Source organism: Pygocentrus nattereri, chromosome 10 (genome assembly GCF_015220715.1).
Source record: "Pygocentrus nattereri isolate fPygNat1 chromosome 10, fPygNat1.pri, whole genome shotgun sequence".
Lineage (NCBI taxonomy): Eukaryota > Metazoa > Chordata > Actinopteri > Characiformes > Serrasalmidae > Pygocentrus > Pygocentrus nattereri.
Genome location: NC_051220.1, coordinates 33,195,492 through 33,470,513, shown reverse-complemented (window position 1 = coordinate 33,470,513; position 275,022 = coordinate 33,195,492). Strand labels below are relative to the sequence as shown.

Below are 275,022 nucleotides of genomic sequence, written 5' to 3'. Positions count from 1 at the left end.
AACATTTAAAAAATGCTTTGCATGATTAAAGGTTGTTGTTTTTTTTTCATTATGTAAACAAATGCGTTCTTCAGATTGATGGAGAATGTGCTGTAGATGGTTTTATATGGAGCCCATTTGAAAATGGTTCTATATATAGTAGCTCCCTTTTGGGTACTTTATAGATCCATTTAAAAAAAGTTCCCATATAGAACCTTGAATATGAAGAACCTTAAATGATGCAAGGAACCCTTTAATCATGCAAAGGGGTCCTTGAGTGTACATGTTTCACAATAGCACAATTTTCTTTACTAAAGAATCCTTGAAGAACCATCCACAACATCATTTAAGAGTATATAGTGATGCAATAAAATTCTGAAGGTCACATGTTTAGATCCCATATTCCTAATTATCATATTAACGATGCTCTTTTATTTTGTTATAATAATTAACAGCTATTATTATTGTTATTATTATTATTGTAATTGCTGGTGTTGTTGTTGATGTACAGTATGACGTACTGTATTTCTTTATGTGGCGTCATTCAGTCCTAAGCTGTATGGCCATGAACTTGGGATACATTTCAGCAGCATCATTTGTTTTCCTTGGTATTTTACTCTTTTTTCAGACTTTTTTTTACATTACTCATACATAAATATGCACCAGAACTACTGCTAGCTAACTAGCCAGCTGCCAGTTCCTGCAAGACTGGTGTAACGGGACAATAAATTAACCATTTTAGAGGGAAATGACAAACTTCTTCACAGTCAATAATTTTGCAATCAAAATAACATCACAAAAATATATACATATATTTAAGAATACATTCCTTATTAGAAACACCCATCTAGAGCTTCTACTCACTGGACACTTTATGAGGTCCACCTACCTTATATGTCAGAGACATAGCCAGAATTGTATTATATGGAGTGCCTGCTTATAGGTTGAGGGCACAAGCATTAACGCAAAGAGATATCACTATAGGATGATGACCCCCATGTAGATGATTAAAAACTGTTTTGAATATTAAACACTACATATGATTGTTTACCTGTCATTAAACGGGTTAACATTAGTTATAACAATGGACAGAAATATCACTGCAGGTAAAGGTTAATTAACTTTTTACTGTTCATTACAGACTCCTTATGTTTACAGTGCTAGCTGTAGGTGTATAGAGTGAACAAATGAAAACTGCAATGTTCTCATAGCTTTTTCACAGCAAGAAGGTGCTTTCTTTACCACAGTCAACCACTATTCTCCATAGGTAAGTAGTCAAGTACACACTTACAAAAGATGGTTCTTTAAGAGTTCTTTAGTAATGACGGTGGTTCTATATAGAACCATGAACACTCAAGAAACCCTTTGCATGATGAAAGGGTTCTTTGCATCGTGAAAGGGTTCTTCAGATTGAAGGAAAATGTGCTGTAGAGGGTTCTATACAGAACCGATTCGAAAAGAGTTCTGTATAGCATCAGAAAGGGTATTTCTGTTGTTGCTTGATATCGTACCTTTAACCTTTTTGGTGCTATATAGAACCACTTTCAAAAAGGTTGTATATAGAACCATCTACTGCACATTCTCCATCAATCTCAATAAGCCTATCATCATGCAAAGAAGCCTTCAATCATGCAAAAGGTTCTTTGAGTGTTCTTTGAGTAGTTTTCTTTACTAAAAATATCTTTTTTAAGAGTGAGCACAGCTCATCTAAGTTCTCACCTGGAGAAACAAGCTAATGCTGTGTTTACATGGTATCATTAAAAGAAGCGTATTTTCGTGTCTTTTTGTGCACATTGTCATAGTGTCCGCTCAAACATTGAGTTCTTTTTCAGTCACTTTTGTTTATTAAAGTGGTCACGAGAATGCAAGAAAACAACACCTTTGCCCATGATGACTTTCCATTTTGTAATAGTATCACTGGCATTAAATAACTTTTTTCATCCACATATCTAGCTCTCACAGGTAGAGGGACCCACCCCCTCATTGTAATGATCACAATTACAGACTGCAGTTAATCTGTTATCAGCCCCCCACTATCCTATTCATGATTACTCACTTTCTGACCACAGGCTGCTGCTGACCAGATATTATTTGAGTGGTGTTCTGTTCTCAGCATAGCAGTAACACTGACATGATTAAGAGTGTCCACCACCAAAAAATATCCAGCTAAGAGTGACTCTGTGGTCAGAATCTGACCACTGATGAATGGCTAGAAGGTTAACATGTAATGCAACAGGCTACAGTCTCTAACTATACACCAGCACCTCGGACACAAAAGGCAGGTGTTTCAAATAAGTATGGTTATATAATTATATATTTTTATAATTATTATTAAATAAGTAAAGCTTTATTGTTCCAAAATGATTTCAAACTATGGGAAACTTGAACAGAAAAGAAAAATGACTGTGTTGCAAATTTCTTTACTAGTTCTTTAAATTTACAACCTGCTGGTAAACAAAGTCAGAAGTGTTTTGTACCATAATAACCCCGCCCCCTGTTTGTGTATATTTGATTTGCTGATTTTAAATGTATCTTTCCACGTTAGATCACCCTTTTGGTAGGTGTCCAATTTTTCTAATACATTTGCCACTTGAGTAGATGGGACTCGGGGCACTGAGTAATCAACTAAAAGCGAGCCCATCCACACGCAGACGGTGGGTTTGGGTGGATGCACAGCAGCTATAAATATGCATGCAGGTGCATTATCTCTGTTGGCCTGGCCCACTACTCTCTGATAGCATCATTAATTTGTTGAACCACTGAGGTTCTCCACTGCTGGTTTTATATGTTATTGCCAGCGTTCTCCAAGTGGCACTGAACATTTCCGGAAGGACAAACTATACCAGTCCTTTTAAAGGAATACTCCACTTTGAGAGGAATTATCATAGTTTGTTTACTCTCCCTCATGTCTGTGCAGCACCAGGTGAGATGTTTTTAAATCCTTATCTCCTTCACACAGCTATCACGGTGGCTAGAAGTTAGTCTTTCCATTAAACAATGGATGTAACCAGGGACTTTGGACAAGAAACAATCCAAAAAGCATCAAAATATCTAATGAAAATGTAATCCGTATGTCGCACTGTGCATATCACTGTTGTCGGTTCAAAACCTTGTATCTCCAAAATGGTAACTTTACAAGAGAAGGCCAAAATATACTTTACTTGCAATGTAAGTCAGTGGAACGAAAGGTCATTTTGGGCCATTTCTTTTGGTAAATTCATTTCCAGTTTTAAAGACTGAACTATATACATACACACACATATATATATATGTAATGTGTGTGTGTGTGTGTGTGTGTGTGTGTGTAATATATATATATTCATATTCTCATATTAGAGAACCTCCACATTCTATATCAGTTTAGCAACCTTTATTTTCAATAGTGATGAGATTTTGATATGTACAGCAGTGAATTTACCAGTTCAGGTGTGCATCTTTTAATGAATTAAATTGGCCATCATTAAAGGGGAATTCCAACTATTTGTAAGAATTTCAGCTTAAATCAGCTTGAGATGTAAACAAAGTCATTCAGAATGGTTTGATGTGAAATGATTCATTATAGAGAAACTCACTGACTCAGTCTTCACAGTGGTGGTGTAGGAACTAGGTGTCACAATATCTACAACACAAATGTAATCATTTTATTTACTATCCAAAACAACCAGTGAACCTAAACATGTCTGCAGAGTTTTATATCGCTGCTCTCGGCCCAAAACCTTGTATCTCCAGTGTTGCTGTTTTTCTGTTTTTGAGATATTTTGAAAATACCTATTGTCCTTTATATTGTATATAAATTTCAAGATGAATAGACCAAAATAAACGACCGAAAATGTCTGGTTCCATTGACTTACATTAAAAGTAAAGTCGTTTTTTTTTTCTTCTCCTGTAAAGTTACCATTTTGGAAATAGTAGGTTTTGGTCCGACAGCAGTGGTATGTAATATAGTGTAAAGACAAAATAGTAAATCTGGGATTATTTTGTCTTAAAACACCATGCATGTATCTTTCTGCCACTGATAGCTTTTAAAAAATGCATTTTAAGGCCAAAACCTCTTCTAAATGTATAATTTTATTAAGCATGAGGCAGCATATTCATCACCATTTCCTGTAATAAAGTTTCCCTGAAACAGAACATTTCACATCAAACCTCTCTAAATGACTTTAGTTTCACCTTAACAAATTAATTATGAAGAAATGTTCATTCAAATTCAAAATTGGTGGAATTTCCCTTCAACCTGACTCAGATTCTGTGTCATGACAACAAAATACAGGAATAGTTCAAACAGTGAAACGGTCAAGTGGCAGTAAACAGACCATACTACCTTATAAATTTGGCAGAAGGGTGCATGAGTGTCCCCCTTCCTTACGGACACTGGTGAGAGGGAACGTTGCATGCAGTGGAATGAAAATGCAGGCCAGCATGAGCTGATGGCTAAAGCAGAGGATGCTGGGGCTTTAGCTGGATCACATCGATGCAAGCGTGGGAGGAGGCAGAGGAGCTGCAGTGCTGCCAGAGATAGAAAAGGGCGTGGGGTCACCATCGAGTGAATTAATTTTGCAAAAATAAGAGATGCTGGAGAAAGGGGTAGAGCTTTGCTGGTGTATTATGAGAGGGGTGGAGTCTATATTAGAGTATAGAGCTGTGTTCATGCTAACCTGTCATTTCAAATAAGTGCTTTCTGATTACAAATCAATTCGTGCATACACTATTAGTTTAAGAGGGTGTGCATGTCTTTTTTGGGTGGGCGGCTGTTTCTCCTTAAACTGATCTCATGAAGAATTTACAAGGGCTATTACAAGCGAGGCCAATTTCATTGGATTTTCCATGAACGAAGCTGTAAGAAAAGCAAAAGCTATGGCTGCTAAAAACAACCCTGAGCCCTAACCTTAATGGTTTGTCCATGTGAATTCCTTCGGATTTGCGAATACAGGATCCTAATTATCTTTTTTACCTTTCCTTTTTACTTTTTTTTTTCTTTTCACTTTTTTGCTGCTCCCTCTTTGCCTGCTTTTATTCATCCACAATCTGTGTGCAACTCAAGGCCACTGGAGGGCACAGTCATTTACCAGAATGGAATCATGATTAACTTCATCAACCTACAACCCTGAGTGCTGGAGCGACGCAAAGCCAACACCATTTTGTGCGGAATTAAATTTCTCTCGCCTTTTCCATGAATGTCGAGAGACGTGGATCGATTTCAAAATCTCACCTCTCACAATCAATAATAAGCAAGGATAGAGAGACTGGCTATATGAGAGAGAGAGAGATGAGAATCTTCTGGCTGCCTCTCGGCCCGAAAAATTGACCTTCTGGCTTTGGGTGAAGGTTACTGGACCTTGAAGGTTGGGGTGGGGGTGAAGGGCAGCAGAGAGAACGCCCTAAGAGGTCTGTCGCTCTGGGTGACAGGCAGAGGAATGAACAACTGGAGGACGAGGTTGAACTGCATGAATTCATTCTGGATGCTTCTCAGGATGACCCCTGCAGTTGGAATGCAGAAGCTGGAGATTCTGCCAACGCTACTGGCAACGTCCACACAGGAAAGGGGAGGGGGCTTTGGAGAGAACTGTAAAAGAAAGAAAGAAGGCAAGATTTGAGAGGATATGTTTTGGACCCTTTCATACCCTTCTAACCCTCAAAAATGCAGCAAGCCTAATTAGTGCAGGAGCCCTCCTCTCCTGGAGGCAGCTTATGTGCCACCACTAAGCATCTTGCCTGCTTGCAGTAGCTGATGGTTTGGGTGAAGGGATTAAGAGACTGCCAGGCCTTCTGCTGCTGCTGGGAGGGAGAATATACATGCTAAAGCTTCTAGCAGAAAAAAAATCTCACTCCGTGGCTCTGAATTAGCAATTAGCACCCCCCCCCCAAAAAACCTCCCTCCCTCTGACTATCCCTGCTAAGACATCTAGAGGAAAAATCGCTTTAGTGAAGGCTTTGAATTAGCAATTAACATTCTCTCTCCCTCGCTCCCTCTCTGCTCTCTCTCTCTCTCTCTCTCTCTCTCTCTCTCTCATCTCTCACTCATTCTTTCTCTCTCTACATCACTTTCCATCTTTCTCCTTTTTTCTCACTCTCTCTTTGTCTTTCTCATCTCCTCTCTCTCTTTACCTGTCTGCCTTTCTCTCTCTACTGCTATATCTCTCTCCTCCCTCTTTCTACCTCTCTCTCCTTCTTTTCACAGGCCCCCTTTCTCTGTCTTTCTCTCCAGCTCTCTCTCTCTCTCTACAGCCATGTCTCTATCTTCTCCTCTCTCTCTATCTCTCTCTCCCTGTTTTTCTTTCTTCCTCCCTCTCTCTTGTTCTATTTCTCTCTTTCTCTCTCCCTCTCTCTTCTGCTATTCTCTGTCAGTTTCTACCCCTCTCTCTACTGCTCCCACTCTCTATCTCTCTTTCTGTATCTCTGTCTGTCCTCTGTTTATTTTATGATCTGCTCTTTCTTAATCTCTATCTTTCTTTCCATCTCTGTTTACTGTTTTCTCTCACCCACTTTCTGTACTGTAGTCTCTCTCTCTCTCTCTGCCTCTCTCACCTTTCTTTACCTCTGTCTTCATCTCTCTCTCTCCCTCTATCTGGAGCTCAGTCTCTCTCTCTTTCTCCTCTTTCTGTACCTCTGTCTGTCTGTCTATCCCTCTGTTTGTCTTACTCTCTGCTCTTTCTTTATCTCTCTTTCCACCTCTGTTTACTGTTATCTCTCTCTCTCTCTACATGTCTCCATCTGTCTCCCCATCACTCCCTATTGCTATCTCTCTCTCTCTCTCTCTCTCTCTCTCTCTCTCTCTCTCTCTCTCTCTCTCTCTGTGTCTTTCCTCTTTCTATACCCCTTGTGTCTCTCTAGCTCTTTTTCTCTATCACTCTCTACTGCTATTTCTCACTCTCTCTCTCTCTCTCTCTCTCTCTCTCTCTCTCTGTCACCTTTGCTATGCAGGATTACTGCAGACCGTACTTGCTCTTGTTTGTAGAAAATATGGTGATGTGATTATATTGTGATCACAGCATTTTGTATCCGCAGAGTATTTAACCTCAGTTTCATTTTCAGGCCCAGGTTCTGTCATACTTTTGGACTATCTTAATTTTGGACCCACCTCATGACAGTTTTTAATATCCAAATAATAACACGCCAATACGGCTGTCTGTCCTTAGGCGAAAGCTTGTTTTGGCAGTAGATAGCTTTATGTAGCTGTGAGCATGTGGGCTGAAAGTTGAATGGTGTCAGAATGCTTGATGCTGGCTTCCCTCACTGCAAACATTTATGTCACAGGGGATCAAAGATCTGTCATGCACAGCTGGCAGAATCTTTTCCCTTATACTATTAGCTGCACTTACACCGGGCTAGATTATTGTATCGCCCAAACAAACGTCTGTTGTGCCTTTGCTGACTCATGAGTTCTGCTACTTATCATAACACCAGCAGAACTTAAAATATCACCCAGACCCTCTTTTTTAATTGCAGCTGCTGGCAAGTTTAAATCCACTAAGATAACTCTCTGTGATGTGCAAAGAAGCCTTGAGGAGGATAAGAAGCATTGCGTGGCTCTGGACTTCCCCACAGGCTGAGCTTAAGAGCGAGAAAAAGCCAGAGAGACCAGCAGCTCTGAGGCCATCTCTGCCACACGAGCCCTTTATTGGTTCTGATTGTATGTACCAATGGTGCGCTAGGAGGTTCCAAGAGTGTCAGGGAGAACCAGTACATCATTGTAATATCAAATTCATTTTTTTATCTTTTATTTTTTGAAGTATTTAAAAATCCAGCAGTTCTTTGTATTGTGTGGACAGATGCACCAATACGAAAGGTCCAACATTACTCCTCTTACGTTAACATACACATAAGAACCCTTTTTCCCTATTCTAATTAAAGGTACACTCACCATTACTACATCTGCTGGAAATATGCTTACTCACATCCTACATCTGTGCTGCAGTAGTTTCTACAGTGACTTGTTCTGCTTTGTATACTAGGAAAACCCTCATCTGTTGATCCTAGATAGCAAGAATATATCGGTCTGCTGGCTTGATAAGGTCAGCAGCCCATTGACTGTTTGCCACTGCCGGTCCACCACTGGACTACCCAGATTGTCCTACATACAAGCTCTAACCCATAGATCAGTAGCTAGGCTAACAGTCAGGATAGGCCCTTTTTCACATTTTTTTCTGCTGGAAGTAGGCATTTGCACGGTAATGCTGCTTCCGCTAATTGAATGACAATAGCAAGAATGACGAGCTGAGTGTGATGCAAAAACCACCTTATCTCAGTTTCAGTGGTTTGTCAGATGACAGTAACAGAAAAAAAGAGTTTGTGCAATAAATAAAGGAAAAAACTTTGTCATATGGAGTAAAAGAACCTCTGCAGACAAACATTACATTGAATACAGTTTGTGCTTTAAAGTTGCTGCTAGGGCCACTTTTTCAGAGGAACAGTTCATTTGCTTCCTCAAAATTGATCACAACTGAGAGAGTGAGTGCTCAGCAGAGATGTTCCTTCGCTGGTGCTGGTGGTTCCACCTTCAATGGTGTCTGGGTGGCCAGAATGTAACTGCTGCACCATTTAAGGTGGAACGGAAAAATTTGAACAAAAAACTTGTGAAAAGGGCCTATTGGCAGACATCACAAGGATTCCTAGGGGTTGCATAATAACTATTTAGGAGACAAAGTTTTGAAACAACAAATAGAATAAAATTAAATGATGATCATGCATCCATGAGGCACGCTATTGATAATGAACTGAAATCTCTCCTGATTTCATGAATGTGTCATGTATGGACTGTATTTCTGATTGCCAGACTGCCACTGACTTCCGCAAAAGCAAAAGATCAGAGCTAGTTGACTTTGCAAGGCCTGAGAGCAGGGATAAGATTCACAGTTCATGCATTTCTGATTACCCAGGAGTCCACAGACCTTACAAAAAGAATCAACCCAGGGGTATAATTGAGTTACAATGCAGGATTGAGATTATGCAGCCCATGCTGAGTTATGTAAGATGTGTGCAGTACAATATGACCAAGAAAATGGAAGAGAAACATGTCTAGTCATGTTTTCACTGGGACAGCTAATAAAGACAGCATCTTATGTGTGCAGTTTATTGTTCAGTTGTCTGTTTAACACAATATGAATGCTCTTTGTGTATATTTATGTCTACTGAAACCAGGTGAAGCATGGTCAGGGACACAACCCAGAAAGAAAATATATGATACATGACTTTCACGCCAACAAGGATTGTACAAGCACAATTTCATGTTCAATGCTCTCCTGGCTATGTGATGTAACTCTTAGGCAATGGTTCGTCAGGGTTGGTTTGTGAACCCAGGCTGTATTGTAGCTTTATTTTTGAAGCTCCAAATGGTTGACCAAACGGTAGAATGTGGGGTAATTACTGGAACAGTGCAGTGGAGTCTGTTGGCACAAAAATGTTACTCTATTACATTGACGAAACTTCTTGGGGGGACTTTTTGAAAGTGTCCATAATGAAAATGAGCTGTGATTTAAGATCATGCCTGAGAGACAATTACATTACCCTCAGAACTCTTTTGTGAACAGACTTTTGTGCAGTACTGTACATAATATAGACATTACAAACAGCCTCTAAAGAAGGGTCCCCACAAACAGACTGCACCTGTGTGTCGTCCACTGTGGGCGAAGCCTCTGTCTTGTTTGTCCAGAGCAGTCTGTGCGGAGTGACTTTGGTCTGGTCTGTAGTGAGCTGAGGGGTGAGGGCAGTGCTCCTGGCTGCCTGTAAATGAGGGGCTGTGGAATGGGAACAGGCCTGACTTTGGCTGCCCTTGTGCATGGCTGTGTCCAGCTGTGGGTTCATTAGAGGGCTGCTTCAGCAGACACCACAGCCCACTGGGAGGCAGGGGTCACGGAGGCATGTGCACGCCCGGTGCCACAGACGCTCTCAGCACACACTGCAATGAGAGAGAGGCTGTGTCGAGGTGATAATACCAGCAAGGAGCTTCAGTGTGGAGTGACTGTGTGTGTGTGTTTAGAGCTGTGGTGTGCAGTAGCTATGGAGATTCATATTTTCTTGCAGACATTCTCACATTTATGTACATATTCAACATATGCAGTCATATGCAAAGCTTGAACACCGCTGGTTAATTTCCATGTTTTGCTAAATTAATTGCTAGCATCTTAAAAGAATCATTTTATACATGTTTTTATACACACATAAGCCAAAAGGAACAACAGATTTCGCATAATGTAGTGGAGTAAAAAGGAAGACATTTGACTTGTAATGGAGTGAAAGTAAAAAGACACCAAAAATGGAAATCCTTCAGTAAAGTACAGATAAATGAAAAACGTACTTATGTACAGTAATGAATTACATTTACTTAGTTACTGTCCACCACTGTTACTGAACTTGCATTACTGATATAACTCAGACTGAGTAACATATATTGCACGTTTTAAAAAATATCTGCGTCTGTCCTTCTACATAATATTTTGCGCACATGTGCTATCTGTGCTGACTGCATGACTTTGAATGAGTAAGAGCAGCCCAATTTGAGCGCAGGAAGTGCCATAAACTCAAGTGATCTGTTGAAGCATCTAAACCTGCTATAAAAATGATGGATAAAAATCCCTTTTCTGAAGAAAAGAGAACCTCACCTACCCAGACCAGACTAGATTTACATTCAGGGACAGCATTTAATTCATGAAGACTTCTGTTTTTAAACAGTTTCTAAGAACTAGTTTCTAGGTTTTTAAGCAGCATCAGCTGTTCATAATTTTGATCAAGCATCTTGTTAAAGGCAGGGCCAGTGACAGTGACCTTTAAATAATGCTTGCTGTGAATGTTGTTCCATCCATCCATCCATTTTCTAAGCCGCTTCTCCGTCAGGGTCGCGGGAGGATGCTGGAGCCTATCCCAGCAGTCTTCAGGCGGAAGGCAGGATACACCCTGGACAGGTCGCCAGTCCATCGCAGTGAATGTTGTTGTTTTTGTAAATAGAGTACAGAAAGGATTACTTTTTCCCTTGTACTTACTTGGTACAGATTTATTTAGGTTTTTTTTAGAGTAATATGAAGTAAAATAATGAGTATTGAGACTCCATTTCCATTAAAGTCTTAGAAAATAATCATTTATCCAGGCTGATTTTGTTCATCTTCAGGTTGTTCTTTACTGGACACTTCCTTCTAGCTCCTCCTTGCTGGTGTACAGTTAGACTTCTTGTATCTGCCAGTGAGGAACCTTTTCACGTCACAGAATCATCATGCTTATTGTTGTTGGGTGATTTCCCAAACTCAGATTAAGCCTAAGCCAGGACTAAAAGGAACTTCCATTAGTCACTAACCGTTAACTTTGCTACTTGAAGAAATGTTATCACCCTAGTTGATTTTTGGCTCCACTTTCATTCTTGTAGTGTACTAGTAATGTGTGTAATTAACGTGTACAGTGCTCCCAAAAAATGATCTTAGGAGAAATTAACAAATAGGCTAGGAAAGATTGATTTTGTTGTTCGGCTTCAATTTGCATTGAACATATGAAAGAACTCTATCCTTTTCAGTGAACTAATTCATCCAAAAATGATCCAACAAATAAAGGGAAATTTCTATAGTCTCTTTTGCTATTTTTTTTAACAAGAGTGTCAGTGTGCTGTGTACAAACTGAGAAGGTTGACAATAATAAAGTTGAAGCTTCAGATGTTTTAAAGTAATCCCTTACTGATGAGTCTAGTAGAAGTGAAACAGCTCACCCTGTGTAGCCATACCGCTCTCCAATGGGGAACAATCTTGCCCTTCCTCTCTCAGCACAGGCGTATCTCCAGCATTGTTTACATGAACGACCCAGGCACTTCCACTCCTCTACCGCAACCATCCATTTCCCCGTTCTGGCTGATGAGACTCTTTAATTGGACTATGCTGGGAGCCTGTAAAATGCTGTTTGTTTACTCAGCTGCATCAGAGCAAACAAACAAACACAGGCCGACCACCGAGTGTGGCAGACTAAGAACAGACGGATTATGGTAGTTTTGAGAAGAGGTAACCTAACCTTCCAGAGCATACTGCATTGCAGCCTCTTTGAAGATTCTATACACTTCATTACCAGCGTCAGTGCATGAACGCTGATGCTGATATGTTTTACAGAGGATCCAGCTATAAATTAAGCCTCTGTCGTATGACTCTGATTTGCTGATCTTCCGGCGAGATTTTGACAAATAACTAAATAAATGATGTGCTTTTGTATTACTGAGTTAGACTGAAGCTCCAGGACAGCAGCCAGTGCTTTATAATGAGAAGACCTTTTTTCTTTGTCCAACATGACGTATTCAGTGTTCACACATTGTACTGAGCAATTGTTTTATCTTGGTGCTTTCATACTGGTTCAAAGAAATGTGCCATCATGGAAGGCTTTATGAATATGTGTGTGAGACAGTTGGCTGCAGAAAGTGATTTCATGTTTAGGCTAATTTGTGATTAGATTATATATGGAAACAATAGGAAATATGATGGAAGTCATAAACCACTTTACTGGACACTTCCTTGTAGCACTTTATTGGTTTACAGTTGGACATCTTGTATCTGCCAATGAGGAGCCCTCAGGCCTCTTTAGGGAAGGCTTATTGATTTCTGGAAACTGAATGATTTTAAATTAATTTTCCATTTCATAGAATCATCATGTTTGTTGTATCTAAACTTTGTAGGCTGGTTTCCCAGTCCCAGATTGAACCAAGGCCTAAACTTGATACAGTCAGCATTTTTTCCTTGTGGTATCTAGGTAGATACAGTCAAGTTAGAACTTCACGAGCTTAAGATTTTAATGGAATAGAAATATGTCCATTCAACATTAAGGACATTTTTTCTTCTCCTGTAAAGTTATTGTTTTGGTGATTTCACGACAGAGACCATTTGTTGATGCCTGGTGCAAAGGTCAAATAAAATGTGCACCAGCATTAGCTTACTGACAATATAGTTTTAAAAATCCCAAAGGGGTGCTAGCAGAAATTAGTCCTACTATAGCTTTTTCATGTTTTTTGACTATATTCTGAAATTGATGGCCTAAACCAAAGACTTTTTTCTTTTCTTTTTTTCTTCAATATTCCACTCTATTTGTCTTTCTGTCTTTGTAGTGGCCTAATGTTTAGGTTCATGGTTCTTGTAGACAGAGTAGGGCTTGTAAGCAACTGCAGTTTTTCCCTCACCTTCTGATGCGACCTTCCCAAAAAAGCCAGGGAGGACATCCATCTTTTTTCCCCTAGGGCTAGTCAGCTCAAGGTGAGGAGTGCTGAACCTCTTCCACCAGCTGGGGCTCACCTGCCCATGTGGAGCACAGAGTCTTTTTAAAATGCACCGAATCACCACCCAAACACATCTAGTTAACTGTTCCCCCCACCTGGGCCGGAACACGCCTCAGAGACTGTGACCTCTACGGCATGGAGTTTTATGGCAGTGCTAAAACAGAATTAGGAATGATAATGAAGAAGATGCCAGATGCCAAAATTGGGTTTTTATTATGTGGTAATCACATCCTGACGTGCTTCTTTCAATCTTTTTATGTGATTTATAGAATGTTTTCATGTAATAAACTTTTTTTTACACAAAAGCATATACTAGCTAGGCCTAACCAGCAAACCTGGCTAAATAACGCCTTTCTTTATTATTAACTCACTATATACAGTATCAAAAGTAAACTAAAACAATGAACAGAATAGAAAATATGGGAATAGTGCCAGCTCTGTTTGCTGTCTAGCTAGGCTAACATTTAACATATTTAACAAGATCCAGTAAGGCACAGACTAAATATTTTCTGTCTTATAATTTTTTACATGATTGTAACTCAAGCTGTTATATTGTGTGCATAATACAACTCATCCAATACAAACTGGAAAAAATCTCATTGCATTGGCAAACATTACAGTTTAAGAATTTTTTGCTTTCTCTTGTAAATGTGCCAGTTTGGAGATACAAGATTTTGTTCATATAACTTTGATATAATCAGGTGTTTCTGCAACTAAAAGCAGTTTTAGCTATCCGTTTTTTTAGAAACTCAGGACTATAGCCTTTTTTTCCTGCAATTTATGTTTTCCATTAAATGTAAAACACGTATAATGTTTGTTGTTTTATGTACCAAAACCAGTCACAATTCATTTTTATATGGCCAGTTGTATCTAAGACTGATATAAGTAAACAAACTGTGTTCTGACAAACTGGGTGCTCTGTATTTAACTGTCCTCATTTAAAAGTCAAGTCAAGAGGCTTTTATCATTCCATTTATGTACAAGTACACAGTTGTAAATTACATTCCTCCAGGAACAACACGATGCAACAAGGAACAAAAAGTACAAAAACACTAACACACTGCTTGTTACTTCAGTGCAAGTGGGTGGTTTTAAACTGCTGTAGGCTGAATAGGTGAATAAACATGATATAGACAGTAGATTATTCCAGGTAATAATGTTATATACAGGTAAGTAAAATTAAGCATATAGCGTTGCAGTCTCAATAGACAAACACTGGCAGTAGAATGGTTCATACTGATGACCTCAGTAGCTTTAAACGTGGCACAATCACAGGATGCCACCTCTGCTACAAGTCAGTTTGTGAAATTTTCTGTCCGGTAGATATGCCCCAGCCAACTGTAAGTGCTAATATTGTGAAATAGAAGCACCTAGGATTAAAAACGGTTTAGCTGCAATGCACAATGCCAAATGGCAGGTGAGGGGGTTGGCAGTGTAAAGCACACTGCCACAGGACTCTGGAGCAGTGGAGACTTATTCTGTGGAGTGACAAATCATGCTTCTCTATTCGGCAGTCTGATGGACGTGTTGGGTTTAACAAATGCCAGGAGAACATTACCTGCCTGACTGCAATGTGCTTAGTGTAAAGTTTAATGGAGGAGAGTAAAGCTATGTGGTTGTTTTTCAGGGCCGAGACTCTTTAGTTTCAGTGAAGGGAAATCTTAATGCCTTAGCATACCAAGACATTTGTATGCTTGTATGCTTTCATCTTGATGGGAACAGTTTGGAGAAGGCCCCTTTTCTGTTCCAGCATGACTGAGCCTTAGTGCATAAAGCAAGGCTAATAAAGGCTGAGTAAGGCAGAGCCCTGATCTCAACCCCATCAAACACCTTTGGGATGAACTAGAACAGAGATTGTGAGCCAGGCCCACCAGTGTCCAACACCAGTGTGTGACCTCTCTTCTGGATGAATGGGGAAAATTCTGATAGACACACTCCAAAATCTTGTAGAAAGCTTCCCAGAAGAGTGGATGTTGTTATAGCTGCAAAGGGGGAATGGGATTGTGGAATGGGAACAGGCCTGACTTTGGCTGCCCACAGGGACAGCTGTGTTAATAATGAATCAGGGAGCAACTATAAATTTATTCATATGATTCTCAGTGGATAGTGTACTTTTTTCCAAAAATGTTGGCTTTATTAGGGAAGGACTAAACAATGTCAAAATTGTCATCTGACTATCATCCAGCAAACAAAGTTGTAGAAGCCCAGCACTAGCAAACAATGAACAAATACTTAAATAGCCATGGAGCTGATTTCTGTGCCTAGAAAGTGAAGCTACATGTGATGTATTGGAGAGATAATGGCTTGAAACAGCTTGGAATCTGATCTTCATGTCTATTGGCAGCATAAGCCAGATGGAAAATATTTGATATGGACACTGATCACCTCACTTTAGATTCACTTAGCTTGCTAGTTAGGAGTGTAAAAGTTTCATTATAGTCCAATGCCTGCTTCATTATTTATAAAGTGGCTGAATTAGAAAAATATTCCAGTGAATTTGTAGAAGGTAGAAGATCTAGTAGCTTGCCAGGTTTGTTCAGAGCCTTTGGCAAAGAGATGAAGGGCTCTGAGTGACTGGAGTTAAAGCACTGTGTGAAATGCCTTATTTATAAATGACTTTGTGAAACTTTGACTTCATGAAAACTTCAGTGACAGAAAATCTGTGTTTTTAAACATTTTCAAAGGCAGATTTATATGTATCTGTAGTATAAGTGGCTACTGTTATTAATATGTTTCCTTCTATACTGCAGCTATGCTAGTGCCTTCTGTGTGCCCTGCGGCCTTCAGCGAAGACCAAAACTTTGCAGATTCAGAAGTGGCCTATTACAAATCCTCACCCTAAATCCCATGAAACAAGCAAGAACCAATCAGAGTGGATGGTTTTGTTTATAGCAGTCTAATTAACATTGCAGAGAGAAAGATATTCATATTTAAGTAAAAATTCATTTGTTTATTACTTTAACTTTAATTGAGCAGTATTGTGCTTGTAATCTGAATTGAACCACTGTAGATGAGCAAATTAGCTCCTTTTAACAAACAAGTACAACCGAAACCCCAGGGTAAAGAAAATAGCTGACGGCATCAAAAGTTGCCACATTAAACCGAAGCTCACATGCACAGACGTTTGTACAACAGAAAAGTTTGTGTGACAAAAAAAGACTCCCTTAACTTCTAATCAGGTACTTATTTCAGTCTAAGAACTGCTGTGAAATTACTTTGCCACTCATCTGTCCAAAAGAGCTGTACAACAAATTCAGTGGAACTAAGGAAGCAGACAGACAAGTACATTTATAAATATGATTTTTTTTAAATTAAGCACTACCTGTCATTCTAAAGTGAAGAGAAATCTTTTAGCCACTGTGAGCTACATCAGTGCATGAGGGAATGCTGGAGCTAGTTCATAGTTTAACAATAAAAGAGCGGTAGTTGTTGTCTTCTACACAGGGTAAGTTATTTTCTGAATGATGAGGAAACATGTTGGCTTCTCAAGTTAACACTAACATAGATAAATCTAATCTAAGATACATTGGATTTTCTAGTCATGTGTGGCACAATAAGGCACATGTGTTTCGTAGTAAAATGATATACAATAGTAAAGCACTTCACTGAGAGAGAAGACACTGAGCTGCTAGTTTATAGATACTACCTTGTGGCCATTTTATCTTGTACACCTAATGCGGGGACATAAGAACTGTACCTTGGAATAAACGTTTTTAAGGTGTCAGTGGGTGCAGTACATGCAGAGCCTGCATGTTGTATGAGTCTGACTCAAATGCATGTGCTTAAACCTAGAGCTCATGAGGTCTGTTGTCCTATAGATCTACACACTGTTGATGTCACCAAAGTGTTTTGAGGACTGAGCTGAGTTGTGCTTTCAACAGTTCTGGTTTGCATTGTGGAGATCTTACTTTCAACAATGCACCCAAAAATGCAGTCTGTACAGTACACTGTGTTACGCCCAGCAAAAATCTGCTGGGCCTCAAAAACCAGCACAGGCAGTGTAATTTTAGAACATGTAGGACCAAACCCATTTCACTCCTCACACCTACCACTTAGCCCTCAGTCCTCCGTTTGGGTGTTCATGTGTCCCAGTTTTTGTTGAGATAGATGGGTAGGGTGTTAGGGCTACTTGGCCCTCCAGATGGGCTCCAAACTCCAAACAAAGTTTTATAAGAAAAAAATAATGACCAAAGGAACCCACAAATGTGAATATTTTTTCTGTTAATAAATTACGATAACTATTGTATTATCCTAGTGTATTGTCGTTTCAATCTAGAATGATCCATTTCTTCATAACAAGCATAGCTAGCTAAATTTCCTGTTGCACTTTAGTCCAACTGTATTGCAATAAAAGTGCTGCTCCATTTAAGGTGGAACAGGAATATTCAAACAAAAATCTGGCGAATAGCTGACTTCAGCTTAATATCACCAAAGAATTAGTGGAGGACGATAATAAAGAATTATTGCATCCCCCTCTTTGACGGCCTACGAGCCACTATTTAGCTAAGAGGTTGCCGAACCCTCCTCTGCTATCACTGCAGAGTGGCATGGTTGCCTAAAGAGCACTGCTAGTCACCTGTTAATGAACTAATGCATTTTCCAGTAAGGAATGTTTGATGATCTCTTTGTGAACTTTGATGGTCACTTTTTGATGAACTTTGTGAAACTTGTGTTGCTGAATGCAGTCTTGCTTTATATTTATTTCTTTTTTTAAATATGCATTATGGATGTGGATGTTGAATGCTATAATTTTTTTCTGCTTGAGTTCGATGTTCTTAGAAACAAGTTAACCATTTATAATCAGGAAGAGATGTTTTATGTTCTGATTTCTGTTTTCTAGTGTGTGATGCTGTATGATATGACAATAATTATATGGATTAACAATGTAACTGGAAGGTTTGGGGGCTGCAGAGCACAGCATGACTACTGGATCTGCCTTTGTGTTAAACTGGATTGTGTGTGAACACAGAAGGAAGACCATGTTGACAGGCAGGAGAAATGAAATTTGAACAGCTTTAGCCTGTGCCATTGACCCTTGACCCTTGAAGTGAGCCATTTAATGGTCTTGTGGCTCTTCAAAGTTTAGTTTGTTTATCAGCCTACTTTATTTTTAGCAAACACTGGTAGACTCAGACAGTGTGATGTAAAAATCAAATACTAGGGTTTCAAAAAGAAAGCAGGTCATTATTTGTTCACTGCACAACACGAGGATGTTCTAGTTTACGCATCACTGACCTCACACAGAAAAAACATTCTACACACGCAGTACTGGGCAAAAGTCAGAGACCACCCTTTAATTTATTTCTGAGGAGATTACATCTAAAACAATACAGATGTGTAAAGAAGAGGAAAGTCAAGGAAAAAGCAAGAATTTCCCAACAGGAAGGGATAAAAAAAAAAAAAAAAAAAAATATATATATATATATATATATATATATATATATATATATATTTATATATATATTTATATGCACTAGAATACCAAAACTGGACATATGAGGTGTAGAGTAAGCTTTAATGACCTCCTGAATTTGTAATGGAGTTCATGAAGATCATGAGAAGCAGACGATTCAACCAACTCCCAAGGCTAAATTATTGGAAGATATAAAGAAACAATAATAAACCTGCAGATTTCTTTGAAAAAAGTGAGGAGACATTAAATACTGAAAAATGTATGAATCTAGTTGTTAAGGCTTCTTTATAATTTTATGTTAAATGCATATTTTTTTGCTTTTTTCCTGATGCTGAAAAATGAACAACTTGTATTTAAAGGTTGTTTGATTGAAAATTAAATAAATAAAAGGTTGGTCTTTGACTTTTATACTGTACTGTATGTGAAAACAAATCCACATTATACAGTTGTATAATTTTGTACACGGTTGTACACTACTCTTTGTAGTTAGCTACAATTTTCTATAGCTAGTAGCTGTAGCCGCGACAGTTGTATGAAATGTAGCTAGTAGCTGAAGCACCTACATTTTTTTTGTAGCTATAGCGATAATTTTAGCTACAATTTCACTACAGGCTTCAGGCAATCCGTGCAAAATTGAACCATAGAGCACGATCATTAACTGGGCTGGTGGCGACTGTGCAATCCTGTCTGAGCCGTGGACAGTTTGAACAAATGGGTACGTGCCCCACACACTGATCACCCCTTACAGGCTTAGTTCAGGGGTCACCAACTGAAATGTTACAAAGAGCCGTTTTGTCCTTTCAACAAAAATGAATCCACCTTGGGAGCCACAATAGTTTATGTCCATTTTACCATTTTGGCTGTAAGTATGTCTCAGTGTGTGCTGATAGTACAGGCTAAAAATATAATATAAACACAAACACAGACTTACTTTGCTCTGTTTTAAGTTTCAGGAAACTTTTTAGCGAGTTTCTTGTAAAACGTCTTTCAATGTTAGACTTTTTATGAGGTTGAAGTCGCTTCTTATTCTGCTTCTCATTCGATTTGGCCCATTCCGCCTTAAACGTACTGCATTTATTATTTAGGGTGGAACGGGGAAATTCGAACAAGAGACAGAAGAATGAGAAGTAACTTCGGCTTCGCAAGTTGTTTCAGATTAAACTTATGAAGAAACCACCCGAGACGATGTTCATCTCAAATCTCTCCTCCCCAGTGGTTAAGACCATCTATTGTGAAAACTGTGTTAGAACTGTGTGTTATAACGATTTTACAACAAATGAGGATTATGTTATTTTACCTAAAAATACCGAGTTCTGCTGGGGGGCAGCAACAGTGGAGAGATTAAACAGAGCCAGGGTCAATGAGGAGAAAGTTAAAGTTTGAGGCTGAAATTTGTGTTGCTGAAATTTAAGAAAGACTCTGAATGTCATGTCTGTATATACACCGATCAGGCATAACATTATGACCACCTCCTTGTTTCTATACTTTGACTTTGTAGTTCTACAATTACAGAATGTAGTCCATCTGTTTCTCTGCATACTTTGTTACCCCCTTTTACCCTGTTCTTCAGTGGTCAGGACCCCCATGAACCCTCACAGAGCAGGTACTATTTGGGTGGTGGATCATTCTCAGCACTGCTGTAACACTGATACCACATCAGTGGGTGTGTTAGTGTGTTTTGCTGGTGCGAGTGACTGGCCACTCTGTTAGATGCACCTGTGTTGTCGGTTCACCCTGTAGATGTAAAGTCAGAGACGATAGCTCATCTGCTGCTCCACAGTTTGTGTTGGTCATCCTCTAGTCCATCATCAGTAGTCACAGGATGCTGCCCACAGAAAGCTGTTGGCTGGATATTCTCAGTCCAGCAGTGACACTGAGGTATTTAAAAACTCCAGCAACACTGCTGTGTCTGATCCACGTGTACCAGCACAATACAATACCACAATACATTAACACACATACAAATTTTGGAAAAGTAGCTACAAAGTAGCTATCTACTCATTTTCCAGTAGCTGTCCCAACCCTGGTCAAATTATATGACTGGTTGATTTTCTAAGCGAATATAAGTTAAAACATCCTCTGTAGAGAACACACTTCTGCACATTCAAATACAAAATCACTATTTATATTCTGATTTAAACATGACAAATGAAATTTAAAAAAAACAACACGTTCCCTGTAGAGGGTTTATTAGCTTAGTGGAAAATCAACAAAACATGTTGTTCAAGCAGTGTGCTGTACTATTTTAAACATACATTTCTTTGTAAAAGAAAACTTATTTTTCATATGTTTCTCATTGCTGGTGTTAAAAATTTACTTTGTGGGAATAGAAAAGAGTTTTTTAACTTTAATGTACATTAAAAAACTTTATAGTAAAACTTTATATTAAGTCATTTTGGAGCATTTTTATTGGTCCATTCATCATGAAATGTTCACATAATATGAACGGCTGCTATCCATTTTAAATTGTACAACCTGCATTTAAAGTTTTGTAATACCAACTGTATCATTTTATTTTCTCAAAATTTGGTCACCCCTTTAGTAATACTTGCACAATATTTACTTGCAGTAAAGCTCTGTGGGCCAGCAAGCTTACAACAATCACTGGACTTAAAATATACTCAATGTTTTAAACATTGAGTATATTTAAAAGTTTTATACAATTGTATTTAGTATTTCTCCAAACTGTTTTTTTTTTCCCTGAAAATTGAGTAAACCTGCTCTAATCCTGGGAGGGTTTTGCTCCACTTTTGGAGAGGTTTGTCCTAATCCGAATTTGCATGTACCTGCATTGTTATCAAAGTGGTTAAATACACATTTGCAACTTACCAGCATCCAGAAAAATCCCCCTTGTTTCCCTGAAGACCACCAATCTGTACATTTAACACTTCCATGCAACTCGTCTTTCAACTTTCTTGTTGTTTCTCTTTACAATAAGTCCTAACTTCCTTTTGGACAGCAGGTGTGACTGCCGTGGTTACTTTGTTGTATCATCTATACGCTCTTCTTCCTAAATAGAGAGCTCTACTGGGCACTGTGGTCTGTCCTGAATAGACATTGATGTGGTTTAACCTGATTGACATGCTCCAGTTTAAAGGTCCAGTGCGCAGAGGGAAATCAGAGGCTGCTGATCGGCATGTGTCCACAGCGTGTTCATACACTGTTTGTTAAAGCTGAGAGAGTAAAACCACTGCAGATGCCAGCTCCAAGTGGAAAGCCATTTACTCGGTTTCTTCAGAACTGGAGAGTATTTCTTTAGAAGTGCATCAAAGAATGTTATGACAGTGATTCCAGTAAAGACTGTGAACTGGACATTGTGAGAGACACGATTTCACAAAATAAGAAGTCACAGTGGTCGCCACCTTTGTTCAGGCATGGAAGGATTGTAATTGTATCTTTTCATGTCTTTGAAACAGCTTTTTTGGTACATATATATTGAAACAGCCTTTAAGGCAGGGGTCTCAAACTCAAACACTAAAAGGGCCATATTAAAACATCGCAGAAAATCCGCGGGCAAGCTGTGTTTTCATGTAATTTTACTTAACATTTGGCCATGACCTGAACAGGCCATTGTTTATTCAAAATATGCCAAAAATGCAACAGCAAAATAGGCACACACACACACACACACACACACACACACACACACACACACACACACACACACACAATCTAAGGTTACTAGTCCATCGCATGACAGAGAAAAGTAGGCATTAAATACTTATTCAAAAATAATTCTAAAATAAATTGTTTTAGGTAGTTTTGCCTATGAAACTACCTATTTGCTTGAACTAGACACCAGGCATTTTTCTTTTTGTGTGACCGCTGGCTCATTGTTGGGGGAAGTATGAAACTATGTTGCAGTGCATGCTCATAAGAATAGAAAATTTAAACAATCTGTGTCACAGTCCTGACTTGGCCCGTGGGCCTTGTATTTGACATTATTAGGCATAGTGTTATTTGTTGAGCGACCAACATAAAATCAAATTTAAAAACTGCTAATTTCTTAATTTCTAGTCCAACCTAGTTTCAGATAAAAATATGAAATTACTTCGGTATGCAAAATTTGTAGCTTTCACAGCTTTTGTAGGACGCTGTAAATGAAAAGAATGAAATATCTAGAAAGATTTTAAAATGACTCAGACAGTTGATAGCATTGAGAATGAAGTTATATTTTAAAATGTGGTGATCAAATAACTCCAGTATATAATTTTTCAGGATGTACAAACTCACAATATTCTATAAAACAGCGAGTAACTTTTTTGTCTGTTCACAAAATATTTAAATCTATATTGTGTGTTAGTATTGAATTTAAAATAACACAAATTATTAACAAATGATTCCACATTGTTAGTGATAGTGTAGTTACTTCAGTGTGGTACACAATCGCTCATCTACTGTATACAACTGTACTGTATTCTAGTAAAATTATGAGCAGGGTTAAAAAATCTTCATAAAGCATGTCCTTGATGGTTGATTGACCTCTTTTTTCAGAATCCAGCTGTAAGTCTCACGTAATTGAGTCGTGGCTCTTTGACTCTGTGTGTGAGGGCTAATCTATGTTCTGCAGTCCCCATCTTGGCTTCACACTGAGGTGGGCAGCTGCAGCCAGCAGCACATCAATCACAGACGAGTATGGTCCACTGCAGCCTGTACTCCCCCCTGACCTCCACTCACTGGCACCAGCCCCACTCCACATCCAGCAGAGAGGGACCAAAGCCATCCCCCCTGCTCAACCTCTGCTCAAATACTGGTGTAATATACCAGACTTCCAACTATCGTCAGAGAGTCTGGGGGATTTTGTCACTCAACACCACCAAGAAATTACTACTTTGACAGGAAATGGACTCAGACAGCTGTTTTTACATGATATGTTGGGAGAGGTGAAGGTTAAAATAATGCTACAACCAAACCACATCTGCAGGAAACAAAGTGTTATACTTCAGCAAACAAATGATAATATCTCCTTTATGAGCTACTTCTTCAAACAAAAATTCTGAATACATTTTAAAGAATTTATTTCATCAACTTGACTAATTTTTTAGTCTCAGCTACCATATCTTGCTCTGAAAGGCTCAATGCTGTCACAATTCCACACTTGTGTTTTTTTGTGTTTGTGTGCATTCATGTGCTTTCTGCACCCATTCATCTATACCACATTAAAGCAGTAATTACTGCATATGCCTGCATATCAGTTCAAACTATTGGTATTTTTCTGAATATTTTGGAAATATCATAGAAAAGTGTTAAAATCATGAGGAAATTCATGACCAGCTGTACTACAAAGACAAAATACACAAGCACATGTTTTAGCTTCTAGGTTTGATAGTAACAAACTACCAAGCGAGCTAGCTGATTAGCTTTTTGTAATACAAGCCATACAAGACCACACTCCTATCTCTTTGAATGGGGAGAGTCCTAAAAACATGAAACTGAAAGCCAAACCACCATTTCAAAAAACATATTTGAAAACACTGATAAAATCAAACAAAAATGTCAAACAATTTGTAGCATTTAGTTCAATAATGTAATAACTTGTTATCATAACCAGTACGCAAGCATAAATGGCATATTGAGCATTACAAACTTTCCTATTTCCTATTCATATTCCAACCTGTCTCATCTCATTATGCCTCTGGGTCCCATGTTATTATTTAACAGGGTTAGGGGGTGAAGTTATATGCAACTTCACTATATTAAAAAAATCCCAAGCCCGTTTAGTCAACTTTACCCAAGCTATACTTTGCTCAGAATGTCCCTTTTAAAATGAATGCCTGGAAACTGACGTGATTTTTTTGTATTACACAATGTTTGCCAGCTAGCTTACTGCTACTATAAAAATGTTGTCTGTTTTCAAGCAGTTCCTTCAGTAGCTAATGTAAGCTACTTAGCATTTCATAAGCAGCAGTACTTTGGCAAGCAAAAAACACACAGTTTTAGGTTAAAAAAAGAAGCTTACATTGGATGATTTTTTAAAGAACTATATTTGTAAATTATATGAGTGTGAAGAACCTTTTCAAAAATAAAACGTCCACATAATGTAAAGGTTACATATCAATTAAAGCGGTCTCCTAGAACCACATACACCTGAGCCAGAAAGCATTTAGGTTTATTTATAAGACTGTTAGGACATACTGTAAATACAAAATTCTAATAGTTGCATCCATTTTAATGTATAATATGCCTAGGATGGTCTGTGTACACTCAAAGAAGGGTTTTTCAACAAAGGGACTTTGCGTAATGCTAGAAGAGGCACTTTTGGTTTCCTAAAAAATGATCAGTTGATGGTTATTGATAGAACTATGCATGATTGTGAAGGACCTTTTAAGTATAAAGAACCTCCAAATAATGTAAAGGTTTTGAGAATAACCCTTTAATTGGTATTTAATTGGAACTTTTGCAATTTTTGTCATACTCACAAGTCTCCTGTTAGAAAAGCAGAAGTGCTTCTTCTATGGTTTCACTCAAAGACACCTTTATATATATATATATCTCTGTGGATGGAGCATTTGCGGCTGAGACTGCTCAAATACAACTCTGCTCTCAGGCCAGAGGAAGGGGCTCTCCTCTGCTCTGAGGCTGCCTCAGTCTTTCCTCCTCTGTAATTAGCTTCCATTTTTAGCCTGGTTTGTTTTGACGGAGGGCAGAGTCAATTCCCTCTGGGAGAGTAAAGGTGTCTGGAGCAGAGAAGCAGTCAGGTGACATTGGCCCATTCTCAGTCTGCCTCTCAGATATGTGTTGTGCAGTAGCATGGTGGTTCTCCCCATGCTGGGGGAATTCTCTTCTTGCCTGACATTTTGTAAGAGAATTGGCCAAATAAATGCATGGTTATTATTTGAAATGTCAGAGAGACTTTCTAAAATATTATTCTTTAATGGTGTAAAAAAAAAGAAAGAGTTTTGATACACAAAGCTGGAAAATTGCAGTAGCACATTCTTCTTGCCTGTAAAGAACGAACTTTACTCAGTGTTTTATAGTTTTGTAACTTTCAATTGTCTGATTTTAACAGTTAATTATTATATTTAATAATTATATTTAATGCTCAAAAGACTGAAAACAAGCATATGGTGAATGAAACAAAGAATCAAAGTGACAAAACAGAGATCATCATTCTACCCACGTCACATATATGTCACAGCAGTAAATGTGAATAGACCCTCACAGAGTTCATAAAATAAATTAGAGCAGATATATATCACTGCTATGTACAAAGCAATGATTTATGACTCTACTTTGACCTGTATTTCACTTTCACTTCATTAGTTGTTCAACTAAATTGTTTTTTTGCAAATATATGTTCATTCCAAAACATATGCCTGCAACATGGCAATTTAAGACTAGGAACATTGTCAGATGTTCAAAAAAAGTTTAAACAAGTGAGACAATCATGCTTAGGTATAAAAGGAGCATCCAGGAAAAGGATGGGTCGATGCCCGTCCTGTTGCCAAAAATGCATCAGCAAAAATCCAGGAGTTTAAAAATAATGTTCCTCAGCCAATGATTGTAAAGGATTTTAGGTGTTTCATGCTCTATGGTGCATAATATCATTAAAAGATTCACGAAATCTGGAGAAATCCCCATATGTAAAGGGTTAAAACTACAACTAAATACCTTTGACCCCTAAGATGGCACTGTATTTAAAAAACAACACGTTCCTGAGACAGATATCACGGCATGGGTTCAGGAATCCTCTTGTCAGTTCCCAGTGAACATCTTCTGTTGCTGCATCCACAAATGTGTTAAAAAGTTAAGACTGTACTACACACAGCAGAAGTCAATGTTAACAACGTCTAAAAATGCTGCAGTCTTCTCTGAGCTTGAGCTCATTTAAAATGAACTGAGGCACAGTCCAAACACGTATTGTGGACTGACGAGACAATCTGCCAACTGTGTATAGAAATAATGGGTGTAGTGTAGTCTGGGCTAAAGAAATAAAGGACAGTTTAGATTGTTACCAGTGTAAAGTTCAAAAACCAAGGTCTGTCATGGTATGGGGTTGTATTAATGGGTAACCTGCACATCTGTAAAGGCACCATTAATGCTAAACACATTTGGAACATATGCTATAACATCTTTTTCAGGGATGCCCATGCTTCTTTCAATATGACAAAACCAAAAAACATTCTGCTCACATGTCAACAGCATGGCTGCATAATCAGAGAGTGTGGGTGCCACACTGGCCTGCCTGCAGCCTCCTAGTGATAATGTGTGGTGCTTTATTAAGCTCAGAATACAACAAAAAAGAACTCCCAACAGTATGATTTCACAGACCTGTATGAAGAAATAACTGGAAAAATATGCTTTCAAACGTCTCCAAAAAAGTCTCCAAAATTTCCACTTTCAAAAGCTTTTCAAAAAGTACTAAACATTGTCAAAAGGAAATGTCCTGTAAACATGTGAGGTAAACATGCTCCTGTTCCAACTTTTGTGGAAAGTGTTGTAGGCATTTATTTGGAATGAGTGTATATTTACAAAAACAATGATGCTTATAATTTAAAACATAAAATATTGTGTTTTTGTATCATTGTCAATTAATACAGGTCAAACAGAATTTACTGCTCATTGTTTTCTGTTTTTTATTGTGTGCTATGCATACTTTTTGCCATTTTGATTTGACTGACAAGCTTTCTGCAGTAATTCATCAAAGAAGGTCTAAATTTCTAATTATGATAACTCATAAAACCATATTTTTTTAGTTAATTAGATCATTCAGGTCCAGTGGAGATTTTTTGAAAATTAATTTCAGGCACATTAAAAACATTAAACTTAAGAGCTAGATATTATGCTTTATTGACTCTCACAAATTACTAGAAATTATGACTATGAACTGCTCTTAAGCATACTAAAATAGTGAGACATAAACTGCGAATTGTACTGGACTATGTATAAATGTATAAGGACTCTTAATTGAAATAAGGATGACCTCATAACCAATGCAAACATGAGCAAGCAGAACTTCTGGTTCTAGTTCTGTTACAATTTCCACCTGCTTGAGACAGCTGGAACTGACTATAATGACTATGCTTAGTAATTTCATTGTCTTTTTGGTAATCTGCCATGTATAATGTGGCTGATTAGATATCTCGCTGGCAAGTTGACTTAATTTATAGGCTGACATGGAACAATATATGCACTATTCTGTGCTCCCATGCACACTCACACTCACACATGTCTACATTTACATGTGTCATGTGGAATCAAGCAAAACTTAATTTTCTTTTCTAAAAAGGATCAAATTGTGAGCAAGACATTCAACACAAATAAAGTCTAGCACAAAAGATCATTATGCCTGGCAATGGCAATAGCTTTAAAAATGTCTGTCATCTCAGCAAACTCTTTATAAAAGTAAAAATTCATTAAATAACAATAACACAAACCTTTCTTGCTTACATTCTGGTGCAGTTAGTAACAGTTAGTAACAGTGCTTGGTGACTTTATCTTCACTTGGGAGATTGTTTTTGGCTTAAGCTTAAGCATTGACAGTGGAGAACAACCCTGTGAGTACTATTAGTTATGAACCTTGAATAGGTACCAAATCATATCATAGTTGGAACCACCACTGGAACCTGTGGTACTAGACCGATGACTGATGGAAAACCAGTTCCAGTTTTCTAATGCCAAAGGTTCTGTATTTTGTACAGTAGAAAAACATCTGTAGTGGCTTTATTTCTTACTATATACTTAATATGTATGAACTTTACTAGAAACATGTACCTGTTAATTCCACACTTTCCACCTCTTAAGCTCCATCTACTTTGTAGGTCCACTTTTGGTGTACAGTAACAGACTGTAGATATCATGCATAATATGTAAGCTCCCTTATAACACATTCAGTGGTCATCAGGTTCTGACCACAGGACTCCTGTTCAGATATTATCTGGGTAGTGGACCATTATTTTGTGGTGAACACTGACTTAGTACTGTGTGTGGTGCTGGTACAAGTGCATCAGTCACAGTAGTGTTAATGGGGTTTTTCACATGTCAGTGTCACTGGATCAGAGTGGTCCACCACCCAAACATATCTAGCCAAGGGAAGCTCTGTGATCAGAAACTGGCCACTGATGAAGGGCTAGAGGATAATGCAAATTGTGCATCAACAAATGGACTACAGTCTCTGACTGTCCATCAGCAAGGTGGAGCTGCAAGTTTGGCATTTCTAATAAAGTGGCCATTAAATGTAATTATGCAAGCAGTGTTAATGCAGTGTCTTTAAAAAAAAAGTTATTTGAATTGTTCATGCTATATAAGAAAGCTTGTTAAAATGCTTCACACGATACGTTGGATGCCTCTGCAGCTGTTCGCCCAGGGGAAGCACTTACTGACATCCTGGCTATGCAGCACATGTTTAAATGCATGCATGATGAATGGATGGTGGGACAAATATAAATGTTTTTACAGCGATGAGAAGGCACCTTATGTGGCATGCTAATTAAACTGAATTTATCATTCCTGATAGCATGCTGATCAGTGAAAAATAAAATGTGTTTTACATCGTTATTGCCTATTATTTTAGAAAACTGACCTTGCCTAAGTCTCAGAGGGGCCAGTGAAGAAGAGTGGAAAAAGCTTTAGAGATTCAGTTCACGCTTGGGGTTTAACCTTAAGACAGTATCATGAGAAGCTGGAATAAAAATGATCGTTACTACAGCTCTGGGAACTTCCATTCATAAATTGTGAATAATTTGCTGTTATATGTCAGGTCTGTATATAGCCATTATCCATTGCACTCAAAGTGCCACATGCTGAGCAATAAACCAAAACAGACACAGTGGATGAATATACTGGAGGTGGCTAGGAAGAGTCCATCACTTTGTGGAGTGTGAGCTGAATAATGTATGGTGAAGTGGCTGGTATTGGTGATCTCTATGATTGGCTGCTGACAGCTTACACTTTGTCACATCTGGGAGTTGCAGCAGAATGAGTAGCTGTGTTTGCAGATTAGCTTAGCTCTGCTCAGATGGCCAGGCTTAAGTAATAGGACACTCACACACACATTCTTCATTCATCAAGGTACAAACAATGTAAATGTTCCCTCAACGGTACAACTGTGGTTTTGAAGTCCAACTCCATCCATCCATCCATCCATCCATCCATCCATCCATCCATCATCTTCCACTTCTCTGGGGTTCGGGTCGCGGGGGCAGCATCCTAAGCAATGAGGCCCAGACCTCCCTTTCCCCAGCCACTTCCATTAGCTCCCTGGGGGGGATTCCGAGGCGCTCCCAGGGCAGCTGGGCAATATAGTCACACCAGCGTGTCCTGGGTCTTCCCCGGGGTCTCCTCCCCGGTGGACTTGCCTGTGACACCTCCCAAGGGGCAAGTCTAGGAGGCATCCTAACCAGATGCCCGAACCATCTCAGCTGGCTCCTCTCGATGTGGAGAAGCAGCAGCTCTACTCCGAGTCCCTCCCTCATGAGCGAACATCTCACCCTATCTCTAAGGGAGAGTCCAGACACCCTGCGGAGGAAACTCATTTCAGCTGCTTGTATTCGCGATCTCGTTCTTTCGGTCATTACCCAAAGCTCATGACCATAGGTAGGGGTGGGAACGTAGATCAACCAGTAAATCGAGAGCCTTGCCTTATGGCTCAGCTCTTTCTTTACCACAACAGACTGGTAAAGAGCCTGCATCACTGCTGACCCAGCACCAATCCACCTGTCAATCACCTGCTCCCTTGTACCATCACTCGTGAACAAGACCCCGACATACTTAAACTCCTCCACTTGAGGCAAGAGCTCATCCCCGACCCAGAGAGGGCTCTCCACCCTTTCCCGCCTGAGAACCATGGCCTCGGATTTAGAGGTACTGATCCTCATCCCGGTCGCTTCACACTCGGCTGCAAACCGATCCAGCGAAAGCTGAAGTTCACGGCCTGATGTCCCCAATAGGACCACATCATCTGCAAACAGCAGCGATGTGACCTTGGGGTCACCAAACCGGACACCCTGACTGCGCCTAGAAATTCTATCCATAAAAATTATGAATACAATCGGTGACAAAGGGCTCCTTGACGGAGTCCAACTCTCACTGGGAACGAGTCTGACTTATTGCCAGCCATGCGAACCAAACTCCTGCTTTGTTTGTACAGGGCCTGAATGGCTCGTAGCAAAGAGCCATGTACCCCGTACTCCCGAAGCACCTCCCACAGAATACCCCGGGGAACACTTTCGAATGCCTTCTCCAAATCCACAAAGCACATGTGGACTGGTTGGGCAAACTCCCATGAACCCTCCAGAATCCTGGAGAGGTTAAAGAGTAGGTCCAGTGTTCCACGACCAGGACGGAACCCGCACTGCTCCTCCTGAATCCGAGGTTCGACTATAAGCCGGACTCTTTTCTCCAGTACCCCTGCATAGACCTTACCAGGGAGGCTGAGGAGTATGATTCCCCTGTAGTTAGAACACACCCTCCGGTCCCCCTTTTTAAAAAGAGGCACCACCACCCCAGTCTGCCAATCCAGTGGCACCGCCCCTGATGTCCACACAATGTTGAAAAGGCGTGTCAGCCAAGACAGCCCCACAACATTCAGAGCCTTGAGGAACTCAGGACGGATCTCATCCACCCCTGGAGCCCTGCTGCCAAGAAGCTTTTTACTACCTTGGCGACTTCGGCCTCAGTAATGGACAAGCCTATTCCCGTGTCCCCAGACTCTGCCTCCTCACTGGAGAATGTGTTGGTGGGATTGAGAAGGTCCTCAAAGTATTCCTTCCACTGCCCAATGATGTCTTCAGTCAAAGTCAGCAGCACACCATCTCCACTATATACAGTGCTAGTGGCACACTGCTTGCCCCTTCCGAGTCGCCTGACGGTTTGCCAGAATCTTTTCAGAGCTGCCTTAATGTCACTTTCCAAGGCCTCACCAAACTCTTCCCACACCCGGGTTTTTGCCTTGGCAACGACTGAAGCCGCAGATCACTTGGCCTGTCGATACCTGCCAGCTGCCTTTGGTGTCCAACAGGCTAACCATGCCCAGTTCTTCAGCTTGACGGCATCTCTCACTTGGGGTGTCCACCACCGGGTTCGAGGATTACTGCCCCGACAGGCACCAACTACCTTGCGACCACAGCTACAGTCAGCCGCTACAACAATGGTGGAGCGGAACATGGCCCATTCTGAGTCAATGTCCCTCACCTCCCCGATATCTGGTCAAAGTTCTGACGGAGATGTGAGTTGAAGATCAATCTGACAGGTTCTTCTGTCAGACGTTCCCAGCAAACCCTCACTATACGTTTGGGTTTGCCTGGTCTGACCGGTATCTTCCCCCACCACCTGATCCAACTCACCACCAGGTGGTGATCAGTTGACAGCTCAGCTCCTCTCTTTACCCGAGTGTCCAAAACACATGGTCGCAAGTCTGATGACACGACTACAAAGTCAATCATTGAACTGCGGCCTAGGGTGTCCTGGTGCCATGTGCACTTATGGACATCCTTGTGTTCAAACATGGTGTTCGTTATGGACAAACTGTGGTTTGCACAGAAGTCCAAAAACTGAACACCACTCGGGTTCAGATCAGAGAGGCCATTCCTCCCAATCACACCCCTCCAGGTCTCACTGTCATTGCCCACGTGAGCGTTGAAGTCCCCCAGTAGGACAATAGGACAATCTGGATCGGGCAGTGTCCGAAGGCGTGGGCCTTGGCGTTCTGATCCTCGGTTGCTGAAAATGGCTTTTGGAACTTGGAATGTTACCTCACTGACGGGGAAGGAGCCTGAGTTGGTGCGCGAGGTTGAGAGATTCCGGCTAGATATAGTCAGGCTCACTCAACACACAGCTTGGGCTCTGGGTCCAATCTCCTTGAGAGGGGCCGGACTTTATTCTTTTCTGGAGTTACCCATGGTGAGAGGCGGCGGGCAGGTGTGGGCTTTCTCATAGCCCCTAGACTCGGCGCCTGTATGTTGGGGTTTTCTCCGGTGGACGAGAGGGTAGCTTCCCTATGCCTTCGGGTTGGGGAACAGGTCCTGACTGTTGTCTGTGCTTATGCACCTAACAGCAGTTCAGAGTACCCAGCCTTCCTAGAGTCCTTGGGAAGGGTGCTTGAAAGTGCTCCTCCTGGAGACTCTATTGTCCTACTGAGGGAAGTCCAACTGTGTACCTTAAATAGGTTTTTCCCAGGGCAAAGATACATATTTCTACTTTCTCATAACCTAATGCATCAAAACAGAACAATAAACCAAAAAGTCTGGACAGGGTGCCAGGAGTCAATACAATATATAAAACTGCAGTGGGATAATGTACAATTATGTTCCCTAACTAAAGGGACTGAAGATGTGCTCTTGAGGGTCCTGCCCCCATGACAGTGTAGTGCCTTTTTGCTATACCCTCCTACATTGATAACTCTCAACAAGCTCCTTCAATATCTTCCATCCAATGACTGCTGGGATATGCTGCAGGACCCCCCAGGAGGATTAGCATCTTAGATCTTAGAAAATGAATGAATGAATTAATGAATATATGTAATAACAATATGATATATAGGATATAACATCCTTGATGTGTTATAAATGTATTGTAAATGTGTAAGTACCTATGCATAATAGTAATGTATTTCATGTATGCATATGTATATCCCCTATGTGATGCATATATGTAAGTATCTGTACGTAACAATAAGGTCTCATCTGTATCACATATACTGTATGTAAGTATCTATGGGCCGGTATCTCATACAGTGAATGAACATAATATAATAGTATACTAGACCTAATCCCTGTCTGAATTTGCTGACTCTCCCTAACCTTAATCTCAGTAATCAAAAAGAAATAATGTTGCTTTTTCAGGGTTAATTCAACAAATGATATAAAGATAATTTTGCCCTAATTTTCTCTGATGTACCTACATATTCACGACATTCTTGTTCTGGAAATATACAAAAACAAATAGACACATACACACCACATCATATCTTTTGGGATTTTTCTTTCAGATACACACAGAGAGCCCCGCTGTTACAGTGTATATGATTCAGAAGAGTGAAAAGCATCATAGCATTCCATATTTTCCTTTCTCTCTGTCTCTCTGTCTCGCTCTCTCTCTCTGTCTGTCTATGTCTCTCTCCTTCTACCTACTCTGGCTCTTCCACTCACTCAGCCCTCACTGATCCGATTCTCTGGCCAATGGGCTGGGAGGCAGCACGGACGTCATTAGCCACTCTGCTTCAGCTCAGCACACACCACTGGAGCTGCCTGCCTAACACACAGCTACCATTAACAAAGAGAGAGAGAGAGAGAGACAGAGAGAGAGAGAGAGAGAGAGAGACAGAGAGAGAAAGAGAGAGCATGAGATAGAAGAGCAGGGACATAGAGATAAGCGTAGCGAGGGGATGTAGAGAGATATGAAAACAGCAAGAGGAGGGAGAGACAGAAAAAAGAGAGAGGCTTGGCAGTCGGGTACCAATTAAAGCTGACTCCCTCTCTTTCTTTCTTCTCTCTGTCTTTCTCTGTCTGTTTTCCTCCATCTCAGGGCTCTGTCACTCCTCCTCTATGTCAGTGAATTCTAAGGTTAATTGTTGGGTGATCAGACAGGCTCAATAAACATAGGCTTCTGTTGTCTATTTGCACAAATAAAAACCAGTGAAACAGTATAATACTGATAAGCATGCAGGTAGCTCACCTGCTAATGCACTATATAATAGCAGTCAGTGTCAGGTTCAGGTTTGAGATGTATAATTTATAAACACTGAGCAAGATATATTCCTACTTTACCTATATAGTGATGGAGCGATGCAGAATCTCAGCCCCCTCCAGTCTGTTTGGAGGCAGACATGAGGAAGCAGTGCACTGTGGGTATCTCTCCATCTCTTTATTCCTCCTCCAGTCGGAGAGAGAGCGAATGTATTATTTACAGGGGCGGTTAAAGTAGGACACAGAAGCCTTCATAGACGGCCCATCTGGGAGCGCGTGTGTTCTCACACGTCGAATGCCTATCGCTCTGGCTTCGTCGAATCGGCAGCGTTCCTCATTCACTCATTACTGATGTATGAAACGTAATTACTGGATTTGGATGAAGGAGAGAGTGAAGAGGGAGGCCAGAGAGACCACCGTCAGTTTTCTTACATGGGGCTGCTTCTGTTTCACACACAGAGGAACAGGCTAGGTGCACTGATGGGATTCTTCCCTTCTCCTTGTTTCTGGATTGAAGAGAGTGAAAATTATATCTCATTAAGTATGTTTACATGCAAGCCAATTGTTCCATATTAGTCTAAGACTGCTTGTCTAAAATTAAGATAGGATAATGATCATGTAATCAGCATGTTTATTATCATTGTCCTACCAAGGTATTAGTTGATCCATGACACCAAAACAATGTTGAATGATAAGGTTTAGAGGGAAGGGCTTGGAAAACAGAATTTGTCAGTAATTGCAGTACTACTACAGCTAGTCTAAAACAGGAGTAGGGTCCTGTCATTTTCAGAATACCTGGCAGCACAGGCATAAACAACAAGGGGGCATTAGGTTGTTGGCCTCCCAGAATTAAAGATAGGAGGGGGCCTTGTCTGCCCAATCCAAGCAGAGAGGTTGAGAAAAGCCATGGTAGAGAAACTACATGAAATAATCTGAAAACAACTGCAATAGTCAAACTGCATGTAACAGTTGAAAACGCTAGACGTTTCAAGAATGCAGGGATGCTACGGCAACCAGAAAAGGCTGTGCCATCTTTCTCATGAACATCACTCACTGATTCAATCTTGCCAGATTCATAGTTTTCAAGGTGTAGATTGAGGAAGTAGTTTGAAAGGGCAGTGGAAGGAAAATATAAAGGTCTGATACTTTGGCTTATGAATATTGAACTTAGTGTTGAATAGCTAGCAACCTAAGGACACAAGTATATACAAAACATTACATGTAAAATAAAAAAAATATCACATGTACTATCACAAAAAGAGATCTATATAAGTCAACTCTTAATTAACCCCTTAATTAAGCACAGAGTTCCATTACACGCTTCTATAACCTAAGAACAGCTCACCCAGTTCCTGTAGCTACTGAAAATAAGCCTGGGATTTTAAAAGTATCACGAGTTGATGGAAAATTGGTGAACAGCGTGCAAATGTGCGACATCAAAGCTAAACCTGAACCTATACATGTGAAGTTTAGTGTCCTCAATGCTTAACTCGAGTTGGCACTTACCTGGCAGTGTGTTTTGACCACTACTACAAAAGACTACAAAAATCTAAAATCTTGATTTTGTAATGTAATTACAAAAATCAAGTACTCAGAGTATGACACTTTTTCAAAGATTACTGCTGTCAAGGATTCAGTTTTTACATGTGAAGCACCATGTGTCTTATAACTCACTCCCTCCCTCCCTCACTCACTCCCTCTCTCCCTCCTTCCCTCCCTCCCTCCCTCCCTCACTCACTCACTCACTCACTCACTCATGTTAAGCAGGCTGAACAAGGGGAGTTATTAGCAATTCAGTAACTTTTGGTACATCACAAGATTGGTGCTTTGCATCAATGACACTGTGTGTCCTTGTTGATAAGTCAACATTAAAGAATAATTCTATTAATTCTCAAATTACTGAGTGTGTGAAGTCCACAAACCCCATTCTAACTGTATCACAATTACTGATAACTAAATATGATTATGGGAGATGGAATAAAAGTAGAGGGGATTTTAGTGGATGGTGTGAGGTTTTGAAAACCAATTAACTGAATAAAAGCAAATTAGTCAGTTCAGATCAGAAACAGTCCAAAATTAATAAGATTACATTTCAGCTTTTAAGCATTTTAGGAGACTGCGTTACTGATTACAAGTAATTTGGAATCACTACAAGATTACAGTTATTAAGTAACCTAGTACATTGGGGGTGAACGTCATATGTGGGTAAACTTACGTACATCATGAAGGGACATTTCATGTCAGTCAAGCTTTGCTGGGACACATGTTAGGGGGGCTATAAATGAAATATTTTTTATACAATGTGTTGGTTCAAGTCCAGAGGATATTTGGGCTATTGTGTGCACGTAAATGTAGCTATTGATTCTCACATAAACATAATCTCATCAGTCCTGGTCACTATGTTAACCACTACATCTTTACAGTCATAATCATGGGCTATTATATTAGCTTTTATGTTATAGCACACACAGCCATTCTTTATTTCATTACTTCAGATTATATTTCTTTGGAACCAGTTGGAAGAGAAAGATCAAGGATATAGATAAATGCCAACATCTAAGATTTTAGGAAATGATAATAGCAGCCTTCACTATGGGTCTAAGAAAAGATGCAAGCAGGACAAGCTCTGCATATAAATCAGAAAATACAAAAGACTTAACATGCTGGTAACTTGTAGCTTTGGTAACACTATTTTAGGTGGACTTAAATGACAAGTAATGCCCTATATAAAGCCTTATCAAAAGAATAGCAAGTAATTCACTGGCTGTTCATTACTACTTTGTAACTTTAAACATCACTTATTGATGTTTAAAGACATTGAACTAATGCTTTGCTATATTAAATATGGACTAAAAAGTATGTTAATCCCTTGAAATCTCAGGCTTATTAAATACCAAGGCCTTTTATTCAGAAACTATAGGGATTTCAGTGCAAGCGGAACCATTCTTAGATTATAGAAGTGTGTTATAAAACCTGGAGCCTGCTAGGCGGTGGCTGGCTATGTAAAGGGGTTAATAATCATGCAGAACTTATTCTCAAAAAAGGAGTAAATATTAAATGTAATGGGGTCAGACTGTCTTTATTTAGTGTTCTACTAATACAGTGCTGATAAAAATCAAAAAAGAATAAGAATGTTCCACATAGACAGAATGCTCAAGTAAGGGCTGTGCACATGATTATGATTCATAATACAGTAATACAGTAAAAAAATTAATTCCACCTAGTTATTGCTTGCATAGTAATAGGCATCCTATTACCAGATATTAGCTCGATAAACTTTAATAAGAGGATTACAGGGGCATTTTGATATCCACCAGAAGGAAAATGGTATACATTTATATACAGCAAATGTTCTGAGTCACAAAATCAGACTTCACTGAATGCTAGAGCTCCCTGAGATGAAATCAACAGAGAAATCTGCATTAGGGTTGAAGCACCACAGTCACATAAACAGATCGAGCTTGAACAAAAACTTGAATTGTTCATATTTCAAATATAAGGTCAGCAGTTAAGAAAAGAAGATCTACCTGAGGGCTCACCTGCTGTGCCTCCTTATACTTTCTGTGCTTTTCATTTGTATTCCAACTCTTTCTCAGATGTGTATATCTCTGTCATTTTTTATTTCTACTACTTTTCTTCCATTTCTTATTTTGTATTTCTTCTTTGTTTTGTTCTGTCTTTGACTCTTTTCTTTTTATTTGGCTTTTCTGTCCTGTATGTTGGTCCTCTTTTGCTATATTTGCAACATTGCCCTTATTTGCTTCCATTTATTCTCTGTCTTTTTAACCTATGATCTGCTCTCTCTTTTATTTCCTCCTCCCTCCTTTATCTACCTGACTTAACCTTTCACACTACACTGTCAGAAATAAGGGTATGAAACTATCACTGGAGCAGTACCCTTCTAGTCACTGCAGTAGTACCCTCATGGCTACAACTCAGCACCTTTAGTCAGGGACCATAATTGTACCATTATTCATTGAAATTCTATTTTCTAAGATGTATGGGCTCCACACACCCCATCTCATCTGCAGGATTTTTATTTTATTGTTCTGTTTTAAAACATTAGGTTATGAAAATGTGTAAATGTGTCATTTTGACCTGGGAAAAACTTATTTAAGGTACACAATTGCACCTTAAAACCACTGACATTTACTTTGTTGATGAACAGAAAACGTACCTACACAGAAAGTTCCTTTATTTCTAACAGTTTATGCTCCTCTCAGCTGGTGCATTAGGAGGTTCCATCACTTCCCACATTTCCACCTTTCCTTACATTAAAGTAGAACCCCAGATTTTTAACCAAATGCCCATCTGATGTATCTGTAGCATTTAGTCACTTTTCAAATGAACATGGCAGCTGTTCTTTACATTGTGTCAAAATGACATGATGAATGAACCCATAGAAATGCCCTAAAATCACTTCAAATAAAACCTGCTTACCTTACCTTATGATTAAAAGTTACGAAGATTTTTGCCTTCTCCTGTAAATTTGCTATTTTGGAGTTCCATGTTTTTCTCTGGACAATGATGATATGGTTGATGACCATGGACAACTGTCTCTCTGTACTTAGAAAACGAAGAACCTCTGACTTAAACCACATTCATAACAGAAGTCAATGGGAAGGCTTTCTCCTTTTTCACTAATTCTAGGGAAACACATCATAGTGATTGTCTATGATAATCAACCATTTTCTCCAGATAAGACAGATAGAGATTAAGCTGAAGAATGTTGGAGTGTGTTTCTTTAAAACATTGCAGCTCCTCTTCCTCCCTCCCACCCTCCCTCTCTCACGCCCTCCGTCCTTTCCTCTACCTCCCTCCTTCCCTCCCTCCATCCATCTCTTTGGGCTCTTGGAGCCAGGCTTTATTAGTGGAGCTATATTCAGCCAAGGCTGGTGGCAGACAGAAGGAGCAGTGCTGGTGCTCCATCCAGACAGCCAGACTGGCAGCCGTATGCCCGGCTGCCTCTGCCATCCCTGTCTCAATCAGCCTGATCAGAAAAAGGGCTGATTCATCTCACAGGAAGTCAGGCCAGGGGTGGAGAACAGGAAGGACACAGGGGCCTATTACATTTGTCATGTGCTCTGCATTTCTGTGTGAAAACATATGCTGTGCTTAGCTTTGGAATAAAACTTCATTCACGCTGTAGAAATCAAAAAAAGACTATTTGGAATGATGCTATTGGTTCCCTAAAGAACCTTTTAATCGCTGGTTCTTTAAGCTTCTTCTGCAGGCACTATCACAACCTGTCACAATAAAAACAAATAAACACAATAAAATACTTTTCTAAATGCTTACTTGCTTTCTTAACAGAAAGACAAAAATCTAGTTTGCTTCAGGTTCTGTAAATCATGCACATTTCCATTGAAATAAATATTATTGAAAGAAAAAATGCATGGTGCAAAAATTAAGGGATCTCCACAACAGGCAGAAATGGTATTTTATGGCTATAAAAAGTTCAAAACGGTTAAACTAGTGGTTCTCAAGGTTGCCCTAAGTTCTCCTCAGACAGTTCATATTTTCTCTCAACTCATAGAGATAAAGCATGTATTCGTGGACCAATTTAAGAACCACTGCTTTACAGACCTATTTCTGAAAATGAGATGTGCGTGTAAAGAAGAGTCTTTTCAAAGTTTAAAGAACCTCCACATGACATAAAAGTCTATTACCAGAAGGTTCCATTTAGGAAGAATGAAGACTAGAACTTTCTTTTAAATACATTGCACTTGTTGTTTGCTGAAAAGTAGGATCACATTAAATCTAAATAAAAGACAAAACAAATATACTGATTAACCTTTTTAACTGCATAACAATGGACAGAAAACAGAATGTTTTTTTCTTATCAGTAGCACCTGGCTCCTCAGTTCTTTAATTAGATTTAATTAAAATTTCTTAATTTAATTTAAGGATGGTTGGTTCCTTATTTGAATCTAGGTTGCTCATGCTCTTATGGAGTTCTTCCTGTCACTGTAAAGTTGCTTTGGGACACTGTGAAACCCTAGGGTCATATGTGTTGTACAGGTGTTAAATAAATATAATTAAACACACACACACAAACACACACACACACACACACACACACATTTTCTAAAGCACTTACCCTTCTGGGAGCCTATCCCAGCAGGCATTGGGTGGAAGGCAGGACACACCCTGGACAGGTTGCCAGTTCATATAATTAAATAAATAAATTTTAAAATTGTAGGTGATTTTTGTCTGCTAACTCATCTCGCAGTTTTTTTGGAGATATCAACACAGTTCCAGCTTCAGCATATTCAGTCTGTTTAGGAATGGTGGGCTTCTATACAGCTTTTTGACTCAAAGCATGGTTTCTGTACAAGCTTCATATATTATTATTTGTTTTTCCTGTGGAAATTAATAGGGTGGAGAAGTTTCATGATTTACTGGACTTCTGCTCAACCAAAAGACACTGTTTGGCATATGGTATCTCAGGGCAGGCCCCCGAGCATGAATTTAACATTGCTCTGAGCTACACTTTCTGTTTATCTGTTTATTTATTTTTTTCATACCTCGCTGCTAATCCACAGCCATAGTGACCTACACTCCTCTATGTGTCATTGTTTCATCCCTTGTGCCTTACATAGAGTCCCATTCCTTTTCGCCCATACCCAAACTCTATTATTTCCTTTGTCCAACAGCCACCACACTACATGTACTCACTCAGGACAGGTCCCCAAGTTCAGATCCACAGCCATCCTGATCTGCACTCCCCTACATGTAATTTATTCTCCTCTTATCAACAACAACTAGCAACCATTTGGAAACCCCCTAACAACCACTCACTAAACCTCCAGTATACCATGGCAAACTCCTAGCAACATTTTAGCAACCAACCCTTATACCAGAGCAACTGCCTAGTAACACCTTAGCAACGACATAAGGACACCTTAGCAACCACTTGGTACACCATGGCAACTACCTAGCAGCACCATAGCAACCTTCTAGGAACACCTCTGCAACATCCTAGCAACACCATAGCAACCATGTAAAACACCACAGTGACTGTCTGGCAATGCCCTAGCAACCGTTCTTGAATCACTTAAGCTGCACAATCACTACATTTTCTTCAGGAAAGCTGTTATTCTAGTCATACTATGTAATTATATTTTACTGTGAATTCCTGGGGCTGATGTCCATTCTGTAAAGCTATTTCTTGGTCATCCACTTTTAATGGAGGAGCCATTTTTGATATATGGTGCATCGTTGCAACATGAAGATGAAAGTTCAAATTTGTTGACCTCTGACCCCATGTTGTGCTAAACTTGAAAGAGTTGCCAGTGACAACATTTTGGCTTCCAGTCACTGTAGAAAAAAAGTGCTGTCATATGCTTTCGTGTCACTACAGAAACACAAAGAGTTTTAGTCCATAGGCGGAGCCCTGTTTTAGCCACAACCCTGCATTTTAGAGCAGAAAGTGAGACTGTATCCCTGTCCTTTATGGCCACATGGCCAATATTTGCTATAAAATATCTCACTATACTAATACTCTCACTATACTAAGTTGCCAGTAATTTTCTGTAAATTTACAGTAATTTTTTATAATGTACTTCATCACACATCAATGGATAAGGTTACCTGGGATGAAATCTACTTTTAACCTGAACAGATTATCATTCTCTCATGGTCTATCATTAGATCCTTCAGTCAATATTAAGGGAAAAGCTCCTTTTCTCTGATTGCAGTCCTAATTTCACCCTCACTAATGAAAAGCCTCTCTACACTGAAGAACCTGCGCCATAAACCGCTCTTAAAAACCTTTCCTAACCAGCGCACGATTCTGAACCTGATACCATGTACAGTATCTCACTGAAATAATTATGAAATGATTAGAGAAATTACCTATTTCCACATTACATAATAGCAGATTATGGACACATGTATTATGTTAAATATTATAACCTTCATGTCTTAAGTGATTATATCCACACACAGCATTGTCTTACCATATGATCAGTGAAAAGAAATCATTTCCATGATAATGAACTGTAAAGTAATTAGCTGGGCTAATGGCACACTGGCGGGGTGGGGGGGGTGGGGGGTGGGAATAATATTCAAAAAGTAAAAAGAGGACCTGCATATCTGTTAGTGTAAGGGGAACACTGGTAAACTTCTGAGGCCTCTCAGAGTCTTCTTTAGCTTCAGACTTTGATTCACAGGACTGACAACCTTATTATGCACCAGGCTTATTATTGATATTACTCTGAGCTCGGTTGCCATGACCACCGTGCAAGAGACATTTAATTTTCTCTCCTCCATCATCATTATCTATGAGACCATCTGTTGTGCAAAATGAATTCAGCCTCATTTGCATGACTGATAAGCGCATTCTTTATCTATTTAACAGAAGGTCATATGCCATGGGTTTGGAGGCAGGGAAGGAAAGAGAGAGAGAGAGAGAGAGAGAGAAGGAGAGAGAGAGAGAGAGAGAGAGAGAGAGAGAGAGAGAGAGAGAGAGAGAGAGAGAGAGAGAGAGAGAGAAGGAGAGAGAGAGAGAGAGAGAGAGAGAGAAGGAGAGAGAGAGAGAGAGAGAGAGAGAGAGGAGAGAGAGAGAAGGAGAGAGAGAAGGAGAGAGAGTGTGAGAGAGTATTAGCACAAATGTCTATTTTTGGTGAGTTCATGTCTTGCACTGTGTGTGTTCATGTGTGTTGTGTGAGGAAAGGAAAGGCTGAATATGTTAACAGTATGTCAGCCCTAACAGGAAGCACTCTCTCTTTCTCTCTCTTTCTCTCTCTCTCTCTCTCTCTCTCTCTCTCTCTCTCTCATTCAGTGATGTTGAGGTCTGGACTCTGGAGTATATATATTTATCTATATATATATATATATATATTTAGACATGAGTTCTGTAAACAATGTTGCTAGTTTAGTTATTTACCTTTGACTTTCCCTTTACTTATGCAAGTGGAATATCCTATATCTAATCCTTTCAGAAGTATGTCCTATTTTGACTGGTAAATAAATATTTTAAGGACAGTCTCTGACTTTTGCACTGAAAAGTTGCTGCTGTTGGAAGAAAACCTTGTATCTCAATTTTTGTCATTGCCCTTTACGTTGTGTGTAAATGTCACACACACACGCACACACACACACACATACATATATATATATATATATATATATATATACATATATGAGAGAGAGAGAGATATTCCATTTGCTTCCTGTTACGGCTGACATTCTGTTAACATATTCAGCCTTATTCCCCTTATTTATATTTATATGTACATCTGTCTATCTATCTATCTATCTATCTATCTATCTATCTATCTATCTATCTATCTATCTATCTATCTATCTATCTATCTGATAGCATTTTAAAGCATTTGATACAATTTTCATATTTTTATATAGACTATCATTTTACCATTGGATACCATAGTTTCTAGACTAATTACAATACAGCCCCATCTGTTGGTCTTGTGCTGGGCTCATGCTTGCTAAATCAGTGCCAAAATCCTGTTGTGTAAATTTCTCTTCATTCCCCCATTCCACTGTCTCTAAAACCTGTCTTCTCTGGAGGAGTGGGTTTTTTTATTTGAGCAACAATGAAACATGCCCCACTTCCTAAAACCCTGTAGCCAGCCTGTGTTATCACTACTCACTGCCTCTAAAGTACAATCCATTCATCTATTCACTAGGCACCTCTTCTGCTTTATTTTTTAACATCCTTAGATTTCTTGTGCCAGTGGTTGGTTTGATGCAGTTAGTTCACCATGCAGGTGTGTGCTGTTATTCTTGTGGTTTCATTTTCTCCCCTTACTGCTGGCTTTCTTCTCTCGACTCTCTTTAAATGATGCTGTTTGGGTTTCCTGTCCTGGGCACCAGGAGCTGTCAACTTTCTGAGCTTCAGCCCTGCATGGTGAACCACTCAATGAATAAATAATAAATAAAAAAATAAAGCATGGGCAATCCCAGCCAGATGTAAAATGTTTTGGCTTGCAATGCTTTCATACATTTTGGAATGGCTTCTCATGATCTATACCCCATTTAAAAGTGAGCCAAGCTGAAGGAGAGTCTACAAGTGAGGAACAAAAGGCGTGAAGGAACTAGTGAGATTTTTTACAGAGGATTTTCCTCAGATAACTTTATATATGTTCTTCTTCATTATCAACCATTATAAGAGAGGACCCAGTGATGTTAGCTTGACAAGGAGAATGTCCACAATCCACAATGAGAAGGTACAAAATGCACTTAAAATTTTATATATATATATATATATATATATATATATATATATATATATATATATATATATATATATATATATATATATATATATATTATATTATAATATATTATATATATATATATATATATATATATATACAGATAGATATCGATAGATATGCAAAAAAAAAGACATTTAAACCAACTCTGAACAGGAAATCTAAGCAGGGTTTTAAAAAAGTCAAGAGATGATTTCTTTGTGCTGCTTGGCATTATGTGTTGAAATGTCAAGAAGTATAGCATTAACTGACCTATAATTAATTTATTGGAAATCTCTGATGGGGAATTGCATTGTTTGGTTACATATCTGCCTGGACGTTGTTGTGTAATTGGTCTCACAGGGTAATCCATTTAAACGAGCCATTAGAGATAAATGAGGCCTTCACCCCTGTTATTCCTTATGAAGTCAGACTGACTGGAACTAGAGGCTCTCACATTTCTCACATTTCCATATCTACATTGTTTTGGAGGAGGATAAAAACAAACCCTGGTGCTGAAGAAGAGTAGCAGTAATGAGGCCTGTTCTGCAGCCGTGGTATGTAGGGAAGGTGTGGGATATCCTTTGTCTAGTCAGGGACAGATCATCTCTCTCTCTCTCTCTCTCTCTCTCTCTCTCTCTCTCTCTCTCTCTCTCTGGCGGGGGAAATTGCCTGGCAGTGCGGATTGGCTGGTTCCTAAGCCAGTTATCTTGCCACTTCACAGTGCTGCTACTTTGCCGGAGTTCAAAGCCCTGAGTGAGGGAGGACATTAATTAGCTGTGGCAGGCCGCTCTTCTGGGTGCCGTTGGTGAGGGTTACATGCGGGTCTGTGCTGAGAAGCTACAGTGCTGCTAGAGTCCTGCAAAGGATGTGCGTATTCAAGAATTTCTGATACTAAGATAAATACAGCAGGCGCTTACATGCACACAGCTCTTCTTCAGAGACCACAGTGCCAAACGGAAGGACTGATACCTGGAGTAGACAGTCTGCAGTTTGTGCATGCATAGACATGTACATGTATATCCAAGTAAATCAAACTTCTGTGAAATCAAACTGTCCACTTAGGAAGCAACACTGATTGACAATCAATTTCACATGCTGTTGTGCAAATGGAATAGACAACAGGTGGAAATTATTGTTATATAAGAAGGTTTGCTGTGTCTGTCAGCGTAGTGTCCAGAGCCTGGAGGCGCTACCAGGAGACAGGCCAGTACACGTGGAGGAGGCCGTAGGAAGGCAACAACCCAGCAGCAGGACCGCTACCTCCGCCTTTGTGCAAGGAGGAACAGGAGGAGCACTGCCAGAGCCCTGCAAAATGACCTCCAGCAGGCCACAAATGTGCATTTGTCTGCACATACGGTTAGAAACAGACTCCATGAGGATGGTATGAGGGCCTGACGTCCACAGATGGGGGTTGTGCTCACAGCCCAACACCGTGCAGGATGCTTGGCATTTGCCAGAGAACACCAGGATTTGCAAATTCGACACTGGCGCCCTGTGCTCTTCACAGATGAAAGCAGGTTCACACTGAACACGTGACAGACTCCAGAGTCTGGAGATGCTATGGAGAGCGATCTGCTGCCTGCAACATCCTTCAGCATGACTGGTTTGGCAGTGGGTCAGTAATGGTGTGGGGTGGCATTTCTTTGGAGGGCCATGGAGGCCATGTGCTCGCCAGAGGTAGCCTCACTGCCATTAGGTACCGAGATGAGATCCTCAGACCCCTTGTAAGACCATATGCTGGTGCGGTTGGCCCTGGGTTCCTCCTAATGCAGGACAATGCTAGACCTCATGTGGCTGGAGTGTGTCAGCAGTTCCTGCAAGATGAAGGCATTGAAGCTATGGACTGGTGCGCCCGTTCCCCAGACCTGAATCCGATTGAGCACATCTGGGACATCATGTCTCACTCCATCCACCAACGCCACGATGCACCACAGACTGTCCAGGAGTTGGCGGATGCTTTAGTCCAAGTGTGGGAGGAGATCCCTCAGGACACCTTCCGCCTCCTCATCAGGAGCATGCCCAGGCATTGTAGGGATGTCATACAGGCATGTGGAGGCCACACAATACTGAGCCTCATTTTGACTTGTTTTAAGGACATCACATCAAAGTTGGATCAGCCTGTAGTGTGTTTTTCCACTTTAATTTGGTGTGTTTAATTTGATGTAATTTTGACTCCAAATCCAGGCCTCCATTGCTTAATAAATTTGATTTCCATTAATGATTTTTGTGTGATTTTGTTGTCCGCACATTCAACTTTGTACAGAATAAAGTATTCAATGAGAATATTTAATTCATTCAGATCTAGGATGTGTTATTTGAGTGTTCCCTTTATTTTTTTGAGCAGTATATATATATATGTATGTATATATGCAAAAGGAAATTAATCAGAAGTTACCAAAAGTGGAGTCCAAAAATGATTATAAACTTTACAAAATATGGGGTTCCTAACAACTATACAAGACCTGGTAGACACCAAAACTGTTCACAACAGCACTTCACACTTTCATCTTTGAGAGAGAAGAAAATCAAGCTATAAGTTCTGATAAAAAAAAAATCCACAGGTGTTTCTGTCCGTCCTTCCACTGTGAGAAGACAACACAACACTATGAGGCTGAAAGGATGTGCAGCTGTCTAGAAGCTGATAGTGAGACAAGAAAATAGACCAAAGAGAAGAACATTTGCAAGCAAAGAACCTGCTGGTGTTCTCAGAATAATGGACTGACCACCCCAGAGTCCAGACCCCTGAATGATCACTTGGATCACGAGAACTGAGACTGAACTTTGGAGGTCTGAAAAGTATCCCTGAAGATTAATCTCCAAAAAAATGATGACAATATATATGGATAGATTTGATATTACATGTACATTAGACTTTAAAGTGTCAGTTAATGATAGGTATGTAACTTGCTCATACCAAAACTAAGCTTATTACTTGTAAACATCTGAGGACTCTGTTCAGTTCAGTCGTCCTTCAAATGAATTTACTAAAATTTAGAATAACCGACTCCTCCCAGTGATTTATCAGTCTACTCAGTCTTTAGCAGGATCATCAGTGTTTGTAGAAGTCATTTTTCAGTTCTTCTCTAGGCTACACCTCTACATGCTGTGTGCTGATTTTAAAATAGTTACTTAACAGCAGTGATGTTGTTCTTTGAAAGATAGTATATATTTATTTTTACATGGGTAGGTGTTCTGAAAGTATTATCCTGAATATGTAAAAAGTAACAGCCTGAATACTGCCTTCACAAAATGTGACTTGGACTGGATAAAGATACCTTATTGTTGCATTCTGAATATGTATTCCCAATACTTGTTACATCCATATATATATATATATATATATATATATATATAGAGAGAGAGAGAGAGAGAGAGAGAGAAACAGAGAGAGAGAGAGAGAGAGACAGCTACAGAGAATTAATAGAGTAAAGGGAAAACACTCATATACTACCTCCTCCATCTGTCTCTTTCACACACACACACACACACACACACCACACACACACACACACACACACACACGTATACTGTGAGGTAGCATTAGGCTCACTGCTCTTCTTCAGGCTCTGCTTCACGCGTCTCTTCCTTTGTCTGTGAATGTGTGCGTGAGCGCGCGTGCAGGAGCTGCAGGCTGAGCTGAGGATGTGAGAGGCATGATGCTGAGGGTAAGGCTCCACTGCTCCTTCCTTTGCGCACGCTCTGCTCTTCAGCGAGACAACCGCTGTGACTCACATACCGCACGCTTCTCTCTCTCTCTCTCTCTCTCTCTCTCTCTCTCTCTCTCTCCCTCTCTCTGTCTGCTGCTCTCCTCCGTGCCGTCTTCTCTGCCCATCCTTGCCTTGCTTTCTCTCGCTCCGCCTCATTGGTGCTGCCCCCATTCCATTTCTTCTTTTTTTCCCTCCCTCTCCCTCTCTCCCTCTTTCTTTCCTCCTCCTCCTCCTCCTCTCTCTCTCTCTCTCTCCTCCGCTCAGCTCCAGGCCCATTGGTCGCCTGCCTTGAACCATTATCTCTCTCCTTCCTTTCCTCACTGTCTCCTCCGTTTCTTTCCGTTTCCCCCTCCTCGCGCCCGTCGGCTTTCAACTCTCTCTCTCTCTTCCCCCCCAAAAATGATTAGCATAGAGGGGAAGAGAAGAACTTTCCAGCGCGCGCTCTGAAACAAACGAAAGAGTGAGGGGTGAGAAACTGCGTGCGCGCGCGAGAAGACGACTGCTGAAGAGAGGAAGACAATCGGGGACGATAAAAAGAAAAAAGTTTGAGAGACGACAGCGTTTCAGGACCGGTGGGTTTCTGTCTGTTTCTGCTCAGCTGCTGATGCTTTGGTCTGGTTTGCACGCGCTGTCTTGCTGTAAGTGTTTGACTAGAGTATATAACGTATAGAATCAGACACTCGTGTAAATATACTGGTTTATAACGATGCTGAGAGAGTGCCTGTAGAAAGTAGCTCTGGCTGTGGAGATAAGTAGAGGACTCAGGCTGTAAAATCAACTGGTTTTAAAGAGACTTGAGGTTCCTCCTGCCTGTTCACTCCTTTTGGACACTTTTGGCTCAGATGGCAGTAGATTGATGTTCCACATACTTTTCAGCTTATATTGCATTTACAGTGTTAGCATCGTTGAACTCTCTCAACTTTCTTTCCTCTGCTAGTCATTCCCCTGTAGTGAGCTTTAGAGGAGTGAACTTGCCTGAAGAGGATATCAGGTCACAGCTCTTTTGAGCATTGTCTCCAGAAGCTTCTGTAAGTTTGATGATGTTTGTGCTGTAGGTTGCTATAGTGCTCTAACTACATTTGCTGCTCTGTGGGATGTGTTGGTCCCTGAAGTGGCAAATGGGGGCAGTTTTTGGTGGCATTTTCAGTTGTTCTGGGAGTTGGCAACATGTCTGTGCACAATGTGGGAACTTTTGTGAGAGCTGAGGGTTAATAGGACAGTTTCGGAAGTAAACAACAGCCTCCTGAGGGTTGAGGACTTGCCTATGTTTATGTTAGCTATTTCTCTTTGGATGAGTTACTTGTTCACAGATATTGGAAAGAAAGTATAAGTGTTTAAGATATGAAGCAGCAGTTTCTGGGAAAAGTATTTTGAATATCGTCACTGTCCGAACCCCCCAAAATATCTCCACTTTTTGAGTTTTTTAGTTTTCTGCATAATTTGAGTTCAGTGGCTGTCGATTACATTATGTGAAGATTTCATGATGATTTGACCAATAGAAATGCTTCAATATCGCTTCATATAAAAGCTCTTTACATTAACTTGCATTGACAGTAAGAACGCTTGTGCCATCTCCTGTAAACTTACCGCTTTGTAGAAACTTGTTTTTCTTGCATTATGTTTTTCCCACATTTTACTTTTAGTTTAGATTCTTTTTCTCTCCAGTCAAAATGATATGCTATCACTTTCACTTTCAATAGTCAGAATACAGTCATAATTTAAATAATGCATTGTTACATGGTGCATACAGTAACAGATGAACATCAGAAGTTGCTGATTAGTTTATTGACCGAATGTCAAGCTCGGATTCAGCAGCTTAAAAAGGATAAAAGGTTCTAAGGATTGTTTAAGCTTTGTGTGTCTCAGAGCCGGACAGCTTCTGATCTTTCATATCTGTAACTCAATCTACATTAAAGTGAAGTGTTGTAGTTTGGCCGTGAGACAAAGTGCACTTTAGTGAGTGCTAATGGTCCATCTCAGGACAGCTGTAAGCACTGGGCTGCAGTGTGAGAAAGGGCTGATGTTGTGAGGCTGGGCAGAAGTTAAATAGACAAACTTCTTGTAGGATCATTATGGGAACATGACGCTTCATGCAGCTATATATGGATGCGACAAGGGACTTTGGTGTGGACGTACAGGTACATACCGTGGCCCCTAGAAAATATTTGGACTTTATGCTGTACTTGACAATATATTATGTTCATTGTTTTAGGAAAGGAAATGTCAGCTGGTATTTATTTTAAATAGACTGATTTTATTCAGCAAAGTATTCTTTCAAAAGGTGGCTATTGGCTTTAAGTTGTAGTTTGAGCAGTTCGTTTGCAGACTTGTGCATCTATAGAATGCCTCTATACACTTCTGAGTCTCATGAGATCAGCCTCAGACTTGACATTTCCAGCCTGTGCAGTCTGGTTGAAATTATTCTCCAAGCATTGTCCACACAAGGAGTCTATCACCAGTTTGATCTTGTAAAAGTGATTTACTCTGAAACAGATATCATGTTAAACATATTGTGAGGCACACTAACTTTAATAAAGTTTACTAATGGTTGTCCAGATATGTTTTGTGGCCTCAGTAGGCAGTAGGTAAAGTGACAGGCTCAGATAAAGATATGAATAGTGTATAAACTGCCCTGATGTGTACAAACAGAGATATGTTCATGTATATTCATGTTAAACAATCACATTACGGTCCAGCGTACATATAAAACCAGACATTCACATACTCAGGACCGTCGTGATACTTTGTGCACAGATATGGATTAGGTTTCAGCTGATTGGCAATAGTATCAAGAATCACAGACAGACTGCATCTAGCACAATTCATGTTGGACCATATGAATCTCAGAAAACGCACTGCAGCTTTAAAATAGACAAAAATGACCTGTTGTCAGTCTTCACAGGCTGTAAAAATGCAATTTTATCAAATCATACTAAACAAAGTTAGCTTTGCAAGTCGGCAAGTTTCTGACCAGAAACATTTTATTGTGTTTGTTTATCTTCTCTGGTTTGAGCAGTCTTCTCTATGGTGTTACCAAAATATAGCCACGTTGAAACCAGGCACTGGAGAAAGGTGCCATGAATCTTGGCTGAGATTAAATGTGATAAAACTTTGTGTCTCCAAAAAGGAAGAATTTCCAGGAGAAAGAAAAAAGTTAATAGAATAAATGGATCATTTCTTGTCATTTTGGAGTTTTATTACTACATTTATCAGTTTTGTTGAGACACCAACAATTTGTGGTTCTCCTGTGCGCACCAAAACAGCATTTTTTTCAGCTTATATTCCTGTTCAGCCCCCCAATGTTACTATCGTCAATTGCCAATGACTGGATGTGAACAAACATACACATGATTACACACAACAAAGGACGGGCTAGGTTAACAAACCACTCTTGAGGAATGTGCGTGAAAGCTAAATGCATATATGTGTGCGAGGGGCGTCACATACTACAGACTAATTGACTTTAAGAGCACAGGATCTCATCTGACTCTGTTTGTTAGGAACTTTCCAGCACAGTAGGGGAAAAGCCTATCAACAAGTCTGCAATCTTTTAAGACAGATGGTTCAATTAGCAGTTATTCTGACTAATTGCATCGTGGCCACATTACCTTTGTTTTGAGAGATAACTGAATTAAGAACGGTGGTGAGATGTATGCTCCTGTACAAGTTTCATTCATTACTGTCATTGTTGTCGACACACTTGGAATGCTGGAAACCTCCTAAGGGGCTTGTTTTGAACGTTACCGCACAAACCTAAGGTGTTATCAATTGTGTTTGTGTAAAAGTCAAACCACCATAAAATTATGTAATTAGCAATTGCAAAGCATTTTTATGAGGTATCAGTGCCAGATACTGTGTTAGGATAGTTTGAGGAGTTTCTGATGACATGGCTTTGCGATATGCAATGTCATGATATTTATCATTATTGTGATAAATGACGGCAGATTACATGACAAAAACGTTTTCTGGCATATATTGTGGATATTGTCAGTACTTAAAGAACGTTGAATAATAGTTCATTACAAAAACAGTGCAGTTAGTCCTGTTTTACTGGACTTTGTACAGTGCAGTTTGTCAAGCATTAAATAAAAATAAATTATTACAGAAATGCATAGGGCTCTCATAATGGCTTATTTAATATTTATTACTTGATTAGTTTAAAAAAATGAAATTCAAATTTCCATTTACTAGGAATTATTTGGCATGTTAAATGATAAACAAGGTGTCTGCAAGTCACAATAAAGCCATGTTTTGCAAGCTGAAGATTCTCCACAAGGAGGAGTCATTTAAAGTTGCTTTTGTGTGCATCACTGAAATAAAGGAAACCCACACCAGCAGGATCTGACTAATGCAAACATTTTGTAGTACAATCAAAGTTTTACTGCATGTATATAAAGTAAAAGGGTTTTATTTAACTAAGTTTAGGCTGAACAACTCAGCAGAAAGATAATAGGCTAACAGGTTACTACAATAAGATTTAGTTAGGCTTTACTGTAAGATTCATATGCATGAGCAACATAGACAGTAAGGAATATGGTGGAAAGTGAACACTACTGGTAGTTATTCTTCAGTTAAGACAATTTTTACTGGTTGGATTACAAAAAAAAAACAAAAAACAACAAAAACATATTAATTATTTGAAGGATAGTAACAGCTCGAAGTGCATTATACATAAAGTGTTAATCTTTTAAATTCTTCTGCAAATGGGTACAGTATATTGATATTTAAATTCTTCAAATATACTGTAAATGAAGAGTATATGTGTGTGCATGTTTAAAAAGGGTATCCTATGGTTCCTAAGAATGCATGCATCGAAAAAGGCATATATGACAAATAACAATGAGTAATTATACACTATTAGCAACAGAAATGATTAAATGATGATGAAAACTATTACTGTATATGTGCAGGAACCAGAAGTTACCGTTTGTAGAACAGCTTCATCTGATGTGTGGCTAAAGAGACTAGGCCGAGGCTTAGGGATGGGCTGCTTCGAACTAAAATAACAGGCTTATCATGGGAGCTTGTTGAGCATGGGAGAGCGCCTTGCGCCTCCAGACTGCGCAGCACAGCGGAGAGATAGAGCAATGTGATTAAATTATGTAGGGATAGCCCTCAGTCACTGTGACCTGAGTTCCGGAAAAGCCCTCCCTCCCGCCTCAGATACCACTCAGCGAGCCCTCGTACGCTGCACACAAAAATATACTCAGTCAGACGGAGGGATGAACCACTGAGTCGTCTCAATAACTCATTCTCAAATAGAAAAGGCTTACTGTTTACTTTTAGACTCGCTGGTGAAGGTATGTAGATTTAGGTGCATATTGCAAGTGAATATTCTATGACTGTTAGGAAATTTCAGGGTTGTTTAGGCTTTGATTCATTTGGCTTGCTCTGAAAAGGGTGAGGATATGTATTTGAAACATCTTTCACTTTTCCCACCATTTCACATGCACTCCTGGTGCTTTGTGTTCATGAGTGTTTATGGTTGCTGCCTGGTGCTTGATGGAAACATATGGCCTCTAGAGACCAAGGTCTGCGTGAGAGAAAGGCTTTGATGGCCAGTCAAGTATGGTCATGACTACAGGCTAGCTGTATGCTCAGGCTGACATACACAGCCATAACAAATGCACACTGTGGTGATTCCTCAACATCGAATGCAACACCTAATGGATGCCTGCAGAGACGGAATACCTTTAATATTATGACAGTGTTCTTTATTGTACTGAAATAGATTGAAATTTAACCCCCATTTAACTGAGGCAACCGATGCCTACTGCTCAGTGATTATCTTAATACTACTTATTAATAATCTTAATAATATCATTTAGTAACCATACTAAATATTTTGGTACAGTTACTTTAATATGTTACTTTGTGTGTGGTACAAATAGAGTCCTATTATTTGAAGAACTCTATGGAAGAAAAAACTTCAACTGGGTTGGGGTGGTGTTGAGGCTTGGGGGTTGAATGATTTGATGCAAACTTTGGGGGTATTTTTTTTTGTTTGTTTTGGGTGTAATTTTGAGTTGAAGCTTAATATTTGTGGGATAAAAGAATGCAATAAAAGTTCAGTAAAAGTTATGGTTGTAATGTGTAATCATCTTTAATTTGGCCACAAAACTGGATATGACACACGATTTTACTTATTTTTCTCAAGACCTGAATCTGCTGTATGTGATGGGTGAAACCTGTTGTTTTGCTCTGAGCATGTCCTAAAATGTACACAGAACAATATATATGGCTTTTTGTAAGTGCATTCAAAAAGCACCACTCAACATCCATCCTCTATGTTAGTTTGGGTGTTATAAATAAAGTATTAATGCAGGTTATCACATCCCACCAGTTTAATCATGCTCATGTGTGAGAATATGTGTCTCTTATTTTGATTTGTATGAAGCAAATCAATAGGAAATGAGTGTTTACCATCACTGGGGCCGTTACCATGGCAACTTGGTTAACTTATGTACTTAGGACTGTGAGAAATGGAAATGAGGACCCACATGCAGGACTCTGCAGTTTAAAGGGTTAATAAGGATTATCTAATGAATAGCTACATTGTCAGTGGGCAAAGTGTCTGATTTGATTTACTGTCTTAATTTACTAAGAATTTAGCTTCCTGAGTCAAAAGTAGAGTGTTTTAGTGACCTAATCGGCAAAATGCTGGAAATAAGGGAGGCCAAATCCCCCCAAATCAAATGATGGAGTGTCAATATTTACTGTTCCGCTGGGAGGGAGCTGGTTACTCCTAAACTGGCTGCAGGTTGGGCGCTGATGCTTATCGGGCACCAGGCGTGAAGGCCGTTTGAGTGATTGAGTTCATGCTTGCCACGCGTGCCGTTAAAAACTTCTTCTTTATTCGCTTTTCCTAGACAAGAAAGGCCCGTCCACTCCCCGCCATTCATGGAAGGAAAACATGATCTATATCCATGCTGCAGGGGCAATTAAAAATCAATCTGGACTTGGGTGCGGGGCTGTAATGGGAAGTGCAGAGTGCGGAGAAGAGGGTGATTAATGCTGCTCTCACCTTGTGCCATAACAAGCCCCCACAGGCATTCATCTCACGGCTTGGCTCACCTGCGCCGGCCGCTGCCACTGTCGCAATCACACAGTGTCACAAAACAGTGGGATTTGCATGAGTTATCCGCTCTGTGGCCATGTGATAGCGCTGTGCTGAGGGGTGGGCCAAACTTCCTGCCAGCTCCCAGCAAGGCTGCTTCCACAACTGGACTTACTTGTCCTTGTTTGGTGTCAAAATACATGGCAGGAGGATTGGGGATTACGAGTGTGTTTCTATAGGAATGGGCTTATTTTTGGTCCGGCTTATTGGTGCACTGTTTTGTACTTGGATGCTTGCCAGTGGGACTTCATTTGCTGTTGTGTGCTCATATGCAAGGCTTCAATTCTTACAGCAATCGTTCAGTGAAGAATCTAATTTACACACTTGCCATTTTATCCCAATTCTCAATTAGCCAAGATGTATTTATTGTTTGCTTCTTTAATTTTGCAGTAGCACTACAAGGCCAGTGTAGCTAAGTGATGGAAGCATATATCCAACTGTATATTATTGTGTAGTGTTATTTTACCACAATACCCAGCACACATTAACCGTTTAAAATACTAAGTTCATCACACACTGAACTTATTATTCAGTATCTACATGGACTACAATGCAAACTGATGTACTCTTGAGTCATAGAAGTGTGTAGTAAGAGTTTGGGCTTGCTGGTGGGCCCTGGCCATTTAAGGGGTTAAGCAAATACATCATGCAACTATTTGGAATCCCTGTGGTGTCAATTAAGCTTGACTGCTTACCCAGCCACTCATCTGTCGGCTAATGAATCCAACCAAGTGCAAGTTAGCATCAGTGAAAGTCTTACCTTGGTTGTTGAACAAAATCGTAAAGAAGATTTTATGATTATATTCAGCACAAAATGGACACCAGAGACCAGCTTTTGCCATTTCGGTTAAAGAAAAGAGGCCAGACTAAGGTAAAGTATCCAAATAACCAGCAATCTTACTAATTTTAGCTTTTAGCTTGTTGTCATCTGACGAGTCATTTCTGTATCCGAGAAATATATTCTCTGCACTGTAATGATGGTTTGAAGACAGTTACTACTGTTATATGGCTGCAATGAGATACGCAGCTTCCTAGCAGTAACATTAGCTCTCTGCATTCCTTCTGCATTTACCAGCTAATGAAAAAAGTATAAATAAAACATTTCAAAACAGCTAGCCCCAAAAAGATCAAAAGGGAGCTGTCTAATTTTTCCTTTGGGATGGAGTTATTAATAGACTCACGTATGGGGTTCCTGACACTGTATGACATACTGTTATCTATACAAATGGACAAAAGCATGGAAGAACTGAGTTTTCTTGATGGCCCCTACTGCTGTTGTAGTGATGCTGTCTTTGTGCATTTTTTAAAAAAAAAGTGTGTCATACATTGTCAGAAACATTGATGATTTAAGCATGTAGTTTGCACAATGGTGCAATAATCAGTGTCGTTAGCTTCCATTACTCTAAGGTACATTAGCCCAGTGCAAAACTAAAGAAGCAAACTTCAGACACAAACCCTTTCTCAGCTATTTGGCTGCTTTTGGGGAAAGGGGCGAAAGTGTGTACATTTTTGGACAAGTTATTTAGAGCGCTGATCCATTTTATGAAGGCTAGCCTCTGTCCCCAGTTTTTTATGACGGCCTTGTGAAGATTTTTTCAGATCCAGAGCTGCTGCCCTCAATTGGGAGCTTGTGAAAAATCATGTGACCTACAGCCCCTATTATCAGCACATCATGAACATGGCATGCAGCCATCAGCTCTTCTCTTGCCAGCCTCACACATAGTGACATCTGTCATTAGCACTCAGCTCAGAAGCTTCCACATTCATCTTCATCTGGGATGCAGAAGCAGAGATGGGCTGAATTTACCTTATATCTCTTATTTTAGCTCCCACACTTGCCTCCTTTACCTCCTCCATCCATCCACACCCTCAAGAGGGTAGGAAGACAGTTGCGTGAAGCCATGAAGACATCACGGAAATCTTTAGAAATGGTAATTTGAGAGTCCCAGCTGGATTTTTAACCTCCTCGTTTTGGTGTCGGTGACATTTGTGGTATGTGTCTCAGCGTTTGGGAAAGAGGAAAAAAAGTAAAGAGGGGAAGAGATAAAATGAAGCTGAGGCAAAAATAATCCTCCCTGAGCCGAGCTGAGAAAAGCAGTGCGATATTGGAAAATGATTACAAAACACACATCCATTATTCATCAGGCATATTGGTGAGGGCGCGTGCCTCTTATTTATGCCTGCTCTTTAAATCAGATTTGTCGGTTTTGATCACTGTAAAATCTCCCAGTCACACGACTGCAATATTGGCCGAATATTACACTGTCTAATGGATAATTGATAATGGCAAGTGACACCAGTTGGGATGAATGTGCTACCAGTGGTGGGAGTGGGTGGGACCATGAATATAACTCTGCTGGAAATACCTTATTTCTTACAAACAGCCAAAGCTGAAATAAGGAGATGGTGGATTGAAAAAATGTTGGGAAAAAAACTGTCGAAAAAGACGACAGTGATTATAATGAAACAGAAAGCTTCACAGATCCAAACCCAATTGATCAGGCAGTCTATAATCCTACTCTTATATCTGATTTCATATCTTGTGGATATAAACAGTAGTCACTTAGAAATTGAAATGGACAGTTACAGTTGTCAGATGCCCTGCTGATTGCTTAGAATGATGGTAATGTTACATTAAGCCTGGGAGAGATTGGCATAGATGTTGCAGTTTTTCAGCAATTGCAGTTGTTGAATATCATAAAAGTAGGTTTATTCTTTAAAATATAATGCATTCATGCTGTGGAGTTATCAAGCAGGCCCAGATCAATAACGTAAATCCATTTCTGGAGTTTGAGCCTTTGTCTGACCAAGGTGAAACTATAATATTTTGTGTCTCCCACCATTCAAACTCCCACCATTCAGACGAATCAAATGCTCAAAATGGTGACATATTTCAGACAACAATTGGAGCGCATTTATTGTTGATTGCATCTCTTTTCATCATGTCAAAACTTTTCTGTTGTGATGAGAATACGCATCTAGGTGGGAGCAGGATTACTTTTAGATATTGATTTGTTTCTGCTCTTTTTCGTTTGCCTTTCAGAATGGCTTGACAGCTGCATTTTGACATTTGTTAAAGTGACTCATTTGCCGCCTGTGTCATTTTGCAGGGTAACCTCAATCACGAGGCCCAGGCTGTGGATGAGATAAAACTCATTCGGGCTCAAAGTTTTAGAAAGGCTCTCAGATGAGCCCTCTATATGAACTTGTGTGTTGTAGGAATATAGATACTGTACAGCCATAATGACTCAGTTTGTAAGATCTGCATTTGTTTTCACAAGAACTACTTAGAAAGTAAAGGAATTAGCTTATTCTTTTGCTTGTTGGAGCATGTGTGCAAGCATATATGTAGGTGTGGTGGGTGCAGTTGTGCGTGTAGACAATGCCGTGCAAAAGTTAGATACATTTTTTATTTAATTTTATGTCAAAAAGCCATTAAGTGTAGGTTATTCATTTTCGAGGAGATATTTCTGAGGAGATTAGATATAAGATCATTATTAAAGTGATTAAAAAATATAGAGAAACTCCTCACAACCATGCATGATCTGGTAGTCCACCAAAACTGTCACGGTCAGATAAGCAGTACTTAAAGCTTTGATCTTTGAGAGAGAGCAGACAGTCATGCTCCACTCTTGCTTCAGATCTGAAAAAATCAGCAGCTATTTCTGTCCATCCTTCCACTGTGAGAAGACAACTCAGCACTATCTGAAAGGATGTGTAGCTGTCAAGAAACTAGTTGACAGACAGAAAGAACATGAGCACATCAAACAAAGAATCTGTTGGTGTTCTGAGAACAATGGACTGACCACCCAGAGTCCAGACCTCAACATCACTGAATGTATTGTGAAAAGTAGAAATTGCAACCAACTTCTAAGACTGAGCTTTTCTTTTTCATGTCTGAATTCAGAACCATTAGCCTACTGTGTTTGCACACAGAGGAATTAGGCCTCTGCATTTAACCTATCCATGCAGTGAAACACCCACAAACATGTACACTAGTGAACACGCACACACTAGGGGACAGTGAGCACACTTGCCCAGAGTGGTGGCCAGTCCGGGGAGCTCAGGGAGCAATTGGGAGTTAGGTGCCTTGCTCAAGGGCACTTCAGTCACGCACTGTTGGCTGGTTTCTTAAACTCCATCCCATGACTGCTTTAGAGGTATCCCTACAGATTTCACTGAAAAAACTGAAAGCCAGTCTCCAAAAAAAGAATGGAAGCTGTAATAAATGCAAAGGGTGGTCATCCTTATATTTAGTTTCCTAGTTTTTGTTAAATGTATATTTTAGTGAGCATATATCTGGTGGGGATGTATGGGTGTATGTGATTGTGTTGTGGGGTATATGTCTGTGTATGTGTGTGTGTGTGTGTGTGTGTGTGTGTGTGTGTGTGATGTTAGGTGGGGCATGTGCACGTGTGTGTGTTTGTGCTGGTGTTCCAGGTTGCCCTAAATGACCTGCAGTGTCCAGACAGAAAGGTGTAAGCAGGTGCACTGTCATAAGGGCAGCTAATGAATCAGTTTATCACTTCCCCTCAAGGGCAGAGAAGGCCTGTGTTCTGCCCTCCACCACTGAGTCAGCGCTCATTACTACAGACCTGCACACAAATACACGCAAAAACAGGGGAGACATCTGCACCTCTTACACTTTAGATTTGTGCTTTAACCAGCGACTCACTTACTTTGAAAAACACCATCTTCTGTCTGGAGTAGATGAATGAAGGATATCAAATGGTAAATCACTTGTGGACAGAAATTAGAAGTGGGCGGTGTGATGCTATGATGTTATCATGATAAATTATGTCATAATAAGCTTTACTGAGCATATTGTGTAGAACACAGAATGACGTTACATCAAAAAGAGGTTTAGAAGCGGCTTCAAAGTGACAAAAGTTGATGAAAAGTTGATGAAAATATCATCCTCTTGTTTGTTGTTAGTAGGATGTTCGAATCAACATCAGAACTGAATGCTGCAATATTAATAGTGGACGGTATACCAGTTCATCCAGTTTATTTGGTATACCAGCTGAAATTGTTCCTTACATTCCTAAAAAATGATGGTTCTACAAAGGTTCTTTATTAAAGGCAATGGTTCTCCATAGAACCATGAACATGGTTCTTTACAGAACTATGAGTACTCAAAAAACATCTGCATGCTTAAATACACATTCTTCATCAATCTGCAGAACCATTTCACCATGGAAAGAACCCATGAAGCATGAAAATGGTTCTTTGAGTGTTCATGGTTTTATATAAAACCACTGTCTTTACTAAAGAACTCTGGAAGAACCATCTTTCTTAAGAATGTAGAAATGAGTTATCATAAGTTATATCATAACCTTATACTGATGTGCCACAAATAAGAGATAAAAGATAATGTGATGTACAAACAGTCCAAACCATGCTAACATTATCTCCTGTAGTTGAGTGGTAAAGTTAGAGATGTTCCAGTCACGTTTCAAATGAAAGGAAAACACAGCAGGCCTGTAAAACACCTCCCACTGTCTAGTCTGTTGCATGTGAGGTTTTTGTTTTTGAGGCAGTGGATATAAAGGAACGGTATATAAAAGCCCAGTCTTTTGGGGTAGCCTTTAGCCTAACATGGACACCAGACTGATTGTTATACTACCTCCGCATACACTGCCTCTGTTTTCTCTTGTGCCACCTGAGAAGCCACCTAAATTGGTCAGCGGCATTAGGATTAGATTGAGATCTTGTGCATTAACACGCCACCAACCAGTTGGTACTGAAGTGTGAATGAAGTGTGAACAGAGGCAGGACTTTATCTGACACACATCTAAGAAATGACTTGGCTTCTTGAATTTCCCATTGCACCTTAAATGATACAGGAGTTACACTGAAGCACCAGTGCATGTGCCAGAACGTTATTATTACAGCTCCATTCAGTTTTGTTTTTACTATTTTATTTAATGGAAATATTACAGATTTGTTTTGGCTGTTAAAGGTGTTTCTTATAAAAAATGATGGGACATTCCAGAGCAATAAGCCACTGTGATACATATTATGATACATATACAGAAACTGTCATGAATTTCAGTTTTATCATAATATAACTATTTGCCCACATTGTGTATTTTGGTCAAAATTAAGGGCTAAACTTTACTGATGGCATATTGTTGGTTTACCAGCATGTTTTTATTGTCACATAATGGATTCATCCATGTGTTTTTAATATATTGCATGATGCATTGTAATCAGGATGTGTAGTAATATCATCACAATACTTGTATTTAGTCCATATCGTCCAGCCCTAACTCACAGGAACGAGAGGTCCCGCATATGCGCCAAGCATGCACACAAAAGCAAATACCAAACACCAAAATAAGCACACAGCAGACAGAGAGAGAGCGCGAGAGACGAAAGAAAGACCCAGCGGTGCACCGTCAGCGGTTTTTCCTTAGCAGGGTGAGCCCCCCAGGTGCAGGGCGGAATTGCCCTACTTACAGGAGCTACCTCTGTCCTCCTTCACCGTCCCTCCGCATATACTACCTCTTCTTTGCTTCAGCCAGAGACCATTGTGTGCCCTGCAGTGCCTTAACACGTTTAATCTGTAGTATGTAAATTAATACAGAAATAACAATCAGTTAATTCTGTGTACTACATGTAGCTGTAGAAGCCAGAGCATCTAGTTCTATGTAAATGTGACTCCGATAATAATAACATTTTAAGAATGTGAAGTGGCATCTAAATGGACATTAGATATTTTGTAATTCATATACTGCTGAAGTGTTTGTGTCCATCTTCCATATCCGCTCTATATGAACGCAGTGGAAGGTGCTGCCCTGCTCTGCTCTGACCCACTTTTTTACTGCTGCCCAGCGTTTTCTGCTCCATGCAGTTCCAAAATAGCTCAGTACAGCAAAGCGTGGCGAGCTGGTTTCCGTCTTGCGTAACAGGGCTAATCATTCCTCTGCCCAGGCTGCGCCGCGTTGAGAAATTGCATGCTGAGTGAAAACTTTATGGACAAAATGGCAGTAGCACAAACATAAATGTGCAGTTAATTACGGCAAACAGAGTTTTGAGAAGGGGAATAATTGTTGCAGCGGTACATTTTCAAGCCAGGAAAGTGCCGTTTGGTGTGAAGAGAAGATACGGAATCTCCCTTTTGTACAGTTTGACACTATAAGTAATGTTGGCATTTAGGAGCTCATTACTTTTTGGCACATATTTGTAAAGGCTCTAAGCTGGCTGCGTTAGAGGGATGGGTTTATGAATTTCAAGTCATTATGGGTGTTGCTTTTGGCCATTGAGTCCCCTGCACTGACCAGTGTATTAGACCACTCTCTCAAACATAAAGTGGAAAAAAGAGTTCTTTGACTTGATGCCACTGAACAGCCACTTTCAATCTGCAGTTCTTTACTGAATAATGTTTTCTGTAAATGTGAAGAACCTTTTTAATGAGCCTTCATGTAATCAGGGCTGCGTTTATCAAAAAGTTTCATATTTAAATGATCTATTAAACATTATCTGGAATATTTCAATATTCTGTACGAATATGAAAATCATCTTAATAATTGAATGTAAAAAAAAAAGTTTTTTTCTTGTTCTTGGTTTTCTTCTTCTTCTTTGTCATCTTTCTCTTCTTCTTTTTCTTTTTTCTTTGTCTTCTTAATATCATTATTATTAGTCTTATTATTGTTAATTTGCATTATTGCAAGCATTCTTATTATTGTTAATATGTATTTTAGTACTACAGTGTAACCAAAAAAAAAATACTGATAATCCTGCACAATCTGGCAACCTTGACACATGTTGCTCTGTTATAACAGAAGAGAGAGATGCAGAATCATCATAAAACAACTTTTTGTGGCAGATTCTAAACTCAGCTGCAGTCAGAATAATGTTCCAACACCTCTGGACAATTCGCTATCCAGTTGTCCATTTATTTGTGGTAATAAGTACCACTGAGAACTAGCAATCTAGAGCAGTGGGAAACTTATTTTAACTGCACCTGGAGTTAAAACCAATGTTATTGCTCTAAAATGCAACTGAGAGTTTTGTGAGCTGTGCCAAATCGCAATACCTAGTGAGCCTGATGTGCAGAGCTGGCACCTGTGTTACAGTGGTGACAAGCTAGTATTTAAAGCAGCACTAAATACAATTTCTTTTTACCAATTGAAAGAAGTAGCATTACTGAGTCAGGAGAGGAAAATTTACTAAAATATGGTGTGCATGCTCAGCTACAACCACCCTGTAAAGCCTGAAATAGTCTTTTTAAAAAAGGTCCAGCACAATGTTGAGGTCTCAAATACTGAATCATTATACTGATGAAGATGTGATGACAATAACAGATAAAGATAACATGGTAAAATGGCTTTCAAATATTCAATCAAATTTATTGAATGTCATCAAATAGGTGTTTCAGCCCTACGTGTAATGCAAAGGCTCTATACCAATTGAAGCTTTATTTCTATGTTCATCCTACAAACCATTTAGAAACCTTTATTCCTAAGAGAGGAAGTTCGGGCCTATACTGCTGCCCAAATGCAGTGAGCAAATGGACAGCGTTGCAGATTTACATGCCATTAAACATTTGTATCTCTCAGCTTTCCCCCCCACAGTGTACAGATGTTCTAAATGAATCTTTCATACAGCTTTCAGGGGTCCACACAGAGCATGCTTAAACAATATTGCACTTATCTGTCCGTTTGCTGCTCTTTTAGCCCCCCTTCGCTAATGTCAGCAACCATATCTGTTAAAGACATTTCTTATAGTTGTAGCTCCTCTACACTCACGCTCATGGCTAGAGTTCCCCACCCCTCATCTCTTGGTCCCCTGGCTGTTGCTGTGTGTGACATGGCTCTAGCTGGCTGAGGGGCTGATTTTAAGCGTGAAGGGCACTACAGTCTGATATGCCTGCTAGGTGCTCTTCGCTGCCCTGCAGACTCATCTGCCCCCACTTGCCCTGCTCCAGCTGCCTGAGTGGCTCAGGCTCTGCGGGCATTGCACAGAGGCTCAGAGGCTCACGCTGGGCAGCCCCGTGTCTTATGGCCACAATTTGTGGCACAATAATGCAAACATAACCAGTACTGACTTACAAAGATTGATAAAACATAATGAATAGGAGACTTTTGTGCGCTGGCCATGTTGCATTTTATGCAACCTGCATGACTTGATTTTTTATTTTTTGGGCACAATGAAGCTCTGAGTTGAAAAAAGTTTTACTCAAATGGTCAAGTAGCCCATGTCAAGCTTTTTTCTACGCTTTGATCAGATCTAATGTAGTGCCTTCTCTTCACTGACCACAACGGAGAAGACATTAGTGGTTGTAGTCTTTCACAGATCACAATCACAGCATTCATTTAAAAATAGCTTTTGTTTGTTTGTTTGTTTTCTTGATAGGTATTAGTGGTAATTAAATAGTATGTAGGTGTCAAAGTGATTGCTGAATGCCACTTACAATGTTGTTGCCACTTAGTAACAGGGAGCAAGGAGATGCACAGCCCAAAGCAGCTTTGTAAAAATGCAGTGTGACCCTCATGAAAAAAGGCAGTGCAGTGCACCTCATGTTTTTTTCGCTTCCAGAAAATGTACTGTGAATCTCTCGCTCCCAAATCTATTATTTTTCATTCTTTTCAAATGTGATCCTTTAGAACATAAACCAGTGAAACTGTGAAATTTCACAGTGATTTGACTTGATTCGATTATTTTGATGTAATTCCGAACGATTTTTAACTTAATATGCTAGAATGCTGATGCTAAATATGCAAATGAGACTTCTTAGTTGTGTACAGAAAAATTATAACATACTTTATTCAATATTACTGTAATCAATTATGATTCTATCATGCCACTGTCATAGCACCAACAATTTTTTGTAAACTTATCATTTTGTAAGGGTTAAATACAGAATATTTGCTCCTGATGATAATGAAGGTGCTGATTGTGGTACCCAAAACTGCACTAATGGCCAAAGCATAACTCTGGTTCATGTTGTATGCAGGCTTTCTGTGGACTCTGCCTGTACAAATGCATTACGTGGCTGAGTCTGTGTGCTGTGACACTGCAGTGGGGGCAGTTGTCCCGCCCCCTGGTGCCGCTGGTGTTGGCTGGCTGGAGCTGTCAGTCAGACGGCAGGGCTGGTGTGCAGCTCCGCTCTGGCCTGCGTCGCTCGCGTGACTGCTGGGCCACACCTGTCACCCTGAGTGTGTCTGTCTGAAGTTGATAGTGCCTGACAGCTCAGTCTCTGTCTCTCTCTCTCTCTCTCTCCCTCTCCCTCTCATCTGACTCATAGCCTGGCCTCTATGTTGACCCCTTGGTGCATCCACAAGGCCTGCTTGTGTCATAGGCCAGCACGCAATGCACACCTTAAACATGCTAATTCAACATTAACCAAAAGCTGAAGTGCTAAGACTAGCATAACAAGTGATGTCATGAAGTAAAACGATCACTGTAATGATGTGAAATCATACATTTATGACTGAACCAGGGGTTCATGATTACTGCTGTCATGTCTATAATTGGCACCGATCTGATACTGAGTATCAGGCAAATATCACAGAAAATTATGAATTGATGAATTGTCTGGAATGCTACATACACCCGTACGTACCACCTGCTGCATGACAAAGAAATAAAAATGATCTCAAAAGACGCATTACATCAACTTATATTGAATGCTTAGAATGTTTATTCTTTCTCCTGTAAAGTTACTTGTTTTAAAGATAGAGACATTATGTATTTCTTCCTGTGGAGTAGTAGAGTGAGTAGTTTGAGAATGATTTTAGCAGATCATTTTAAATTCTTTACTTAAAAACAGCTCATTTTAAAGGTTTCAATATCAGTATCACAGTCAAAAAAGAAAGAATAGTGTGGTTCCATCTCTGGCCCTTCCCATATCTACTGTTACAACAAAAACATTGTGCACATGTATAAATAAAGAAAAAAGCAGATACATCATCCCATTTTCAGCAGCCATGAAATGCAATTTCAGCTGGTTTGGACGTCACTCAGTTCATAAATTTTAACATTTTTAATTAAATCATATTATTCAAAGACATATTTTAATAACTTTTAAATTATATTTTATTTGATTGTGTGTATAAAAATTTGCCACTATAAAAAAGAGGCATGCAGAAAAGGGTCAATAAAATTGGAGCCTGGTTTTAAAAGCACAGTGTTTTTCACTGAAACTCACTGAATCCATCAGAGAAATTCTGTCATTCAAAAATATTCAGCTAAATGCAAAGAAAACCGCCATTTTTGTCACATCTTTGTTCTTTTTCAACATCAAAATAAACAGAAAAAGGTTGAGGAGATTCAAAGCTGTCGATACAGAATGTAAATGTAATTCATTCTCTACTTCTTTCGAAAATTACATTTAACTTATAATTACATAGTAGCTACATAGTAATTACATAATTCTATGTCATTACAAAGAGCAATTACATGGCTTAAATACAATAATTGCATTTGAATAGAATAGCAAGACAAAAGTAATAACTCTGGGCTCCTAGGAGTTCTCCTTTTTGAGTTTCACACCATTATATTGATCAATCCTTTCCATTTGAAAGACATTAAAAGGTCATTTTGTTTCAAAACCTTGCCTGTCACTGTGAACAGATGTGAGTGTGTGTGTGTGTTTGTGTGTGTGTGTGTGTGTGTGTATGTGTGTGTGTGTGTGTGTGTGTGTGAGTCCTAACTCTCTCTCAGCTTCGCATGAATATGCAGCCAGCTTCCAGAACTACTCTGCATGTATAATGAGGCGTTATGCTGTTCTCTGCTGATAATGCACAGAAACAATGTTTTTAAAGGGGAGCAATGAATTCCCAATGAAGTGTGAAAAGACTGATTAAAATGACTGTGGTGGCAAGCCAGAATCCTCCGTCGCTCACCCAGAACCAGAGTGCAGGAAGAGAGAGAGAGAGAGAGAGAGAGAGAGAGAGAGAGAGAGAGAGAGAGAGAGAGAGAGAGAGAGAGACAGAGAGAACCGAGAAGTGAGAGGGAGCATCCATGGTTGCCATCTATTCTCACTGAATGGCAATGATGTGTTTGTTTGGGCTCTCTCCCTTGGCTGTCTGTAGTGCTGTTATTGGATAAAACACTGACTTTGCTACACTGCCTCGTACTGTTGTTCCAGCTTCTGATACTTTGTACATAAGCTCCAGTAATGGTTATTTATTTTGTGGCCAAAACAGGTGCTGTTATCTTCCACACATGCGAGCGTTGCTGTAGTCTTTTGTTTTGGTACAAGAGCCGGAAAAATGATGTCTTTGGTAAATATTGTGGCAGAGTGTGTGGTGGTCCTTCACTAGTTTTGTTGTGAATGACAGAATTTTCATTCTCATTTCAGAATTGAGGTGATACAGTTTAGTGTACTTTGAATGTTTCTTGTGTTTCTTTGACTTTGTACAAAAGAGCTTATGTAACTCAGGTAATACTATAGTGTGAAAGATGTTACTGTTTATTTGGGTACAAAAACAAGTTGATAACTCCAAAAAGCTTATAATATAGGATAAAGTGCCATCAGTTTGTTTTTGTGCCATTAAAAGAACTCATTTCTCTTGGTCCTTGTGTGTCTAATTTTACTGTAAAAGGGTTTAACTTCAAAAAGTTAGTAATCTGGGTTGCCTTACATTTTTGAGTTCTTTGAATTTCAAACATTCATTCAATAGAATAACGCATTTTACATTTTGCTTTACCTACTGTTAACTTATTTGAAGTTCAAGGAACTCAGCTGAACTGATTAAGGTAACAAAGTTACTTTTAGGTTCAAATGTTTGAAATTCAAATTTCAGCAATTCAGCAAATTTATTTAATACTAGAGATACACAGACCTGGGAATTGTTGGCCAATGCACATATCCAATATTTTTCATGTGCATATTTTCCGATACCAATGTTGTTACATAAACATTTATGAAATGTAGGAATATGGGATAAATCTACCTTAAATTCATTTACTACTTAAGTTAAAACTACCTTAAAGCTTAGCAGTATTTAAAGAAAAAAGTCAGATCTGTATTGCAGAATACTCAAGATTAGAGGTGGGCAATATGACAATATTTTCTTGTTACTGTGATACATTAAGTCACAATATACTTTTCTGAGCTTAACAGCGATATTGACAGTACTTAAAAAACACTGACCAACTGCATGTTTCATAGCAAAAAGAGCATAATTAGTCCTGTTTAACTGTATTTAGTGCAAGGTGTGTGAAACATTAAACAAATGTCACTATATTAATAGATATTCTTATCAAACCTCAGCAAAATGAAATATTGTGATACCCAACATGTATTATGAAAATGTTTTCAAATATTATATTTTTGCCATATCGCTCATACCTACTCAAGGTTTCGATATCAGTATCATCAAAGAACTAGTATCATAACATCTCTTCTTAGACATATTCTATGTAATAATTGTCAGCAGCAACAACAAAGTATGTTGTCTTAAAAACATAGTGTTTCTTATTTGTATCTCATTTATAATAACTGAGAAAATCTGTCAGCAGATTCTGAACATTCAGTTGATACCATGTTTGTGTTTGTGAGTTTTGTTGTGCAAGCTTGTTTTCAGGAAAGAATAAACAGCCAATTTTTTCATCATTTCTTGACTTTTAAATAGTTGGAAGGGCTGACACAAAAAATAAAATAACATTTAAATACCAGTACTGGGAAAAAAAGAAAAGTGGTATTGTGCCATCTGTACACATACTATATTTAATCGTTACACTGATAATAGGGTATCAGTGGTTGAAATCGCCAACTGTGAATGACAAATGTGGGAAGACTAAAGCAAGTGCATAGGCGATGATGAAATGATGGTTTCAGGACCTGGGACAGCTCACTAGATGGCTTCAAAATGCTCCTGCAGAGGCTGTAGCATCTCAGAGAATGATCTTATAATGAATGTACTACAGCAGAAGTATTGGTCAGCGCTGACTTTAGAGACAGACCTTTCTTTTTCATGTAAATACTCGCAAGTGTTGGTAACCTTCTATTACCGTTTTTGTTCTGTTTGTGGTGCATTAGTTCTCTTTGTTGTCGTGCAGCTCCTGCAGATGAGGCTAAACTAACCCTAAAAACATGGACTGATGAGGACTCTCCTGTGTTTTCTTTGTCTCTGGTGGCAGGGCCGTGTATGGCGGGTTGGTGCCAGCCTCCTGCCCCTGATGCCCCATTTACCCTGGGGGTGATCTGGCAGCGACTCAAAGACTTGGCACCAATCTGCCCTGCTCTGTATTCTCCAGTCGTCTGTCAGAGACTAATAATTGTAGGTTGCTAGCACATTACTGGAACAGAAAATAAAGAGCGAGACAGATGTGCATGTATGACAATTAACTCCTTCCCTGCTGAAGAGTGACTGACACAGCCTGTGGCATGATTGATGGCAGTGCCAGCCCCCTTTTTTCAGTTTTTGCCCTGGTGCTTTTCTCCCCTCTTATGGCTAAAGGGCATACAGTGGGTACCCACGCCAACGTGGGGCACGCACAGAGTCACACATTTGATGAGACACGCTTTCAAAGCGTGGCAAACCGCCTCTACATTTGGACAAAGGCAAAAGAGAGAGAGAGAGAGAGAGAGAGGGGAAAAAAGACGCAAAGAGAGGGAGAGAAAGAGAGAGAGAAAGAGGCAAACAAACAAAGAGTGACACAGATTGCATCTTTAATAGCAGAAGCAGACAGTGGGTTTGCCACTGAAAACAAGCAAGCCCCCACGTTTTCAAAGGCAGGCTTAATGAGCAAGGAGGATCCTCTGAAGGGATTACTGAGGGATGCGCTCAGACTGGCTCTGCTTTATCTCTGTGCAGGAGTGGGAGAGTAAACATGACTGCCAGGAGACTCGTTTTCCCCCCATCTCCTTTGTTTTATAGGGTCATTGTACTCTTGGCCTCATATTCGTGTGGCAGAGCCGCTACTGATTACTGCAGTGTTTAAACCCTGTAGCCAGAGGCCTGTGAGCAAGATCTGCAAGTAGATATTTTATTCAAATCAAAATTCAGAATTCATGTTTGGGAATTAGTAGTGCTGTACTCATTAAGTCTTAAAAATGAAGGCTTCCTTAGGTGCCATGCTGTGGAAGAACCACTTTTAGTTCTCCAAAGAACCTTTTAATATATGCCTCTTTTAAGAAAAACAATGGCAAATGAGTAAAATAGATGTCAGTATGTGAAGAACCTTCTAACAGTTTAAGGAACCTCCTCATGATGTAAAGACACTATGCGTATTAAAGCCCTGTGATGGACTGGCGACCTGTCCAGGGCGTATCCTGCCTTCTGACCAATGAGTGCTGGGAAAGGCTCCTGGATATATAGCATTTTGTTCTGATTGTGACGATATGCAAATGTGTTGGTTTTTATTGCATCACAAATGCAGGGTATTAGAAATGATGTAAAAACAAGCATTTTCAATTTATGTAATAAAAAGAAATATGATTTTGTTGCAATGGCAGTAATATATACATATAATCACAAAAAAAGAGGAAATACAGTTTTCCATATTATGGGCCTATGCAAATCCAAGGAATCATGTAGTTTTCCTAACGGAGAATGGTGTGCTGAGATTGTCTTTAGCTGCTATTGTTCTTTATCCAGTGGACCAGAGGGACAGACAAATTGAAAGACTAGTCTGGGTAGCTACTGCCAGCTCCACCAGTGGGATTCTCCCATCCGCCTCCATTGTTCTCCCCACCTGTACGTGAATTAGCCCCTTATGGGCTGCCGCCGCTAACTCGGTCAGACATTGCACGCCATTATGTGTAATTTGAGCGATCCCCATGCCTCATCGTAGACGCAGCATGTATGACTTTACCTGCCCCTCTCAGTTCGGACTCCAGACTGAGGGATCCTGCGGGTCTTTCATTGCATGGCAATTAAAACATCCTTGACTGCTACCTGTGATGTGGCGAGAATTGCTTATCGAGAACAAGCCGCTTGGAATATATCCTACATTTTGACAGCGTCTTTGAAAAATAAATAATAAATCTATAAATGAAATGGAAAAGGAGGTTGGGAAAGGGAGCTGTTTTCACATGCCGAAGAAGCCTCACAGGAAGCTCCTCGGTGAGAGGAAAATAGGACAGGAAGCTCTCGGCACAGGAGCAGACAAGGGGGCTGGTGAGGATATCTTTAACTGTATGATAACAACACTGGTAATGGAAACAATAATAGGAGCCCAGGCACAAAAGCAGCAGCATGACAGCACTCCATTCAGCCTGCATCAAAGCTGCCAGCAAGTGTGTGTGTGTGTGTGAGGGAGACAGAGTGTGTGTGAGTGTTAGAGTGTGACTGAAAGAGGGGATGATTGAGATGAGGCGTAATTGAGGCTGAAGCTGTTTTGATGGGGCAGCCTGGCCGTTCCCAGGGCTGTTTACTTGGCGAGAGTCGCTGCTCCAGAAGCTTGGGTGAGAGAGGCAGGACTGCAGTGTGAGGAGGTGGGGAGAGAGAGAAAAAGAAATACAAATGGATGCTGGGCTGCATCCTGGCCTGCCTTCATTCATTCAAGATGAGTTACATTTTCCTGATGAGCACCAAGGACAGCTGATAAACCCTAAACTGATTCTAATCACACTCTTTAGATTAAAGGATACTAATCCTAAATAGACATATACTTTGAGGGAAAAACATTTTGGCATAGAACCTTTGGTTCTCTAAACTTCAAAGAAGTTCTTTACATGTATGTAACTCACAAAAACAGTTCTTTAAAAGGTCATCCCTCAAAAGGTTCCTTTAGGGGATCAAAAGTGGTTCTTACACAGCATCATTCCAAAGAATTACTTTTAGTACCTATAATGTAATAAACAGAATTCATGCCAATCTGTATAAACATTGTTGTTTAAAACTAAAATGTATTTATTTAGTTATAGTTAATGATTAAACACAAACAAAAGTCTTCTCAAATCTTACCTTGTACGAGAACAAAATGCACTCTCATTGTGTGACACTACACTCTCAGAAAAAAAGTTATGAAATTGTCAATGGGGCAGTGCCCCTATTGTCACTGTGATGGTACCCCCAAGGGTACATCTCCATACCTTTAGTCAGGAAAATGTAATTGTACCATAATCCTTTAATTATACTTTCTAAGTTGTATTGACTCCACACACCTTGTCTCGTCTCCAGGCTTAGTTTATTGTTCTGTTTTAAAACATCAGGTTACAAAAGGGTAAAAATGTGTACTTTTCACCTGGTACAAACTTATTTAAGCCACACAATTAGACATTAAAACCACTGTTATAGCTTTGAGGGTACATTTACATTGCTTGTATCTTGATGAGTGAAAAACTGTACCTGCACTGAACCTTTATTTCTAAGGTGTATAAATAACACTGGGAGATAAACTAGCTCTCCACACAAAGAAGGCCACAATCTGATTGATAGAACTCTGACAGTTGTCACTGCTTTTACAGAGCAATTTATACCTCTGATCAGCCTCCAACAATAGTCAGTAGTTATCATTAATTAATCTGAAACATTGTGTCTGTTCTTCATTCCATATTCACCACTGCATGTTCATTGTTACATCTTTACTCTTTGATCATATATATATGTATGTATAAACTCTTTTGATGTCTAAATTCAAATAAAAAAATATTTATGTTTACAAGTCACAAAAGTTGTTCCAAAGCATATATATATATATATATATATATATATATATATATATATATATATATATATATATATTTTTTTTTTTTTTTTTTTTACTTATCATTATTATACCACATCATGCCACAATATGCTTTTCTAAGCATGGGTATTGTCAGTAAGTGGGTAGAATTAGTCCTGTTTAACTACACTCACTGGCCACTTTACTAGGTGCTTGTTATCACAAATAGCCAATCAGCCAATCACATGGCCGCAACTCAATGCATTTAGGCATGTAGAGGTGGTCAAGACAACTTGCTGAACCGAGCATCAGAATGGGGAAGAAAGGTGATTTAAGTGACTTTGAACATGGCATGGTTGTTGGTGCCAGACGGGCTGGTCTGAGTATTTCAGAAACTGCTGATCTACTGGGATTTTCACACACAACCATCTCTAGGGTTTACAGAGAATGGTCCGAAAAAGAGGAAATATCCGGTGAGCGGCAGTTGTGTGGACGAAAATGCCTTGTTGATGTGAGAGGTCAGATGAGAATGGGCAGACTGGTTCAAGATGATAGAAAGGCAACAGCAACTCAAGTAACCAACCAAAATCTCTGAGGAATGTTTCCAACACCTCGTTGGAAGTATGCCATGAAGAATTAGAATTAAGGCAGTTCTGATGGCAAAAGGGGGTCCAACCTTTTACTAGTACCTAATAAAGTGGCAAGTGAGTGTAGATTTAATGCATTGCAGTGTGAAACACAAAATCGTGTTCACAGAATTTTTTATTGGATTTTTAAAGTATTTTTTAGGCATTTTTGACTGTTTCAGCTTAACAAACCCCAGAAAAATGAAACACTGTGTTGTGTATCATCTGTCATGATGTTAGATTTTAGCCAAATCTCCCATCCATATACAGTTGTCCAAAAGTTTGAACATAGTACCTGCTCAACAAGTCCACACATCCTCTGCAGACAACTTAAATATGTCATTTATCTGCAATTTTTAGTGCATTTATTTCCATTTATTTGGTCAGTTTAATATATTGGAAAGGACTAAACTTAAAAAAGTGCCATAACTTTTGCACAGGCCACATTTTTTCTAGTATGTTAAAGTAAGCAAATAAACTGCAACTGGACATTAAAATGTGCAGAAGTGTGTTGTTCAGTGTAGAAGATGTTTTTAAATGTATTGTCACTTAGAGACTTATTGTCTACTAGAGGCTCCCAAACTTTTGCACACAACTGCATCAATGTATATTTTATATCAGTAGTATGTTTTGGCTTGGACAATTTCAGCAAGCTTGGAGTGATGAAAAGCTCTGATTTGTGTGTGGTTTACAGTGCTGTGCACAGGTGTGACAGTGTTGTGCGATGAGCGCTCTGAATGGCAGAGAGGGGACGTCGGGGTCCTGACTTTCACAGAGACGTGTGAAAAGGCTTCAGACAGAACACACTGAGCACATTCAGAACACTGCTCTGATGAATGAAGAAGGTGAATGTGTGTGAGGGTGTGGGTGTGTCTGTGTATGTGTGTGTGGGTGCATGCGGTGGTCTCACCGGGGGATGGGGGGGCAGTGGGGTGTAGAGTGTAGATAACCATGGAGACGCTGGCTGAGCAGACCAACCAGGCTGAGTGTGAATGAATGTGAGAGGAGTGTTGCTGTGAGCAGGCCTGCCAGAGATCCACCTTGAGGAGATAGACAGACACTAAAATTGGAGGAAATATTGCATTTTTTCATTATTTAAAAACATTGGCTACCTTTTATTTTATGTGATGTTATAATATATTTCAGAAAAAAAGGTTTAAAAATGCAGGGAATAAGCTTTAATGTGCCATTGTTTGTCGTTTTCCTCAAAAATTAGGAGTTTACCATACTGGAAAAAGAATTAAACATAAAATGTGAAATGTGCCATTACTTTTGCACATTTGCTCCTTGCATCTTTTTAAGTATGAGATGAAAATAAAAAAATGGAATTTGACACCCAAATATTTGCATATAATTGAACTTTGGCTACACCTACTTGGAGTAGCATTAGGGTTTATTTCTATTGGTTTACAAATGTAGTGAAATTAATAAAACACAGATATTTTGGCACAGTGACCATAAACGTTCTGCTCTTCTACAGTACAGTAAACACATCATCGAATGTCAGTTTGAAAATGTCAGATGTGATGTCACGAAAGCCAACACATTTACATATATATCTTCAGTTTAACCCCACCCACTTCTGCTGAAGCTATAAGGCGTGTTGACATGTTTCAGCCCAGGTGGCTTTTTGAATGAGGCTGCCAATTAGAACAGAGCTCATTTGACATTTTGACAGGTACAGTAAAAAAAAAACTTTTAATTCAAAGAGTTAAACAGAAGTGGGTTATAAGTGGAAGCAGTGCAAGGAAATTGTTGGCTATGGGCTCTTTAAGCAATTTTATAACAGATCTTTTACAGAAGTGAAATCATGCTATAAGCTGCATTTTGAATAATTGTCAGTTTGGAAAATAACCCAAAGTAAATGAAGGAGTTGCAGCAACTGCATGTATTTGTAGCTCAACTGTAACATTTGCACAGAAAAAGAGACATATGGCTGTAATTGTGTACTACTTACAGGATATGAGGGTAAATCCAATTGAGAAGGCGTTATGTGCAGTGTGTGGTTTGCATAGGGTCAACTTAGGTGAACACATACATAAGTCAGGGTTTGGAAATGTGTGTGTGTGTGTGTGTGTGTGTGTGTGTGTGTGTGTGTGTGTGTGTGTGTGTGTGTGTGTGTGTGTAACATGCGTGTGGTCCTGTGTGTAGGAGGCTGTGCTGCAGGGCACTAAAGCTCCTCCATACCTCCATCTGCTGACTTTCTCCAGAGTCTGCTGCCCACCTGAGCCCAGTCTGCACACGCAAACACGCACGCTTGCTCATATGTGATTGTGAGTACTGGGACATATGATCGAAAATCCAATGCACAACAGCAAAAGAGAGGCTTAAAATGAATTGATGAGAGCATGTCGAACAGGCTTACGATATGCACTGCAGCAGAGCATTTCATTACAGACAGACATGTGCTCTCACTGTGAAGCGCTGATGGTGATTGGATTTTAAAATGTGTGCTTATTATATGATCCTTATGTCGTTTTTGGCTGCACGTCTTTCTGCAATGAATTGTTTCGTGTCTGCATCCAGTCTGTGTCCACTTTAAATTCTATGCATTTTACTTTCAGATTACTTGCCTCAAAGTTTTATTAAATAAATCCAGTTCAAGCAGATTTTGAAAAGACTGCTTTTGAAAATACTTTAGTGTTTTATGAAACAGAGTAATGTCTGATTACTGCATTTTTTTTCAGTAACTGTAATGGATCACAGTTATGGTTTCTGTGTTCTGATTATGTAATGCTATTATGTGTATTCCATTACATCCCAACCCTGGTTAGGATGGATTGGTATCTTTTTGCGGAGGAACTGAGCTAACATTAGCATGGAAACATGGAGCGAAAAACTTGTCTGATGTGTGTGTGTGTGTGTGTGTGTGTGTGTGTGTGTGTGTGTGTGTGTGTGTGTGTGTGTGTGTGTGTGTGTGTGTGTGTGTGTGCGTGTCTGTGGAGGGAGTTGCTGTGGGTGGCCATATATATCAAAAAGCAATTCAAAAGTAAAACAGTAAATAAAGCATGCGTATAATTAATAATATTGTTTGATTTTATTGCCTATTATAATGTGTCGCTATAATCCTTAGTCTAACTTGCTTGTTGCTTTAGCAAAATATTCCAATTATGATAAATAGGTAAATAATTAAGAAGAAAAAGAAGGACTGTCATTTTTATGGCACAAGTCAACAAATGATCTTAGTAGTGTGGATAATTCCAACGCAGGTTATGTGCTATTTTTGCCAACTGTCTTTTTTGGCGACCCCCAAAGTGTCTTTCTTTTTAAAAAGTTCCCTCCACCCCCTGAATTTGCACTGGTGGCAAATGTAGTTGTTTCAAACCAGCCTGTTTTTGATAATCTGCAACAACATACTTCTTGGTAGCACAGCGTTTTAAACTGGAAGCTCAACATTATGTAATGAATCTAAAGACTGGTCTGATTTTGAATACTTTACATGTTTACATGTGTGCAATCATTTGTTTAGCCTTTATTTTATCATTAGTTCAATGGGATATTTGTTCTGTAAAGTGTTTTGCATTTGTGGTTGAAGCATGGACAGGCCAGTTACCCTCAAGAATTTGCTGCTGTTAAGGTGCTTCTTTGTTACAGACACAGTGTTTGCCCAGGCTGATTGCAGACAGGGACTGGTCTAGGTGCCCATCTAATTCACTTATGTTAGCAATGGCCATCATGCCCAACCTGCCTGAGATGCTCTGTCTATTCATGAGCTCAAATTGTTGTTTTTCCACTTCACCTCTTTAGATGCCAGCCTGTGTTAAACACCTTTACAGATTCAGACACAATGACCATTTTACTGACCATTTCACTGCACTTAAGTGCATGTCTCATAAATGCTTTCTTTACTTAAAGGCAAAAAAAAAGTCTTCGTTTTAAGGATGTCTTTTGTTTTATTTTTAATTAAGAAAGTGAAATCCTGGACTTGGCCGTTATGTTTATAAGAAGTAGAGATTGTGCTTCTTTATATCACTTAATAAAGATATAACAGCTATACTGTATGTAAATAAATATAATTTCAGAACATTAAACCACTCAATAATAACAGTATAGCTTGCTACTTAATTAGCTTGGCAGTTTACCAGGAATTGCCATGGTCTCTACTTAAATCCATGCAACCGTGACACATCTTAGTATGTCTTGCCAACAGTGCTGGGTGATATATGATCTATACCAGTAAACTGTGAAATTGCTTTCAAATTTTAGTGGTATTTTTAGCGATGTATTTGATAGATAATGAACCTTATATAGAATATAATGAAAAATAACTTTGTTCCTGTTGAGAAGCAGCTTGGTTGTAAGGTGTTTATTCTATTCTTATACATTTTACTCTTTACTCTGTTCACTTCATGACATCCAGGACCTGATAGTTAACTGCAATGTATTTCTTTCGCTGGGTGCTTCACATGATTGGACGTAACTGTATAAAATCAATTGCTTAGCATGAAGTAACAGTTCCTAGGAAGCACGGGCTCATTAACTATATTAATGCTAACTTTTTCACTTTATTAATGTAGACAAAAGTATCATCTGATACCATGATGCCCTGATTTATTTAGAAAATACTGTGAGATTGAATTTTAGCAGCATCGGCCAGCTTATCTTGCTAATTTTATGCAGGCTTGAGACTAGCATTAAAAACAGTGATACTGTCAATGAAATTATAGTAAAAGTCAATAAGTAAGACAACCATAAGTGCCACAACACCTGGTTGATTCTGGAGTGAAGAAAGAGAAAAAGAGAACCCCTTTTGACTCTCTTTTATGTAATGCGAAACCTAGCTAAGAATAAGTTGAATATTATTGATTATTGTCATATCAAAAACATTTACACCACCTGCCGTTTACATTGTGTGATCATTTAATCAAGAACAGCCGAATAGAAATGGTTCAAAATTGCCTATACACCTATTCTGTGAAGGTTTTACAGGCTGAATGAGTCATGCTGTATGTGCGTGTATGGCTGTGAGTGTGGCAGTGTTGTGCCCAGTGTGTTCCCTGCTGTGTGGGCAGCAGGAGCCTGCAGGCTTTGGTGGGCACATGGTGCCATGTCTGCAGACAGGATCATTGATATTCTGTGAGCCGTCTTGCTGGAGTTGCAGAAGCAGCAGCAGGCTGCCTCCCCACAGCCCAGCCCAGCCGAGCACACACGGAACAATAGAGCTCATCAGAGGGCCATTACCAGCAGGGCTTAGTTATATACGGACAACACACACACACATTCGCAGAACACGCACATACCTCACAGCAGCAATCACATACTGGTGCTCACTAAGACAAACGTAAGCACTCATTCTTAATGCATTCGCTCCTTAATAATTCTTCACTGCTGATTGGTCTTCATTTTCAAGAAATCTATTCAAGACTGGAGGTTTTTTTTAAGCTGACATGACTGTACATTAAAGAGCCATAGAAGTAAGGCTCTCACTGTAGGCATGAGCACTACGGGGGAACAACTGCCATATTATAGGCATTTGTGATATTTGAAAAACAAAAAAGGAGGCCTAGGTCACAAAAATACATATACACTATATTTTTTTCACATTCAAAATATATATGCAGTATATACCAATATATGTGATGTGGTAGCGCAAAAATGCTAAGTGTAGAAAAATTCATGTACATATATTTTTTCATAACCATGCATGTTGGTTGTGAAAAAATATATGTACATGCATTTTATATGTGCCACATTGTGTATCACATCTGCGTAAGTGACAATGAAATGGTCATTTGTGTCATCAGTGGCATCAAGGAAGTTTATTTATTGAAGCTTTTAAGTAGGCTAGAGAAATCAACCCTTATTATTTATTTATTTATTTGCTTAGTTGACACTCCAGTTTTAAAAAAAATGCTATTCAGTTTGTTTATGTCAATGAATAAAGGTAGAGTTACAAGACAGGGTACTGGTTAGATGTGGGAGATCAGCGATTTGAGTAAAATATATATCAGAGATTGTGCACTCTCAGAAAAGAAGACATGAAACTGTCCCTGGGGCAGTACCCCTCTTGCCACTGGGGTGGTGCCCTCAAGGGTACATCTCAGTAGCTTTAGTCAGGGAACATAATTGTAGCATAATCCATTGAAATCATATTTCCATGACTCCACACACCCCATCTCATCTCCAGGCTTATTATTTTATTGTTCTGTTTTAATACATTTGGTTTTTAAAAAAAGTACAAATGTGTAATTTTCACATTGAAAAGCTTAAGGTTCCCAATTGGCCATTAAAACCACTGTTGTACCTTTGAGGGTGCATTTACATTGTTTGTACCTTGATGAACAAAAAGCAGTGCTTCGCATGTAAAGTGACACCATATCTTTTTGAACTGCTGCTAATTATCAGCATTGGCCAGCTCAATGTGCTTAGAGGAGATCACTAACTGCCAATTCTATTATATCAGCTAATAGATGCCTATGTTAGCTAGCATCACACTGGGATGAAGGAAAGCTATCCTACCCACCCAGAGAGAGCAAGGCCAATTATCCTCTCCTGAATTCCTAGCCATGAATGTTTGTGGCATCACCAGGGACCACACCTGTGGTCTCCTGATGATACGGCTTCTGTTCAGGCAGTAGCACCACTGTTTGTTTGGTTTTTTTTACCAAAATAGTTATCATATGAATGCTTTAATTAATCCATCCTCTCCAAACAGAGAAGATCTCTGATTGGTTAGGATGCTCACAACACACAATAAAACATTCAACGATTGGTTCAAACTTCATTTGTATGTCATACATGTTTGTCTTATCAGTGCTGTGAAAGCTGCTGTGGTGAGAATAGTTAAAGATTGATACTGTCTATCTCAATCTCACATCAATGTCTGTTCTAAACACCAGCATTTCTGAATGGGTGTGATTTAAGATGTGTGTGAAGCACAGAGTGGTGGATCCTGCTTTGAGGTCCTCCCAACTGAACAGAGCTCCAAGCTGACTTTATTGTTTATAGCTCCTGGCACATGTGTTTCCATGGATGACACATTTAGCTTATTAGGTATGCTTATCCAGAGGTTGTGATTTATGGTTGCAGAGAAACACTCAAATCCCAAACCTGCCTAAAAATCTTTCCTTTCCTCACAAAAGCAGTGCTGTGTCAAAGTAGCTTTATCACCAGCCCTTATGGAGGCTTTTAAAAGCCTACAGCTTTAAAAATGTTCTTTAACGCTATAACTTTATAGAAGTTCTCTCATTTATAGAAATTATTCCTTACATAACCATTTATTGAAAGGTTCTTTAAGTAAGGCCGTTCTTCAGTGGAACCCCTTTCTATCACCTTAAGAGTATAGACACTATTGAGAAGTGTCAATTATAAGTAAGTAAGTCACTTTTAAAGTTCTGACGAGTGACAGACTAGGTCTGCATAGTTTTAAGGAGGTTAATCCATTTTTGGGGGCAGCTTCTGTAGTGCTGTAGACAACATGCCAATTGGAGCAGTATTGCCCTCCACTGCTCTCCACACTAGTGTTGGTTCTTACAGCATTTGATGAGTCTGATGGATCTCTGGTGCATAGTGTACTAAACATAAATCATTCCCATTGCTCCCTGCTGTCGGATACTGCCTTTCTAGCTCTTTGCCCTCTCCTCAATCTCTCTGCCTCTCTCTCTCTTTTTCCCCCTCCCTCTCTCGCTCCATTCTCTGTTGTTTTTCTGAGGCTCAGGCCGTCGCTTTCCCTGTTCTCGGAGGATCATCAATACAAAACTGATTTGAGCGCAGCTCAGTGGAATAATAAGGCTTTCAGCACCCCAGCCCGTCACTTGGCTCAAAATTAAGGGCCTGACGCCCGCATTTGATGGCAAATGAAAGAAAATGGCCTTGCTCTCCCATTCCACCGCCTGATTGCTGCCTGGCATTTCTCACCTGAATTTCCCCAGCCGTCCTTGCATTGTGAGGGCGATTACTAGAGTGTGGGGTAATTGCACTGCGGGCGGATGGCATTTCCACCTAAAGTCTCTCACGCTCTGCCTCCCAGGAGACACAGAGCTGTGTGTTTGTTTGGAGGTTGAAGGGGGAGAGTCCTCACAGGCATGATAGTCTGCAGCACACTCTCTCTCCATCAATACACTTGAAGGAGAAAGCGTACATTTTACACAAGTGAGTATTTTCCTCAGTGGATCAGCATTTGGTGTTTGAGAGGATGTTATTTTTTCTAGGGATGTAATAATGCAACCGATTGTGTTGTGTCAAATTGTCGATTGATCATACTGCATCACTGTATCATGAGCAGCATGTTACGTTGTAGCTAGTGCATTAGCTTAGGGCTAACATATTAGCTATGACTATAGCATTAGAGACACTATAAAGCACAGCTTTTGTTTCAAAATTGTATGTTGCAAGCACTAATAATGGAAACAAATGGAGACATTAATAAATTGTAGCATTCACCACTATTAAAAGACATACAACTTTCGCGCAAGCATGATTTATTCTCCTGCTGTTGTTGTCCACAGCACGCCATACATAAGCATAAGTTCACTCTCTGGCTCAGTTCATGTCTCTTGACTCTCTCTCTCTTTCTCTCTCTCTCTCTCTTTGCCTCTATCTCTCTTTACCTATCTCTCTATCTCTCTCTGTCTCACACACACACACACACAGGCCCTGGTAGTACTTAGCCCCACCTTCCAAAATAAGTTTTAGCATAAAACTAACATGCAAAAGCACATTTCCAACCACACTTAATTTTTTCAGTATTGAAAATAGTATCGAATAGAAACATCACCATAATGTGTCATCCTAATAAGGATTTTTTTATCGTTATAAACCCATATTTTCCATTTGATTTACTAATTGTAGCATTTGGTGTTAGACAGGATACTATGGTCAGGATATAATGGTCGATTGTGTGGGCTGAAGCCAACCTGACATATTTCTGCCAATGCATAAGCATTTATAAAATGTATGTAAAAATCTGCAACTAAATCCACCAGGATGGGGACTGTCACACTGTATATAACACTTATTTTTTTTGAAGGTCACAAATGCAGTAAAATGAATAAAATGGACCAAGTAACTGAGTTCCACTAGAACCATCTGCTCTTTAGTACAGCGAGATAAAAATGTCATGAAATATCGATAATAATGAAATATTGTTTAAATATAAACATCAGCCCAATGGCATTCATTTTTAAAAGCAAATATCTGTTGATACTGATATGATTCCGATATCAGCCTATATCCCTAGTTTTGTGCATGAGAGCATATTATTTTATATTATAATTCGTTTGCAATGATATTATGGGCAGTATTTGGTGTTTCAGAGGATATGTGTTCAGTAGTAGGACAGAAGGATTCACCAGCCTGTGAGTTACCAGAAGCCACATAGTCTGAAATTGTACATCAAGGCTGGGGTATAAAAATGCCTCAGTCAGTCTGAATGTGTCAACTCAACTGGAGCTGAATTTTAGTATGCATTATAATTCATTTCTAATTTTCATTAAAGTAGATTCTGTCGTTTTTTGCTGAAATGAAATCCTCATGCTTTTTTAAATGTAAAGGTCCATATTATAGCTTGGTGTATTGTTTTTATTGTTTGTATTCCACTACTGAGTGAACAGTTCTTCTAGTCACATTGTATATTCAATGTGTATTCAATAATTTTGCATTCTACCTAAATAAATGACACTCGTCAAATGGTGGTGAAACCTTTTACTAAAGTATCATAATGGAATCGAATCACAGTAAGGTCATAGATTTCCGCTCTTACATCATATGGCCGCTGTTTGTGGATTCAGTTCAGTCTGTCGTCCGGCACACATCAGCATGTAGACAGAGTGTGTATAGTCAGAGTGGTGTGTATGTTGTGGTGTGTGATGTGTGTTGTGCAGCACCTTCGTAATGAGCTGGAAGAGTGTGACCCTGCTGCAGTCAGATCAATTTCCCATCTCTGAGCCCCCGAGCATTCTCCGCTGCTCTCAGAGCGCAAGGGGGTTGCTGGGTCTGGGAGGGCAGGGAGGGTAAGGGTGCACCAGGGGCTCTGATCTAGCAGGGCGGGACAGGGACGTGACAGACAGCTTCAGTTAGCCCCCTCTGGTCCAGCCCTGTCCCTTCTCCCACGGTAATGCTGTGGCATTTCATAAATGAGTAATGACACCGTGGTCCTGCGGCATGACAGGTCAATGATCACCTCAGCTGCAGCATTCCGGCTCATGGGGGAGGTTGGAGGGAGAGGGGGTGAGAGAGGGGATTTGTGAGGGAAAAGTGTGGATGAGAGAGGGATGAAAGCTGGCTTAAGGTAACAGAGGAGGACCTCGCTCACTGATGCTATAAAAACAATATATAGGTCAGGCAGCCCGAGCCGCACTGAGACACGCCGAGAACTGCTGAGAGAAAATTAGGCCACTAAAGTGTATTATAAATTGTGTGTGGGATTATTTAAGACGGTGGCATTCAGACATGAGCAGTTGAGTGAACTGATGTGTTCACATATCACCACACTACAGGTGCAGCTGATTTAGAAACCACCATTTAGAAAACCACATTTCCTCTATTTAACAGTGGAGTATCAGTATTTAAGGTTTTAAAGCTTGAACAACAGTATTCCTATCATTTAAAACTAAAATATGAGTATTTTCATTATTTAAAACAGGAATGTTAGCATTTCCTTCTTTGAAAACTCAAGTTCGTTTCCAAGTAGTGGCAGTCTAGACTTAATCCTTTTTGGGGGTAATTCCATTCTTTAAGCGGCAATATGAATATTTTCTATCCTTCATCAGTATTTTGAATCTTTCGAACTCGAGATTCCACCTTTTATAAGGCAACCTCATTATTTCCATTCTTTAAAACTGGAATATCAGTACTTCCACCCTTTAAACATTCTTTAAAACTGTCAATATTTTAACCCTTTAAAACTTAAATATCAGGATTTCCAACGTTTGGGCAGCAATATCAGCTTTTGAACTCTTGAAAACTGTGATCTGTTTTTCTATTCTTTAAACTGAAATGTCTGAATTGTGACCCTTTAAAACTGGGAGATCACACTGTGCTTAATGTGTGTATATCTCAATACAGGCTGGATTTCTGTGGATTGTGTTACGGATGGGGCTTAGAGTGCTGCATTTGTACCACAGGGAAGCTTCGCTGATGTTTAATGCATGGCCCCATGCATGCACTAAAGAGAACTCTCTCTATATCTCTCTCTCTCTCTCCCTCTCTCTCTCTCTCTCTCTCTCTCTTCTCTTTCCTGCCTGTCTCTCTCTCTCACGCTCTCTCTCTCTCTCTTTCTCTCTCTCAGTCTCTCTCTCTCTCTGAGCTTGGCCTTGGCACTGGAACGAGCAGCCCACTCACTAAGCAGAATTAATGCCTTCTCCGAGAGCTGCATACTAAAGCACCAACAATCAGCTCCACAGACTATATAGGACAAGCAGTTATGGAGCTTCTTCCTGTGCTTTCTTTCGCTATCCAACTCCTTAGTGCTGGGTGATATAGATAACATTCATTATAACCATGTCACTGCATGAGACAATATTAAGGTTAACGTTTAATCAACTTTCGATGTTGGGCTTATCTGGCTAAACTGAGAAATCCTGTTTTGTGAAATACCCCCCAATGCTTGCTATGTATTTATTTATATATACATATTCAAATCAAGATGAAGTTCCCTGTAAATAGTGTATATTGCAGTTTGTGTCATACTACTAAATACTAATACTACTAAAACAAATCAATAACATTATGTGATACTAGTACTAGTATACTTTTATAAATGAAATACTGCCCAGCATCCTCCCTCCAAGACCTCCCCTTGGGCCCCTCCCCAATCAGACTGCATTCACAGCCTCTGCCAGCCTGATTCCTCAGCTCCGTCCACAGCCTGATTGTTTAGCTACTGGAAGAAGGGCAAAACAGGCGTTTCCACACTAGCTCCAGTGTTGTGTCTAGTTAGGAGGCTAACTGTGTTTTTTGGCGAGATTGCGCTTAGCTTTCTTATCCTGACAACAAAGGATGTGACAGAAAGTGTGCGAGAGGCAACATCAGAGGAGCGAGCAACAACAGAACTAAAAGAGGGTGAAATCCTGGTGAGAAATTTCAGTGAGTGGTGGAATTCAGACGCATCATTTCTCTCTCCCAGCCAGCACACACACACACACAGATACACACATATACACACCACACAAACACACACACACACACACACACACACACACACACACACACACACATACACACACAAAACCCAGTCAACCTCATAAAAGCAGACATTCACTGTTGTGTGTGGGATTGTGAGGCGGCTGAGGCTGATTGTAGACTATTAGTGGGTGGGTGGGGGGCCACATCTGTCAGTGTGTGTGTGTGTGTGTGTGTGTGTGTGTGTGTGTGTGTGTGTGTGTGTGTGTGTGTGGGTGTGTGTGTGTGTGCTTGTTTTTGTACATGTTCAGGACAAAAAACGGGACTAACCTAAAACAAAATGATCTGGACTTTGTGAAGTGCTTTACAAGCTCCATGTTTCATTGTTTAAAACTGAAAGAGCAAAACAGTTCCTTTTTTGGTTTTGAGGTTAAGGTGATGGTTCGGTATGTTATTATATTATAGATATAGTTAGATATCTATGATAACAATTAAAGAAAATTGTTTGCTTACATATCGCTGTTGTCAGAGCAAAACCTTGTATCTCCAGAATGGTAACTTTACAGGAGAAGGAAAAAACTGTGTTTACTTTTAATGTAAGTCAAAGATCTCCAAAAATGGTTTTGTCTGACAATATATATATATATATATATATATATATATATATATATATATATATGTGTGTGTGTGTGTGCGTATGTGTGTGTGTGTGTTTGTGTGTGTGTGTGTGTGTGGGACATGCTATTTTTACATATAGGTACTTGCACATCAGCATTGTTGGGACAAAACCTATATAGCCATTTGTTTTTCTGTTTGAAAATGCCAGTCGCCCTTTACAAAGTCTTAAAATTTCATTTATATATGATATATGACACACTTTTGCCATATATAAAACACTACATCCTATATAAAGACAATTATGTGCCTGTGTGTCTTTATATGTGTGTGTGTGTGTGTGTGTGTGTGGAGGGGAGCTGTGGCTGGCTGGCTGAAGAAAATTGTATTACTCTGATTATAAGCACTGTGTCAGGTTCCTGAGAGGGCCTTCATTTTTCTCTCCACACTCCACTGCAGCATCATTAACACCTCGTCTTCATCTCACTGTTCTCTCCCTCCACCAGGCTACTTCTAATTAGCATCTGCGAATGCAGGAGACTGACGCATGCTTGGTCCAAAAAAACCCACGTTTCTTTTTCTATAAAGCTCTGGGAAAGAGCTCAATCTTTCCCTCAGCAGAATACGCACAGCATGTTTTCAGTATACCTATTTCATAATGCAATATATTCAAATGAATCTGTCAGGCAATATCATATTGGAAGAAGTGTACTGCTACCATATGATGTCTACCAAAGCTATGAAAATATGTCACAGTAAGACCACACTTGTATATGCGCTACAGTTTTTACACCTTACACTGTAATCATAAGTAAATTAGTGAATGATTAGTGCTACTAATCAGTGTACTGTATAGCATTAGACTGTTGTTTTAGTATGTTGAGTATGGTATATTAAATCAGGTAATATGATATTTTATAATAATCATTGATTTTGGTGATTCTATGTAAATATTGAACTTTTTACAGCCTCAGAAGAAATGACTTCATGTTTAATAAGGCTAATATTTTAGGCCCTTTTGGGACCACCTTATACATATCCTGTGAATAATTTTCCAGCGTAAATCAAATGGATGATTTATTGTGGATTATGTCAAAAAAAAAAACCCTCAGTGTAAACTGGACGATTCTGACCTTGGATTCACTAATCACTAAGGCTGATATGAATATACTGTGTATATAGATTTAGGTATGTATGAAATCTGTACTGTACTGTGTGTGCATTTATTGGATGTACAGATTTATATTTTGTGCTTATATATTCTGATAACTAAAATATTCTAAATGCTAAAATGCAACACATTCATGTATATATGTACACAAAAAACACCCACACTAAAAAGGTCACTAAGTGTAGCAACATCCAGTGGGAAACTAATTTCAAGCTGAAGGAAAGTGTATACAAGAGGCCTGAAGTAATATTATGCATATAAATAACTATGCCTAGAAACAATAATGTATTATAGCTTCAAGGTCATTAAAATGAAGCCCACAGAGAAGATGCATTTTATTCTGTTTGGCAAACTGTCCCTTGAGCTGGTAACAGGTGGATATATGCAATTAGATTTACACCCTTATCTATTTTAGCAGAGAGGAGCATTCCATCACAAAGTGTACGTGACTAACTGGTGGAAATCTTTGTCCCTGAACATTTTCTTTAGGTTTATTTATTTATTTATATGGCAATGTGCTATTCTATTGTTGGGTGTCAGATTTTGTGCCTGTGCTGTTGCTATGATGAAACTATTAAAGGAAACAGGTGACTGATTTCACACTTGCATGACCTGGCTGGTTTATTTTTATAATTGTATACAAAGCTCATGAATAACCATAAAAGACAGCAATGTATAAAGAAAAACATTTTTTTTATTTGCATGCATGCAAACTCTTTTTTTCAAGTTTATTTTCTTCACAAGTTTTAAGTAAATAAACACATATTTCATATGTCCACATGTTGGACATACAAACTGATAAGTGATTTTTCTGCATTCTGCATACTTTTCTACATTAAAGTAAATGTCAGTTGAATGAAAAATGCATTTTTCGGTATAAACATTGTGGATTCATACGACTACAATCTACCACCATTACATGACTGTTATGCTGTGATGTCTGACTCTGAGTCTTAAGCACAAACCCAGTGAGTGATCAATTGACTAATGCTGAAATTAGCCGGAGCAATATAAATAATCTCACAGCATTAATGTACATTGAATATGAAATGAATCGCATTTCCTCCCTCTCAATTGCTGCTTATTGCTCTCTGAAATAGAGCTGGCAAAAGGAGCAATTAGCTGAATCTATCATATTCTACAGGAAGGGAGAACAAATATAGCTAATGATGCATGCAAGATGCCATGATTTTATCCTGTACTTTTTAAAGTTCATGATGAGGGGGTGTGTTTTGTGTGTGTGTGTGTGTGTGTGTGTGTGTGTATATGTGTGTGCTTGTTTTTGTATGTTTTCAGGACACAAATGTGCCAGTTTTGTAGTAAAAGCCATGACCAGCCATTGTCACATATTTTAATGTGTAAAACTCAGAGTTGCAGCAAAAGAAAAAACATTTATTCTTATTCATGGGAAATATTATCATTGTATAAAAATACTTATACAGGGTGATTGAAAAAGATCCATCCGATATTAAAAATGATTTATTTCACTTGTAAATCATTACAGAACAATACAGTAAGTGGTACATTATTTAAGGGAGAATAAAGTTTATTATGTAATTTTATAAGTGCTCAATATAAATATGAACCTCCTCCAGCTGTACAGACAACATCAACACCATAGTCAAATTCATTCCATACTTGACTGAGAATGTTAGGTGTCACTGGACTTACGGCTCATTCAGTGCAGTTTTGGAGACCATCCAGTGTTGTTTGGAGTGGTGGCACATAAACAGAATCCTTAACATACCCCAACAAACAAAATCACACAGCGTGAGGTCTGGTTATGCTGGGGACCTTTGTCTTGGATCTGTTGGTACCATTGACGAATGCTTTGAGCCGTTGGAGGTTCAGTGCCATACTGACAGTTAGAAACTCTATGACATCCTCTTTCAATTGGTATGTGATCGTTTCCTAGGCACAGTTGGAAAAATATGGTGCTTTGAAATCAGATGAATCTTTTGGAATCACGCTTTATGTACACTGCATATAGGACATATTATTACGCTTTATATATATTGTACTGTGCAAAAATGTAGGTGCTTGAAACATTCATATTCAGAAATCTAATTATTTGGGAATTGGCTGTTTATGTGCCCAAGAAAAACTCTAATAATATTATATAATATTAATAGAGTAAGTAGTAGTGTCAGTGTGTTCACTAATCCATATTTTTACAAGGAATTATTTTCACAAGGAAGTCACACCTATGGTAAGATTGTAAATAATTAGCTTAAGTGGCTAAAACTTTTGGACATTACTGTGTATGCTATATGTGATGCAAAATATTATTACATATAAGTACTTAAATATATTGTATTTCATGGATATGGTACATATATATAATGCATAAATATTTGTGTGTGTGGTGGGGTGCAGTCTGTGTGTAGGAGAGGAGGAGAAAGGAGGCCTGTATGGCATGCTTTACAGAGTAAATGGGATTTGCATGCCGATTTGAATTTATAATTACATGTGTTTCTTTATGTTTCAGAAAATGAACCTGGAGGAGGAGTGGTGAACTCTTGGTGGGGGTTCTAATCTAACGTCTACCACCGCAGGCTGAGGATCAACACCAGGTCCAGACCAAAGACCAATCAAACCTGCAATCATATCAGGTACCATTGTAGCCTCTCTCACTCCAACTCTCTCTCTCTCCCTCTCTCTCTCTTTCCATCTTTCTCTTTCTACTCCACCTTTCTCTCTCTCTCTCTCTCACTCTCACCATCTGCCTCTGTATTTCTCACTCACTCTCTCTCTCTCTCGCTCTTTCTTTATTACTTTGTCACTCTCTCCCCCTCTCTCTCTGTCTCTCTCTCTCTCTCGCTCTCTTCCTTTATTACTTTGTCACTCTCTCCCTCTCTCTCTCGCTCTCTCTCTCTCTCTCCCTCTCTCCCTCTCTTCCTTTATTACTTTGTCACTCTCTCCCTCCCTCTCTCTCTCTCTCTCTCTCTCTCTCTCTCTCCCTCTCTCTCTCTCTCCCTCTCTCCCTCTCTTCCTTTATTACTTTGTCACTCTCTCTCTCTCTCTCTCTCTCTCGCTCTCTCTCTCGCTCTCTTCCTTTATTACTTTGTCACTCTCTCTCTCTCTCTCTCGCTCTGTCTCGCTCTCTCTCTCTCTCTCTTTCTCTTTCTACTCCACCTCTCTCTAATCTCTCACTCTCTCTCTCATTCTCACATCTGCTTCTGTATTTCTCACACATTCACTCACTCACTCACTCACTCAGTCGCTCTCTCTCGCTCTCTCTTCCTTTATTACTTTGTCTTTCTCTCTCTCTCTCATTCTCTCTCATTTTCTCATGTTCTCACTCTTCTCAGTCTCTTTCACTCTATTCTTCTTTTATTTCTCTCAATCCCTCTTCATATCTTCCACTCTTTCTCAATCTCTCTCTCTCTCTCTCTCTCTCTCCTTCTCTGCCTGTCTTTCCCATTCTCTTTTTGTCACTCTCTTGCTCTCTCACTCCTTTCAACTTCTTTCTTTCCAGCTTTCCATGTCTTCCACTTTCTCTCTTTTACTCTTTTTCACTTTCTTTCTCTCTCTCATACACAAACTCACTCAACCTCTCTTCCTCCTTTTTCTCTCTTTCCCTCTCAAGTCTCTTCCTTTATTACTCTCTCTCACCCTTTCTCTCATTCTCTCATCCTCTGCCTCTGTCCTACACCCTCTCTCTTTTCCTTTATTTCTCATTCACTCTCATTCCTCACAGCATTTCATTATGCTTTACTATATATTTACTGCTAGTGGAAGAAAAAATTGTTGTCCAAATAAAATGGATGATAGTGGGAATATAATACATTTTTACACTGCGGATCTAAATGTATTATCTAATCTAGGACACAGTATGTGAACTTATAAGGAATGAAGAAGTATAAAATCTATACATTTGAAGACTGATGTGTTTTCAGTAGTGTAGTAGGGAGGTTCTGCTAATGACTCTAGGAGTTTATCACCGAACAACCAACAACAGACTTGTTTGTTTCTGCTTATTGCACTCAGACCAGTAGTACCTTGTAATGAAACATATGTCTTGGGAAATTCTTTGACTAAATCCTCTTGCAGAATTCTTGTGGGAATTTTAAATGGACCTCTTTATCTTAATTAATTCCTAAAAATGAGAGGTTAAATTTTAGTGACCCCCTCCTTTTGCATATTTACTTTCCCTCCTACATTGCGAATATGCATCAGAACTCTTAATGATGCCTTGGAACACTGGTTTCAGCTTTTTAGTCAAGATATTCAAAAAGCCTTTAGTTAAAAAAAAAATCTGTTATCTGGATATGCTGTACATTCTGTGTTATGCTTCTCTAACATATCTGTTTAAGAGAGAATATTTGTTCAGAAATTATATTTATAAATTATACCTCTATATATGTATGTATGAGCTATGGGGCATGCAACTCTTTTACTGCCCTGTTGTGGCTCCACAGTAGAATTACATTTTTAGGTAAAAATAAAATAATCCACTTTTGCCATTAAGCTCTACTGATCGTTGTAACACAGTTTTAACAATCAATGGTCTTAAACATTGGAGTTAATGTATAACTGCTAATTCACCATTTAACCCTGAAGGTTGGTATGCAGACTGCTGGTCACTATAGCAACAAAGACATCAGTCTTGCCTAGCTAGTAGCTAACAAAAAAGCAAAGAGAAATATTTAAGGTGACAATTTGGAGACAATTTAATGGACAATTTGGAGATGAATGGACTTATGTGCATTTCTAATCACTCCAGCTGGTTTCCTGATACATTTAATACAGAAACTGACAAACACTAAAAAGCAAAGCCAATGTCAATTTCTAACTTTCCTGTTCCACCTTAAATGGTGCTGCAGTTGTATTCTGGCACCTCAGGCACAATTTAAGGTGGAATGGGAAATTTCAAAAAGAAGCTGGTGAATGAAAGGCGACTTCAGCCTTGGAGAAAGTCAAACATTAAGAGACATTTTACAAGAATTTACTATATTTACTATACTACTTTTGACAAAATGTTTCCTGCAGAAATGCGGGAAAAGGGGCTATAGCTGAGCTAAAGCTTAAAGCAGAAAAGTAAGTCTGTGTTTTTGTTTATATTTTAGTCTATACTAGAACATTGGCTAGAACATTTTAAGGCATATTTTCAGCCAAGATGGTAAATATTACTTTAATAAAATGAAAATAAAATGGTGTGGCTCTCAAGGTGATTTGATTTTTGTTGAAAGGACAAAATAGCTCTTCTTAACATTTGTGTTGCTGACCCCTGGTTAAAGGGGTTAAGCTGAAACCAAGACAAAAACCTATTTTCAGTAGAGAATCACCATTGGCTTTGATATGTAGTCCAAGACTAGACTTAATACATGTTAAATAAGCCACCTGTCTTAAAATCATTGGTCAGGAGGATAAATACACACCAACTCTACCTTTCAGTTCTTCTATAGAATTTACCTTTTGTTGTGTGTGTTGTGTACAGTACTGTGCAAAAGTAAGAGACCAATTTAATTCAACTATAAAGGACAACTTTTTTGTGGAAGTTTAGCTGTAAGATAATCCACTTTCATAATGAAAGAGAAATTCAAAGGAAACTAAGTAAAAAAAAAAACAAAGTTTAAAAAATTATTTCAAGATATAGACAAAACGTGACTTTTAACAACCATGCAGGACCAGGTAGACCACCAAAACTGTCAGACAAGCAGTACTTAACATGTTCGTCTTTGAGAGAGAGGAGAAAATCAAGCTCCACTCTTACTTCAAATCTGAAAAAATCCATAGGTTTTTCTGTCCATCTTCCACTGTGAGAAGACACCTCAATACCACCACAGAATCCAGACTCCAACGTCATTGAATGTGTTTGGGTTTACTTGGACTATGGAAAGCAGAAAATGCAGCCAGCTTCTAAGACTAAACTGTGAAGGTGTGGAAAAGAAAGAAAGCTGTAATAAAGTTAAAGCTGGACACACTAACTACTGAAATATTTGACATTCAATTTAGTTGTTGAGGTTAGTTGTTGGTTGTCTCTGTATGTAGTCTTCTTTTCCCCTTATGCTGAAAAATGAAAGTTGTACTTAATAGCCACTGTGACTGAAAGTTAAATAAATGAAGGGTAGTCTCACAGTACTGTATGCTCAGATTCAGTGACTCCCATGACTTTGCGGTTGTGCGAGTGGACCCGGGTGGCTCTCATGACATCTAATGTAATACATAACAATGAGTATAGTGAACCCTTGACCTAAGATGTAGTCTCATACAGCTCGGGAAGGTTAAAGAACCTTTCTGGGCTGAATTCTTACATAACCAGGTTCATTTCTCTATTGCTTTCCTCAACCTCGGTGTGTAACATTGCCCATACAGCAGTAGTAAATGTCAGTGGCTGAATGGCGCGTCAGCAGGGGATTGTGCTAGATAATTCCTCACTCTTTTCATATCTGTTGGAAAGGTTCCCTCACATTGTCTTGGTAAGTGTTCCTTCACAACAGGATTCCCCAGCCGTTTGAACCATTAATAAGATTAACTGGATGTTGTTAGCTTTGATCATTTTATTTTTCTGTTTGAAACATTTATGGACCTCGTTAAACTAGCAGACCTTACAGCATTAGGCTGAAGGTTTAAGAGACACTTAGGCAAATGTTATGTCGAAAAAGAAGGCACATTTTGTGTGATTGTCAAAGATTGACTGAATAAATATTTATCAACACCTGAAAATGTTCCTAAAAATGTTATTCTTAGTGTTAGTGCTATTGTACATTATTGTACATTACAACATTCATTTAAAAAGCTGGCTAGATTTAACAGCAGACTGTCCATTCCATTTGCATGCATTTGCAAAAAGCAACTTCAAACGGCACTTTTTGTTCTCTTTTAACCTCCACAGATGTACTATCCCGGGATCCATTAGTTTATATTGTATGTGTTATTTGTGCTCTGCACCACATTCAGTGTGTAATGTTCTAATGGATGTGAACAAATTTTTAGTATTTAATGAGTTCATTACAGTTTGGAGGTAGCCTGAGCTTTTTCGGATGTCTTTGAATTAAAAACAAAGGACAAAAATCTATTAAACTATTAACACCACCTTTGCGTTAGCAGTTGTATATGTGAACAGATTCAGTGTGTCTATGGTAAAAGGATGTAATTGTGGCACTAACATGGCAATCACGTCTCTCCAGATGGAGGTGGATGTAGCAGACGAGAAGCGCCACCGCACACGCTCAAAAGGTATTTTCACCACAATCTTCACTAATATTCACAATATTATAGCATATTAGCACTGTTAATCCTCAGAAGTCTACTAATCTACTCACTGAACTGGTCACTCCCCAGTCCATACAGATCATATATAAAAACTAAGCTGAATTCACTGTTCATGTGAAGTGAAAAAACAGCCTATTTACGTATATTGGCCTATTCAACCAACAGCAGTTTAGCCCCACCCATTTACGCTGAAGCTATAAGGGGTGTTTTAGCCCAGGCTTCTTTTTGAAGTGAGGTGCAATACAGGGCAGCCAATCAGAATAGAGTCAATTTATAGTGTATCAGTCTTAAAGGTACAGTAACAAAAATAGCCTTTTCTACATGATAAATAATGAATTACAACTGTTTTTGGTACCTAAACCAAGACAACATTATAAATGGACCTCAAGGAAGAAGATGTAAAAACAAGAGAAATGTAGGAGATGAGCCCCTTAAAACATAAATAAATATAATTAGTTACATAGGTAGCAACACAATGAATTATTTCAGATGTAATTTACATTTTACATGTAGAAATTATTTTAAAAAAGTGGAAACAATGTATTTTGTTCCACAATAAAGAAGATGCTTAACAACTTTTCATTACATCCAAATATCAACAAAATTTCTCCACTTGTTTCACTGAGCCACAAGAAAGAAACAATTGATGTTAAATGACACCAGGTTTTCCATAACTGTATTTTAGGGTTAAAATACACATCTCATCCATTTTTATCAGAAAAATTCTCTTAAAAACTCTTACATAGTTTTTCTCTTCCTCCAGCTTTCTCTTAACTGTTTTCTCTCTCGCCCTGTTCTCTTGCACAGTGCCCTTGGAACCCGCGATACAAGAGCTATTCAGGTCAGTATGCTTGAAGGGCTGTGGCCCATGTGCTGACCTCAAGTCCTACACCCATTAGTGAAGATGAGGCCTTGTCCATTCATGGAGTAAATGCAGCACAGCCATGCTGAAATCACTCCTCTGCTGTGCCCCTTTTAGCCCTTACTCTTCTCTCTTTCATCTGCCAGCAGGACTGAAAAAAACATCCTCTTACACTGTTATATTTATGCCTTCTTTATGCCTCATATGGTAAGAAAAAAATGCATTTTCACAGAAACACACTGTACTAAGAGTGGAACACAGAACAACCACATTTTCCAAATAAGGGTGTAATGATAATTATTTTTGATACTGAGTTCAGGCCAGAGCTCTGATTCTATACTACACAGTGTTTCAGAAAAGACCAAACACTGTCTTAAAATGAAGTAGCATGTCCTTGTGCAAGATAGTGATCTTACAGTCATAATTACAGTCATAATTACCCATAATTACATAATTACCCAGATGCCTAGGTTTGTGTTGCACAATTTTGTAAATCACTGGTCAAATCATATGTTTTGTTGAATAAGTTAGTAGATTGTCTACAGGGAAAACATTTTAGACCAGAATTTCTATTTTCAAAGTTTAACCTATTGGAAAAAATAAAATATGACATATTAAATGTACAATAACCTTTGCCAATGACACAATCAATGGTTTATTCTTCCTAATTTGATAAATTTAGCAAATGAACATGCAGAAGTGTGTTCTCTGTAGAGGATGTGTTGTTTTCTTTACTTATTATTCATTTATTTACTTAGTAAATGCTGGATAGTTATCTTGTTTGTTGATGTGGAGCTCTGAGTGCTATATCATAGTGCTTTGCAATATGCAATCTAATGATTCTGTTTGTGAAAGTGTGATTAGTAAAAGTCTTTGACAAAGGTTAACTTGGTAATAGGAGTGAAGTGCAGTTTGTCTTTTTCTAAGACTTGGCGCCCACTGAGGCAACAGCTCTGTAGTTTGGAGAGATGAAATAGCACTGGGAGAACAAATAGGCCCACGGCAAATAAGTTTGACCTACTGTAAATACAAGTAAAGATCATAAGGGTGATGAAAAAGAATATTTCAGCGGCTAGCTGAAAATGTCTCGCTATCATGGCAGGCACAAAGGCTCCAAATAATTTGCAGCTCACTGAAGTTGTGTCAATGTGTTAACCTTTTAATGTTTCTGTATCTGGGCTTACTCTGTGATATGTAGCTTTTATCCTCGCAGTAGAATTCTGCAGTAGAATTTTTCTTATATCATGCTGCACCCTGTAGCAGTACTTTCAATATAGATGTAGACTTAGATTTGCAATTTCTAGACGTATACTTTCAGTACAGTTGTAGATAGTAGATACTGTACTGCCTGTAGAATTCTAGATTTACTCATACTTTCAGTAGAATTCTAGATTCATATTTGCAGTAGAATTCTATACTCATACTTTCAATAGAATGCTGGATTCATATTTGCAGTAGAATTCTATACTCATACTTCCAGTAGAATTCCAGATTCATATTTGCAGTAGAATTCTATACTCATACTTCCAGTAGAATTCCAGATTCATATTTCCAGTAGAATTCTATACTCATACTTCCAGTAGAATTCCAGATTCATATTTGCAGTAGAATTCTATACTCACACTTCCAGTAGAATTCTAGATTCATATTTGTAGTAGAATTCTATACCCATACTTGCAGAAAAAAAAACTCTACTCTATACATTATGTATAACTGTACTCTATAAGTTATTATATAACTGTACTCTGTAAGTTTATCACTCAGTACTTGTAATTGAATTGTAAACACATTTGTATAGTAAAATACTACAAATATACTTTCAGTAGATTTTTTTTAGGTTTAACAGTAGATTCTAGTTTTATTCTAGCAGTAGAATTCTAGACTTATACTTACAGTAGAATTCTATATACTTTCAGTATAACTTTATGTTTATACTTTCAGTAGAATTATAGATTTATACTTGTGGTAAAATACTATACTATGCTTTTAGTTGAATTTTAGATATATACTTGCAGTACAATTCTATGCATATACTAGTAAAAATTCTAGACTTATACTTTAAGCAGAATTTTAGATCTATACTCATAATGCAATTCTACATTTATACAGTAGAATTCAGCACTTTTATAGTATTCTGTACTGTCAGTAGAAAGAACTCAGGGTGAAGTTAAATGCTACCAGAAGCAAAGTTCTGTTTTAATACTGAATTTGCAATTTAAAAGAGTTTGATTTTAATTCAACTTAGTAACATGCAGCTCATGAACAGCCTGTAGATACATTCAATAAGAAGCAGCCAAACACCAATGTGCTGTGTACATGACAACACAGCCACAACTAACTGTCAGTCTGACAGAGTAAGACTAGTGTTCAAGCTTCAAGCTAGAAAAAGTGGATGTGTTGGTCTTACATTGATAATTTAAATTGCAGTGATATTGTTGGTTAGAAAAATTGCAATTAGACATTAGCACCAGTTGAATCTATGCAGCTAACAGCACAGAAAGAGGAAAGCAGGACAGAATTAATGCGGAACATTTGTTTCCCTCCTGTATACGCATGACTCAGTGCCTTCCAATACGTTGTCAAAATTCTGCTCTTCTCTCCGCTTGATTCTGCTGCCCAAAGATAGCAATTAATCAGGTGATCGATATGAAGGCTATCTGCAGGAGAAGGCATCCATAATGCCGATAATGTGTGATCGATGGCGGCTCTCTCTAGAGGCGAGATAGTTGTCAAGACAAATACAGTTTGACTTTGCACTGGGATCTGCACTGAGCAGATATGAAACTGCAATAGTGCAGATTGCCCGAATTAAAACGGGATGATAACCTTCTTATATATAGATACACACACACACACACACACACACACACATGCATTCATCACTCAGAAATAATGCAGGCTCGCATATGTTTAGTGATGATTAGCAAACGCATAATACGCAGACTCTCAAGGATGGACAGGCAACTACATGCACACGCCGTACAGTTTAGCCCATACACCCAGCCTGCATTTCTTTCTGTTTTAGCTGCCCAACTCCACACTGTGATGGCAGTGGTCACATCAGTGGAAAATATGCAAGACATCAAAGGTAAAGAGCTTCTTTTTCTCATTACAGGACTGATCAATGAAGTGTCCTTACATGCAGCACACTCTGAGACCACAGCTTACACTGTTCGATCCTGTATTTGGTTTTAGCCATCATTGTTCAATATGCTTCCACCAAATCTACCCGTTTCCTATAAGCCATGGCTTAAAACGAGGCTCGCTTCTTGTCACTGTGCCCTAAGCACATCTCAAGGAGAAATTACCAATACTTCCTTTCTGCCATTTTCACAGCTTTAAAACCTCCGCGATTGCGAAAATATACATTTTCCCACATGGACCTATGCTCGGCTTTATGATGCAAAATATTTTTTCCCAGGAAGTTTTGAGGCAGTTCACCTGCATATTTCAGTATAATTTGCATATTAATAGTCAGGCATGCTTTTCAGTTTTCTGCAGAACAGCCCTGTATTCTCTGCATTAGCCTGCTGTTTGGATGAATATGCTAATCTGGCAGTCTGCATTCAATATTCAAATCTTTGAGCTCACTCAGATGACCTATAGACAGACTCCACCATCTCTACAGGCAGAGTAATGGCAAGCGGTAAATGTTCAGGGGGTGAATTGTCTGATTATCAAGTGAAAATAGACATTTGAAATCACTTCAACTAGCACACAGACAAAAACTCCATTGGCAACCACGGTTATTGAGCATACTAGCTGACCTCCACTGCATGCTAACCGACAGGCATCAAATAGATCAGTGTTATATGGTAGAACAAGTAGCAATTTGGCAATCTCTTTGTCATATTGTTGTATATTTTAATGCAGCCCTTGCACATAGACTGATATTCACTTTTAGTCTCATTGCTTAATTTTGAACTTTACATCTTTTCACTATTACTTTTCAGTAAGTTTCTGTATCATTCAGTCATTAAGATGAAAAAAGCTGAGTAGTTTGATGCGAAATGCTCCATTCGGAGCTGTTTACACAAAAAGGTTTGAAATACTCTGCCTGATATCTGAGACAGTGAGTGCGTTTACATGCACCCAGTAATCCAATCATAATCGGATTTCTGTAGTTATGGTCATGTACACAGCATACTGCGATTTCTTAGATCAGAGTAAAAGAAATCAGGTAAAGAAATCCAATAAAGAGAGGTGGATTTTAGCAATCAGTAATCAGCAATCAGATTTCTCAGTATATGTAAACTCTCACTCACATTTCTCTGTCTGTGCATGTGTGAAACAGACTGCTATACCAGAAATAAGCAAACAGCATTGCCACGAGATGGCAGCAAAACACTTTTGGAGCGATGCTGAAACTATTTTCCCAACAAAATGAGCGATTTAAATACTTTTAATCTTCTAGATGATTCATATTTTTAGGTAGCATGAAGTTTTTTTTAAAAAATGCAGCGTGAAGTTTTATGTTATGTTACATCACGTCTTCTTCTGTGAGTTTATTGGCTGGATGCAAAGCCGATGTTTGATTACTGCCTGGCTCATGTACACTCTGGGTTTACATGATCTGACACGTGTAGGTTCACTAGTCATTTTGGATAGTAAATATAATGACTGTGCAGAAGACATTATGACCCCTCATTCTCCATTGTAAAGAAAATCTGAGTCAATACATTTCTTTACAATAAACCATTTTACATCAAATTACTCTAAATGACTTTGTTTGCATCTTAACAAATTAACTAGTCAATAGTTTTTGCAAAAAAGGGGTGAATTTTCCCTTCAGTAGGAAATATACTTGCAATATACATGTTGTTAACATAAAACAGCTGTTTTGTCATGTTGTCCCTTACTTGGTGGTTGTGAAATAAAGATTTGACAGTTTTCTTTTCCAAACTATTGCTAAAAGCGCATATAGAGATTCTTTTGGCCCTAGGGTGGTTTAAATACCACACAAGTTTCAAAGCTGATGAGTTCAGACATCACAAAAAGAGGGATTAACTGTCCATTTGTAACACTGTTTTCATCAAAATAAACCTGGTTACTTTTTAATATATTAAATAATTGCAAACTGACACAGAAAGGCAGCTTTTTTGTAGTGAAAACGAACTGTAAAGCAAGATGTCTCCTAACTTTTGATGGCCAGTGTATGATTCGCAATGAGTGCTGCTGTCAGTACCAGCTTCTTGAAGAGAGAATGCAAACTTGCTGATTCATCTAATTGTTGTCGTAGGGCTGATCTTCCAGTATGAACATAAAGTGACATTAGCGCTGGACTCCTTTATGGAGCTGGTCATTTTTTTGCACTGACCTCATATAGCCTTCTGCAGATGTCATCGTCATCAACAGAAGCTATGCAGGGAATCAAATCCTGTTGTGCCGTATTATCACCTATCCTTGTCTCAACCGTGCCATCATCGAATTGATCTGCATCCACCAATGGCAAATCCCTCAGGCTGGCGGCCATTTTGATTGTCACTGTACCTTTGATGGACAGCCAGGCTCTCAGCCGTATTGATTTCCATCTCTGAGCGGAGGAAGAGTGAGCGAGAGAGAGAGAATGAGACAGAAAAAGGAGCGAGGGAAGAGATAGCATTGCTGTGCACTCCTTCACTCTGTTCCTCTCTCAAAGATTGGGGCCCCACCACCCACCGTTTGCTAGATAATTAAAGATAAATAAAACAAACATTCAATCCATCACTGCCAGTCTCTCCCTTCTCGTTCTCTCTCTTCTCGCTTGCTCATTCATGGTCGAGCTAATTTCGTGCCGTGGTCCTCATTTGCATGCTTATCAAAGTGTTTTGACTATCCGACAGAAGCTGTGGTATGAAGGTGGGATCATTAATATGTTAATTAGTCCTTTTGACACTTTTCACTTGGGTACGTGTGTGATATCCTCCTCATCCATGACTTCATTCACATGCTTGCTGAATGTACGTGCATCTCCCAAATGCCATTAGCCCCTCTATTCTGGCCACACAAATAAGCAGGGGATATTTACAATGGCTACAATGAGTACAGAGGCAAGTGGCATCTTTATTCATATGAAGAGCCTTGTAGTAGGCTTATTCCCCATGAGCACTTCAGATAGAATTTACAGCGCTGTTGCTTCTCCCTGGAGTAAATACACAGAGGAGTGTCTGTTGGGTCTTGTGTTTCCTGGCCAAAGTGCTGTCGTGTTTTCCCCTCTATTGCTGCATTAATAGGCAATAGCTAAATGCTTTTTAAGCTGTGATGATAAACCATACAATATTTAAGCACCTTCTGAAGCACCTGAGTACTTCAGGAAGAGGCCTTATTATGCATAACTTGTCTTAACTTATTTACTGTTTAGTGTTCAGGTAACAATGGCAGGGTTACCATTCAAATGTTTTGCTAATTTCAAGTGAATTTGTGAAAAGTAGGTAAAAGATAGTGGTGCGCTTGCACCATACAACATGAGAATAGAGTCTTGCTCACCGTGCCATATACAGAGAGAGATCTGAATCCTCATTAGCCTTCCGAAGAAAAGTTTTGACAGCTCTCTGTCAGCTGTACATGGCTGTGACCCTAACAGTTTAGAGACGCCAGGTGAAATGACTGAAGTCATTGTCCCATTTTGCCATGATCCACTGAAAGCATGTTTCCATCATCATTTTTCACATTCTACCTTTATTGATAAACCAGATTTTCCCTTTCATCCAAGGGTAAAAATACTTTGCGATATTTAGGCCAAATTTCTGGCTTTTCTATCCAGGTTTTTTGTGCACATTTTTCTTTTCAAAATTCCCCAGAAAGACCTTAGGCAGTTTTCAGCTATTAAAATCACTTTTATTAATTATGTGATCAGGGCATCATAATTCCCTCCACAGTGTTATTTATAGGGCCAGCTGTCCTGTTAAGTAATATCAAATAGACTATCTGACACTGTATGGCAGGAATCATCAAATGGAGGTCATTCAGCTTCAGTTTTACTCTTTTTACATACAAATGTGCAACATACTTTTGTCAATTAAGATTACAGATTAAGCTTCCTGTGCATCCACAGTGCTGCCCTGGGAGTTGAATGCTTCCATTATTTGTTTGCCGTATGCCTGGTACATCCATAGCTGCCAAACCAAGAGGCAAACTTTGATTGACAACATTTGGCATAGTGGGAGGTTTGTGTAAATGTAATTTTTACTTTGAGAATTGGTAAACTGGGGACTCCTGAGATGTGCAACTGACTGAAAGGCTCATGTCCATGCTACAGCCATTCGTGGGCCTGGGAGTCCAAGAGAGCACATATGGTCATACTGCACTCCAGTTGATCTAGAACAGTGCTGGCCAACTGTGAGCATCTGCAGGACCACATTTGCAGAATTGGTCAGTTAGCAGTATCTTCCAAGTGTTCAGCTGCTCTGTGATGGTGCCTGAGTGGATGCTCAGGAAGATGCATTGATAGACTATGCATCTCATTGAATGCATGTGTTAGTCCTATCTGTTCATGGTTGTGAGTTGCTAGGATTTTCTGACAGGAGTAACCCATTGGCAATAACTAACCCTGGAGAGAAAACTGAGCAGAACTATAAAAATGGACAGAAAATCAGCTACACTTGATTTTGATTCCCTACATATATATATATATATATAGTTTCATATAAAATATAGAATCGCAGTTAATGAAAATAAATAAATAAATAAATAAAGTGTTACCAAAAAATAGATTTAAAAAAGAATCCGGTTTGAAACTCTAAAAGAAACCTCATGAAACAGCCGTTCTGGTTTAGAGTTGCATGCACACTTGGGTCATTTGCTCAGCTGCAGTCCACCCACTCAGGGCCGCGCTTAATAATTACTTTCACCCAGGGCCCAATTTACTCCGGGCTACATGATTGACAAATTTTCTCTCCTGTACCTGGTGGTCAACACGCCCCTCTGAGTAGGCAGTGGAATTACAGCAGCCACTGGAGACAAATTACACCTCTGATAGACCTTTTGCTCAGTACGAGAGGAACAAGGAGATGATGAATGACAAACATATCTAAAAGGAGAGGAGGGGAGGAGGGGGAGGAAAGGAGAGGAGCAGGTAGGGACTGGCAGCTCAGTGATTATGAGGGGGATTAGTTATGCCCTCCTCGATCCCCACGCTCACCTCTGAACCCACACACAATCATACCAACATCATATAACCATGATAACACTTTACCGAAACCAGATTATTAACTAACACAAACTGACCGTGCACAAGAAAATATATTTGTATATCTTTGTCCCTTATCTGAAAAAATGGATGAGGTAGAGGGTAAAGATGTAAAGATGGGATCATTGATTTTGGCAGAAGTTGAAAGCTGGTTTGAAACTAAAGAGCAACACAAAATAATACAGCCCCTCCTTTCAGTGGTCTGGTCCTTTATTTTCTTTCTTTCTTTTTTATGTGTTTGGTAGTCATCACAGGTAGTAGCAGGTATTAGCAATTTAGTTATTTTTGAAAATAACCAGCTGTTGCAGCATCTTATAACAGCTTAGATTGGTATTTATTGCTATTTCTGTTAAGTGTGATTTATTTGCTAACCTATTAATTGGAAAACATGTATAACTATTATAAGCCTGCACAACCATAATTATTTTTGCCTGATGAAAATGTAACATTATTGCCTTTCTATTCAATTTTCTGAACTTTTATAGGTGACATGAACTCACTCAATGTGTCACTATTGGATCTGGTGTTGGCGACAACCAAGAACAAAGAATTGGCTATGACCCAGCACTTAGAACTTACTGGCAAACGTCCAAAGATTAGTTTGTCCTTTGCTCTGTCTTGTGTGGAGCTAGCAAATCTGAAAGCAACTCAGTTTGGGTTACTGACATCCAAGCTCTGTGTGAAAAGACTCCTAAAGTGAATGTCTTCGCACTAATTTCACTTTTACAGATTGGAAAGAATCCTACACAGTGTCACAGTTTGCCCATTTTGTGAGGATATTTTAGTGCACTTGGAGACATTGTGCCCCTTTGTTTGTTTCAGCGCAGTGCAAAAAAAACATCATGTCTGATGTGCATGATGTGCAAAAACTGGATATTGTTAATAATAATAATGCTAAATGTTGTCTTTTTGTGTTAGCTGTTTGCATCACATTTGATATGCAACAGCTTTAAGGTAAGACTACAACTTTCAACTCTGTTATGCATTCATAAGATTGGAAAGCAACACCAGATACCTCCTTGTCCTGATTGGTTGTGGTAGTGGTCCACATGGTTTTTCTTTTCTTCTATTTACAGAGCCAGGGGCAGCCACAGAAATCTTTTTTTTCTCTAAGCCTATATTATGATGACAGCTACTGAAATGTGATGAGAATTTTACCAAATATTTGAAAGTGTTCTGACTTTATAAAATGTATAACCCACTTGAAAAGTTACTTTGGCAGTGTGCACCAGGCTTTCAATATGGTTGAAATATAAGAAGAGACTGAAGGGAAAGGAAGAAAACTCTTAAGAGCTTGGACTGGAGTTCTGGGGGCATCGGCTTTAAGCTAGAAGGTCAGATCCCCCTTTGATGAACAAAATGAAATTGAGAGAGGACTGAGAAACAGGAAGGAGATGGGGTGGCTTAGGGGGAAAATTCATTATGGGAAACGCAAGATAGAGATTGAAATTTATAGGACATTAGACTGGAAGGAAGAGGAACCTCACACATCCCTCCTCCTAAAACAGATATTTTTTAATGTAGCAAATGTATACATTTCTAGTACTGTGGGTGTTGCCATACATTATACTACAGCTGACCAAGGGGATGCCTAGCGTGGGCCATCCCCAGCATGTACAGAGTGACAGAGAAGGAAAATATGAATCCCTTTGCAGTGCTTCAGAGGCCTATTCACACCTTGAATTGCATTGTATCTCTGATTTATACCGGCTAAGAGGGCACATAAGCATTGATACAGCACACAAGACCCACACTCATTATTCAGAGACAAACAACTCAGACACAAATAGCAGTAACAACAACACCCACAGCGTTGACAGTGAGCACACACACGGGGCGCATGCACACACGCACCCTCGCTCCAACACACACACAGCGGCAGCTCCGTGTGACAGCGATGTTTTGGGTGACATTTAGTTTCTGGGCTGCACAAGCTGCTCCATAAATGAGTCATGAGCAAATCTGTGAAGGCTGAATAATGCATGTGTTGAGAGGTAGAAAACAAAGCCGCACTGTTATTATTTGTTAATAAGAAACCAAAGATAATGAGGGAGCCAGCATTTCCTACCTGCTCTCTGCCATTTTTGGCATATCCTAAGACAGCATAGCTAAGGCTCAGCTTATCTATCTAATTTGCAGTAGATTTGTGCCACCCCCTGTGAAAGAGGAATATATTGTTAGATGTTGTTAATACAATCCAAAAAATATATAGCATATATTTTAGATATTTTTGTATGGCATAAAGTCCATCTCATTCCCACCCCCCCACCCCCATCATATATGACATAAGGTCTATTTCAAGATATTATTGACTGGGACCAGAAAGCAGTTTATTTGATAAGTGCTAGATAAGCGAAGCTTGAAATTCTCCAGAAAGGTCCCATTCTCATTACTCCCTGTACCCATACAGAATCTGAGCATTATAACCTCCACGAATATTTGCTGCCAAGCCAGAGCTTTAACCACTGAGCTGATAAACCTCTTCAGCTAATAAGCAGAGCAGAGTACAACACCACCTGCGCTTTATTTGGAGCTGTGAATTGGCTGCGTAGCTTCGGTTCCGTTCAAGCCCATTCAGAATACGTCCTTCCAGTCTAGCCTTCAGAGATGCCCCTCCTGCTCACTGTGATTCAGCGCTCCCACACACCGCCCGCTGCTTTCCTCCCTGCCCTGAAGAGTGCTAATTAAAACTGACGAGACTTAGCGAAGCCTCCACTTAATACGTCAAACGCGAGGCGAGTCTCCACGTTTATTAAACGCCATTCCATTCCAGACCCCTCTTTATTTTTAGGTGCCTCTTTTTATCTATGTATTTATTTACTTTTGTTTGTTTTCCTTTTTTTTCTGAGTGCAGGGTTACTGGTGCCAAGCTCTTGATTGCCGTGGCTGCAGCTGGGTTTGAATAATTGCCTGTCTTGGCAGGAGCGTGTTGGGGTGCTAAAGTCGAGTGCTTTCCTCCTGATGTATACCTCATTTGGATTCTGCTGACAGCCTCAGGGCTGTATTATTCATACCTTGACAGATAGCACTCACTAAAAGCGTTGGCACGCAGCCAGTCGGGCGGGCGGGCGGGCAGGCACCGGGGGTACGATAGTGGAACGCTGCACCTCTCTGGCTGCAGGGGAGAGAGAGAGGGAGAGAGTGCTCCAGTTTGAGCCAGGAACCAGAAGGCCAGACCATCAGCCAGCTATGTCTCCAGCTGCATCCAGAAACTTTTGCTACTGCTTATGTCCTCCCTCTCCTTTCCTACTGCTCCTCTCCTACCCTGGATGAACATGGAGGAATCGAGGACAGGAAGAGAGCCACAGCAGAGAATGAGCCCAAATTGGGAAAATGGGACAGCTGATTTCTTTTAGTGCCATTAAATCTGATGTTGACTATTGAAGAACTGAGCCTATCATGTTTGCTTCAAAGCACAAGCATTATACTCCTGTATCTAATTGTACCTGCTGCACAGAGTCAGTAGGTTTACATACATGTGAAGTTTTCTGCCCTTTTTGTTACTTTACACCAAGTACAAAATGCACAACACTGAGAATATATAACACAAACAAAACAGAGTTTAAAGAATAGTTGGATTGCTCCATGTTTGTCTACCTGGGTAGCATATACTTGTGTATTCTCTGTTGGAAGCTGGTCATAGAGAATCGGGAGGAGAAAGCAGTACCTTTTACGGTTGCTGGACACATACACAGCCTCCATTCACTTTGTGAATATTAGCTAGCCGCATGTTCAAACTGCATAGTTTGATGTGAAATTCATTCAAATCTCCCTTGTACCCCATCATTAATCAGCCAAAAGTATTTGCTGAAGTACCAGAAGTTTCTTTTTCAGTTTTGCACTGGAGTTATGATGTTAATGTAGTAAACAACTTGCCCTATCAGCCACCATTCATCTCATCCATCATCCATTGTAACATTTTTGATAGCAGATTAAAAATCACTTAAGGTTGGAACTTTTTTTTTTGTGGTAATACAAGCACAGTAACTTCGAAGAGTAAAACAGAATTGAACTACAAAGCCCATTACTTGGTAATGGAATGTTTGTTGTGATGCGAATAGGTCATCCATGTGCTACAGTTTTTTATTGTTATGTTGTGTAACCTCATAGGTGTGAACCTATGTTTTAAAGGTAAGCAGCAGATGGTGGAGCGTAGTGTCTCGTTATCTGTTAGCTACATTAGCCTTGTAGCTTCAATGCAAAACCAAATATGCAAACTTTAGACACCATTTTCATTAAATAAACAATTTTGCTTACTTCTATGTACTGAAATGCAGAAAGTGGTAATATTGTGGGTGGAAATTTTCAAGTGGTTCAGAAGAGTGGTTAAAAAGAGCACCGTTCCAGGAATAAAAATGGGATTTTGATCCAGGAACATGTCCTACTTGAAGAATTCATGTTCTCCGTCCACGCTCAACCCTGTGGCCCCCTCGGAAGCCTGTCGCTGAACCCAGTCAAGCGCTGCCGTGTGCACAGCCCGATAAGGTCACATTAATCACACCACAGCCCCCCTCCCCCCTTCAACTCCAGCCCATCAAAAGCGCCCCCCCACATGCCATCAACTCCCCTCTGAGACAGGCTGCCACCGCAACCCACATTTCCATATTTAATTGGAGGCTTAATTTGATTGAACGACTGCATGGTGGAAGCAAAATTGCATAGGGAGGATCTATTAACAATAGACACTGGCAGAGTGGCGAGGGTCTAATCAAGTCCTATTGTCAGGCTCTCAGAACAGGGCATGAAATCACATGATGGCGAGATTCTGCATTTAAATATTCTGATCACTGATTTAGGCGCCTCTTTTGGCTGTTTGAATCCTTTCATAATAAACTCACGTGTAACTGACATTTGCTCTTTCTAAAACAAAGACAGTTTCTTTGTCATGTGCAATTTTCATGAACAAATTCCACTCCTAAGAACTTTGTTAAGCTTTTTTCAAACAAATTTAAAAACTGAGGACACTTTTGTCATCTTTTTAGTTTACAGCACCTGTTATTTACCTGTTATTTTATTACTGTGTTTCATCCATTGCTTCATTCTGACAAGCAGATCTCTCTCTAATGTTTTATGCCGGCTAAACAGGTGCAGTTCATGCTGCGTTTGTTGTTATTATTATTTTCTGTTCTTTTCTGTTCTTGCTCCCAGAGGAGAGAGATGAAAGAGAAAAGCAGAGTATGTGTAGTGAGTATTAAGCATGCCAGGCTACTGGGGGGGCGGGTGCAGCTGCTGCAGGCCATGAGCGGGCTGGGCACTGTGACCTCTGACCCCACAGCCCTCAGCACGCCCAGGCTCATCCATGGCTGCCAACTACAGTAAATCACTGTCCAGCCTGAAGATAACACAGGGAGAGTGCCATCCAGATCAGAACAGCAGCCAAACTCTTGAGTGGAAACACAGCAAATAGAAAAAAAGTGGAAAATTTGAAGCTGTGCATTAGTAGTGGGCAATATGGCCAAAAATCTATATCATGGTGGGATGTATTTATATTTTATTTATACTTAAGTAAACCTATTTTAACAGGTTAACCAGGGATTTTTAATATGACATCTATTTTAACCATTTTAAATCTAAAGTGTTTTATTTTGCAAAACAGTAAAAACACAGCTTAACAATAGATAGTTTAACATATTTCATTATTGCTTTCTAACACTTGCACTGTTGGCCTAGCAAAAACAGTGCTAAATGTTGTTTTATGTATTAATTTCTACAAGACATCTTATTTAGTACTTTACAAGTTTAGCTTCATTAAATTTTACAAGTAATTTGTCTCATACGTGTGTCCCATATACGACAGACAATGCAGCTTTTCAGATGGTCCAAGAGGAAGCAAAACAGTTGCTTTGGGGTTAATGTTAGACTAAGGCAAACCCCAAAAGACTGGCCATTCTTTTTTGTCTGCTGCCTCAAAAATAAAGTAGATTACTTCAGAGTTTCGTGGCATTTTTGCTTTTGTGGCACCAGCATAACGATTGTGACAAAATTCATACCTGTGGAAGAAGTTCAACCGGTATGCTAGATAATCCAGTATATCGTCCACTACTACTGTACTATTTCTGTAATATTGCAAAACCGTTCTGCATGGGGTAATTAGATGTGCACTGAGCAACATTCTTTCCAAATTAAACTTCAACTTGACCACATTTTGTTCACCACATATTTGCTAATCTCGGTACTCGATATGCTGAGTTCTGTCTGGTGGTACTAAATGTTAGCATTGGAATGCAATAGGGTGGATATCATTAGGTCAAAGGAAACATTGTTTGTCTATCAGCAGAAAGTTCTGCCTCTGTGACTACCCAGAAACTCTGTAACTCAGAAAATGTCCCTGCCCTGTGTTGTAGTTAGACCTGCACCTATTTTAGTGGATCCAGCACCACATATATAACACATCTGCATGATGATCTGTAGAGATGTAGCAAGAAAAATCATTTCTACAAATGACTAAATTTATATAACCTAACAAAACATGTGAAAGTTAACTAAATGCAGCATGCTGTGTCATCTCTTGACTTTCGACTTCTATTTGGGTACATGCTGTTTATCACTCGCAAATGCACCACTACTGCTGTGATTGTTTATTCCTGAAAAGGGCTCAGTGAGCCAAACCACTGGCTTCAGTGTATTAACTTCTCATGCCACATATCAGAGGATCTTTGATGCTTTCAAGCCTTGGTAACACACCAGATAGGTGTAAGATCTAATGTTGAGGGAAAGCTCACACTGAGTTGCGCATCTTGCACTTTTTTATTTTGCTCCAGGACCTCCCCAGCATGCCAGATCCTTCACTACTCAGTGTTCTAGGACTCTATCATTTAAAAATGAAGGCCTGGCAAAGATGTGTACTTGCTTCCTAAGTTTGTCACATATACAGTGAAATGAATATGAAATTGTCATTTCAGAGGCTGATTTGATTTATTCATTAGAACTATTTAGCAATTGGAATGAATGCTATTTGAATTCTTGCAAATGAAAGTGAGGATTTGAAGTCTTGAATTCTTGTTTTTACCAGAAAAAGCGAAGACATCCCTCATGTAACCGAGTTGATTTCTAACCAGTGGTTATATGAATCCAGATGATACTATTTCTCCTGGAATTCAAGGCTATTTATCCAAAGGGAATAAGCTTTTCCACCAGCTCTCCTCTCTTATACCATGCTTACATTCTACTTTAATCTTGCATATTTCTGGTTTATTTTTGGTTGTTACGGTTTCTTTGAAAGTTGCTTTTCTATTCACGTGAGAGATCTTCCTCTTTCATGGGAACACAGCATGTAGACCACAGTTTGTGTTCTGTGTGTTTGTGTTCTTTCCTTCTGAAAGTCCTCATGATAATAGAAAAACTTAGAATATTGGCAATATTTTGCCAGTCGAAATATGTCTGTTCTTAAAAAAATCAACTTTCACTTGAAAAATAAAAATCTATCTATCCTCCAAATGTGAGACACACTGTATATGTATGTATGACATGAGCATGTAGTCCTGTAGGAGTGTGGAACAGTCAGAATTTCATTGTTTACTTTGCTGGTTGATTAATTGGAGCAATTACATTGCTGCAATGCCACCTCACCTGGGTGTAGGAGGTCTAAACGTGCTGGTGGATTAGGAAAGCCCTGTATTGTAGGCAGCACCCTGAGGACCTGCGCAGGCCACCACTGCTGTAATTAACTAACAGCCTCTCACAGCAGCCTGAGCGCATGCTAAGCACACAGTACCAGCCCTGCTGCCCATGGGTTAGCTTAGAGTCAACATGTCTGACAGGAGTGCTGTCGAACTGACTTTATATCTGTGTCATAACCCTCAAAGACATGACATGGAGACAGTTGTCGATAAGGGACTTGCTTTAATTGTTTTACAGTACATGTACGTATCAGAAAACAATGGCATTCTATTTTCTAGTTAGTCTAGTTTCCAAGACCCAGGTTAAGCTTAAACCTAGACTGAAACTATTTTTTATTGTGTTTCACCATAGGCCTGTCACACCTATTACATAATCACAATAATTTTATCTGACAATTATAAAACTATTATTTTTCACAGTTGCTAACTTTCACAATTGTATGTTTATATCGCAACAAAGACAAAGTGGAGGAGGCTACAATCAGTTTGGTTGAGGCAAATACATGTAAATGAATCTGAAAATGCTTTCATTGAGTAATGGGCCTTATGAAAAAGTTCTAGCTTCTAACTTGGTGCTTGGTGCTATAACACCTTTAGAGGACAATAGTGAGTAATGTTTGTTTATTTGAGCTTAAGCTGTTTCTGTCATCAATTGGGAACTACTAAGTGTAGACAGCTAGGAAGCATGATGGCGAATTGGCCACTTTAGGCTTGTACATAAATAGTTGCATACCATGATGAAATTTCTCGATTATGACAGGCCTAATTTACAATTAATCTAGTCTGAGACTAGACTTAATTCATATTCATCAAACTGGGTCTTACCGCATATGATTAGAGAAATAACTCCTGTTTTTATTAAGTGAGCCGTCACTTAACTTCCTGTCATTTAAAAGTTGTATTTGAATGAGACGACTACAGTCACAGAGGGCGACTGTTGTATTTGAATGTTATATTTGAATGAGATGACTACAGTCACACAGGACGTGAGCAGCTGGGCTTCAAGTTGGAACTACAGATGGTTAAAAGGGCAAGCCAGGAAAATGCATTAATGCATTTATAATCTGTTACCTTTAATGTGTTAATAATGCGTGAGCTTTGACACAAATAATAATTATACAGCTTGACCAATAAATGGTTCTTTGCGGAGGAAACAGACTTTGTTACAGCAGAACAGCATATTACATTGCAAATATGTACTGCATGTGGTTTAATAGGTGGTGTGTGTTTGTCAGGAGAGCTCTTCTTAAAGCACCTGCCACTGTAACATTCCTTCAGGCTACTGCTGAGAGCAAGAATCCCCCCCTCATTGGTATTCACACTCATACTGTATCCGGCTGAATGGAGGCTGCCTGGGAGGCTCAAGATGTGGGAGCAATGGTGTGTGTGTGTGTGTGTGTGTGTGTGTGTGTGTGTGTGTGTGTGTGTGTGTGTGTGTGTGTGTGTATGTATTCACATGCTGTTCAGCTAAGTACTGTGAAGAGTATATTAAGCATCATATATATTCGATATACATGTATCTACTAATGTTAAACTAATTTTATTGTAGATTGATCCCAATGTAGTGCCATTATTATGCAGCATTGCATGATTACAGTGTATTGAAATTAAGAAGTTTTCGATGTATTTGTGGCTCCAGAGTGATGAACAGAGCTGTGGATGAATCCAAAATGAATGACTGAATGCATCTGAATGCCTTGTATTTGCAAAGAAGTGATCTCAAGATGGCTATTTTGATGATAAATCACTCTAAAGGTTCAAGATAATTCTATAATTTATCACTGAATAACTTCTTGTTGTTCCGGTTGAGTGTAGAGATATGGAAAGTATTGCTCTTTCCACTCTGGGGCTGTGCATGCATCTGGGTGGAAGCACAGTGAACGCCCAGGAGACGGCAGTGGTTGATGGATTCACCAGCATAATGGAGCCTCTTTTGTTTGACTTTTCGATGGAAGGAGTCTGTTAGGTCTAATATCATCGCTGTACATCCCCCCCAGCTCCAACCCCCCTGCTTTTTCCTCCTGCTGGCTCCCTGCCTGTCTGCCTGCCAAGATGGCAAATCCCACTTGGATTTGAGCGGGAGATCACCATGGCGACGGCGCTCTTGCCACACGTGCCTATAGATCCTGCTGGATAGGGGCACAGCAAGAGGTGCACTCATACGACAAGACTGCACTGTTCGGAGTGTTTCAACGCCATCCTTCGCCCCCATTCACTGCCACCAAACATCAGAGAGACAAATAGCGCACCACGGTAATGACCAGCTAAAACCCGGACCCCCGCCGAGAACGAGCTTTAGCATTAGTGCTAACGCAGCACTTAAATTAGACAGTTGTGTGGCAGTGCACAATGTACGAGTGCTGCTGGATTTTTGCGACTGCAGAAGAGTCTATTTAGAAGACCACTCTCTGTGCCGAGCGCATGTTGTGTTGTCATTTAAGCGACCTATTTTGACTATTATCTTTTTTGTCGCTGTGTAAATGATTCTCTTCTTCCAAATCTAAGGACCCCTGGAGGTTTAACCACAGTCTATTAGACGAAAAATACAAAACTCAGTGGTGGCACAAAGATGTCGCATGCCGACCCACACAGAGACAAGAGTGATTACAGAAATTGTCAGGAAAAAAGTCTTCAGCACTAACTCAGCCTCTCTGCACAAGCACAGTACTTTCAGTGCTTTTTTCTATTTTTATTCAACTAGCTTATGTGTCTGTGGAATTTCAGTTGCAGTGTGCACTGAGCAGTGTGTGTGCGTCTGTGCCTTCAAGATCGTGCGCTAATAGAACAGGGAATGTATCAGAGCCAAGACACCCTCCATGAATGAGTCATCAGCTTTAGGCATCAAGGCCAACACACACACACACACACACACACACACACTCATAGGTACACCAGACGCAGAGGCTGAAAACATCCTATAATAATTCTCTTCATGTGCAGTACTGAGCAAAAGTCAGAGACCAACATTCATTTATTTAATTTGTGGTTAAGATAGCCATTAAATATAAGTTATTCACTTTTCAGGAGGTATTCCTGAGACTAAATATGAGATAATCTACTTGCATAAGGAAGGGGAAAGGCAAAGGAAACTGAAAAGTGAAATATCAGGAGTTTCCAAAACTGGAGTCAAAAAGTATTAAAAGTTAAAGAGAAAAAAGGGCTCCTAGAAGTCCACCATAGACCACCAAAACTATCCCCATCACTTAAAGTTTTTATCTTTGAGAGAGAGGAGAAAATCAAGCTTCACTCTTGCTTCAGATCTGAAAAATCCACTGCTGTCGTTGTCCATCCATCCATTGTGAGAAGACAACTTAACACTATGGGTCTGAAAGGATGTGTAGTTGATAAGAGAGAGTTATTGATGAAAGGAAATTAACGAAAAAGGTAAAATTTGGAAATTTGCTGCTGCTGTTTTTCTCAGAAGTGGACATTTGTAAATGCATTGTTTTTGGTGACATCACAAAAACCTGAGTATTTGTAATTCGGTTTCCATACATTCTCATTGTCATTTCCAAATAGGGTAAAAAAGGAGTCACACATGTTCTTACAATGTTTTTCAGAATGCACTGAAATTAACTGATTGAACTCTTGAATACTTGAATTATGCCTGCTGGGCTGCGAGTGTAAATAGGTGTCAGTGGCTGCAGCGTTCACATTAGCAATGCCAGTCACCCTTCACATTGACGCATCTAGAGGGTCTTCTGTCCTCCTCGGTCTTGTCCTCCCAGACAGCCCTAGACATGATTGGACAGACAGGGCGTGTCTCTCTTCCTCCCTTGCTTTGCCTCTCCTCCTGTCCGTCTGTCCGTTCCTGACCGAGGCCGCAGGGGAGCGGGTTTGATTTATTTGGGGTTTAGGGAGACAGAATGAGTGGCATTTTAATGTGCTTTGGAGATGTTTGGTCACAAGTACTATTGATCACAGTGCAGTGGAGCGCTCCCTGGAGAGCGAGGAGAGGCAGGCATGGCTGTCAGTCCAGGAATGAGTTCCTGCGTCAGGCTCCAATTAATGATATGACGCCCTGGGTGGACAGGGTCAGCCCATTAAGTAATCTCCCAGTCCAGGGAGATTGAGCCTGCCAGTGGGCTGGCCTGGCTGACTGATGGACACCGGGTAATTTGGGCCTGAGACTTGGTGTGTTGGTTGGACCACAAGGGAGAAGTTGGATTAAAAGTGTTTGTGTGTGCGCTTGTGTCAAAGGTTGGGGGCGGGGGGGGGCAGTTGTTCTAAGCTCCTCCCTAATGTCCAGCATGGCCAAGTTATCAATAGTGTTAACACTGTCGATACATCATTGAAAAAACAAAAGCTTGAAACAGTTGGGGGTCTTGCTCAAGGGCACTTCAGTCACATATTGTCAGCTATGGGGATTGAACTGGCAACCTTCTGGTCATAGAGCTGGATCCCTAACCTCCAGCCCACGATGGACCCCAACTGAGCAAAAGAAAAGACGTAAAAGTACAGCAAACACTTTGGGCTGTTTAGTCATCTTCACTGTGGCAGTGTTTATCTATTAATCCCTGCTATAGCTTTAATCACATCTGAAATTTTAGTCAGAACCTGAATACAGCGTGAGAATTTTTTATCTGGACCACATTGGCTGTGTTTACATACAAAGATTTTTGCCAACCTGATTAAATACATTCTAATTATAGATTGAGTTTATCATAGTTTAATATCCTGCTACCACTGCTTCAGTGCAGGTGAGGGAGGCAGGGACTGTTGGATGAGGTACATCTTAGACTTTACTATTGATGTGAAGCAAGATAACCACTATTAACAATGGTCATTTTAATGTGTAGCAAGGACCAAGGCAGTTTAGAGCAGGCCGTTTAGTGTCCATCAGTCTAAATGCACCTAATGGACTGGCAACCATTCCACAGCGTGCAGGATTGACCTTGACAGAGTGCTGAGTTTCACCGGTGCCAGTTTCACTTTCAGCCGCCCAAAAAGCACACCTCCGCTGCCAGCCTGTGTCATGAATACACTTCAGCTGCAATCCCCCTGCCTAATGCCTTTTATTTCTTCATAGCACCCTCCAAATCTGACTAGTGAACAGAGACGAATGCTGCTGCAACGAGAATCAGGAGCTTTTCATAGCTGAATGGCTCTTAACTAGAGACTGGAAAGCCCCTGGTAGTCCAGAAAACACAGAGCCGTCCCCCATGCCAGTGCGTTTGTGTTGTATTCCACTGAAGTTGTACATTCACTAAGGGTGTTGTGCAGTTCTGAGAAATGGGTCGTTACTGACTCCCTGTGGTTCAACGAGTGAAATAGATTAATCGCCAGCAGTCAGTATTCTGACTGAATACACAGATTATCAGATTACGGCATTCACTCCTTCTGCCAGGTGGATCTATAGAATATATTTTAGTTTCAGGTGCAAGATGCAATTAATCACCCCATAATCTCCCAACTGCTATGTGGGTGTTTACCATTGGTGCCTGTGTTTTTCAGCCATGGGTAGTGGCTCTCTGCCGATGTTTACATTTATATAAGGCTTCCCGTTCATCCTTTAATCTTTGACAGAGAACAATATGGGTTTTGCTTAATCTTGGAACCTTTCATATATATATATATATACACTCACCGGCCACTTTATTAGGTACTTGCTCGTAAAAGGTTGGACCCCATTTTGCCTTCAGAACTGCCTCAATTCTTCATGGCATACTTTCAACAAGGTGTTGATTTTGGTTGGTTATTTGAGTTCCTGTTGCCTTTCTATCATCTTGAACCAGTCTGCCCATTCTCCTCTGACCTCTCACATCAACAAAGCATTTTCGTCCACACAACTGCCGCTCACTGGACATTTTCTTTTTCTGTCCATTCTCTGTAAACCCTAGAGATGTTGTGCGTGAAAATCCCAGTAGATCAGCAGTTTCTGAAAAACTCAGACCAGCCCATCTGGCACCAACAACCATGCCAGTCACTTAAATCACCTTTCTTCCCCATTCTGATGCTCTGTTTGCACTTCAGCAAGTTGTCTTGACCACCTGTACATGCCTAAATGCATTGAGTTGCGGCCACGTGATTGGCTGATTAGCTATTTGTGTTAATAAGCACTTGAACATTTGTACCTAATAAAGTGGCCGGTGAGTATATATATATATATATATATATATATATATATATATATATATATATATATATATGGAAATTATGTTTGAATGCTATTAAAATCATATTGCGTGTCCTGCTTGCATACCTAACAATGCTAGTTTTGTGTTTAATTCTAAATGTCCTTTAGAATTAAAGGTTAAAGGTGTACAGATTCGAAATGCCCACAGATGATTTTTATGGTGTGACTGATTTTAAATCAAGTACAACCCCAATTCTAATGAAGTTGGGACTTTGTGTAAAACATAAATAAAAACAGAATATGATGTTTTGTCACTTTCAACCTATATATTTAATTGAATTCACTACAAAGACAAGATATTTAATGCTCAAACGGATACACTTTATTGTTTTTTGCAAATATTCACTCATTTTGAATTTGATGCCTGCACATTCCAAAGAAGTTGGGACAGGAGCATGTTTACCACTTTGTTACATCACCTTGTAGGTGGAATTCTTTACCATTCTTGCTTGATGTACAACTTCAGTTGCTCAACAGTTCGGGGTCTCTTTTGTCATATTTTGCGCTTCATAATGCGCCCCACATTTTCAATGGGAGACAGGTCTGGACTGCAGGCAGGCCAGTCTAGTACATGCACTCTTTTACTACGAAGCCACGCTGTTGTAACACATGCAGAATGTGGCTTGGTATTGTCTTGCTGAAAAAAGCAGGGACATCCCTGAAAAAGACGTTGCTTGGATGGCAGCATATGTTGCTCCAAAACCTGTATGTACCTTTCAGCATTAATGGTGCCTTCACAGATGTGCAAGTTACCCATGCCATGGGCACTAACACACCCCCACACCATCAGAGATGCTGGCTTTTGAACTTTGCACTGATAACAATCTGGACAGTCCTTTTCCTCTTTGGCCTGGAGGACACGACGTCCATGATTTCCAAAAACAATTTGAAATGTGGACTCATCAGACCACAGGACACTTTTCCACTTTGTGTCAGTCCATCTCAGATGAGCTCAGGCCCAGAGAAGCCGGCGGCGTTTCTGGGTGTTGTTGATATGTGGCTTTCGCTTTGCATGGCAGAGATTTAACTTGCACTTGTAGATGGAGCGACGAACTGTGTTCACTGACAGTGGTTTTCTGAAGTGTTCCTGAGCCCATGTGGTAATATCCATTACAGAATGATGTCGGTTTTTAATGCAGTGCTGCCTGAGGGATCGAAGGTCATGGGCATTCAATGTTGGTTTTCTGCCTTGCCACTTACTTGCAGAGATTTCTCCAGATTCTCTGTATCTTTTGATGAAATTTATGTTTTACACAACGTCCCAACTTCATTGGAATTGGGGTTGTATATTTAGTGAAGCATATAGGAATAACATACCCTTTTATATATAGTTTCCCCTTTCAGAGGGCCATAAGTAATTATACCATAGCAAACGATCACACAGACCATTGTAGCACACATTAGAGTAGAAATTCATGAACAAAAAAACACTAAATAGATCAATAAGACCACTCCCTCGGATGGGTTTACCATAATACATAGTCCAGTCAAAAGACCAGCTGACAATTTCTGTAATATCATGATACAAAGCTTACCAGCTAATCTGTGAAACTTGGTGGCATTGATATGTGTGGGTCTTAGTATAAGCCGTTAGGATAGTGCTTTTTGTTGTAGCAGGACAATGACACAATACATGCTACTAAAGCAGCTATGGACTTTTTTGGGCCATAAAAAAGTGAAATTTTCGAGTAAATAACCTGAGCTTAAATTTCAGTGAGTGTGTATTTCATTTACTGAAGACAAGTCTGAAGGCAAATAGCCTATTATGCAAGCAGGAACAGCATTACTGTAGAAGAGCATCAACATGGAAGAGCACCAATATCTTGTTATGTCTGTGGGTCACTAACTTTTATATTATACAATTATACAATTATAAATAACAAGCTTATTTAAGAAATTTGAATTTGTGTTATCACAGATAGTCCCATGGAATTTGGTGGGCATGTATTACATACTAAAGCTTATTATTCAGTAACTACAGGGACTTCAGTGTAAACTGGTGGAGGTATTCTTAAGTTATAGTATTACGCAGTGGACAAAATCAGTGGACCTTGGCCTTTTAAGGGGTTAAAAGAGCTCTATTTCCTATTTGTTTTAACCAATTTAGTCATTAATGCCCCTGAAAACCTTTAACATTCGGTGCTTTAACCTCATTGTTATTGTTTCATTTTGAATCCAATGTGTCCAAGAAAACAAAAATGCACTATTCATTCTTACTTATTGCCTACACTGTAGATTTGGGCAATATGACAATACTTTATCATGAATAAATTGCATCACAATGTCCAATATTTAACATATTGTGGACATTGTCAGTACATACAGAACACCAAACTGTGTGTGTGATTACAAAGAGAGCATAATTAGTCCTGTTGGATTTAGTGCAGGACAGTATGAGAATCCTTCAAAAAACTGCATATTGTGATGTATCGAGAAATGTCTTAAAATATTGTGATGTATTTTTGCCATTTCACCCACACTTACTGCACTGTATGTAACCTCTTGTATTAAAACTAGTTAGTGTTGAGGAGTTGGTACTAAGGCCAGTCACTGATGGCTTTGTTTTAATGTCACAAAAAACATTTATAACTTTTAATATGGCGCACACTCTGCAGAATTTTGGCTAGCTTCTAAAAATAGCCTATTGCGAGCTTGAATGACATGCTGTGTTGTGCATGCGCAGGGGCTGCACAGAGACCAGGGGAGAAACAGCTGAATTGAAGCAGGCCAGCTTTTTAATTGGCTCTCTCTTATCTCTCCCCATGCAGTGTGTACGGCTGCCCTCTGGCCAAGAAGAGGAAAACACACGACAGGCAGCCCCTCGAGCCAGCGGCCAAAAGAAAGGCCTTTCTAACACACACTGAGCTGCAGCCCATGGAGGACTGCTACGAGGCTGAGGCGGTCGAGGACGAGATGGATGAGAAAGAAGAAGAGGAAGAGGAAGAGGAGGAGGAAGAGGAGGAAGCGGCAGAGGAAGAGGAAGAGGAGGAGGAGGAAGAAGAAGAGGAGGAGGAAGAAGGAGAAGGTGAGGAGGAAGTGGAGGAAGAGTATACGGACAATGAGGAACAAGTGGAGCAAGAGGAAGGAGAGGTGGAGAATGGAGAGGAGGAAGAGGCGGAGCAGGAAGAAGAGGAAGTGGTGGAGGATGAGGAGGGAGAGGAAGGTGAGGGGGAGGATGAAGAAGAGGAAGACGATGAGAAGGGAGAGGAAGAAGACGACGAAGAAGAGCATCAGCACATTCAGGATCAAGGTGAGAGGGCAAATCTTTTCTGTTTTCCATCTAGCATGTAAACATTTCATAGCTACTCCAGAAAAGTTGTTTCTTAAGATACATGACATCATTTAAGCTGTTGTGCTTTTTCTCGTTTTTGGCTCACAACAATTACTTTATATGTGACTATGCTCTTTATGAGTAAGAACAAAGTGGAGTTAAATGAAACCGAAGTTAAATAGTGGGCATTGTCCTCCAGAAAAGGACCAGAGGGAGGGGGAATTGGCAGCTCAAGTTCTTTGGAGGAAGGTCACCGTAATTTGAGGTGCAGTTGGATGTTTGTACTGCAACCTTCAGTGTGGTCTCAGTATCAGGCTAAAAACAGCCCCTTCAAAACATTGCCTCCGCTCCTCCACATACTCGCTATCTTGCTGATGCCCAGTTTAGTCAGACTCTTTGTTCTACAAGTAGCCGCAGGTTGTACCAATACGCTGTACTATAATTTACTATGCTATACCATACTGCATGCGGACATTATATTCAGTTGGCAGCCCATGAGATTTATTATATATATATATATATATATATATATATATATATATATATATATATATATATATATATATATATATATATATATATTCTTTATTATATATATATATATATTCAAACTCCATAAGTGTTAATATAATTAATTAATTAGTTATATAAATTAAAATTGAGTATTAGCATCTTATGGTAAACCCTCTTTCTTTTGCAGACCTGCTGGTTGTTTGCTATGACTTTTCAACAGTATAATCTGTCATTATGACACATATCATCTTTGGCTGCGTCTGTGATTGATATGTTTTTATTCCATGACAGCTCTTTGGTCCTCATAATGACAGACAACAGTCTCCAGATGCAAATGCTTCAAATAGAATCAACTCTAGACCTTTTATAGCTCTCCTGTGCATGAACTAATGATGCAGTGACACACAGCTGGCCAGGACATAAGCACCCAACTGTCCTGTTAGTTTCGTCCAAATAAAATGGTGGGATTTGGCATGATTTGGGCATGTAATTTGTATGATTTGCCCCATGAAAATACCTGAAAATGGAAGTAACTTAGCCACATTCATCATTTTGACTTTCATTTATTTGTTTTACTGTCCAGTTGTTTATGGGCTGTATTTAGGTTTTTAAACAACAGTGTATTAGTTTAAATAGGCTCAACAGAAGCTTCTGTGCATCTCATACTTTGTACATGGAAAGCTCCACAGCCCAGAGCATTGCAGTCTTATAAGCTGCATTTTAAACTCGCTGCAGAATTACATTAGTAGCTTGCTGGTCTGACTGCTATGACAGCATGCTCGTGGTCATAATGTCTGAGGTTCTGTGCGAGTGGGTGGGTTTCCCAGTGCTCTGCTGGAATGAGATTAGTTAAGTAATGTCTCAGCTCTCTCACACACTTTGAAGACCTGGCTGGACAGTACTTAGCCTTGGTCCACCCTGTACCAATCAGATCTGACAGCGCCTTCAAATTAAATTACGAATGGTGATTCTAAGGTGGTTGACTTTAACTCTTCATGATGTGCTCTGTTTTCACACAGAGATGGCAGATCCTGTGTGCTAATGAATAAATGTTGAGAAGAAAGGAGAATGAAGCAACAAGTAAAAACTACAAAAAACAAAAACTGAGAAGGTCTTTTTAAGCAATAGAGTACTCTGAGAAATGGACGAGACTGTACTGTCCTATATATAGTGCATGCAAACTTTAAAGCCAGGCCTGGGAGTCGATCCAAGAAAGAGTCAGGTCTCTGAATGAGAGTCAACTCGATTCCACATAGAGGCATGGAAGTTTATCCACATTCACAATCACATGGAAAATGAGATATTCTGCCATCACTGTATAGACAGCCTGTTAGGAAAGTACATCCTTCCATAAGATTGGCTGCTGTGGACAAAAAGGAAAACAAAGTCAAATTCAATTTTTAATTAAAAAAATGGCTTAAAATCTACTTCGCCGTTGCTGAAATATCTACCAACCCAGCACAGGAAAATAGGGTAAAGTTTGACTAGCCCTCAATGTCAGCTAAATTAATCTAGCTAGCATTAGCTCACGAAATTATCTTGCTGGGGTCTAAAACAGGGTTATTTGAAGCCGGACCTCACTTGCAGTGTCTGGTACTGGATTTTATAATCACTTCTAGGTATGACAGTAGGTGGCCAATCAGTTCCCTTGTCATTCATAACATCAGTCATAATCTGTCTTATGTACTTAATGGGCCAAGATCCTACATTTTTCTTGTATTTAATTTATCCCCTTGAGGTTCACATATTACAATATTCATGTATGATACTTGCACCAAAAGTCGTAATTAATTCTTTTTTATTACTCAATTTCCAACCTCTCTTTATCCCTTAGAATGAAAGCTGTTGCTGTTACTGTACCTTTAAAACTAACTACATGTAAATGAGCTATTTTCTGATAAAAAATTAAAGAATGCAATCTGAGCTGAAACACTCCCGAGAACCTCAATTTGACTGAGCGGAGCTGCTCTGTTATAAGCCGAATAGGTGTGTTCTCCTGGCATCAGAGAAACAACGAGTTCAAAACAGACTGTTTTTGCAGTTTAGTTTCCAAATATTAACTGTATAGATTGGAAAGTGAATGGAATGTTTTGTAACTTTGACAGTGTTTATGTAATATTTTAAACTCATTTAAACTCCCCATTTTTTAAACTTCAAAAAAGTGAAGGAAATTCACTTGTTGAACAATCAAAATATCTGGCTTTGTTGGTAGCTGTCCGACCAACATGGTGGAGGAATCTGAATTCAGATGCTGTAGACAAGCATATTATTTCATTAAGAAAACGCATGACATTACACAGCACATATAAAGCCTGCACAGCACACATGTTTGTCCCAAACACACGTTTGCACCTGGCACCCACATTCTGAACATTGTTAAGGTCTCCAAAGTGTGGCCTTTGAGGAGGACAGCAGGGCTTAATGTACCATTTGCACGGCTCATAGAAAGTTTGTAGATTTCTTTGATGATTACAGATTTCTCAACTGGCCTTTTGCTCAACTGAGGCCTCTTTCGCCTATTACACTTCCAAACTGTGGAACTAAAGTCCACCTTGTTTTAGACAGTCAAAGCTCAGTGCACACCTTTAAGAAACATTTGAAAATTTCTCTTTAACTGAGTGTTTATTTATCTTTTTAATTTGTCTCATTGTCTTAGATGATTTGACATGAGTACTCATAGTTTGGTCTGTTACTGTTAAGCTTTATCAGATGTCTGTAAAACACTTTGAGCTGCCACCGATATCAAGACATTATTATCACTATTATTATTATTATTATTATTATTATTATTAATAGTAGTAGTAGTACTACTGGTAGTAGACATTGCCATCAACAGACAGGAGAGCAAAGAACCTTTTATCAAAGCCTTCCATTCACTGCCTTATTGCCATCTAATGGCAGGAGGACAGAACGCCGTCTTTCTTTCAAAACACGCGCTCCCAAGGAGAAGTGGCAAAAGATCCCAATCTCTCAGATGTAACTGAAGTGGCATTGTTATCATGTTCAATGGCATGCACATTGTAGCATTGCTAATCCGGCCAATTCAGCGTCGCTGTGCCCCCTCCCCCATTCAATCTGTTTCACTTCCCAGTCTCCTTTGTGTACCTTGATTGCTCTTCAAATTGCTTTTCCATGCCACATTTAAATCAGACGAAAATAAAACCCTCGGCTCTGACCTGAAGTAGGTCTTACTGTGGAAAAACACACTTGTGACTCCACCAGGAGCCTCAATGTCCAAAGCAGCTTTTATGACACACATTAATTTCCTGCATTATTCCTTTAGACATCTCTGCCTTGCAAATCGCACGGTATGCCTTGACATGAATGTTGACGCTATGAACAGTCCTTGAAGCACATTCTGATAACCGGTTTGTGGGAATGTATGATTCAGGTGTATTCTCAGTTGATATGCTCACTTCTTCCATGACATCAAGATCACACTTATTATCTTGAATCTTCAAAAGCTATTTTCTGTCACCCGCTGGGCTACAGGAGGTAAATGTGAGTGTGATGCAGGTAATGTGCTCTTGACAGTTCAGGGTGCAGATGTGAAAGGGAAGGTAGCAGTGAGGCTTGTGAATAAAAGTCTGAGACGACTGACAAAAGTGCTTTAGTAAGCTTTTGCAGTTTGCCTGCTTTAATTAATCCATAAAAAGGACTGTTAGAGATTGTATTGATTAGTATAAATGAATAGAATGAAACGAAAGGATTTTGGTGACATAATGTCGCGTAAAGCTCACGGACTGGAATAATTAAACAGGCTATGTTGAGTCATTACTCATAAATTCAACATGCAATCTTGAAGAAGCTACTGAAGATTTCTAACAAAAACTATCATTTGAACATACCTTTATGTTTTCGTGTGCAAGTTGTGTTGGGTGAATTTTCTAAGTGAAAATAAGTTAACACATAGTCACACACGTCAAAACATTTTAATGCTCAATTACGGTTAATTTGATACATTTACAGTTTGGCACCCTTGCCAAAACTGTAAATTTATCAAAACATAAAATGCAGCCTGTGCAATGGTTTTGGCACATTTTATACTTTATATTGTGTTTTTTCCCAGGATGTTGGACGCAAATGTATAGAAATTGTGCACCTAAATTTGCAGATAAATGCTGTATTTAAGTTTGTTCACTGTAAAGAATGTGTTACTTAACTGGAGTTATTCAAAATTTTGCGTATGACTGTATACAAGGCTGCCGAATGAGTAAAATAAATACAATTAACTGCATTATTTTGTGTAATCACAGTTAATCTCATTTGTCTTCCATAAAGTGAACAGTTTCCAAATTTTATTACCAGTTTCTGATGCATGTTCTAACAAATGAGTGATTATAGTCTTTTACTTTAGCTTGTGGATTCTTGTCACAGTGGAGGCTCTCAAGGGGAAGTGGAGCTTTGCACTTTGCTGTTGCTTTGTTAGTATGTTGCTTATTGATTTATCCATAGGTATCCCTTGAGCACTGTCCAGCACAGTGTGCCAAAAGTATTTAAAAGCTGTATTTCAAAGAGAGGACTGCAGTCACAGATTCTGCCATAGCAAAATGCAGTACATGAGCAGCTGGGTTTCAGCCTGCATTACTATGCATGATTTGAATGGTCAAACTAGGAAAATACATTAATGAAATTAAACGAGTGGCAGTAATAATTTTTCATTGTCAGTATAGCCATATGAAGGGTTATAGATCTAAATATATAGGCAGTGTTTACTAACCCCAAGAACTGAACATCAAATTTTTTCCTTTTTCACAGAAGGCAACCAGATCAATGGCGAGTACACTAAACCTAGTCCTACAGTGGAGAAGGACGACAACAACAACGATGAATACGACAACTATGATGAGCTGGTGGCCAAGTCTCTGCTCAACCTGGGCAAGATTGCTGAGGACGCTGCCTACCGGGCCATGACAGAGTCCGAGATGAACAGCAACTCGTCCAACAGTGCTGAGGAAGAAGAAGAAGAGGAGGAGGAAGAAGAGGATGATGAGGAAGAAGAGGAAGAATATGATGAAGATTATGAAGGTGAGGATGGCTCTAAGAAAGATGAGCTGAGCCTGGATGTGGACAGTGATGTGGTGAAGGAGACGGTTGACTCTCTGAAGCTGCTGGCTCAGGGTCATGGAGCTGTGCTCTCTGACAACCTTGATGACAGGAGCTATCAGGAAGATATCAAAAATGAAGACTTGAACATGAATGGTCTTGGTGGATATGGGTGTAATGGCAACACTAGCAGTTGTGCACAAAGCAAGCTTGCCAGCAATGGCCAGACAGTTGAAGAGAGTGATGAGGAGGTATGCCTGAGCAGTCTAGAGTGTTTACGCAACCAATGCTTTGACCTGGCACGCAAATTGAGCGAAACAAAGCCAGCTGAGCGCCTCAACCACAACCAGGAGAGCCACCAGCTGCACCATGACACCCTGGTACACCAGGGGGGCTATGGAGACTGTCAGGAGCAGCAGAACACTGAGGAACGACGTGTCTTGGAGCGCAACTACTCAGACATGGTGAACCTGATGAAGCTGGAGGAGCAGCTCAGCCCTCGTTCCAAAACCTTGTCCAGTTGTGCCCGGGAGTATGAGAGCTACCATGATCGTGATGAGGACACTACCTCCATTGCCTCGGACCGCTCCGAGGAAGTGTTTGACATGACCAAGGGCAATCTGTCACTCCTGGAGAAGGCCATAGCACTGGAGTCTGAGCGGGCCAAGGCCATGAGAGATAAGATGGCCTCGGAGGCGGCCAGGAGGGACAGACTGCAGCTCCATGAGGAGAACCATGGCCTGAGGCTCAGCTGTGCAGAGGAGCGCAAAGCAAGGCTACATCATGACAGCCTTAAGAAGCCCTACTATCATAAAGGTGGGTGAGCATTCTCTTACTATGGTCTTGTGACACTGACTATGGAACGACTGATGTTTTTGGATGATACTTGATGATTGACCTTAAAAATAAAGGTGCCAAAAAGGTTCTTTTCCATAGAGGAACTACTTTTGGTTTCCTATATAATCTTTCAGTATCATTTCACTGATTGTAAGTGAATTTCTGAAAAGTTGGTGAAAGAAAATACAAATAAATCAGTGTTTCTGTTCACTATGGTTATGTGCAAATTCTTGAAAATGACGTGACATGCTCACAATGTGTGGTATATACAATGCAGATTTGACCCTTTTATTAGCTCTCTGTAGAGCAGTTGTGACAGCTCTCTGTCCGCTGTACATTGCTGCAGCCTAGACTGTTCAGAAATACTGAGCAGAGCAGGCAGTGGCCTATTTAATGAGGGCTGAAGTTGTTGTCCCACTTTGCCTTTTCCCATCAAAACCCTAGGAATGTTACCAGAGAAAACATTTCTGATTGGACCCATTCCTGCCAAATCATCACTTATTTGAAACATCTGCTTCCATCATCATTTCTGGATTCGTCTTTTTTAGATAACAAATTATCCACTTTATCCATTTTTTGTGATACGTATTATTATTTTTCCAGTTGCCTGGTTTTTCCATACTTTTTTTTATTTCCATATTTTGTATTTTCAAAATTCTCAGAAAAGAGGTGGAAGAAAATTCATTACTTATTACTTGACTTCTACATTACTCTTTAAAAACCTTTCAAATCGGTACCAACTGGAAAGTACAATTCAGAACCATTAGCCAACTGTGTTTGCACACAGGGGAATTAGACCTCCACATTTAACCCATCCGTGCATTGAAACACCCATACACATGCACACTAGTGAACGCACACACTAGGGGGGCAGTGAGCACACTTGCCTAGAGTGGTTGGTAGTCCTATCCATGGCACCTGGGGAGCAGTTTTGGGTTAGGTTCCTTGCTCAAGGGCACTTCAATCACGTACTGTCGGCCAAGAGGATCGAACCAGTGACCTTCAGGTCACAAGGTGGGTTCCCTAACCTCCAGCCCATGACTGCCCCTAAACCCAGCAGCTCATTTCAGTTCAAAATATATTTAGAAAGAAATAGCCAATTACATTGTCATTGTCATTATCTCTGCCTTTAAACAGGAGACAGCTTGGTTATGCTTAATTGTGCTTGATTAAAATTTTGAAAAACTCATGCTGTTAGTCCTTGACCACCTAGAAACTATCTAGTAGAAATGGTCTAAAAAGAAATACAGTCTTCATAAATAAACTGTAAAGCTTATAGAGCTGTTGCTGAATACAGGTCTATGTAGGTGATACTCTTCAGTCTGGGAATTTTTATCCATCAGTTTCATTATAGCATGATGAGCTACTTTGACAGGATAATCTATATAGAGGAAAAAAAGAGCATTGCGCATAATTAATATTGCTCTGTTAGAGACATATAACTACTGCAAGTAATGTCATGCTTATAAGATCAGTCATTACAAGAATCCATCCATCCATCCATTTTCTAAGCCGCTTCTCCCTCAGGGTACAAGAATTTAAACTGTAAAGCATTACACTATTTTGTCAAAGGAAAATAGTAATCACATCACTGTAATGTGTAACTTTGTACCACCATCGCCATGTGAGTAAGATATGCTTGTGTGAAGAACTTTTTTAAAGAAATCAAATCTCTATACAATTAAATATTTAAGCACTGTTAAGCTTGCAGTTCAGTGCCGTCAAAAGAAACCTTGCAGGTCTATTTATTTTGGTTTTTGATATTTTTACCATTTGAAAACAACAGCCACTCTTAACAATATGAATGTCTCTTGACAAACAGAGATGGCTACAATCTGATACAAGGTATCGGTATAAAGTCGATATGAGCAGAAATGCTGGATCAGACATTGGAGGGAAAAAAAGATTTAATCTGATTCAATCTTGCAACAAATCCAGTAGCATATACTGAGTAGCAAGTCGTGATGTCATGTTGTTTGCTGTGTAGTATTTCAAGCATGATAGTGTCTTTTAGATGCTCATCTTAAATCAAGTGCTTCAATTAGTAATAGGTCATTTTAAAATGTTGTAGTTTGTAAAGAAAAAACATTGGATAGGTATTAGCCAATACTCAAGATTCCGATATTGGTATTGTATCAGGAAAGAAAAAGTGGTATCATGCTATCTCAAATGATGTATAGACTAATGGATATTAAGGAGTGGAAATTAAACCTTTCAAAAGTGTCCCTTGTTATATCAAAGAAATGTTCAGAGCTTGTTTTTTCCTTCTCTTCCTTTTACCTCTACCCCCTTTTCATTTTCTAATGACAGCAGAGAATTGCTAGGCCTTGAATAGTACTAGAATGTTGCAGTAGTGCAAATAGATACATTTAGAACACCCTTGGAGCAACATACTGTAAGATGTAGCATCATATGTTGGTGCTCTATAGAGTACATAAGGCTTCTGTAAAATAATACTCTGTAGCTGAAGTGTAGTGCACAATTTGCTGTTGTACATTCTCTCGCTCACATGCACATGGGGGACCTCGCTGTGACCCTGGGACAAGCTTTCTCAACCAATTTGAACATTCCCATCCCTGCGGTGCAGGCAGTGGTGGCTTATGTTGTTCAAATAGGCCAGCATGGCCACATCAGAGCCTGGGCCTGTCAGGCATAAGTAATGGCAATCTTCACGGGCTGGGAGGACAGCAGATCTCTTCCCTGGGTTGTAGCCTGTGCTCAATCTAGCTATTTATAAATCCAGAGAAGGATTCTGCTAGGAAATATTCTGTAGCTTTAATGCTAGAGAACAAGCACACAGTGAAGGACCTGAAATAGCGTACACCAAATTAGCCTGTGCAGCGTCAACAGGGTAGATTTAGTGAAAGCTACTGCTAAAGCCTGTGAAAACTGATCACAGCAGAAATGTTCTTGCAGATCATCATCTATTTGAGTGAATGTAATAGTGACTGTAACATATGAAATATAATTATTTATGTACAGGATCTTAGTTTTCAAAGTAGTTTTTCAAGTAGATCAAACTCTGGAGACGACAAGCTAAAATGTAGCTAAATGCATGTCCAAAGCCATGCTAATGTCATACAGACATTTGCAGGCAGATAATTCCTCCTTTATGATCATTTTGCCAGCTTAACATCACTTATTTTATACACAGGCATCATGGTAGATGTTTCATCAGGGCTACATATCTAAACTAGCTGTTCTTTCATGCTGCGAGGGAGGGAAAGACGCTAGCAGCCCACACCAAAGGACATCTTGGCTGGCATGCTGGGCAGACTCTATCTCTCTAATGTCGGAATAATGAGGGATGCACGGCCATTACGTCATGATAACATCTCTCCGCAGCACAGATAGCGGCAGCCGCTGCCTGACCAGGGGGCATTATGATTTATAAAAGTGTGCCAGGCTGACAGTTATGGAAGGAATTCCTCCTTAAAGAAGGCACGAGGCGGAGATGGAAATTGAACAGTATCAGTATGACCGATAACGAACGACAGGACCACTGACTGCACATTAATTATCCCCAGACGCTATGGTAATGGGGGCCATTTGCTATGCAAAGCGTGGCCTGTCCCGAGCCACAATCGATATCCAGCGCTTTCTAATGCACATTCCACTCCTCCGCTTCGCTCTGTTTAGGCTGCTGTGAAACAGCTGCAGCAGGGAGTCTGGCAGCAGGACATGAATATAGGTTGAGGATGTGAGTTTATTTTGTTCAGTTAGCATATTGTTGTAAAACCTTATGTCTGAAATGGCAACTTTGTGAGATGGAAAGTAAAATTCTTAAACAAGATTTTATACAATTTTCATTTGGACTATTTCTGTTAATATAATGACATCTTATTGTTCAATCCTGGGCATTAGCCCTGTTATAGGGAGATCACATGTTCAATCCCTAGCGATGCCACAGCCAGCCGTAAATTCAAGAGAGCATAACTGGCCTCATCCTTAATGGGTGGGTAGGATGGCCGACCCATTTCCAATCACTCACTGCAATGCTAGCCAACACAGCCATCTGTTACCTGATCAACATTGGACATGTTAAACTGTCCATTGACATAAGGGCAGTTGGAAAAGATGCAGTGGATCTTTACATGACTTAGAGTAAGTATGTGCTAGCCTTTACCAACCTATCATGTAAAAGGGGGAGACATAACAATCAGGTGGAATATGAAATTACTAAATTGGGTAAAACTACAAAAAGAAATCATACAACAGTGATGATACAAACAAGTCCAATGCTTTTTAAACATGCCATACTGATTTTAAAGGCTTATGTTCCAAATTCATTAAGCTCAGCTAAACACTACAGTTCCATCCATGTATTCTATGCATATTTTGCCATAAAAAGGAAAATTACCAATCTACATCTAAAAGTCTATATGCCAGTAAAAAAGACAAGTTTGTTTTACCAGTAAAAAAAGAAATGCCAAATATTATGTAAATTAAACATGAAATATTTAAGTTACACTTTTTAGGTCCCACAAACGGGGAAGTTTCACCTCCACATTTAACCCACCCACACACTAGTGAGCACACACACACACTAGGGGGCCACGGCACACTTGCCTGGAGCAGTGGGCAGCCCTATCCATGGCACTCGGGGAGCAATTGGGGGTTAGGTATCTTGCTCAAGGATACCTCAGTCATGGACTGTCGGCGCTGGGGATCGAACCGGCGACCTTCTGGTCACAGGGCCAGTTCCCTAACCTCCAACCCATGACTGCCCATTTGTCTGTGTACCTATGAAATATGAATGAAGACAACAGTTAACCTAATGAGTAACCCTTTACATGGCCAGGGTCTGTCAGCAGGTGCACTATAACCTAAGAATAGCTCAACCAGTTTGCATTGAAGTCCCTATAGTTACTGAATAATAAACCTTAGTAAGTAATAAGCCTGGGAAACATAACGGTGGTTGTAGACAATAAACAGACAGAAAATGCATGTGTGTATTAATGGACATTTCCTCAGGCACTGTTCTGTCACCATGCGCTTATGTGAAATCCAAAAAAACAACCATAAAATTAAACAAACAGCAACAAGACATTGCTCAACAGTAAATTTCTTTGTACACTTTTAGAAGAGGTTTATGGATGTGACAGTGTTTTTATTTCTTGTACAGTATTGTTGGAAACCCAGATTGAGCTGCATGTTTTTTTGCAATATTTCAATTATTTACTTAAATTTCATTCGATAGTTGAGTGGAAACTTGCCTTATGACACTTTTTAAAAGTGTTAGAGAAAAGTCTTTAAAACCTAAACTCTGTAGGTAAATTGATGTGTATGGGAATGTTATGGGTTAAAAAGGCCTAAAGATGCTTCGTCTCCTCACAGTATATGTATTGTATGTGAATGCTAGAAGTATTCTGATTGTATTATTGATTTTTTTACTTTCATTCCACTTCCAAGCCAGCTCAGTCTCTCTCTTTCAGGCTTTCCCTCTCTCTCTCTCTCTCTCTCTCTCTTTGTCACCATCCACTCTGTCTCTCTCCTGCTGTTGTTTCCCACTGTCTGGACTTATTTTGATATAGAAGGCTATATGATGCTGGTTACCAGGTTACACTCTGCTTGAAATTTTAATCAGCGGTCTGTCTGTCTCTCACTCTCTCTCTCTCTCTCTCTCTCTCTCTCTCTCTCTCTCTCTCTCTAACACACACACACACACACACACACACATACACACACACACTCCCACATCTCTCCTATGGACCCGCTCTGAATAACAATAATATTCCCTCATCAGTAGATGTACAAATAGATCTTCAGTAGTTATTGATGGGAATCCACTATCAGTTCACATACACTAACAAAGATACAGGGTTGCCTCTACGGCAATGTGATCATTTCTAACTGTGTGTAAAAAAAGATAAAATGGCAGCTTGCCTGTCCCAATTTTCACCACATTCACCAGTGCAGAAATCAGCATCAGCACATGCAGACAAACATATGGCTCCCCATCCAACCTAGAAAGAGAAGCACGTTTGCAGTCTTCAGTTTGTGTATGTGGGTAAACTGATCCATCATCATTATCACCCTTAACAGTACTGATATCAGAGAATAATTCCATTCCAGCAAACCTAAATCATTTTTATTATAATATAATGCAGGCCAGTCTTTGACCATGTCACATTAGGGAATCACACAGAGATCTGTGCCTTCAGTACTGTGAAATGCAAAGTTTGAACACCCACAGTCGTTTTTGACGATTATCAACAAAAAATTTCTACATACTTAAATATGACATATTTCTGCAAATTGTAGTGCACCGATTCTAGTTAACCACTGATCTTGAAAAAAAATAAAACACATACGTCTAAGCATATATTATTTATTAATATATATATATATATATATATATATATATATATATATATATATATATATATATATATATATATACACTAAATGCTTTTTTTGCAGATTTCACATTTTACATTTTGTTTTCCCCCAAATTCTCAAAATTTCTTTCTTAAAGAGATTATTACCATTTTATTGGTATAATATCTAGGACTACAGTGATGCATGATGGGTCAGGCTTTCTGAGGAGAACCACAGGCTGTTAGTACTGCACCAGAGGGGGCTCCCAAGAGCAATGAATCTCCAAGCTGACCCATGAACTCTGTTCTCAGGGCAAGGCTGAGCCTTATTTTGAAGAATGACGAACATGATATAAAATACAGTTACTATGCATGACAAACAAGTGGGCTTTTGTACAGTCTGGGAGTAAAAGGGTAGGGGCTCAAGCCCCCTGGGGGTGTCTGTGCACATGCTTGACTGTAAATACGTAATTACAGTATATTATCTCTCATTTAATGATTTCTTGGTGTTCCCAAAAAACTTCCAATATTGAACAAAACGCCTTGAGATACGTTGCATCTATAGTAAGTACACTGCTTAGGTTATTATTGTATACAGTAGCAGAAAATATTAATATGCCAAGGAGTTGGCAACTCGACAGTATTTTATTGTTATTGTGATAAATTGTGTTGAAGTATCAGCCACTAATTCCAAACTTTTGAACAACAGTGTATAAAAATACCAGTGTATTAAACAATGATTTGAAGTTATAGCACATTCTATGTTGAATGCAGATTTCATTGCTGGGGTACAAATAAACCATGTTCCAAACCTGTTTCCTTCCAGTTATTGTGAATGGGAACATCTGTGAGGAGGATGTGGCCTTGTGTCATTTTGAGGCAATATTTCCTTAAATGTGCTCATACGTTTGTATGTCTAGGGCTGATGAGTTGCTGTTCAAATGCAATTAAGGTACTTATCAGATGCATAGTGCTGTTGGCTACATTTACAGCTCCTTCTGCATTGCATGTCTGTGTACAGATTCTTCAAGGTCGGAGAAGAAAGAGAGCCGGTGCCCAACACCGGGTTGTGACGGCACAGGTCACGTGACTGGGCTGTACCCTCACCATCGAAGCCTGTCTGGATGCCCTCATAAAGACAGGGTCCCTCCAGAAAGTAAGTACTCCAGACCCACACCTCTCTGCCTGCTGCCGTAGCTTGGTATAATGATACTTTTGTTCAGTCTCTGTGTAACAGTCTCTTTTGTTGTGGTCATTGGTCAGGATGTCTTTTTATGTCTTTGAAGGTTCAAGGCCTTTTCCTTGAGTGGCATGGCTAATGTTTAGCACGTCTGCATGGATTCATTACAGGAGCTTCTTTTCTCCTGTTTCTGTGTTCTTGCTTATGCATTATGTTGCATTCACATTATGAAGATAGGCAAACCTTTCGAGTCACCCTGTAAAGAATGCATGGGTCGGATTTCAAAGGAGTTCGTCAGACCACGTCATTCGTCTTTACATATTAACATCACGTGCACAGGCTCAAAAAGGTCTGGCTCGATCTTCAGGTTTAAAATGCAAAATCAGCACTACACCGATGAAGATTTGATGGCAAATGTGGAAGTGAAGACAAAACATTCACCAAGTTTTGATGAGTTTGAGTTCTTTATGCAAACTCTTTCAAATCACAGTCGTCACATTCATCTGTTTGGAGAAAGAGGTCAGAAGCACAAATGATGCAACAAAAAGCACATTTCCACCAAGTCCCCAAATCTGTCAAAGTGCTGCCTTAGCATGGATTATTTTTTTTCCACTGCTGATATAAAAACACAGAATTAGGGGTGTAATGAGTTTCACAATATGTATACATAAATAAAAAAGAAATTCTTTTTTGATCATAGATCAGCTGCCAAAACAAGACTGCAGCACGTGGTGAAAACATAATTAACACTGACAAGTAATTTGCTTAGAAGATAATTAAACACAAACAAAGTGTAAATGGGTTCAGGTGTAGTGCAGGAGAGTGTTTTTATCTTTAGAAACATCATGCAGTGTTCTGAAATCCAATAGTAGAAACAACTATATTTGTGACAAATATTTTTGTAGCATAAAATCTTACTGTACTCAGTTCACAATGTGTATTAGCTTACAACCCCATATGAAAAATATTGAGCATCAATATTTTTGTGAGCTGCCTTTATTCAGTCAGGCTTTTCTGTCTTTTAAGGCTTTTTTTTTGCTCGAGTGGCATGGCTAAGTGCATCTGCATGGAATCATTACTGCTTCTTTTCTCTTGTTTGGTTTAGGGTTGCACTGATATGAGAATTGTGGGCTGATGCTGATACCTGAGATTTTTCAAATACATATTTGCAAATGCTGATGCATAAACGTTCGCAAAATATAGAAACTGGGTCTGCGTTCACATGAATTAGAATAACAGAGAAATATAACATTTTACAGTTCATAGTTAGAAATGCTGTAAAATAAATTAAATGCTGATATTTCAGTACAGTAGTCTATTCTCACCTGAACCTTCAGTTCTTCTGCAGGTCAATAAATATCACTTTAAAACATTGGTCAAATCTAAACATCCAACATGGATAATTTTTTTCTGCCGGCATGATTCTGATACCATTGTGCATCCCTTGTTGCTGTATTCATTATTTTGCACGTTGGCTATCAACTAAAATGCCATTTTTTCAGTGTAAATACTGCAGAGCTGTAGTCTGGGACCATCATTATATGGTGTTGTGGAAGGAAGCGCAAAAATAAAATGCAAACAAACTGTTTTCTCTAATTTATCACCTCACTTCTCAATGCGTAAACATATTTATTGTTCGTATTTGATGATAATTAAGACCACATCTTATGCTTTTTTTAATAAGGCAGTTAGATTTGTTTTGCTTTATTTGCTCAATTAAATCCACTTGAATAAGCTATAATAATTGCAGCTCAGTCTAGCTTACATATCTGCAGTGAGGGCTGTAAACAGAAAGGGTGGCAATCTTCTTCTCGCTCACTGCTTTCATTCACCTTGTGCAAATCCCCCAATAAAGCATCTTTTACACGATTCATTAAACCACAGAGAGGAATCTCACGTTATGGTCGCAAATGACCCAGACGGCAATCAAACCACCTGACAGCTTTAATGACAGCCCAGAAAATTAGTTAACATAAAAGATTTGCCTATAAAGCGTCCAGATGTCAAGAGGTGTAATCTGAGCCTCCTGGGAGGCAAGAGTTCATGGGATGCTGAGGGACACCTGGAATGACCTCAGGATTAGCTCATATGCTTTACCCAGAGGTGGAACTTACGAGTGCTGTTTTCAATGGTTAGTTGATCTGCTGCTGATAACAGAAGTAGCATAACAGTGCAGAGAGGGCTTAGCATGTGTCAGAGGAAGCATGTGCTAGCCGTCATCCTTCCAGCTTGGTAATATTGAGTGATGGGGAGACCTAGCTAATGGGTGAAAATGGACAGGACTAACCTGGGAGAGAAAATTGGCTAGCCCTTCCTAAAAAAAGGAAACAAATAGAGAATGATGTCCATCTCCAAAGCTGCAGTTGCTTCAGCCTAATTGATCTATCCATGTTCTGCCCATGGTCTAACCATGGTCTCTAAAGGTTGGCACTTATGCACTACTGTGATAGATTGTAGCTTTGTTGTTGCGTAACTAGCATTGGCAGTTGTTTCCAACCCTAGTTTTGATTACCTGCAACAACATACTCCAGCTCAGTATCATAGCTTTTTAAACTCAGGGTTAAACTCAACGTCTAGTAATATAACGCTGTTGTCGGATCAAAACCTCATCTCTCAGAAATCGTAACTTTACAGGAGAAGGAAAAACTTTTGTTACTTTTAATGTAAGTCAATGGAACCAGACTTTTTTCTGAGTTATTTTGGGTCATTTCTTTTGATCCATTCATCATGAAATGTACATACAATCTAAAGGACAACAGGTATTTTCAAAAAACGTCAAAAATGGAGATACAAAGTTTTGAACTGAGAGCAGCGATAAGCACATTTAATGTTGATATATTTATTTATTTTGCAAACATTCTGTAACGCTTGGCCAGCCTTGCAACACTGACTACAAAAGAGCACATCCATGGCCGCACTGGGGGCAGGCTAGTTATCACAAAGTTTAAAGTTTGCCTTTTTTAGCATGTATAGTCTAGTTGGCACCAAACAGGCCATTTTCAGGGTATTGCAAAAAAAAAAAAGCAGAATTCAGTATTCTGAGAATGTACTCAGGCGATTCAATAAGAGAACAGAGTGAATGGCAGCCTAATTTAGCCATCATTTGCACAAGATTTCCCCTGAAACGTCTGTGTGCATGGTGAATTGTAAACAGAATGAAGACACAGCATCAATAATATATTGTCCAGTCTAAATGATAAATGTGTTATAAGGAGGCAAGGCTTCACTGTATGTGCCATGGCATGTTTGCCTTGCTCTCACACACACACACACACACACACACACGCACGCACACACGCATGCACGCACGCACACACACACACACACACACACACGCACGCACGCACACACGCACGCACACACACACACACACACACACACACACACACACACACACACACACACACAGCAGGGAGTGCAGCACTCTCTGGGCAGTTTATTGAGCACACATTGACAGGAGAAGAGGTCCTTTGCAGCTGCTCCATTGCACATAATGCATTTTTTAGCAGCAGCCTGTCGATAACTCGACATGCTCACAACAGGTCACCTTTCAATGACACTGGATGTACCACAGGGTAGGTAAAGAGCACAGAACAATTTATTAGAGGTCTGCAAGAAAGAAAGTATGTGTTTGTTTTAGTACAGGACGGAAATGTCCTGACTTTGTTGTAAGACCAAAGATAAACAGGACTAGCCTTCAACAAAATGGTCCTGACTTTTTAGAAAAGCTGTTTCTAAAAAGTTTACATAACAGAAGATAAGATTAGGGTTAGAAAATGGGTTTTGTCCCTCTGGTCAAATTATATGTGTACATTTGAGAGAGATAACCTTACTAACATATATATATATATTTGTATTATTATTATTGCTGCTCTTGCTTACATGTGACTGAAATTCAAAAGACAGCTATGGACTGCTGAATGAGGACAGGACCTTTCATTCACCAGTCATTTCATTAACTTTTTTACATTTAATGATGAACGTATCGTAATATAGCAATATTTAATGCAGATATTTTTGCCTCATAAATAGCTTTTTGTCATCAAATTACTATCACTAGCAGTAACGTGAAATTATGCTACCATGTCTGTGATTTCCCGTGTTATGTTACCATCAGTGCCACACATTTGTTTACCTTCACTGGTTTTAATACTCCTTGTGAGACTTTTACTTAACATATTCTTTACTTTGTATGTTGCAGCTTTAGATTAGTTATTACTTGATTCACAAACTAAGGCTGAAAATTATTAGAGGAGCTGCGTTGATCAGCAGTAGTGGTTAATAGTTCTTACATTAACTTTGTTTAATACTGCTTTGGGCCCTTTTACTTCATAAGCACAGCCAAGCTTGGTCCCATATTACTGAATGGTGGTACATGCGAGCAACACAATAGTACATGAATGGCATGTTAGTACAGAATTCAGATGTTGTGAGGTGGTTATAGGTGTTTTGTGGCCTAGACTGAATCTAGACTGATGTGTTTTATAATATCGATTTTATTACAGATTAGGATTTTATCCTCTTTAGTACATTTTAGAAATGAATTGAGCTATTGGTCTTGCAAACAAAGTATATCAGAATCTAATAGATTGCATTATATGTTGAAGTAACAAAGTCTGTATATAGTCTGTATATGCTGACTCTGCTAACCATAAGCCTGCACTCTTAAAAATAAAGGTGCCGAAAAGGATTTGTTTGCTTAAAACCATAAAACAGAATCCAGACCTTGGATCTGCTTTCCAGTCCTGGATTTTGTCATCACTGGTAGGTATGACACCAGGTCACAGGTCAGCAACATATGGCTCTGGAACCACCTTTGGCTCTTTTACTGCCCCCTTGAGGCTCCACAGCAGAATTAGATTTTTAGACAAAAATAAATTAAGCAGTAAAATAACCCTTTGAGGTAATACAGCCAAGAAGTCAAATGTTGTTATAGATTTGACAAGAAATCTTTCTACTTTTGTGGAAAAGTATCCTGCCAGAGATGCAGACAAAGCAGCTACAACTGAGCTAAAGCTTAAAGCAGAGCAAATTAAGTCTGTAGTTACTGTATACTAAGGCATTAGCACATACTGAGACATATTTAGAGCCAAGATGTTAAATCATTACGCCAATAAAATGGACATAAAATGTTGAGGCTGCCAAGGTTGTTTGACTTTTGTTGAAAAAATAGCTCTAACATTTGAGTCGCCAACTCCTGCACTAGGTGACCACTCAGTTACATCAGTGATTCAGTTAACTACCAGTGAGTACAAAATGCAGGACCAGAAACTGGACTTAAAGTCCAGATTTGAAGACCTCTGCCATAGAAGAACCATTCTGATTTCCTCAAAAACCCTTTCAGAGAATGATTCTTTGGTGAACCATTTTTGAAAAGAAAAGTGTGAGTATGAAGAAGCTTTTTGAAGTTTAAAGAACCTCCACATCATGAATAGAGTCACGACATAACTGTTAAATTGGTAAATTATTCACTATGTGAAGGTTTTTTTGAATCTTAAAAGGTTCTTCACACTCACAAATCTTTGTATCAAACGTGGTTCTTTAGGGTAGCCAGAGGGTTCTTCCATGTCATTACTTAAAGAACCCTTTGTGGCACATTTTTTTTAAGAGTGTAAACATACCTCAAGCATACAGGTCAAAGCATCACAATAGATACTTCTTGCCACATTCATTAAAACACACTCTGATGTATTTTATACACTGGGATCTGGTACATCTCAGGGTGATCGGCCTGGTCCAATTAAGTCCAGTGTAGAGTAATTAAAATGTCAGCGAGTGGAGAGGATGAGGGTAAGGGTTTAAGGAGGTGATGATGAAGACGTGAAGAGAAAGAGCGTACGTCAGCCTCCCCTCCCACACACACCCCTCCACACACTCCATGCCCCTTCCTTCTGTCCTCTCTCCACTTCCGAAAGATCATTAACCTAATTGGTGCCAGTGGGGATCTCAGGCCGACGTGGACAGTTTTTATGGCGAGAGTTATTGAAGACGAAGGCTTGTTAAAGACTGAGGCCAGTAACAGTGCTTCAGACATGAGGGAGACACTTTTTTGCTGTCGCTTCGTGATTCCCTCGATTTCTGATCTGATGTGTCCTTAGTGCTGAAAGTTATTGAAAGGAAAGTCCAGACACAGTCATCCTAATAAGACGCAAAAATAGTAATGTCTTACTCAAGCCGGCTAGTTATAATAAGTTCCTGAAGCTGAAAGTCTATGCTAAGATTAGCTGACAGCTGGGGACGGAGAGTATAATCAGAACTGGACCACTTCTTGTAAGTGTCGCTTTATATTGGTCATCATTGCTCACAGTGGTATGTTGAGTTAAGGGGCATAGTATGGCTGTGGCTGAACTGTCCAAGTAACCATAAGTCTAGTGTTAAAGTCAATGCAAAAGGCATGTTTTCTAAGTCAATTACTAAAACTTGGTAACGTTAATTAAAATGTACCTTCTCGTTGTGCTGTCAGCTTGGCAAATAGAGCCTGATAGTGACACCAATGTATGTACATTTTTACCATATACAGTTGAAAATATGATGAAATCTTTGAAAATATATGCTTGGTTAGCTATTGTTCATTTAACTTAAGTCTTTTCATTGGTTTAAAAAAAAAACTCTGACTGCACTATGAACTCTAAATTACTCACTCACTCATCATCTAAGCTCAAATTAAGATAATCTGTTCACATGATATTAGTTCATGAACTCAAAAGTCATTCTACAGGGTATATTTTGGTTTGTCCATCTGAATTTACAGGACCAAATTGTAAGGCAAATTATTCAGTAACTGCATGTAATAAATGCAGATTTTTATTTTATTATTTTAATTTTTATTTTATTAAATGTATTAAATTTATTTACATTTAATTTTAGTTTAGTTTTTTTTTCTTCTTGTAAAAGCCCCCCTCAAATGAAAAGAAAATGTGTTTTATGATCACACATATAGCTATATGCTTACAATTTACTGCTGAAAGCCAAAAATCTTAGACGCTAAAAAAAAAAATCATTTTTACAGAGTTTATGACTGAAGAGATGCCATCTGTTTATAGTTTGTAGCCCAGATTTGTGGAAAAATGGGTCGACTTTCAGTAGGAAAAAAAAACTGTGAGTTCACCTTATTATAAGGGTTTAAAACTACATTACCCATTTACGTGACTGGAAATAAGACATTTACAACTCTCATATGACACCCATCTTCTGAATGTAGCTTATGAAATATGAAAGTTATAAAGAATATAACGAAGGGCATTTTGGAACCACAGATGGTTCCAAGGAGTTTAAGGACTACATTATTGAAAAAGGTGACACATACATGTCCAGTTGATGGATCAGAAAATATTTAGTTCCATCACACCCAAAAATTTAGAACTGGCTCTTGTATGTGTTAAGAAAACAGGTCAAGCTGTTGTCTTTTTTGATGGTTTCATGCATTTAAATGGGATCTTTAAGTTGAATCACCATATTAATTTAGTCTGTTGCTATTAGCAGCTGGAGAGACAAGATTTTATTGGCTTCTGGCTTCATCTGTTTGCATATACACTCTCAGAAATAAAGGTAGTAAACTGTCACTGATGCTGTACCCATCTTGTCACTGGGTTGGTTCCCTAAAGGGTACATCTCAGTACCTTTAGTCAGGAGACATAACTGTACCATAATCCATTGAAATCATATTTTGTTTTGACGTAAGTTGTTTTGACTCCACACTCCCTGTTTCATCTCCAGGCTTTTTATTTTATTGTTCTGTTTTAAAACATTAGGTTATGAAAATATCCAAATACGTACTTTTCACCTCGGATAAACTTTTTGTGGATACACAGATGAACCTTAAAACCACTGCTGTACCTTTAAGAGAACATTTGCATTGTTTGTACCTTGATGAACAAAAAAATCTATCTTTTTTTGGGTGTGTGCTTATGTTCTGTGTTTCAGTAAATTGCCAAGCCTGGTCACTGCTTGACCACTAAAGTGACTGTTTAGTAAGATACCCTCTAGTAAGATACATTGATCCAAAGTTAAATCAGTGAAATCAGCACTAGTAGAAAAAGTCAGTGAGTTCAGTTGGAAATGAGAAAGCAAATTAAGTTTAATTAAGTGTAGCTACTTTTAGTAAATTACATTGAATCAACAAAATTGCCATTGCGAAATTAAACAAGACTAAATATTTTGTGACAAATTATTGCCTCAGCAGAACATGTTATGAATGCACATACAGCTGCCTACTTAAAGCATTAAGCAACATTAGGTGATGATAGCACTAATATTGGTATTGACAAGCACCTATTAGTAAGAAATAAGTTCATGAATGAATTAAATGAAAAAAATAGGAGCTGATTTACAGAAACCAACAAAACCCCTAAGAATACTGAGACGCTCTACTTTCTCTACTAGGTCAAAGCCATTAAACCTGAGGTTATCAGTTAAAAAATCAGTTCAAAAAGAAGACATCATAAACACACTTGATATGTTTTCTGTAGCATAATGGTTGAATATGTTTTACACTTTTAAATCAATACAACTGACAGGTTTTAACTTTGAGGTTAGCTGTGTACTCGATTAAGCATTGAAATAATCAGTAGATTACTTTGTTACTACTATAATCAACAGTGACAGCTTTAATTGTTTCCACTCACCTCCTGAACATTCACTGATTTCCACTGTCTTGTAAATGGCAGGCTAAATGTGCATGTTCTCTATGGCCTTGCATGCAGCTTGGTTTCTCTACTTGAACGCACTGATAATGATGAAGGCATTCACATGAACTCAGATGACTAACTCAACTGCCTCCCTAACTCTCCCTGTCTTCCACTCCTTCTCTTTTCTGCTGTCAAGTTCTTGCAATGCATGAAAATGTTCTTAAGTGTCCTACACCTGGCTGCACTGGACGCGGCCATGTCAATAGCAACAGGAACTCTCACCGGAGGTAAGTGCTTTCAGTCTGGCCAGCCGTTATGAACTCCCAGCTCTGTTCTTCTGCTTACTGCATGCTGGACATCCTCGTTCTTTCATTCTTACTTTACTTTTTTGTTCTCTGCATTTGATTATTTTTGCAACTACATTATTTATTCCAGCTGCCACTTTATTTATTTACTACTTTACTTATTTTGCTTTATTTATTTTTGTTTTGCAGAGTCATCATCTTTGCTGGTCACCACTTTTTTTTTGTTTATATCTATGAATAACATCTTATTATGAAACTTGTGTATGAAAATGCGTCTGTTCCTATAAGTCTGATTTCAGAATTCTGTGCAGATGACTTTAAATGCTCAGTCACACTTAAGCACCTTACAATTCCCTTCAATAACATAACTATTTACACGTAATTGCATAATTACATAGTTAATTAAATTGTTAGTTACTTTATGAATAGCATTTATATTCACTTTACATACAGTTTCACGACTTCTGACCCTTTTATTTGAATTATGTTAAAGATATGTTATATTAATAATTATTTTAAGTGAAATCATAAGAAAATATCTCTTCTGTTATCTACAAGCATAAATGTAATTTATTTGAAGTTTAGAATCTCCACTTGTCTTTTAATTACACTAATTATACTTACATTTGTTTTATGTTATGTATGCCAAAAAATGACAAAAACATAATCAAAATACATATAATACTAGTACTATTAGTGTCCCTAAAACATTATTATTAATATGTAATTATACTATAATTGCATAATGAATTGCACAGTTATTTATGCATCTAACTGCACTCATCTTTTGTATAACTATGTTCAGTTTGTTTTGATGCACCAAATATTACAAAAACAGAGTAAAAATGCTTAGAATACACACAATCAATCCCAGGACTGTCTTCAGTTGTAGCAAATATTAGCGTTCAATGTTCAATAATACATAAAAAAGCGTGAAAGAAGGTTCCTGCTAATCTCACCCTATAGAAGTCTCAAGGCTGATGGGTTCTGATCTCGCAGTCTTTCACCTTAATGCCCATAATTCTATTCTGGGTTGAGGTGCAGTGGAGGTGTGAGTGCAGCCAGCTGGCATGGGACGGCAGGCGTAGCAGCAGCCATTAGCACCTCGGTGACACCCAAGCAGGAGAGCCAGCCCGCTGCAGCCTCGCCCTCAGACCCAGCACCACCTGCGCATCGCACACAGAAACACACACACATGCACATGCAAATGCACACGCTCAACTCTCACCTGTGCACTCACAAGACTGAAAGTGTGTATACTCAGAGCCCATAGCAAATTGGCAGCTTCTCTCGTGTCATTCACACCTGCTCAGACCAACCTGCAGACCTAGGCGCTCCTTACATCGCACGCCAAAGAGTGAAAATACTGAGCTTGATTTAATCTTGCGGGATTGTCACAGGTGGTGCACAATTTTATAAATGAGCCTGATTTCACATCACCTAGAAGGTCGGAAAGCTACTTGAATGTTGAATGTCTCCTTTTAGAAGCAGCAATTTAAAATGCAGGAGACCAGAAATTAGTCTTCCATCAAGACTTCGACTGAGACGCAGTAAATCTGGAGCTCCTGCATTGAATGGGTTCCCCTTATGATTGTACTGTTTACTAATAGACTCTCCAGTGTATGCAGAGTAAAATCACACTCTTTCTTTTTTATTGTGTTCATGCAGCCTCTCGGGGTGCCCAATAGCAGCCGCTGAGAAGCTGGCCAAAGCCCATGAGAAACACCAAGCTTGCAATGGAACCAAGTCCAACCAGGCATCGGACCGAGTGCTGAGGTAATGACCGGCTTATCACAGACACTTTACTTTCATTTTCACCATAAACAGGGGTTTCTGCAGAAACTCTCTAACTATGCTAACTGCATTTGCCAGCAATTGTCCAGTACAGCAGGAAGCACTCTTGTATCTGGAAAGATTTCTTTATTTCTTTATTACATTATGTCACATTATGTTTGCACATGATTTATGGCTTTGAATAAACACAGAATGGTTTCACTCCTAGAATTCTATAGCTACAGTTATTCTCATTTTGCTATACTTTTTCTTTATATTACGTTATTATTACTATGTCAATATGTAATTTACATAAATAATTACTAAGTTTGTTATTTAATTAATTACATATAATTTAATATACATATAAAAGCACTGTCCAGTGGTGTATTGTACAAGATAGGCCTGCTGCAATATTATATAATTGCCTGATTAAAATGAGTTATGATAAGTTAACCACAATTATTTTTTACTTTTACATCATAACAAACAGAAGACGAAATATGTACATTTTTATAAGTTTGGCTGAGGCAAATTCATGTAAATAATAAAAAGCAAAAATTGCATTTATTGAGCCATGTGCCCTACCTATTGACTTTGTGCTGTAACACCTTTAGAGGGCAGCAGTGAGTAATGTCTGTTTATTTGAGCTTGAGTTGTGTCTGTTGGGAATTACTGTTAACAGATAGGAAGCTACAAATCTACGTAGCCAATTTGGCTTGTACTTAAAAAAAAATACAATGAAACCATTAATCACAATTACAGTCATATGCAAAATTGGGCACGCCTGGTCAATCTACACGATTTGTTGTTTTTCTGAGTAAAAATAAGTTAGTAAAAAAAAGGATTATTTTATCTTAACACACTTCCACAGATTTTAGCACAAAATTATGGTTTATTATCTGAATTTAACATATTTGGCAAAAGAAACTAAGAAACTTAAATGTGGCCTGTGCAAAGGTTATGGCACATTTTAGATTTTATGTTTTATGTTACAAGATGTTACACTCAGAAAATGAATAAAAATTGTGCAGTCAAATTTGCAGACAAATGCCATATTTAAGCCATATTAAGTTCAGCCTGCAGAAGATTTGTGCGACTTTTCACTCAGAAAATATGGCTGTCATATATATATATATATATATATATATATATATATATATATATATATATATATATATATATATATATATATATATATATATAGCATATGGCAGTATTCATATGACAATTATCAGTCAACATTTCATGATGGTGACAGGCCTAGTACATGAAATGTATTTCACACTGCACTCATGAAATCCTCTTGGCATGATAAAGCCCATGTTGATCTCATGGCTGTTGATGTTGTAGGCCCATGTGCTTTGTGAAGCAGCTGGAGATCCCGCAGTATGGTTATAAAAACAATGTCCCAACCACAACCCCACGCTCCAACCTGGCCAAGGAGCTGGAGAAGTACTCCAAGACCAGCTTTGACTACAATGGCTATGACAACCAGAATGTGTACGGCAAACGTGCCATCGCGCCCAAGGTCCAGGGCCGAGACACATCACCCAAGGGATATGACGGTAAAAAGAAAAACCCACTTCACCTCTCTGTTCACCATGACCTGTGCTTGGCCTCTCATCTATCCTATTTCATTTGAGCATCATGTAATTGTAGAGGGACACATTCATTAGTGTGTGAGCATTAATTTTCTGCAAAAGGTAAAAGCTGGTCATTTATAATCTGAGCAATAAAAACGCATCATGAATGGCTGGATAAATTCAGTGACACCACAACTGCACTGTTTTGTGAATGCTCCTGATGTCTTCCCCAAGCTTTGACCAGAGGAATGGAAATGTATGGAAATTATATAGCAGCAGATGCATAATGAATGGCTGGGTAGAGGCGAGTCAAGGTCTAGTCTTTGGGCCGCAGCTAATTACAATTCTATGTGAATAGCAGTCAGCTCTCTAGCTGCACTTTAATGACTGAGAGAGGAGGGGGATATGTAGAGAGACAGAGAGAGAGAGAGAGAGAGAGAGAGAGGGAGAGAGAGTGAGCGAGAGAGAGAGGGAGATGGCAGCAGGGCTCTCAGTGGGAGATGCCACTTTGATGCCCGGCTGGTGGCTGGGGCTCATTGTCCCTTTAGTCAGACGGAAAAGAGAGCAGCTTTCTCACCTTAAGCTCAAGGATGCAGCTCGCAACCCCCACCGCTTCTATTCTACCTTGCATTAATCAGCCAGTCGGAGAAATCATTGTGTGTTGGCATTAAGAGTGATCAGTGAACAGATAAAATGTTTATCCCTCATTATTGGACTCTCTGCATGCTACAAAACAAAAAGTATGTGCAAATAAGCAGATTATGATTGTGAAGGCTTTGTATTGGCTGTTTTTAATCCAGATGTGTTTATTCACGTGTAGCCTTTTTAAAGTAATAGTCAAATTTACACATTTTTTCTTTTATCTGAAATGTAGCATGGACAAAATTTACGCTTCAAGGGAAGAAACAGTAGTAATAGTCACCTTAAAGCCTCAAAGGAACATTCCAGCCTAAAACTAGCATTTAACATTCATGATTTGTCCTGTAAGATTCTGTAGCACAGCATTTCATCCCTCAGCCTCATCGGTTAATAGAATTTTATATCCTTTTTGTATCCTCATCCATCAATTTTCTACCACTACAATACTCAGCATGCATTAGGCAAATACATCATCGAACCACCAGGAAAACCCCAGTGTAACATTAGCTATCCAGCATTCTTCCGCATTACAAAAAGGTAGGGAAAAATATTTCAAACAGCTCTGGACTACTCACCCAAAAGCCCTTCAAAAACTCCTCCCACCTTCAAGACACATCATCTGAAGGGTCATCCTAGTTTTTAAATGAGAAAACTCCCTCTAGAGGCTACTTTGGCACAGCTGTATCTTGCGATTAGGCATGTTTACAACAGATGTCATAATGGTTGCATTTTCATATATACATATTGCATATTGCACTGCCACTATGGTTATAATTCAGTAAGTATTGTATATTGTACTGCCACTTTGCACAACTATTAACATAAGTTATTGTTTACAGTGTTTAGTCACTCAGTTCATTCACAGGTCTAGACATGCACCATCGCATTGTCACCTGCATAATATTTATGCATAATATTTATTACTTATTTTTGTACTGTACAATATATTTTATTATATATCTTTACTTCTTCTATTTATGCATCTGTACAATAGCGTACAGCAATACGCTTGCTCATGTTTTGCTCTTTACTGTATATTGTGCTGCTGTCATATTAATATAGAACAATATTTCATACAGAAAGTTTACTTCAGATTACTTAATATCTTGGTGCAGTTTGAGGGACGCATGTACTGATTTAATTGATAGTGATTAGTGGTTTAAGCTTCCATTATTTGTTGTCTAGATTAGCCTTGTAGAAGCAAGCTTCAGGCATCACTCAATTCTTGGATGATTGATTGTTATGCAAATCTGATTTTCACCAAACTATTGCTTTGATTCTTTCAGCACTATATGTCCCTTGGCCTAGATGTTGACTACTGGCCCTATTTATATCTTTTTAGCCATATACACATTGTTGTAACCAAACCAAATGTCCAAAATGGCTATTTTTAAAAACATTCTCACCCTTAATGTATTTTTATGGTGTAAAAATAAATGCAGAGGTTTTGATATGACACTCAGAATATGTTAAAAGCTGTGCGTGTATATGTGTGTGCATCTCCTCAGCTAAGCGTTACTGTAAGAACTCCAGCTCAGCGAGCAGCACAACTAGTAGCTATGCCCCCAGCAGCAGCAGCAGCAGCCTGAGCTGTGGAGGAGGAGGTGCAGGAGCAGGAGGAGGAGGAGAGGGAGGAAGCAGTGCCAGCAGCACCTGCAGCAAGAGCAGCTTCGACTACACACACGACATGGAGGCCGCACACATGGCCGCCACGGCCATCCTCAACCTGTCCACTCGCTGCAGGGAGATGCCTCAGAGCCTCACCGGCAAACCACAGGAGCTTTGCACACGGGTACACTATGAGTGTGTGTTTGTTTGTGTGTGTGTGTGTGTGTGTGTGTGTGTGTGTGTGTGTGTGTGCGCGTGTGTATATACACTACCATTCAGAAGTTTGGAATCACAACAGTGTTTTGGTGTAGATACATGTACACAGTGATTCTAATAGGATGCTAGTATTCTGCAATTTCATTAGTTGACACTACGATTGCCAGGCCAGAGGTCCCAGAGGGCATAACTGGCCCCCTGGACAGATAGAGTGCCCCATTTATCCTCCAGTGATATGGAGCCTGATGTGATTTTGTGACAAAAATACATGTCTGAGAACAAGTTCTTAAACTTTTAATGTTGGATTGTGACAAAATACTCCTCAAAGAAGGGTACACCCTCTAAAACCTGCATCCAGTTCCTGTAGTCTGTGCTCTTTTAACACCCATTATACCATTGATAACACAAGCAAAATGAGCTCACTAATCAAACAATTTTTTGCGCTGATGAAATAGCTTTATTGTTCCCTAATGCTACTATAATGTTACTGTTCACTGCATGTGACATGCTTTCTGCACATGTGACTCACATGCAGTTGCATGCAGTTTTCTGGGGAATTTTTCACCAACACTAATTTCTGTTACATGTATTGGCTAATAAATGGCTTGTTCACTTAACAATGTCAACAAGGGCACCCTCCCCCAACAAATATTGGTGGTTGGTTAGTGTAGTGGTTAACACCTTTGCCTTCTACGCTGTAGACTGGGGTTCAATCCCCGACCAGGGCAAGCACCCTACACTATACCAATAAGGGTCCTTGGGCAAGACTCCTAACACCACCTTGGCCTACCTGTGTAAAATGATCAAATTGTAAGTGGCTCTGGATAAGAGCGTCAGCAAAATGCCATAAATGTAAATATTGGATTTGTCTAGACATTTCACATTTGGTTCGCTTGCACCCAAATAAGTTACTGTTCCTATCAAATAATTAGCTTCAATTTCTAAGGGTTGTCCCCAGTCATTCTCATGACAAGATAATATTGGGCCCTTGTGAGACCACCCCTTCCCCTTCACTCAAAACAGGCAGTTAGTTTTCTCCTCCATGCATGTTGAGCAGTGCAAACATAGTGCATTAGTAGCAGTTTGAAAGATGCAGTGACTAGATTCTCATGTCTCGGATAAAGCACATGCTAGTCCTCATCCTCCCAGCTTGATAGCATTGTGTGATTAGGGGAGACCTAGTGAGCAGAATTGGCAATTACTAAACAGGGGAGAAACTTAGGTAAGAATAAAAAAAATGAAATGAAAGAAAATATGATTAAATTAGTATCCAGAATCACTCATAGTGCAAAAGCAGTGATTATTGCAGCAGACACAGTACTGTGCAAAGGTTTCAGGCCCAATAAATTAATATTTAAAAAAGCAATTTATCTGGTCAGTGAGCATTTGTTTGCTCAGAACAAAACCGCCACAGATATTAGAAAAAATACAAATCGTCTTTGTTTCCTTAACCATTTCCAAACCTCTCCTGAAGGAAGCCCAGTTATTTATCATCCAATCACTAGTTTGGCTACTTAGTATTGAAAACGAGAATGTCTTGTTAATTTATACTTTGTTTGTTTGTATCTATTCTAATGTTTTGTGGTTTTACCGGAAGAAACATTTACTGCTGAGATAAGTCACCTGGTTAAGTGCCTGAAAATTTTGCACAAAACTGTAGGTTGACAGAAACATTTTTTAAAAGTAATTACAAAAATTAGTTATCATTTAATAACTGTTTGTTTAATAAACACTTGAACTATCTAAATTTGGTATTTGGTATTGTGCTTTAAAAACAGTAAAACGACAAGTGCTTACAACCTTTTAAATTGTAGTGTATGTATCTGTGCATGTATGTTCTCCTGGTTCTGTGTTTCAAAAATGTCCCAACGAATCTCAAAACTCAGCAGATATCAGATATGCCCTTAGAACTAGTAGGTCCACACAGTATTGGCTGTGTCTGTGGTTGAGTTTGTGTGCTTTATCTATCTGCCTGTCTATTACGATATGCCAACCAGCAGATCAGAGGCTCAGGCTGTATTACAATGCAATTACATCCATTACTGCACGCAGTTAGTGAGCATCGTAGCCATTGTGCACATCCTAATAGGTCATTTTACCCATGGGTGAGTTAAAGAGGCATCTGTGTAATGTGGCCTTCATGTAGTTTGCTCTGTGTGTGTGTGTGTGTGTGTGTGTGTGTGTGTGTGTGTGTGTGTGTGTGTGTGTGTGTGTGTGTGTGTGTGTGTGTGCAAGATGTTTTACAAGTGAAATTACCTTACAAAAGAATTGTCATCGGTTTGGATGTTATCAAGTAAAAATGAGCTGTGCTTAACTATAATGTCCCTAAAGCCATAAAGTTGAGTTTCATAAAAAAATGAAGAGTTGTTATGCCTTAAAAGCAGACATTAGAGTTAAGCACAGCTCATTTCAACTTCATAACACCATATCTTGCCATTCTAGTTTGATTTGAAAACAGCAAGGCACTTCTCAAACCTCAAAACAGAAGTTTAGTCTGGTATACACTTCAGCCATGACTGCCATGACAACTCCTTATGACCCTTCTGTTACTCTAGCGTTCACCAACAAGTGGTGCTAAGTGCAGGCAGTGTGGGGTCTTTAGCCACACAGAGGCTTATTGCATTAAAAAGATGCCGTGTCTGCACTTTGGCATTCTACTTGGCAGGAGTGTCTCCCTTACTGTGGCTTGATTAGTTATCTACATGGGTAGGGAGGGCACCTCTACATGAGCACTAATGAGTACTTATTTGTAGAAAAGATCACATCAATAAACACAAGGGGTTTAACTGCATCTGAAGATGATGATTCAATTGGATCATTTTTAAAATAATTTATAATTAGTCAGAGTAACATTCAATTCATTCTGTCATCATATTTTCGTCAAAATAACCATACAAAACATTAAGAACTTAATGTATTACTTTTATTTCTGATACCATACAAATAGTTCATTCCTAATTCTGAATCGGGCTAAAATAACTCAGATGAATTTAATTGATTTGTTTTGAGTGAATGATGTAAGTTCATGATTCCCTGAATCTTTTCCTTAAATCATATCATATTGAATCAAGGTGAAATTTGAGATTTTATGATGCAGCGAATTGTTTCCTATCTAATCAAATTTAATTAAAATATACAATTTCATGATGGATTAAACTGTTTCCTTAAGAATCAGATTGAATAGTGGAATTTTAGATTCCACTAGGCATTGAATAAATCCCTAAAGAATCAGAATTTAATTGATTTGTGGTGGAATTTGAGAGGTGATGATGCATCAAAAGGATTCCTAAAGAATCGCAATCAAAGCAAATCATCTTGACATTTGAGACACTATGACACATTGTACCATTTCCTAAAGAATCAATTTGACTGATGGTGAAACTTTATTGTGGTGAAATTTCAGATATGATGACGATCAGATCAGATCTGATCGATCAGAATTGAACCAAATGGTGATGAAATCTGAAATGTTTTCTGAAATGACACAAATCACTTCATAAAAATTGATTCATGGTGAAATATGAGATTTCATGTTGTACTGAATCATATTCCAAAGAATCACAATTGAATCAAATCAAGGTGCATTTTGAGATTTCATGTTTCACTGAATCATTTTCTAAAGAATCAGAATTAATTTGTGGTGAAATTTGATGTCATGATACATTGAACTGCTTCCTACACTCAAAGCAAAAGGGTTCTACAGTATAGTAGTGAAAAAGGGTTCTTTGACTACTAATAACAATGGAACACTTTCTGGCACTATATATAACCATTTGAAATATTTCTTTAAAGAACAATATAAAAGTGGTTTTACATAATAAAGAAGAATCATTTGACCATCCAAAGAACCATTTATGCAAATGGTTCTTTCAGTGTTCCTGGTTCTACGAAGGACTATTGCTTTTACTAAAGAACCCTTGAAGAGCCATGTTTAAGTATTAAAAATCTCAACAAAACTAAATTGTAATGAAGTTGGAGACTTCGTAATGTATTTACTAGTTTCCTAAAGAACTTCACCTGAAATGAATGCACACACATGCACATATACATACTCATCTGGCTTTGACACTAATGGTCAGGTGTGCTAGGGAAAGATGGAAAGGAAAAGGGTGGGAAGTGAGGATGATGGCATATGGTGGGTGAACGGAAGCGCCCCGAGCTAGAGAGGGCTTCCTCTCTCTCCTTCTTTTTCTGTCTCCCTCTTCCATCCATCTCCTGTCAGTGTACGGAGCAGAGAGGAGGATGAGAAGCAGCTGGCCTGCGGCAAAACCCATCTCCTCCTGCCACTGACTGAGAGACAGCATGGTGGCTTCTTTCCATTTCTGCCAGCTGTGCCTGCACCGAGACTTCAGCACTCTACAGCAGCTTCCCACCCATTATTTCACATAGAAAATACCAGCGTCAAATGGGGGCTGAATTAGGGCTGTTTGTCAGCAATATAGCTGAGGCATAAATAGACTGAGAGAGTTATGATCATTTATAGATTTATTATTGCCGACATTACATTCATTAACATTAAGAATTACAGATGTATTGTGCTTATGTAAGAATAGATAGAATACAACCCCAATTCCAATGAAGTTGGGACGTTGTGTAAAACATAAATAAATCCAGAATACGATGATTCGCAAATCCTTTTCAACCTATATTCAATTGAATACACTACAAACACAAGATAATTAATGTTCAAACAGATAAACTTTATTGTTTTTTGCAAATATTCACTCATTTTGAATTTGATGCCTGCAACACGTTCCAAAGAAGTTGGGACAGGGACAACAAAACACTGGGAAAGTTGAGGAATGCTCAAAAAACACCTGTTTGCAACATTCCACAGGTGAACAGGTTAATTGGGAACAGGTGAGTGTCATGATTAGGTATAAAGGGAGCATCCCTGAAAGGTTCAGTCGTTCACAAGCAAGGATGGGGAGCGACGTTCATCACTTTCAACAACTGCATGAGCAAAAAGTCCAACAGTTTAAGAACAATGTTTCTCAAAGTGTAATTGCAAGGAATTTAGGGATTTCATCATCTACAGTCCATAATATCATCAAAAGATTCAGAGAATCTCTGCAAGTAAGCGGCAAGGCAGAAAACCAACACTGAATGCCCGTGACCTTCGATCCCTCAGGCGGCACTGCATTAAAAACCAACATCATTCTGTAAAGGATATTACCACATGGGCTCAGGAACACTTCAGACACAGTCGCTCCATCTACAAGTGCAAGTTAAAACTCTACCATGCAAAGCGAAAGCCATATATCAACAACACCCAAAAACGCCGCTGGCTTCTCTGGGCCCGAGCTCATCTGAGATGGACTGACGCAAAGTGGAAAAGTGTCCTGTGGTCTGATGAGTCCACATTTCAAACTGTTTTTGGAAATCCGGGCCAAAGAGGAAAAGGACTGTCTGGATTGTTATCAGTGCAAATTTCAAAAGCCAGCATCTCTGATGGGATGGGGGTGTGTTAGTGCCCATGGCATGGGTAACCTGCACATCTGTGAAGCATTAATGCTGAAAGGTACATACAGGTTTTGGAGCAACATATGCTGCCATCCAAGCAACGTCTTTTTCAGGGATGTCCCTGCTTATTTCAGCAAGACAATGCCAAGCCACATTCTGCACGTGTTACAACAGCGTGGCTTCGTAGTAAAAGAGTGGAGGTACTAGACTGGCCTGCCTGCAGTCCAGACCTGTCTCCCATTGAAAATGTGTGGCACATTATGAAGCACAAAATACGACAATGGAGACCCCGGACTGTTGAGTAACTGAAGTTGTACATCAAGCAAGAATGGGAAAGAATTCCACCTACAAAGCTTCAACAATTAGTGTCCTCAGTTCCCAAACGCTTATTGAGTGTTGTTAAAAGGAAAGGTGATGTAACACAGTGGTAAACATGCCCCTGTCCCAACTTCTTTGGAATGTGTTGCAGGCATCAAATTCAAAATGAGTGAATATTTGCAAAAAACAACAAAGTTCATCTGTTTGAACATTAAATATCTTGTCTCTGTAGGGTATTCAATTGAATATAGGTTGAAAAGGATTTGCAAATCATCGTATTCTGTTTTTATTTATGTTTTATACAACGTCCCAACGTCATTGGAATTGGGGTTGTATAAAGATACTCTCTTTTCCTTCTCTCTCTCTCTCTCTCTCTCCTCTATTTGCCTCATTTTTATCAGTTTATCTGTTTCCTTCTCTATCAATAATTTTTTTGCTTGTCTCTTTTCTCTGTTTCTCTCTCCTCTCTCTTTATCTTTCTCTTTTGCTTTCTATTGTGTTCTTTCGCTATTTTCTCTTGTCCCTTTCCCCTCTTCTTTCTTTCTTTCTTTCTTTCTTTCTTTCTTTCTGTTTCTACTCTATTTCTGTCCCTCTTTCTAATCTCTAATTGGATTGATTTGGGGATGAGTGAGAACAGTAGGATGTGGCTGTATGGGGTGACCTCTAGCTTCTTCTGTCTAGTTCTCCTGTGGTTGGTTCCCAGGGTGATGGAGGTCAGGGTCAGGCCAAGCCAGGTGCAATGTGGGATCGGAGGAGGACCTTGGCCTACCTGTTAATGATCTGATGACTCTGTTCTGAATACAGCACCTGCATACTCATATTCACTGATGCTATACGATCTAAACGATAAACTAACAGTTTGTTCTAATCAGTGGTGCATAATGATAATGGAATGATATCAGTTTTTGAGGACAGATGTCTAGATTGAATTCTTTCAAACCTGTGTTTGATTGCATATTGAATGTACTCCAGAAGAGTAGAATGTTTAGGTCACTCTGGGTTACTGTGCTAAAATATTACTGCAATAATCAATATTGCTCTTATATACAAAGTTATTTAACTCACTTTGTGGGATGAAACAAAAATAAGGTCAATATACTGCACATAAGCTGCTTCATATATTGAAGGGGCTGATCATACTATGCTGACAGGATGAAAACCTTCATCTTATCGTTACATTTTCGTACAGCTAGAAAATTTGTAGACACTACTATGTGTTGATTTAGAACCCGTTCACATCTGGGCAGTTTATGTGACTAGTATCTGCAGGGAAGCCTGATAACATTTTACCTCATGCATTTACTCTTCGCAGTCAGTCGGATTGCTATATAGTAGATAATATGCAAATTAGCTCATATGCAACATCCAATTCCCAGTGGTTTCTATTCTATTCTAAAGATGGCTACCGCTTGAAAATGACACTTTAGTATGCGCATTGTTAATTCCTAGCAGCAGCATGTAATGGGAGGAATTAGCATCCTAATTAGTTATCGTGGTTATAAGCCACATGCATTGAAGTGTAAAAAACTGCAGCACGATGGTGAAAAACAATATGGTGAAGTAAAACTGGTGCTTTACTTATATTAACTAGCTTGATGTGCAGGACGCTGCTGAATCAAACTCATCAGTACAGTCATGCACAAAAGTTTGAAAGCCCTTAGCCAAATTACATGTTTTGTTGATTTTTCAAAGTGAACACATCCATCAGCAAACAGACTTAAGTATGGCAGTTTTCTGCAAATTTGAGAATCAGTACCAGAATCAGAATCAAGCTTTATTGGCCAGGTATGCTAACACATACAAAGTGGTTTCAGTTACAGGAGCTCACAGTGCACAGTATCTGACAAACATTTCACAGTATTAAATAAAATAATAATAAAAATAAATAAAAACATAAGAATAAAATCCAAAAAAATGTTCATCCTACCACAACCTCAGCATGCACACACAACAAATGCACACACACACACACACACACACACACACACAGTCATACAAAGTCCACAGGTTTTATATATTTGCTGAGTTTAAAAGAATCTTTGATTTTTCAAAATTTCTCCATAATTCAATCATTGAGATACAATCAGTCATTCAGAGTGGTCTGATGTAAAATTGTTTACTGTAGAGAAACACCAATGTCTACAACATTAGTATAGGCATTTTATTTACTATCCAAAACCACCAGCAGACCTACACAGTTTTTACATTTATGGCATTTGGCTGACGCTCTTATCCAGAGTGACTTACAATTTGATCATTTTACATAGGTAGGCCAAGGCGGTGTTAGGAGTCTTGCCCAAGGACTCTTATTGGTATAGTGTAGGGTGTTTGCCCAGGTGAGGATTGAACCCCAGTCTACAGTGTAGAAGGCAGAGGTCTTCAGAGTTTTTATGTACAATGTTGATAATGGGGAATAATAGTGGTAATCCTGAAAAAAAAATCTTTAGGGATTATTTTGCCCTGGATGTACTGCTCTACCATGAATTTATTATTTTTTTGGATTTAGTATGCTTAGTATGTTTAGTATATTTAGTATTTCAGGCAGAAACATTATCTAGAAACTATCTGAAAACAATGTCTTAGACATCAGGCATAGTATTCATAACCATTTCGTGTAATAAAAGGCATTAAACTCTCTCAGACATCTGGTTCCTTTCACCACCGCTGTGAACGGTTCTGGCTCAGTAAGTTTCTCACAAATGTAGCATTTCACACCAAACCACTCGGAATAACTTTGTTTACATATGTACCATTTAATTGTACACATTTTGAAAAATCAGTGAAATTTAAAATTTTAATTTTATGTTGTATTTTTACAAAATGCTATATGTGTAGACATGTGTGTCTCTGTTAGCTCATTAATTTATCATTTTTTTACTTAGAAAATCAGCTAATCATGTCATCTGACCAAGGGACTCCAAACTTTTACATTTGACTGTGTATATCTGAACTGAAGTAGCAGCGATGCTAGTGTTAGTGGGGGCAGTCTGAGGGGCGGAACCTTCCTCATATGCAGAACAACAGGGGAAGCACTATCACAGGCCTGGGAGAGGTTTTGTTTGTTGAATGTGATTTAAAGAGACATCTGGCTAAAATGCACCTCATGAAGTAGTTTGAGCAGTCGGATTTCTGAAGTCTGTCGGAAGTCTGTTTTAAATGCGTCTCGGGTGCACCTGCATTTTTATGTGGATAATCTCTTTTTCTGGATATAATCCTGAATCTCAAAATGCATGAAACAACCAGGCATAAACGGGGCCTTGGTGTTTTGATCTCTTCACCACAAACAGCTCTTCAGTTCTTGAGCCGTTAACATCATGCACTGCTCTCATGTCTGTCTCTCAGTGGACACACAGGCCAGGCCCTCACTTACTGGACCATTACTGACTCCATTCGCAACTTCAGCTGGGTCTTGCCCTTGACTTTCCTTTAAAGTGCAGAGTGCTGGGTCTAAAAGCTGGTAATGTGCTGGATGCAGCACTTTGTGTTATAGCCATGTTTGCATGTGTTTCTGGATTAGGGAGCATCACATAATATTGTGAAGTATGAAAGGATCCAATATGACGCTGTGTAATTTCCATTATATCATTATTAATCTCACAATCTAGCAGGGTTATTATCTGCCATTCAGGTTAATCCTCATTATATTCCATCTACTTGTTTCTGCAGAGGCACATTCACCTCCACAGTGTTAATCATATTAGTCATCTTCCACACACACATACGCACACACAAACAAACAGCACATCAGCAGACAGCAGCTAATGTTTTACTGTGAAACCAGAACAAACTAAGGAGAGAGAGAAAGTGAGCAAGGAAAGAGGACGCCTCTCACACTGTCTCATTTTTTCCCTCCTTTTCTCTTCCTTCCTTCCTTCCTCTTCCTCCATTTCTCTCTCTTGCTCGCTCTCTCACTCTCTCACTTTTATGATTATCACTTTTCTCTATCCATCCTTTTTCACGCCCTTCACTCATCCATTCCCACACCTTTTTATCACCACCTCTGCTCTCACACTACTTCATTTTTCTCTCCTCCTCTCTCCCTCTCCCATCTACCCACCCATCTCACTTCTGCCTCTCTTACTCTCTCTCTTTTTCTCTCCTGTCTCATCTCTTTTTTCTCTTTCTGTTCCTCACTGACTCTCCTCTATGCACGTTTTCTCTTCTCTCCCCTCCACTCTCACTCTCTCTATACTTTTTTCTACCTCTCTCTCCTCTCTGTCTGCCCTCTGTCTTCTCTGCACACTCTCTCTCTCCCTCTCCAACTCCCTATAACCCTCCTCGCTTTCTTTCTCTCCATGTTTCTGTCTCTAATCTCTGCACTTTCTCTGTCTCCATCTCTGTATATCTGTCCTCCCTGCACTTTCTCTTTTCTCCACTCCCCTCTGCTCTCTTTCTTTCTCTCATATCTGTTGTTTTCTCTTCCTTGCCCCTTCCCCTCTCTCTCTCCCCCTCGCTCTCTCACCCTACTCTCCCCTCTGCTCCCTCTCTTTTTCTCTCCTCTCCCCTCTACACACTAATTTTTCTTCTTTTTCTCCATCTCTCTATATCTCTCCTCCCTGCACTATCTCTTTCTCTCCACTCCCTTCTGCTTTCTCTCTCTCTCATCCTTCCCCCATCTTTCTTGCCCTCCTCTCCCCTCCGCTCCCTCTTTCACCTCTCCCCATCGCCTCACTATCTTTCTTTCTATTTGTCTATCTCTCCCTTCTGCACTTTTTATTTCTCTCCACTGCCCTCTGCTCTCTTTATCTCTTCTCTCTCTCTATTTTATTCCTCTTGTTCTTTCTCTCTCTCTCTCTCTCTCTCTCCCTCCCTCCCTCTCTCTTGTTCTCCTCTCCCCTCCGCTCCCTCTCTCTCCCTCTCTCGGGTAGAAGCGGGACATTGAGGTGGATGATGATGGAGTGATGATGGACGTGAGCGTGTGTAAACGTGTTGGCGGAGGCGGTCGCTCGCTTGGCTCGCTGGAGCCCATGTTGGGCCGGCGGGAGCGGGAGGTCCTGCCGAGCGCCCGCTGCTGCCCCCTCGACCCCTGGGAGCTGCCTGTCGACTACACCAAGATCAAACGCCTGGAGCACGACAGAGAGGTGCCCACGCGCACCCAGACACACACACCACACACACTTGTGGAGTCGGGGTGGGGGGGGGGGGGTGTTTGAGGGGGGGCCATACTGGGCTCAGTATAAAACAAACATTAATTAGGACTGCAGGCCTGGGGGAGTTTTACAAAGCAGGATATTAGAGCCAGATTATTTAAGACAGAAGTCAAACCAGTCAAGCAGGGAGAGAGGGATACTGCTATTCATCAGTCTTTGCCTCTGGCTTTAGTTATCCAGCATACTATACCCCCCAGCAATGTCCATCAAAAATTTGGAATTGTATGTCATATTGATAATTATTTTATTTGGAGTATTTTAAGATGCAAGATTTCAAGATTGTATGATTTACATTTTGTGAGGGAAAACAAGAAGTTATAAAATCATACATCACTGTAATGGCAATTTATAGTTATCTGCTTCAACATGTCATTTATATGAGACATTTTGGATGTTCCCATTCTCAGATTTCTCATCTTCAGTTTGTTAATTATTCTAGACACATCTAAAACATTGTATAAGTTATTTGAATCAAATGACAATGTGAGTCTATCACATTAGAATCACTTTATACATGTATCGACATCATAATTGGTTGTGTATTACTGAAACATTCATATTTTTTACATTCATTTTTTATCTCCTACTTAGAAAATAGTGGGCCAGACTGGGCACAATAAAAATAAATAGTAAGACTTTATTTGGAGTGGTCCTTTGTAGATAATAAACTCTTAACAGATTATCAGTAACACATCAACAACATATCAGTGAAGTAGCTGAAGCATCTGAATACACTGAAGTAAATACCCTGTAGATGTTCTGTTGATCCATTATTTACATAAAGTAGATGTTTTGTTAATATGTTACTTCCATTATGCAAAACATAATCTTACTCAACCAACCTTACTCAAAACCTAACCCCAAACCTAATCCTAACCCTAACCTTGACCTCAACCCAGAACCTAATCCTAATCCTCATATGTTTCTGTCATGTTACTGAGAGTCTGTTGAGTCTTTGTTTTATTTAAACGGACCACTCAAAATGTGTCACCAAAAACACATTACTTAGGGCTGCAGACCTGGTCATGTAGCAATAATAATAAACAGTCAGTTAATCATGAAAAAACATAATTAGTGTACCTCTGCGTCACAGTGATGCATTTCTATAAAACAAGAAATAATCTTCAAATAAATGTGCTACGTACGTTCCCAAGTACGTTGTGCTGTGAAATGAATGTTCTGGCAAATTACAGTTCTCCGCACAGGCTGACAAAGGTGCTCCGCAGAGCGCAGACATTTACTGAGCCCTCTTCATCACCATTAGTCACAATGAATCACAATTAATAACTAATGACACAGTATCACTCATAATCAGTTTTCATTCACAGCTGTCTTCTTGCAACTCAAACCCTGTGAAACCGAATGCATGAAACAGTAATCCAATAAAACGTACCTTTAAATGTACATTATTTAGTGACCATGTAAAAAAAACGTGATTTTGGCCAACATTTTATGTTGGATCATATTTGTTTTGAATGTGTTATTACAGTAGACTTTTATTTTGACATAAATATTCCATTGACATAAAAATTCTGTTGTATACCCTACTCCATTTTATAAGGCAGTAGCTTTTGTTGGTTTTCATATAATTTATCTTTTAGCAAAAATGAAAAATGGTTTATTTAAAAACTTGAAAGACTGAACTAAAATACTTTTCATATGTCAATGGAATTTTTATGTATTTATTTATATGGAATTATTAAATGCACCACAGCAAACCTGTAAAGGCCTTGAGTCAACTATTTGAGTTGTTCTTATATACATGAATCGTGCTTGTTCTAATAACTGTTGAGTGTTTTGTTAAGATGGATTTTTATTACCAACACAAACATTTTACATTTCTGTTTTGTTACCCCAATATTTCAGATGTTTGTAGCCACCTCCTCAGGGACCCCCAGTCAGTACATGTCTCAGTTCCTTCCCAGTCTCCAATACACATCAAGAGCAGTAGATTACCTGGCTCAAGTGTGTTAGGAGCTGAAACAGGACAAAAATGTAGACTGGATTGGGAACCTCTCCCATGTATTACAGTACATGTTGGTTTATGTTTTCAGTTTTCACTATTGTTATTTTTTTTCACATCCTCAAACAAAAAACTTAACTCTTCTTCAGTTTTTTTCTGCAGTACTACATTTCTTTTACCAGTGGTCCCCAGACCATGTTCCTGAAGATCGCCTGTGCTGCAGAGCTTAGCTCCAACTGTAATCCTCCACACCTCGTCCATATAAACATGTCTTCAGAGATCTTTGATAAGATGGATCAGGTGTGTCAAATTTGGGTTGAAGGTAAAACCTGCAGAAGGTAGATCTTCAGGGGGAGTGTTGTTTACCACTGCCTAAAACATATCTAAAAATGATAAATAATAAACAAGAGAATTGTAGAATGTGGCCTTTTTTCAAGGGTCCTTAGATACTCTAAAGTTCTTTTTTCTGCTAGAGCACTTTCTCTAAATGCACATTCTGAAACATTTCATGCACATGTCAGTCCATACGCTGCAAAGACTTAATGGCTCCTGGCAAGACGCAGACATGCTGAAACAAAAAGATGCCCCTATTCTCTCACTTACATACCTGTGCATGTATAGTCAGGCTTGTGATGGTTGCCTCCATACACCTAGACACATTATATACAGGCCCACATTATAGACATACACTCTCTTGCCTGCCTGTTACTGACATATCTGTCACCTTAAAGCCCCTCATGCAAACACACTGAATTTCTTTCCATTTTTAATCCTTTCTGGTTAACGTGTTAATGTGCTCTTAGGCAATGTAATAGTTGTCATACAGTTAATTAGACATTACAGTAGGGATGCACTGATCATGAATTTGGCACATGGCTGATTTTTATTAGCCTGATAGTTTATTAGGCCGGTATTGCTCAGCCTAAAGCTCACGCTCTACAAGCCAAATGAATACATGAAACACAAGCAGATTTCCAGTACTTTCGATTCTGCAAAATTGCAATATAAAATAAACTCATTTGAAAATTTGAAAATAGTTTCCTGCTTAAATAACATGGACAGTTGAAAGAAAGTGAGCATACTCAGTCATGCAGTGGCCAATTGCTGATTGCGTGTTTGGAGCATAAATCTGCTTCTGTTCTTGGCGAATCCTGAATGGTTGCCTCTACATTACACATACAGACCAGAAGATAGAAAGAAATAGTGCTGATTTCTTTAGCTGTGTTATTTCTATAACATTAAGATACCACTACATAACAAATTTGCAAACATTCCTCATGTTCTCAGACTTCTCAACTCTAGAATGTGTGTTGTCATGTTCTCTGTCTTGTTCATATGCATGTTGTCTCTTATTAACCTAAATATGCATAATTCATAGGGAAATATGTGTTAAAATGTTGCCATTATTCTTATATTTAATTTTTGGCTGATAATGATAGAAATACAGAGCACAGCTGCAGAATATGTATACACACACACACACACACACACACACACACACACACACACACTCATGCTTTGATTTCACCATACTGCCATCAAGTGTATACGTGTGGTACAACAATTTCTGTTCTAAAAAACAGAAAACAAATGTCCACATAATCTGGCAGTAACTTCACACATTAGCCGCAGATTAACCCTTTTTTGTTGTAGCCGTCTGTCCTTAAAGAAGAAACCCAGTTTCACAAGTTCTGCACTCTCTAAACCTTCCTTTTGCATAAACCCGCTGCAGAGACCTCCGCTGCACGTGTATTCAGTGCACCGCTGCCCAGATCTGCACGTCTCATAGTCAAAGCCCAATCGACAGATTAATTTTCACTTCCTCTCCGTCACGTTTCCCATGGATGCATTGATTGACTGGCGCAGTTCAACAGCCAATTGAGGTTTCATTATTTGCATACAAATTGGCTGTGTGGAACGGCGCTGTGCTTTCTATGTGAGAGACTGTTGATTTTGTGTGTGTGGGGGAGTGTGGTGGGTGAAGACACCTGTGAGTGTGTGTGTATGTGTGTTGGCTCTCGTTGAAGAGCAGTGGGAACATTTGATTGTTATGAACTACGATGGCTGCTGATCCACACGCTGATGGTTGTGATGGCTTGTGCTGTTAAATGCAGGGTGTAAAAGATGTTCTGTGTGTGTGTGTGTGTGTGTGTGTGTGTGTGTGTGTGTGTGTGTGTGTGTGTGTGTGTATTCAAATGAGATTTGACAAGTTTCTTTGTCATGTCTAAAGACACTTGGCAGATGGAGCCCAAGTCACAATCTTGCTGTAAGAGTTTTTGAAAAGGCAGATTCAATGGGAAACCAGATTGTCATTACTTCCTTCAAATAATAATAATAATAATAATAATAATAATAATAATAATAATGTACAATGAAAACAAAAAAGTACCCTTCCCTACGATAATCTGTACATGAAAAATAATCTGCACAAACATGAATATACTTACATAACACCACCCATTAAGCCTACAGTGGTTTAGCCTTTATGTTGAAGTGGTCAGTGTTGTTACTGCAGAGAGTAGCCGAGTTATCTGGGAGGAAGACCAGCCATCCAAAATACTCCCACATCCAGAAGGAATGGCTGAAGTCTAATTCTGAGGTCTATTTCTAGCATTTCTTACCCATCTGCTCTGCACATTTCAGTCCAGACTGTTGTTTAACTCAAACTGAGCATCTTGCCAGCAATCCATTTCAAGAATTTGGCAATGGCCCCTTAAACACATTTACAAATGCTGCCAGAGGAGTTACAGCATGCGCAAGTCCATGTTTGCCACACTGAAATAGGCATGTAGAATTTGAACTTTCTATTTGCTACTGCATTTTCTATCACTATATCAAAGATGCCTAAATTGCCTTAATTATTTAATACACTAATCTTTTCAAGGCTAGCACACTTAGCAACAAAACGTGATGGTTGTGTGACTTATATGTAACATATTAGTTTGTTTATCTTCTTATTCATGTGTTATTGTAACGACGGGGAGCAAGGTGGGGGACGCATATGCTGAGATAAGCGACTTTTATTGAGGGCAAATCCAGGGTCGTGGTCATGACAGTCCAGGTTCATAAAGCCAACATGGATCGAATTAGGTACAGACATGCTGAAATACAACCAGACAAACAAATCCAAACTATACAAACAGCAAACAACAATTCAAACAAAGACCTGCAACCAGACAGGGGAAAACACAGGGCTTAAATACATGAGGGTAAACGAGGGACAGGCGGAAACACAGGTGGAGACAATCAGGGGTGGAGTCATGAAACAAGAGGGCAGGACTAGAAAACCAAAACAAAACACATGGACAGGACTGGGAAGTAAACACAACACGAGCATATGGACAGGACTGGGAGGGGCCAATCGTGTTCAAAAAGGTAGTTTGTGAGAGTAAATAAAAAAAAAAAATGTTCTACTTTGTTCATTTATTTTGATGTTTTTACAAGAAAAGAGTGGATTAAACAGCAGAAATATACATGCTTTGTTGTTAGCCTTATAGGGTTAAATGAGGCATAATTAGATTGGTGGGAACAGTGTTAGAAGCTCACCAAATGCTTCCCTGCAAAGCTGGGTTTGAACCCTGCTTTCATAAATGGAGAGTAAGTACATACGACATATACATACTTAAGATTCTCACTCCCAGTTGTATAGACTGGATATATGAAGTCATTAATAACTATTGTCACAACAAACCTGTATCATCATAAGAAGCTTTTCAAGGAATTAAATATAAATCTTTTCATATTTCTGGGCCTATACTGAAAACAAAAATATACATATTTATTTGTATGTGTAGCCTGACTGCAAACACAAAAAATGCTGTTCAGAGAATCCTGTTTTTAGACCAAAGCACCTCACGGAACTCACTAATTCATTCACAGTCAAAGCTTTTGTACCGTCGTTGTTTCAGATTTATTTTCTACACCATTTGAACACAGCAGCTGCCCTTTACATTGTTTAAAAATTTCATGATGAATGGTCCAATAGAAATCCTCCAAAATGACTTCAAATAAAATATTTCTACAATAACTGACATTAAAGACAATTTTTCCTTCTCTGTAAAGCTGCTATTGACAATATACTTACAGATATAAATAGCTATTGGTATATTATTATTTTGATTTTGCATAATAGTCAACGTAGAAGCAGTAGTAGCATTATTAGTAGTATTTGTAGTAACAGTAGTGCTATTTATTGGATTAGCAGAAGTAGTAAAAGTAGTAAAAGTAGCAGTAGTAATAGTTGTAGTAGTTGTAGTAGTTGTTCTAGCATCAGTAGTTATATTAACAATAGTAGTAGTAGTAGTAGGTATTGCTGTTGTAGCAGCAGAATAGTAGTAGGAGTAGTGGTAGTTGAAGCAGAGGAAATAGTAGCAGCAGTGGTAGTAGTAGTAAGTTAATAGCAGTAATAATAGTAGTACTAGTAATGTGCTGCACCACTTTTCACTTGGCCTCTGTGTTAGTGTAAATGAGCAGTCACTAATGTGGATCTGGCTGCTGTAGAGCTGAGAGTGTGAACATGGTGGCAGCAGCTCAACTCACCAGTGTGTCTCTGCTCCATCACTGCTCCTCCACTGTGAAGGGACAAAGGCCAACTGGAAGGCCTCCCGAACCGAGCTGCCACAGCAGCAGCTAGTGCCACACCTCACATACACAGCCTGCAGGGAGTGAGACTTTACCCAAATCCCACCCCCCCACCCCCACATACATCTCCACATATTTCATCTGGCCTCTTTCTCCTCTTCCCTTTTCCATCCCCATTTTCAAATCTGTTCAGATATTTTCCCCATTTCAAGACATTACACTGCCATATATGCTGACAAAGTGAAATCTCAGACTTGTTAAAGCAATGTAATAACAGTTCGTTAATCTCTCTTTCTGTTTCTCTCTCTCTCTCTCTCTCTGTCCGTCTCTACAGTCAGATGATCTGGACCCTTTCCAAGACATTTTAGAGGACAGTGCGTACGCCACTGACGTCACCATCCCGAGTCCCAAACCAAAATTCGCCCCTTGCAAAGAAAGCAAAAAGGACCTGATAACGTAAGCCTGAAGGGGAGGTGATGTCGCAGCCCACCCCCGCGTCCACCCTCCTCTCCACCCACTTTTTGTCTCTGCTTTTCTTTTTCTCGTGTTGCTCCGCTTAGAGCAATCAATCCTTAGCCGCATGCTACATAATGCGTCAGCCTCCTGGCAGACTCTTTTCATTTCCAGCTGAAGTCCTCGAGGCTAGTGTTCCTCTGGCTTTCCTCTGCTTTCTCTCCTGATGCTTTATTGTAATAAAACATCATTCTCATTCTACTTGTTCATGTTGCAGCTACTCCCTAGGATGTTCTGAGGTTTAGCACGCTCACACCCAAGCAGACAGTGAAGCTAAACTGGAAACAATGAACTCTAATCGAATGGCAAAATCAAAGCAACACTTCATTTTAACCCCGTCTCTATGTGGCACTCTCGTAAGCCTTACAGATGTTTTTCAGCAATGATGTCAATGCAGTGCCTGGACATCACTGTAATTTCTCGAGCCTATAAACTCCTTCAGTCTCTTCTCAGTAGATCTAAATGTAATGCTTATGAAAGTGTTATGTGGGTTCCTTTGCCAAAAAATGAAGTGTTACCATTTTTCCCAGTCTTATGGCTGCACACAAAATTATGTTTCCTTTTTTTGTTGTTCTGGACTTTGGCGTTTGATTCTATCTACTTTTTTCTGGAGACAGATGCCCAACACCAGGGTGTGATGGAAGTGGTCACGTAACCGGTAATTACGCCTCGCATAGAAGGTGTGACTTCATTTTCTCATGGTGGATTCAGTCCTATCAATTTATTGTTTTCAGCTTACCTCGACTATACTGTCAAACAGTAGCCAGGACAGTAGCTATCCATGTTAACCCTTTGAGTACAGCATCACCACAGTATTTGAGAACAGAACACCAGAAAATGTTCGTAAAGACAGAAAGAGAAGAAGAGAATTGGTATATTAATGATCAAACAGTATGCTATTCAAAGGGTTAACAGAGTTTAGACCTGATATCCCCTGCACTTGCACCATGGCTTTTCTGCATTTACAGTTTTTGCCAGCTGATTTTGTTTTGAATGCATTTTTTTCAGTTTTTTTAATGTTTCATTGTTTTTCCCCCTTATTTCTACACTAATGTCCATTTTATGATCTTCCAGTCTTTCAGGTTGTCCTTTAGCAGATAAAAGCATTCGAAGTATGATGGCTACCAATTCTCAAGAACTCAAGTAAGGCTTGAAATCATAAAAATGTATTCAAGTAATATTTTGCTTGTCAAAATTAAAGCTGTGAATTTTATGATAAATAAAGAGATCAGATGAAATTCATTTTAAAGTTCCTGTCAGATTACAAGTGATAGAAACTTTTATCCAGCATAAACTACCGGTCAACAGTTTTCAATCACTATTCATATCAATCATTTTTGCTGTTTTATTACAACAACATCTTTGACAATGCATATTTGAATACTCTATACTAGACAACAAAATGTACATTCTACACTGTTTTCTATATTTTGGCAACAACAAGAAGTCATTAAAGTATAAATAATATACTGTAGTAATGTATTTACAGGATTTGCTTTTGGCATTAGGGATACATTCATTTTATCATAACTTAAAGCAGTCATTTAAAGATTACTAGTAGTAATGTTCTTCATTCTGAACTAATTGTCAATGTTTTTAATACCTTCCTACAAATAACATGTGATTAAATCTGCACAAAACTTACCAAACTGGTTTTATATTCTTGTAAAACATTGATTCCGGTCTTTAGAACGGTCACCCCAAACTTCTGAACTGTAGTGTAACTTTTACTCAAGTTCTATTTGCTAATGTTGCGTGTTGGGATGTGTGGAAAGTCAGGGTTCAGTAACTGAAACAGACAATTTCTGTCAGTCTCCGCAGTGAAATGAGCTTTCAGCAAGAATGTATTGATTAGGGCAAGCTCAGTGTCTGGGCTCATGTCCAGTGTTGTGAATAAGGTTATTGGACCATGCTAAGCTTTTTGCTCAGTGCAGGATTTACAAAATGCTTCTGCACATGCTTGAATAAGCAATACTTGTCATGTCAGACTTATTGAAAATGAAACTTCTAGAAAGCAACAATAAAATAATTAAAGTCCACATAACTCAGTTTTGTATATCCGTAGCCTTGTTGAATATGAGCTCTGCTTATATTAACCCAATTAACTCATTAACCCAAAAGGATGAAGATCACCTATTTGCCAAGAAAGGATAGTGTTAGCATGTCATAGTATGTGTTACAATTGAAAATGCACTGAATGCCTGTCTTCCTCCATGCTGGACAGTAACAGGGTGTATTTCTGTCCCAGGTGCCCGACTCCGGGCTGTGACGGCTCGGGACATATTACTGGCAACTACGCCTCACACAGAAGGTAAAGCAGAACATGACATATGTCTCTACATCTGTACAACTATTTCAGCACATTAACCCTTCGAAGTCGCAGTTTTTATAGAAGTTAACAAAATCATCATGTAATTTGACAAATGATTTTACATTTTGGTATTCAATTATTTACGTGGAATAATAAATTAATAATCCGTTAATTGGCTTAAAAGGTGGCCTGTAAATGTCAAGTGCTATAACAACAAGATGTTTGCCAACATTCTGACTGTTCACGAAGAGCTAAATCACCATCACAGCTAAAAGGTGTCTTGTTTAAGTCAGCATATAATTTTGAGCTACAGTCGGTAAAAAGCAACAGCTAAAAATAAGTGACATAATAATAAATATGTAGATGTTATAGCTCTTTAGGCTGTGGCATCATTTAGCCAGTTTAACATTTTAACCAAACTTCAATGATGTTTATAAGTAACATTAGCTCATTCTGACAAATCACTTACAGCCCAAACTGCACATCCTCAGGGAGTAGGTGAAGTTTGGTTTTTCAGAACACTGGCATGGAGGGAAAGCTCCTGTTTAATGACTGTTCTGCTGCTTCAAAATCACCAGCAGGTTTTCTTTTGCTGTGTTTGATTTATCCATGGCAAGCTAAGTTAGAGTTGCATATGCTGTATCTATCTTTCTCTTTAAAATATCTCATATTTTCTTTCTTTTTAATGTATAGCCAATCTGTTTTATTCAGTATCTGCTCACATTGGTATGACACTATAAGGGAACTGCAGCCCTCTTTAGTTGTTACTCACGGTTGATTGCACTTCACCTTGAAAATACAAACCAAAAACAGCCAATGGAAATTTGTGAGTTCAGACCATGCCTTCAACATGTAGTGGGGCAGTATGAGAGAAGACTGATTGAGGGAGGGTATAGTTCTCGGTGGCTTCTGCCTGTAGTTAGAAGGCCAGAACCTCTCATAGCTGTAGCAAGACTGATGGAGGACTGAGGAACATGAAGGAGATAGGGTGGTAGTGGAGGTAGAGAAACTGAAGGTGAGGATGCGAATTTAAAGCTTGTTAGTTTGGGAAAAGGAGGGGTTTGGGGAAAGGAGGGGCGTTCCTCCCCCCAAACTTCAGTTCTAACATAATTACATTATTTGTTGGTGATTTTTTATTGTTGACATTATCGATAATGTTGAATAAGTGTTTCACCCCTACCAGCCTTTCAGCCTTTCCACTGCAACACATGGAAAAATTAGGTCAAAGGGGTGTAAAAGAAAACGTTTGAAAGGAGTCAGAAGTGCAGACTAAAACCTGCCGATACAGAATGCAAACTGAATAGAATTCATTGCGTAATTCACTATATAATTATATTTGAATAATATAGCAAAACAAACAAAAAAGTAATAAATCTTGACTTCTAAGGGTTAATGATCAGTCAGTACACACTATCATGAACATCATATAAAAAATGCCCCATCTATTTTCCAACTTCGCTTGCAAGCAGTCATTCCAAATCCAGCATGTTTCTTCAGTTTGTCAGGATGCCCTCGGGCTCGCAAGAGCGGCATAAAGATTACTCACAGCAAAGAGGACAAGGAAGACCAGGAGCCAATCAGGTAACGGCCTTCAAAGTACTCAAAGCCCGCCACTCACACAGAAACCACTATTGCCCTTGTCACAAGTGCCATTCTAATTCAAACAGTGTACATGATAGGGTTTGTCAACAACAAACTCATCAAATAGTCTTTCTGTTACTGCCAGCTGCAACCCTCTGTGTCCCCTCGATCCAAACTAAAAGGAAGAATCAGGAAGCCAAAAACCTGAATGTGAAGGTCAGCCATTGCTATTCAGGGTGTAATATTTTGCCAAGAGCTTGCACTCCAGGCAAAGCATTCTTTCCAAAGCTCTTCTTGTGGTTCAAAGCCACATTTTGAGGTAATTGTAGACAGAGAGAGGCACAGCTTGAAAAGCTCAGGAGTGCTGAGGCTCCTTGAGGACTGTGCTGAGGGTTGCATTAGGGATTAGGGCATCTGTGTTGAAATTTGTGAATGTGCAAGGAGATTTAAAAGTTTGTTTCAAGAGACGTGAGTCAGATGGTTTGGCCTAATGGCCTCCCATATGTCTGTCTAATGAACAGACAGATATTTATGCATCTACCAACAAAATGAAAGTAGAGAAAGTAGAGAAAGAAGTGCTGATTTGTTAGTGAAACCATAAAGACATGTATGGTGCATCACATATGCAAACTATCCACTTCACTACACTTTCTGGCCACTTTAACTTTGTCATGCCTCCCTTTACCAACTTCATCAGTGATCAGTTTCTGACCATAGGATTGCTGTAGGCCAGATATTTTTTGGGTGGTAGATCCTACTCAGCACAGCAGAATGCCTCTGTGGTCCGAAACTGACCATTGATGAAGGGCTAGATAATGTCTAACACAAACTGCATCAACAGCAAGTGTAATAAAGGCAGTTTTTAGAATACAGTTACTTTTTACATTTTTAGGAGAAATCTTTAAGAATACTATATATACTAAATAATGAATATTATATATTATACTAAATAATGAATATTTATGAACTAATTTAAAATCAGTGCATGAAATGTAGCAAATCTGCTGGTTGGGGGCAGTCGTAGGCTGGAGGTTAGGGAACTGGCCCTGTGACCAGAAGGTTACCGGTTCGATCCCCAGCACCAACAGTCCTTGAGCAAGACACCTAACCCCCAATTGCTCCCTGGGCGCTGTTGATAGGGCTGCCCACTGCTCCAGGCAAGTGTGCTCACTGCCCCCTAGTGTGTGTGTGTGCTCACTAGTGTGTATGTGGTGTTTCACTTCACGGATGGGTTAAATGCGGAGGTGGAATTTCCCTGTTTGTGGGATTAAAAAAGTATCACTTAACTTAGAACTCTGAAAAGGAACTCAACAAATGACTATTCCTGCTAAAGCCTGAGTGGACTGATAAATCAGAGCGATGATCAGTTATTAATCTCAGTGTTACTGAGCTCTTTTGACTGATGAACAAACATGACATGAAGCTAAGCATCGGTGTTGTACTGGACTCCTGTGATTTTGGCAGCAGCAGTGGACTGATTCAAACTGAAAAAAACTGTTGAAATTTGTAAGAATTTCATTTAAGCAATTTAATAAGCAATGTTTTGCATTTAAATGATAAGCGAAACATTAACAGATGAATTGGATGAACAGTGTGAATTAAGTAAAAATGATAACATCAGGGTTTTTTTTATTTGCTTTATGCCAAATAACATAAGTAATATGTTTTTTATGCATGGGAATACATTACTGAATACATTCAGAACACTGAGTTCAGGATTCAGCCATCACAACCTTTTCAAAGTATTTTGCCCAACTCTGGATATAATGTAGGCTTGCACAGAATAAAATCTAACAAGATTAAACATTTTGATTGAAAATATGCCATTCATCACTTATTCAGCAGCCTGTTTGGTGTTTTTTATTAGATGTCCTGTACCTGGCTGTGATGGACAGGGTCATGTGACAGGAAAGTATGCATCTCACCGCAGCGCATCAGGCTGCCCTCTAGCGGCCAAACGGCAGAAGGACGGATATATGAACGGCACGCAGTTCACGTGGAAGGCTGGAAAGACAGAAGGCATGTCCTGCCCAACTCCAGGCTGTGACGGCTCAGGACATGTCAGTGGCAGCTTCTTGACCCATCGAAGGTGGGCCTACCTTCTACAGAAAAATAGTGCAACCAAGTTAGAAGAAATTACTAGTTTAGGGGATCAAAGTCCAGAAAACTGATTAACTGAGATGTTGTAGAATTAGTTCATATGTGCACTGTTCAGCAGCCCATCTCCCATGTGAACTTCCTTCTTTCATTCAGTCTGTCAGGTTGCCCACGTGCCACGTCGGCTATGAAGAAGGCCAGACTGTCAGGAGTGGAGATGCTTACAATAAAACAGCGGCCAAGCAATGGTAAAATCTGTTATTCCACACTATAAATGAGTGTGCATGCACTGTATATCCAAGAATTTCTAAGCTTAACAGTGCATGTACAGTGCAGTGTACAGTGCAGTGTACTTTCAAACAATTTCAGACGCAAAAGAGTTTAGTGCACTTATGCGCAATGTAATCATGAGTGTGATGTTATCATGAGTGGATGTGATCCGAGAAGCCACGAATTGTATACAAATAAAAAATGAAGGTGTTGGGTTATTGTTGGGAAATCGTGAGCTTGATCCCTGGTTCCCTGGTAATGCCATAGCCATCTATTGCCAAGGAATCTAAGACAGAATAATTGGCCTCAGTCTCACTGGGTGGGTAGTATACTTAACACAGTGCTAGCCAATGTAAGTATCTGTTAGCTGATATAAGAGAATTGGCAGTGTTCTCCTCCAAGCATATTCAGCTGTCCAATAATGTTAAATCACCGGCTGGTGGCAATTCACATATCTTGGGGAAGCACATGCTACCCTTCACTCTCATAGTTTAGTAGCACTGTGTGATGGGTAGAGCTAGTCTCAGCCTCATATGCTCTGCTCACATGCAGACAAAGCGTCTGGTGTCTTTTGCTCACAAAGCTGGCCATGACATTTTTTTCAATTTGGTCAGTTTGACTCTGGATTCTGGCTGTTCGAACATCCTTGCATATACACTTCTGCACATACTAATTTATCATTTGGATGAGAAACAAAGTTTAGTTTTTCCAGCTAAATTATAGTCAGCAGTAGTGAACTGCATACTGTACTGGACATTGTGATGAAAAATTAAGACTTTTAGAGCAAGATATATCCACTGACAGTATATCGCTGCTGTCGGAAGAAAACTTTGTATCTCCAAAATAGTAACTTTACAGGAGAAGGAAAAAACATACTTCACTTTCAATGTAAGTCAATGGAACCAGAATTTTTCCCATGTCATTTTGGGTCATTTCTTTTAGGCCTCTCATCACAAAATGTACAAGCAATATAAAGAGTAACAGATACTTTCAAATTATGTCAAAAACTGAAAAAATGCCAAAAATGGAGATACAAGGTTTTCTTCCGTCAGCAACGATATATAAACTGTTTACAGTGGGGACCACCTGAGGTCAGTGGTGTCACTTCCTGATAGACTTCTTGTGCAGTGGACAGTGGGAACTCCTGAAACTGCACATATGCGTTAATGACCCAAATGTCCAAATCTTCAAATGACTGCACTGTTTGTCATCACAGCCATTCAGCACTGTAGTACTTTCACCATATTACAAATTTTAGATGTTATTTCCTAATAATAAAATAAATGATTGAATAATAATAATTAGAATAATAATAAAAGATTAAAGATGTCAAAGTATTATTATTATTATTATTTAATAATTTGTTTAAACAATATAAATAGGTGTATTTGCATTTTTTATTATTATACTATTATTATTATACAGTGTCATTTTACACGTCAGTTCAACAGCCTCTTTCTGAAAAGGTAAGGGTTTCTTGTCCATGCTTTGCAGTGAAAATCACCAGACTCTCTGCTGATAGTCAAATTAATAAAAATTCCCCTCAAAAAAGAAGTGAAATGAAGTCACATGTTCACTTTAATATCCTCTCTAATAAGTAACCATCTTCAACGTTTTTGTTTTGCCATGTGTTCATTTCTATTCACAATAATATTTCACCTTGCTTGTCTGATTTCTTTTAGGTTTAGATAATGACGAGGATATTAAACAGCTGGACGAAGAAATCAAAGATTTAAATGAATCAAATTCACAGGTGGAGTCAGATATGATCAAACTTAGAACACAGGTAAAGAAACAAAACTTACAAAATGTCACATGTCTGAGTTACTGTACATTACGTTTCTATGCTATGAGCTAAATGTACTTCCAATTATATACGATTGCATTGTCGTGTACCTGTGTGTTCACTGTTAATAAGTCAAGAACAAGCCCCTGGCTGTATTTGCAACAGCTTCTGCAGTATAATGAGAGTTTTGATTTGTTTGAGATGAGCACATTGCTTTCCAGTCTGCAGCATTGTGTGAATTTGCCATTTCAAACTAAATAACGAGTTGCATCACACCAAAGCGATAATGATGGCTGTGGGTGCTTGCAGTGCAGTACAGTTCATTTCTCTACACTATACATCCATAACTAAGACGTACACTTGTTCTCTTTCCCAGATTACCACAATGGAGTCTAATCTGAAGTCAATAGAGGAAGAAAACAAGGTGATTGAACAGCAAAATGAATCTCTCCTGCATGAGCTGGCCAACCTCAGCCAGTCACTGATTAACAGTTTAGCTAATATCCAGCTCCCTCATATGGTAAGGGCCACCATTGAGAACAAATAGCGGGCAAGTTATGGAAAGAAAAGAGCATTGCGCTGCAGCTTGTTGATTTTCAAATCATAGCTCTCTGTGGCTTCAGGCAACAGTTTACTCTGCATGCTATATACAGATGCAACTGCTTTAATTTACATTGCCAATGTGATGGTGCTGAGGAGATACTGAGTAAATCAGCGATATGAGAAGGAGAGCAGTCAATCAACATGATGATCAGCGTGATCTGATTTTCACAAACTAAGGCAAGGTCACTGGCAGAGATTACATAACATAGCCGAAGCTGGAAGGAAATAGCCATCTGGAAACAACTTGCAAGCAATCTAAGGGTGGGCAATATGAAAAATATACCATCACAGTATTTGAAGGCATTTTCACTATCAGTGGCAGGTTGAGTAGCTTAAACTAACAGCTCAAAAAAGAAGTAGTACATCCAGCATCTATCAGAAAATGAACTGAAGCTTGTGAGGCTCTGTTCTTTTATTTTTGCTGCTCTGTTGGACTACAATAAAATAATAAACCTCAAAACCCAGTGATATGGACCACCTACACAAAAAGCAGTACAGATGCGATCAATGACCTAGAATAATCCTAACCCTAACCCTAACCTAGAATAATGAAATTAAATACAAGGACATTAGCAACTGAATGTAAATAAATATACACTGTAAAAAGTGGAACAGGTGTTTTGAAGGATGAATTGATTTATTTGTTGTTGTTTTTTTTCTCAACTAAACTCCAAGTTTGCTTTGCTTGAATGATTTTTGTATTTTCACAAAACAAACTGTTTAAGGAACAGAAGGAAAAATCACAGAATTGGCAAAAATATGATTAATATAAAGGCAAAATGGGCCAATCAGCCATTATGTCAGCTACTGTGCAGTTAATACAGTTCCTGTTTGCTGGTTCTTAGTGTTTACAGCAGTGGTCACTAATCCCGGTGCTGCAGATCTACCTTCCTTCATTAATTGGATTAAATACATTATGTCATCATACTGCCCACCCCTAATGAATGCACATCCGTACGCTGTAAAACAACACCCATTCACACTGACCAGGCACAATAAATCAGCACAGATGTGATATTTTGCTAATTTTAATAGTTTTATTAAGTCATTAAGTGCATCCTGATTGGAAAGCTCTGCTTAATTTAATCATAATCCTGTTTTCACTAAGTGACCCCAAATCGCTCATGTATCAAGTGTCCACTGCCTGTCAGGACAGGCAGGAGCTTTTGTCTTGCCAAATGATTTCTCTGTCAGTGGCACATGTCAGGACTCAATATGCAGTGCAAAAGAGAGGCTAAATTAGATATACTGGCTACTCCACGTATCACATGCAATGGTAAACTATTATTTGCAATGCAAATATGTCTATATTTCAGCTTAGCTATGTAGATGACATCACAAAAACAGCTTTCTTCCATAGCATTCATTTTGCTTTTGTTTCCTGACCTCCACAAAATGATACCAAATGGATTGACAGCAAATGACCACGTTGAACTCCATTCCATGAAGAGATATCATGGCAGTACAATTAATATATAATAGAATGTAAGAATTCCTTGTACAAAAACAGTTTGTAAGTTTTCTCACAGTATATGTGTGTCTAGAAGTTTATATCTTGAAAATAAAGTACAAAAAATATATTTTAAAATGTGATATTTGCCTATTAAGAACATTAACAATTATGAGTTTATTGTTCACTTTTATAGCTGCTCATTTGAAAACCCCATAATTGGTCAGGTTTGCATTTAAGGCCCTGTTATGTATAATATAGTACATTGCATCTGATAACACTTTGTTTGATTTTTTATTTTTAAAGATTCATCCCCTAATTAAATGAATTCATTATTTTTATTAATTACATGAATATGAATTTACTGTGGCCCTTGAACCTGATAACCTGATCAGTTTTACTGAATTACGGAGATCTGTGGGGAGGGCTGGGTTTGTGAGATATTTTCCTGGATCAGCTATGAAAATCAGAAATGGTGAAAGTCCACTGAGGTGTAAGATGTTCCTGCTGGATTCAGCAGCCTAATAGATCTCTGCCTTCCCCTCTAGAAACCACCGCTACACAAAGAGCCTCCGATTAGAAATAACAGCTGTTTACAGTTGCATCAGCGAGTAAGGAACTCATTTTCACAGTCTACTCCTCTCCTGTCCTTTTGTTTTCTTAAACGTTTCCACTTTAATCGGTCCAAAACTGTCTGCATGGCTTTCTGAAGGAATATGTGATAGCCATTAGCTCATATGCATTAGTCATTGCTGTGTAATAATACACATAATATGGTATTATTTCATACAAAATAGAAATAAGATATACAGTGATTGAGTTGATTTGTATTTGTGATGTTTAATCACTGATAATGTCACTGAAATGATGCAAACGGCTATAAATTATGTCAAATGCTTTGATGAATCTGGTCCAAAGTGAGAAAACATCAGTTAATGAGATTAGATCGTGATAACAGATTATTTTTGATGTGTTTTATCTCTAATTGTTTAATTGTTGCAGTTTAGCATCAGCTATATTTCATTAACCATGAGTAATTCAAATAAATTTATGATCAAATTGAAGTTTATACATAAAACCTGAACATTTTGTCAGCAATCACTTATATTTTAGGTTGTGCTGTTGACCTCCACTTTTTGGGTCATTTCAAATGAAAAAAGAAAAAAAATCAAATCTTGTTTTAGTGCAAGATGTACAATCCTACATAAAACGTCAGGCTGGACACTAGTGTTCTTTGACTGAAAGGATGCTTAAAGTGGCATTCTGGCCTAAACTAGCATGAATACCTTATTTGCCATGTAAAATTCTGTAGTGCAGCATCGCAACCCTCAGCCTCAGCGGTTTCACGGAATTCACTGTTGTGTATTCTGTTCATATTTCTCTCCACCATATTCTCTCAATACAACCCCGCCCCCAACCCCCCCACCCCCGACAGTGACAAATCTGCTAGCGTAGCTACTGATGTAGAGGCTAATAAATACAAACGTGATTTTATGCTCCCTACACCCTTAAAAAGATGGCCCTTTAAGGGTTCTTTAGTAAAGAAAATGGGTCTATATAGAACCATGAACACTCAAAGAACCCTTTGCATAGGTAAAGGGTTCTTTGCATCATGAAAGGGTTCTTTGGATTGATGGAAAATGTGCATGAAGGTGCTGTAGACAGTTCTATACACAGGTGTCACCATGACAATAGAAGAACTCTTTCGGGTGTATGTAGAATGTATGTACGTAGGTGTATTCTCGATCAATCTGAAGAATCCTTTCATGATGCAAAGAACCCTTTTAAACATGTAAAAAGGGGGCGTTTCTCTTTAAACAAGAAAATCTCACTGTACTTTTACTGTGGTGTCACTATAAGAAGTGACTAGGCACGTTTACGACAGACAGAGCTGGTTCATTTTGGCCGGAATATCCCTTTAAGCTGTTTCAGTAATGAAAGCCTTTCATAGCAACATTGTGGCATCTATAACAGCTTCTGGAAAAAGACAGTTGCTCTTTAAAATGACTGCAGACCATTCAAGAAAACACATAGTGTTGCCATGATATTGCAGTGCAGCCATGTTGCTTACAGTTTTGATCCGCATGCATGCCATCCTTTCCAATCATCTGGTCTTTTCTTTCGGATGCACAGTCATGCTATTGACAGAAACTGTAGTGTGAAATCACGATGATGACGTTCTGTACCATTTTATGTCGCTATCAGTTTAACTTTCCATATGTTTTCCTTTTAATTTCAGTGAAGTCATTCCCGTCTCTGTTGATAAAAGCTTAATGATGGATGGATGAATGGAAGCTATAAGATGTGTTTGTAGCACCTTTGTTTGTGTGCTGTGATCTAACCCAATCGTTCCTCTATGTTTGGCAGGACCCCATAAATGAACAGAACTTTGACGCGTACGTGACCACTCTGACTGATATGTACACGAATCAAGAGCAGTACCAGAGCCCGGAGAACAAAGCCTTGCTGGAGAATATAAAACAAGCAGTACAAGGGATCCAAGTCTAGCCACTCAGCAAACTAAGAGGCTTCTAAAGTGGGAAGAAGTAGTATGGAAAAAAAAAAGACATTTGCAAAAAGAGAAGGAGACAAATGGGATGCCTCGTGGTTTGCTACTGTAATTTAGCAGGCAGTGTTAAATATTCACATTATGTTCTTTAAAAAAAGTGTTATGCTTACAAATCTTCATGATTTTTAATTTCCGTTTTATTTTTGGTCTTGCTTTAAAACAAATATAGTTATCGGCAGAATAGTTTTTGAAAACATTCACATTTTGTACGTTTTCATATGAGCTAACATAGTGTGATGTAATGTTTCTAGCTGCTCATGTATGCACATTTTAGTGTATATTTCTGAACAGTAAGGCAAACGAATATTGGATATACGTTCTTTTTTAATGCTTGCTGAAGCATTTTAGATTGAAAATCTAAACAACTACATCTAAACAACGAACATGCAAAGATATAGCTACTTTTTAAAAGAGCTTTTCTCCTCATCGAATGATTTTATGGAGTTTTGGAAGATGTTTTTTGTGTGCAGATTGTTAAAAATGACAGGACTGGGTTTTATTTTTGACTATGCTCCAGAAGTCTGTCGACTTTTACTGGAAACCGAGTTTGGCACCTGGTCGTGGGGGGCCGGGGGGGGGGGGGGGGGTCGGAGGGGAGGGGCGGGCAAATGGCTGTTGGAAAATGAGCAGTGAAGAGAAAAAGACAAAAAAATTAAGAACATCAACTTGATGTATGAATGTCACAGTTTTATTGTAAACATCACGACACGGAAACCTGATGGTGGAAGTCCCAGAACGTAGCAGCAGACATTGGCACTTAAGAAAAGTTTTACTTTGTGTTGGTATTATCATTCAATCTGCATCAACGTAATGGCAAGCGAGCTTCTACAGATCACCCCAGCGTCAGTGCTCATTTAACTTAATCCTCGTAATAGTAGCTAGAATCTCACACCATATCAGCAATATTGCGACTTAACAATGCTTATGACGATGAGAGGCAATCTGGGAAAACAGTTGGGGGTATATGCAATTTCCTGTTTGTAGACCTAGTGGGGAAGCAAAAAAGATGCTTTTTACTGTATGTAAATGATTGATTTTTATATAAATCTTTTAATACAAAATTTTTCAAAGGGGGTATACATGGACATACAATGTAGGGCAGGCAAAGATTTGCGAGGGCCGTTTTTTCTTGATTATTTACGATTTTTTGCACAGGGACACCTTCGTTTCCATGTTCTGATGGTTTTACATGAACTACTGCAGTGCTTGGAGCCTAAGTGGAGAGAAAAGGGTTTTGTAGAATATATATATAAACTATGAAAGCGGGACTTACAGGGTCATTGTCCCCACATATGTGCCAGTACACTATTTGCACTTGTCCTAAAGATATATCATTACGTGTGGTAGTGTGCAATCTCCAGGTGTCTCTTTGGCACTCAATTGGAATGAGGAATGGCAAGAATGTTGGACTGTATCGGAGGGAGACTACAGGGAATCGGAATACAAATGAGGACGATATCTTTACCAGTAATATTATGAATTATTAAGTAATGCTATTTCATTTCGGTATCCTCTAGGATCATTAAAAATCCCCAGCAGCACTTTATGTCTATCACTGTACAAAATCATTAAAAGATAGTCAATCACAAGAAAAATGTTCGAATGATGAGCAGAAAGAAGAGAGAGAAATTCCCAAAATGACAATGGTGTCAGAAGTAGAACCGAAGGGTGTTGCAATACTACAGTATGTCTATGCGCCCCTACTTTTCTGTTCTGTTATTAGTTGTAGCAACCACGTTAAGACTTTGCCTTTCGGAGAGCGAACGCAAAGGTGCTCGTCTTTCACCCGATCTCATCCATTGTACAACTCCGTCCTCTTTTCGGACACCATCCTCCATGACTGCATATGCCTTTCATCACAGCATCGTGTCTGCAGCTTTTTGCCAATATAGTAATGCTTTCAATAGAGTAATAGCTAGTATCAGTTTTTGAATAAATTATTGTTATCAGTACAATGGAAAAGGGATTCTAAGCACAAACATGCTGCTCATCTACTGTTGCTACATAATATCAAATAATTAAGAAAAAAAGAAGAAGATGATATCTGTGACTATTTACCTAGGGAAAACAAAAAGGTGTCACATATTAGAATGCTGAAATTTCATATGAATTATTGTGAATTCATCAGAGTTTATTTATTCTAAATTCTTCATTTCGAGGTTGATTTGAGTAATCATCGATGAAGACAGGATTTTGTACAAACTATTGTGCTCTCTGTGGAACTGAAGTTTGATTTATTTTTGTACAACACAGCATGAATTTGTTGACCTTTTAATTTTGCTATAAATGTGTGGGATCACAAGTTGCTGTGATTTTTTTCATTTTTAAATTGTGGAATTTGTACAATTTTTGTCATGCTGGATGTTGACACATCTTACTCTGAATAAAGAAAAATGGTGTTGCCACAGTCTCGTATCACCACTGTTATTACAATAATAATAATAAAAAAAACATTCAAGATTTTTTCAAACTTTTTAGGATGCCTGTAAACTGGAAAATGGGCTAAAATAGGACCATTTGTCGTATTACCACTGCACCAAGACAAATCTATCAGCAGGAATGTAAGTTAAGGCGGCAGTATTAGGAGATATGGGATCCTCTCAGCAGAGGGCAGCAAACCTCTACATGTTCTCTTGGCTTCTGCACGCTGTAGTTAAGAGTGGATAAAGATACGTTCAACATAAAAACAGGAGATAAAACCTGGGTTGAAGTTGGCTTCCAGCTTCTTGTTCGAATTTTTCCGTTCCACCTTATATGGTGCAGCAGTTACGTTCTGGCGCTTCAGGCCTCAGACGCTAGAATGCAACCCCTGCATCATTTAAGGTGGACCGGGAAAAATCGAACAAGAAGCTGGCGAATAGGAAGCTGACGTGAAATGAAAAGTAAAAAGAGTCGAACAGAACGTTAAACTATATTAGCTACTCCACATCCTAACCCTAACAAATGCTCTGATAGTAACTTTCAAGAAATAACCTTCCAAACCTTTGTGGGAACAAAACCGCTTGCCCACATTTCATACTGCTCACACAGCCAGATATCAGATCGTTCGGAAAGGACATAAAGAGTAGATTTATTTTATAGCATTTCAAATTCATAATTCAACGTGTTTAGGGAACTAACGTGTCGCTTTTTCGGTAAGGCCTAAAACTGCTAGAGAGGAATCCACTCTGATTAGCTGCTCTCTTCATCGTTGTTTCTCTTTTCCTACCCGTATTCCGATTTCCCGCCCTCCAGCGCTATGATTGGCTAGTAGTCTCTCTACATTTATGCTACGATTGGTTAACAGATCATAGACTCCAAATTGACCAGTCGTATCGCAAGAAGCGAGCTATTACTACCCAATCGTAGCGCTGAGTAGGCGGGATTTGTGCGAAAACGGGTGTGAAAAAACTCCACAACGGCTTCCCTTCCCGTTTGACTGTGTAACATACTGCCCTAGTTTTATACCGGACTTTGTCGACCGTATCGACCGCTGGAGTCCCGCGGATCCCAGCTCTGGCTTACCTGGAGTCGGTTAGAGGGGCTGAGCTGCCTGGCGTTTGTGTGACTTCAATGGTTCATAGACTAACCACTGTACAATGGCGTTGTGGACCGGCCGAGCCGCCTCATCTTCATTTTTAGTGCTGGTTGGGCTCCTGGTCCTCGGCAGCGGTCCGTACATGGTCTCCTCATGTCCGAGCCGGTGTCTGTGTTTTCGGACCACCGTCAGATGTATGCATTTAAATCTGGAAACGGTGCCAGCCGTCTCGCCTCAGACTACTATTTTGTAAGTATTAAAGATTTCCATGAGAATAATTTTTTTCACAGAAGCGCAAACCCTGACCATCTTAATGTTCCCTCATCGGTCGTTTTCTAGTCTGTTTAAAATGTATTTATTTCCTTTAGCCATTTTACATGTAGTTTGTCTATTTATTTATTTATTTGTTTGGTTCGTTTCCAGTGTAATTGCCTGGTTAGAAGCTCTCAGAAGAAGGTTGAATTGGTCTTCACAGAACTTGATCTTTATCTTAAATTGCTCAGCTTTTCTAGCTAACTAGCTTAGCTAAGCTAGTTAGGTTAAGTACCTTCGTACAATCTCTGCTGTGGACTAGTTGAGTAGGCTAGGTTAGCTTAGGTTATCTTCTCATCTGTTTCTGCATTGTTTTCCTTTAGTGGTCAATCTCATTTACATCTTCATTGCATTCCTCTGGTGGCTTATCTGTTTTTGCATCTTTTCTTCAGAGACCAACTGACCACTGGTAATCTCTGGGTCATCAGCATCCACACTTGCTGTTTATTGCAGTGCCTTTGCTTCTTGCAGACCAGCTCTATTGTCCTTCAGTAAACACTGCCGCCAAATGTTTGCACTGAGATGTTTGTATAATCTGGTATTGTTTGGAGAAGATAGTGAGCTCTTAGTAAGTTGTGAGTGACCAGGGTTCAGTGGTTAAACTCATTGCTTTGCTTCCTTCCTACTGTTACTCTAAGAAAGCCATGTTCCTGCTTTATTTCACTTTATCTTGGGATAATCCATTAATCGCATGCTTGGGAGCTGTTGACCCTCTCCAGTGTGATCTGTAACTTTGCTGTTTGCCAGCTGCTTTTTAATGAGGCACATCTTGATCCTGGACTGGGCTCCTGTCTCATTTTTTCACTTCATGCTTAATATTGCCAATAATTAATGGTAATAACTTGTGCCCCACTAGTTAAATTTGTACAAACTGAAGTCGTCACACAACTTTGTCCAAATGTCAGGTAAACCTGCTTTTAAGTGACTCATTTTAATCCCACAAACAGGGAAATTCCACCTCCACATTTAACCCATCCGTGTAGTGAAACACCACATACACACTAGTGAGCACACACACACTAGGGGGCAGTGAGCACACTTGCCTGGACTGGTGGGCAAGCCCTATCCACGGCACCCGGGGAGCAATTGGGGGTTAGGTGTCTTGCTCAAGGACACCTCGGTGATGGACTCTCAGCGCTGGGGATCAAACTGGCAACCTTCTGGTCACAGGGCCAGTTCCCTAACCTCCAGCCCACGACTGTGTTTGCTTATACTTATAGACGTACTGTCATCTATAAAACTAGGGATACATGATGATGTCGGAATCATATCTATGTCAGCAGATTTTACTTTAAAAAATATCAGCATTAGATTAAAATTTCACACCACTACTTGATTATGTACTCACTGCCATCTAGAAGAGCAGAATATTTAGGCGTTTGGCTCCTACACTTAAATATCTGTGTTTTTCATTTTACTTCTTGTGGGGTTAGTCCCAATTTCTACATCTTTTGTAAATGTTTATGGAAAATGTAGTGTATCTGCATCAGCCCATGTCATTCGCTCCATGTCATTCAATACCACATTTCAGTACCGAAGACCTTGTGACCCAGTAAGCTTGCTTGTTCCAAAATCACAGTCTACTGATTGGCCATCTAAATTACATTCCACATGCATGTGATTGACATCAGCACTTCTTGAATAGTCTGTAATTTTTTAGATCGTAAATGTACCAATTTTAAGCACTTCACACTCATTTCTGACATAAGCCACACCCACGTGTATAGTTTAAAAGGCAAAGACTCAAATGGCATATGACATCTTTTGAAATTTCAATGGACAATGAAGGTGCAACCTACGTTCACTGTTACTGAGACTTTTAATATTTAATATTCATAACTCATAAAGGGAATGGTGCCGTATATCCTGGTGTTATTGCTACAGTGTGTAGTGATGAAGAAAATGACAGTCACAGTAGAATGGGAGATTTTCCCCACCTGGTTCTCCTGCTCTACAACAGAAGGAGATAACTCAACATATACAAACCTGTCCTGTATGTGTTTGAGCCTATGGAGCACAGAGTTTGGGAGAAAGTGCAAATGCTAGAGGGAAAGCAGAATGTAAAATAAACTGTGGGCTATTCCAGCCATTTCGTTAGCTCTTTAGCTCTGTTTATACCGGGAAACAGGTACAGTCATAAAATCATGAAGATGGTGATATAAATACTATCAAAACAATTAACATAATGATTTGCATTCAACATTTTACATCCTGTACGGCAATCATTCCAGTTAAACAGCACTAATTATACTCTCTTTTTAAAGAAATATGCAGCTGGTCAGTGTTTCTTAAGCACTGATGATGCCCATAATCTACTCATTGAGAGATATTGTAAAGTCATTTATCATAGTAACAATATATGTATTGTCAGATTGGCCAGTCTATGGCATATGATGCCATTTCTGTCTTAAACACATGCGTGTGAAGCTCATAACATTACATACATGTAATGTAACATATTCTTTATTCTGTTTGCAGTTTTACTGTGACTTCTTCTCAAAATCTGAATGTGAAGTCTGTTTCTCAGTATTATTAAACCAGCCTGTTAGTCTGCTGGTCTTGTCTAGTGAAGGCAGTAAATAGTTCAGTTATAGTGAATATAAAGTGTAAACCAGTTAAAGAGAGCCTGCATCAGTAACCAGTGATGTTCAAATTTATGATGGAAGGATTGCAAGCAGGTTTACTAATAAGTTGATAAATTTTGGCATGTAGTCCTTTGAGTGTTTTTTAAATAATTTATGAACTGAAACTTGACACTGAAGTTCATCTTTAAAAAAAATAAAAATAAAAATAGGAAAGTAAATCTGGGCTGAACGGTACACAACACAAGCCCCAAGGTAATTGCCCTTTTTCATCTTACCAGAAGACTTACTGCAACCATGCCATTGCAGCTTTGCCAGTGAAATCAAACTAAAGTCCAACAAATAGGCTAGCAGCTGTTGTTTTTAAGAGGAGTCGGTTTGATTAGCTGTCCTTAGTTCACTCCTGTTTATCGGTCTAGCAGGCATGTGGAATTACTGGGTCAAACAGCAAGACTTTAACTGCACATGAAAGAGTCACATTGTTGCCTTACATAATGTTTACTAGCTAATGAGAAGGAATGAACGGCGAAGTTTAATTTCGTCGGCATGACGGATTCAGCCCTATGAAGGTCAAGTCAGTTTTCGGCCTTTTGTTGCATCAAAGGAAGAACATCAGAATTCAGACACTGTTTAGACGTGGCTTGATGAGTCTGAAAATATCTGATAAAAACAGATGAACAGAAATGTCTTTTGTGCGAAGTAGCTAGAATCTAGAATGTAAACAGCGAAACGGAGGAACAGAACCACCACTCCCTAAATAAGATCCTGAATTTGTAATATGTTCCCCTGCTGGTTTTAATAGTCCCATGTGATAGCTGCATGCATGCGTTTCCTGGACCCATATACATCTGTGCAAACAGAGGCCTCCATTCAGGCAGAGTTCAAGCACAAAGGAGCAAGTGAGCCCTAACGAGAAGTATATGGTGGTCACTATTAGTCTGACAGCACATGCAAAAAGACCACCAGTTCTCAAACTGGGACACTGTGACGATATGTTACCTTGATCATGGTAAACTATGTCACAATATGCTTTACTGTGTACATTCATTTGCAAAAGTTTGGACATCTCTGATTAGATTACACGTTAAAATTTCACATGAGTTAACTCGTCTTCTGCAGCCAACATAAATACATTTGGCATTTTCTTTCAAATATGAAGTGACAAGCTCTCTAAATTTCTGTGTATTTGTAACTGGCTACTTGCTGCAGAGCTGATTATTGCAAGTTACAACTTAAAATGCCAATAACCTTCTCAGCAATTTCCATCCAGAGGTCTTTCTCACAGTGCACAATGCTCAGTTTGATCTAAACCTAATTTACGTGTCTGGGTAGTACATTTTCTTTTCCCTTCCTTAGAGAATCCTCATCAAACTTCACATGATTGGCCGTTCATCACAAATGTCAGTTTCAATTTTTACACATGCAAGGATTCTCACAGCCTGAGAATCTAAACCTGGATTAATCAGAGCCTCAGTAACTAAACCTGGATTATTCCCAACCTGAGTAACTAAAGCTGGATTAATCACAGCCTGCCTAACTGACAGCTGTTACTGCTGTTGTAAGATGAGTTAACTGCGTCTGTGTTATTAGTTTTTTTTTTTTATCTGAAATTGTCAGTAAGTCAGTTAAACTGGCTTCGTTAGACAGACCCTAGATCAACAATTACTTGTTGTCCAACTACAAGCCAAAACAAATAGCATGTTGTTAACACCACAAAAAAAGAGCTTCAAGCATTTTCTGTCTTTTTCTTTTCGGTTTTTCTGATCTAATTATGTACATTCGTTTTCAAGACATGATTAACCATGATGTTATCTGAGATGCCTACTCGAGCATTTAAAACAACATAATGATAATAATCCAAAAGACCTCTGGCGGTCATGGGGCCCTGTACAGCTGTCTATGTCACTTATTAGGTAGAGCCAACACTCCTAGTATTAAATATTGAAATCACTACAGCCAGCTGTGTAGTGAAAAACAGATCGTGGTCGATTTCTCAGACAAGGATGAAGACTAGAATAGATTTTTGCAACAGTTTGCATGCTGTTTAGTCAAGGACTAGGCTTGTTTAGAAAACTGACCCTTTTTTTATTTTATTTATTGTAGTGGGCCAAGTTATGCACTAGTTTACCATGAGTAAAGACCTTTAGTAAGATTAGAGCTGCGCAATAGCAATCAATAAAGCTTTCTCTGCATTCGTTTTGTCAGGCGCGAGCATGCACTGCTGGCTGGAGGAAAGTTTAACTGCAGTGGGAAAACTGCTTTTTATGAAATGATAATATTGGCCAGTCTTTTTTTCCCCCGTTCTCACAGTAAACCTTATTTCTGGATGCTTGAATATCAAAATGAGTCGGGTGCACTTTAATTGGACTGTGTGATGTTGTGGTTGTGCTGTTCTTCGCTTCCTGATTTGTTTATGCATTCACAAGTTTTTCTGCTGGAGACCCATGGAGTCACATATCCAGAGCCTCATGCTTTCAGGGCTTAATGCAACCACCTGTTGCTGTTAGCTGTGTCGTCTTGTTGGAACATGAATGTACCCAGTTCGCCTACCCTCCTCGTTTCACTTTTTCCAATTATCCTCATGCACACCGTGCCCCTCTAGTTGGTGTAACCCTTCCCCTGACCAGAGTGCTTTGATTTGAAAGACTGCCATTCATCTTCTGGTCTGGCTTCATGAAGGTACTTAAAACAATAGAGGGAAACAATGAGAGGATGATTTATGGTGTGGAGGTGAGGTTCCATCACCTGAGGCAGTAAACACGCAAAAGCTTGTAAATCCTGATTGAAGTACGTGAGCCAGCAGGTCACAGTTGTAGATGGTGGATATTTGGTCCTTCACTGTAGTGAAGTGTAATATCAGTAATATGTTTACTCTACAAAGAGCTACAATCTCTCAACTTCAAGAGCTGAAGAGATCTTAAAGATTGGTTTTATTAAGGACGTAATGAAGACTTCAGTAGGAGCATTTCTCAGAGCTAATTTTGGGTCTACTGTTTGAGCAGAGCAGTGATTTGAAAAGAAGGAAACGATTATTTCTACAGCTGTAAAATGAAGACTTATGATTTTGATTAATCACTTGTTCGGGAAAAGAAGCGGTGCAGTTATTGTTTGTCACTAACTTACATTTAAGTAAGTTGATGCATTATGTTGTATTTTAATTCTTCAATACAATTAAGTCATTAAAATAATACACCATGTCCAATTTTTAAAAATAAAAAGCTCAAACATTATTTCTAATTTTTCATCCCTGTTGTGCTCTTTCAAACATACAACACCTGCCCTGTTTTTATGCTATATTAAGTTATATAAAAATCTGCATACTGTCAGTTTTACACTGCGATATCACGATGTCATGATTCAAGCCAGGTAATTGATAAGGTTAATTGTCAACTATTTTTAACAGAGTATAATAGGTGGAACAGGGCAAAAGTAGATTGGAAATGTTTTCGAGGTTTGAACTGATGTAAATTATTGCTAAGATTTTGCTTTGTAGTGTTTCATTCAAAACGTATGTTTTAGTTGAATAAAACCAGTTAAATTGCTTGCTATCACATGAAGTCATTTTTTTACACTTGGATTGTCATCCAGTTGTGGGTGATATGGCAAAATATACAATTTTACAAAATGTAGACATTTTCAAGATTCTCAGTATGCATCACAATATTTTATTTTTCTGAGGTTTAAGTTGGGTCACATCAAAAATTGTACTACTATTAATTCAGTGTTTTACACATTGTGGTGTGACGACACATGCAGCTGTTGAGTATTCTGTTAGTACTGACAAGTCCCCATGATATGTTTAGAAAAGCATATTGTGATATAGTTTAGATAAATACTCTAACAGCAAAGTTATCAATTCCATCAGTTATCATTGCTGCCTTAAAAGAATTAGAATTTTATACAGTGGGGCTTTACCCTCATCTCAGGTTGCATCTCATTCACTTTCAGTTCATTGCTGTTTTATCGAGATGATTATTGAATTGCCCTGCTTTTAGTGACTCAAGGTTCTGTCAAGAGATTATGGAGGACTTTCCCTGTTTGATCGTATTCATTTTTCAGTTTCTGTCTCCAGAGGCCCTGCTCTGACTGTAAAGTCCACCTCCTCTTTATAACGACACTCTGTAGCACTCTTGCCCTTAGATGGAGAAATGATTGCTTTCCCATTACACGTTCTGTTCTGCCAACATGATGCAGGCTTTTATGTCTCCTCAGGAATGCCTCTGGTTTAGCTAACCTAGAAGGCTTGTGTCTGTTGTTCCTGGGCAAGTCACATGGCATTGTTAAGGTAATCTAATGTAATCTTTGTGGTTGTTGGACCCCTGGCTGCTTATAAAGCTTTCCACAGCTACATGCAATGAAATGTGGATGTGATTACGAACACATGGATGAGGTCACAGCACTGGGAGGTGCATGCTGCAAATGTATTAGTGTGTTCACTCATAAAGATCTGTTCTGAAGATTTTGTTTGTTTTGATTTGCAATCTCTTTTCTCATGTTTTCAGCAAACTGTGCAATATAACTAGAGGCTATTCACAGGGGTGCACCTACGAAACATGGATAGAGTTGAGCCAGCTGCTCTGTTTAGCAGAAAGGTTGTGTTCAGCCTTCTTCACCTGATATGGTAGTATTATCTTTTTCACATACTGGATAGTCAATAGAGCTTGATTGACTTAAACTATTAGAACATATTCCCTCAGTGAATCGACAGAGATTAGTTTGCATACTTTAAATTCTCCTATTGGTCTGTGTTATGGTAATGAACAGAGCCTGGCACACCCATTTATGTGCATTCTTTGCCACATAGTGTTTTATACATTATTTAAATGGATTCTTCAAGGTTTTCTGGTTGGATCGACTGATATGTTTTGTACAGGGCCGATACTGATCGTCTTTCTATTAAGGACACTGATAACCAATATTTGGGGCTGATATTCATTTTTACCATAAATTTGATGTTTGTTGTGTAAAAAATTTACAAGGATGCAACTTTTGCTCACAATTTACATTAAAGAAACATTATAAAAAAGTAAAGTGCTAAAAATAGCTTACATAGTTCTCAATGATGTTTAATAGTCATTTAATAGGCACTCAAAACTTTAAATAAAAAAAATTCATACGGATATATTTACACAGGTTTTAGATAAAACAGACACATAGTGTGAGCCACCGACCATGTTAAAGGGCACACGTCAGAAGCGGAGCTTACAGGCCCACACTAAACAGTTACGCAGAACTGTAAATGTAAAGTAAATGTAAAAGTATTACAGTAACCGTCTGAGCAATAATGCAGTAAAAATTTTCTCTACTTTTTAAAAAGCAACAACAGCGAGGAAATATGAATGTTAATGTGTTTATTTCATCAACCAAGAATGTATTTCATGCAGTAACGAGCAGTAGTTGGACATGTTGAGGGCATCAGATGTATTGCTGCATGATGGAAACGGCTCATTAAGCCTAAGCAGAGCGTGGGAATATTCAGAAGTATTCAGAAGCTGCAACTGTCGGTACATTAAAATTAGAAATGAAAATGACCAGAAATTTAGGGAAAGCTACCGTTTGCTAAGCATTCTGTGTCTTCTGAATATGACAATTTTTTGTTCCATGTGTTCTGCTTACATCATTGTGTGGCTTTATGTGCCAAAATACCCCAAATTGATTCAAAACAATCTTTTGCCAACCTTGATTTCGATTTAGAATTAACCAAGACTTTTTTTTTTGTTACTGTGCCTTTAAGACTGATATATATTTATATACATAGACAGAGAACGGTACATCTAACAGTGTTTACATACTACACAATACTACATCATGTCTGTAATGCACATGGATTTTGGGCATGATATGGGCCCTTTTGCTTGTATGGACAGTACCCAGCACAGCTGGTTTTTATGGTAGAGACAGAGAGATGCGTAAGAGACTGTTATCCACGCTGAGTAATGCTGAAAGGTCCCAGAGACAAGGCTCTTAACACACAGGCAGAATGGCAAGGGTCTAATGTGTAATAGCCCATTAATTTGTGGCCACATTTATGAAGCTCAAGAAGTCAGGCGCTTTAATTAGCCAAGATTTGGGTCACGTTTCATCTGTCTCCCTTTTCTCAACGTCCTTTTATTCCGTTCAGTCTGGACTTGATTTTTATTCATCTTTCTGAGAGAGTCAGTCCAGTGGGTGAGTGAGTCAGGAAAAGAGAAGCGCTATTGTGTGGAATTTGCTGCAGTCAGGCTTTGTCAAGCGTTCATTCTCTGCAGTATTGTGGAATGCAAAGCCAGAAAAATCCCTAAAGCTTTGCTAATTTGCACAGGGAGATTGGGGGCCAGATAGTTATTGAAAAGAATACTCCTAGCCCCACTCTTCCTGTGTGAGTGCAATGGAGAGATTTCACTAGCCTGCTCCAACATTGTTACAGAGCTGAATATAAATCCAGATGCAGCCTGGGACCTTGTAAAGGATGATGTCCATCAAATACTAAGTAAGGGTCTCCTCTAAACACAGTGCACCAGAGACATATTGTTTGGACGTCATTTGGTGAGCTCACTAAATCACTTAGTCAGAATTGGAAAGATTCACTACATGACATGTGGTGGTGTATTAATCCCTAAAGCCGTGCGCCAGTCCAGGCAGAATTTTTTTGTTGGGAATACAATTTGTACGGTTGTTTTCCAAAGCCAGGATAATCAGTTCTTTTTTTCTGTCCTCATATAACTCCATGGACTTAATACTGCACATCTGTGTAAGGGGAAAAACATCTCGCTCACCTTAATCTACCGCTGATATACAAAAGTTCACTTGAAGAAAAATGGTACTGCATGTTTAGTGGGTGTTCCTGTTTTGCGAAACTGTGTGGGAGGCAGCCGTTTTCTTGTTTAGCTCTTGTTTAGCTTGACATCATCAATCTACGACTCCCATGATGATTATTTGGCCAGCGCAGTTTTTTCATTTGTGTGAAAGCCTAAATTATCCTTAAACTGCTGTGAATGGTGCACACATGGCACACATGCTCACTGCTTCTGCTCATGTTCCTGTCTGTCATTTGAGTGATGCTCTGTTCATAGAAGTCCTCAGTTCTGTCTGCACAAATTACAGAAGAGAATGTCTTAAATTGTAATTGCTTCATCCTGAAACATGCTTTCACAATGCAGATGGAATCTCAATTTGCGACACAGAAGAAACGTTTGCAGATTGGAGAAAACATGAATTATATTTAACCTGAGACTGTATGCCATCCACCTTTCAAACTAGACCCATTTCAATTTAGAAGCCTTCAGACAGAAGAGCTGCAGGGAACTGTGATCTGTGTTATCGTTCTCAACGCGCTTTATCATGCTGGATTCTGGTGCAGTGGAATTTCCCCTGTGGGATCCCTTGGCAGGGAGCATTTCTGCAAGAACTAGAGCTGCTGCATCCTGTTTCCAACTGCTGTTGTTGATTCTCTTTAGATCACGTCACATTCTTGTTCCCCAGCAGAACTATCATTGCTGTGGAGACAAGGTTGAAATGCACCGTGACCTCAGGAAACAGGCTGTACAAAAGCAGAAGCTGTTTAATTCATCAGGATTTTGTTCCAGATCCAGTTGTGCTAGAGATGTTTGCCTTGAGTTTGAGAAATGCGATGACTTGCTTCATTGTGGACATTGTACTTATTTTAATTTCAGAACTCTTCCAGTGTTATAGTGCACGTCATTAGTCTTAATTGGGCTGCTCATGTTTCTGTCCATAAGTTGAAGAAGATAAGTCTGCAAGAAAGGAGTTGGCAAATTAATGTGTAAAGACAAAAATAAATTCCTCCCTACTGTTATGTATTTGTCGTAATCTGTTATGATCCAGAGGACTCCAGTCTTAGGTTTGGCAGTTGGCAGCATTCATTGAGTACATTTACATGCACGTCAATAATACAGTTATGATTAGATGTCTGCAATTATCTGAAAAAGGTCATTATCTGACTTGGAGTTTAGCTCCTTAATGTTTTTTTTTTCCTTCAGGGCATATATACCCTTACTCTGATTTCTTTCGTTTTTCTCAGTCGGTGCATGTGTGAAAACAGATGCAGCGTTTAACACAGCACCCATGAGATGGCAACAAAACACTTTGGGAGAAATGCTGAAATCAATTACGTGCTTGACAAAATGAAGAATTAAAATTTTCTTCATCTTCTAGATCATGTATATTCACATTTTCCAGTGAAGCAACTCAATGTTTTAAATAAACATCCATGACATGATGTTTGAGTTTTACCTCATGTTTACGTCATGTCGTCTTCTTCTGTGAGTTTATTGGAAGGTTGCACAACAGAAATCTGATTATTGCCTGACTCATGTAAAAGAGTATTCATATTATCTGATTATCCAAGTGCATGTAAACACACTGAACGAATTACTGACAATCTGATTTTCTGCAGTTATCAGATGGCATGTAAACAAGCTGCTTGTGGAAGGCCAAATGTAAATTTACATCAAGATCCAGAAAAAAAGATGAAAGCTCTTCATATTCCCTTTTTTTTCATTTGCCCAAGAGTTTAGGTTTTGTATAACAGCTTATACGTGCGCTGGCCAGTAGTTTCTGAATGGTATCTGTGTATAAAGGCTGGTCACAGTTTCTTTCTATAGTTGTTAGACAGAATGTGAATTTGGTGTGTTGTCATCAGTAGGGTTGAAGCAAGCACATGTAAATAAACCCGCTTACTGAGAAACCTAACGGTTCTTGCAGTCAACAAAAGTTCTTTAGAGGGCAGCAGTGAGTAGTGTTTGTTTATTTGAGTTCATGCTTTGTCTGCTGGGAGCTACTAAGTGCAGACAACTTGGAAACAAGATAACTAATTAGCCAATTTGACCACTTTAGGTTTGTATTTTTAAAGGGCACATATCCTACATTTATCTTGCATTTTATTTTGTTTCTTGAGGTCCACTTATAATATTTGTGTGGTTTTATGTACCAAAAACAGTTCGATTTACTCAAATTGTGATATAGAGGAATTCATCAGCACATTTTAGCAATTGGCAATAGTCACTGTGGGTAGAAAGCCAAATGTAAGTTTATATCCAGATGCAGGATAAAGGGTGAAAGCTGACTCATCAGATTACCCTTTTGTCCATTGTTTAGAGCAGAGGTCACTAATAGGCGAACCTGACGCTGTCCTATGCAGACCTTGACCTATAACCGATAAATTATGGAGAATTACTTTTTTTCGATGGTATGGTCCTATTTTAATTGCCGTATCATTCCTAGTCATTACTGTACTGCTTTAGCGGCCTGGAAGACTCACAGGCCAATTGCGTGTGTTTTAAGTATCACACGTGACTCTACTCAGCTAATTACAATTAGCACGGAGACTTGAGTGAGTGATGTGCACACAAAGGTGGGACGAGGACTGGTCTGCCTCAGGTTGGCACTGTGGCAAATTGTTTAACCTAGTTAGTCCTTCATAGCTTCAAACTATGCCTTGGATACCGCTGGAAAATTTGAAGTGCTGTAGCATGTTTGTAAAAAACTTGCTCAGGTACCCAGGAGGTTGGTAGAAAGAGTGAAACCAAAGACAGAAGAGATGTTTAAGAGCAAAAAAAAAAAGCATCCAGAAGAAGAATTGTTGAAACAAACATTTTGATGCCATTGAAGCTAGCAACAGTGCTGCTATGGCTGGTTAGTTAGAAGCCAGCCAACATGGGACCCCCCTGAATATCAGGGAGTATTTCGCACATTGTATATATGCAAATGTAAATGTGTTGATTTATAATTAATTGCCTATTAATTGTAATTGGTAACATTTAATCAATTGAAAATGTCATGATTGTGGCTGATATCACTTTTCTAAATATTAGCTTTTAGAAACTCATGCCATTTGGTTTTAATGAGGTTGAGTCAAATAGGTACTGGTGTAATTCTGTTATCATTTGAGACTGTAATTTATGATGTTCAGCAGTTTTCCTGTTAAGCAAATACGCAATGGTGTGCGCAAAGTGCTGATCTTTTTGCAGGTGATGCATAGCGCTAACAAACTGGCATGTTAATATACTAATGTGACTCACTTGTGTGTATATATAGATATCTTTTGTATTCGTATTAATTCTGAGATAAATTACCTTTTTATATAGAGTTTTCATTATTTTGCAAACCCCTTGTGTGTATGACAAATACAGCATATATGCAATGCCTGAGAAAGTAGACTTTAGTTTTCTATGTTTAGCTTTGACTCAACCTCTCTGGTTTGCTCTGTGAACAATGCATGCCCTTATTAGTATTATGTGCTTTTGATTTTCTCCATTCTGGGGCCTGGCACCTGGTTAATGAATCTAAGCTCCATTAAATCTTAAGCATGCTGCCAAGAGAGCAAAGCCCAGGCAGCATAAACAGAGCATGTCTGTGAAACAATGAGTGACTGCCTCTCCAAATCTAATCTCACAGGGGGTCCCTCCCGGTGTTCCACTCTAATGCGCTTTTGCCTAAAACTCAGTTAACCTTGTGGATTCATTCAGTTAACCTCAGTAATTATGAAGTTTGAGCTGGGCTTTCATTTGCTCTTTTCATTCTGTATCAACAGGTTACTGTTGTTTGTATCTTAACCTACTGTATGTGTAGTGCTTAGACATGTTTTGGTTACAGTTAGAAAGATATGCTCTAACAAGTTATTTTGGGCTCTTCAGCTTGACCCTGACGTCAGGGATCCCTTCAGTGACAAGACAAAAACCTTTTCATTAATGTTCTGTTAAGAACTATTAGTGACATCTGACAGTTTGTTACATTATGAAACCTGCAGCACTTTATCCAAGTTTAATGCAATATTTTTCAAAATTTCATAGTTCAGTTGTTGAGATGTAAACAGTTATTCAGAGTAATTTGATTAGAAATACAAGGTGATTCAAAAAGATTCATCTGATTTCAAAGTGCCATATTTTTCCAACCATGAGGCGCCAAGGAACCAATTACACACCAATTAAAAGAGGGGCTCATAGAGTTTCTCACTGTCCGTGGAAAGTGGCTCCGTTCAGTCTGAGAGGAGATGGTGACCCCCTGAACAGAAAGTGTTTTGCATTTTCCACTTTAATAAGAATGACGGTCATAACTGTGCGACATGATTTTCATCGTCAGCGAACCTCCAACAGCTCAGAGCATTCATCATCCTTTCCATAACGCTGGATGATCTCCGACACCGCATTGAATGATCCGTGAGCACAGTGACGCCCAGCATTCTCGATCAAGTATGGGATGAATTCAACTATGGCGTTGATGTTGTCTGTACAGATGGAGGAGGAGGTCAAGGTCATATTGAGCACTTATAAAATTACATAATAAACTTTATGCGCACTTAAAGCATTTATAATTTGCTCCATTGTTCTATAATTTACAAGTGAAATAAATCATTTTGAAATCAGATGAATCTTTCTAAATCACCCTGTACATCATTGACAAACATACCAGTTTGGAATTCACCATCACAATGGTGGTGACTGGAACCAGGGGCTAGAGTGTCACAAGTCCAGCTATATTTATTTAATTTGCACTCCAAAATGACCAGAAAACCTATAAATGTCTTCTGAGTTTTCATATGAAATATAGATAATGCTGAAATCTGTGGTAAATAAGTAGTAAATCTGGAAAAAAATGTTTCCTTAGGGTACTGTTTTTACTTAGAACGACCTGTATTTACCTTTCCTGCCTGGATGGATTGTAAAAATACTTTTTAGGCCAAAGTCATATATCTAAAAAGCATCTTAAAATAGTGTACCAGGTACCAGGCAAAGTGCTTATGATCATTTTAATGTAAAAACTTTCTGTGAAGTTGTTTTTGGAGGCTTTAAATACTTCTTCACATTCGGAATGACTTTGTTTGCAGCATAATGATTTAATTATGCATGAATTTAGAATAGTAATTCACCTTTACTGTCTCCTGTTTAAACCATCTGTTTGCTTTGCACAGCACAAATAGTCTTGCACCCACATGCATTTCATCCACAGACCATGCTGTACTTTCAAAAGCAGAGTGTTACATAAAAACATTCTGATGTCACTAGAGATGAATATAAATATAGGAATACATGTGTGAATGAGAGGGAGGCAGATGGAAAGGTGAAGATGCAAGGAGTAGAGGTCGTAAAGGTGGATGACTTCAAATATCTTGGGTCAACCATCCAGAGCAATGGACAGTGTAGAAAAGAGGTGAAGAAGAGGGTGCAGGCAGGATGGAGTGGGTGGAGACGGATGTCAGGGCTGATGTGTGACAGAAGGATAGCAGCAAGAGTGAAAGGGAAGGTTTACAAGACCGTAGTGCGTCCTGCTATGATGTATGGTTTGGAGACTGTGGCTCTGTCTAAAAGACAGGAGGCTGAGCTTTAGGTGGCGGAGATGAAGATGCTGAGATTTTCGTTGGGAGTGACAAGGATGGACAAGATTAGAAATGAGCAGATCAGAGGGACAGTGAAGGTGGAGCAGTTTGGAGATAAAGCCAGAGAGGCCAGGTTGAGATGGTTTGGACATGTGTTGAGGAGGAATAGTGGATATATTGGTCAAAGAATGTTGGAGATGGAGCTGCCGGGTAGAAGGAGAAGAGGTAGACCTCAGAGAAGGTTTATGGATGTAGTGAAGGTGGACATGGAGATGGTTGGTGTAAAAGTAGAGGAGGCAGTAGATAGGGCAAGATGGAGGCAGATGATCCACTGTGGCGACCCCTAAAGGGAGCAGCCAAAAGAAGAAGATATAAAGAAGAATATATATATATATTCGTTTTTTCAGCGATGTCTTTCAATTATCTCCCAGTTTTTCATTTTTAAATATAAATGGTGTATTACATTGTATGACTTGGAAGTCATACAGTGATTTTTCTTTATAAAGTCTCCTCAGACCAGGATTTGAATGAGACTGAGTGTATGGCACATTGGTAGAGGCTGTTGCTATGACTTTCAGCAACACAATTTTGTCTCTAGCACTGAGTTAAGTTGGTCATAGCAACATCAGTCAAGAAACTAAGGAGGAAATGTTTTTCTAGGAACAGTCTATGGCAAATGGCCACTAGTCATAACCACTGGAACTGTTGGCCTCTCTGTCTTCCTGCCAGTAGATTCATTGAGGAATTTTGTACAATCCAAGTTTTTAGTCAATTTAAAAGGCTTTGTTGTGTGAAAAATGGCAATTATATCACTATGTGACAGCAGTTTATCCATCTTCTTTATTATAAATCTGACGGAAAACGTAGCCGATACATGTAGTGTGAGTAATTTATGCCAGAATTCCTTTCAAATGGCTCTAGAGCTCAAAGAAAGCCCATGGATTAAAATATAAAGGGATTTGACTCTTTAATTCTTGGTCTAAACAAACCCTCAGGTTATTAACTACTGTTTATTGGATTTAGACATCTAAGAAATGAAGGAGAGTAGCCAATTCAGTAACTAGCATGCCAGTTTGGAATTCTAAAATCAGAGCGTAAACTGTTTGTGTTTATTTACTCTGTTGCACAATGAGCTGATGGAATAGATTTACTCTAGTCATAATCAGGCCATTCTTATTTCCTAGTCTGTAACTAATGTAAAAGAATAGCAACTAATTAGTCTAATTAGTACATAATGCACACATATATTGGAAAATGCAGCAATGGTGTTTTGGGAGAAGTACATATGTGTTGCTTTCTAAATACAGGGTGATTCAAAATTGTTCATCTGATTTCAAAGCTCCATATTTCTACAACCATGAGATGCCTAGGAACCAATCACATACCGATTGAAAAAGGGGGTCAGAGTTTCTGACTGTCATTGGAAGATGGTTCCCTTCAGTCTGAGAGGAGATGGTGACCCCTGAGCAGAAAGCTCTTTGCGTTCTCAACTTCACTAAGACTGAATCCGCCATAACTGTGCAACGTGATTTTCATTGGCAGTGAAAGTCCAACAGCTCAGAGTATTCGTCCTTGGTTCCACAACACTGGCTGATCTCTGAAATCGCATTGAAAGAGCCATGAATACAGTGAGGCTAGACATACTTAATCGAGTACGGGATGAATTTGACTATGGCTTTAATGTTGTCCATACAGCGCCATGTTGAGCACTTATAAAATTGCATAATAGCCTTTAGGCTCAGCTAAAGCATTTCTTATTTACTGCATTGTTCTTTAATGAGTTACAAGTGAAATAAAGCATTTTAAAATCAGACGAATCTTTTTCAGTCAACCTGTACATATGCAGAGGTTAACAACCATCCTTTAATTTATTTAAGTTCCAGTCAAAGCAGCCATTTATTTTTCACATAGAAAAGTTCAGTCTAAGATGTTGGTTGCATTTTGTGCTTCTCACAATCCAGATAAACTGGATTGGTAAAACAGCTGTAATGTATTGATTAAGATTGGTAACATGTTAGTAAGATAGGAAGAATGTTGAAGTGACAGTAGAGCAAAGAAAAAGAAAAAAAAAAGTAAATGTGCAAATTAAATAGTAGATTTGATTTTGTACCTAATTTTGGAGGTTTTTCTGTAGGTTTCTGTTAAATGGATGTTTATTGCTTTTTACTGATTACTATGTGTTGTGTAGCAGTATATTGTACATAAAAAATATTGTTATGTATTCCAAAATGGATATTACTCTTTCCACCAACTTGGACATCATAGGTAGGGTCTTCATACTTGTGTATGTATAAAGAAGAGGATTGTTAGTATTGTTACTACCATTCCACTTTTAATGAACCTCAGGTTGAGAACTTCATCCATTGTGCAGGGAATTAGTGGCCCTGCTAATGGAGTTTGTTATTTTGAGTGCCTCCATGTTCCCAGCGTTTTCCTCTCCTGATAAGGCCCTATAGACAACAGTGCAGGGTTTCTTGAATAGGAAAATCTTGTAGTCTGATTGCACACAATACCACATTGTCTTTCAGCCCGTTTTTACAACTCCTTGAGTCAAACCCAGTTCCCTATTCATGTAACCAGACAGTACATTGGCAAAGTCGATTAGGATTTTTAAAATTTATTTATTTATTTAGACACTTATCAGACTGTAAATTGGAATAAATCCATTAAATATTGCTTTTCGTTAGTCACACAAGGAAAGATTTGACATGCCTGCTATTAAAGGAGCATTCCATGCAAGATTCCTAATTTAATTATACCCAACTGTGAGGACATTTACAAGGAATCGAGCCAACACTGCTGGACAGAATGAACCAGCAGTGAATTACTGGTCATGCGACTTGGTGACTGTGGTATGGCAAAGTAAATGACTCACTAAGAATGATGAACTGTGGCAAAAGGCCAGATGAGTAAGTTGGCTTTATCATTTTGGTTTGAGAATTGTCCATCACTTGAGTTTTAATTCCTTTGGTCTTGTCACAGTTCTTGGATTGTCATGTTTTTTGAAAGAAAGCTATGAGCTGTGGATGTCACATCATACAGTTTTATCTATAAAATACACACACACAGCCACGTTTGTTGAATGGTATTTGGTCCACGGCTGGCTAATTCCAGGTTGTTTAGGCATTTTTCTGTCACAGCAATCAGCTGAAATGCTTGCTCACTGGTAATGACCGTTTGGGAATTTAGTGTAGATGTACAGTACCGTGTCTAGATGTCAGAAATTAGGGGTCTACAGAAATATTTTCACACCTCCAAAGTTCAGTCTTAGACGTTGGTTGGATTTTCTGCTTTTAATGGTCCAAGTTATCCCAAACACATTAAGTGATGTAGAGGTCTGGGCTCTCAGATAGTCAGTCTATTGTTATGAAAACACCAGCGGCTTATTTGTCTGATTTGCTCATTTTCTTTCTTTTTTTTTGGTACACATCCTTTTCTCATTAAGGGCTTCTTGATAGCTACACATCCTTTCAGACTCAGTGTTGAGCTGTCTTCTCACAGTGGAAGGATGGACAGAAACATCTGAAAGCTTGAAAGGAGTACTATTTTTTAAGTACTATGTGTCTGATGGTGACAGTTTTGGTGGTCTATCAGGCCTTGTATGATTGTTAGGAGTCACATTGACCTTTCAATGTTGTTTTGAAATGCAATTTCCTGTCATGGCCACAAAAAATTGGAATCAGCTATAAAAATTCCTTATCAATGTGTTTCTAAACTTCTTGTATGATGTGCTTTAATGCAAATTTACTGTTGCAGCAGCTTCAGAATAACAATGTGGCTTGTGCAAATTAGCCATGAGTTATAGAGCTTTTGTCTACCAAAGCTTTCCAAAACCTGTCCAAATGAGGCAGCAGCAGCATCAAGAGTTTCCAGAACCCTGTTGCAACATAGAATCCTGCGTAACAAGGTTGCCACATGTAGTACAGAAATAAAGTACCAACTCCATTTATTGCAGATGTGATGTCAGATGCCCTGGGCACTTTCTTTTGAATAATGACTCAGTCTAGTCTACAGTCTAGCACTGTGTGGGTACTTCTGACTCACTGTTTCAAATACATGTTTGATCTTTTACATTTCAGTAAGGTGGTGTTCTGGATTTCTCTCATTATTTTTGCTCAAGTACTCTGCTGTTATGCAGTTATGCGGTATTAGCATCAGCCTTGTTTAGTTGGAAGTTGGGTCTGACAGTTAATCTTGTTCTGAAGGACATAGATGGAGATTTTTAAGCAAGTCCAAACAATCAGTGATACTTGTCCTGCTGCTAAATAGTTTCCATGCTGCCATGCAGGCGCTCTGTGCCTTTGCTCAAAGCATTGCCTGAAGCAACATAGAAGGCCTTGTGGAATTCAGCATGCTTCTGTCTGAGCATGCTGCATCACACAGTGGTCCTGACAGGCTCAGTGTCTGCAAGCAGGCCATCCTTAGATAAGCAGGGGAATGGTGGAATACACAGGCCTTCTGCTTTGCATAATTATTCAGACCACTTGAAAGTTATCAGCATTTTCTGGTTTACCAGTGGTGCTTGATTTATTTACTCACATATGCTACTGCAAACCTCAGAATGTAAGAAGATAATGAGTAAAAGGGGCAAAAGGATGTCAAAGGAAAAGTTGGTCTCTTGGGGTTAGCCATTAGCCATAAACTTCACAACAAGCCAAGAGGCTCCAGTGCTCACTGATATTAGGGATGGCTCTAATATTATTTTCAGAGGGGTCTGACAGTTGTAGCTGATAGCTTGAGCGTAAATGAAAGAAATTGATATATTCAGACATAAATCAATGTTTAGCACCACTTTTGCTGAGCCAAAGAAGCTGCTTGGGTGCTTTACATGCACTCTCCTTTATCTTGTTAGATATAAAGATTAGAAAGCAATATTGTCTCCTGTTTTTATTAGAGCTGGGCAGTATTTATCGTTATTGTGATCTACATCACAAGATGCTTTTCTAAGGATATCATGGATATTGACAGTACTTAAAGAACGCTGACCAGCTGCATGTTATGTTAGAATGAGAGCATCATTAATCCTGTCTAATTGGATTTAGTGCAATGTAGTGTATCAGAAAATATGAAAGATATTGTGGCATATCATGTATTGTGAAAATGTATTGAAGTATAGTGATACTAATATGATATATTTGCTTTATCACCCATATATATATATATATATATATATATATATATATATATATATATATGTGTGTTATTCATTTTCATTTTTAATATTACACCTAATAAAACATTGCGATTTACCTCAGTTGCTAAATATTTTTTATTAAAAATGAAGGCACACCCCAACATAATAAATATAGATAATTTGCTTAAGCACCTAAATGGCTTTATTTGAAAATATATGCATAAATACACTACACTGTGACTTCTGACTGTAAAAAAAACTTCAGAAATCTTAATTATTTCATGATATAAATTTTAGGTCAGATCAGCCACAACTACTTGCTATCCTCTATTAAAGGCCAGTTTTAGTCTGTGCAGAGCTCTTGATATTATGGACTGGTGCAGCTTTACTCCGCTTTCAGGTACTGATACTTTTTCACAGTGGTTGTTGGCCTAGCTAAGTCTACATCTCATTGCTTGCTGAGTTTTGAAATGTGTCTGTGTCTAGTGTCTGAATGGTGTGATCTGCATACAAATAATATATTTTGATTTGTGTATTGTTAATGCATATCAGTTCAGTGAAATTCGGAAACATAAGGGTTAATACATAATTCATAAAAATAGTTTTTAAATTAATGCAGTCAAATATTTTCCCAAGACACTGAATACACGCTTAGTTGCATGCGTAACTTTGGGCACCCTATTTAAATTGCATGTTTTGTTGATTTTTGAAGTGAAAATAATTTACACATCCTCTACAGAGAACAAACATTTTAATGCACAGTTACTGTTTATTTTCTATATGTAACAAATTTTTTTTATATGTAAAAATTCTAGCACATTTTATTTGTTAATAATATGTTATAATATGTTGTAATAATTTATCAAATCAAGGTTTATTTTCAAGGTTTATTTTCATCTACAAAATATAATATAGTAATTTTTTTTTTACTCAAAAAAAGTTTACTCAAACTTTTGAATACCACTATATATTCTGTATTTTTAGTTTGTATTATGTAAGTGTGGGTTTCAGGCAACATTTGTCAGATGCACGTTCCAGATATAATCTGTTGTTTTGGGCAGTAATTGGGATATTTTTAGGTTGCAGGTTCAATGCAGGTTCAGTTATTTCATTTTCTCTTTTAAAATTCATCTGTTATGCTTTGTGATGATTCAGCCCACCTATATCCTGCTCTGCTCTGAGAAATCACCAGTCATGTGCTGATCAGCTTCTGTTCTTGCAAGACCTTATACAGGTATGAGTGTTAGAAATCAGGAGTTGCAGCGCTGGAGACTCATCCTACAAGTGAAATGGTTATCTTTGTTTTGACTACATATTGTTTGGGTTCTGTGTTCTTCTCTAAATCAGTGTCATTTCTGTGTTATTTTGGCTTCAATTAAAGGAGAAAGTAAATGGGAAGCAGCTGATCTGTGTTTCTGGTGAAGAGACCTTTCTGTGGAAGAAATGTGTTCTTAACCCAATCAGGAATCACTGAATTAGCACTAAAGACTCCGCAGAGATAGTAATGATAACACAGAACATGCATATTTACTCTGCTTTGTGTAGGGAAATATTAGGAATGAATTTATATGTGGAAGTATTGACTGTCACAGTAATAATTGTTAAGACCTCTAAATACACTGAATTTGAATTATCAGTATCAAATGTACTGTTCAGATATTTAATTTATTTCATCAGAGAATAGTAAATGTACATATTGTATGCTTTAGGCAGGGCATTCTTACTGTAAAAGGCCTATTTGTTGTACTGTAGGTGTGCAAGTAATATTGCACTTTTAATAGTTAGATATCTAATGTCTCAATGGAGCTGTTTTTCCCAAGTGTTCATGCAGATTTGTCATTACAGTATGTTTGTATTTTTTAACAGAGACCTGAGGTTTAACAAAATTAAGGACCTGCAGCCAGGCTCTTTCAAACGATTGAAGAACCTCACTACGCTGTAAGTATCTCTGTCTTCTTTTAGCCTGCCTCTTTTTGTTTTCATATGCGGACAAACTTTTATGAGTGTACTGTTAAAGGTGTTTACTTTGACACTGCTCTCCTCTGCCTCCCTCTACTTCGGCCCACACATACAGGTCACCTGAGAATCAGCGCAAAATAGATTTTTCTTGATCATTGAGTCCTCTATTCGTCACCCAGCTGGCCTGCAACTCTGTTACCATGTATTTCTTATGAGCTGTTTTCTGTTTAACTTCAAAAGGGTTTGAGGTGTTTAAGGCACAATGTAGCAGTTCAAAAAACGATGTGCTGTGGCTTTAATAGAATATATGGAAAAAAACACACTGTATTGTGTTTTGGCTGGTCCAAAGCTAATGTCTTGGGTAACTTTTACTGGTTTGAGTGTAAATATTAGAGGGCAAGATGCAATTACAGACTTAGTAAATTCCTTGTTTGTGCTTGCCCTTTGTTTTGGCTACAGTGTGAAGACTCATTGTAGACTGTTGAAGCTGCACTGTTAATGTGTCTTCAGTTTTAACTCAACAGTAGGGCTGTTTGATATGCACATAAAATATGATATTCAAAAAAGTCGCTGGATATTGCAATATGAGAAGCGATAAATTATGATGAAGTCCTGCATTTCTGATTTTGAGTGTGCAGCATGTGCAGACTCTAAATTAGAAATTTTATTAACCTTTCCCTTTAAGGAAATAATAAAAAATACAAATTTACCAAAAATGAGAAACACCATTACAAAGTGCAAAATAAAAATAATAAAAAGCCGAATAGTCTTTTCTGTATAATCCTAGAAAGACAAATATACAGTCATATACAAAGACATGTTATTCGACCAGGGGCATCTAAACTTTTGCATTTCTCTTTCTCTCTATGTATATGTAAGTACGATATACAATAATGATACATCTGAGGGAGTCTTTTGATTGGCTTGTTGAACTGTAATTGTCCTTTTAAAGCCAGATATGCACCACGATTTTAGAAGTCTTATTCTCTGGGGACTCACATTGTACGTTTAAACAGACCTTTGCATACAGACAAAGTCTACGTTTTATATACTCACGCTGTACGAAAGCACTTGGTCCATGCTACGAGAAACGCAGCCCCTACAGGCAACTCTGTGTACGGACAATTTCAAGTAAAACCATTCCATTCAAAATAAAATACTGACCACCAAGTACTGAGAAAACACACTCATTTGCTACAGCAGTTTGCACAGACTTTTTCCTTCTCTGTTTTGCTAGCGTAATGCTGTGTTTTTGCACTTATTGGGGAAGTGGTTGTGATTGTGTTTGTGTGTATTAAAAATATAAAAAAATAAATAAATTTACACAGTAAACTCCTGGCAGGATTTGTAAATTGACCAGCAAACTTGTGTCTGACTTTCACAGCATTAGCAACACTTCTCTGTGTGAACAGACCTCCTTCACTGCCATCTTGAATCATTTATTTATTAGCACAGCTGGTATCAAGTATGAGTAAATAAGCATAATTCATCTATTATAATACATATGTAGCTTTCTATGCAGGCCTACATGAATCAGTACATGAATCATGAATCCGATTGAAAATAGTCATGATGTTCAAAAAATATGTACAGATTAGTACTTAAGACTCTAGTTTTTAAGATGGACATGTGGATGTACTTTTGTTCTGCAATTGCAGTTGTTAACGATGTGTGTCTGATGATTCTGAATTCCTTCCATTCACACTGTAAGTTATCCTAGTTACTTCTGATCAAAAAGGTTTTAATCGTTATTTCTAATAATCTTGTTTTAGATATTTACACAGTGTACAGTGCACAAGATTAAGCCTAATTATGGACTTCACTTTTCAGAGTGTGAATTAAAAACCTCATTTAATTCTGAATTTGGCTAAATCTGGACGAAGAAACTGGTATAACTTGTCTTGCATGGAGTAAATGCTTGTTGTGCTCAAAAAGTGTTGTTTGACACACTTGATGATTTATGACTCCGCTGTATAACCATCAGTTTAAATTGCTTATACTGTTGCTCTTTTTTTACCCAAAGCCTTTTAAACAACAACCACATACGAAGAATTCCAAGAGGGGCCTTTGAAGACTTGGAAAACTTGAAGTATCTGTGAGTTTGTATATGCATTACTTCACACGTGATCCTAAGTTTCCGAGTGACTTTTTGGGAGAGTAATGTGTTATTCATATTCCATACAGGTATGCTACATCAATATCAAAAGAGCATGAGTAACCATTCGGAGCGAAATCCCCTTTTAATTCTCACTTGTCAGTTGATAAAAAAACCTAAATTCCATTAAATGTTATTTTTATGTTTTGAATTTCTCTTGACTACCGTTGTTTGATGAAGAAAGTAAATCTCAGACATAAAATTGGACTATGGGAATTTATGTGTCTGAAAGCAGTCACCTAAAGGCATTTGGGAGGAGAGATGCAGCTTGAATAGCAGCCCTTTACACAGTTCCTGCCTTTGTTAGTCACAGATCCATTAAGAAACCTCAAGCCTCAGCTGTGCTGCTGAGTTCTGTCTGTGTTTATATTTACATAAAGCCAGTATGTCTGAAATGTCTGCTTTCATCCTCCTTAATTTAACACCTGCTTTTCCTCACTTAACCTTCTCACACATGTGTAGACATACCATAGTCAGAGTATATCATTATAATTGCCTTTTGTGCAGTTTTAAAGAGTTTTGTTTAGGCATTATCTTTGAAACAAACAATTTAGACACTGAGATAAGCTGTTCATTCTCATAATAAGACTTTTCATATAGTAAAATGCATTTTATTCAATCAAAATTAATGTTTCCTCCCAGTCAGGGTATCCCTGTGAAGTGTTTTAGACAAAGTGGCAAAAGAACTTGGACAAAAGAACAAAAGAAGAAAGATGAAAATATCAGTTTTCACAAAAGGATATGCCAGGTGACTCATTCGGATGCGTCAATATGGAATCACAGGGCTGGGAATGCCAACCGTTAATTAATAGAGATGTGCACAGGTAGTCAGGTACTTGATTAACCGAGTATTCATTAAGTTTCATCATGGGAAGATGATGAAGATATACAGGCTGACAATGCTGTGAAAAGGCAGTTTTATGAATTAACAGGACTGCGAATCGACCAGTTTGTTTTAATGTGCGAGTAAATATATGCGTTTTTATTCCACTTTGCTACTACAAAAAATGTGTGAAAAACAGTAAGTCCTCATTAGCATTAAACATTGTAGTGGTTGGCTCTTGTGTTAGCATAAGCTCATTACCTCATCTAAAGAAGCAGCCTTGTTTACTCATCCAGAACAAAAAACTACAGATTTTTTTCTACTTATTTTGAAATAAAAAGGCGTGTTTTTAAATAAAAAGCTTTTAAACATATTACTCTGTGTGGTGCTAACTTTTATGCTGCAGAATTAGCCTCATCACACTATCACCTTAAAAAATAAGCCTACAGCTAGTAGTAGGGGGTATGTTGGTTGAACTTGTTCCCAAGGTATAAGTTTTGTAATAACTTTTATGCCGGAAAGCCACAAATAAGCGCAGATAACGCAATGTACAGATATACACAATGTGCAGTGCAAAACACGCAAGCATTAGCTTGTTTGCTGAGTGTCTGAATGAGTCAGAGATGTTCAGTCACATAAGTGGAACTAAAAAGACAGCAGTTAGTCCATCACCTTCAGCTGGGTACACATTTGCAGTCTCAGGCATTCAGGAGATATCCAGCAACTCAGCTAGCACAGCCCATTCAGCACCAGGTCATTTCAACCTAGCCTGTGCCCTCTCAAATTAAGTATTTTTTGGAAAAATTGTTGTAAAATTTAGTTTTTTCTTCAAAAAACAATTTGATTGTTTACAAATATTATAGTTTCAAAGTATACCATTCCCTCCAGGTTATGCAGTCCATATATTGAAATAAAAAGAAACAAAAACCAACCAGTGATGCAAGACAAGCCGCTAGACATTCCAGAAGATATCCAGCAGCTCACCTCGCACAGACAGCCAGACAGTCAATTCAGTATTAGGTCACTAACAGCAAACATCACACCCAAGTGTCACTTCCAGCACCATGCTAGGAGTGATTGGGTGTGTTGTGGGTGGGAAGGGGCAGTGATCTCTTAGGGTGCTGCTGTTTCTGTCTGCGTTTAACTGTCCTGTAATTGCTGTGGTGATTAAATGTGTTACAACCGAGTGTAATTAGTAAGCATGCTGCTTTCAAAGGCTTGGGGATCAGAGCCTCATCCTGGGTCACTGTAGTGTCATCTCACAGTTGACCTTTGAAGACCTCTGTTCAAGTGCTGTAGCTTTTTAAAAAATGAACAAATATTATCATATGATCAAGCAATCTGCCAAGGTATGTCACAGCTTCCACGTCATCCTTACACTAGAACTAGTTTAACAAACTCCCTAAAGTCAATGACTTTGTCAAAAAAAGTTACTCCAGAACATACAACATATATAGAAAGTATAGAAATATCAGCCTTAAAGGCACATTACATTGATAAATAATTTTACTCTTTAATATTACTCTAAAGAGGAAAGGCTGGTAGTGTAAAAAATTATGCAAACCGCATAAAAAGTGGACTTCAGAAAAAAAATGCAAGAAAAAATTTTGGATCTCTTCTGGTTTACTGTGAAATTGGCTGTGGTGGAATTTATTGCTGATACTCCTCCCACATACTCCCCTCTATTTAGATATTAGCAGACCTTTTAGCAAAAAACATGTTTGAAGCTAAGAGGTCATTTATGGGGTTTAGCCTGTATTTTTTTTTTTTTTTTTTTTTTTCTTTTCTTCCAAAAAACAGGCAGACTTGGTACCAGCTTGATGCTGCAGTGAGTCTAGGTGCTTGTGTGTGAAAATCAAGATTCGTTTTTATTCTTTTAGCTTTATTATTGAGGTATTTAAATTGAATGCATGTTGAAATTATATTTTAATGTTAGATTGTAGGGATGCAATGTGGGAAACGTGAGCTGACGGCAGTAGCCGATATTTTTCCTCCCTGATGGCCATGCAAATATATAAGCTTTTTTTTAAATATTAAAAAATTATAAATATTAAATATAAAAATATTAAATTAGAAACTGACACTAAATTTTATGATTATCATTTTAGAGAGATGTAATGTTTGGTTGGGTTTTATTGGGTTGCAAAAGCAGTAAAATTAATGCATATATTGTAATGTAGAAACCCAACATCACCTAAATATTCTGGAGTACAACAAATACATCATTAAATATGGCTTTAAAATTTCAGTCATATCTAAACATCTGGCCGATGCTGATAATTAGTTTTTCAGGAAATATCCACCAATATTGTTATGATTCCGATATCATGATACATCCCTATTAGAGTTTACGTTTATGTCTGTATTAAGCTTTAAACATTGTTACTCAGTTTGTATGACCAGTTTATAGTAGATCTCGTGGCTCTAATTCTTGTAAGTCGCCTACGGACAACTGAGTGTAGTCTGTATTTGTGAAGCATCTATGTGGGAAATGTAGTCATCGTGGTTCTCAGCGATGCAATGCTGATGTTACAAGAGCGTTTAGATTACATGACCAAACTCTGAACAGCTGATCACCCCAGCCCCCACTCCCTGAGGGAAGACTCCTAGCACTCAATTCCTGTTTCCCATGGATCGTCTCTGCTTTAGCAGTGCCAAGCTGTGATGGGGAACTTTCAAGTGTGTGTGCCTGTGTGTGTTCAGTCACCCGGCGACAGCACCTCACATTCCTTTCTGATTGATAAAGCAAAACATTCCAGACACAGACAAATCTTGGCCTTCAGGTCCAGTCAAATCAGGGCCTCTGTGGTACACATGCAGCTTTAACTTCAGATTACACCACTGCTTTACCCGTAAAAGGGAACATGTTCTCTTGTACTATACCGAAAAAAGTACTGAATTCACTATTCATTTGTACATAACTACATGAATGAGTACATTATATCAATTTCATCTTTAGTTTGGTAATAACTGTGTGGTTGAAACATATTAAATCGGAAAACAATTTCCAGTGTACTTTGATATTTGTTGTTATGTCTTGTCGGGGTAAGTGTGCCTCATGTTCACAGTGTCGCTGTACTGAATCCTTGCGTGCATTCTGTTAAACTCAAATGCCCTTCTTCATTTGTGAAAACACAAAATTCTTGATAGAACCTTAATTTCAGCACCTGTTACACCTCTTAAAGGGGACTAGATAAAGATATCATATCGCTAAACAGTGTTTCCAGGGCTTGAAAATAGATTGCATGAACAGTCAGCTTCCAATCCAGTCCTGTGATCTGCAGAGAGGACTTCTGTCTGTTTTTTATTCTCAGCAGATGTTTTTACATCTGTTTTTATTTATATGAAAATAAATTTTTTTGCATAGGAAAGCAATGAAATGCCGAAGGCTCTGTGAAAAACAACACAATGTGACGAGACTGACTGACTCAATTTGTAACAGATTTCTTTTGTACTGAGTAGTTAAGCAGCTCATCATGCATATGTTACTGCAAGGATAAATAAATATTGTTATGTAATCACTTTGATGGTTTTTCAATACTTCATTCAGTTAGCCAATTGAAGCACTTCTGTCTCGTTTGTTAATAATAAGCATAGGAGTATACAATAGGCTCTCTTAATCATTCTTTTTTATGTAATCAATTCAGACTACAAAAGCAAATGTTAAATTGCTCTTATACATCTAAATTGGAAATGCTTTTAGCTCAGTGTAATTGCATAATCCTGTTCTTCTGTGTGTTTTTTCTAATATACCTGATTTCTCCCTCCAGCTATCTGTACAAGAATGAAATCCAGTCAATAGACCGACAAGCGTTTAAGGGGCTCGACTCTCTAGAGCAACTGTAAGTGAACCCTTACCTCCTCACGACTTCTTTCATCTCCTAATTACTGCTAATAATATCCTGTCAAATTCTCCAGGAAAGATTTTGCAGAAGTGCATGGCAGAAATCAGAAAGAGGCAAACATATTGCTCATGCAACTTTGTGTCAAGGCCATGGCTTTTAAAAGCATTGAAATTACTAATTCATGTCAAAGAGCAATTGCACCATTTTTATGCCAACATAATTAAATTATAAAATGTAAAACAGTTATCCAGAGAGGTTGGATGTAAAATGCTCCATTCTAGAGAAACTCCAGACACCTGAAGAGTTCGATACCTTAAGGAGTTACCTCACATGATCACATGATGTTATTCCATGAATTGGTCATGATTGTGCTACCTGATGTTTGGGATTTGAGAGAAGGTTTTTGCTTAAAGTGTAGTTTCTATTACAATCTATTATGGGGAAGAGGTATATGCAGGATGTCATAAAGCAAATAGTTACCAAAACGCTCAGAAGGGAAGGTTCCAATGTAGGTTCATTGGTCGTTGGTGATGTATTAACGTTATAGATATTGTGACCCCTGGTTCCTATCAACATCACTGTAAAGAAAAGCTGAGTCGATGGATTACTCAAGTGGGCAAATTCACAGCAGAACAGTCTGAATGACTGTTTACATCTCAGTGACAGAATTATGGAGACATTTTGAAAAATTGGTGGTGGCCTTTTGACTCTAGTACAGTTCAGAGTGACAGGGAGCAGTTAATGTGGGGTTACATTTATATTGACAGCTGAGCCCTGCATTTAAGCTGATGTGTAAAAGTAACATCAGTAAACATGCTAGTGGACCCACCCGTGTGGTGCTGAACCCTCTGCATGTCATACAGTTCCTTTTACTGTTGCTAAAGCATGCAGCATGCCAGGCTACTTGCCTTGATATACAGACTTGCTGTTGTTGTCTATGTTCACTGTTGAGTTCCATGCTCATTGTTGAAGTCTGTGTTATGCAGCCTGATTATGGTTTGTCGTAGATACATTTCATACTGTGTCGATAACAGTCTGATTCTATATAGAAAGTGAGCCTATTTTACACACAGCACTTCAAGTATCTGAGACTGATCAGAAAGCTGTCTAATCATGAGAAAAACAAGTGTAAAAGAAACCAAGATGCTTTGCCAACAGATTGTTTATCTGACCACTTCAGGAGGTTGTTGGAGATGCATTGTTATTTATTCACTTTTTTTATTTACATTCTGCACAGCATCACAGCTTTTTTGGAAATGAGGTTGTAGAAGAGTAGGTTACGGCGCTGTCGCCTCACAGCGAGGGGGGCCTGGGATTGATTCCCCAGCCGGGTGACCAGGGTCCTCTCTGTGTGGAGTTTGCATGTTCTCCCCGTGTCTACGTGGGTTTCCTCCGGGTTCTCCGGTTTCCTCCCACAGAACAAAGACATGCAGTCAGGCCAATTGGAAATGCTAAATTACCCCTAGGTGTGAGTGACTGTCTGTGTCTGTCTGTCTGCCCTGCGATGGACTGGCGACCTGTCTAGGATGTATCCTGCCTTCCGCCCGATGACTGCTGGGATAGGCTCCAGTACCCCCCGCGACCCTGACAGAGAAGCGGCTTAGAAAATGGATGGATGGATATTTTGTAACTTTTACATACCTGGTTTTTCTCACAAGTTCTTGTGCTTACATAATGAACTTGCAAAGTATGCACTAAATATTACTTGTAAGTACTACATACACTATATTGCCAAAAGTATTCAGTCACCCATCCAAATCATTGAATTCAGGTGTTCCAATCACTTCCATGGCCACAGGTGTATTAATACCAAGCACCTAGGCCTGCAGACTGCTTCTACAAACATTTGTGAAGGAATGGCTCACTCTCAGGAGCTCAGTGAATTCCAGCGTGGTACTGTGATAGGATGCCACCTGGGCAACAAGTCCAGTCATGTAATTTCCTCACTACTAAATATTCCACAGTTGACAGTCAGTTATAACAAAGTGGAAGCAATTGGGAACAACAGCACATCAGCCACGAAGTGGTAGGCAATGAAAAATGAAAGAGTGGGGTCAGCGGATGCTGAGGCGCATAGTGCGCAGAGGTCGCCAACTTTCTGCAGAGGCCTTCAGATAAGCTCAAGAACAGCATAGAGAGCTTCATGGAATGGGTTTCCATGGTCTAGCAGCTGCATCCAAGGATAATGCAAAGCATCGAATGCAGTGGTGTAAAAGTTTGGTGTGGAAGAACATAACTGGCCTGCACAGAGTCCTGACCTCAACTCGATAGAACACCTTTGGGATGAATTAGAGCAGAGACAGGCCTTCTCCTCTTACATCAGTGTCTGACTTCACAAATGTGTTTCTGGAGGAATGGTCAAAAATTCCCATAAAGAGACTCTTAAACCTTGTGGAAAGCCTTCCCAGAAGAGTTGAAGCTGTTATAGCTGCAAAAGGTGGGCCGACATTATATTAAATATGGATTAAGAATGGGGTGTCACTTAAGTTCATATGTGTGTGCAGATGAGCAGATACTTTTGAATAAGTTTTGAAAAACAAAAGGATGACAAAACTGACTGCAACATTGCATAAAATTGGAATTGGAGACCGCTTGAGTGGCTGCTTTGTATGACCAATCAGAGCTTTGTTGTTATGGGTGCATTCCAAGCATATGTGCATAAACATTACATAACAAGCAAAACACTGATTATGAAGGTTAAAGAAAATATAAAGCAGCCTATATGCATTTAAAGAGATGGCTGTTTAAGGTTTCTTTAGTAAAGGCAATGGTTCTATTTAGAATCGTGAGTTAATACAGAACCGCTTCCTGGCTTTGATGGTTCTTTGCATGATGAAATGGTTCTTTCCATTTCGGAGCGTTGTATACGGTTCTATATACCACTAAAAATCTTTCTTCAGTTGTTATGATGTCAAGCTTGTAATGATAGAATAATCCTTTTTTGGTGCTATATAGAACCATTTTCACCAAGCTGGGAATTATGACAAGTACCATAGTATAGCATAACAACTGTTTATAGCCTGTTTTGTAGAATGTCTTTATTCAGTGTACCTTTTGGCTGCATTGTTTTAAATAAATGATAAGTTGATCATTGCTACTACTCAAATGATACATTTCTCTTCTTAATTCTTATGCATAACTGCATGCATGTAAATGTCAAAAAGATTTTGAAAGAGAATTCCTTGAACTTGGACTAATGACGCCAAAAGTGAACAGAGTGTGGCTAAATCGTATCTGGAAGTTGCCCAGATATGAGATGCATGAAATGATAATTGTAAATAGGCTGAGGAGAAATACTCTCAGAATCTGTTTTGTGTTGTCAGCAGTAAGATTGCAAGTTTGAACCTCCAGGTTTTTTTTAGACATTTATTGTATATTAATTTATACCACTGAGTAACATTAGTTTTCCAAGCAAAATAAAAGGCTCTCAAATAGTTGAAATATGCATAAGCAAAGCACTCGTAGAACATATGGCCAATCTATCATACACGTTTTTGTTCTTTTCAGTTGAAACTGTTTTAGTCTGGGCAAATGGATGTTACGTGAATGGTTATGCTGTGGTGCAACATAAATTGTAGCATAGCAAAAGCATGACCACCAAAATCAACCAGCTGTCTATAGACTTTTAAACTGCTAATCATCTGTTGCACTGCTGGTCTGAGTTTAAAAACTTTAATAGTGTTTTATTTGTGGATGACAGTTCTGTGCATGAGCTGTGTTGGCATTCACAGCTATCCATGTGGCTCTGTTGGTTTTTAACTACAGTGCAGTACATATGCTGGATGAAATGAGCATATTTCACAGTCTGCCATATTAATGTGTCTGTCCTTCCCCACTGATTCATTGGTTATTAATTTTAAGCATTTTGCAAAAAACATTATAAACCTGCATGATTAACTGTGCCTAACAGAGTATGTATAATATTTCTTGCTTACTTTGTTGAATTAAGTCACAATGCGGCATTATATTAAGTCAGATTGTTTGATTGACCCTTCTTGCAAATAAATAAATACTATAATCTAACCTAGCAGATCACTCATACCTTGAAATTGAGACTTGACTGTTTGGCATATATACAGGCTGACTATGAATGAGCATGCTAGATTTGCTAGGCTTACCGCTGTTGCCAAGCAATAGTGACAAATAAAGCTGATCTGTTTTCTCCTGGATATTTGGACAGTTATGTATGGAGAGATTGCTTTCTCTCATGAGCATCTGTGATGACTGTGTCAGTAATAGCACTTGGCTGAACTCTGCTCTGTTGTCCTGTGTTGTCCCCACTTGGGGTGTTCAAGCCTAGGGTATCCATGCAAGACCTGGTTAACCAGAAATGTCAGCATCAGATAAGTAGTGAAGTTTTCATCTTTGAGAGAGAGGAGAAAATCAATTTCCACTTTTACTTCAGATCTGATCAAATCCACAGGTGTTTTTGTCCTTCCTTCCGCTGAGAGAAGACAACTTGGCGCTTTCAAGAATCCCTCAATGAGAAAAGGAAATAGACAAACAAGAAGAACATTTGCAAGTCAAACAAAGGAGCTGCTGGTGTTCTCAGAATAATGGACTGTCCACACCTCAACATCACTGAATGTGTTTGAGGTTGCTTGGATCATATAAAGCAGACCATTCAAGCAACCTCTAAAGCTGAACTTTTAAAGTCTTGAGAAATGTCTCAGATTTTGTTAAGAAACTAAGGAGTCACAAAAAGAGAGGAAGCTGTAATAAACGCAAAGAATGGACACTACGTACTGAAAAAAAGAGACCTACTTTTGTTCCTGATGATGAAAAATGAATAATTTGTATTTAATTGCCTGGAAAATAAATGAATGAAGGGTAGTCTCTGACTTTTGTACAGTACTGAAAAATACGTACCTGTCAAAACTTCTGGTCTGTTTAAAATGCAATAAAATAAGTTCTGTGCATGAAACACTGAGGCTCATTATGAGAAAACAGTGCTAGGTCTTCCACAGTTTCCAGAATATAGCATAAATACATATGTGGTCTTATCAGAACTGTATGCACTGTATTTATACTAAATATGCATTGTTGTTTTTTCTTGCAGATATCTCCATTTCAACAATATTGAAGCTTTAGAACCTGAAGCCTTCACTCATTTGCCCAAGCTTGAACGACTGTGAGTTCATCAAAGATATCATCTCTCTGACCACTTGCCTCAACATCCTTTCAGGATGGCCTTTTGATGTTAATGAGCCTTTGGAATCAAGATCAAAACGACTAACACTATATAGCCTTTGAGAAAGATGGTAATCCTGTTTGTTTTGAGAGCTCAATACCCTGGCATTAATGCTGAATTGAAAAGCACTCAATGATTCCAACATGACACTGGAGTGTCTTAATTTTTTATGGAGCTGCACTTGGATGACCTTTTATTTGCTCTCAGATTCCTGTAACCTCAGGACCAATAATCCTTTAAATGAGTCCCTTGTGATTGCTAGGTTTCAAAAGATGGTGTTTTTCTTGGTAGAAAATTTGAATTTGCTACACATGGCGATATGGAGACAACTGTAGTCCTAAAAACATGTGATTACTGCCTTTACCGCCTCACACTTTTGTGCATGTGGTGTTAGCTTTTTAAAAAATACCTACAGCTTTTGGTAAACCAATTTTTGTATGGAGAAACAAAAATCTGTTAACATTAATTTTATACAATTTATATGGGCCATTTGTTATTAACACATAACAAATATATATGTCAGTGTGTCTTTGCTGAATCTCTGGTATCTTCTGATTGCAGAGCGATTGTTCTGTTCCCATCTGGACAGATTATTTGTTGTAGCTCAGACTTACTTCCTCCAAAAATTGCACATGAGTCAGAGTTGATGCCTCTCTAAGGCTAACAATGGAGATGACCATTGAAAATAATCCTTCCCTTTTTCTCCCCCCCCCTCCCTTTCCTCATGGGTTCCACACCAGATGTTTGGAGTTTGGTAGCAGATCTGAATCCATTTTTTCCAAGTCTGTTTATGGGCAGTGTTCTGGAATCTAGCTACACACTTTTTCAAGTCTCCAGAAAGCAGGATGGAGGAGACACCTGGGCTCACACAAAGAAAGAGGGGTCTTACAGACCCCCAGGTGCAAGAAGTGCTGCTAATAATGCTGGAGAAGAAAACATGGATGCAATTTTAAATGGAAAATGGGGCAGTGTAGGTTAATTTGGCCAGTTAGGCGTTGTCTCTTGTCTCAGCCAATGCATAATGACAGATGGCACTATTCATTCAATACTGAATGTTCTCATCTGTTTTTAATAATGCGGTTGAATAACTGGTGATGGATGCTGTATGGAGCTCCAGAATATGTTTGGTAAAGGGTGACAGAGGTCATTACACAGTCTGTGGAAAAAAACATTTATTCGTGTACAAAAATAAGAGTGTCTCGGAGGACTTGCCTCCCGGAGAGCATATAGTCATCACAGCTGAGTTTAGACCATTGTCTAACTTCAAAAGAACCCTCTGACACCCAGTTCAAATGTGAAAAACAGATGTGATTGTTTACTTCTGATATGAAGAGACCTCTAGAAACAGTAGTAACTCAAATAATGACACTTTATATCTTAATATTGTGTATTCATGAAATAATTTGTTGAAGATTGTAACAACTACTACAAAGAGGAAGACTGTAATTTATATGCATTATATAAATATTAGTAACACTTTGTCCTTCTTTTGCAGGTTTCTGCACAACAATAGAATAACACACCTTGTACTGGGGACCTTCTCCCATCTGCAGTCCATGAAAAGACTGTGAGTGCTTATAGCTGAAAGTTTGAATGCAAACCACAGGAAGATCACATGATGCAAGACAGTGTCTTATTCTAAGAGCCAAGCATTATACACACTTGCATCTCACTGTCTGTAAGCCACTGATAAACCTTATTCAGATGTTAAGAAATTGCACCTGTCTCATGTTGAGCCAAAGTAATTCTACTAAGGGAACTGGACAAAGGAAGAATGGAAGCAATTAACAGAATGAATGGAAGCTATTAGTGGTGTTTTAATAGGACTGTTCTTGAAGATTCAGTGCCAAACCACTTACATTCATTTGGTGGGTTACCTTGCCTTATAGTTTTTTTTTTTATTATTATTATTCAGCGTTTTCATGGTCTTTTTCAAAGAAAGAAGTCTTTATAAAAAAAAGTTTTACAATTTTTTTTGTACTAGACTTAATACTATTCATTTGTATACTATACAGTACAGTAAAGCAACAAGCAACAATGACTAAAATATATAATATGTGCAAATGCCATGCTATATCATGTCCTTCAGTGTTGACTGACCAATAGCTTTCAGATAGTTGGGGGTTGATTTTGTTGCACTTAATATATCTGACTGGAGCTTTAATGAGACCTGCTTATGTCTGTGCAGGCGTCTTGACTCAAACACACTGAACTGTGACTGTGAGCTACTGTGGCTGGCAGATCTACTGAAGCAGTATGCAGAGTCTGGCAACGCCCAGGCAGCCGCCACCTGTGAGTACCCAAGCCGACTGCAGGGACGCTCTGTGGCCACCCTTACTGCAGAGGAGCTCAACTGTGGTAAGGCCATACACACACTATAACATAGACATAATTGTACTTATGGTTGCAGCACAGAACATGAGTATATAAGCTCCTATATTGTGTTTTGCTATATTCTTGATTTACCATACTTAGTTATATATATGGGATCACATAATGACAATTAATTACACAACAAGTTGTGTAAAGTATTACATTTACATTAGGGATGTGCAGTATGACAGTATTTATTGTTACTGTGACAAATTATGTCACATACTATATAAAGTATCGTATTAATTGATACCATCAATTGATGGAGATAAATCACATTTAAGACTACGTTGCAGATCTTCTCTAGTATGATCCATGCTAACCCACACTGTGTTTCTACACACAGACAAACATGTATAAGGTAAAAAGCACTGAGCAATGCTTTTATCCTTCATGCCACCCCATAACATGTGATATTCAGGGGGTCTTAAAGCATGCTAGCTTGTTTGCAGTGTAACGGGTGCTGTAGTGGTTTAGCAGGGTGTGTAAGAAGTGAATTTCCAGATGTAATACTGCTAGGATGTTTAGCCTCCTACTCATAGACTGTTCTGCCAGATCAGGTAGTGGGTCAAATGCAACTCCCCAAGTCTCAGGCATCTGCTAAGCAAATGAAGGTCAAGCCTACAGGGCTTTCTTTGGAGGTAGGGTTGTCAACAGCAAAGCAGACCAGGCATCGGACTAATTCATATCAGTCAGATGTGGGCTAAGTTATTTCCTTTACCTAGCAACGGGGGGCTTTTTTTCTTCCTAAAGCAAGTTTCTTCATGTTTCACTAACAAAGAGTTTGAAAGCTTTCTTCAAGCTGCCTTCAAGTAGTTGTATGTAATCCACATTTTTGTTTCAGAATTATATAAGATCACACAGCGGTTGCCCATTTACTACAAGAGAGCCACAAACCACTGTAGCTAATTTGCTAGGCAGGCATGCCCATGCTTGTTAGCGTAATCCATCCCTTAATGTCTCCATAGGCTCCATAGTGGAATGCCTCTGAACACCATCTCACTCTCCCCCACTCTCTGCTCAGGAACAATGCACTGCCAGCTCCAGCAGCTGTCAAAACACACCACGGCTCACCGAGACGCTGCTACCCTAGGAGGCGGCAGGCCTATGTCGCAGGCTGGTGGCATTTTGAGTGTGGCTGGCAAACAGGGCTGTAATTACAATGTCACACAGTGTTAATGGGGTGAGCAGTAGTCTATAGTGCAGAGAGGGAAGGCAGTGTGCCCACACAGCAATGAACATTTAAACCCACGGTGTGCTTTCTTATGTGTCTGTGGCATTTTAAGATGGCAGAGCGGGATTGTTTTTATGTGGGTTTGTACACGAGAGAGAAGTACACTGTCTGTCAACTTTGGTGACACTTATTGCTTTTCAGAATGCCTTTTAATAAAGTTATGTTTAGTTGGTTGGTTTGCAGTTTAGATCTTGCCATTTTTCTTTATAAAAACTACAAAATTGAAGTAACAGCTGACAAACATACTACCTTTGGAATAATTTCAAATCCCATTCATTTTAGCACTCCGACCTTTTCAGCTGTTTGAACCACGTTTCCACCAAAACATTTCAAAATGTGCTTTTACCAATCGTATGGAAAAGAATTTGGACAAAACGTGCTTGTCCTACCAGTAAGACACAGATGATCATGAAGCTTAGTATTGCAAATATATTAAAAATATTAAAGGAACAGTTTGGTTAAAAATGCAATTTTAAACATGAATTATAAAAATAAGCACAACTTAACTGTGTAGCTGAGAGCAATAGGCAGTCATTCTAGACCATAAGTATTGTGCCCTTCCCCCACAGAATTCGACTCCCCATGGCATGCATGTCATGATGGCATAAGGATGCAGGATTATGTTCAAGATTTGTGCTAATTTTATTTGTAAACATACAAATTCAGTTTTAAATTATTAAGATTAAACAACTGTTTAAAAAGAATCAACAGAAATCACAAACATATCCTGTGATGTCCATATGCTGTGACACATGCGTGCACATATGAAAGTGAGGTGGGATTTTGCACGACTAAATTTAATTTAATAAAATGTTAAAGTTTTGTTCATTTTTACAACTCACAGTAAGTCAGACTGTGTCTTAAACCATATCGACAAGTCTGCACAACCTGAATGGAGATGTGAATTGGGTTGAGAGACGTTTTGGGGATGTATTTACTGAAAAAATGAGTGTTTGTTGGCTTCTTGTGTTTGCTAGCAACCTTAGCCTCAAATTTCACTTCAAAGCTTTCACTTTGTCTTATGGGGATTAAATTGAATAAGAAGCCACTACAAACCTGTCTCTTTTGTAGGACTCCTAAAGTGAACTGAAGCCTTGGCTTAGGATTTTTTCATTACAGCCTTTCATACAGTTTTTCAGGCTGTGTTTGTACATGCTGTAATGGATGTAATGGCATTAGTGCTGGGTAAACCCCTTCATTTGGCACACAGTAGTTGTCAACATGTCCACAGTCACCAGTGGTCTGGTGTTGAGCCGAGACATTATGGTTGCCCTGTCAGGCGGCCAAGGGAGCCATGCGGTACAGAGAGCAGTCCTCTCCAGCTGGCATGGACGTCATCATCGCCAACCAGCTGGCCTTCTATGGAGTGATTCTTTCTGGAGCCTTCCTATACTCCTAAAACTAAATGTTTCTAGCTGGTTCTTGGCTTGGAACCTTGCTGATAAGGCTTTGTATTATATGGAGTCCTTACAAAGGCTCTTCACACTCACGCTTCACATTCACAAAAATGGTTCCTCAAAGAAGCTTAGTTAGAAAGGTCTTTTAGGAAACCAAGAGTGTTTCTTCTGTATTATAAGAGTTTAGTCTTAAATTGTTCTCTTTCTTTCTCCTCTTTTCTGTTGTCCACCCCACCCCCTTCTTTTTCCCCCACATTATGTTGACCTTCCCCCACCCCATCTCATCGCTCTGCTGCGTGTAGAGGTGCCCCGGATCACGTCCGAGCCGCAGGATGTGGACGTGACATCAGGGAACACGGTGTACTTTACATGCAGGGCTGAGGGCAACCCCAAACCTCAGATCATCTGGCTGAGGAACAAGTAAGAATAATGTGTAGATTCATATTTACATTTTGTCAATCCTTTCATGTAAGGATGGAAAATATGACAGCATTTATCCTTATCATTATACATTTTTCACAGTTTCAGTACAGTCAATGTGATGCATTCAGAGTGATTTGATGTGAAATGGTTCATCATAAAGAAATTTAGTGACTCAAATCTTTTTACAGTGATGATAGAAACCAGGGGTTGTGATGTATAAACCTTATTGCCCAGGTCTCTCTGCCTTGACAATCCACAGGAAGTGATCTCATTGTGATTGCTTGTAAACTTGTTGAATTTGCATCTGATCAAGCTGCAGAGTTGAAAGTGGCTCAGATTTGTTTAGAAATTATTTTTACATGATCTGGAATTCTACATGATCTGGAAAACTAGGAAAATTAGATAATTGATAAAAATGTCCTGGAAAAAATGAGTAAAGTCTTAGAAAATTGTGTTTTGTTAAGTTTTAGGTGTTTGGAGACAGCAGCCGTCTAAATTTCATGACAAAAAACCAATAGAAATGGTCCCAAATGACGTAGAATTAAAAGTATAAATTGAAAAGTATAAATACTATTTCCTACACCTGATTATGCTTAAAGGTGGTACAGTTCCACTTTAAAGAACACAGACTAACTGCAAAGAGAGCATAATTGTGCCTGGTTAATTGTGCAGCACAGTATGTGAAACATTAAATAAAAATAATCGGTCACACTTTATTTGGATGGTCCCCTATAGATGCTCTACAATTACCTAAATCACTGACATACATTATGATAATATTCAGTTGATTATCAACAACACTATGGATATGGTTAGGGTTAGGAGTAGTTGTAGGTTTTGCCTTGAGGTTAAGGTTAGGGTTAGGAAATGATTTTATTAAATGTTTCATACTGAAGTTCAGTTTCATTAAATAGATATTTAGTTGAATGTTGCTTAAAGACATACTAAGCATTTACAGCATCTACAGTGGACCATCCAAATGACACTCAACTTCACATCAAGCTGCACTTAATAGATATTTAGTTGAATGTTACTTAAAGATATACTGAGCATTTACAAAGCATTTACAGTGGACCATCCAAACCTCAAAAAAATGTATTTAGTGTATCGTAAAAATGTCTTGAAGTGTTGCGATGTTTTATGTTTCCTCTATGCCCCCCTCATATTAATACATAGGTTAACTATTATATCAAGCAACAAGCCTAACAATCACCATGACAGTATAACGTTATTGTCAAAGATTAATTATTATTATTATTATTATTGATGATGATAAAGCAATACAATAAAATATATTTTGTTATATTTTGCTATTTTATCACTAATCTGAAAAAAAAATATTTGGCCCATGCAAATGATGAGAACAATGAGGTTACAGGCCACTAGTGACCCCAGATATGTTATTTAAGGGTTAAAAAATAGCATGCTTTACTAAGTATAATAGTCTCTTTTACTTAAATATTAAGCATATTAGCCCTGTCGTAATAAATACTAGTAGTTCCAGATTGGAAATACAATGTAAAGGGTAGCTAACATTTTTAAAATGGTACATAATAAAGTAAAAAAAAAAAAGCTATGAGGTTTTGACATGATGGTAACAATTTATTGCACATTGTTTATAAAGCTGATGCGTCTTTTGGAATTGATCATCTTCCATCTTCCTCTATTTTCACAGCAATGCTCTTAACATGCGGGATGATTCCCGTCTGAATCTACTGGAAGACGGCACCCTCATGATTCAGGACACGAGGGAGACTGACCAGGGCGTATATCAGTGCATGGCCAAAAATGTTGCTGGCGAGGTTAAAACTGGAGAAGTCACCTTGCGGTACTTTGGAACTCCATGTGAGCCCCCTAGTCTTGTGCTCTTTTCTTGCTCCCTGAATGGTCCATAAATACGCCGCTTTCAATTTAGATGCTGAGATCTATCAGATGTTCAGCATTTCCTGTTTGTGCCTTTGGCATTCACTGTATATATTTCACTGTCGTTCTCCAAACTTCAAATGTCTGAGTCTGAAGTTAGGAGAACTTTTCATTTTGGCGATGTTTACATTTTAAGCCTTACTGACCAGATCTTTCTGTGTTGAGGGTTCATGAGAAATGTTCTCCCTGGGCATGGCCAGTTTTAGTTCATCAAGATGATCTAGATGCAGATATGAAAGTGATTCAGAGCTGACTGGAAGGTTTGCAGGTTTGCACATGAAACCTGTAAATGGAAAGACTAGTTTTCTAGATGTGAAAAACACTCTGAAACCTGAAAAAATGTTAGTAAAGTTCTAGAAAAGGATCCAGGTGGACAGGTGGTTTTTCTAGCACATCATTACTGTTGGAACAAAATTTTGCAAACATGTTTTTTTTATTTGTTTATTTTTTTTTTTTGGCATAATTTGAAAACATCAGCTGCCCTTTACACTGTATCAGTGGTTGATGATAAACAGACTAAAAGAAAGAGTCTGAAATGACACAGAATAAAAACCATTTTACTTTGAAAGTTAAAAATTATTCCTTATCATGTAAAGTAGGGTTTTGTTCAGACAGTTACAATATTTTAGCTGACAAAGCTCAGTTTGAGTTTGAGTGTCCATTCTTATGTATTGTGGTTTTGAATACTACAGTGTCACATGTCGACAAATGCATGGATGCTATGTTGGTACGCCTGATAGTGAGGCTACATCAACACACACCAGCTTCTTTCAGTGTGTAACGTTCAGGTCTGTTTCAGTAGAACGTGCCATCATATGGCCAATAAGTGGTCGTTGGAACAGATTTTTATGTTTACAAGCCTTGAAAACGTAAAATTTAGGCAAAACCTTAGGCAAACAGTCACATTTATACCAATTAAACCATGTAATGTGAACGCAGCATTACAGCAAAGAAGAAACTTAAAAAATAAGATTAGGACACTTAAACAAACATACAATGCCATTCTAACTCCAGACTTATAGCTAACCCTCAGCAGCTGCTGTATGAAAGCTTGTTTATTATTAAATTAAATAAGATCACTTACAAATTTAATTTCTGTAGCAAAAGTGAAAAATGTTTTTACCTGCTTTTACTTTTTACCTTGTTATCTTGTGCAGCTCGGCCCAGTTTTGTGATTCAGCCTGAGAACACAGAGGTGTTGGTGGGAGAGAGCGTGACTTTGGAGTGCAGCGCTACAGGCCAGCCTCAGCCACGGGTGTCATGGACCAGAGGAGACCGCAGTCCCTTGCCCAGCGATGTTCGCATCAACATCACCCCCTCGGGGGGTCTCTATATCCAGAATGTTAACCCGGCTGACGGGGGCCAGTACACCTGCTTCGCCAGCAACAACGTGGACACCATTCACGCCACCGCATACATTATAGTGCAGGGTAAGATCAGCATTTTGAAAAGGTTTTTTTTTTTTTGTTGTTTTTTTTTCTTCAAGAAAGGATAATATTAGTGTTGGTGTAATACAATAATTAACATCAGTTAATTATCATCAATTTTCTTACATGTTATTTTCGTTAAAGTTGCTCTGAAGTGCTGTGCATCAGTGGGAACATATATGGCAACAAGATAAAAGACAAAAAAAGAAACCAACAAAGGTTCAATTCTGTTTACTCTCTCACTTCTAAAACTAATGCTGATTTAGTCTAACTATAAATCAATTGCACCTCTCTGTACATGTTTCTCCCCCAGCTGTCCCTCAGTTCACAGTGACCCCTCAGGACCAGTCTGTGCTTGAAGGCCATACAGTGGACTTCCCTTGTGAGGCCACAGGTTATCCTCAGCCGGTCATAGCCTGGACACGCAGCGGTAAGACGACATAATGGACTCTTATCTGCAAGACTCCTAAGGGAGGAATGTACTCTTTGAGTAGTCTAAATATAGAAATGACCAAAAGGAATTTCAGGCAGTCACCTTTAATCCTTAGAAATCTAGAGTTATTATTGTCATTGTGCCATTTGTTTGAGTTATATTACATATTTGTTGTGTGTAATCACATAATTAAACGCATAGTTCATTATGTGTTCAGTTATCTTCAATTGATTTTACATGTTGCAGGCTTTTTCTGTTTGTTTGTTTCTAACAGTTTTCTGTAAAACAAAACTGCACATGCAACAAGGTTTAATAAGTGTCAAATTATATTATATCTTTTGTACTTAAGAACACAAATGTGGTATAAACTAACATTTTATAATTTGCACTCTTGACAGAAATTCTTTGTTTGTTCAAATGAGCTACAAGTGAGAAATAATGTAAAAAACGTAAAAAAAAAAAAATTCAAGTCATAAAGAATCAATGGAAACTATAGCTACATGCTTCTTCTCAGGCACAAGCATAAAAATAACTATAGTTTCATAATGTTTGAACTTAGAGTTTGAACTTTTTTACTTTAGCTACATTCACATTATAGGCTTTATTGCCCAGATCCTTCTGCCTTGACAGTTCACAGAAAACCTTCTTATTGTGATTGTGTGGCCACTTTTCTAGTATATACCTGTTCAAGAAACGTATATTAAAATGGCTCAAATCTGACTGGAAAAAAATCAAACAGGGTTCCCACATTACCGGGAAATTTGGAAAGGTCATAGAAAATACCTGCAAAATAAAATTAATAACATGTCCTGGAAATATTAATAAAGTCTTAAGTTTTAAATACAATTATTTGAAATATTTGTATATTTTGTATGTATACGTATGTATTTTTATATCTCATTCTTGCTCACACATCAATTACTTTATTAATCATTTTAAGCATAAAAATAAGTTTTTTTCCTAGAATGCAAATATCAGAATGTGAATCCAGTCTAATGAAACTTCTCTTTTTCTGTCACAGGTAGTCCTCTCCCAGGAGACAGACGTCACGTGGTCCTGTCCACTGGCACCCTGCGTATTTCTCATGTTGCACCTCATGACCAAGGCCAGTATGAGTGCCAGGCTGTCAGCCCTGTTGGCTCTGTTGGAGCAGCTGTGCAGCTTAACATCCAACAAAGAGGTAAGATTTAATCTCTAACCCAGCAATCTTCCATCTGCACTCTTGATAGAACATCCACTATATTTACTAATATTTACATGACCTTGAGCACACATCATGCACCATAGTGTCTGAGCTGTGGTTTTTACAGAGTTTTCATTCACTTGTGGACCCTTTACACCTCCCTGGTGGTTTAAACATACCAGTGATAGTTTTAGACTTGCCCTTTGCACATTTTGGGGACGGGGGCTAAATGTGAAACCTGAACATAGATTAAACTTAAATTAATCCACAGCACTTAGACGATACTCCTTTAACTCATTTTAAGCGCTCCACAGAGCATGCTGTAAGGTTTTTTTTTTTTAAAAACCAATAACACAAACTTCGAATTTACCAGTGCACTTGTGATGTGTGCATTCGTGACAGGTCGAAGTTAACTGAAGCAGAATCTTCCCAGGCAGTCAGTACTGCACCAGAGGGAGTGCCTCAGAGCTTATGGTACCTGAGCCGACTCACAATCTCTATTCCCGGGGCGAAAGTTGACCTCGAAGAATGGCCATGTAAATCACAATTGTTATACATGCTGACCAAGACAACACTTATACTGTTTGACAGGATAAGCACATGGGCTCATGTCCTCTGAGGATCTGTCTTTTTAAGTGCCTGGTTTTAGGTACATCTAGGTAAATGTTACATTTATATGTATGCAGTGAAACAAAATGGTAGTCAAGGAGCTACAAGTAACCAAGACATAGACTACATATGCTGCAGTTAAACAAGACTGTGCTGGGCAGTATTTAATCACAGTAGAGTAAATACACACAATGCAACAAGCAAAGTAAGAGCTTCTTGTCTGATAGTTCACTCGTAAGGTGAAATAAGCAATAAGATTAAAGATAGCAACAAGATGGCCAAAGACCAGAGTCTTTGTTTTGCCAGAACTACATTGACTGTGTCAATTCCACCCACTTATTTCCTGCTGCCTGAGCTTCATGACTCATGCAAATTCGCCGATTTAAGTTAGTTTCCCATGTGCTGATGTGAATAAATAGCAAAACATGATTTCTTTGTTTATACATCTTTTTGGCATGAAGAATGCATAAAACTGACTTGCAGTAATGTTTTCCAGTCCTACTCCCACTGCACGTTAACTATACCACATCTGATTAGAGCTAAAAAAGACTAAACTTTATAGGACAGGGCTGCTTTGGAAATATTGACTTAAAACATATCCAAGCTTAGTCCTGGGTGGTATTGATTAAACACAACATCATGGTATTTTTTTCAAATGTATTACAGTTTTAAATTATATGTTTATTTATATTAATACACTTAATAAACCTATACATTCTTAGTGATGGTCTTATGTGCTTAAGCAACTTCTTACAAATCCAGCTTGTTTTGATTTAACTGTTTTGTTCCACTTTCCTTTCTTAAAATTACCCCAAGGGGTGCTAACTAAGTATTATAAGCCAGAGTGAACCAGTAAAGCAGACAGAAACCCAATTTAGTTTTTATGCTTTTTGAATCACAAGTTGAAGCATTACAATTAGCCAGTATGGACGACATATTGCCTAGAACATTCCTAGGTTTTGACCCCATGTAAACATTAGAAGGGTCCTCAAGTTACAAAAATGTTAGAAAAAGAATAGAATGTCACCTTATGCCATGACTCCTGTAATCCCCCAAGCTTGTTGGGCATTAAGTCACGCTTTCATCTGCAGAGTGGACTGATGAAAAGAAAGACTCTGTGTGCTTCTTCTGTGAAAGCTGAACCTCAGCACTTTCTCAGCACCAGCAGAGTCAGGGGGTTTAAAGGCTCACTATGATCCAACCCCTTGAGCTAATTTGTCGTTTACTCACAAAGGAGGGCTACAATTACAAGAACAATGCCCCCATAAAGTCTCAATGACAGACATGTGGCAGGGTCTCTCTGTGTACTTTAAACCACCTCTTAACTGAAATTACAGGCTTGTGGAACAACCCAGGAAAGCACATGGCTCTATAATTCCCTCATGACAAGATGTTTTCCATGTAGTAATGGTTGTTAACACAAAACACCAAAGTGCATGCTGCATAATGCCAGGCTTCATAAACATGTAAACCAGGGCAGGGTTTCCACCTATGGTGACATGGGAGTAGTAGAAAAAGAGGTTGTGACAAAAGTTAGGCCATGCCGGATTGAATGCTTTTCATGTGTTACTTTCTATTAGTTATAGTAAAACAGTAGTTTTCTACTAGCAACCAAAAGAGAAGAGTTGCATAGAGGGGTGAAAATAACTTTGACATAAACTAAATTTTATTAAATTTGTGGTGTTGTTATGGATCTCATTTAAAAGCTATGGTGTTATTTCAATGGCAGTTTAGATGTGTTATGTATTTCTTAGTTTAGAACAGCAATGAAAACATGTTCCTATTTGAAGTAAATCACCTCAGCCCCGAGTTGCCTCACTCTGATTACTTACCTCGAAACATGTGTTCTGTGTGCAGGTTTCTTCTTGCTGAGTGTAGCTTTTAATCTGCATTTGTTGTTTATGGAACTTGATGCACTATGGATGCTTTGCGCGCTGTAATCATTAACACCTGTTTTTAAATCATCAGTAACGCCTGTTTTCACAAATGCTCCAAGGGACATGACGGTGGAGTCTGGCACGGATGTCCAGATTCCATGCAGTGCTCAGGGAGAGCCCACACCAGTCATCACCTGGAACAAGGTTAGTGTATTTTTGGCTGATCCACTGGCCTATAGCACTTTGGGCAGTTTATCCAGGAGGGCTATAATCTCTGACGTGACAGTAATTTCAATTTGATTACTATTATTTAGGAAATCAGAGTGTTCTGAGTTTCTTTCAGTGTCATTAACCAAGTAGTGTTTACTGTGGTTTCTAACTTTGAATTGCATATATGCAAATTGTGTGACCCATTTGTGAAAACATGTTTTCTTGCTACAACCCAGGCTGCCCCCAAATATCCCCTTTATTTTACAAATTTCATGGGTGTGCATGGGTTTATTTTCGAGTAGAGGAAACACAGTCTGTATAAAATTCTTGTGACATTTTGTGAGCTATATCAGCTATTTTTCCAGTGCCAATCATTATACTTCAAAATCAAAGAAGTCGACTCAGCATCATCAGAAAGATGCATTTTTGTACCCTTATAATTCAGCGTTCATACAACATGAAAGAATGTTTTTAGGTCTACTTTGTGTATTTAATATGAAAAGTACAGACTTTTAATGCATACTTTAATACATACAAATTATATTGTGTTGGAAGACCTTACAACTTGAGTGTATTTAAATTGTATTATTATATATTATTATATTAAATGCATTTAGTTGTGCTTTTGATAGCTTTTATCAGAAAATTCACAAACGTCATGTGTAATTTGTAGACATAACCGTTATTGCCCTTGGAACACATGATCAATAGACTGGTAAACATATTGATACACTTCAGTCCTACTTATTGAATTATATTGCAACTAAAAACGCTTTTAAATGCCTTTTGAGTTACATTTCAAAGTCACTAAATACACTAAATGCATTCAAGGAATGGTATGTTTATTAATGTGTACTTTAAAACACAGTTAAGCATACACTCAGTATATGATTAGGAATAACACACATAAATTATATTTTAGGAATGTTGAAATTTCTCTCACCAACAAGTGTTTTCACTTCTTAAATACTTGTACTTCTTCCACTTCTTGGAACAGCTTATTTTGTAGTGAAGTTAACTAATTAAGACAAATTCTTCTACATATGAAACATCTTGAGTGTATCAACATGTGTATTTGATTGGTAGTTAGTTAGAGTTATAGTAAGTAATATGCTGTATGCAAATGCACTAAAGCACACTTTAAAAGTCATGACTTTAGAATATACTAATATATTGTAAACAATTAACTTGACATTTTAAGAAAATGACAATAAAAATGCTTCAGTATGTTAGGAAGTGTATTTCTATACAGCATACTAAAGTATTGCTCGGAATGTATTACTTTAAAAATATACTTCTTAAAAAACACATATATATTTCAAATGTATTTCCATAAAATACTTAAAGCAAAAAATGTACTTTTTCATGTGCAGGATGGTGTACAGGTGACAGAGAGTGGGAAGTTCCACATCAGCCCTGATGGTTATCTGGAGGTGCATGATGTGGGCCTTGCTGATGGTGGTCGTTATGAGTGTGTGGCTCGTAACTCCATTGGCTTCTCATCAGCTAGCATGGTGCTAAGTGTGCAAGGTACAGTAAGAGCCAACTGCGTTAATTCTGAGCCCAGTCTTTACTGGACTTGGCTGCCTCTTAAACTCTTCATCCTTGCAGTTTGTGACTTTTTCTTAGCCCACTGGAACCATATTAATACATTTGGAAGAACCTTGGAATTTTGCCTTGTGATATTTCTCAAATGATATAAGAAATCTCTAAGTGTTATTCTCAGTGAAGTATAAAGTAGTGTTAGTTGTTAGATGTGTTTATCATTTACAATATATTTTTTAGACTGTAGACACAGATTCTTTAGAGAATGCTGTTTTTCTACTCAATGACCCTCATAAGAATGATCCATTACATTGCTACTATCCTAACTACTTTAGTACAATCTTGTGCTTTTTAGGCCCACTGCCCACTGTAAGTCTGTTTTTTTTATTAGATGGTCCTGTTAATGTTACACTGTCACAACAAGCTGAAGGTTATGGTTAGAAATATCAGGCAACAGATCATATGGCATACTAAAACGACTTCAAGTCATTATGAGAGTCATTTCTACCAAAATAAAGTAAGAAGTAATGTTCTTATTGAAATCAATTTCTTGAAGACGCTCTTAGTCTGGAGATGGTGTGCATTTTTAATAGAATGACTGAATAGAGCTGAGTAGTCTAGACTGCTACTTTTTGGCTCACCTGCTAGAGTCCAGTTTCCTCAGCTGTTTGTTTTAGGGCTCTGACACACCAAGCCAACTGTTGCCCATCAGACGCTGTCAGGTCATTGGTGAGCACCAGTAGCGACCGTCGCAGTTTGCGTGTATTGGCCGGTTGGCTCTAATTGTCTCTCATCAGCTCTTTTTTGCCCAAGTGAGAATGTTGAATCGGTGCATGAGGAGAAAAACAGAAGAGAGTAACGTTAGTGCGAGTAGCAATGTTTTATAACTAGAGATGGGCATTTTTGCCCAAATTTTTAGACAGTGTTTGAATGTTGTGTTTCCAATATGAAAATATTTAATCTTCTTATGAATAAACCAATGGTGCATTTTGTTTTATTGTTTGATGTACAAACAGTCACTATTAAATATCCTTTTCACTCACCCAGTGCCAAGTTAACAATGGTTTCCTTTCACTGTCACTCAAAAATGTGATACTTGTAAGACTTTCAAGCAGTATATTGATTATTTTGTGTTGCAGTTTTACAGGATGTAAAGCCTGCTGTACAGACTTAAGTACATATGTCAACTGTTAACTGTAGTCTTTGCAATGTGATCGAGCACGAAATTTTAGGAGACACTAAGCTCACAGAAGGTGATCATTAGTTTTCATTTGCTGGTACTGGTTTTTCTCATCAATTTGGTGTTTCTGCATCCATCCTCTGCCCATTTGTCATAGTTTCTGTTGGTAGGGTCAGTCAATCACAAATGACGTCTTGAGACAAGTTAAGGTTTATATGTTAATATAAACTATATTAATGTGCATTGCTGTACCTTTATTTCTTAGTTAACTCAGGTATGTTAAAGCATCCTCTATTATTTCGTCTGCGTTTACATACATTTTGTAGGTCCCTATAGATACCATATCTGTGGTCTGGTAAAGAAAGTGGACTATCGTTGTTACCTTTTTTAAGTGTTATAATACTTTTAAAGCAGTGACTGAAAACTGTATTTGCTAAGGTTATAGAAATCGTGTTCATGGCCACATATTTATCTTTATTTCTGCAGTGCCTCAGGTCAGCAGAGAGGGCGATCCATTTGTCTCCACTTCTATTCAAGAGGCCATTCGCAGTGTAGACAGCGCTATAGACTCTACCAGAAGACACCTCTTTAACGGGTAAGCTCACATTCTCTGCTGTTATCGCACTACCAGGCATATAAAAACACTTCTCGCTCCTGTGAGTCATGCTGGTGTAACGTTTAAGGAACTTAGCAGGACCACTTGGACTTTGGCATATGGCCTTTCCCACATTTACCGTTCCTAACTAGTTGTTGTTTGGACTCTACCAGCTGTTGGGTTGTGTTTGCCATCTGTCAAACAGCATACCCACCTGTGTTGGATCATCAACACTGTTTGTGTTGCTAAGGAAGTGACTGCTGATGGTTTGTTTCAGTGATTTAGTGCTCCGTTTCACACAAGGCATTTGCCAAAGTAGCTACCAAAGTAATGGAAACACTTACTGAGGGTGTGCAAGTTATATGAAAGCAGGTGCATAAATACAGGTGTTGTTTTTGAGCTCAGTGATTAACATATCACACAAACACATGATAAAAATTGTCTTAAAGCTTTTTTATCATGATATGATTGGCCTTTTCCAGTATGATATTAATGGAGTTTCACAGTACAAATATTATGATGTAATCTGGAATTTTAAAGCAAAACTTTTTCATAAAGACGTATATACATTTTTATAAAATAGTATTCATAGGTTTTGTTAGTGGAACGGTTACTGAATCACCAGTGATGCCCTGAGATTTGGTTTACATGTGATGGAATTATCTGGATTATCTTGTTTCAGTGTGTGTTTAGATTTGTAGTTCAGTTTCTTTTGTCTGGATAAATACAGAAAAGGTCGCATTTCAGTTCTAGTTTGTTTAGCATTCACACTAACATGTCTGACATCGAACTAAGAGATGTAAATAGAAATCATATGGGGGGAAAAATGTTTGTGTGTCTTGTTTTATTTTTGCCTTGTAATATTCTGTAGCTATAAGAGGCACAAGAGTGAGTGTGTTGCTGTGGTTACCATGTTTTCCCACCATGTATAGCAAAGTGAAATCACTAACACATGGCCTCAAGTATCTGGCTGCTTTTACAGCAGAACATTTTATAGTGCACTAATACATAATATAATTAATGTGTGAGGCCTTGTTTTTTCTCAGTTGTGATTTAAAACTATAACTATCCATTAGAAGATGATAAAATGCCTTGTGTTTAGGTCTGCCACAATTATGGTCATGATTATTTGCCATATAAGTAATTAACATGTGATTAACAGTGGTTGTCTTTTTTTTTTTTTTTTTATTAATTGAATGAAGCTATTGAAGCTGCACGCCTAACGTGGTCAAATTGGATGGTTAATTATGTTGCTGCCATATTTACTAGCTCCCAATTGAGAACAACACAGCACCAGATCAAACAAACCTTACTCTCCTCTGCCCTCTATATGTACTGCAGCACAAATCAGAAATTTTACTGACATATATTTGTCTCAACTCATCAGATGAAAAACCAGCCTTTTCATTCTATTTGTTGTTGTCTAAACATATGATTGGGAAAGCTGTGGAGGATAAATTTGACATCAGACAGTTGTGTAATAAGTGTCAGGCCTACATGTGTCAAAAGAGCATTAGAATTTTTTCTGTTGCACAAAGCGAAAAAGGTCTGTAGAGAGGTGACGACAGTTCATTCTGTATTTGGCTCATACGGGCATCTTTAGTCTTTTTGCGTTAATATTTGAAACACACAGCACCAGACTTCATTTGGAAGCTGACTGAAACTGACCTTCTTAAGGGCTCTCCGTCCACTTATTTGGTTTGCGCCAGGGTTTGAATGGCAGTGTTCTTACTTGTTCTAATGAACCACACAAACACCAGTTTTCATTTGAATCAAAACCAAGTGTGAACACACCCTTAAAGCACTAATCGTTTTTGACATGCATTGTTTTTGGTATTTTGTAGTGCCTATATTTCATATGAATGCAATTAGATTCGCCTAATCTGTAAATCAGTTTTTAAAAGTAGATCAAATTGCAGATTAGTGCAGCATATAACATTTGTAATTATTATAATAACTTTTGACTGTGAAAATGTAATAGGTTTATAGTGATGTCCCCCCTCCCCTCTGTCTGCTTTCTACTGAATGGTAACTCTACACTCATAAATCCAGTCAGCCCTAATCTAATAATCTACAGGACTTGTGATAATTGTCTGGAGGTTTGCTCTGCTATTAATTTCCTGGTGAGTCTCTGTGCTGTCCAGCCTTAGGGACGTTACTGGCATCCTGTGACAAATTAACTGCCAGAATCACTCACTGTGGACCACAAGGCTTCTAATTATCTTAATAATTTCACCATCAATGTTAAGGAAAAAGCCTTAGCTGGTCATGCAGTGGCTCCTCGCATTCCTACAAGGCTAATACATGTTTTGTCAGTAGAAGGAAAAGTTCATTTAGTCATCATCTGTCACTTGTCTTTTCATGTGAAAGCCTATGGGTGGTGTGTGTTTATTAATGTAATGTATAAAAATGTATGTGGGTTAGATGCAAATCAAAGATAAAAACACACCCAGGTTGACACTGTGTTAACATTTTAATGATAAATGATGCTGTTGCTCTGAGTCAGTGCATGATTAAGAATGCTCACTGTCGTGTCTAGAACAGATCAGAGAATTAAATAATTCTACCTAAACAGAGGCGTTAGCAAAGAAGTCATGTCAATTTCTCTGCATCTTAGTAGTTCTAACAGCTGGACTGCTGTGTCCCCTGCTGCCTGTGGCATCGTGTACATTTTTCTTGCGTGTTTTTTTTTTTTTTTCCCTGAGGTTCTCTTATGACGTTTGCATGGTTTTATGTACCAAAAGCAGTCATCATTAATTTTTACATGACCATTTTCCAACATCTGTTTATCCATTAGAATCAAACAATTTTTTTTTTCCCCCTGCGCCTGTAAGACTGATATATGTACATGAGGTCAGTTCTGGTTGGCTGCGCTGTATTATGCCTCATTCAGAAAGCAGCCTATGCTGAAACACTCCTTTTAACATGTGTGAATGGACGGGGCTAAACTGCTGTAGGCTGAACAGCCGTATGTAAAGGTGACATCACAGAAACACTGAAATGAAAACAGTTTTTGCTTCTTATTTTACATCTATAGCCTGGAGAGTGAATAGGACATTCTGATACATTAACAGGTTTAAATACTTCATCAAAATCATTTATTTAAAAAAAAAACCACACACACATAGACACAAACACATAGAGACCTGTACATCTCATCAATCACAGTTGATTCACAGTATGTAGTACTGCATGTACTGGAAGGAAAATGAGTACAAATGCTTGCACTTATTTTTATATTGTTTTTTTCCTGTCTTTCTCCTCCATTATTCGGGCAGCTCCCCCCGGACCCCTGGTGAGCTGCTGGCTTTGTTCAGGTATCCACGGGACCCTTACACAGTGGAACAGGCCAGAGCTGGTGAGATCTTTGAGCAGACCCTTCTCCTCATTCAGAGGCATGTCAACCAGGGTCTGATGGTGGACACCAATGGAACAGGTACGAGTACAATCGTCTGTTGAATATTGCGATCATGCTTGTTTTTGTCGTTTTCACTTTGGTTCGTTAAAAGGAACTTGGCAGCATTTTACTGAGTTTGTTCATAAGTGTGTAGCAAAGTTATGTTTAAAAGGGCAGTAAGTTCAGCCAGCTTTTTGGACACTGTGGCGCTTTGCACCGCCAAGAGGAGGCCTCACTGTTTTTACTGCTTATGACAACAGCCGAGCTCTCGTGGTCACACAGTGCCCTGACATAGCATAAGCATTTTGACCAGTCAGCACTGAATAGCTGGGCCTGTTTGGACTGTAGTAACTTTAGTCATTGTTTCACTTTCATACAATTCAAATGCAGCTTTATTTACTGTGCAAGCCTGATCACACAGACAAACAGAAAGGGAAAATAAAAAAAAAAAAGATATTTGCAAAGCCGATACTCCACCTATACAGACTCGCTCACTGTGTAAAACAGGGAGTAGGCCGAGTTCCAGTTTGTGTCATCATGATCCTCAGCTGACTGTTCACATCAGTTTTGGATGTGTAGTAAATCTTTCTTATACAGCTTATAGAGCTTGGTTATCCAGTTAGATACAATGTCGCTAGGAGCACATAGTTTGTGCAGCTTCTCCACTAATGCATTATAGTTATAATATTTGTACCAGCAATATGGAATATGCTCAGTTTATATCTTGTCCTACTATTGCACAGATGTCTTAGGTCACCTGAGAAAATTAATCTATTTACTTGGTAAAATGCTTGTTAGTAAACAATAAAACTATAGTTTGTCAGTCTGTTGGCTTAGATTTGTCCAAACCTGGCCATTATTTAAATGCAGCATCCAACAAGTAGGCCCAGTTTAAATACCTTTTTATTTACTTTGTCCCACTGGCTACATGGAGCACAAGGAAAGGAAGCTACAGTGAGGAGTCACCCATGGCTAGGTTAACATCAGTGCGCTAATCAGTTCTCCATGTTTTGTTTAGTTATAAATTTTGAAGATGGCATACAAATTTTGTGAAAATGGCTTTGTTTGGCTATACATTTTTGGCATAGAACTGTGGTGTATTGCCTTGCTTTTTGTCGTTGTTGGTCATGTAACCTTTAGCTTGCTAACTAGCAAGCTAGCAGAGCAATCACCTATAGCAGATGGAGTAACCTCAAGGCCAATATAATAAATTAAATTAATATAATTTTGAAACATTAAGCATTTTAAATGTTTTATTGCTTATAAATAGCTTTGTTCAACAGCTTGGGGGATTTGAAAGGAGGGGTGTGTCTGGTCTCAGTGTTTTATGGGCAAGTTCTGAAGTCAACACTGAATATATCAGAAAATATCTGAAGGCTCATCTAACACCCTTCACTTGAGCTTGTGAAGTTGACCCTTAAGATGGCATCATTTCTCAAGGAGAAATGGTTAAGCCAAGTGGACGAGAGTATGTTTAAACCAGTATTGAAATGGGTGGGTAATTTGGCTACTCATTTTTATTGTATTTTTTGTAAGCTGTGCTTCATAAAAGTTATTCAGATATGCTGGTGGTAGAATTTAACAGATCCATGCAATGCCTAGAACTGCATCAAGAAGAAGTGAAACCACTTGGAATTGTAATGTTAATTAGTATTCATTCTAATATATTTTAGTTTTTTACAATCAAATATACATTTAAGACTAAGACTTCAACACAGTACAGGAAGTCGGAGGAACATTTCTGTGCCTAAATGTTTATTATAACCCTCTCCTAGCTTTCCGCTACAATGATCTGGTGTCACCCCACTTCTTGGACATGATCGCCAACCTGTCCGGCTGCACGGCTCACCGCCGCTTCAACAACTGCTCGGACATCTGCTTCCACCAGAAGTACCGCAGCCACGACGGCACCTGCAACAACTTGCAGCACCCTATGTGGGGTGCCTCGCTCACTGCATTCGAGAGGCTGCTGAAGTCTGTCTATGACAATGGCTTCAACCTGCCACGTGGGGCCACGGAGAGACACCTCAATGGCTTCCCCTTGCCCTTGCCCCGCCTCGTCTCCACCACCATGATTGGTACGGAGACCATCACTCCAGATGATCGATACACACACATGCTCATGCAGTGGGGCCAGTTCCTGGATCATGACCTTGACTCCACTGTAGTTGCTCTCAGCCAGTCCCGTTTCTCTGATGGTCAGCTTTGCACCTCGGTGTGTACTAATGACCCTCCCTGCTTTCCAATCATGTTCCCACCCAATGACCCAAGGCAGAGGCGAGGCGGGGCACGCTGCATGTTCTTTGCACGGTCTAGTCCTGTATGTGGCAGTGGCATGACCTCGTTGCTCATGAACTCTGTGTACCCACGTGAACAGATCAACCAGCTAACATCTTACATTGATGCCTCCAACGTGTACGGAAGCTCACAGCATGAGGCAGAGGAGATCCGTGACCTGGCAGGCCACCGTGGTCAGCTGCGACAAGGCATCGTTCAGCGCACTGGGAAAGCCCTGCTGCCCTTCGCCACTGGACCCCCCACTGAATGCATGCGGGATGAGAATGAAAGCCCTATCCCATGCTTCCTGGCTGGAGACCACAGGGCTAATGAGCAGCTAGGCTTGACCGCTATGCACACAGTGTGGTTCCGTGAGCACAACCGCATAGCTGCCGAACTTCTACGGCTCAACCCGCACTGGGACGGAGACACTATCTACCATGAGGCTCGCAAGATAGTAGGAGCCCAAATGCAGCACATCACCTACAGCCACTGGCTGCCAAAAATACTAGGCGAAGCAGGCCTGAAACTAATGGGCGACTACCGAGGCTATGACCCCAACGTCAATGCTGGTGTCTTCAACGCCTTTGCCACTGCCGCGTTCCGCTTTGGACACACCCTTATTAACCCTATTCTGTATCGGCTGGACGAAAATTTTCAACCCATTCAACAGGGCCACATACCTCTACACAAGGCCTTCTTCTCTCCTTTCCGCATCGTAAATGAAGGAGGTATAGACCCTCTGCTACGGGGGCTGTTCGGTGTAGCAGGGAAGATGAGAGTAACAACTCAGTTGCTCAACACAGAACTGACCGAGCGTCTCTTCTCTATGGCCCATGCTGTGGCCCTGGACCTTGCAGCCATGAATGTCCAGCGAGGTCGTGACCACGGTATCCCCCCATATAACGACTACAGAGTGTTCTGCAACCTGACCTCGGCACAGACATTCAATGACCTGAGAAATGAGATTAGAAACCCCACAGTTCGGGAGAAACTGCAGAGGTAAACGAGATCTGAATTCACTTATGTAAACTTTTAAAGGAATCCTGCTGTGAAAAATCTTTTTTTCTTCCGTCTTGCCTAATGAAGTTGATCAGTCACAGATTTTGTAGCACTGAAGGCTATTGTACCTAATGATTAATGGAATATACAGGTCACCTAATAGTATCATGCTTCTGACACTTTTAGCATCAACTTCAGGCAGGCTTATTAGCTGCATTTGAGATAAGGAATAAATGATGTAAGCATAATTGTGTGATTTTTCCTTTTTAAATGAAAGAGAAGAATGTTTAGGCCACAGCTGGAATAAAATGTCTGCATTTATTCATTTTACTGTATTCATAACCCTCTACAAAAAAAAGAATTAATGCTTATCCAGGTAGATGTAGTACCAGTTTCTACATTGCATGCATGCTTACATATCGACATTGTATTGCCATCAGCAGATATGCACACATCAGATATCAGCAACGGCCCACAATTGCCATATCGGTACTTCCCTGTTAAGTGCGTTCGGGTGGTTTTACTGCTGCTGAACAATGACTGGCTGTGTGTGTTTCCAGGCTCTATGGCACACCCCTGAACATGGATCTGTTTCCTGCTCTGATGGTAGAGGACCTTGTTCCTGGCAGCAGACTGGGGCCCACCCTGATGTGTTTACTGGCCACCCAGTTTAAGCGTGTCAGAGATGGTGACAGGTGAGTTTTTGACTACTCAACAGATCAACTGCTTTTCTGATTGAGGTGGTTCATATGAGTCTGTTTCCTATTTGTGCAGGTTCTGGTATGAGAATCCTGGCGTCTTTAGTGCAGCTCAGTTAACACAGCTGAAGCAGGCATCTCTTGCCCGGGTCCTGTGTGACAATGGGGACAACATCACCCACGTACAGTCTGATGTCTTTGCTGTAGCAGAGTTCCCTCATGGTTTTGGAAGTTGTGATGATGTTCCTAAGATAGACCTGCGCATGTGGCAGGACTGTTGTGAAGGTATGTCAACAAATCAGATCATGGCCTGTATAAACACGTCACACATGTCAACACTGCATTTTTCTGCACTTTTTTTACATTTCATTATGTGGTGGCGTTCCTAGGTAATTTTATGGCTGGTGATTATGATGACAAGCTGTGCTGTTTAGCTAAAGCCCCTGTGTTTTGAGTTTCATTGGAAAGTGCATTCATGTGAGAGCTCTGCAGAAGGGCTTGTCACCACAGCAATGGGCATAAAGGCATCAGGGTACATGTGCAATCCATCCCTTCTTTTTAAACTGCAGATTTCATCAGCACCTGGGCGAGACATTTTAACTATGCACTCACTGAAGTTTGTTCAAAACCACAATTTATTGGGTGTTTAGTCTTGTAAAGATTAGTTTTATTCACAAGTGTCAAAATTGTATGAGTTATTCTTGCCTTAGACAATATATTATAGTAGCAGAAACCCAACTGACTCCAAGGCTCTGTGGTGAATTTCCCTGTCAAATCTTGAGTGCGAGCAATTACAAATAATTAGCTATTTACTTTGTCCTAATGAAACCAGTTTCCAGCTCACAAGTAGCCCTACATTTTTTCATATTTTGATTGCTCAAGCGTGTGCAATGGCACCATGGGGTTCACTACCGGTCATGGCATCTGGGGAATTAAGATTTACTACATATCTTCTACATGAGTGAACTGCACGTACTGACATTGCTCTGCACTATGACTTGTCTTTTGTCCACCACTGCATTTTGCATTTAAAATTTTAGCAGAATTTAGCAGTGTAGCATATAGTAGCTTTTTTTTGTTTGTTTTTTATAAAAGCAGAGTCAAAGGCAAAATTCTGGGACCTGAATTGTCTAGACTGTTGGATAGTTCTGGTCCTAAAGTGACTTCCCTGGATGTTGAAGTGTTTCATCTACTCTAACACATGCTGCAGCCCAGAAAGGGCTTGCTAATTAGTTGATTGGTGGCATTAGATTTAATGGGAGTGAGGGAAACTCTAAAATGTACATGACAAATGGTAATCCAGGACCAGATTTGAGAACCACAGGTCTAGATTTATCAAAGACAAAAGGGAGAGAACATAAGGGAATGTAAATAGTGAGAACAAATCACATACAGAAGTAATAGATTATGATGGAGTGAGTTTGTTCATTTGTACAGGAATCAATTGCAGTCATTGTGGCCTAAAGCAATATGTTGTGTCGAGTTGAAATAAACAAACATGACTCACCACTGCCCTCTGAAAATGTTAGAATTTATGCTTCCCTAATATAAGTCCCCTAATGTGTCTCAATAAATGCGTTTTTGCCTTTCTTTTATTTGTAGAAATTCAAACCCTCAGTGAGATCCAGGGGATGTAGTCTGTTGTCTGCAGTGAAGTTTATTTCATTGTCAGCGCAGGCCACAGACAAACAGCTAGCCTGTAAGACATTTGGCTAACACAATTATATAGCTGGCCTGATGCCAAGAACAGACCCAGCTTATGCAGGTCAAGTATCAGGTGTGACAAACATGGCCATGTAGGAATAATGGTAACACTTTATTTGAAGGCTACCTACATAAGGGCTTCATAGCACATTCATAAGCACTGAATAATGTGTTTATGAAGCACTACTTGAACATTTATTAAGTGCTTATGTCGGTTCTCGCAACCTGACATAAGATGTTTTATGAAATAAATGACATTGTACTGACATAATATGAATAAACCTTGAACATATTTACAGCACTAAACATATTTAAAACACTATACATAATTGCATCAATCATCTTATCTATGCCATGGAGGGAAGAGGGGGTGGTTTCCAGGCATATTTCACCTGATATTAATACAATGTCGTCTTAAGAATGCTGACATATATAGTTATGTATAGTGTTTTAAATATGTTTTCATAAAACATATTTCATAAAAAACATATTTCATAAAGCATCTTATGTCAGGTTGAGAGAACCGACATAAGCACTTAATAAATGTTCAAGTAGTGCTTCATAAACGCATTATTCAGCGCTTATGAATGCGTCATGAAGCCCTTATGTAGGTAGCCTTCAAATAAAGTGTTACTGGAATAATCAAGAATAGACAGAAGAATGTTCTTAATACAGTCACAGTACAGGCACACACAATACAGAATATAATGACGTATAACACAACACTAAACACATTACAGAGCAGTACATTTCTACATATTCAAGTGTATTTGCCTCAGCCCAACAAAGGAAAACACACTCAATTCATTCGGTTCAGTAAAGCTAAAAACTGGGTTAATAATTGTGGTCATCTCAAATAATTGCAGTCAGTAGATTATGTAATAATTGTGACAAGCCTACCCAGGATCAATTCTGGGCCTGTTTGTAGGTGGGGCATCGTCACATGTTAGATTTCATACAGGATTAGATCGCATTCATTCTTTTGTTCTCTTGGGTATCTGATCAAGCAGCTTCTCTATTTAAATTGGATTGTACAGCATCACTGATTTCAAACTAAATCTGCAAACATTAATTATGAATTAGTGAATTAGTCTTTTGAAATGAATTAGTCTTGTTGTAAGTAAATTATGTTGAGAAACAGGAGACAAAAATGTATTGGAAAATGTATTAGTATTGTGGTGTTTGTTGCTTATATTACTTAATACAAATAGCACATTTCTGTTAACACTTAAATTGACTTTGACATCCATCAGTACCCTTTAAAAACAAATTAGTTGTAGACTTTTGCATTAAAATGTAAAACTTCTGAGTATTGTTTAATGCTTTTCTGCTGTGGGTAGAGTTTAAGCTGTCAGCACAATTAAATATAGGAAAGGCACACATACTAAACTATGAACATCCTGTCAGAATGCTGTCTGCGGAGACGTCAGTGGGAATGAACTGTTAGTACTGATTCATTCACAAGGCTATAAATGGACTGAGTGAGGTGTGCATACTTAGTTTTAATGTGTTCTTTGTGTAGGTGTTGAAAGAAAGGGGAAGTATTTAGCATCTTCATTTCTTTCCAAGATCATTTTTAAAACTATAATGAGAACTTTTTAAGAACAGGTATGTTTGAAACTCATGGAACCAAAGATAGGTTCCCCTTATATGTTTCATTCTTATAATAATGTAGCAGGAGATGTTAACTACATTTCAGATGTACTTGGCCTTTAGACAGCACTTGATTTATGATGAAACATATAAATCCTTCTTTAATAGAGCTGATTGTGGGGGATTTATGTGTTTGCAGATGTCATGCTTCAAAGGTGACTTTGAATTCTGTGTTTCAGTGTTAGTGCTTTTCACTACAAGCCGTATTGCTGACAGGATTCTCTTTCTTGTTTCTCTTACATTAGTGCCTTTATTGCACTGATGCGTTGAGACAAGTTTTGCCCTGCCAGATAAAAGCATTGAGCATTGCTGTGATCCACACATCATTCACGTACAGAACGCCCACAAATATAATTTGAAGATCTGTGAATGTCTGTGAAGGTTTATAAAGAAGCTATTTTGTTGATGCTTCTTGCAAATGTTTTTCCGTACAATCATATGCAAATGAACAAATTACAAGTTTTTTTTATTTTCTAAGTGAAAATAAGTTAACACACCCTCTACAGAGAACACACTTAAATGTTGCGGTTTTAATGCACAATTTCTTTGCTTACATCTGGAAAAAATATATCTTGCATTGGCAACATTTTTTTAAAGATGTTAAATTCAGCAAATAAACCGTGTGCATGTATTAAAATTTGTAGTGATGTGTTAACTTATTTTCTCTTGGGAAAACAACAAAATGTAATTTCCACGGGCGCCCAAACTTTTTTTACACGCGTTTCCCTTAACATTATATGAGTTTTTAATAATGAATGGACCTATGAAAGTGGTCCATAAAAATAAAATGAGAAATAAAATCTAGTTACAATAATGTACATTAAAATTAAGAATGATTTTGGCGTCTTCTGTAAAGTTGCCATTTTATAGATATGATGATATAAACAGTGGCTGTTGTTGCCTTAGCTCTACATGAGAGAGTGTTGTTTTCATTTCATAACCTGAGTAAAGGTCATCTGTGACTAAACCCACAGACTGCCGCACTAAAGGTCAGTTCAATGCCCTGTCCTACCACTTCAGAGGCCGGAGGTCTGTGGAGCACAGCTACGCAGAGGAGAAACCTTCTGGAAAGCTTGAAAATGATCCCAGGTAAAACTTATTTTTAGCTCCACCTGCAAGTAATTTATCTTAGAAATCCTTTGAAGGTTTTAGGAAAGGTTTTCAGTTATGCTCTTCAATGGAATGTAGGCATGTTGAAGTTTTACCCCATATCAAATGTAACTCTAGATTAAATTAATATACTGTGTCTGATTTGTTTTTCAGCTTTGAAGAAGACAGAACCATCGTAAATGTGACTCTCGCACCACAGTCAAGCACTGAACCCTCGCTAAATGAGTTCCAGGACTTTGTCACTGACATGCAGAAGACTATCACTAGTTTACGAAAGCAGGTGAGGCTGAAAGTCTGTTCCATGGTGGTGTTCTCTATCGGACATTATGCTGCACAGGCAACTTTATACTGAAATTAATCTGAAGATTAGTTCTAGCAATAATACAATGTGTAATTGCTGTCAAAACAAAACACATCTCCATATTGGTCTTTTTTTATATTTTTATTTATTTATTTACATAATTTAAAAAATGCTAGCTGCCACTAATACTGTGTCAGTTTTGTGACAAATGGACCAACAGAAGTGTGTCTAAAAAATGCAGAATTGTTTCCTTGTTTCCTAAACTTTACATTAAGGTTGTGTGTTTACATTACCTTACATTACGGTCGTGTTCTTTTAAAGATACCTTTTTGGAGATATGAGGTTTTGTTCATATAGTGGCAATATGTTAGATATACAGTGAGAGGAAATACATATTCAGACATTTTGTTATTTAATGTACGTCCAGTGCGTATATCCACTTCAGATTTGCACACTATGCCTTTTGTCTTTATACTTACAAATATAAAACAAAATATGCATTTATGAGCATAAACAAAGAAATATTTAAATAACTAAGTTTATAGTGAAAAAGTACTCAGACACCACAAGAAATCACATTAGTACTTAAGTGCAAAGCTGTTGTTGGTAATTAGGTTTCTGCAGCATTGTAGTTCAGTTTAGGCCAGTTTCTCTTGGCAGACTGTCTTCAATTGGGCTCATAATTTCAAAGTCAAGTCAGGAGCCTGCCTAGTTATTTTTAACTGTATGTTGGCTGTATGATGCCCTCATCTACATACTTCACTATGGGTACTGTTTATGGTCTTTGCTAGGCCTCTGTACCTTATTCCATTTAAGTAAGTGTTGTTTAACAATGTGCTCCCTGAGGACTTTCACAATTTTACCATGCATGAAATTTTCCCAACCATTGGCAGTGTCTTAAAATGACACCAGGTGGAGTTTGCACAAGAATATTTTTACTTTTTTATTTTTGCAATATAAATACATAGAAATGTATATATGTGTAAATTGTAATATAGTGTGTTTGTATTCTTCTTCCATATCTGCTTATAAAAATGAGGTTTTCTTATAACAATATCAATAAAATACACATTATACAGTAATTCTGCTGGGGTTCACAGGTCTGGAAGTATTTCCACATTTACTACATCTCTTTTTTGTGATATCTGACAGCACCATACATATGTTTTACTATAAGACACCCTTTGTACAGGAAGCTACTCTATTTGAGGACAATGTTATTTCAGAGAGTTGACAGTATGAGCTGGTGCTGTTTGAACTGAAACAGGATATCCTAACTGTGTATCCGATAGCACTGCACATTTGGAGCGTTTAAGCCGAGTTTTGAGGACTGTAGGGGAATCTGCGTTTTAAACGCATGGCTTTAGTTCATTTACAGAGTTACAAATTTAATGGCTCTGCAACTCACGTCTTACGTCACGTTTAAACTAAGAACTTCAAATATGTGATTTTTATTTTGAGCCTCATAATCAAGGACCTGTCTTTTTACTGTGCCCCTCTATCATTTTTAAAGGAAATTATTTACAGATGGCTGCTCTGCTTGAGGTTAAAGCACAAATAACTGTTGGATTAAGCAGCGCTGCTTGGCCTCATGCTGATAGAACTTTAAGACGTACTTTAGTTTCCCCAAAGATATTCCTGTGGCCTGCACTAATTCAGTTGGATATGCCGAGGCAAAGAATTTCACTCTTTGGCATCATCTGCCCCACAGATAAAAAGACTTGAAGCCCGTCTCAGTAAGACAGACTGCACTGATGAGGAAGGAAGAGAGCGGAGGCATGGAGAGAGCTGGAAGAAAAACCCCTGCACCACATGCGAGTGCAAAGTATGTACAGCACGTTTTCTCTATACAGTGTTCAGCAATGCTTTGGAGTAGGCCCTGTTAAAACAGTTTGCTGGAGATTCATTCCACAATAGGGAAGAGTGGGGCACAACCTGATGCATTTTGGGTTTTGCTTAATTCATTTTAAATGTGTTTGAGTAAGGTTAATCATTATGTACACACAACCTGTACATCTTTGCTAAAAGAAATTATAATGTAAACTTTGGAACACCCACTAGCTACAAAACATTCAACAGAAATTCAGCTGAAACTAAGATTGATTTTATTTACAGAATATTTATGCTACGTTTCTAATGAAACTGTGCATAAAAACATCAAAAATGAACTGTTCTGAGTCTAATGGGGAGATATAAACTTCCCCCAATTGCTTCCCTTCAGAGGCCTAGTTTTACCCTGCGTTAGGTTGTGCCTCATTATCCCTACATCTTTTTAATATGTAAGTTTTTATTATCTATATTGTTTCTTGGGGTGTTTCCAATTTGAAAGATCACCATCTGAAAATTGATAATATAATGTAGTGTAAGATTGAAATGTACTATAAGCCTGTTACACAAAATTTCTGTATATTAAACGACAGAACTGACCAAACAGTAGAATGTTGTTGTTTACACGCCAGTTTTGTACCTGATATAGAAGGCAGGGCATGGTTGGCCAGTGGTTTATCATTGTGTACTCCAAATTGTCTTCTCAACTAATGCACTGTTAAATCTGGAAACTGTTCTACAGCAGTGGGAAATTGGGCTCAACAAAGGCTTCACAGTTTTGTGTCATTGCCAAAGTTTCCTGCAATCACAGGTTTCACCTTAACATCTGGATTCAGTAAAATTTCCATCTGGAGCAGGGAGGGTGGAGCGAGCGTAATTGGTTGCGTGCACCATGCATAAAAGTAAAAGGCAATAAATCCCATCTGTGTGCTTATTTTAATTTTCATGTATTTGAAACACAGTCCATCCAATACAGGTGGGCTAATTCCATTACAGTGGCTCTATTTATCACCTGGAAATTGATTCCACACACAAACACATCTGAAGTAACATTATAGTGCCTTAGCTATGGGTGGGCAATATGACAGTTATTGTGATAAATTATGCCACAGTACACTTTTCTGAGCATATTGTGTATATCAGTGCTTAAAGAACATTGATTACAAGGTCTGTTCAATTGGAATTAGTGCAATTTATAAAACATTGGACAGCAAATCATTTTAGTTGCATTTATTTTTATTATATGTTTATATGTGTCACTACAGATGCTATTTTTTTTTATCCAACTTATTAAATCTCAGAAGAACAAAACATTGTGATGCATATTTTGTATAATGAAAATGTATTGAAGCACCATGATATTAAAATTTTGCTGTATCACCCACCCTTGGCCTTACTTTTCATATGCCATTTGTAGGTGGCACCAAATGGCACTTTGTTCAGTCAGACTTTTGTCTGCCTGGTGTGAATGCCAACCCCACGCCAGTGCTAGTCAGTAGTTTTGTGTGTGGGAGGTCTTAGTATCAGCTGTGTCTCTTACTGATACACACACTTTTCTCCTGTTCTGTTCTGTTTCTGTGCCCAGAGAGGATTTAATGCTGCCACAGATTCAGACTAGCCCTTTAAGCACATGCCAAGTGACATTCTTGGCCATTCCAAACCTTTTCCCGTATCGCTTTCTCTCTGAGTAACTTTGATAATCCATTGTATCTTTGTCTGTCTAATCAAAAAGACAAGTGGTGTTTCTGTCTGGCTTCACTTGGCTGTAAAACTGGCTAATGTAATACCCTCTCAGGAATTTCAGTAAAAGCATGCAGTGAAGCATGGTGACTGTAAATAGATTTTTTTTATTCTCCCTTCATTGCCCATGGCTGAATCTCAAATGCCCCACTAATGCCTTTATAGTGCACTATATAGGTCTTAAAATAATGGCTCCTGCACCCAAACATTGCATAATATGTCTAACAAAGAGACATTTTTATTCAACCATGTGTCCACAATTCCCTTCCAGATATATTTGGGTAAAGAAGTCAAATATTCCATATTTGGCTGGCTGAAATAGCCAAAACTCATAGATCACTATATTCACTATATAGAAAGTAGGGAGCCACTTGACATTCAACCTTTATCTTCTTCTTCCCTGCTAGGAGGCCCAGGTGACGTGTGTTGTGGAGAGATGTCCCCCAGCATCGTGTCCAAACCCTGAGACACTGAAAGGTGCTTGTTGCCCTGTGTGCCTCACTCAACCATCAAAACAGCAGGGCAAGCAACATCATGTATAACCTCAGGACCCCAATCATCCTAGAGAGAGACCCAATCGATGCGGCCCGTCGCATTCAAATGCCTCGATTTTATTTTTTCTCTGATTTTTTTTTTTTTTTTTTTTTTTTTTTTTTTTGGTTTTTTTTTTTTTTTCTCCATATCTCCTGGCATGGCATCACTTCTGCCAAGAGCAGAGAAGTTGCCACATTATCAGCCTTTAAAATAAAATGGATGGATGAATGGATGAGCGGATGGATGCATAGAGGATGTTCTCTTCCTCCATCAGGCCTAACCAAAGGGACCAGAGGCCTTCAGAGACCTCCAGAGGTCTTGGCCTGACAGTTACTGCCCTAACGCATGCACTGAAGAGGAGAGGATTACATTGCAAAACAAGCTTGAAGGGATCCTACAAAGAAACCGATATCAGCCATGTAGTCTCTAAAAAGCGTTCTCAGGTTAGAGATGCCAGATTAATGGTGCTACTCCCCCTACGGTAATGACACACACATAGTTCATGCAGCCTTAAAAAGTATTGTTTTGTACCTTTTTTTTAATGTTTTGTTTTTACACAGTATGCAAAAATGTAATATACACTCATAATGTGCCCTTGGGGCATATTCCTGGTTTTATAATTACTCGTAAGACGTTTTATATGAGAAATGATTAGAGTTACTCCAGCTTTTACTAAATGTTTATGGTGCTTTTATCATTTACTGAATATATGCATATTTCACATACCCCCACTTTTGTATCAACCTCTGTGTGAAGATAATGTGAATATCTAGGGGAAAAAATGTAATTGAAGAAAGTCTACTGATCACCAAGTGCTTGTTTCTAGCAGTGATTGCTGGTCAGCATCTGGTGTTTTTCATATTTCCTTGTTTTACCCTAACAATAAATGGTTTTAACAGGGACGGAGGTGTGGTAGCTGAGGTAAAGATCTGTTTGCAGTTCCATCAGGAACTTGCAATGTTCTTAAACACATCTTGCTAACTGACCAGTGCAGTATTTCCAGCCAGTTCCAGAAAGGTAGTCCACTGCCAGCTATTTCCTTCTCTGTTTGAACAGGCTTTCCAACACTGTTTGAAGACGAATGTACCATGCAGTGCCTCACCACAGTGCAGTACAAGCCTCAAAATCGTGCTCTTGTCAGCATCATTTACCGTCTCCAGTTATTCTTCTTTTCCTCTTCACCCTTATGCCATACCTGGTCTTAGGAGAGGCCTGTTACATTTCCCTGGTTTTCTTTTCTGCCCACCCTTCTTCTTTTATCCACTTTACAAAATAGTGGGTTATGTTCAAGTTTGGGCACCTGACAGCACATGGATCAATTCCCACTTTCTCTCCCTCTTTCTTTTCTACCTTCTTTAATCACATGTCCTAACCGTATGTAACATGACTTCAAGACCTCTCTCGTTTCCATCTCTCGCCTGTTGGAAGGTGAGAACGTTTGTCCACAGTCTCCAGAATTAGCAGGAGGCATGTGAACAGCGCTGATGTCATGTTTGAGAGCGTGATGCTCTCTGACCTTACTCGCGCTGTAATCTAAGCCATATGGATAAGAGAGGGATGGGTGGAGCGACTTGGAAAAGATCTCCTTTCTTTGTGAAAAAGAAGAATAATACTGTATAACCCAAAAGAATAACTGAGAATCAAACAATAACAGGCACATATACAGCTCACACTCCTACAAGTGTGCAGTTTTCCTGATACTCTGGTATACCACTTGTGACTGGTGACCACTCTTGCTCTTTGGTTGTTCTCTCTCTGCTTGCTTACTATCATTTCTTTTCATTTCTTTTTTCTTTCTTTGTTTCTTTCTTTGTTTCTTCCCTGCGTTCTAATTGGCCAGCATATGATATCCTTTGCCAGATGAAAGTAATAATAATCTAGATGTTGTTGGACAGTGGTATTGCCAGCCTTGTGTTACTGAACAGTCCAACAGCTATTAGTATTAATTTAGTGTTTTCCAGGTTTATGTATTTGCTCTGTTTTCTCCCCTCCCTGGGTCTGCTGTTCATCTGTGATCTCTGTACACTCATACTTAGAAATATTCTTAGTGCTGATTTTGTCCTTCAGCCCTTTCTCTGCCCCCCCCCCCCTCCCAACTGAGCTCATTTTCCAATGCACTGCCCCACAAGACTGAACAAACTGACGCAAGTGGTCAAAGTGATTGCCTAGTATTTTGTATTGTACTTCTGCCAAAGATTGTTTGCACTGTATTGTATGCCTCTCAACAATAATAAATGAACACATTTGACAAAAAAAAAAATCAGCTGTGCTCTTTCAAAAACCATCCAGACTTACTTCATTCTCAGTCAGATGTATTACATAAAAGCCATGCACAGTCAAAAAGGCCAAGAATAGTTAACACCAATAAAATGGAAAATACTACATCAAAACGTGTTTTCTATTAAATTTCAGTTCCACTGTGGAAATGAAGTGTAAGTCTGATTGTTTTCTCACTCAACACGTGAAGAAAAGGGTACAATATATTCCACCTTCTTAAGTCTACTGTTTTATTGCTGAAAGAAATTGACTGGCTTGTGAATATACTTCATCCCTAAATTTCAATATTGTGAATCTACATGAAATCAAGGCACATTTTGTTTCACATGACACACAGCACTGTGCCAAAGTCAGACATCCTTCATTTATTTAATTTCCAGTCAAAATGGCCATTAAGTAAGTTATACATTTTTCAGGAGATGTTTATGAGGAGATTATATATTACATAATCCACTTGAAAAGGTATTAAGTTATAGGAGTTATAGAGGACTCCTAACAACCATGCAAGACCTGGCAGACCACCAAAACTGACACCTTCAGAAAATCATTCAAATCAAGGGTTTCAGCTTTGAGAGAGGAGAAAATCAAACTCTATTCTTGCTTTAGATCTGAAAAAAATCCACAGACCTTTCTATCCATCTTTCACTGTGAGACCAACTCAACATCATGGATCACAAAGAATGTGCAGTTGTCAAGTTGCTGATAAAAGAAAATTCATTAAAAAAAAGAGAAGTTGCTAACATTCTGGGAACTGACCACTGAAGAATCCAGACCTCAGCATCACTGAATGTGTTTGGGGTTTCTCCATAATTGGCAGAAGCTTCAAATGCAACCAACTTCTAAAACTGAACTTTAGAGGTGTAACAAAAGACCCCTGCAGATTTCTTTGAGAAACTGAAAGCAAATATCCCAAAAAGGATGGAACACTAAATACTGGATTATTTACCATTATTTACAATTTATTTTTCAGTGTGAGGAATGAGAGCAGAAAACATATTAAACAGCTTACACACTCACACACACACACACACACACACACACACACACACAAACAAACATATATTCTCTTCTTCTTCAGCTGTTCCCTTTAGGGGTCGCCACAGCGGATCATCTGCCTCCAACACAAACATATATATATATATAATATGGAACTTTCTGTAGATCTGTGCAAACACGTTACAATTGTGTTTATCTTGGGCATTTTGACATAAGTACAGAACTAAGCAGCTGTGTGAAGGTTGTCCATTATACTTCAATTTAGATTTACAGCTTATCTCCATCTGCTCTTCTGATCATGTCACAAACACATTGCTATGTGATCAAAGCCACAACTACATACATGACTTTGATAAATACGGAATTTTTAACAGGATCCAGCTGCAGACTGTTTTTATCCTGTCGTGCAGACATCCTCTTCAGAACACAGTCCTTAGATCAGATGAGGACATAATATGGTATGTAGTGAATGTTGCAAAGATAAACAAGAGCCCACAGAGCACATCAGGAAGCTTTCATTTATAATGTTTGATTACAAACGGACTATTTTGCATCAGCTTTGTCCAAACTAGTGATAAGGACTCAGTCATTTGCAAAGCTGTTTTTATTTTTGCCCATCTATATATCCATGGTTCAAGGCTGCTCTAGCCAAGTGTGAGTCAGAACAGCAGAGTGAAACACATCAGTTAAAGATGCTGAATGTGGTTTGCCAATTCATTCAAACCCATAATTTCTTTTCTCGGATTAAATGAAATTATGTTGCTTTGCTGTGCTGAAATACCTGCATTCAAGCTTTTTAAGTCTTCAATAAGTGGTTTGTAACTGTATGTTCACAACGGTGATGAATTACTATGATTTTATAATGATGAGAGGAGCTCTACAGGATTTTCTAAAACTCTGTGCTCCTCACTCCAGGTTTAGGTGTTGGATTTCTGTTCTTTGCTGGCAGCAACGTGAACATGAACTCACAGCCAGACAGACAGGGCAATGGAAATTGGATGTGGAAATTAGCTTTCCAGTATTCAGCTGGATGAAAAGGGCCTAGACCAGTCAGGAAAAAATATTACTGAAAGCAACATGGGAGCTGCACACCACAAGCACGCCAGAGGAAGTCTTCTCAGCTTCATGAGCAGGTATAGAGAGACTGGAAACAGACCACAGAGTCACACACACTATCTAAGCCACTTATCCTCATGGGTCACATAGGGTCCTGGAGTCTTTCCCAGCGGTCATTGGGCAGAACATAGGAAACGCCCTGGGCAGGCCAATATTCCATCACAAGGCAAATGCAGACATATACCTTCACACACACTCACTCACACCTAGGGCCAATTCACATTTCCAAATGGCCTGACTACTTGTCTTCGGACTGTGGGAGGAAACCGGAGCACACACGGACACGAGGGAACACAGAAACAGTTTCTCAGCTGGGGAATCGAACCCAGGGCCTTCTTGCTGAGGGCTCTGACAGAGAGCTCATTTACACTAATTTAGTACTTATTGAAATGTCTTGTATCTTAGGTGTGTACTTTGAATCTTATTTTAATCTTAATACAAACTAGAACAAACTATTCAGTACGTGCCTATAAATCCTGATATCTAAACCATTCCACTTAAATTAAATACTGTATTTTGATCAAAACAAAGCAGGTGTCCCTATCAAGGCCAGTGACTGGTTGGGTAACTTCACATTTCAATAGGGTTGCCACTTGTCCAGTTTTTTAATGGATTATTCAGGTTTTTGGTGGTCTGTCCAGGAAAAAAAAATTCCAGTCCAGAACATTGATCCAAGTATTTTCATATGTTAGTATTTCATATGTTTAAACCATTTTTTATTCAGTCAAACCACTTGTATACATAGAATGGCTTTGATTTGTTCAGATTACCCTCAATTTTGGGGCAGTGCTGCTTTCATGTTTAGGCAATTCTATGTGATAACTAAGAAAACTAGGTTCTGTAGCTGAACTTTGCTGAGAAAACCAGAATAAAGCAACATCAATTCCATGGTCTGGTGAAGCTGGTCTGTGCTGTGTTACGCTAATCTGGTGCTGGTTTACCTGGTCTCTCTGGATGGTCATGCTGGTTGCCGAATATACCAGCATCCAAAACACACCATATTCTAGTGATCAGCATAATAACGTCCATTGCTGCTGACCAGCGTTCCAACATACAAAACACACCAAATGCTGGTGATCAGCACAATAACTTCCATTGCTGCTGACCAGCATTCTAACATCCAAAACACACCAAATGCTGGTCTGTGCTGTTTTTTCTAGCAGGGCTGACATCTGTCTACTTCAGACTGCATCATGAACATGCTCTCTGTCCACTGAATTGTGTAAAAAAAATCAAGCCATAGATCAAATGTCCAGGAATTTTTCAAAGCTGAGGAAGCAATCTTGTATTTGAATGGTTTCAAAGCTACAAAAACTACCTTGAGGAATTGTTTATTTTGCAGCATCGGCAGAAGAAAAAAGTCAGGGGCAACATTGTGTGCTGCAAAGAGGGCTCTTTATTGAAGGCACATGCAAAAAGGTACACAAACAAGACCCCTAGCTCCAGAGGTAGGTCACCATTAGCCACATTAGCCACATTAGCCACTTCACCCTGACATTGAACTCCCTCACACACAAAACCCCCAACTATAAACCCACACCCTCACACATAATAGCACAAACAAATACATACAACTTAAAGTAACCAACATTTGGTCCCTTTATTGGAAGGTGTGCGCTATCATGAGCCTTTGCATGCAGCCTAGCCATATTTCCAGAGTTTTAGATCCTAGCATCAGCGCATACCTATAGGAGAAACCTATGGGGTTCAGGCCTATGGTATGCGTAAGGCCTTAGGGCTTGTGTCATACAGAGGCCTCAGCTTATGCTTGTGCATTCATATGGTTAGTTGTAACTCATAGTGACGCTATGCTCGTGCCATTTTTATATATGCCTGCCCTTTTTTCTCAATGTAGATATGCTCTGCTGTTCTGATCAATAAACAGGTAAAGCCTTCTGAGTACAGTCACTGTCTCTGTGGTCATTTGAGTTTCCCCCCCAGCTGGCTAGACTCTCAGGAGGACGGAGGACCTCTTGCTTAATTTCACAGCTTTGGCATTGAGGTCAAACCCTAGAACCTAAACATCATCAAGTGATTCTAACACAGAGCCTCTCAGTGCCTCAGCCAGTAGCATAATGCTGCAATATTGTTTAAATGCTTAATTTAATGAGTTATTGAAATCCTTGGTGGTCATGCATCCCTTCAAAATACTAGCATTACAGTTTTTGCAAAGAGCATTTTTACAGTCACTTATCTCAGGCATGAAATAATCCCACGCCACCAAAATGTTAATTGCTTTAGTTCTTCTGGTGCACACGCAATGGTCTTTCAGTAGCACATGCACATCAGAAATTATTTAATGGTATCAGTACTGTCTAGTACCGTAAGAGGCAGTATGAGGGGTCAGATACAAATACAGTATTACTGAAACTGCAACACTTGTTATATTGTTTCAGTATTTGACTGTCTCTCCTTGCTGGCTCATGTACTGTAAAATTAGAGGATTACTAATAATGACTAACACAAGTTCTCTAAATTGTGTATATTCATACCTGACCAATTAGTGCATTCCTGTTGATTGCATGCTCTTTTGGTGTTCTAATAAATTATAACACAACCCCTTATAATCACAGGCTTATTACATACTAAGGCTTGTAATTGTCACAATTGGCCCCTCCCAGTCCTGTCCATGTGTTCATGTTTTGGTTTAGCCTATGTGTGTTTGTTTTGGTTTAGCCCCCTTGTTTCATGACTCCACCCCTAATTGTCTCCACCTGTTTTCCACCTGTCCCTTGTTTTCCATGTGTATTTAAGCCCTGTGTTTGCCCCTTGCCTTTGCTGGTCTTTGTTTGCTTTGTTTGAATCTCTGTCTGTGTTGTTTGATGTATGTTGGTTGTATTGTAGTTGTAGTCTTTGTACTGTTCTGCTTCTTGGATTCTGGTGTCTGTCATGTCTGTGGCCCGATCAATCCGTGTTGGATCTCTGAACCTGGACTGTTACGACTATGAACCTGGATTTGCCCTTAATAAATCTCACATATCTCAGCAAATGCGTCCGCCTCCTCGCTCTCCGTCACAGTAATTCAGTAACTACACAGACTACATTGCAAACTAGTTGAGTAAGTTATAGACGCATGTAGTTAACCTTTGGGCACTGACCATTTAAGTGGTTGAATTATACCTTCTCAGCATTTTTGATCCAGGGGTGATCTCACAATGCAGCATTTCTTGCTTACCCAATTAATTTTAAGCTTAGTTTCATCTAATCCTGGTGGCTGTGGCAACAGTGTTGCATTTTTACCATTATAAATACTTTACTTTCAACATCTTTAGGTAGTATGATGTCTTGCTCTGTCTTTGGAGACTCCTCTTGAAATTTCACGTTATTAGGTAGGGCCAGGACACCTCACATCACTCTCTTAGACACTATACAATTTTATTTTACACCAAAAGGATCCCGTGAAGAATAACGCCTAACTTCACTCCCTGTACTGAAAAAACGCTGGACATTCCACTGCAGTCATTTAAGTTACTGAGACTTGTGGAGATTTTTGTGATCTGATTTTTTTTTATTTAATTATTTATATTGAATGTGTTTTTTGCTAGACTATTTTTACTTGAGCGCAGTTTGGCTACTTTGCCATCTCTGCGTTCAACCATGTACTTACAGCATGATTCTTCCACCATCTACTAATCACTGGTCCTGAACACTTTTGGAAATAGTTTCTGTTTTCAATTCACTGCCTTTTCTAACTCCATCCACTGTTTTGTGTCCCACTGTCGTTGACCGATACCCTGTGTTGAGCCTGTGTTAAGCGTGGAAATGTCTGCAGTGTGTGTATCCAGCTGTGCTCAAAGTTTTTTGAGGTCAGTCTGCTCTACAGCTCTGTAGGATGCTGCCCTTCTTATGCAACCATTTTCTGTTTTTTTTCAGTGACCCATCTGTGGGAATCACTTTGAATGCATAGCTCTCCATGTAGCTCATTTTCTGGCCTCTGTGAAAGCTTGAAGGCGTTTCAAACCCTATGAAATTCCACAAATTACACATTAAACATTCCAGGAAAAAGATGCAGTCACGTCAAAATGACTGGAAACCATCTAGTCAAATAGAAACTATTTTGTGGCCTTAACCACTATTATCCATAATGTAATAACTATCTATGTGCAAAAGTTTAAGTAAGTTCTACTACTTCTGCCCTGTAAAAGTGATTCATAGTGCTGGAGTTTCACTCAGTTCCACCATATGTTCAAACACCTTGCTGTCCAGATGGCCCAAATTCCAGCTTTAGTTCAGTTAAAGGAAGCATAGGGAAACACCTGGGAAAAACTTAGACCATCACCACCGTTTATTTCACTAAGTGTGCCTTAGTGTCTGTTTACTCACATTTTCTAATTGATTTGTAGGGGTTGTAACAATAGATCATGATACTGCAATGCAAAAATGTGTGAATGTGCATCATAAAGATGTAACAATGCATCACAGGGAATAGACATTCTATAAATAATAAGATCGAATTTAACTGTACACAAACAACCAGCCTCAATCAACAGCCCACTACAGCACATTCTCCTCCCACCTCCAAGCACTGATCTCATTAAAAGATTATATGACCACCTGGATAATTTTAGGAAGAATATATCATTACGCACTTTAGTATCAGGGGCTTTACTTATTTGAGCCTGACCATTGTTACACATACTGTGCAACTGACCTATCAGTCAATTTAGTTTAATATAAAAAGTGTTGGTGGGTGGCACAGTGGGTAGTGCTATAGCCTCACAGCAAGAAGGGCCTGGGTTCAGTTCCCTGGTTAGGTGACCAGGGTCCTCTCTGTGTGGAGTTTGCATGTTTTCTCCATGTCTGTGAGTTTCCTCTGCATACTGCGGATTCTTCCACAGTCCAAAGACATGCAGTCAAGTCAATTGGACATGCTAAATTGCCCCTAGGTGTGAAACTGTGTGTGACTGTATATGTCTGTGTGTCTGCCCTACGATGGGCCAGCAACTTGTCCAGGGTTTCCTTCCTTTTGCTCAATGAATGTTGGAATTGTATGTTTTATATGCATGTAAAATGCATCAAATAAACAGTAAGTGTGCATCAACATGTGCAGATGTGTGTTCCCTGTATTGGATGTGTTAGCTTATTTTAACAAAGAAAATCAACAAAACTTTTAGATATTGCTGTAAATATCCATCCATCCATCCATCCATCCATTTTCTAAGCCGCTTCTCTGGCAGGGTCGCAGGGGGATGCTGGAGCCTATCCCAGCAGTCTTTGGGCGGAAGGCTGCTGTAAATATCATTTACAATAATAACAACCTCTAACTGTATACATTTTTTGAATGTGATTTTTTGTGTTGGTTTTGTGTGCAGAGTGTGTATAAGTCAATTAGAATTAGAACTGACCTATACTGAAACACAGGCTCAAATGTCTACATGCAGAACAGAGAATACATTAGCTTAATCTGAAATGGCCTTTTCCAGGGAATGGATTAATTGAATTTCCCCATATTAAAGTCACAATAACTGAATTTATGGACCAAGACCATGCCAAAAAAGTGATATGCTTGATGCCTGGCCATTGCCTGGACCCTGGGCTGTGTGGAAATGCCAGCTAGCCTTTCCGCGGTGCAATGAGAGCAATTGCCTAAACAGAATACATCCTCTGATTTCAGCTGCAAAAAAAGAGGTCAGTTATGTAAGCCTTTAATAGATTCTCTTTTATTTCTGAAGAGCCTTTAGCCAGATATGATCTTACAGTAATGGGAGTGGTCAAGAGGGACACAGAGAAGTCCCATGAAGTCATTGTTGCTGCTGAAAAAAAGACATAATGCTCGTCTGAGGAATGACTAACTGGCCCAAATTCCTTAGCTGAGGCCAAGAGAGTTCAGCCTGTGCCAGTAATAATCCACTCACTGCCAACACTCCTCATAAGCTGACAGAACTTCAGAATAGCCTTACGCAAGCACAGACCTCCATAAAACACACACACACTCACACACACACACACACACACACACACTTTCTCTCACTGCCGGCAGCGATCAGCTCATCCGAATCTTCCCCTGGAATGTGAAATATGGAATGTGGAATGGGTTTTTTTTAGGCCTGTACACAAGAAATTTTGAAATATGAGCACAAAGTTCCCACAAATTAATTAGCCTTTCCATACACATACTTGAAACATTGTCATTGTAATAAAAAGAACATACAGTACTGTGCAAAACTCAGAGACAGGCCTTCATTCATTTCCAGTCAAACAGCCAATAAATGCGTTATTCATTTTTCAGGAGATATTTCTGAGGAGATTAGATATAAGATATTCCACTTGTATAAGGAAAGAGATGTAAAAGGATTTTAAGTGAAAAAACAGGAGTCTGAAATGGTGTTCCAAAAGTATTAACAGTTATAGAGAAAACAGGCCTCCTAACAACCATGCAAGACCTGGTAAACCATCAAAACTGTCTCCATAAACAGCACTTAAAGCTTTCATCTTTGAGAGAGAGGAGAAAATCGAGTTCTGCTCTTGCTTCAGATCTGAAAACATCTTCAGGTTTTTTCTGTCCATCCTTCCACTGTGAGAAGACAACTCAGCACTATGAGTCTGAAAGGATGTGTAGCTTTCAAAAAGTCCATACTTCAAAAAGAAAATAGGCAAAAAGAAGGACATTTGTAAATCAAAGAAGCTGCTAATGTTCTCAGAACAATGGACTGACAACTAGAGTCCAGACCTCAACATCACTATGTATTTGGGGTTAATTGGATCATGAGAAGCAGAAAATGCAACCAACTTCTAACACTGAACTTTGGAGGTCTGGAAAGGTATCCCTGAAGATTTCTTTGAAATCTGAAAGCAAGTCTCCTGAAAAGCATGTAAGATATATAGAGGCAAAGAGTGAACACTATAAAACCTATTTATAATTGTAATTATTGGGACTTCTGTGTAATTTTCTGTTAAAACTATGTTGTATGCTTTTGTCCTGACGCTGTAGAATACATAAACTCTACTTAATTGCATGTTTTAACTAGAAATTAAATAAATGAAAGGTGGTCTCTGACTTTTTCACAGTGGTGTGTGACACATTTCCATAAGTGATTCTGCAGGTGAAATGTCTGGCTGATGTCGTTTTATCACTCTGTAGATATTAAGTTGCATCTACACCAGTGAAGAAGCCTGGAGAATACTGTGCCTGGAAGCAGCTTTTATAAATGACAACCTCTTACTACATGAAAGGAACTACTTTATTACAATATGTAGTCTGACAGACCAGATCTATGTGTCTGCAACATTTTAGAGAGCTTTCTCAAATGGAAGCATTTTCAGTCCCCATTGCCAGCGAACATCAACACAGTGTAGTACAAAGCCAGTCCATCTTGCCAAGTGAGTGTGCATGCGCGTAAGTTTATGTGTGTGTGTTGGGCTGGTGGACAAGAGTATATGGCACCGTCTCTTCCCCAAAAACAAGTGGGCAGATTGTGCAAATATGATGTTGGCTCAGAAGGGAAAATATTCTCCTCACTTGAAATGTTTTCTCTTCAGGGCTCAGACCGGGAGTGCAGCCAAGCTGCACAATTAGGCCAGGCAGTTCCTCCCCATCTGGTGGGCTTAGAGCCAGCCGATGAAGACCCCTGCTCTGCGGCCCGTAACTTCAGCTAGGTCCCGCTTTCCACAGGCTGCTTGGACCTCCTCCTCAGCTAAAGGTCTTTTAGCAGTCATAGCAGATAGAGTCTGAACCGAGGCGTGAAAAAGCCCAGCCACTCCAGAGCAACACAAGCTGAATCCACAGCTACAGAAAGTCAGGCAGCAGAGCACAAATGAAAAGGCCATTTGCATCACAAGGACAGAAATGTTTGTCACTCCTTGGGAAGAAGTCATTTTCAAAAAGAACATCTCTGCATCACAGTGTTCAATGATTCAATGATATTGTAAGAATATTATGAGAAAATTGGACTAATACACTTTTACACAATATATTTCACTCACCTATCCAAATCATTGAATTCAGGTGTTCCAATCACTTCCATGGCCGGAGCATAAAACCAAGCACCTAGGCATGCAGACTGCTTCTACAAACATTTTTGAAAGAAAAATAAACACACTCCTAGCCCTTGTGGAAAGCCTTCCCAGAAGAGTTGAAGCTGTTATCATTGCAAAAGGTGGGCCAACATCATAATAAACCCAGTGGATTAAGAATGGGATGTCACTCAATTTCATACACGTGTGAAGGCAGATGAGTGAATACTTTTGGCAATATAGCATAGGTACCTAAATGGTTCTTGGCCTGGACATCCAGTTCTAGTTAAAACATTTAATTGGGATAACATCTTTACAGTGGGGAAAAAAAGTATTTAGTCATTCACCAATTGTGCAAGTTCTCCCACTTAAAAAGATGAGAGAGGCCTGTAATTGACATCATAGGTAGACCTCAACTATGAGAGACAAAATGAGGAAAAAAAAATTCAGAATATCACATTGTCTGATTTTTAAAGAATTTATTTGCAAATAATGGTGGAAAATAAGTATTTGGTCACCTACAAACAAGCAAGATTTCTGGCTTTCACAGACCTGTAACTTCTTCTTTAAGGGGCTCCTCTGTCCTCCACTCATTACCTGTATTAATGGCACCTGTTTAACCTCGTTATCTGTATAAAAGACACCTGCCCACAACCTCAAACAGTCACACACCAAACTCCACTATGGTGAAGACCAAAGAGCTGTCGAAGGACACCAGAAACAAGATTGTAGACCTCCACCAGGCTGGGGAGACTGAATCTGCAATAGGCAAGCAGCTTGGTGTGAAGAAATCTACTGTGGGAGCAATAATCAGAAAATGGAAGACCTACAAGACCACTGCTAATCTCCCTCGATCAGGGGCTCCACGCAATATCTCAGCCGTGGGGTCAAAATGATCACAAGAACGGTGAACAGAAATCCCAGAACCACACGGGGGGAACCTAGTGAATGACCTGCAGAAAGCTGGGACCCACGTTACAAAGGCTACTGTCAGTAACACACTACGCCGCCAGGGACTCAGATCTTGCAGTGCCAGACGTGTCCCCCTGCTTAAGCCAGTACATATCTGGTCGCGTCTGAAGTTTGCTAGAGAGCATTTGGGAGTATTGGGAGAATGTCATGTGGTCAGATGAAACCAAAGTAGAACTGTTTGGTACAAACACAACTCCTCGTGTTTGGAGGAGAGTGAATGCTGAGTTGCATCCAAAGAACACCATACCAACTGTGAAGCATGGGGGTGGCAACATCATGCTTTGGGCCTGTTTCTCTGCAAAGGGACCAGGACAACTGGTCCGTGTACATGAAAGAATGAATGAGGCCATGTATTGTGAGATTTTGAGTGCAAACCTCCTTCCATCGGCAAGGGCATTGAAGATGAAACATGGCTGGGTCTTTCAGCATGACAATGATACCAAGCACACTGCCAGGGTAACAAAGGAGTGGCCACGTAAGAAGCATTTCAAGGTCCTGGAGTGGCCTAGCCAGTCTCCAGATCTCAACCCCATAGAAAACCTTTGGAGGGAGTTGAAAATCCATGTTGCCCGCCGACAGCCCCAAAACATCACTGCTCTAGAGGAGATCTGCATGGAGGAATGGGCCAACATAACAGCAACGGTGTGTGACAACCTTGTAAAGACTTACAGAAAACGTTTGACCTCTGTCATTGCCAACAAAGGATATATAACAAAGTATTGAGATGAACTTTTGTTATTGACCAAATACTTATTTTCCACCATTATTTGCAAATAAATTCTTTAAAAATCAGACAATGTGATTTTCTGATTTTTTTTTTCCTCATTTTGTCTCTCATAGTTGAGGTCTACCTATGATGTCAATTACAGGCCTCTCTCATCTTTTTAAGTGGGAGAACTTGCACAATTGGTGACTGAATACTTTTTTTTCCTCACTGTATATTATGTCGAGGTTCTTCTTGAACATCTCCTTTACAAAAATGTTCTAACAAATAATAATTCATTGAAAGGTTCTTTAAGGAACCGGAAGTCGTTTTTCTGTGGCATCTTCACAGAAGAACCCTTTTTGACACCTTCACTTGAATTTACATAAGGACTAAAGTGTTACAATCCAGGTTAAATAAACTACTGTTACTGGGACAAATGCTCCATTCATTTACTTTTGATTTGTTTAGCATAATTGGAATACGCCAGCTGACCTTTACAATTTGGCATTTTGGATTTTTAGAATGGACCAATAGAAATAGCCCAATGAAATCTTATTACATTAACGGGATAGATCAGCCAAAAATGACAAAAAAAAAAAAAGAAAAAAAGAAAAAACATCAGTACATCTGTAGCTTACTCATAATCTACAGTGCTGTGGTTACCAGGGAGTTTGGCATTTTGTTTTTAAAAGATTAGGAAAACCCCCCATGGATGACGTCTTGAAAGTGGTAGAACCTTGTGAAACTGTGTTGGTTTTTAGCCGGTGAATGCAGAAGATGTTCACAGTGGAGTGAATGGATTACTCAAAGAACAGAAATGACTATCAGATGCAGAAGACAATAAGCTAAAAGTTAAAGTCAGATTTCCAATGGCTGCATGATGCATTTTCGTAATGCATGCTGGGTACTGTAGTGAGAGCAGACTGATGAACAAAAATAAAGTTATATAAAATTGTGAAGGCTGAGGGAGACAGTGCTGCACTGCAGAATATTAGTTAACATAAATAACACAGACTCTAGTTTTAGGCCAGAATACCTCTTTAACTTCCATTAAGAGTTAAGAATGCTTTTTCCGTTGTAAAGTTACCATTTTGGAGATTTTTGTTTCGACAGCAGTGAAATGCAACTTGGCCATACTGAGTGTCTTAAATGTTTGTGTGCCAAATGTTTAAAAATACAGTGTGTAAATCTTAGTAAAACTTAATCATCTCATTCCCATGCCTTACTAAGTCGTGGCCACGCATTATTTTTATTTATACAGGATGTCACCTGTGGGGCTCCGTACTATTTAAATGAAAATAGAGGGTCATATATCATGATATAGTCTTGAGTGATTGCATAACAACCCTCTTAGGGTGAATTATATGGCTGCCGCTGCTAAGTAACCGCTTTAATCAGTTTTTATGACCGAATACCTCACTAATAATGAAAGGAGCCATCTATGATGCATGGTCAGAATGTCTGCTATTTCAGATAAGCTTAACAGAAACAGATGTTCCAGGCATGCCCCTACAGTAAAACGTGTAACAATCCACACTGACTGAAGGAGAAAGCTCTGTATAGAGTACAAATCCAAATCTGAAGATCTTGGCCCCCACCAGAAGCTTCATTTGGGTATCATCCTATGGGAAGGTACAAGGTGATTTCAAACAGAAGTAGTTTTACTCTAATGTCTTAGCTTATTGCAATTTCCCAAGTAATCTTCTCACAACCAAAAGCAACTCCATTACCTCCTCATTATCTCACCACAGTGTTATCACACAGAGCGACGGAGCAGGAAAGCCCACAAGTCGTTCACGTAAAGGATTTCACAGCCAGCAAAGAGACAATGTTGGCAAAGGAAAACAGACTTTGTACTGCCTGTGTCTTCATGTTGCATGAACACTAAGAACTATTGTGTTCTAGTGCCCTTTAGTGGTGGACAGTCATAGGTACAGTTCTCATTAAAGAACTGAAGTAAAGTAACTGGGTAAATGACATCAAATCAGGTGCTTTATTTAAGTTCTGTGGAGTATCTTACCAGCTGAAATGTACTACGGACCTACTTTGAGAGGTTTCCACTTAAGAAGATCATGAAGAAATATTTAAAAAGTTGCTTGTATTTGATAAATATTAGCCCATGTTCTACATTTGTTCTTGTATCTTGTATTTTATTTTGTTCCCTGAAGTTCCACTTATAATGTTTATGTTTTTTTTTAATACCAAAAACGTTTATACATGACCATTTTCCCACCTCCCTATATGTCTCAGGATGATTAAACATGCTGTTAATGTGACTGTCTATTTGAGACTGATTTATTTAAATAGCTCTTGTTTTAATTTGCTGCATTGTATTGTCCCTCATTCAAAAAAGCAGACTAGGCTGAAACACTCCTTAGTACTTCAATACCAATGAACTGGCTAGTGAATAGTTTTTTTTAACACTTTCAGAATGTTTATATATGGCGTAAAGATCTTTTATTTCATTAAAAGTGAGGGTCATTTGGTGATACAGGCCCTTTAACGTAGTATTTAGGACACCCAACATACAGTCTAGGCTAAATTGGAAGAGCAGCAAGCTTTCTCAAGACAAGTCAATGATTTCTGGCACAACTTCTTTAAATCTAATTTAAACCGTTTCTATCTGGAAAGTGGCACAATCACTGCCAGTTTGACTCTGATGTCTGTTTGCAAAATGACAAGTAGCAGAAGTCTGTACCCAGAGGCTTGACTAACATCCTTCTATTCTCTCCTTAGGCTTTCTGCTGTGAAACTCCTCCTCACATCCTTTGTTTGTTCTCCAAAGTTTTTTCTGATAGCATCAGCCTGTGTGCAGCTTGAATGCAATGGTTTGTATTTTTGAAATACCCACAATGTCCAGTAGGGGTCACAATTTTATACATGTTAAAAAAACACTATACAGATTGGCAGACTTTTACAAAAATGTTTGACATACTTGGTGTCTGGAGTTTGCTTCTTTAATTTGGCACTGGAGCATCAAGTCTATTGTATGAACCACAATTGCAAAACAAATAGCACTTAATTTGAATTGCAAACAAAAACAGAAAGCAACAATTAGTGATGAATAATTATGAGCAATTAATAATATCTAATGTATTAAATAGAAACCTGTTCAAAAACACAGTATTTAATGTTTACCTTATGAACTTCATTGGGGTTGCTTTGGCTTTTTTTATATATGCTCATTCAAAATTTGATGCTGTTCCACTAAAGTTGACACAGGAGCCTGTTTACCACTCATCACTTACATCAGCTGTCATTGTAACAGCACATATTAACTGTTTGAGGACTGAAGACTCTGACTGATACAGTTTTGACAGCAGATTTTTTGTCATTCTTCCATTACACAATTGTTAGGTGCGCAGACATACTGGGCCTCTGTTGTATTCTGCACTTCATAATGTACCCCCTGTTTTGAAAGGAAAACAAGTCTGGGCTGTAAACAGGCCAGTGTGGGACCCGCACACTGATTGCACAGCCATGCTATAGTGTAATGCTGTTGTAACATACGAAGGTGGCTTGGTTTCATCTTGTTAAGATGACAAAAGACTAAAAAAAGACTAGAAGGCTAGGAGCATACATTGCTCCAAAATATGTATATATCGTTCAGCATTCATGGTGCATTCACAGATGTGCAAGTTACCCTTGCCCTTGTCACTAACACACACTCACACCATGACAGATGTTGGCGTTTGAATTTTATGCCGGTAACCATCTGGTAACAAGTTGTTTCTTTTTTTCTTTCTATTACTTTCATAAACAATCTCACAGGTTGGCCCATTTGACCACAGTACACGTTTCTACTCTGCGTCAGTCCGTTTCAGATGAGTTCAAGCCCAGAGAAGCCGACAACGTTTCTGGAAAGTTGTTGACTTTCACTGTGCATAGTACAGTATTCCTTAGCCCATATGGTGATACCAATTACAGAAGTATTTAGGTTTGTATGCAGGTTTTATCTGAGGGATTGAAGATCACTGGCATTCATTTACAGTTTTCAGTTTCCATTTTTATATACAGAGATTTTATCAGACTTCCTGGATCTTTTGATGGCATTATGCACTCTAGACAGTGAAATACCCGAAATCCTTGCAATGGCTCAGTGAGAGCTTTTCTTAAACTCTTCTCTGATGCCTTTTTTGTCCCGACATATTCTTGCACGTAAAGGGTTAATCGTCCTGAACCATTATTACATGACTTGCGTAAAATGTTTTGAACATTTCACAATGTTTATACTCTTAAAGTCCCCTGTTCCAACTTTAAGAGCTTTGTAGGAATCAATTTCAGAACGAGTGTGTACTCACAAAAAAACAAAGACGTTGATAAAGTAAAACATTAAGCATCTTGGTTTTGTTTTAACTTAAAGATTTACAAATCACTAATTAGGGTTTTTTGTATTTCACATACTGTGACAACTTTTCAGAAATGAAGTATAGACATAGACTTTTTAACTACATTAACCTTCAAACATGTCTTGGCGAATGATTTTTCATTTTTCGGTGAACTGCCACTTTAAAGTTTCATTTTCACCATTTCCACTGTAAAAAATTAATTTTTTTAACATTTAGGCAAACCTTCAGAGCATTTAGCTTATATTCACACACAAACCATCCCAAACATGCCCAGAGCCAGATCTAAATCACCAGCTGGGCATACAAAACCACATGGGGGTGGGGTGAGGGGGTGTGTGCCGTGTACTCAACACGTGTGTGCCGTGTACGTGAGTCAACAACAACAGGAGAGCCTCATTCACAACACATCAAGGTCTATTCTTTTAGGCCCGAGTTCACTTGCATAAAGTATCCTAAGCACATTTTTGCCTTAAGTTGTCTCTTTATGCTTACTGAGCCACATACAATGACATAATGGGAAGTCTTTAAGTAGAAAAAATATATGTAAATTGAGATTTATTTCTTATGTTTGTCAGCCCTTCAGATTTTGACTGAAATGTTACACATAAAGCTTTACATTTATTCCTTGAGCATTTGTCTTATGATAAATACTTAAGATGTGACCACTGGTCCCAAATGATTGGCTTTCCAAAAATGTGAGCCAAATCTTGATAGAGTACATGAGTCTAACACAGTTATTCTTAAGCAATAAAAAACACTACACTGACAGCACTGATGACTAATCACCACAGACAGTTTCACTCATGTAGATTGTATTATCTGAGGCAAAAATCTCACCTTTTTGAGTCCACAAAAAACCTCTTGAAACAGCTCACATGCACATGTACATTTATTAAATAATAAAATATATTTCCACATATTTTTCAAAGTATGTATCAGGTTGACACAATTGCATAAGTTTGACACACACACACACATATATATATATATATATATATATATATATATATATATATATATATATATATATATATATATATATATATATATATATATATATGTGTGTGTGTGTGTGTGTGTGTGTGTGTGTGTGTGTGTGTGTGTGTGTTGGTACATTATACCTCATTTTAGTTTCACAGATTTAAGGATACGTTTGTGATGCTGTGATTGTGATTGGTCCGCTCGAGGAGAGCAGGTCAGTAGTCTGACAAGTTACTGTGGGTACTCAGCCACGCATCACTTGGCATAAGGCAAAGGTATTTGTGATATTTCCGACATTTCACGCATTTATCCTGGATTTAATTTGGTTTGTAAGGCACCAGAAACAAAGGACCCACTGTAAGTTGTCTTTCCTGTTGTGTTGTTCTAATATAAACGACTGTACTGAGAATCATCAAAGATAAGAGCTCACTATCTGCTGTTCTATCTCCTATATGCCTTTGATCCTGACCCAATTTACCGTACACTCAACCTACTCAGATTCAAAACATAGCTTCGATCTTTTAGAGTGACATTTGCTACCATAACACAGACATCACAACCTTATTATCACTCTGTCTGAAACAGCAGCGAGAAGAAAAAATGAAGGTAAAATATTTAGCTGTGGGTTGCGTTTATGCATTTGCCTCCCACACTGCCACAAAGACCACCAACACTCCATGGCCTCAAAGAGTGGAGAGAAAGTGTTACAGGTTTCTGTGAGTGCACAGGTTTCTGTGGCCTAGTAGGTGGACAATTTCAGCTCTTCAGATGTTACGCCTCTGTATGGATGACCAGTCAGGATGCGTGGGTCGATGTTGAAGTATCAGCACTTTGGTACTGTGTTTCACTTTGAGAATTCATGCTCATATTAAAAAGTCTTATGTAGCATATAAACAGTGTCAAAGTTTTCATGTTTTAATTGTTAAAGTATACTATTCACCCCCCAGTCCACACAGCCCATTTATGGAAACCTAGCTGTGTTTAGGCCAAACATTAAAAAGGTCAAGTGAAAATTCAATTATTTAGGACTGTGTGACACAGCAAACCACACAACTGTTATTAGTGGAAAAGAAATAATAAAATACAAGAGTAATATTGGATATGGGCCCTTCAAATAATTAACTGCATCTGAAATGAAACATTTCTCATCAAACCTCTTTGTTCACATCTTAACCATTTAATCATGTAGTGGAGTTCTCCTTTAAGGCCTTTGTATAAAAGCACCAGATTTTTTTTTACTCTTATTCCTTCCACTGAAACAAAACTCTTCATATGACCCTCAGGTGGATCTGATCTCCTTATAGAGGCTTTTATCACTGTAAATGATCAGAGCTGTGTCAGCACTGTCATGGAAGCAAAAGGGGAACAAATAAGAAATGATGAGATTTATGTTCACGTCCCAAAGACTCTACTTTTTACTCTGCTGCGCTGATAATGTCATTTGTAATAAAAAAAAACTTTGTATTAAAGAACAAAATAAAAGAAAGACTGAAGAAGTTTAGTGGTCTCAGACTATCTATGGCCATTGCTGCACAGATTTTGTAAAAGCGTGTAATTGATGCTTGTACCGCCGTCATTCTTAGAAGAGAAATGCAGCAGAATGGAAGATACTATTCACAACACAGGGGGAGACAGTCGAGAAGTGCGGGCAGTGCATGCTGAAATCATTTTACGTCTTGCACGGAATGTGTGGCGACAGTGGGCTGACTAGAAAGAAAGAAATCAGTTCCGTCTGATTGTGATTTCCGTCTCTGGCAGTATGAGGCTGATAAATCCACCCCTTTTATGTCATCTTTTGGACCGTATGCTAACTATTTAAGCGGCCTGGGAGTCGCCAAAAAACTAGTAGCAGTCTAATGAATGCAACGTGCTGCTGGCACATCAAACTCCATGTGGTCAGCACTAGTTAGCCTGGTTATCTTGCTCATCTGCGTCTATTTGTATCTTGGTGTTCATATTGTCGTATATTCAGCTTTCACTGTGGGCCTCTTGCTGATGGCCCAGGTGCTGAGACAGAGGGGAAGAGGCATGTCTGAGGGATTTGAGAGGGCAGTGTTAATAACAGGCTGTGACAGTGGATTTGGCTATCAACTTGCCAAGACACTGGACAGCATGGGATTCACGGTGTTTGCTGGGTGTTTATGCTCTGATGGTCATGGAGCTCAAACACTGGCCAAAGAGGGATCTCAGCGTTTAAGGGTGCTGCAGTTGGATGTAACCAGAGATGAAGATGTGAGGCTGGCTAAGACCCTTGTGGAAGCAAACCTACCAGAGAAAGGTAATTTTTGGCTTGTTTTGCTTGATGGTACTTTTTGCTTGATGGACTGATCATCTCATTTTCTTTGTCTTGATTATCTGACCCGGTCTTGTCTTCTCCTCCAGGCCTTTGGGCTGTTGTAAACAATGCCGGCATCAGTGACTGGGGAGAGACTGAATGGAATTCCATTGAAGACTACCAGAAAATGGCAGACATCAATTTGTTTGGCTCCATCCGTACTTCAATTGCATTTCTGCCTTTTGTTCGAGCATCCAAAGGTTTGTTAGACAGAACATTAACCATTCACAGTCAGTAATGCCATATTGTATTATGCATGTGTATCTTGTAGGCTGCGTTACTGTTTGCATGATTCACCACTCCATTTTCTTTTTTAATGTATCTGCATCTGTAGGCCGTATGGTATTTGTGTCAAGCATCTTTGCCTTCTTTAACTGTATGAACATGGGAGCATACAGTATGTCCAAAAGAGGGCTGGAGGCATTTGCTGACTGCCTGAGGGTTGAGCTGTCCAGTTTTGACGTAAAGGTAAAAGTCATTCAGCTCATGAATTAATAGATCTTGCCTGCATACTGCAGTGCTTGAATTCCTGACTTTAAGAGATTCTGGTTGACTGTACTACATGTTTCTCTCTACTTTAGGTCAGCATTATTCAGCCAGGAAACTTTGGACCAGCTACGAACATCAGAACTAAGAAAACAACCCAAGAAATATGGGATAAATTGGATGAGGAACATAAGCTGATTTTCAACAGAAGTTACATTGAGATTGCAAATTCATACTTCCAGTCATCATGCAATGCAGGGTTTAAAGATTGCCGCATGGTCATTGATGCTATGGTGCATGCTCTTACTGCCCCCAATCCAAAAGCACGTTACCTACTTGTCTCTTTGGTGGAGAGGATGTTTTTTTCTGTATTTTCTCTTTTGCCCACGGTTATCACAGATGCAGTCTTTACAATTTCCCCGATTTACCACAAGCGCAAAGCGATGCTTTATTTGTGAAATTTGATTTCTGATTTATATCTGATGTGACTTGATGGTTTATGAATTCAGAATCAGATTCTGATGTCAACTTCTGTAGTCATGATTTGTAAGTTGGTGTCACTCACATGGCTTCTCATGACCTAACGTGTCGCCACAGCCATCACATGTTGTAACCATGTTACAAGTCCATAGTTTTCATGAGTAGATAGTGTGGGGGTGTGGGTTTTTTTTCAAGTTTTACTGGACACTTTCCTGAGTACAGTATAAGATGCAGAACTAGAAATTCTGAAATGTGTCCAGGATGATGAACAGATATGTCAAAGATTATAAAATTACAAAAAAAGTGAACTTTATAATATCAAGAATTATGTTCATTCTTCAAATTTTGCATATTTCGCATGTTTCGAATGTATATATGTAAAGGCAATATATTATTTACTGCTTGTTCACAGAAATCTTGAGAAATTGTATAAATTGTCTCATTTGGCAAGTAGTAATATTTAAATCCACACTGCATAACGTATTATTGTATATAAAATGACAAGATGTAATATGCCAAGTCATTCCAAGCTTAAGAGTAGATATAAAGATGTGACTCTGTGTCTTCAGCAGTTCTGAGCCTATGTATGGAAGCACTATTCTGTGTCTTTTACTTTTGTGTGAGGCTAAATAAAAAACAAACTGCAGAAGGAAATCTTATCACAGCCCCAGATTTGAACAAAAGTGTCTTTTTGCTTTACTTCTCCCTTTTTTTTATTTTTATAAATTTTTTAAAGTAGCCATGTCCAGACTGGCTATGGATGTACAGGCCCATAAGTAGAGCATGCGTTTAGTTGCAGTCATGTAGTGTATAGCACTAGAAATGGGCAAAATGACTATTTTGTTGTCATGATAAATTTTGCTTGGGTAGCAGCAATACCAGAGCTATAAAGAGCTATATCTCGCCCCAACCCTGTGCGGCACCACATGCTCTTTTGTATGCTTGTTCCTCCATATTTTACTGTGTTCTTTTTGATGTAATAGAAATAGAGATGGTCTGTGGTATTAACACGATTATTTGTTTTGAGTGAGCTGATGTTCATGCAGTTCAGTCATCCTGTAACAGTCACTTCATGTTTAAGCTTGTTGTGTCCACAAAACTGCTATTGACCAATAAACTGTTATTGATTTCCTCTAAACAGTCGTGCCAGTGTATATTAATCTAGTATAAGGAAGTGTTTTCATTTTGTTTTCCATATGCAAAAGTTGTGTCCACTGGATTATTTATCCTTGGCAAATAATGTTTCCCTGTTGTAGTTATGTATGTATGTATGTATGTATGTAAGTCAGATACTTGTGGAAAGGTTTGAGGGAAATGTTTTGGTGTCGTGGGGCACTTGAAGACAAAATGTATTTGATTACTAGCATGCTTTGCAGAAAATTCGTCTGTAGATATGGAGCACTGATACGCACAAAAGCAGTCCACAGATGTCGAGAGGAACCACAGAAATTTATCTCTTCACTTACAGGGCGTGCGCTCATTGGTATTCTTATCATGTATCAGCTCCTGCCGAAAACGCAAAACGTCACATTATTTATCTGTCTATCTATAACCATTGTACTTTTAAAGAAGTTTGAATGTCACTGTTAACTGATTCCCTGTAAGGGCATTAACTCAAATTCAGCCTTAGTTAGAGTTGCAGTGTTTGCATTTGACCCACTTACAAGACAACTGTATAATACTGTGATCTATGTGTTGTGAGGAATTTTCACCTTCAGCCGGGGAAGCATCCCTTGCAACTGGACTAAAAGTGTGTCCCAGAGCACATATAGACCATTAAATACTCAGGGGCAAAGAACAGTAACATGGATCCAACGTTTTTCAGCAAATCTTTGCTGTTGTCTGCTAAATTTTTGAAATTAAATCAAGAGAAAACTGAAATATTGATTATAGGTAATAATAATAAAGAAAGTTGTGTTATGAGAGGCTAGGTTCTTTTGCTTCATATACCAAACCTGATGTATGAAACCTGGGTGTGAT

General features: G+C 38.9%; 3 protein-coding genes across 14 annotated transcripts; all 3 read left to right on the top strand.

Annotated features, from left to right (window-relative positions):
- The first annotated feature begins 48,042 nt into the window (after positions 1-48,042).
- Positions 48,043-179,964, top strand: myt1lb (myelin transcription factor 1-like, b). 12 transcript variants are annotated; one of them, XM_017690797.2, is made up of 24 exons: positions 48,043-48,131; positions 89,819-89,942; positions 94,464-94,512; positions 95,356-95,389; positions 98,436-98,498; positions 120,101-120,582; positions 125,875-126,978; positions 134,341-134,475; positions 143,323-143,413; positions 145,100-145,207; positions 146,558-146,772; positions 148,938-149,221; positions 159,903-160,115; positions 167,063-167,184; positions 167,859-167,921; positions 168,316-168,384; positions 169,490-169,552; positions 171,050-171,133; positions 173,001-173,222; positions 173,387-173,478; positions 175,183-175,286; positions 175,663-175,806; positions 177,888-177,950; positions 179,707-179,964. In XM_017690797.2, exons 3-24 carry the CDS (start codon positions 94,464-94,466, stop codon positions 179,845-179,847), a joined length of 3,945 nt encoding a protein of 1,314 aa, XP_017546286.1. In that variant the 5' UTR covers positions 48,043-48,131; positions 89,819-89,942; the 3' UTR covers positions 179,848-179,964. The 12 variants fall into 12 exon arrangements, with proteins under 12 accessions (XP_017546286.1, XP_037398020.1, XP_017546287.1 ...); XM_017690798.2 differs by lacking the exon at positions 48,043-48,131 and adding an exon at positions 48,291-48,745 and having other exon boundaries at positions 169,550-169,552; XM_017690800.2 differs by lacking the exon at positions 48,043-48,131 and adding an exon at positions 48,292-48,745 and having other exon boundaries at positions 175,663-175,710.
- A 3,362-nt stretch (positions 179,965-183,326) lies between these two features.
- On the top strand, positions 183,327-252,643 carry LOC108423483 (peroxidasin). Its single transcript, XM_017690803.2, has 23 exons — positions 183,327-183,674; positions 205,633-205,704; positions 207,749-207,820; positions 212,474-212,545; positions 217,608-217,679; positions 219,235-219,306; positions 219,928-220,097; positions 223,046-223,163; positions 224,842-225,011; positions 226,247-226,519; positions 226,830-226,946; positions 227,971-228,129; positions 230,710-230,822; positions 232,202-232,358; positions 234,040-234,148; positions 237,427-237,584; positions 239,321-240,824; positions 241,385-241,519; positions 241,599-241,807; positions 245,854-245,968; positions 246,143-246,269; positions 248,002-248,115; positions 250,265-252,643. The coding sequence occupies exons 1-23, from the start codon at positions 183,487-183,489 to the stop codon at positions 250,397-250,399; spliced, it is 4,431 nt and encodes a 1,476-aa protein (XP_017546292.1). The 5' UTR covers positions 183,327-183,486; the 3' UTR covers positions 250,400-252,643.
- An 18,988-nt stretch (positions 252,644-271,631) lies between these two features.
- zgc:113142 (uncharacterized protein LOC503524 homolog) lies at positions 271,632-273,271 on the top strand. The gene is made up of 4 exons (XM_017690716.1): positions 271,632-272,019; positions 272,124-272,276; positions 272,411-272,544; positions 272,658-273,271. Exons 1-4 carry the CDS (start codon positions 271,632-271,634, stop codon positions 273,018-273,020), a joined length of 1,038 nt encoding a protein of 345 aa, XP_017546205.1. The 3' UTR covers positions 273,021-273,271.
- Positions 273,272-275,022: the final 1,751 nt, after the last annotated feature.

Coding starts and splice junctions, on each gene's coding strand:
- LOC108423483 (XM_017690803.2), top strand. CDS start 183,487: ATGGCGTTGTGGACCGGCCGAGCCGCCTCATCTTCATTTTTAGTGCTG. Junction 207,821..212,473: donor TTGGAAAACTTGAAGTATCT/GTGAGTTTGTAT, acceptor TTCTCCCTCCAG/CTATCTGTACAAGAATGAAA. Junction 226,520..226,829: donor CGCATACATTATAGTGCAGG/GTAAGATCAGCA, acceptor TTTCTCCCCCAG/CTGTCCCTCAGTTCACAGTG.
- myt1lb (XM_017690797.2), top strand. CDS start 94,464: ATGGAGGTGGATGTAGCAGACGAGAAGCGCCACCGCACACGCTCAAAA. Junction 149,222..159,902: donor CACAGGAGCTTTGCACACGG/GTACACTATGAG, acceptor TCTCTCGGGTAG/AAGCGGGACATTGAGGTGGA. Junction 173,479..175,182: donor AAAACAGCGGCCAAGCAATG/GTAAAATCTGTT, acceptor GATTTCTTTTAG/GTTTAGATAATGACGAGGAT.
- zgc:113142 (XM_017690716.1), top strand. CDS start 271,632: ATGTGGTCAGCACTAGTTAGCCTGGTTATCTTGCTCATCTGCGTCTAT. Junction 272,020..272,123: donor AGCAAACCTACCAGAGAAAG/GTAATTTTTGGC, acceptor CTTCTCCTCCAG/GCCTTTGGGCTGTTGTAAAC. Junction 272,545..272,657: donor TGTCCAGTTTTGACGTAAAG/GTAAAAGTCATT, acceptor TCTCTACTTTAG/GTCAGCATTATTCAGCCAGG.